The following is a 244,039-nucleotide window of genomic DNA, read 5'->3' as shown; positions in this document are numbered from 1 at the left end:
ATTATGTCTTAAATTTAGGCGAAACCCTTAATATGGTTAAACTTCTACTGAAATAATGTTTTCAAAAACTAAAGTCAATGAAAAAGACTGAAAACTCAAAATTAAGGTATAAAAAAATTGTAATCAGAATTTAGGTAGGTAGCCTACAGACCTTTCATGTATGCAATCTTCTAATCCCGAGAAACAATAAAAGGGTAGACATTGTAGCTTGGTAATATCTTTCCAGGGTGTATTTTTGGCCCTTGATCAGTTCTGGAAATTTTATTCGCGTGCATCAACTATCCAAGATAGCAAGAAGCCCATAAACTAGAGTTTAAATAAAAAAAATGTATAATTAGGTCCACTAAAGGTATATTTGCCTAAAAATAAGAGGGCAGCTCCACCTAAAGTTTGGTTAAAGGTCCCATCCCTGTGGAAACTAGGAAACCTATGCCTAAATCCTCTTGTTTGAACAGTTTCAGATGACCTTGTTGTGTGTTGACACCTTTGTCGAAAAGGGACTCAGTCTGTTTTGGCTTTGTACTAGGTATACGTCAGTTAATGAATGAATTTACAGAGAGCCCATCAACCTACACAGAACACAGAGTGAACAGTTTAAAAAAAGTGGTAAAACAGAATAATCTAATGCGCCTACTTTACTTCATAACAAATTCAGCATGACAGCACAGTTAGTACTCGAGAGAAAAAAATAACTAACACTACAAGTAGAAAAAAATGTATACTTCCTAACCGATACGAACATAATATAGAAACCAACTCTCATAAAAGATAGCTAGCAATAAGTACCATCAAAATTTGGGGGAGGGGTACCGAATTTACCTTGTATAATTCGTCACCTTGTATAATTTAGCATGTGTCTGCTTCCTATTCGATTGATTGTGCTGGTTGTCAAGTGTCTTATAACCGCAGATTTTGTTGTGCGTCATTTTCATTTACGATTCGCTGTGATTCACGCTGTTGCTTGTATTCTAACCGCAGATTTCTTTGTGAAGCCTTTTTGTTTGCGATTTGTTTCGATGCTTGTTGTTGCAAGTCTTCCAAGCGCATATTTCATTCTGCATTATTTTAATTCGGGATTCGATGTGATTCTTTCTGTCGCTTCTCTTCTAGCCGGAGATTTCACTTGCGTCATGTTTGTTGACAATTGAACGTGATCATCACTCTTGCATGCCTTCTAACTACAGATTTCTTTGTCTATTATTCTAATTTTCAATTCGTTTGCGATGCTTATTGTCGCATGTCTTCTACCGCAGATTTTGTTGTACTTCGTTTCCGTTCATCATTAACACAGACATTTTTGCATACTTTTTACTTTAGCTGTTAAGATCCATTCCTTATCCTCTATAATTTTGCATGGCATTGCGATTTTGATTGAACTTCTAACCTCAGGTTTTGATTTGTGACATTTGCTGTCACTTGTTCCATGTCTTTTGCTTTAGCTGTTGGAGTCATTCGTCATCTTGCATAATTTCACATGCGTTAAAGATACTGAAAAGGATACGATCATCCCTGGAAAAATGATGTAAGTTGCTCTTTAAATGCATATGAATATGACGTCCTACACATGAAAAAATGTTCTTCCAAAATTAACCGTAGATTTCATTATAAATCCTTTAAGTTTGTGATTCGTCTTGATGCTCTTTGTTGTAATTCTTATAAGTGCATATTTCGCTGTACATTATTTTCGTTCAGATGTTAGCTATGACTCTCGCTGTTGCTTCTCTTCTAATCGCAGATTTTGTTACATACCATTTTTGTTTACGATTAGATATGATCCTCTCTGTGGCATGTCGTCCAGTCGCAGATTTCGTTGTCTGTCTTTTTAAGTTGTGATTCGTTGTCAGCTTGTTGTCACATGTCTCCTAAGTACAGATTTCGTTCTGTTTCATTTTTGTTCATCAATAATTCACACATTTTTCCCAAGCCTTTTACTTTGTCTGTTAGGATTCATTCGTTCATTCGTGTATAACTTCGCATGACATTGTAATTTTTGTTTGTCTTCTAACCATAGCAAGGACGCCGGCAGGAAATTTTCCAGGGGGGGGGGGGGGGGCAAAGGTCAAAATATCGGTGGTGGTTGGGTGACAGAGAATATATTTCAGGAAATTTTTTCGTAGGAATAAGTTTATTCTTAATTACTTTAAAGAAAAACTCAAATTAAAATGCACTTCAATTGCATGCAGAATGAAACAAAATACAGTAAATTTTAAGCGACAAGGATTTCTGGCAAAGGGATCAATTTGTTTCGTCAATAATATATTTAATTATCATGCATCTAATCTTAAGAGCCGTCCTGGCCGTGTGGATTGGTGCGCTGGATTCAGGATCCTTTGTCTGAGAGGACGAGGGTTCAAATCGTAGTTTACCCAATTATTTAGTTTGGGACGGGGGTTAGTGGTGTGACTCTGTAAGCTCAGCCAGAGTCTATCCAGCTCTAGATGATTACCTGGAGAAATCTGGGGAAGGTAAACAGGAAGGGTGTGCGAAAGCACAGGATGTTTGGCCCCCAACCCCCCATTGCACCTCCTGGCTGAAGGGCCAAGAAACGGAGATCAGCACCGCTGGTAGGGACTGTAAAGTCTAATGCCGTATTATTTACCCTTCTTTTTTATTTACCATCTAATCTTAAAAGAAAATTAAACTCAAACCAAAATTACAGAAAGATTTATTGCTTCCGTAGATTATAACAGATGTAGACTTGTCTTTATGTGATTTTCTACGGCTTAGAATAGTTCACAGAAGGAGCAGAGATGCTCAAAAATCATCCTGCCTGCAGAGGTACCACCTTTTGATTTTATAACGGCCTCTTTGAAAACAGGACAACTCGCCTCCTTGATCTTAAATCTCTTGTATATTCAGACGTTAAAAAATAGAATAGCGAAAGAATAACAAAATTTAAACTTACTACCCAGTTGTCAAATTAGCCCTCTTTGTTTTTTATTGCCATGTTCAACTAAATAAAATGAACAGGCTCCAAAAGTATTTCGTCATAAAAGAATCTTATCAAATAGTTTGTGAAAAAAAACTGGAAGTAAAAAGCCACTTGGACGAATATTCATCAAAACTAAAAATAGAATTCTCAAGACAATTGCTACACCGACAGTAATGGCTTTTTATGCCGATTCTAAATATATAAATTCTTCAGTTTATTTTTACCCACCCAAAACCAAAAATTTCAAAAAAATTGCCTGATTTTTGAAAAAAGGGGAAACTCCCCCCAAAAAGGGCAAGCAATCTTATTGAAAACCCCTTTATTAGATACATCATATCAGAGATGTTTCATCTACCATAGATGTCTCAAGGTCCAATCTTCAAAATGTGGAATTTCGCTTTTTTTAGAAGAAACATCGTCGATGCATGTTTATTTGTTTTTCCCAGGGGTGATTGCATCAAACTGAAGGTCCAAGATAACTGAGAAGGAACTCACTCCAACTTAAATTTAAAGCTCTTTCTTAAGAGACCATACAGATTAGGCTAGGGTTGGGACTTTATCCCAAAGAGGACGAACATGTAATTAATTTAAAATTCTGAGAAGTCAATGGTAGCAGTACTGGATTCAACCAAGTTGATACGCTTTATTTGTAATAAAATTAGGCTACTTTTGGTGATATGTAATTGCGTATCAGCTATTATGAGGGGAGTGGGTGAGTTATTGTTTATGTGGGAACAGGGTAGATTCCTTAAAAGAATATTTTAATGGACAAACTGTTTACTCTTCATTGGGCTTCATATAAATGTTGAAAGATGTAGGATGGGAGTGGGAAAGAATTAAATTGCTTCTTTATACAGCTAAAATATTACATTCTCATATCTACTAGAACAGAGGTGGAAAAGGCAAGGCAGGTCATCATCAGTCCCGCCAAGACACTTCTTTAGGATGGCAGGTACTGCTGGTAACTTAGTTTTCAGCAATTTTAAATGATGTTATTTTCTTTTTCTATTTGTATGAAGTACTTTAGTGTGTATGAAGTAAACCCTGCCAATTGTCGGATTATTTCGTTAGTAGCCAGTACCAAGCCTGGGTAAAGGAGGAGGATTGGGTAAAGGAGGGTTGGGCTGGGGGCTTGTGACCCCACCTGAGACTCTACAGCATGAACGTGCAGTGGAGGAAAAACCAATTTACAAACGAAACTTCAACGAATAGCCTCGAATCAATCCCTATATTGACGACGAATAATGCATGCCCAAGGAAAAGATTTTTGACTGCTAAGAAAAGGCTTAAAATCGTCTTCTGGAACGTGAGAACCATTTCCAACTCTCAAAGACGGAACAAGTCATAAAGCAGATGATTCAATATAAAATTGATATCCTAGCTTTCTGAAGTACGATGGACGGGTATGGGCCAAAAAAAGATCACACTATTATATACAGCAGTAATGATGCGTCAAGAGGTCAAGGAGTGGCCCTTTTGCTAACAGTTCCTGCCAAAGTTATGATAAGTTGAACCCCAATATTAATAATTCTACACACTTTCTGTCAGGAGGTCCTCCGAAAGCATGGTATTTGAGAGCGAAATGACAACGGGGAATTACTGATTGATTTTTCCCTTTTACATGATCTAGTGATAGGAAGAAGTATTTTTCTTCATCCAGACATACATAAATACTCCTGGACTCCACCTGATTGTCGAATAAGAAACCAAATCGATCATTGTCTAATTAATAGGAAATGGCTCTCAAGCCTGCAGGATGTAAGAGCTTATAGAGGAGCATATGTAGGATCTGATTACAATTTGATGATAGCCACCATTCTTTTGAAACTAAAAAAGCATACAAGAAAGTGCCCACTACCTGCAAAACCACTTTTTGCATCAGCAAAGCTAAAAGACAAAAAACTGAATACGTTATTCAATATCAAATTATCCAATAAGTTTGAAACCATTTTTTTGCCTGAAGATGCACATTGTGACACAATATAGGAGATAATAGAGTCATGCTATCAAAAAGTGGTTGAAGCAAAAATTGGATACCGTCCAAAACTGAATGATGAAGGGCTCTCCCAAAAGACGTGGGACCTGATCGCTGAAAGGAAAAAGACAAGAAGCCAACTCCTGGATGCCCATGTACCAAGTGTACAAATAGACAGAGCAAAGCGATTATAGGGGGATCGACAAAGAAATCAAAAAAGCGCCGGGCAGATAAGAGGAACTACACTGAGCAGAAAGTAATACAAGCTGAAGATACAGCAAAGAGAAGAGACTCTAGGACCCTTTATAAACTAACGAATGAAATAATAGACAAGAAACCGATTCAAGATGGACCTATAAAAAATTCTGATGGCGTTCTCATCACCGAGTTGTCGGCTATTGATGAGACATGGGCCAACCATTTTGAAAAGGTTTGAATAGACCACCGCCTGATAAGCTTTTAGACAACCTCTATAGCTTTCCTCAAGCAAGACATCAATGCAAAACACTCGATTCGTAGCGAATTACTGACAGTCGCAAAGAAATTAGAAAACAGCAAGCCACCTGGCGAAGACCGTATCACGACGGAGTTGATAAAGGCATCAATCAATTCATGCATGTCTATATGGCTGTCCTTATTCCAAAAAATTTGGATGGCACAAAAGTACCAACAGATTGGAAGCGCAGCACACTCATAAAACTCTTCAAAAAAGGTGATAAAACACTACCTGGGAATTGGAGAGGTATTAGTCTGTCATCCATACCTGGTAAACTTCTTGAACTAAGAATCCTCCAAAGAATACAGAGTCCACTCGGCAAGTACTTGAGAGAAGAGCAGTATGGCTATAGACCAGGACGTTCATGTACCGATTTGATCTTCACCTTAAGGTTGTTAGCCGAGGGTGGCAAAGCAAATTTTACATGAAATTTATAGACTTTGAAAAGGCCTTTGACTCGCTGCATTGTGAGACTTTATAGAAATCACTAAACCTTTATGGAATCCCTGAGAAGTTGGTGTCCCTCATAATCGCTTTAAACGAAGACTCAAAATATTGTGCTAAGACGATAGAAGGAAGGACAAGATACTTTTGTGTCCTTTCTGGTGTTAAACAAGGCTATGTCTTGTCACCTTTCCTGCTTGCCCTAACCATTGAACAACTAATTGTAGAATACTAAATTAATGATTTAGACTTTGCTGACGATATTACGCTCACTGATTCTCGTAAACGAAGACTAAAAGATTTACTAGAAACTGTACGTGACAGAGGCTGACTCATGGGACTAAGAATCAACGCTGATAAAACGAAAAGTATGTCAGCAACGGATTCACCTTTACACCTGAGATGCTATAACCAACACATTGAGCAGGTTCTAAATATAACCTTGGGAGCACAGTGATAAATATGGGTTTTACGGAAAAAGATATATCAAATTGCATCGGGCAGGCCTCTGGTACATTGAATAGACTGAAATTGGTATGAGGTCGCAGAGTTTCTACCTCATACTCGAACTTCATCTATTCAATAGCAACGTCGTCCCCGTCCTAATATAAGCTTCTGAAACCTGGCATCTGAAAAACAGACAAGAAAGGTCTTTTTCAGAAAAGAAAGGTTTTTTCACTCATGAAAAAAAGATATAAAAAAACGGATCTGTTTAGAGGGAAAATGCAAAAATTGCCAGGATTCCGTTCAGGACTTACTTGTGTACTAATAACTGCATTAATTACTAATAAGTAAAATATTTAGGATTACAGTAAAAAACTGATTCTTTGATTGAATGTTATCACTAGTTAGGCTCTTATGCTTTCGTTATTGACAATGGTAGTTATTTACTTATCATTCATTTCTATGAAAAATTGGATTTTTTTTCTGTTGCTCCAACCAAGTCAAATAAAAAAAAATGTATTCTATCCAATCTATTCAAAGCTCTATACGCCTTCTCAAGAAGTTCCCATTTTCCATAAATCTTTCCTTACGACATCTTCCCTTCCCATTTGGGGACGAGCTGCTTTTCTCTTTACCTTAGATGGTTGGCCGACAGGCACTTTCTTTGGCAATCTCTCATCCTTCATCCTTCAACATATACCAGCCATTTCATCCTTTCTCTCATTATAGCTCTAGATAGCAGGATTTATCCACATTTCCCGTACAGCTTACTGTTCGAAAAGCGGTCAGTCAGTCGGCTGCCCAAAAAGATCTGTAGGCGATTTCTCTGGAAAACATCTAGCAAATCCTCTTTCCTTTTTCGGATTGCCCAAGCTTCAGAACGACCCTTGACTGACCATCCTTGACAGAACGACCATCACTGTAGCTTCCAATATTCTAATTTTGGTTCACAGACTTATCCATCTATTCTTCCAGACTTTTTTTTTTAAACTGGGCGAAACACCCTGGGTCTTGGCTATTCTACTTTTAACATCTTCACTGCACCCACCGGCTTTACTAGTAATACTACTTAGGTAAGTGAAGTTATATACTTGATTGATCTTCTCGTTGCCCAGCCTCCAAAAATTCATTCATTTTGCTAAGTTTTTCATCTAAGATGCTTCAATCATCGGCATACTCTAAGTCTAATAGAGTTTAACTTCCCCATTTGATTTCATGTTCTCCTATTGCCTTTGCTGTGCTTCTTAGGACAAAGTCCATCAAAATAATCCCTATAATCGGGGCTATAACACAACCCTGCGTAACTCCTGATAAGGAGTTAACCTTAATTGCAGAAATGTTGTTCTCGTAGATAGAGATTCCCGTTAAAGTATTTTTCTGGCATACCATACGAGGATAAGACCTTCGCTATGGCTCTTCTATCAGCCGAACCTAAGACCGCACTGTTCTACTGTTAAAACTTTATATACAACATTCTTAAGTCTAAAAGGTATAATCATGCTAAGTAATTTGCCTCCTACAGAAACTAGGCTAATGCCTTTATAATTACCACGCTCACTCTTATCACCTGTCTTACAGAAGATTTTAGTTAGAGTTTGCCTAAAATCGCTAGGTACTTCCCCTTTTTCAAAAATCCTATTCATAATCTTTAGTAGCTTATCTGTAACCTCACAACTACCATATTTGAAAAACTCATTTACTACACTATCAGCACCTGGGGCTTTGCTATTTTTTAATTTTTTTCAGTAATGTTACTAATTCTTACTCACAAAATAAAGCTTCTTGGCATCAAAAGTGGGACAAGCCTGGATTGACTATTCTCTCTCAATCTATTAACATGGCAGTATAATATTTTACTATTACGCCGTTTGACTACATCTCCCAGATCTTTGGCAATTTTTTCCATGGCCTCCACTTCACAGCTCCTTAATTCCCATTTTAATATTTTCTCTACTTTCTTTACATTCCTTTTATTGTCATACAATCTGCTTTTACAAGATCCTTCTTCTCTCTATTAAACATAAAGCATTTTCACATAATATTCCTAGCAATGTTTCTAACTGTCTTCCCTACAACATCGTCAGCGACTACACAAACTATTTTAATAAAATTGTTCTGTCCATCTTCTGCATTGTCAAAAATTAAACTCCCCATTTTAGAATTAAACTGTTCCTGGAAAGCTTCTCTCAAACACCCTCAACTCTCAAACAACTCAAAACACTAATAGACTTTTAAAATCAACAACATCACTCTTGGATATCCTAGTATCTTGTATTGATCCTGCCAGTTTTCGGTCTAGAATAACATTAAATAGAAAAACGAATTTTTAACTGAAAGTAAGGAGCGGCAATAAAACTTAAAATGAACAGAAATTACTCCGTATTGTTTAAAAAAATCTACTTTTTAAAACAGAAAAAAACTTTAGCGTAAAGAGCAGAGCGTTGAGGAGGGAACAGCCCCTTTCATATAACGGAGTAATTTCTGTTCGTTTTAAGTTTTAATGTCGCTCCCTACTTTCAGTAAAAAAACAACAACTTATACTTAGAACAAAATTTGCATATTTTTTTTTGGCTAAATGGCTTTTCTTAGTTTTGATAGGACGATTTTGAGAAAAAAGGGGTGGGGAGGAGGTTTAGTTGCCCTTCAATCTTTTGGTTACTTAAAAAGGCAACTAACTTTTAATTTCAAAAGTTTTTTCTAACTTAAAAAGGTAACTTCCGAATTATCTTTCGTAACGAACTTCTATATTCGTATATTTTTATTACGTAAATGAGAGGGTTTGTCCCCTCTTTAATACCTTGCTCTTTACACTAAAGCTTAAATTTTGTCCCAATTCCTTAAGACTGACCCCTGAATCGTAAAGGCCGTAGAAGAAATAGTTGAAATTACTAAAAATACTTTAGCGTAAAGAGCAGGTATTTAGAAGGAGATGAACCCCTCATATGCGGAATAATTTCCGTTTGTTTTGTTTTAATGCTGCTCTTTACTTTCAGTTGAAAAAACTTTTCATATTTATCTTTTCATTGTTTTTGTTTTAAATGATATTAAAACATCCTGCGCCCCGTGGAAATTCTCTCCTCCCATGACAAGTTCCTCCATGGAAAGATCCTCCCATGACAAGTTCCTCCATGGAAAGATCCTCCCATGTAACCCTCTCCATATCCAAGAAAAAAATTCCCCTGAAAACGTCTGTACAGTTTCAAATAACCATTACTATATGTAAACACTAGTCAAAGTTTGTAACTTCTAGTCCCTCCCCTGGGGACTGTGAGGAAAATTGTCCCCAAAGACATAATTATTAGGTTTTTCGACTATGCTGAACAAAATGGAAAAAATAAGCGTGGGAGGGGGTATAGGTGCCCTCCAATATTTTTGATCAATATAAAAGGGCACATGAACTTTCAATTTCCGTTAGAATGAGCCCTCTCGTAACATTCTAGGACCACTGGGTCGATACGATCACTCCTGGGAAAAAAACAACAAAAAAAACTCGCACCCGTGATCGCGTCTTCTTGCAAAAAATACGAAATTCCACATTTTTGTAGATGGGAGCTTGAAAATTCGACAGTAGGGTTCTGTGATACGCTGAATGTGGTGGTGTGATTTTTGTTAAGATTCTATGACTTTTAGAAGGTGTTTCCCCCTATTTCCCAAAATAAGGCAAATTTTCTCAGGCTCGTGACTTTTGATAAGTAAGACTAATTTTGATGAAATTTATATATTTTAAATCAGCATAAAAATTTGATTCTTTTGATTTATGTATTAGCATCAAAACCCATTTTAAAAGTTTTGTTTACTATTGAGCCGGATCGCTTCTTACTACAGTTCGTTACCACGAACTGTTTGATAATCAATAAGGTTAGCTGTATTACCATCAGGTGAGTACCATGTTGACTTTTGGGGCCAATAGTGTACTGGTTATAACTAGATCGTTATGCCTACAAGATTGCAGCAGTCTATAGCCGCTACTATTTTCTTTTTCTGCATCAAATTTACCTAGACTTGGATACCATATATCCCTATTTCTACCGAATTGGGCATTAAATTCTTCTAATAAAAATGCTATGTTTCTACAAGGAGCCCTGTCTATTTGTTCATGTTTTTAAATACCTCCTTACCTCAATACTGATCAAAGTTTTCAAAAGTGACTTTGCTCAAAATCGACAAAAGGTCTAGTAACTATGCCTCTGGGGATACAATGTCCCCCCAAAGTCTCTAGGACAAGGATTTTTAATTGTGCAAATTACCTTTTTAGTTACAGGATTTGTCGTTAGGAAAAGGGGAATGCTTGACTCTGATTGTTTTGGAAAAGGTAATTTGAATTAAGGCGGTTTTTTATTATACCTCACTGCACACAATATCATCGAACATAACCTGAATTAACTTGGTCACTGTTGGGACGCTAGGCCCTACTGCACCTCAATTATGATGAACCAAATGGATATCTCAAAATTTCATTTGGAGGTCTTTGGGTGAAAAGGGTCATGAGAAAAGGGCTAGTTACCCTCCACTGTGTTTGGTCACTCAAAAGGGCATATAAACTTTTGTTTTTTTGTTTGAATGGACCTTCTTCTGATCTTCTAGGACCTATGGATCGATACGATCATCCCTGGTGGAACCAAAACAGTAACAACCAACACACATCCATGATCAAACAGTTCATGATAACAAACTGTAAGTAAGGAGCGATGCGGCTCAGTAGTAAGCCAAACTCTGAAAAGGGGAATTTTGCCAAGCTCTTTACGTTAAAGTTTTACATTAATTTGAAAAGCAGAGTTGTTACAAAGAGCCAATATTTGGAGGAGACAGGCCCTTTGATATATGGAATAATTTCTGTTCCTTTTAAGTTTTAATGTTGCTCCTTATTTCAAGATGAATTTTTTTTTTAATTTAATCTTTAAATACTGACGAAGACCACACTGCCTTTCCATCATAAAAACAACAAACTTGGAGCTTTTTTAATTTTTCCATTTCGTTGCAAGTTTTATTTCATTTATATACATTGTTAGCGGAGTAGTTTGCTCTTGGATATAGAGGCAAAATATTTTTAAGGTTTAAACAAATTTCACTGTCTTAAATAAATATACTGTTGTTTTACTTGTTGTTGTTTTTATCCGTGATCATTTTTTTGGCAAAAAATACACAATTCTAAATATATGGAGATGCCCAGATTAGAGCTTAAAACCTCTACAGTAGGATTCTCTGATTGTTTTACAGTTAGGGTGGGGGGGACAGATGTATTTAACGCAAAAACATCCTAACCCTCTTTGAGTCTTCATATAATACAGAAATAGTTCTAAGGAAGGATCGGGGGGAGTTGAAATTAATATCAAGTCCCGATTGCTTTATGGGAATGTTTCTGGTTTAGGCTGTTATCTTGCTGTGGATGCTGAATCTTGCTTGTGGGGGAGCTATCCATATGGGGGCGTGGAGGATTTTCTGGGGGAATCACTCACGGTAGAAATTTTTTGCAGGGGTGGGGGAGGCAAACGCTGGTTCCTGTTGCTACTGTGAAGAGAAGAGTCAAATACAAGAAATATATAGGAAAAATCACGAAATTTTTTAGACAAAAGCAGTGGTCCTCGCCTCTCAGTACCTGATTTTACTAGGCTCCTATACAAAATTAATCACACCATCAATTTTATTATCAACATATCAAAATTGATGTATTTCGGCATTTTATCACTCGGCAAGCAATAATTTATTAAGGGGGTGAGGGTGGTGGTGGAAATTCTCTTACAAATACAAAAATAGACTAATTATTTAGAAAATACAAGATATCAACCATCCCATACTTATGTGTCTGTCCAAGTTAATAGGAATAATCTCTTAAATTGCCTATTATTGTTTTTTTTTTTGTCCATACCGCTCCTGTCAACAAATTTCTGCACAAATGTCTGGCTGGGGAATCAAATGCATAATAGACCCTTATTTAGCACGTATAAAATATGTTCAAGGATGTCTTTTGGAAAATAAATATGTGGGTTTCAAGGAGGAGTGCTCTAGTTTCTGCGAAACCTCAGGCAAGGCCAAAACCTCGTAACTATTATATTTTATTTCTAGTTCTTCATTTGACCCTTTTCTTTCTCATTTCCTTAGTAAATTTTGAAATTATGTAATGTGGCTTTATCAAAACATCTAAATTTTCAGGTTATCTGTAAATGGGAAAAATGAATTTCTTTTTCGTTATTACTTCAATTTTAATTTGTTTCTCAACTGAATGATTTAGAGGTGTGTATTTGAATTTGACTTCCTTTCTTTTAGTCGGCAAAAGTCAGAGGACACCGACAGTCCTTTGGAGATCTCAGCGGTGAATGTCTGACCTTCAGATAAGTCTTTTGAGTTTATATCAGGGCACATGCCAAATTAACGCATTCTCTCTTTATACTGACTTATTAAAATACAAGTCGGTGTCTTTTCATTCAATACCTAGTCATTTAAATTCTAGGTCAATAAATACTGGATGTGCTTGAAAATGATAATTGCAAATATACGATGTGAAATGTTTGTGATTTTGTTTCTGCTTCATACTCTCTTTACAATGCTTAGTAAAATTCAATATTATGTAGTAGATTTTAAAATTATCAGCATGGTCAATAAATTGAATTGATTTCGATTGGATGGAGGGAGGGGGAGCTTACACAAAAACAATTAAAACCGCATCAGTAAATTGTTTACATGCATTTTTGTTACATTTTACGAGTCTGATAAACATTTTTTTGGGGGGGAAAGGTTCAAACCTTCTACTCCCTCTCTTGGCAGTGGTAAATTTTTAAAGTTTATTTTTGTTTTAAACTTTCTAATGAATCTACGAGTCCAGGGGGAGGGGAAGAATATTACCCCATCATTCCTTCCAGTAATACCGTCCTTGATTCATCTGTGTGCCTAGAAGTATTTTTGGGGGAGAGGCGAACTTTTGAGGTTTTGCCCCATAAGCTAACATTGCTATTATAAGTTAATAATATACGGATTATTTAGTGCAATAGGTTCACCTTTATAAGAGCGATATTTCTTCCATGCATTATTAGATCAGAAAATTAAGTTGTTACATGAAAAAAGGTGCGAATTTAAAACTCAAAATGAGTGGAATTTCATCATAAATGAAGAAATGAAACCTGCTTAGTGGACAACGAACCCAGACATAAAACGAAGAAACGTCAGCACAAATAAGGATGGCTTGGCCTCTAATGTCTTTTGCTCTTTATAGCAAACTTAATAGATTACTCAAGTCGAAATAGCCAATTGTTTCTTCCCTATATTTGAAAGGAATGGATATCAAAGGAAAAAATATTGTCGACATAAAGCTAATTAAAAACAGTAAAAATAATGGGATTGTCACAGCTTTTTGGTGTCACGAAATTTTACCATACATAAATTCGGGGTTACCACCAGCCAACCCCTCCGAAAAGGTTATACTTTCATTTGTGATTTTCTGAAAACTAAACAAATAACTTACATTAAAAGTCCAACTTTGCCAATTTATTGTTAAACATATTTGAAAGGGAAGAATTTAAAAAAAAACTTTTTTGTGTCACGAAGTTTTATTGATTTTTCTGTTTCACGAAGCTCTTTATTTTAAAAAATTAATTTTCTATAAGAATCCATAGTATGGGTTGCTATTTGAATGCTGAAGAAACTTTTTCAACAATTTTTAATCCTGACACAAACAGTATAATTATTAATTTAATTTTGTAGCTTCTGAAGTTGACCCTAAAAACAAAACGTAATATCATTCCTAAAAGATTCTATCTACGCTCTTTTACAACCTGGGTAAACTTACACTCTTTTCATTTATATAAATCTATTAAAAGGGCTGCTTGCCCTTTAATTTCTTGTTACTCTTAAACTGGGTACCAGACACTCGCGCTGTAATTGGAGTAGAAGGGGAGGACTCCCTCCTTCTTATAGCTAGTAAAAACATTTTAAACAAGTAAAACAAATTGAAAACATTATTTTTTCAGTAAAGTGTAAATTGTGTTCTGGTCTTGAGAAGGTATAGGGGTTGTCAAAGACATAATTTCCAAAACGTTCTCATTACCAATCCAGAACTTCTGATTATCAATCCAATGAGCCCCCTCTGAGGTTTACATGACCACCCTTTCTACATATATCTTATATACCCACAAGGCATAACTTACAACCCTTGCCCAGAGGGCTTCGGGGGGGGGGTGTTCAATAACGTTGGGCACAATGGAAGGGGTAATTTTTCAATAACGTTGGGAATAATGGCTATCTCAAAATTTTGATTGGAGGTGTTTGGGACTGTTAAAAAAGTCACTCGCACTTTCAATGCCAATCGTTGTGCTTTTTTTGAAGTTTCTTCGAACAAATAGCTAGCTCAAAATTTCTATTAGATGTACTTCGAGCTCCGAGGTGTGGGGGAGGGGGTATACACCCTCCAATCACTCAGAATCTTAAAAAAGGACACTGGGACTTCTGATTATCAATCTAATGAGCCCCCTTTGAATTTTATACGATCTCCATTTCTATAGGTACCTTATATTCTCCCAGGGCGTAACTTAAATCCCTTGCCCTGGGGGCTGTGTGTGTGGGGGTGTCATCCTTAAAGACATAATTTCTAGACCTTTCAATGGCGTTGAACAATATGACTATTTCAAAATTTTGATTAGATATGTTTGAGGAAATGGTAGGCCTGGGCTGGTTTTTTTTGCCTTCAAATTGCCTTCGATGATCAAAAAGGCCACTGGCCCTTTCAATTTCCAATCCAATGAGCTGTTTTCAAACTTTCTACGACAACAAATGGCCATCTCAAAATTTCTATCGGAGGCATTTTGGAAAAACCCAAGATACAGAGGAGAGTATCCACCCTCCGGTCACTCTGAATCTTTAAAAGAGCACTATAACTTCAATGAGCCCCCTCTGAAGTTTATACGATCACTCTTTCTATACCTACCTTATTGCCCCAAGGGCATAACTTTAAACCCTTACCCTGGCGGATCTGGGGGGGGGGGGTCATCCTAAAAGACATAATTTCTGACCTTTAAATTACATTCAACAAAATTGCTATTTCATTTTTTCGATTAGATGTGTTTGAGTAAATATTGGGCGTGGGAGGGGGGTTTGTTGCGCTCCAATCACGTTTGACTATTAAAAAGAGCACTGGTCCTTTCAAATTCCAATCGAATGAAGCGTCGAGTTATTGTCTATTCCTGCGACTAGTGTGACCGCAGAAGACTATTTTCGGTGGTAGCCCTGATAGTGATGTTGAAGAAAAACGGCCTCAGTCCACACAGAGTGGATAAGTTGATTTTCATTCACGATAAGTGTAGCCACATCCCGCAGTTCTAACATACTTCTGAAGTCTGCCTGAAGAGTATTTTTTTAACTTTTTGTATACAGTAATTTCTTACGAATAAAAATACTACTAATTTAGATAATTAATCCTGTTAGGAACACACAGCTGTTAGATATTCTAACTATTTTAAAAGGGTTCTGAAATGCCAGAGCCATTTCCTTTGTACCAGGTTTCTGCTTCTCTTGGTGAATAACAAAGAAGATCATCATCCAGCCAGCGACTCACGAAGTTTTACCTCACAAATAGGCCCAAATCTTTTGTAAATTAGAGACGGGATTTGAGAAAGACTGATCAAAAAATAAATGTTTCCGGTCAACAATGAATCGCGTCGGCCTTCCGTTATAAGAGTGACGCCAGAGACTAGTCGCGACTGTAGTAGCAATGGTAGCATGCAACTTTTCCCTTTTTGATAATGTCCTTTATCATTTCCTGAAAGTCCCCAATTGACATACCCAGTCATTCATGAGTTACGCCCTTTCGACAATCCGTAACACATAACTTGTTTTGATTTAGCTCAGCAATCTCCTCAACGTTCTCTGAAAGGCTCACATGTTTTCCCTTCGTCTTTTTGGAAAATAAAGTTCAAACATGAATACATTTCCCAGTGACAAGTACTAAATTTAAGCAGTGAACGAATAGCCAAACTTACAGGCCTTAACCTGAGAACCTTGGGGAGGCTGACATCCCAAAGACAGGATTACTGGACCTTTCAATAATGCTGAACAAAACAGTTCTCTTAAAATTTTTATTGGATGTGTTTTAGGGAATGATAAGATTGTGGGGGGAGGCCGGTTGTCCTCCTTTCAGTTTTGAGTCTTAAAAAGGGCACTAGATCTTCCGAAGTCCAGTCAAATAAGCCCCATCCGATACGAAGTTTATACGACCATCCGTTCAATAAGAACCTTATATGTCCGGGCCAAAATTTTACAACCCTTGCACCTCGGCTCTGGAGGATGGTTTCCACCTTGAAGCCATTGTGATATGCTCTTTGGACTATCGTGAGCAAAATAGACATCTCACAATTTTGATTGGATGCTTTTGGGGAAAACAGGTTGTCAGGGAAGGAGGGGTTAGTTGCCTTACATCAATTTTGACTCTTAAAAGTCAACTAGAAGTACGCATTCCCAATCAAATGAACTTATTCTAATGTTCAAACAACCACACATGCCATAAAAAGCTTATATGCCCCCGGTGCATAACTTACAACCCTAGCCCCCACACTTTGAGGGGTTTTGTCAATCCAAAAGGCCTTGCTATATCATATTTGGACTGCTTTAGAACAAATGGCTATTTCAAAATATCAGTGATATAGCACATCAAAAGAAAATTCTTAATAGAATAGCTTAATAGCTATAATAGCAATAATATATAGTTATCAGTTATTAATCATATTTTAGAACAAATTCATTTTATCTTGTATTTTTTTTTTTATATCTGCTTTGCGTTCATTTTCCCGTTGAATACTCAAAAGCCATTCTAAACCTTTTATCCTAAGACACTGAACGACAAAAAACGTTTGAAATCTTTTAACTTTTTAAACTTTGATATATAAATAAATTATTAGAACATTAAGGAATATATAAGCACATGTATACTAAACTGGCAATCCACAGCCATTTTTTTTTAGTAAAGGGCAAAGTATGTTCTAGTCTTGTGAAGGTACGATCCTACAGTAGAAGTTGCAAGCTCCTATCTACAAAAATGTGGAATTTCTTATTTTTTGCCACAAGTCAGATCAAGGATGCGTGTTTATTTGTTTGTTTCTTTGTGATGCTAAGGTTTTTTACTCCTCTGATACGTTGAATCTGATGGTGTGATTTATCGTTTTACTTTCAGGATAGAATCGTTAAGATCCTATGACTTTTAAGGGGTTTCCCCCCCATTTTCTAGAATAAGGCAAATTTTCTCAGGCTCGTAACTTTTGATGGGTGTGTCTAAACTTGATGAAACTTATATATTTAAAATCAGCATTAAAATGAGATTCTTTTGATGTAACTATTGATATCAAAATTTCGTTTTTTAGAGTTTCGGTTACTATTGAGCCGGGTCGCTCCTTACTACAGTTTGTTAGCACGAACTGTTTGATTTTAAAAAAAGCGAAGGAAAATTAACCCTTATTATCTAACTTTTTCTGATGGAAAAAAGGACAAACATTAAAATTTTGAATGAACATAAATATTATTGTTTCTCAGTCTATTTGATTTTGAAACCAAACGCTTAATTAAAAATCAAAACCCACTTAATATGAGGCAACTTAATATGAGCCAGGTGCATAATAAAAATCTTAGGTTCGACATTTCGTTATTTAGTCATTTCTTTCCACGGGACCTTCAAATACTGTAAACTGTTTCAACTGTTTGGGATAAACACAGAAAAGAATCAAAAGAGCTTTGTTTCTGGCCGGGCCTTAAATTTGCTGAAGCTTTTTGACAACAAACTCAAGCCCAAATTATTGTGTTCACAATCGTCTGGATACACAAGTCAGCAACTTCACAGAGAAATTATTCGTAACTAGCGCCAACATATTAAGAAGATGTTAGGGTTTCAGCTTCACTTACGACTCCACTGTGGGTCATTGATTATGTCACAAACATCTGAAAAGCTGACATTCCCTGCAATTATGTTGCTATTAGGTGGTCGTTAAAGAATTCTTCTCTGATTACATGTAGCTCACCAATTATTACAATCATCTGCTGGAAGTCACAATTTTTATTTGGCACTTTCTTCAATTAGCATCATATCTTGGAGTATATAAGTCAAACTAATATGTGGATCACAACCTTTATGATTCTCTTATGAAGGCTATTCCTTATGACTTCAGTACAAATTATTTCACTAATAACAGTGAAATTCGGTGACTGATTCAGTGTCTCTTTTAGATACGAAAACATAGCTAAAACATATGTTAGGAAAGATAAATCCTCTCGTCTAGTGTAAGTATAGTGGTTTTAAAGTGTTACCCTGTTTTATATAGTATTAATATATTATATATTTATTATAAGGGTGGCATTATCCTTGCAACCTTACCTGATGGAACTTCCGTAGGTAACAATAACTAGCAGTTCACATATATGTTGTCACATAACATCACATAACAGTGGGGCTAATGGCAATATTGATCATGGAATAACTATTTACCATTTGTTTAATGACAACCGTTTTGATTCCTATCATACTTACAGCAACCAATTGAATGAAATTCCTTCAAGCATCATTCTTTGATTCATCAACTCTCCCTTCAGAACGTTTCTCTTCTACGCGATATAAACTCAAACTCGGTTTTGAGAGAAGCAAAGTGTAATAAAATAACACTCGTCGAGGATCTCCACGTAATTATGTTAAAGTCACTAGCACGCTCTATGAAAACAGTAAAATATCAGTAAAGATAATAAACAAGCCAGAAACTGAAAAGAATCCCTAGGCTTTCCAATTGATCTCGTAGAAATAGGAATATCATGGCGATGTAGTTTACAAATCTACGAGCATCAGTTAATAAATATTAACGAATCCATGCGAAAAGTTTCGTAGTCTTCGTAATCTTATGGTTCTTCTTATGGTTTTTCTTATGGTTATTCTTATGCTTCTTCTTACGGTTCTCTTATTGTTCTCTTATAGTTTTCAATCTAATGGTTTTACTCTTTTAAAGTAATAATTTCAGTCATATTTTAAATATTACTAGTAAGGAATAAAACGCATCATTGGAATATAAGTTTAATACAGGTTTGCATCATAATATACACTTGAAAAATACAATTATGATAGTAAACAAGAAAAAGTAATAATAAGAAACATAAAAGAAAAATATGGGACAGATATATATCCAAACATACGAGATCACAGTCTTATAATGAGACTCCATTGCACACACTCCTCATTGCATCCACTTAATAAATATCCTCAAGTGCTAATATACATTTCATCAGTCAGGTATCAAAAGATCGTATCTTCATAATTATAAATTTTCACAAGAGCAAAAAAGTAGCCTCGCAACTTTTTTATTCCTCCTCTGATAACCGTAAAACAAAAACAGATTATATGTAAAATCAATACATATCGATCCGTTTTTGTTTTTTGGTTAGCGGAGGAGTAATAAAAAAACGTGATTTTTTTGCTCTTCTGAAAATTTACAATTATGGAATACGACCTTTTGATACCCGACTAACGATTTATAGAATATGATCCTGCTTTTCTTTAAATGTCAAATAGAAAATTTATTTAATTTTTTAAAATTTTAACCAACTTTAGATTTCAAAATTATTTCCTCTTTATTCTTTGACTCAATAGAATCATAATCTATTCCACTTTTGAATGAAGAAAAACTTGCCACCTTTGGCTCTAATCTTTATCATTGTAATCTTTCTCTTGTGATTAGTCACTTTCAAAGTGACTTCATTCTCTATCTCTCTCGTGATGAGTAATCATGGCAATTATTAGTGATTTTTGCAAAATATTTTGTTCACTTCCTAGACATGAACTTTTGCTATTTAAAAGTTGTCATTTCAGATACTGTAAAGAAAACTTGTGTGTTATAATTTGACTTTTTCCTGAACAGGAAGAAGAAGATTAAATGATTATTACAAAGACTGAATTATCAAATTTGTCGCTCGGAAAAATAATTGTGTAGTCAATTTTAGTTTCAGTTTCTTCCACAAAAAGAAAAGAGAAATAACTGAAGCAAAATTGTATTAAAATATCTATCATTTAAGAAAAGTATGGAACATCAAACGCAAAGCGTTTATGAAAGTATATGCCCATAAAATAGAAAATAATTTTTTTCACCGGTACACCTATAAATAAAATTATGTAAGCAGCATAGAATTTCCTTAAGTTGTATTATTTTCATTAGGTTTATTCTTCCTCACCAGAGGGAAAAAGAAGAATAAATGATCAAAATAAAAGTGATGATCATACATCAGAGGAGACAAGAAGTGGATGTTAAAATTAAAACATTAATATGAATAAAAATAGTAAAACATTCTTTTGCCAGGAAAAATAAATAAATAAGAATAAGAAAAACAATGATCCCAGTTACAGATTTTAAGGATTGTCATTTTTAGTTTCGGGGAAAAAAACACTTTAAACTTCTTTGAAATCGACATACCCAAGCACCATCTAGTTTGGATTCATTATAGGTTCATCCAGTCGCGCAAAACCAATCAGTAATTTAGCAGCTTGCAACAAATGTTACTCGAATCATATATATATTTTCTGAGAAGCACATAAGATTAAAAATAAAGCATCCATAAATAACACATGTCGATATACAGAATATAACGTTGTTCACTGGTATACACAAAGCAAGTCTCAACAATTGTAATATGTTGAAGTTTTAGGTCAACTTCTTCTTCGCCAAGAAAAGGGATACAAAAATGCTCACTCGGTCAAGTGTGAAAATCAACTAAATGCAACTTTTCTAAAATGGCCTTGTTTATGAAAATGACATTAAAGGCTATCACAGGCAGGTTTTCGTTGTAGCTGGGCTACAGTAAGTTGCACTTCACCATCTGGCAATTTTTTCATAAAGTTCCACGCTTCCAGTCTTGACATATTCCTCATGTCGATCCCGTTTACAGCCACAATTTGGTCACCAACTTGAATGATTCCACATTTGTCTGCAGCACCACCTTCCAAAGAAAAAAAAATATTTAAGTATTTTGTATAGTTACAAAGAATAAAGAGAATTTTCCGAGCGAAGCAGCTCAGAAGACTTTAAGTTCAGTTGGCAACTTCGTCAAAAGTTGCCAACTGTTGCCAACTTCATCAGAATAACCCAAGGAATAGGGTTACCAGCTTGCACACTTTTTGTTTGAAATGCACTCTTTTTTACGTCAGAGGTGATGTGGAACAGTGAAATTACTCTCTTTGGGTGTTAGGTTTCATTCACTTAGAACGTCAGTAGTTGGCAACTTCGTCAGAAGTGTAATTAATCCAAGGAATAGAGTTACCAACTTGCACACACTTCGTTTGAAATACACTATTTTTTACTTGCCGGTTGCAACAGTGGCCGGTGCAAGCACCGGCAACTGTTCGTATACAAATTTTTTTACTTGCATTCTTTTTTAGCAAAACTCATTCTTTTTGGCCTTAATTTGCACTCTTTTTGGACATCAGCAGTTGGCAACCATGATTCAAGGCTGAGGACTCTTTCTTAGAGCAAGGAAAATATTTTAGCCGTTCAAATTATTATTAACTAAAATATTTAAGCCTAAAATTCGTAATATTTAGACCTAAAATTGTTCCAATATCGAAAATGTAACTGGGTCTGTACACAAAATTCTTATTAAAAAATCTTTTTAATTGAAATTACATACAAATTGACATTAAAACTTACAATGTGTCCGCAATTCAAAACTTTTTGTATGTGACTGCCACCCTTTCAAACCCCCACTCTTTACGCTAAAGTTTGGCTTTTGCTTTACAGAAACATATTAGAGTTCAATAAATGTTGTCAGTTCGCCGATCGGCATTTAGTTATGCCGATGCTCAAAAATTCATTTTTGAGGCATCGGGCAGCCTCCTTCCAACCACGAAAAGTACCCAAATCTTCTTCCAATAACTGGAACACAGCTAGGCACTACTGTGCATAAATTTGTGAAGCCACAAAGGAAACAACTTGATCACATGAAACTTCACTATATGGGTCAGTAATGACAAATTTTTTGTTCTTATAGACCGCGTATATGATTATGGCCAAATTACACAGCATTATGGCCTCTGATGCTACGGTTATATGTAGAGAAGTTTTATTGCAACATCTTGCCAGGTAACTCATCCATAGCTAATCGGTTTCAAACCAGTAAAATACACATTAAAAAACATTGAAATTAATCAAAATCTTCTTTGGCTTAGGGCGGGTCGATTAGTTTTGCCTTAGCATCATATTTAGTTATAGAGATAATCCTTACGCTTAATTTATGCCAAAGACTTATAAATTTCCAATTTGGTTGCTATATTTTTCATTAACATCCCTGATAGGTTTTGCCTCTCTGTGATACTTTGGCCAGCCAAATTAGAATATTACTCGTCTAAATAGCTGAAATTGGCACAATCTGGCATTAGTGAATGAAATGAATAAGGATAAAATTACCAGTAAATATTTTTTTGATGGTTAGTGGCCTGTCCCCAGTGGGCGAGTCTTTTCCTCCTTCAAGACTAAATCCAAGACCAGCACCATCTTTGTAGATCTTTGTTTGTATTGGCTTACCTCTTATACGATCCTTAAGATTGTCATCTAAAATACAAAGAGAAAAGTCAGAATCTATGTATGGAGCAGCGTTGCCAACGCTTTGAAATAGACTGTACTATTTTTATTTTACCAATATTGTATCGCAAGAGGTTTATTTGTACCATTTGATCAGCAGATTAAACATTTACCAAAATTAGAAGAACATTTTCGATAAACCAAAGTTTGCATGTATATCCGAGTATGAAACAATCAAGCAAAACCCAAATGTACCAAAAAAATTGTACTGTTCATAAAAAATAACAATTGTACCCAAGGGCACATCCAGGATTTTATTTTGGGGGAGTGGAACAAAATAAAACTTTAAGAAACGCATTAAATTTATTTATATCAATTTTGTTGCATTTTGGCAAAAAATTGGGGGAGGAGGGAATTTTAAATTTATGCCGCCCCGGATACAGCCTTGATTGGACCACATTGAACCAGGACCTCAAAATTATACAGAAAACTGTAAAATTTTATCGTGTTTAAATTTTAAAATAAAAATCATATTAGCAATGTTGATATGGATTGGTTCAGAAAAAGGTGGACAGCAAATAATAATATTTATGTTGAGATTACACCTGCGTAAAATAACATTAAAATAAAATTTTATTATGAACCATAATACAAAAACCTTAAATATTATAAACGCAAGTACTCAATCCAGCTTAGTAACTGGGTTGTAACTGAGGATAGCGCACAAGTGGGGTATTACTTAATGACGATACACACGTGGGTGTTACGTAATTCTCTAAGAGATTTTTCCAAAGAGATTGATCCAAAGATTTCTGTGCACTTCAGGATTCGAAAGAGATTTCCCCCTAATGGGACTGTGTGCTCGATAGCTGGACTGACAAGCAATTGATGATATTTGATTATGGGAATACCTTGTACTTGATAACCTATTCCACACACGGAAAATTCCCTGCCCTCTTTCTAGCAGATGCACCTACCTGTTACATTCCATGAATTTAAATCTTAATACTAACAAAATCACATTTTAAAAATGGGAAACCCGCAAACGATGAAAAAAGAGGCACTTTTTTTTAGAGGTTATAATGCCAAGTACATGTTGCCACGGTGACGTGAACTGCCATGGGGCGCATCACGTTGAAGGGTGGCTTGCAAAAACACGAACCAATGGATTTAAAGTATAATATTATCAAGAAAATATCTGGAAAACTATTTAGGAATGATAACATGTATCATAAGGATGTCACGGGCCAGCCATAGTGTGCCACGGTGGCGTGAATTGACATGATGTATCACGGAAGGTTGGCTTGCGAAAACAAGAGCCAATGGATCTAAAGCATGATTTTAACATGAAAATATCTGCAAAATGTCTTAGGAATGATGAGAGGGTGCCAAAGGGCCATACATAGTGTGGCACGGTGGCGTGAACGACATGGTACATCAAGTTTAGGATGCGAAAACACCAACCAACGGATTTAAAGCATGAAAATGCCGGAAAAATGCCTTAGTAAAGATAAGGCGTGCCAGAGGATGCCAGATAGCCAGTCATAGTTTGGCAAGGTGATGTGAATTGACATGGTTCATCACGTTGAGGGTGGCTTACAAAAACACGATTCAATGGATTTAAGCATATTTTTAACAAGTAAATACCTGAAAAGATGTCTTAGCAATGATGAAGGGTGCCAGAGGGTGTCATGTGCTACCTTGAGTTGCCACGGTGGCATGAATAGCCAACGAGGGATAACGTTGGGGGGGATTGCTAAAACACAAACCAATGGATTTAAAGCATATTTTTGTTGTGAAAATATCTGAAAATTGCCTTTGGAATCATGAAGGGTGCCAGAGAGTGCCATGTGTCATCCATAGTTTGCAACGATGACGTGAATAGCCTTGGACTAACCCGTTCTAAAAGCTTAAAGTTAAGGTGTGAGGCGTTACAAGAATTTATTCGGCAGAGGGGAAGTGAGATCTAAAACCCAGTGAAAGAAACGAGGCATTCTCATTAAAACCTCCCAGAAATATCTCCTAATATGGCTGAAATTTACTTCTAATAACAACCTCCCCTCTGAAATTGCTTTCTAGGGTGGGTTAGCCGCATTGCCACGGTGGTGTGAATGTACATAGTCTTGGCTCTTGCATAGTCTTTATAGTATAAATATTTAAGTTAATTGAATGTAACAGGCAGGTGCCTCTAATAGAGCAAAAATCAATGGAAAAAGGGTTGGAAACATGCGATCCATTTAATCGTTCTAGAAAACGGGCAGAGAATTCTACGTAGGTGGAATAGGCTATCACGTAGAAGACATTCCCTGATATCAAAATATCGTCAATTGCTGCTTGGTCAAGCTGTCTGGCACACAGTCCCATTGGGGGATGTATTTTGAATCCGGAAGCAGACAAAAAAATTTTGGATTATAAAGGGTCCCTGAAAAAGAAAAAAAAGGAAAGAAAAATTCTGAAGGAAAAAAATCTCTTAAAGTATTACGTAACACCCACGTGTGCATCGTCAATACGTAATACCCTTCATGTGCGCATCGAAAACATTGAAGATATCAGAATATAAAAGTCTTTTCAAGAGTTTGCAGTCATACAATGAGTAAAGTTCTCAATTTTTAAACTTTGTTTCAATCAGAATCAAGGAATCAAATTTCGAACACATTCTTTAATAAATACTGCTTCATATTTATTACGCTTATGAGTTGAACAGGGCAGTGGCGTCTTTTTTCCTCTTCTTTTTTGGAGGGGGTGGTGGCTCGTACCATTATATCATTTGTTTCCCACTACAATTTAAAAAATAACATTTTTAGTATTGTCATTGAAAAATCAGTTTTTTGGTATTTTCGCTGTAAAAAAAATACTCCCCGCCCTAATTTTAGTTAATTAAAGCTACCGGGAGCAGAGGTTTGAAATAAAAAAAAGGAGAAAAAAGGATGTCTATCACTAACAGCAGGCTAGAGTGCATTCATATAGACATTTTTCAACTAGAGCCTGTATTGACCCCTTTGATGTGACCTGCTCGTGAAGTTAAAGGCAAAATTAAAACACAAAATCTATTTATGTATTTAGCGTATTCTACCAATTTCCAGAGACATTTGTAATCATGGTTACAGTGATGCTGCAACCTCGTAAAGAGCTATCCACAGCCTATAGTAACCGAAAATCTAAACTCTTTTTGGAAAAAAATGTCTCTTGAAACAAAATTGCCTTCTGAAGCTGTTTCAGGAATGGTAATTATTGCTTAGGCTAGCCTTAAAACAAATAATTTGTTGGAACTTCTAAAAAGAGTCCAAACCCTTCGAAAATGATGTCATATCGAAATGAAGAGAACATCAATGGAATCACCGTGATCCAAAACTCTACACAAAAAAATTACAGGGGAAAGATCTCCCTTTAACAACAAGGAAGATCACTTTTTTTGTAGGTAATTTGATGTGGCCCCTTTCTTTCCAGGGGTGATTGTATCGAAGCCGCGGTCGTAGAATGTTGGGAAATGGCTCGTTTGAGCAGAAATCACCTTATCTACAGCCCCTTTTCAGCAACAAAAGAGATCATGCCACAGAAAAGTGGGGCTTCTGCTATTTAATGCCACAAAACATCAATTTTGCCCAAACAAGTTTGACTCTTTCTCTCAATTCTACTTTATAAAACAGTAAATAGCCTTAGCGTAAAGAGCGGGACGCTGAGGAGGGAAGATCCCCTTTCATACACGGAGTAATTTCTGTTCGTTTTAAGTTTTAATGTCGCTCCTTACTTTCAGTAAAAAAACTTGTTTTTTTTATTTAATTTCTGAACGTTTTTTAATTAATGCATGTTTGATTTTGGCTCTCCGCAGATAAATTATTAAAATGAAATTTGCATATTAATTCTTTTTTTTTTTACTAAATTGGCTTTCTCTTAGTTTTGATGAGACGATTTTGAGAAAAGGGTGGGAGAGGATGCCTAGTTGTCCTCCAATTTTTCGGTTACTTACAAAGGCAACTAGAATTAGGCAACAAAGGCAACTTAGTAAAAAATATACGTAACTTACAAATTAACTTACGTAACGAACTTCTATATTCGTATATTTTTATTATGTATATGAGGGGATTTGCCCTTCGTTAATACCTCGCTCTTTACACTAAATCTTAAATTTTGTCCCAATTCTTTACGATTGACCCCTCAATCACAAAGGCAGTGGAATAAATAGTTGAAATTACTAAAAATACTTTAGCGTAAAGAGCGAGGTATTTAGGAAGATATGAGCCCCCCATATACGTAATAATCTATATTGGTTTTAAGTTTTAATGCTGGTCCTTTCTTTCAGTGGAAAAACCTTTTTCATATTAATTTTTTCATTTTTTTTTAAATAATGCTAGAAAATTCTGCGCCCCCTTCATGGAATTTCTCTTCTCCCATGACAAATTCCTCCAAGAAAAGATCCTCCTACGTAGCCCCCTCCCCTAACCTCCCCCCAACCAGTAAAATACCCCTGAAAAGGTATGTACATTTCCAAATAACCATTACTGTATGTAAACGCCAGTAAAAGTTTGTAACTTGCAGCCTCTCTCTCGACGACTGTGGGGGAGTAAGTCAGCCCCAAAGACATGGTTATTATGTTTTTTGACTATGTTGAACAAAATGGCTGTCTCAAAGTTCTGATCTGTTGACTTTGGGAAAAAAATTAGAGTGGGAGGAGACCTAGGTGCCCTCCAATTTTTTTGGTCACTTAAAAAGCGCACTAAAATTTTTAATTTTCGTTAGAATGAGCCCTCCTGCGACATTCTAGGACCACTTGGTCGATACAATCACCCCTGGGGAAAAAAAGAAACAAATAAACACGCGCCCGTGATCGGTGTTCTGGCAAAAAATACCAAGTTCCACATTTTTGTAGATAGGACCTTAAAACTTCTACAGTAGGGATCTCTGATACGCTAAATGCGATGGTGTGATTTTTGTTAAGATCCTATAGGTTTTAGGGGGTGTTTCCCCCTATTTTTCAAAACAAGGCAAATTTTTCCGGGCTCGTAACTTTTGATGAGTAAGAGTAATTTTAATGAAACTTATATATTTGAAATCAGCTTAAAAATTTGATTCTTTTGATGTATCTATTAGTGTCAAAATTCCATTTTTTAGAGTTTCGTTTACTATTGAGCCGGGTCGCTCCTTACTACACTTCGTTACCACGAACTGTTTGACAAAAGTTATCGATATCATAGCTGGTGAGACTATTGCGAGCCTTATAAAGTAGTCTTTTATTTCTGCAGGCTACTTATTGAACTTCCTCCTCCTAATATAACATCTATTTAATAGGTGTGTTTTGTGCCTTTAGTAAAGTATCAGTAAAATTCGACCGGTATTGGGAAATATCACCAGTAAGATTATTTGAGCAAGTTTTGGAGACAAGTGCTTTGCAATATGCGAAACACTTATCTTTTTTCTTTGAAAGTTTCTAGTTTATTCTGTACTTCCGTTACAAAAACTTTATTTGGAAAAAAAATAACTTAATAAAATGTGTCCCTCAACATCGAGCGAGTTGGAAAAGAGCAAAAGTGACGGGAACGATTGGGACCGTCTTTTACTATCCAATGAAGTAACGAGAGCATCTTGATTAACCAAAATCGTGCATCGTTCAGTTTCCCATCTTCCACACGACACAAAATGAAAAACAGGGTTGTCAGCTATGGAATTAAACTTCAAAAAATAGTTTTGGCAAAGGATCAGATAAAATTTAGTTTGATATCTCGTACAACCCGTTTGATGTATCGGAAATGCATATTTGGAAAAAGCAACAACGAAAGCAGGGTACATATTTTTTCAGTTTGCCAAGAAGATTTGTCGAAACAGGTTTTAGCAATAAATAATCATAGCTTCTTAACATCGTGTAAATCTGAGATTTAAAGTGATTTTAACGGCTCATTTAATATAAGCTTATTGATTCATAACATTTGATAATGACATTTACAACTTTTTAAACAAGACAGGTTAAAAGACGCAAGAAAATTAAGACTTTAATATACATGAACAAATAAAAAGCTGGCAAGGTAGAATTATGTAAATAGCCTATCTTTTTTTTCTTTTTTTTTTCGGTGAGAACAACATAAATCCAAAAGAGTATGCGACACATGATTGTAATTGATTGCACTTTACCAGACAATCATAAGTGTTGTGCAGGATATGTTCGGGGGGGGGGGGGGGATATTTCTGCGACATAAATCCAAAAGAGTATGCGACACATGATTGTAATTGATTGCACTTTACCAGATAATCATAAGTGTTGTGCAGGATATGTTCAGGGGGGGGTGTGATATTTCTGCGATTTTTCCCAATTTCTCAAATTTGCCGTGAAATACGGCTATTTTAAATGCTTCTCGAAGTCATCCTTCCCCTCTGAATGACCCCAGTCCTCAAGTTTCATGAGTTTTCTACAAATTGAGAGTTTGTCTGTGCAGGTTATTACAGGCTAAAATGTAGCAACAATTCAACGATTGACCAGCACAACTCAATAACGGTTTGAATCAGATTAATATATATATTATAATTCAATATATATATACCTTTAATATATTGAACTAAGCTTATAATGATAAGTGTTTTACCTGTCCAAGTTGATGTAAGGCAAGTAAATGTCAAAATTTATCAACAGAAACCAAAACTAAGACATTGATTTAAATATATGCAAATTAAACCTACTTTTTATAGTCGTTAAGTTCAAAGCTTCCTGCAAAAGCTATAAGCCTGGTGATATTTGCAGGATTTTAGAACCAGGAAAAATTGTCCCCAAAAAGGGATCAACGGCGACGTAAATGAAACCATGAAATTTAGCACAATTGACAGCCTGAGAGAAGAGGTTTCATACCCCTAAAAAAGTGCAAAATTTTGCTGTTACTTTTCAAGAGAACAGTCGCAGATTTCTGTTTTTACTTTTGTTCCACCAAGGGAGATCAAATCAATTTGATGATCGTAAAATATCAGGAGGGAGCTCAGTTGTAGAGAAATTAAAAGTCCTAGTTTTATTTTTAAACAATAATATTAAAAAATAGGTTTTTCAAGGAAAAGTAGAGCGATAATGAAATCGATGATGAACAGATGTCAAGGCATATAATTAACCAAACTTAAAACCAACAAAAACTAGAATGAATGGTTAAATTAATCGTAGAACGAAGAAAACTTACAAAAAATTAATAAATTAAACCTAAAACTAAAATTTAAAATAAATAGAAAATTAGCACATTTAAGATTGGGCTCTAGTCCAACCCCCTTTACAACCTACAGACTAGTGTCATTGGCACTTTACCGAATGTTTTTGTCATAAAAACAATCAACTTTACAGGAAAGAAACAAACTACTTCTTAGAATAAATTCATTTTTGACTTTCGACTTAATTTCACTATTCAAAAAGGCATCTTATTTGTCACTTTTTTTATTCCATTTCATTCATCACCCAGAAAATTGTTCTTTATATAACTTTAAGAACTTTATTTAGGATTTTTTTTGGGGAATTTGTTTAGTCTTCCACAGTGATTGTTTGAATTGATGAATACAACAAACGATTCGCCAATTGGTTTTTTTATATCTCTGAAAGGACTGATTTTGAACGTAGAAAATATTGATGAGAACTTATTTTATATTATACTACTGAACTGTGTCACATTTATGCTACTGCCATAAAAAATAAATGAAAAAATCAAAAGAAATCTGGAGGTTTGAACAGTATTCAATTTACTAATGTCGCAATGAAAAGAGTAAAGTTGTTGAAAAAAATGTGTTTTTCATTAAAGTGCGAATGACGCTCTAGCTTTTAGTTGGGTTTGGAATAGGGCTTCCAACTTATTTTTGGCAATTTTTGAATATTTGAAGTTTGACTTGGTTATTCATTTCACTTTCTTTTCGTGTGAGGTATTCTAATAGAAAGACTATTATTTTTTTTGTTATTAATTACTCTTCACCGAAAGAAACAACCCCACAGACTGATATTTAAAAGGAAGGGGGCTGTCGTCCTCAAATACTTGAGTTCAGAAACTGACACCGTCGTATCATTCTTGCTAAAATATGTATTATAGAAAAAAGTTTTGACCCTTGAAGTTTAAGGAACACGGCTTTTCTTTGTGTGATAAAATATGAAATGTTCTTGGTTTTGTACAAACAAGTTAGTTCCCTTTCCCTCCGACCTTTATTTCTTTTGGATGGATAAAACACATATTTTCGAGTTTATATTGAATTTTCTTGAGTTTTTTTTAAAGTTAATGGAAAATACAGCCAGAAAGAGTCTAACTATGTTTAATAAAACTTCAATTTTCCCATTGGTCGAGCCATCTCCTGTCTCAGCACAGCATTGTTAGCTATTTAAATTCAATTAGAATAAGACATAATACGTTATTTTGCTTTTTTGTTTGTTCTAAACAATTTTCACACGGAATTTCTCTCAATCTGCGTTCTATCTGAGATTTGACATAGTGACAATTATTATTTTCGATCTCTCTATTCTTTCTTTGTATGTTTCTTTTCGACTATTTTTCCTTTAAAACCAGTGGCCATTCTGAAAACTTTTATTTAACTGTAAATGATAGTTAAAATAACACTTCCTTCGGGGATTATCTATTTTGTCCCCTCAAAAGTCCACGTGATTTTTCCTTTTTAAGATTGAGCTCTGTTCCATTTTTTTTACAGCCATGATTATCAACAAGCCAAAATTCTGGTATTTAAAGTTTCGGTTACATTGGAAAAGGGTTGCCCTTCACTAAGTGCAACTGAACCATGAGCTATTTCATCAAATTCCAACATCAAGTCTCCATATCACCAGAATTATGCACCCACCAAAAGAGTAATACTAATTACCATCTTTTCCTACTTTTGTTTCAGTCTGGGTTTCCAATATTTTCGGTGGCCTCCCAGAAAAGAATTTGGGAGAAATACACAGGTTCTTTGTAGATGAATCATCTAAGACAGAATCTTGGGGACTAGAGGTTCTGTTTCTTGACAGTACCAAAACAACTTCTGGTCGAGGAGCCTAAAGAATTAAAAAAGTAAGAAATATTATGACACAAATTTTAAAAATAAAGGATTTTTCCTTATTTGCTGACATCACAGTTATCCTGTAAGAATTATTGAATTTAGAAAGTATATATTCGTAACAAGAAAGTGGTTTGAGTGGAGTGTCGTGCTACAAACATATAAACGAATACAATCCTAGGCCAATGTCTATCAGACATTGTTAAAGGAGAGCGCTATCTACATTATTGAACGCTTTTCTTGTATCTAGAAACACAAGTTACGACTTCTTTTTTTTCTGATTACCCGATTTTTTCTATCAACGTACGTAATATAAAGGTTATATTTGACGGAAGGTATCCTTTCCCAAACCCTAATTGCTTCTATTTTATATACACATATTCTTCTAGCCAATCCCCTGACTAAATAAATTTAAAAAATTTTGCCACTAATTGCAGGCGGAAACGTTATCTGTCTACAACAATTATAGTCATTAGGACTATTGTCCTTAGTTAGAGTATCACTATCGATGCTTTGCATATAGATTGCCATACTACATTACAAATGGTCAAAGGAAAAAAAAAAACAAAAAAACATACCATTACTGGTAAAAAAAAAAAAAAAATGAATACCCCGTAATCAAAGCTTCCAGTATACCACCTCTTCCTGGCTGACCCTTTCTTCATCTAGCTAACCAAATTTCTAAGTTATCCGAGATATGGCCTTTCATTAGCTCATGTTCGCTCTATTTCATCAAACACGGCAAGATGCGTCTCGATTCATCAATATGTTTTCCCCTTCTAGACTTAATAAATAGCCAACTTCTGGCTAATAACCAGCTTATGGAGATTGAAACTATTGTGTTTCTTAGTTATTTTCTTGCCTAAGTGCTGGCTAAAATCCTTTATGGCACCCATTTCAAAAGTTTTGTTTTTCTTGTCAGTTCGTTTTCTCGTTTTCAGCCTATTATAATCCTTTTCCTTATTCTTAAATAAATCCTTTATTAAAAAGTTATTTCATCTATATCCATTTATGAGTTCTACATGTCTTGAAGATTTGAATGATCTCCACAATAAACAACTTCATTCGTCCTGATTTTTCCTCAGTGCCCTTTTCTCCCTCAGAATCCTGAAAAGAATTTATATGCTCTATAAATCTACCTCTCTCATTGACATAAGCTACCTCTTTTATTGAAATGACTGATTCAAGGTAAAGCATAATCATAACTGTTAAGGGGTCTAACCCAACAACATAAAAATTTCAATATTAATCTTGATTCCTTCCAGGTTTACATCAAACAAAATGTTTTCAATTGCATTCGGGTTAAGACCCCAAAAAGTGGAAAACTCACACATTTTCACATACCTGTCAAACCTACCATTCCTGATTGTAAATGCATTATCCAAGCACAGTTGTAGCAGCCTCCTGACCTAACAATTAACTAATCCATATCTGCTACCTCTAGATCTTATTCAAATATCAGTTGTCACATTCAAAACTATAGGCTACCATATGAAGCTGTGTCTATTTTCCAACAAATTGTCATGTGAGCATCAGAACCACCTATAACCAAAAACCATGGACCAGTGGTGTCAATTCACAAAAATTGGGGAGGGCGGCAACTTTTTTCATTTTTTTGTGATGAAGTTTTCTAAAAAAGCAATTTTTAAATGAATATACAAAAAGAGTAATGTTTAAAGTATAGGGTGAAAGGAGGGCGAAAAATCTTGGCAGCTGACCCCTTTCCCCACTTTTTACCACTGGAAGCTTCCGCTCTTGGTTTAATCCGAAATTTCTTGGTTATCATAGGAGCTATTTTTGAAAGCTATTTCTACACACATACTGCTAAATTGGTACCAGTTGCACGATGAATATAGGTTAAAATATATGTTCTCTGCAACACCAGTAGTACGACAATGCTTGCCAACACAGCCTCGCTTAATTAACACTTAAACCCCATCATAATATTTCACGTTTTGGCTGCCATTTGCGTGATATTTTGAATATCCTCAAGACAAAAGCAGCTATTTTTAGCAGAAGAAAAGAAGTGCAATGCATGAAGTTTTTGTCTGTGGGGGGGGATACAGAAATATAAGTTGTTAGAAAAAGGGTAATTAAGGAATATTTTTCAAGGTAATCGTGGGTAGATTTCTCATATTAAAAAGTGCTAATCAGTAATTTGAAAAGCCACATGCACATGCCACAGCCATTAAAAGTATAGTGGGACTGCATTCAAAATGTGTTAGATACAATTATTTTGTATATTATGAAGTATGAGTTGTTTTCGTAACATGAGTCAGTTCATTCAATGCTCTCGTCAGAGTAGGACGCATTTAAGACCTCTGTGTGGATTTATGTGAAAATATTATTTCAAGAACTTTTGGATACTTATTCAATGTTGAAAATATTATTTCAAGAACTGTTGGATATTTAGTAATACGTGTTAATATTTGGATATTAGTAAAATATTAATGTACAATGGGACGGACAAGGAAAAATCCTAAACGAGAAGGTATGAATATTTCATTAGACACCTCAGATGATAGCTCTAGCTCGAAACCGGTAATATCAAACAGTTCGTGGTAACGAACTGTAGTAAGGAGCGACCCGGCTCAATAGTAAACGAAACTCTAAAAAACGGAATTTTGATGCTAAAAGATACATTAAAAGAATCAAATTTTTATGCTGATTCTAGATATATAAGTTTCATCAAATTTAATCTTTGTCATCAAAAGTTACGAGCCTGAGAAAATTTGCCTTATTTTGGAAAATAGGGGGAAATACCCTATATGAAATGGGTTGTCCCCTCTGCAATCCCTTGCTCTTTACGCTAAAGTTTGATTCTTTGTCACAATTCTACTTTTTAAAACAATTAAAAACTTTAGCGTAAAGAGCAAGGGATTGCAGAAGGGACAACCCATTTCATACACGGAGTAATTTCTGTCCGTTTTAAGTTTTAATATCGCTCCTTACTTTCAGTTTAAAAAACTAGTTTTTTTTATTTAATCAATACTAGCTGCAGATTTTAAGCAAATTCTTGAAATTGTAAAAGAAAATGGTAATAAATTAGACAACTTATGCAATCAATTAGATGTTCTTACTACAAGGGTCGATAATCTGGATAAAGAATATTCGCTTCTTAAAAATAAGATGGTTAATAGTGAGTTGAAAATTGGAAAAATTGAAGATGATACGTCCTGCCTCAATTTGCAATTAAACAAAAAAAAACCAAGTTTTTTTTTAAATGAAAGTAAGGAGTGACATTAAAACTTAAAACGAACAGAAATTACTCCGTATATGAAAGGGGCTTTTCCTCCTCAACGCCCCGCTCTTTACGCCAAAGTTTGACTCTTTCTCTTAACTCTACTTTTTAAAATAGTAAAAAACTTTAGCGTAAACAGCGGGGCGTTGAGGAGGAAAAGCCCCTTTCATATACAGAGTAATTTCTGTTCGTTTTAAGTTTTAATGTCGCTCCTTACTTTCATTTAAAAAAAAATTGTTTAATTTCTGGACGTTTTTGAATTAATGCATATTATCTAGGCTCTCCGCACATAGATAATTAAAACGAAATTTTTGAACGACTTTTTTTGGCTAAATGGCTTTTTCATAGTTTTAATCAGAAGATTTTGAGAAAAAAGGAGCGAGGAAGGAGGAATAGTTACCCTCCAATTTTTTGATGACTTAAAAAAGGCATTAACTTTAAATTTTTTACGAACGTTTTCACAAATAAAAAATATACGTAATTTACGAATTAACTTACGTAGCGAACTTCTGTATTCGTATGTTTTCATTGCGTATATGAGGGAGCTCGCCCCTCGTCGATACCTCGCTCTTTACACTAAAGCTTAAGTTTTGTTCCAATTCTTAAGAATGACCCCTGAATCACAAAGGCCGTAGAATAAGTAGTTGTAATTGCTAAAAATACTTTAGCGTAAAGAGCGAGGTATTACGAGGAGGTAAACCCCTCATATGCGTTATAATGTCTGTTCGTTTTCAGTTTTAATGCTGCTCCTCACTTCCAGTAGAAAAAACTTTTTATATTTATTGTTTCATTGTTTTTTTAAATAATGCTAGAAAATCCTGCGCCCCCTCCATAGAAAGTCTCTTCCCCCATGAGAAGTTCCTCCATGGAAAGATCCTCCCACGTAACCCCTCCCCTCAAATCTCCTCCCCAACCAAAAAAATCTCCCTGAAAACGTCTGTACACTTCCGAGTAACCATTACTATATGTAAACACAGGTCAAAGTTTGTAACTTGCAGCCCCTCCCACGGGGACTGCGGGGGAGTAAGTCGTCCTCAAAGACATAGTTATTAGGTTTTTCAACTATAGTGAATAAAATGGCTATCTCAGAATTTTGATCCGGTGACTTTTGAGAAAAAAATGAGCGTGGCAGGGGGCCTAGGTGCCCTCCAATTTTTTTTCACTTAAAAGGGCACTAGAACTTTAAATTTCCGTTAGAATGAGCCCTTTTGCGACATTCTAGGACCACTGAGTCGACACGATCACCCCTGGAAAAAAAAACCAAATAAACACGCATCCGTGATTTGTCTTCAGGCAAAAAATGTGAAATTCCACATTTCTGTAGATAGGGGCTTGAACCCTCTACAATAGGGTTCTCTGATACGCTGAATCTGATGGTGTGATTTTCGTTAAGATCGTATGATTTTAGGGGGGTGTTTTCCCCTATTTTCTAAAATGAGGCAAATTTTCTCAGGCTTGTAACTTTTGATACGTAGTATTAAACTTGATGAAACTTATATATTTAAAATAAGCATTAAAATGCGATTCTTTTGATGTAACTATTGGTATCAAAATTCCATTTTTTAGAGTTTCGGTTACTATTGAGCCGGGTCGCTCCTTACTACAGTTCGTTGCCACGAACTGTTTGATTTGTTCAAGTCCCATAAAGGTCGTGGACCATATCTATTTTGTTGGATTGCTGTTAGATCTTTGTCAGCACAATTCTCATAAGCTATTTTTTTTCTATTTCACATTTGAAAGGTGTTTCAACTGAACTATTTTTCTTTTGAAGTTTTACAACTATTTCTAGTTTTGAGCAAATTCTTCGTTCATATTCACAAAAAATTAAATAAATAAATGGTTAACCGATCTATCCTTGTTCCAGAACAAAACTGAAGCTATGTTTGTATTTCTTGGAGATTCAATTTCAATCATAACATTTTAAAAGCCACAGACTCTTTTCCAGGAATAGTATGCTTACCTTTAAGATTTGAAGGGCCTCCCTATGAGTCACTCCCTTAAGATTCCTACCATTAATGGAAAGAACACGATCACCTCTTTGTATTCTACCATCTCGATCGGCAACAGATCCAACAATTATTTTATGCACCTGGAATATTAACAACTATTTTAGGAGCAGTTTGGATAAAATAATTTAGCTTTTGTTTGACTCTCGATGAATTCGTCATCTAGATCCATACTAAGTTGTCTTTCTTCTTTTAGATTCTCAGCGAACTCTGAATCACAAGCCATTTAGGCATGCTCAAGTTGAACTAATCAACTTTCTTTTTGCTGCTGTGATTCCTTTTTATTATTAATTTTTTAATTTAAAGGCTAATTCCCCTTTTTGACTTTTAATTTAATAAATAACTAGCCAGTGCTCGTGCAGTTAAAACTATTCAAATGTTACTGTTTAATTTAAACCATTGGCACAAAAGACACAGAAACTTTGGAAATGTGCTTATATCCACGGTTTCCATCCATTCAAACAGAAGTTGGAGTTCACTGATTTTTGCTGACTTCGTTATTGACCTTTTAGTGCAATAGGTTTCCTCGTGATTTCATACTATAACCTTAAAGTCCCAGATTTTCAAGGATGCAACCTCTCTTGTGAAAAATCTTACAAGACCTCAATGTCAAAGACATTCCGAGCTCTATGACAACAATAATGTTTTTGAAATTTTTCCAAAAAATGAAGTATGAACAAATCACACTAGGGGCGGGATAGACGAGGACAGATTTTATTTGTCATTACATAAAAAAAAACTAGTTTTTTTAACTGAAAGTAAGGAGCGACATTAAAACTTAAAACGAACAGAAATTACTCCGTATATGAAATGGGTTGTCCCCTCCGCAATCCCTCGCTCTTTACGCTAAAGCTTTTAATTGTATTAAAAAGCAGAATTGTGGCAAAGAGTCAAACTTTAGCGTAAAGAGCGAGGGATTGCGGAGGGGACAACCCATTTCATATACGGAGTAATTTCTGTTCGTTTTAAGTTTTAATGTCGCTCCTTACTTTCAGTTAAAAAAACTAGTTTTTTTTTATGTAATTTCTGAACGTTTTTGAATTAATGCATGTTTGATTTTGGCTCTCCACACATAAATTATTAAAATGAAATTTGCATATTAATTCCTTTTTTGGCTAAATGGCTTTCTCTTAGTTTTGATCAGACGATTTTGAGAAATAAGGGATGGGAAAAGAGGCCTAGTTGCCATGCAATTTTTCGGTTACATAAAAACGCAACTATAAATTTTTATTTTTAACGAATTTTTCTATTAGTAAAAAATATACGTAACTTAAGAATTATCTTACGTAACAAACTTTTATATTCTTTAATTTTTATTATGTATATGAGAGGGTTTGTACCCTCGTTAATACCTCGTTCTTTACACTAAATCGCAAGTTTTGTCCCAATTCTTTAAGAATGACCCCTGAATCAGAAAGGCCGTAGAATGAACAGTTGAAATTACTAAAAATACTATAGCATAAAGAGCGAGGTATTTATCTCCTCCTAAATACCTCGCTCTTTATGCTAAAGTATTTTTAGAACCCCTCACATGCGTAATAATCTCTGTTCGTTTTAAGTTTCAATGCTACTCTTTACTTTCAATTGAAAAAAAAAATTTCCATGTTTATTTTTTCATTGTTTTCTTATAGTAATTTTAGAAAATCCTGCGCCCTTTTCATTGAATTTCTGTTCCCCCATGACACATTTCTCCATGGAAAGATCCTCCCACATAGCCCCCTCCCCTCAACCCCACCCCCAAAACCAAAAAAAAATCCCCTGAAACCGACTGTACACTTCCCAATAACCATTATTATATGTAAACACTGGTCGAAGTTTGTAAGTTGCAGCCCCACCCCCAGGGACTTTGGGGGAGTAAGTCATTCCCAAAGACATAGTTATTATGGTTTTTGACTATGCGGAACAAAATGGCTATCTCAAAATTTTGATCTGTTGACTTTGGAGAAAAAATGAGCGTGGGAGGGGGCCTAGGTGCCCTCCAATTTTTTTGGTCACTTAAAAAGGGCACTAGAACTTTTCATTTCCGTTAGAATGAGCCCTCTTGCGACATTCTAGGACCACTTGGTCGATACGATGACCCCTGGGAAAAAAAAAAAAAAAAAAAAAAAAACAAACAAACAAATAAACACGCACCCGTGATTTGTCTTCTGGCAAAAAATTCAAAATTCCACATTTTTGTAGATAGGAGCTTGAAACTTCTACAGTAGGGTTCTCTGATACACTGAATCTGATGGTGTCATTTTCGTTAAGATCCTACGACTTTTAGGGGGCGTTTCCCCCTATTTTCCTAAATAAGGCAAATTTTCTCAGGCTCGTAACTTTTGATGGGTAAGACTAAACTTGATGAAACTTATATATTTAAAATCAGCATTAAAATGCAATTCTTTTGATGTAGCTATTGATATCAAAATTCAATTTTTTAGAGTTTTGGTTACTATTGAGCCGGATCGCTCCTTACTACAGTTCGTTACCACGAACTGTTTGATAATTTTGTGTCCGCCACAAAGCTTGAGATAATTAAAAAGTAGTCATGCTTATTTCTTCATTATACTTCATTATATGGCTTGATGACTCAACAAACCAATAGCTACACCGCAGCATTTATGCAGCAATATTTTCTTCCTTTTAGAAATAAAAAAAAAAGATTATAAGAAAATGTCACTTAGTTGGGAGTTTCAAAATCTTTTGGTCAAATGTTTCATATATAGAGTTAATGTTGAGTGCTTTTGTTAATTTCGATATATTAAATCAAATGTAGCATGTTTAACAACTCTTTAAGACATAAAATTTTCAGACTCGCTCGTATATTGACACTGAAAGCCAAAATAGGCGCAATCGTGTCTGAATGGTTAATGATGCCAAAACAAATTTATTTTTAAGTCAAAAATTCCCGTAACTCAAAGACATATTTGATAATACTGAGAGAGTGCAGGAAAGACTCCTAATACGCATCCGAGTCAACAGGTATGAGAAGACCCTAAAAAAGAAATGAAGAAATCTGATTATTTTTAACTGAAATAAATAATCTAAACCAAAATGCAAATTGTTGAACCTAAATAGCCACACGGTTTTGCTATTATATCTACAAGCACAGCTGAGATTCAGGAGTGTATGAAATTGGCACAGTGTCTAAGCCCGATTTTATAATGCTGCGATCAACCATTTCCAATTATGGGTTCGTTTTTCTGTTACTTGTATTGCGATGTTGACCTATGATACAGGGAAAACACCCAGGACTTAGCTCTGGAGGGCAAGAGACAGTATAAATATTGATGATAAGAGTTCAGACCGACCTTCCTCTTATCGATTCATCAAAACCTTCAAGTATAGAGTCATGACGCTGAAACTTTTAATTTCATTGAATGTAATATATTGTTGGTGTTTTAATGTCTTTTTTTTGTATTACAAGTTTCTCAGGATTTCCATATTTTTTATTATTTGCTAAAACGGCTGTTAAATATAGAACTGCATTTCCGCGTAGGCTTCCTCCTGGTCATTCTCTTCACAAAAAAAAGTTCCCATTCCGCATGAATTCTTATTTTTGAATGATGGAAAGGGAGTTCGGTCCTAAAGAATGCTCTCACATTAGGGATGATCATGGCCGCAGTTTTAGTGAGGTAATAGTGCAGTAATAGTGAGGTCATAGTAAGGTTTGGGAGCTGAAGTAGAGATTTACAGTTTTCTTTTTCCAAAAGAAACATCTCAAGTTGTTCTGTCAAGGTTTGCTTTCGCATAGTGACAATAAATAGAAAAATGTAATGGTTCAGAAAGGAGCATTTTCTCACGAGTCCGAAAGTGCATCAATCTACTGTTGCTAGCAATTTCTGTTTATGATTTGAGTTTGTCATTTTGTTATCTGCGTTAGAGACTGTGGTAGAGAAAGAGCAGTATCTCATTGTTATAGATATTAAAACATACCCTTGGTCCTTGCATATCCAAACATATCCAAAGTGACAATAGAAAATTGGCCCCAGTAAGAAAATTTTTAACGCTGGTAAATAATCCTCGATGATCTGATTGAAATAATGGGCATCAGTTTCTTTTGTCCAAAAATTCGTTCATGGGAAACATTACTTTGTTAAATACAGATTCAATGCAAAAAAAGTTAAATCTTGATTTAGTGAAAAAAGCAAAGTCCTACCTCGATGGAAAAACAAGCTAAATCTTGACTCCGTGTAAAGACAGCGTAAAAACGTCTCAGCAAAACCTAAGCCTCTCCCATAAAGAATATTTTAGCAGAAAGGTATAAAATAAAGATAATATTTAGTTTGTTCGGAAACGTGCAATGACTCTCAATCAGTAGGCTTTGAGAGGTAATATGATACTGTGGTTCATCCATGACGGACACATTAGTTTTGTTGGACTCCAGCTTCCTTTGGCGCCCCTTCCACTATCAATATTTTAGCGGAAAGATACGCCCGTATTATTTTTCTTGAACCAGAACCACACAAGGGTTTTCCAAAGGCATGAGGTACTTTCTTGTACTTGACTCAGGAAACACGCTGTCCCCGGCACCATGATCTAGAAGACTATTGAGTGCCCTGCGATTTAGTCATTTGCTGTTTAGTTTTAATTGACAAATATACTTAAAAAAAGTGAAAAAAAGAAAAAAAAAGGAATGAGAACCCTGGAAAAATCTTGGGGGTGGGGGCTCCCCGCCCACCCCCTGGATCCGCCAGTGGTCTTCCTTGTGTGATGCAGTGATCTTTGTTTATTATGTATCCCTTTTGCTCGTGGCATGGAAAGACCCCAGTAGGCTCCAAGTTCGTCTTGAACGCTTTGAAGCATGCCTTCCCGTTTCTTCTTCCGATGAATAGCAGGCATGTAGTTCAACACCTAAATGATGAGAGAGCCATCTGATCTCCGAAAAGCATGACCAAACCAAATTAGGCACTGGCTTCTGATTTGTTCACCATTTTCATATTTTTGGCAACAGCGTTGTCGAATTTCGAAGACACTGACTCTATCCAAGGGGGAAAGAACATTAATAATTTGTCTTAAACTGAAGTAGTTGAAAACGTTGAGGCCGTGGATATGCCGCTTTCAGAGGCCACCTTTCGCAGCCATATAGGAGTAAAGAGCAGGTGACTAATCCAAATTTTTTATTTAATAAGAGAACATTTCTTTTCCACCGTTCTTCCTCAGTTACGCAAAGACTATGTGTGCTGAAGGTATTTTGTTCAAAATTTCTCTACTACATCTGCCTTATATGTCAATTAGAAAGCAGATATTTGAACCCATCGATGACTTTCAAATGATTTCGTCCCAGTTCATTTTCAGCCAGACCAACTCTGCAGTATCCGCTAAATTATACAGCATAACTTCTGAAATATCTGCCTGATTCACCCGCAGAACGGCACTACCTATATAATCAGGGCAGCTTTGGAGAAATCAGGACTAACCTCGACACCTCCAGCAGAATGCAAGTACCACTCGACTATTCAATAGATAACGAAAATGAATAGTAAGGGGGAAAGGAAGCATCCTAGCCTCATCCCTAAATAGATGTCTAAGAGGAAGAATGATTCCTCATCTATTTGTGCGCATGCTCACATATGGGGATACGTATCCCAGGGTAAAGTTTATCAATTTGCTCTGGAAACTCGTCTTGAATCATCACAACCCATATGCAGTTTCTAATGATAGGACATAAAAAGAGTTATAAAATCCACAAATAGGGTTATAGTGATCTAATTTTGATACGTTGTTGACTTTCCGCGTTTGTTGTTTTTTTTTTTTTTTTTGGTTTTTTCTTCTGTATTTTCCTTGATTATATTATTTTGTTCACGCTGAAAAAGAGAGGTGGCTGTTCTCTCGAAATACTCGCTTTCTGTGTTTCTTCAGTATTTTTGTTTGACCTTTAAAGACCCCAGTTTTGATTGTTTTTTCTTTAAGTTATAGCAGGCCAATTTGGTTTGAGAAATTAAACCCCACCTGATTTGTGAAGCAAGTTCTTTTCTTTGGAGAAGGGTAGATACTTGTGCTGAGAGTTTGCTTTTGTCTCGTAATATGTATGTCAGGATGTGAAACATTCGTTGCATCTACGTCACGGAGAGCGGCTTGTAATATAAAAAAAAATCATGTAGAGCCCGTTCATCTCCAAGGAGGAGTTACATACTTGTACCGATTAGTTCACCTCGTATTTATTTCAGAAACACTTAAGGGCAGAAAATTTGTTTTCACGCAATTGGATATTCATTGATCGTAACTGATAATGGAACACAAAGACGTAGGTTTGCAATTATCAAACCTACGTCTGTTGTTATATTAGGTTAGTGTAGTACAGGGTCTCAAGTGGTGACTCTTTTTTTTATTGTTTTTGTTTTGTTTTTTGCTTTTTAGGGGAATCCATTGACAAGTAATTCATTTTGTAGTTTCAAGAATGGCAACACAAGCCATATGGCTTATTGGTAATTGTGTTGCAAAACACTTTGGTTTTGTCCCGTCTTTTTTGTTTTTGTTTTTTTTCCTATGCCGCCGATCTCGGCTTATTCCTGGAAACTGGTAAGGGTCTAACCTGTGCGGTTTTTACGGAAAGTGTGGACCTTAGGCCGGATTGATGACTACGGCATTACATTTCGGAAAGCTCCGCAGAACTCTTGCCTGGGGCCAAAAAGGATGGTTTTTGTTTGTCAACGACCCAGAGACTATGATGTGCGAAGTGAAGTGGCGTTATATAGCCTATGTCAGAGAGGAGTATCTGAAGTTGTGCAGCCAAGCTTTCGTTTCATCAAACCTTGTTTCTGCTTTCGAGTGGAAAGGTCCGTTCTAGCAGACAAGCCGGCAGGCACCACTTTCAAACTGAAGATGGACTAAAATCTATAAGTGTTAAATATATGCGGTATTTACCCAGCCCCACAGCCAATATATCTTCTTTGAGTGATAAATAAAAAAATTTACAGAAGCAAAAAGCGGCATTTTCCCACGGGTCCGAAAGTGCTGCCGTGATTTCGGCTGGGTATACCTCTTAAACTTTAAAAGTTCTGTCATTGCTAAAGAATTTGTAGCTTATCATTTGCTCCTTTCTAAGTGGTGACGTTAAAAAGTTGGCCAATGGCAAAAAAAAAAAATCAACTTTTGAACTAAGACATAGATTTTTATTCGACTGCATTCTATAGCTCTTGATGAGCTGATCAAAGTATATGTCATCCATTTTTTGGTACAAAATTTCTTCATGATATACTAGTTTCGAAGTTTCAAGGGGTTGACAACTTCAGTAGCAGGGTACACACTGAAACCGAAAATAAGCCAATACCAATTGTGAGCCAAGTAGAGGATTTGTAAGCAACAGTCGACTGTTCGACCATAATCATCTTTGGCAATAAGGGGTTTGCAACTTTGGCTAGTTGGTGTACCTATTATTTGTTTCCGGTGTATTTGATGGTAAGACCAATTTGGTTCCAAGGTAAGACATGCAGGGGACTTGTAAGTAATAATCGTCTGTTAGGCTACACTCATATTCAGTGAAGAGGGGTTTGTAACTTTTGCTAGTTGGTGTAGCCAACCCATACTCACAGTAACCTAGAATTAAGTGTTTACGCAACGGGTACAAACGATAACGTAAAACAACGAGGCAGTTTCGTAATAATTAATAGAGTGTCATCTATGGTATTTTGATCCTGAAAAGTTACGGACAGCTTTATAATACCAACTAGATCATATATGATACTGTTTCAAGTTTTCATCTGTCACGATGTCTACGATTGATAAGGATAACGTTCAACTAGCTGCAAAGTCGATTTAGTCCCTTCTTTCGATATTCTTTTGTTATTGTTGTTTTTTCAGCGCTGAGGAATAGCCTTTGATCAAGTGATTACTGATCGCGTTCTTCTTTGAACATAACGTTTTAAAAGCTTCAATAGGCTGATATCTTCAGCGTTTAACCGATAGCAAAGAAACAAAACCCAAGTGTTGCTCTCGCAACACTTTATTCGGTGAAGCCGAACAAAGGTTGCCGCAACACTTTATTAGGTGAAGCCGAACAAAGGTTGCCGCAACACTTCACGTTGCTCCGGCAACATTGGTCTAGTTTTTTTCTTTTTTTTCTTTTTTTTTGTATTTTTTAAATAAATTCTCTCTCTCTCTCTAAAGTCAGTAATTCTGTGACAATCTTGGAAAAAAACAACAAAGTACCAAATTGCTCGGACCCTCAAATACACTGCTAACAAATAATACATGTTATTGGTTTTAGTCAAAGTTACGTAGTCTTAGTTAGAACCAGTCACTGGTGTTACTTAGAAAAAATAACACCATTGATTGGCTGTCAAGAAACAGAGGATATAGTAAGATTTAAGTAAAAAGACTCTATTTTTTTCAAATCGTCCTTAAAATTCTTATCAACACTTTTTGAAAGAATAATTTTTCCGGAGACATGCCACTTTATGAGTTTCGAGGGTTGACAACTATAATTTTTGATCGATTTTGAGGAAACAAAGCCAAAGCCGTTACAAAGTTGCCTCAAAACTTTACTTTTCTTAGGCAATGTAAATCTAGTATTATTTTAAGCCGGTTAGAAAGCAGAAATTAGAAGAATTCCTCAAATCATTTATAAACACTATAGCTGAAGTCAGTATGATTTTACAATAAGCCACCAGGAGCATTCTTAATGTCATCAGCGGCAATTTTTTTAGGTAATTAACCGAAGTTTCCATGACGGTAACTTTCGGAATTTTCAAAAAAGCACAGACCTCACTCCAATTTTTAGAAGTAGTGACTGCTCAGATTCTAGTGACTAGTGACATACATATTCTCTTATGACTAGAGCTTTTCTATGATTGTTGATAAGTTGTTTTGTTGCTTGGTTAGCCTATTAATATTCTCAAAATACGATTTTGTTTCATGAAAATCAATTTGAGTGTTGTGAAAACAAAGTAACCAATGCTTTTTCTCGTAAACTTTTCATTTTGAACCATGGATTATTTTTCAAAACAGGACTTATCGGTAAAATTTCTTTCTGAAAAGTCAGATAAGCCTATCAATGACATAACCTCTTCTTAGATACCGGAATTTTATATTTACTACCATCTTCCATTTCTTTTTCAGTACCTTCTTGGCCTGCTACCATCGTATTTTTCAAACCAGCTTTGATGTTTTTCCTACTACTAATTTTTTGTAATCCCAAATTGCTTCTCGTCAGACAAAGATCAATGAAAAATTGGTTAAAGGTTGTAATTTTTAGTCTTTGTTGGGGAGTATCAAAAGAGCTCTGTTTTTGTGCTTAAACAAAGAACATTCAATCTTAAATCTTATTGCTAGAATAACTGGAAGAACCTACAAATTTCCTTTAAAAGTTAGGATCTTTAATAATGGAAGAAAACAGAGTGTTCCGGCAATAGTCAATAACTCCAGTTTGGAAGATTCAAAACGGGGTACCACAAGGTTCTAAACTTGGGCATCTGTTTTTCAATTATGCTTTAAAGCTTAAGAAATGTTTGGTCTCAAATTCCCTCTATCTATTCATTTATTCGAACGTAAGGAAGTTGTATCCTTATTCGGAGATGACATACAATTTGCGAATGCTCTAAAAACAGACGAGTAGTTGGCTACGACACCTAAAAAGGGGCATAAGTGATATTTGCAACTGGTTAACTCTCCGTGGCTATTTACGGTCGACTTATAAATTAACACCCGTGGATTGCAGGAATAACGTCGGTGATTCCGCTAATTCAAGGACTTGCGTTGCTAGGAATTCGAGGGCTCTATGTCGATGAAAAAAAAAACGTAAGAGATAGATACTGATATTAAACAGAAATAAGAAAAAAACTGTTTATCGTTTGACTTCATGCACCATTTATTGTTTACCATAAATGTTTACTATATTTATTATTATCTACTATACTCTCTTGGGTAATTCCATTGTAGCACCATTTGGTCTATCTCGCTTGATTGTCATATTTTATCTCCGCGAGTTCAGCAAAATATTGAAAACTTTAAACAGCAAACGTAGTAGTACCACCCTTAAAAAAGCTAATGGCGAAATCAAAATTTTACTGTCTTGAACTTCTATTTAGCATTTTCTAGTTTATGCACCTTATTTTGAGCCTTGATCAAGAAATGAGCTGCGTGAGCACGTTTGTTTGGTAGAGATGTCCATATTAAATTAGACAAAACTGAGAATATTAGAATGTCAAATGAATGTGCTAGCATGCTCGCAGTTTTTCTTTTCGTACTGAAGGTGTCAAATTTCGGTTGAAAACAAGAAAAACCGAGATCCGTTGATTTTTGAATTTAAAAAAAAGGGAATAGTTGTGGGAAAAGTCAAAGTCATGGCCAATTGTGGAAAAAAGCCAAGACAGATTGTCCAATTAAGTGGGCAGCCCAGTCAAGGTAAATTAAACCCCTTTGATGGCCGTTGTTACTGTCTCCCATTTATGCTCCGTGCAAACGTGTCCCTTCACAAATTTGCCAATTTTGTAAAACAAAAACAAATAATTAAAACAAAAACAAAAACAAATAATGTAAATAATTTAAAAGATATAGGCGATGTTATGGCATCCTTAGTGGTTGTTATTCCGCTCTTTTCTCAGAATAAGTGTAAATTGTTACCATGTGTGTATATGTGTATTTATATGTAATAGAGATTCAGTTAAGTTTGGAAAATGAAATAATTAATCCATTTCCATGTGTTTTCAATCAAATATTTTGCCATTTTTGTCACCTTATTTTGAACTTCTTTACTCTTTTAAGCTGTAAAGGCACTTGAAAAGATAATGACAATGATTCTTATAAATTTGTGTTGCATCTCTTTTTTAAATACACGATTTTAGTAACAACGTAAGAACTGATAAAAATGAAAAAGTTTTTTTTTGTCATTGCACAAAAACCGGCAAACGATCCGTTTGAAGGGAGTAGAGAGACATTTGTAGGGAGACATTTGTAGGGGGGGGGTACATTTGTAGGGAGAGAGAGACAGATCTGATTTGAGTTCAGATTGTTTTAGCTACGGTGTAGTTTTAGCAACAAAAGTAAATTGTGGTAAATCAAACTGATCTGAACAATGTTCAATGATTCAGGTGCCAGCTAAGCTATGTGCGTACAAATGCCTCGGATTCGGGCGCTTAGATTATCTCAAGATGTTTGCAAGTGTTTTTGAAATTTCATTGTTCATTATTTTGATCAATTTACCTCCTTTTTCACAACAAAAGGAAGTAATTTGAAGATGTCAGCATTGTGCAATCCCACATTTAAGTAACGCCCAAATAAGAAAGTATAGGAAACTCCAACTTAATTAGAACTTTAAGTTGGTCTCTCTAAAAAAAAAAGTAAAAAAAAGAAATATTTAAGGTTCCCTAACGTTATATGGAAAACTTGTAAGGCAGTCTATACTTCTGTTGAATTCTGTATTCTATTCTGTAATTGTAGCAAAGTTGCTTTTAGTGGGGTTGTTCTCAAAGCCATTTTTACTTGTTTAATATTACCCTGTACTTGTAGAAACGGGATGGTAGCAACACTATTATTTTTTTTCTATTTTATCTTTTTCTGCCGCGTAATGCAATACTGTCTACGGCACTAGTGATTTCAATTGTTACTCCACCCACGGTGAGATATAGAAGATTTACCCCTCCTAAATTTTCAGTTCTCTTAGTTTAGTCCACCAGGTTTAAAGATTTACATAGATTAATCGCTTTAAGCGTAGAAAATTAATATCAGTATAGTTTTTGCCAAGCATGATTAAAACATACACATACTGAATATCTTGTGACATCACTTTTTTGAAAAATGACTGCCAAATAAATATTCAGTCCAGCCGGAAATGGAGAGAGGAGAGATATATAGTTTATCAAGCTCCATAATTTTGATCATAGTTGTTACTATAGTGACAAGCTATTAAAGCTTGATCGTTGGGCTGTTTTATTTAGTTTTTTTTTTACGAATACATTCTGGATGAATTATTTGATAATGAAATGGCTTTTCTATGCTGGCTTGACACGAAGTTTAGATCTACTTCAATATCTGTTGACAGTGTTGCGAAATGCTGACAACTGTTGATGCGTCAACTTTCATTGAGTCTTTAAAGATCAACACTTTTTACTTTTAAGACACTACGTCTTTATAAACAATGTTAGATTTACGATTCATGACTTCTAATGTAAGGAGTCTCACCGAAGTTTTACCATAGCTCATTCCCAATGCAGTATATTTCTTTTTTGAAAAATCCCTACAGATAAACAAAGAACACCGTCACCCAACCAACATGCAGCTAAAAACCCCTTAGCTCATGTGGACATGGACAACGTCACTGCAAAAGCCATGACGCGATTTGCTTATTGCCCATAAACTGGGACTAGAGGTTACCTTACGGACAGTCTCGTACGCTTAGATAATTCTTAATCTGAAACTTGTCTTCATCTGAAAGGAAATTCTGAATTATAAATAAATATATGGACCCCAGAACATTAAAACTGACAAGATTACAGATTCCAGTAAATGTATGTCAATAAAAATCTCTTCTCACTGTTAGCGTTTCTGAATTAACAAGAGGAAATAAACTCTGCTTTTCAAAATTATGAAATAAAATCCGGGTAAACACAGTTCAATATTTAGTTGAAAGGTTACCCTCTAGTTTGAAATATTGGTGAAAAGAAAATTTTACAAAAAAATACGACTCAACAGGAGATGCAACTACAGAATCGAAAATTCATATTCGCCTTCATACATTTCGCGTACACAGAGTTGTCATCTGAGATGCTTATGCACCATATTGGGTTTGTTTTCTGGGCTGTGGTACTGTATCCGTGTCTAGTACTTTTTGTTGGCTGTGTCTCAGCTAAACCCTTAGGAGGGATGTTCCCAAACTAACCTTACCCTTGAATTTGCCACATGTTTCCTGCTTACCAATCAAAGCAAAAAGCTTGATTCTATGTTAAACGAGGTAAATTTAAGAATCGTCTCTGTCCGCCATCTCAGTGCTTTTGAAATTTTTTATTTATTACTAGATTTGGATTATTTTGACTCAATATATAACAGTTGCTGATTTAGGGTTAAGTCAATGCAAGTAAGTACATACAATAAAATGCCAATTTTGGCATTTACTTGCTTTGCCAGATATACATTGTTGGGGTTCCACCCATGTTTCTTTTCTTTTTTCTCTTTTTTCCATAGTTACATTTGCTTAGATTTGCCTATAATATAATTTTCAATGATAAGTTAAAATCTCGTTGCTAAGCTAGTAATTCTGCAATAAATAAGTTTTCAAGTTAAATTCTATTTTTGTCTTCCTGGACATGGCCATTGATAACTAATGATATTCATAATGCCTTTAACTTTATAGCTCTGATTTATAGGATTGACCAAGGTCTATCCCTAAATAGAGTTATATGTACAGAAGTTGTAATTTTATTTGAGTCCACTTTCAGAGTCTGAGTTGAGAGTTTCGGAGTCTATAGATGTTATTTGCCAAGTGACCTTTAGAAGAATAGGGTCAGTTATTTTCTACGACCGTGGGCGGTCCATTTATCCTCCAAAGAAATAGCTAGAGATATTAGTGGTGACCTAGGTGGTGGCATCCATGGCCGAGAGTTGAGCCCGTTTGACCGTTCGATCACAATACCCTACCTAACGAAACCGCCAGCTTTGACTCCAGATATAATTGTGGTCCCAACGGTGGATGATACATAACAACACAAGTGCTAAGAGCTCATATGGCACTTGTGACAAGGCCAGAAGAGCCAAGAGCCAAGAGCTCATATGGTATGAGCTCTAGAAAAGTTATAAGAATCAATAAATTGTTTTAAAAGGAAAATCAGAGGCTTAATGCCGGTCGGGATTTAAAATAAGAGCTCTGAGTCATGATATCCTTCTAAATATCAAAATTCATTAAGATCCGATCACCCACTCGTAAGTTAGAAATACCTCATTTTTTCTAATTTGTCCTCTCCCTTCAGCCCCCCAGATGGTCGAATCGGAGAAAACGACTTTATCAAGTCAATTTGTGCAGCTCCCTGACACGTCTACCCATTTTCATCGTCCTAACACTTCCAGAAGCACCAAACTCGCTAAAGCACTGAACCCCACCCCGTAACTTCCCAAAAGAGAGCGGATCCATACGGTTACGTCAATCACGTAAATGCGACATTTGCTTATTCTACCCACCAAGTATCATCCCGATCTCTCCAATCGAAGCGTTTTTCAAAATTTCCGGTTTCCCCCTCCAACTCCCCCCAATGTCAACTGATCTGGTCAAGATTTTAAATAAGAGATCTGAGACATGAGTTCTTTCTATATATCAAATTTCATTAAGATCCGGTCACCCATTCTTAAGTTAAAAATACCTCAATTTTTCCAAAATAACTCCTCCCAGCTCCACCAAAGAATCCGCCAAAGGATCCGTTCCAATTATTTCAATCACGTATCTATAACTTGTGCTTATTTGTTTGTGCTTGTACTTATTACTTGTGCTTATTTTCCAAGAATTCTGGCTTCCCCCTCCAAATCCCCCCACTGTCACCAGATCTAGTTGGGATTTAGAATTAGAGATATAAAGCACAAGATCCTTCTAAATATCAAATTCCATTAGGATTTGGTCGCCCGTTCGTAAGTTACAAATACATAATTTTTTCAAATTTTTCCGAATTGCTCCCCCCTCCCAACTCCACCAAAGACAGCGAATCCGGTCCAGTTATGTCAATCACGTATCTTGAACTTGTGCTTATTCTTCCCACCAAGTTTCATCCTGATCTCTCCGCTTTAAGCGTTTTCGTAGATTTCCGGTCCCCCCAACTCCCCCTCCAATGATACTGGATCCGGTCGCGATTTAAATTAAGAGATCTGAGTTACGAGGTTCTTCTAAACTTGAAATTTCATTAAGATCCGATCATTCATTCGTAAGTTGAAAACACCTCATTTTTTCTAATTTTTTAAAATTAACCTCCCCCCCCCGACTCTTCCAAAGACAACATATCCATTCTGGTTATGTCAATCACGTATCTAGGACTTATGCTTATTTTCCCCACCAAGTTTAATCCCGATCCCTCCACTCTAAGTGTTTTCCAAGATTTTAGGTTCCCTCCACCCCCAACTCCCTCCAATGTCACCAGATCCAGTCGGGATTTAAAATAAGAGCTTTGAGACACGATATCCTTTCAAACATCAAACTTCATAAAGATCCGATCATCCGCTCGTAAGTTAAAAATACCTGTTTTTTTCTAATTTTTCCGATTTGACCACCCCCCCCAGATTGTCGAATCGGAGAAACGACAATTTTTGTTTTAATCTGGTCTGGTTCCTGATATGCCTGCCAAATTTCATCGTCTTAGCTTACCTGGAAAGACCTAAACTAGCAAAACCGGGACAGACAGACCGACAGACCGACCGACAGAATTTGCGATCGCTATGTCACTTGGTAGATACCAAGTGCCATAATATATATATATATATATATATATATATATATATATATATATATATATATATATATATATATATATATATATATATATATATTACAAAAAATAATACAAGATATTTTACAACAAAAAAGAAAGTAGATGCAATATCATCACAAGCGAATACCCAACCGACACGAAACTAATTGAAATTATGTCTTCCTCGCTTCTTAGCACGTCGGAGAATGATTTAACTGAACTTTCTATGTTTGAAAATAAAGTTCAAGGATACCATGAATTGCGAAAATTACTATAAGATTAATTAAAACTGATAGATACCGTTATCTCTTTCATTTCGTGATCAGACCCGCCTGCCAAAGTTATGCCCAGGCTCAATGAACTAGCACCATTGATGATATCACCTCTGTGAAGCACCACAACTACAATTTCATGGCACGATGTCCCAGATTCTTCAAGTGATTGGTTGGCATCTTCAATTAGTTGCTGAAGTTCTTGCGGTGATATGAGAGACGTGGTTGACGCAAGAGACGTAATACTTCCAAACTGATCACGAACTGTAAGGGAAACGCATTTAGCTGTATCTTTCCAAAAAGTTTCCAAAAATTATAATGCAGGATCCAGACCTCGTTGTTTACAGGAGAATCTAGCTGTACGAATGTAAAATATGTACGCAAGGCTGTATCCAGAAGGATAAGTTACGGAGTTTGGACCTTCCCCCACGAATTTTTCTGTCAAAATCACTAAAACGTAACAAAAATGCATAGAAGCACATTTTTGATACGTTTTTGAAAGTTTTTTTGTGTACCCCCCAAGTAAAAATCTAGGATACACCCTTGTATGTACTTACATGTTGCAGCAAGATTACGATCTTATTAAGATTACAATAAGTAAATTCTTTATAGATGGTTTCATTCACCTAGCTAAACAACTTCCAAAGCTTTTTCATCGGCGGGTCTTGATAAAAAAAAGAACAAAAAACTAGCAAATGACTGATTTTATTACCTTCTATAATATATATGCTAGCCTGCTAGGCTTAGACGACGTATCTCAATAAACTGTAATTCTGAGAACAATCTATTCTCTCTGAGAAGAATGGAGAACTCAAGTCTCAAAGATAAATTATTCAGACCGAATTTTACTTTCTGCTACGTCTAATACTTCAAATTGACGTTTTGAGGGTCGAACTAGCACCGTAATCAAAAGGCAAATGTCAGCTTCCTTATTCTACATGAGCACTGTAAAAAAAAAAAAAAAAAAAAAAAAAAAAAAAAAAAAAAAAAAAAAATCGGGAGTTCCTTTATTGAAATACTGCGAAATTTCACTAGACACTTGACCATCTTAGAGGTGTTTTAGAGAACCAGCTATGTCTATGATATAAATCGCGATTATTACGTTTCATCCAGCAAAACAAGAGTCTTCTAAGAGTTCATCAGCATTCAAACCTTCGCTCCCAAACACCGACACCCTTGTCAACGGACCGAGTTCGTTTAGCCACCAAAAATCTGACGCTGCAAATCGTGCTTTCATATGAATGAGTATTTTTGCCATTTCAATTAGATCCAAAAGAAGAAGCCTCAACCGGGTGAGTAGTAATTTACCACCCAAATGAGAACGAGAATCAACAGCGCTGGTCAACCCGTCGAGAATCCTTCAAGACTCCGATTAAGTACCATAGAAATCCCTATCTTTCCAACTGCAAATGTTTAAGCAACTGTTCCCCTGACAGCATATCGCAGTCATAGGCAGACTCACAATAATTTTGTTTAAAATCTTGGGAAAATAAGCTTTATCCAGCAAAAAAGTCTTTTAAGAGTTCAACAGCAATCAAACCTTTACTCCCAAACACTAACACCCTTGCCGACGGACGGAGTTGATTTAGCCACCACAAATCTGACACTGCATATCGTTACCCTCGTTAAGTTATATGTTCTATTTGTGGGGGCTTTGAGGTTCAGTCATACAGACTTAGCTTCCCCCTCCTCCAATGCAACTTGATTAAACGCTCGCCAAATATCCCTAACTTCAATTTCTCTTTTTCTTCCCAGAATTACTAATGCAAAGACTTAGATTTAGAATGGGGTATAACTAAACCCTTCTAACAACAGTTTCAGCTGAGGTTACGTCGACAAACGCTGGCCTACCATCCCAGACTTGGTAATGCCAGTCCATAATGGTAGTAGATACCAAAAATTAGGAATATGAAGAAACTACGTTGGGAGGGTTAAGAAAAATGTTTTGAATATTTGAAATTTCAAGATTTTTTTCTTTTAAATCAATGTTTAGAACTAGAAAGCACCTCGTTCTGTCGCGAATCTAACTTCATTTAAGATTTATCAGAATAATGAATAGTGCAAATTCGCATTTTTATATCAAGAGAATGAAATTGACATAAATTTACAGCAAAATTGGATACGCTTGTAAAGAAATCGAATGGAGTTATTTTTTATTTGGAGTTTCTTTCAATTTTCCAATTGAAAATCTTGATGCACGGGAGTGATTTTCAAAGGCTGGTCCCAAACCAGTCACCAATTTCCAGATATATATTTGTAACTCTAAATCATTGTTGCAGCATTTGCTGCAACCTAGTAAAAGGCCACATAGCACATAAACAACTAGGTAGCAGCACATTTGCTGCAACCTAGTAAAAGGCCACATAGCACATAAACTACTAGGTTGCAGCACATTTGCAGCAACTTAGTAAAAGGCCACATAGCACATAAACTACTAGGTTGCAGCACATTTGCTGCAACCTAGTAAAAGGCCACATAGCACATAAACTACTAGGTTGCAGCACATTTGCTGCAACTTAGTAAAAGGCCACATAGCACATAAACTACTAGGTTGCAGCACATTTGCTGCAACCTAGTAAAAGGCCAACCACATAGCACAGTAAACAAGAGTTGAAAAACACGGTATGAAAGAAACTACCCGATGAAACAAAATTGTCAACTGACACTGATTCAGCAATGGTAACTATTATTTTGGTTAATATTAAAAGCAGTAGTTTATAACGAAAAAAAATGGTGATTTCAAAAAAAGCCTAAAGCCCCTCGAAAGTGGAGTCAGATCAAAATGAAGAGTGCACTATTGGAATCAGCAGGGTTGAAAACGTTTCACAGGGAATTTAAAGTCTCCCCCTTTAACAACAAGGAAAATAAGTCTTTTTTCCGTTTGTAGCACTTGTGTTTTTCTTTTTTTTTTCAACAGAACTAGCGGGCAATCAGAACATCATAGTGAGATGTTTATTTGCTCATTTTAAATCGAATTACTACACATAGTCACTTTTGTTATTTAATTTTTTTTTACCTTCTCCAAAGCTACCGAAGTGCTGGAACATCACAGAGAGCTGTTTATTGGCTCATTTTAAAAATTGGTACATCAACTCGTCTTTCTAATTACCTAAAAACAATATTTTTACTAAAACTGCATTTTCATATGCACGCAACGTTATTGAAGCAAAAAAATTCCTGGAGGATAGCTGGAAAAGAAGTTTTTAGTTATATATAACAGTCTTGCAAAATTATACACTATTATGAATGAATCAAGACATCAATAAGAAAAATTTTAATAAGCCCATCCATCTATATATATAAAAATAAGTTGTATGCATGTTTTTTTTGTATTGTAAATAGTGTAACTGACAAACAAACAATATATATTTTTTTATCAATAGACAGATTACCGCAAAGTGACTTGAACTCACATCCTTCGAATTCGAAAGAGAGCATCAAAGCCAATGTACTGCAGTAACTTTTTTTGTATGTGTTTTATTAAAAAGGGTTTGCATATGACGTCATTATAAGTATATAAGGCTTTGTATGTGACGTCATTCTAAGATGACGTTACAGACCGGGACATCGGGACACAAATGACGACCGGGACACCGGGACACAGGGAATATAAATGACGACCGGGACACTCAAACAGAAATTACAGACCGGGACACAAATAACGACCGGGACACCAGGACACAGGGAATATAAATGACGACCGGGACACCAGGACACAGGGAATATAATGGCACGTGACCAATACGGCGCGTAATGACGCGTGCGGGGCTTGGGTGGCGCGAAGCGCCGCTCCAACAGCAAGTAAGTAATAAATACTATAGATAGGTTTGGTCTCAAATCCTCTATTTTTTTTTGGAAAGTCACTTTAACTACGGTAACTATGTTTTAAGAAGACATTATCAAGCACATCTTGGTTGTAGCAGCTGGTAGAACTTAGTAACCGACGAACTATGGTTCATAGTAGTTAAGTTTAAAAAAGGTGTCTAAAAGAAAACTAGTGAGAATAACTGTCATTAAGTAGCTGATTTAAGAATCGTACAGCTGCTAGTATACTATTACAAATCTTACTACTATCTTATTAGCACTTATAATTTCCAGTAACACTTAATATCCTTACTTATTTTATACATTTTTGTGTTAATTACAAAGCATTATACTAAAGACCATTATACTAAAAGCCTTATTAAAATAAATCTTCATGTGCTTAATGATACAATACAATGATCTCTTTAAAGGATATACACAAGCATCTTTTTTAAAGTTTCCTCTCGGGGTCATGGTGCCATACTTGATTGACATTCTCTGTGGCTCATCTTCATGACACTTGTTTATTCTTGCGACTAAGAAAAAGCAATAGGATTCTTTTTGTGGTTCATTATCTTTGAATAAATATGTCTTGTAAAGCAACTCTTGAGAAAAATTTTCATAATAGACATAAATCACAATGTTTGAAAATAATATGTCTTTTCAACAACAAGAAAATTGTGTTCCAACATTTCTCTAACGATGACTAGCTCTTGGAATGGCTCTGTCCGTAAGCCTTGTCAAACAGTTCGTGGTAACGAACTGTAGTAAGGAGGGACCCGGCTCAAAAGTAACCAAAAGTCTAAAAACTGGAATTTTCGTACCAATAGCTACATCAAAAGAATCGCATTTTAATGCTGCTTTAAATATATAAGTTTCATCAAGTTTAGTCGTACCCATCAAAAGTTACGAGCCTGAGAAAAATTGCGTTATTTTAGAAAATAGGGGAAAACACCCCCTAAAAGTCACAGAATCTTAACGAAAATCACATCATCAGATTCAGCGTATCAGAGAACCCTACTGTAGAAGTTTCAAGCTCCTATCTACAAAAATGTGGAATTTTATATTTTTTGTCAGAAGGCAGATCACGGATGCGTGTTTGTTTTTTTTTTTTTTCCCAGGGGTCATCGTATCGACCCAGTTGTCCTAGAATGTTGTAAGAGGGTTCATTCTAACGGAAATAAAAAGTTCTAGTGCCCTTTTTAAGTGACCAAAAAATTGGAGGGCACCTAGGACCCTCCCACGCTAATTTTTTTCCCAAAGTCAACGGATCAAAAATCTGAGATAGCCATTTTATTCAGCGTAGTCAAAAAACATCATAACTATGTCTTTGGGGACGACTTACTCCCCCACAGTCCCCGTGGGAGGGGTTACAAGTTCAAAACTTTGACCAGTGCTTACATATAGTAATGGTATTGGGAAGTGTACAGGCGTTTTCAGGAGGATTTTTTTGTTGGAGGCAGGGGTTGAGAAGAGGGGGATATGCTGGGGGAACTTTTCATCGAGGAATTTGTCATGGGGGAAGAAATTTCCATAAAGGGAGCGCAGGATTTACTAGCATTACTTAAAAAAAGAACAATGAAAAAGTTTTTTTTCACCCGGAAGTAAGCAGCAGCATTAAAACTTAAAACAAACAGAAATTATTACCCATATGAGGGGCTCACCTCCTCCTAATACCTCGCTCTTTACGCTAAAGTATTTTTAGCAATTTCAACTATTTATTCTGCGGCTTTTGTGATTCAGGGGTCATTCTTAATGAATTGGGACAAAATTTAAGCTTTAGTGTAAAGAGCGAGGTACTGACGAGGGGGCGAACCCCCTCATATATGTAATATAAACATAAGAATACAAAAGTTCTTTACGTAAGCTAATTTATAAGTTACGTATATCTTTTACTTATAAAAAGATTCGTAAAAAATTAAAAGTTCTAGTTGCCTTTTTAATTAACCGAAAATCGGAGGGCAACTAGGCTTCCTCCCCCACTCTTTTTTTCTCAAAATCATTCGATCAAAATTATGAGAAAGCCATTCAGCCAAAAAAAATAAATATACAAATTTCATTTTAATTATTCCTCTGCGGAGAGCCAAAATCAAAACGAACAGAAATTACTCCGTATATGAAAGAGGCTTTTCCTTCTCAATGCCCCGCTCTTTACGCTAAAGTTTTTTTTACTGTTTTAAAATGTAGAGTTAAGAGAAAGAGTCAAAATTAGCGTAGAGAGCGGGGGGTTGAGAAGGAAAATCCCCTTTCATTTACGGAGTAATTTCTGTTCGTTTTAAGTTTTAATGTCGCTCCTTACCTTCATTTAAAAAACTTATTTTTTTTTATTTAATCTATATATATATATAAATAAGTTGTATGTCTGTGTGTCTGTCTGTCAGGTGACGTCATGTTTCTGTGTCGACTGACGTCATGAAGTTAGTTGTCGTCATTTTTGCTATGACGGTGACGTCATTAAAGATATTTAAGACATATGTGTTCACGTAGAGATCTATTAATGTTTAAGTTTAAAATGACTGATGAACTTACAATGACAAAAGCCGATGAAGATGCTCAAAGAGTCTATGCCAAAAAACTTGCTGCTGATAGAGAAAGTCAGAAAAGAAAGCGTGCCGAGGAATCAAAAAAACAGCAAGGAAACAGGCTTGAGGCTGATAGAGAAAGAAAGAACAGAAAGCGTGCCGAGGAATCAAAAGAACAGCAAGGAAACAGGCTTGAGGCTGATAGAGAAAGAAAGAAAAGAAAGCGTGCCGAGGAATCACAAGAACAGCAAGAAATTAGGCTTGCTGCTGATAGAGAAAGTAAGAAAAGAAAGCGTGCCGAGGAATCAGAGCAACCTGAAAGTTATCGCCTGGCATTCAGGTACAGCCCAGTCGATGATTATAGCTTGAGTAGATGTGTTCAAATCGGGACAATGTCTAAAATTTGTCCCTATTGCAAGGCCTTGAAATTCAATGGTGAAACAATGGGAATGTGTTGCGCCTCAGGAAAAGTTAAACTTCCTCTATTGGCTGCACCACCAGAGCCATTGAAGACTTTCCTTACTGGAACTACGTCAGAATCTAAGCGTTTTTTGTCACAAATCAGAAAATACAACTCATGTTTCCAAATGACGTCGTTTGGAGCCAAAATCAAAAATTCAGATCAATTTATGTCTAATTTCAAAGTAAAAGGGCAAATTTATCATAGAGCAGGGTCCCTTCTACCATTCTCAGGCGAGAATCATAAATTTTTACAATTGTACTTCATCAGTGATAGAAATTCTGAATTGAATGCACGTTGCGAAATTTCTCCCAACGTTGAAAGGACAATCGTTTCCCCATTGCAACATCTTTTCCACGAAAATAATAATTTAGTGCGTCTGTTCAAAACAGCCATCGATTCGATGCCTTCTGATATGCATAAAATTGTTATTTCCGCTGACAAAACGCCTCTGGCAAACATGTGCGTAGATACAATGCTCCAACTATCGACGAAGTGGCAATCGTTATGGTCGGTGATCAGTTTTTACCTCGAGATATTATTCTTCATAAGCGGAACGCTCAGTTGTTAAGAATTGCTGAAACTCATCGATGCTACGATGCCCTACAATATCCTTCTTTTTTCATTTTTTGGGATGGAGCCGACGGCTATCACTTTAATATTAAATTGATGAATCCAGCCACTAACAGAGAAATGAATAAGAAATGCAGTGCAATGCTTTATTATTTCTATAGACTAATGATTCGGCAGGATGAAGAAAATTATATTTTAAAATGCCGTGAATTGTTTCACCAATTTGTCGTTGATATGTATGCTAAAATTGAATCAGAACGTTTGCTATATATCTGACTGAATCAGACCAAGCTCCGCTCTGAACAATACATTCATTTGCGAGATGCAGTTATAAATGACGGTAATACCACAAACGTTGGAAGATTAACAATTTTACCTTCGTCACATGCTGGCAGTCCCCATCATATGCATGAATATACTCAAGATGCTATTGCGTATGTTCGTCTCTATGGTCGTCCAGATTTATTTATTACATTTACATGTAATCAATCTTGGGACGAGATACTGCAGCTTTTACTTCAAGGACAATCGGCGGTTCATAGGCATGACATTACGGCCCGTGTCTTCCGGCAAAAGTTGAAATCACTGATAAACTACATAGTAAAACTTGAAGTGTTTGGGTCAGTGCGATGCTGGATGTACTCAGTGGAATGGCAAAAACGAGGTTTGCCACACGCACATATACTAATCTGGCTACATAAAAAAATTGCTTCGAACGAAATTGATGATGTGATTTCCGCTGAAATACCTGGTAAAAATGTCGATAAGGGGTTACATGATATTATTGTAAAAAATATGATACATGGACCTTGCGGTGCACTGAACGAAAATTCACCATGCATGGCCAAAGGAAGGTGCACAAAGCAATATCCTCGACTTTTAGTATCAAACACAATCACTGGCAATGATGGTTACCCACAATATAGAAGAAGATCTACTGAAGATGGCGGTAAAACAGCAATAATAAAGAAGCGTAACGGTACCACCATCGAAGTAGATAACCAGTGGGTTGTTCCATATTCCCCATTATTATCAAAAACATTTAATGCACACATAAACGTTGAATACTGTAACTCCGTAAAGGCAATCAAATACATATGTAAATACGTCAACAAAGGCAGTGACATGGCAGTTTTTGGCTTGCAGCCCGAAATCAAAGATTTCGACGAAATCGTACAATATCAGGCTGGAAGATACATAAGCAGTAATGAAGCTGTTTGGCGAATTCTTTTATTTCCGATACATGAACGTAGTCCAGCTGTTGTTCACTTAGCGGTACATTTACAGAATGGTCAACGTGTTTATTTCACGGAAACCAACGTGCAACAAAGAGCCCTGAATCCACCGGATACAACATTAACAGCTTTTTTTTCGCTTTGCAAAAATGATTCTTTTGCAAAAAAAACTGCTGTATACTGAAGTGCCTTCGTACTACACGTGGAATACTAAAAATAAAGTATTTGAACGTCGAAAACAGGGTAAGTCAGTCGACGGCCAACCTACCATCTTCAAAGATACCACGATAGGAAGACTCTACACCGTTCACCCCAATCAACATGAATGCTTCTTTCTACGCCTGCTTTTGGTGAATGTACCCGGTCCGACATCCTTTGAGTATTTGAGAACTGTAAACGGTACTATACATGACACTTACCGTAGTGCATGCCAAGCTCTGAATTTATTGGAGAATGACCAACACTGGGATAACTGCATCAATGACGCGTGCGAAACGTCAACCCCAAGTCAAATTCGTGCATTGTTTGGCATCATTTTAACAACTTGCTCTCCATCAGCTTCTACAGAGTTATGGGAAATATATAAGTCAAAAATGTCCGAAGATATGCTCCATCGAAAACAGTTAGAGACGTCAGATATGACTTTTGATTTTACATCAGAAATTTATAACTACACTTTAGTTAGTATAGAAGATTTGTGTGTACGTATGGCAAACAAACCTCTTCAGGATTTGGGAATGCCTTCACCTAACCGTATCGCTGCTGTTTCGACATGTGTAGAATTGGATCGTGAACAAAGTTACAGTACGAGTGATCTATTGTCGTATGTACAAAATAACATTTCCAAGTTAACGTCGGAACAAAAAGACATTTATGATACGATAATGCATTGTGTCGATAACAACGTTGGAGAAAATTTCTTTTTGGATGCGCCAGGAGGTACTGGTAAAACGTTTGTGATAAAACTGATTCTGGCATCAATTCGATCAAAAAATGATATAGCGTTGGCAATTGCGTCGTCCGGAATAGCCGCAACATTGCTGCCTGGTGGAAGAACTGCTCATTCCGCTTTGAAATTGCCTCTGAATTTGCATTCTACAGAAACTCCCACGTGCAATATTTCCAAATCATCTGGGATGGGTAAAGTATTGCAGCAATGCAAACTTATTATTTGGGATGAGTGCACAATGGCACACAAAAAATCGCTCGAGGCTCTGGATCAATGCTTGAAAGATTTGAGAGGGAAGTCGACACCCTTTGGCAGCACATTAATACTGCTTGCGGGAGATTTCAGGCAAACATTAAAGCTCCCAGTAGACTCAATTTCAGGACGTATACAACTACCTGCTGATTTCTGTAATTTAGTGACGTCCAAAAATGAATTGATTGAAAAAGTATTTCCGAATATTCTAAAAAATTATAAAAATAATAAATGGCTAAGTGAAAGAGCGATTCTCGCACCCAAAAATATAGACGTCCACGAAATCAACAATATTGTTTTGACCAAGATTCGAGACCAGGCAGTCCTTTACAAGTCAGTCGACACAGTTTTGGAGCCAAATGAAGCGGTTAATTATCCATCTGAATTTTTAAATTCCATAGATCTTTCAGGGTTTCCACCCCACGTGCTACAACTAAAAATAGGCGTACCAATAATACTTTTAAGAAATATCAACCCACCAAAGCTTTGCAATGGCACGCGACTTGCCGTAAAAAAAAACAATGGAAAACCTAATAGAGGCCACAATCTTGACAGGGCCTTTTGAGGGTGAGGCTGTTCTTATTCCTTGCATTCCCATGATTCCAACGGATCTGCCTTTTCAATTTAAAAGATTGCAATTCCCAATTCGATTAGCATTTGCATTAACAAAGCTCAAGGTCAATCATTAGAAAAATGTGGTATAGATCTTAATACTGATTGTTTTTCCCATGGACAATTGTACGTTGTATGTTCGAGGGTCGGTAAACCTGACAATCTATTTATATGCAGCGACAATTGGACAGCGAAGAATGTTGTATATTCGCAAGTTTTACGCAGTTAATTTGTATTGTATCTATCTATCTATCTATCTATATAAAAACGAGTTGTGTGTATGCATGTTTGTTTGTTTGTAAAAAGAGCGTTTGCATATGACGTCATTATTAGTACATACGGCTTTGTATATGCACAGACAATGGGAAAGCCAACAATGTTGTATATTCGCAATTTTTACGTAGTTTGAAACACATATATAAATCTATCTATATTCACAGGTGGGACACAGGGACACAACTACAATGGCGCGTAACTAATATGGCGCGTAACGACTTACGCGCGCGGGGGGGCTTGGGGGGGCGCGAAGCGCCCCACCAACTAGGTGTTGGGGTAGCATGAAGCGCCACCCCAACAGCTAGTTTACATATAAATACCATTATTTTCCCCAGGAATTCATTCAACTTTCATTCCCCGGATAATGAAATATTTAGTCTTGACGGTGTGACAGGAGACGGCAAAATCTAAATTTGCACCCTCTAAGAACGAACTTTACACATAGAACTGAATACTGGAGCAAGAATCAGGCAGCTAAGTAAGTCAAATATGACACCTTACTTCAGTAAAGTAACTTTTCAAAACACACTTGTATTATATTAGCATTTAGTTACTATACTTATGTCATAGTTAGTTCTTTACTAGGTTTCAACTATCTCTACAACCATAATATCAATGAAACTTACATAATCCCAATTAAAACTGAACTATACCGATCTTTCAAATAATGTTTTTTGATGTAATACTATTTTTAGGGGGGTTTTGGGTTATTTTGGGGTTTTAGGTTGGAATTGCAACTGCCGCTGCAATCATGATAAGCTAAGTACAGATTATCGTCGGGTCCATTTTTGATTACACTGAGGCCTTAGGCTTTCAATAATATTTCAGTGCCCTGCTAGCTGCAAAGGAAACAAAAACGGAGGAAAAGATGCAACCCGGATGTAGATTTTACTAAGTTGGAAAGACTGTCCTTGTTTTTCATGTCAATGGATTTTCCTCTTTGTTCAAGCCAAGGGACTTTAATTTTTGAGTTCATTCACTTGGGATACAACCATTGCCTGTACTGCCTCCCGCACTTTCGGAACTTCGAATGGGTATGCTATAAAAAATTTAGGTCATGGCAAAAATATTGTCCTCATCTTTCAAATGTGTTACCAGGTGGCTTGAAACATTCAGTTCATTATTTAGTAGCTCTGTAGCTTAAGAAATTCGCGATTATATTAAGCAACCGCCGTTTTACTACTAATTAAATTTTCACACCATAAGTCATTTTTCTCCTCAAAAAATATTATTACTAGCTTCTCGGTCATATTGGAGAGGATACTGTAGGAAAAGAAAAAGATATTTAACTGCTATTCAAGAAAGACTTTGCTTCCAAACACATCTAGCAGAGAATATAAAAAATACAGCACTTAAACTAAATGGCAGCGAACCTGAGCTTTGAAATGGAATTCAGAGCAGACGGGTTCAATATAGGTATAAATCATCTTTGATAATGTCTCTTATCTTTGTAAAAATAGCAGAACAAGTAAACTAATCACAACAATTATTCACTAAAGACGGTGGTCCTTCTATGCGCATCCTTTTTTCTTTTTTATTTTACAACAAACTTCCTTAATAATGGGAGTTAATTCCCATCAAACTCTTTGTCTCTTGGATGGTCTTCCTCCCTTTTGCCCCACTCCTCTGAAAAGCATCTTTTGACCAGGCTTTTCCCCTTTTTTTGATTTTTCTTTCATTCTTTTCTCAACAACAGTCTCTAAGTATTCTTTCTCAGCATCACCTTCTAGGATTTTCACTTTACCTTCACATAGAGCAATTTCGATAATATCACCTATTTTCTCTTTAACCTCTTTGGCTTTTTCAGCATTAGTCAAACGTACATAACCAGCAACTTTACCGTCCTTGTTAATAGTGTCTACAAAGATTTCACTTGGGTCAATAAAAGCTTTGAATTCAGTTTTAATATCGTTCCAGCAAACACTCTTATGAAGATCTGTAATAAGTATAATTGAGCCAGGTTCAGTTGCTTCTGTCAATTCTTTTATCAGATTTTTCTTGTTTTTTTCTTTCCTGTCAAGCTTCTCTTTCTTCTTGGCTTCCTTTTTACTAAGCGATTCGCGCTTTTCAGCTGACCAATCATCATACCGCTGTCTGAACAAACTAACATCCTCATGCTTAACATTCTCCTTTTTCAGAAAAGTTTCAGCTTCCTCTTTAGTCTTAAATTCAACCAGTGCAGAACCTTTAAAGTGCGGATTTTTTTTCAACCCATAGTACCTCATTGTGATTTTTTCAACATCTCCAAAATTTTGAAAAAACTCCAATAGTCCACCCAATTTTGCAGATTTATTGAGATTTTTACAATAGACTGTTCTCAAAGCAATATCTCTCTTAATCTCATGTGTAATTTCTGGTATAGGCTTTACTCTTTTGATTTTCGTGCGATCCTCAGAAACTTCAATCAAGTCAGATCCCGACGTCCTCAGTGCTTCTGCTACAACAAATCTATGATTCCATTCCTCCACTTGATTGGCGTTGAGAATTGACGCCAGTCGTTTGAATCCCACCAAAGTTTCCACAGAAACCCATCCTTCATTATTATTCTGAATCTCTTCTAAAAGAAATTTGTCCCTCACAATGTTGGAGTCACCAAAGTAGAACTCTACCTGTCTAATAATCCTATTTTCCAAGCTATTATCCATTACTTTCTGCTTAATTTGGTTCAAAACTAAAGCCAACAATCAATTAGTTGTTGCTGTTTTTCTTTTTAAACTCATATTAAAACTTTTTTACCCAAGTCTATATATTATTTTCATGTTATGTTTCTTGAAAGCTTGAATAGAAGTTATTTTTGGTATTGTGAAGTTTAAAAATAAAGAAATGATAAAATGAGGATTTTAAAACTCAGAAAAATGTAGGTGCATGACGTTATAGTGTAATTAAATAAAAAAAAACAAGTTTTTTTAAAGGAAAGTAAGGAGCGGCATTAAACCTTAAAAAGAACAGAAATTACTTCGTATATGAAAGGGGCTGCTTCCTCATCAACGCCGCGCTCTTTACGCTAAAGTTTGACTCTTTCTCTTAACTCTACTTTTTGAAACAGTAAAAAACTTTAGCGTAAAGAGCGGGGCGTTAATGAGGAAGCAGCCCCTTTCATATACGATGTAATTTCTGTTTGTTTTAAGTTTTAATGTAACTCCTTACTTTCCGTTAAAAAAATTTGTTTTTTTATTTAATTTCTCAACGTTTTTGAATCAATGCACGTTTTGATTTTGGCTCTCCGCAGATGAATAATTAAAACGAAATTTGTATATTCATTTTTTTGGCTAAATGATTTTCTCATACTTTTGATCGAATGATTTTGAAAAAAAGGGGCGGGGGAGGAGGCCTAGTTACCCTCCGATTTTTTGGTTACTTAAAAAGGCAACATGAACTTTTAATGTTTTACGAATGTTTTTATTTGTAAAAGATATACGTAAGTTACAAATTAGCTTACGTAACGAACTTCTGCATTCTCATGTTTTTATTACGTATATTGAGATGGGTTCAACCCCCTCGTCAGTACCTCGCTCTTTACACTGAAGCTTAAATTTTGTCCCAATTTCTTAAGAATGACCCCTGAATCACAAAAGCCGTTGAATAAATAGTTGAAATTACTAAAAATACTTTAGCGTAAAGAGTGAGGTATTAGGCGGAGGTGAGGCAACTAGGCCTCCTTCCCCATCCCTTATTTCTCAAAATTGTCTAATCAAAACTAAGAGAAAGCCATTTAGCCAAAAAAGGAATTAATATGCAAATTTCATTTAACAAATTATGTGTGGAGAGCCAAAATCAAACATGCATTAATTCAAAAACGTTCGGAAATTAAATTAAAAAAACTAGTTTTTTTAACTGTAAGCAAGGAGCGACATTAAAACTTAAAACGAACAGAAATTACTCCGTATACGAAATGGGTTGTCCCCTCCTCAACGCCTCGCTCTTTACGCTAAAGCTTTTAATTGTTTTAAAAAGTAGAATTGTGGCAAAGAGTCAAACTTTAGCGTAAAGAGCGATGCGTTGAGGAGGGGACAACCCATTTCGTATACGGAGTAATTTCTGTTCGTTTTAAGTTTTAATGTCGCTCCTTACTTAAAGTTAAAAAACTAGTTTTTTTATTTAATTTATATAAGATACGATGTCATGGATATTTCTCTACGATGGACTAGCTAGTGGAATGGTTATGTAAGCCCTGTGAAAGTATTGTTGAGCATAACCTTGATTAGTGAGAATGAAACTGTATATAATCTTTCAAACAGTTCGTGGTAACGAACTGTAGTAAGGAGCGACCCGGCTCAATAGTAACCAAAACTCTAAAAAACTGAATTTTGATATAAATAGCTACATCAAAAAAATCGCATTTTGATGCTGATTTTAAATATACAAGTTTCATCAAGTTTAGTCTTACCCATCAAAAGTAACGAGCCTGAGAAAATTTTCCTTATTTAAGAAAATAGGGGGAAACGCCCCCTAAAAGTCGTAGAATCTTAACAAAAATGACACCATCAGATTTAGCGTATCAGAGAACCCTACTGTAGAAGTTTCAAGCTCGTATCTACAAAAATGTGGAATTTTGTATTTTTTGCCAGAAGACAAATCACGGGTGCGTGTTTATTTGTTTGTTTTTTTTCCCAGGGGTCATCGTATCGACCAAGTGGTCCTAGAATGTCGCAAGAGGGCTCATTCTAACAGAAATGAAAAGTTCTAGTGCCCAAAAAAAATGGAGGGCATCTGGGCCCCCTCCCACGCTCTTTTTTTCCCAAAGTCAACGGCTCAAAATTTTGAGATAGCCATTTTCTTCAGCATAGTCGAAAACCATAATAACTATGTCTTTGGGGATGACTTACTCCCCCAAAATCCCTGGGGGAGGGGCTGCAAGTTACAAACTTTGACCAGTGTTTACATATAGTAATGGTTATTGGGAAGTGTACATACGTTTTCAGGGGGATTTTATTTTGTTTGGGGGTGGGGCTGAGGGGAGGGGGTTATGTTGGAGGATCTTTCCTTGGAAGAATCTGTCATGGGGGGAAGAAAAATTCAATGAAAAGGGCGCAGGATTTTCTAGCATTGCTATAAGAAAACAATGAAAAATAAACATTAAAACTTTTTTTCAAATGAAAGGAAGGAGCAGCATTGAAATTTAAAACGAACAGAGATTATTACGCATATGAGGGGTTGTAAAAATATTTTAACATAAAGAGCGAGGTATTTAGGAGGAGATATATACCTCGCTCTTTATGCTAAAGTATTTTTAGTAATTTCAACTATTTATTCTACGGCCTTTCTGATTCAGGGGTCATTCTTAAAGAATTGGGACAAAACTTACGATTTAGTGTAAAGAGCGAGGTATTAACGAGGGTACAAACCCCCTCGTATACATAATAAAAATATAAGATTTTGAAAGTTTGTTACGTAAGTTAATTCTTAAGGTACGTGTATTTTTTACTAATAAAAACGTTCGTTATAAATTAAAAGTTCTAGTTCCCTTTTTAAGTAACCGAAAAATTGGAGGGCAACTAGGCCTCCTTCTCCACCCCTTATTTCTCAAAATCGTCTGATCAAAAATAAGAGAAAGCCATTTAGCCAAAAAAAGAATTAATATACAAATTTCATTTTAATAATTTATGTGCGGAGAGCCAAAACCAAACATGCATTAATTCAAAAACGTTCAGAAATTAAATAAAAAAAACTGATTTTTTTAACTGAAAGTAAGGAGCGACATTAAAACTTAAAACGAACAGAAATTACTCCGTATATGAAATGGGTTGTCCCCTCCGCAATCCCTTGCTCTTTACGCTTAAGTTTGACTCTTTGCCACAATTCTACTCTTTAAAACAATTAAAAGCTTTAGCGTAAAGAGCGAGCGATTGGGGAGGGGACAACCCATTTCATATACGGAGTAATTTCTGTTCGTTTTTAGTTTTAATGTCGCTCCTTACTTTCAGTTAAAAAAATTAGTTTTTTTTTATTTAATAATATAAAGATCTTAGTCATCTTATGCTCGAAAACACAGTTTATTGTAAAAAATATTGTGTTTTATTAATTAGAAAAGTGAGTAGATGTAGCAATTTGTTTCAAATGAACTAGTTTCAGTCCCCAACTAGCGGCGGAGGAAAAAAACAGAAAAGATGCATCCCAAGTAAAAAGTTTGATTTTCCCTGTTATTCAACCAATATATTTTTCTTTTTATTCAAGGCAATGGACTGTAATTTTCCTATATAAGGTTCTCGGCCAAAGCAATTCTAACGGTGGACTTTTGTTTCTATCTGATACCTTTTTAGGGATACATATATCCTTAAAATGGATTATCAAAATTTTTATACATAGTTTTATTAGCAATCACAATTTTTATACACAGTTTTATTAGCAACCACAATTTTTATTAACAGTAAGTAGTATCTATATTGAGCTGGGATAGAAAATTTTAAGTAGTAATAGCATAGCAGTAAAACTTGTAATTACTTAGTAAATTACAGTAGTAATTTAATACTAAGTAATTTAGTAACTAAGTAATTAACTTAGTACATTACAGTAGTAAAACTTGTAGCAGTCGTAGCAGTATGATTCCTAAATCAGCTAAATAATGGTAGTTTTTGCCAGTTTTATTTTAAATGGTTTTTTTAACGTTTAGTTATTGTAGGCTATGGTTCGTCCTCTACTAAATTGTAGCAACCGCTGCAACCATAATGTGATTGATAATATCTTTTGAAATGATAGCTGCCGTAGTACAATGGTAAAGTGACTTTCCATAACAAAATAAAGGATTTGATATCAAACCTATTTACAGAAATTGTCACTTACGGCAGTATTATAACTTTTCTTATTGAGTATCAACACTATTATATCTCTTTTTTTTGGTTTTCCAAAAGACCAAGTGAAATGCAATAAAACGAAGGGCCAAAATACTAGTTCCGGTTAATCGGATTAATGACGTTTCTTGACTTCTAGGGTCCCTGCGTCAGCCTTGCAATGTGTTGCTACAGCAAGGTTCCATCTCTGGGTTCCGTATTACCAAGCTAAGGTAAAACCCACTGCGCCGATAAAGACTTTAAGAGCACTGATAATTTCATATCCCAACTCACTGCAAAATTGGTTCTTGGAAACAAAAAGCCCACCGTTAGAATTGCCTTGGCCGAGAACCCTAAATAGGAAACTTACAGTCCCTGGCCTTTAACAACAAGAAAAATACATTGGTTTGAATAACAGGGAAAATCACACTTTTTACATGGGAGGCATCTTTTTTTGTTTTTTTTTTCTCCGCCGCTAGTTAGGGGCTGAAACTAGATCATTTAAAACAAATTGCTAACTTTCCTAATTAATAAAACATGTTTTTTTTACAACAAACTGTATTTTCGAGCATAATATGACTAAAACCACTACATTAAAAATTATAAACAGTATCTTTCTCATCAATTAAGATTATTCAAACGATTGGCGTCGATTCTCAACGCCAATCAAGTGAAATTCGATTTTTCATTAGCAATAGCTGGAGCACTGAGGACGTAGGAATCTGGTTTGATTGAAGTTTCTGAGGATGACATGAAAATCAAGAGTAAAGACTATATAACTTCTATCTATATATATATATATATTGGGGGGGCCCCCAAGCCCCCCCCGCGCGCGTAAGTCGTTACGCGCCATATTAGTTACGCGCCATTGTAGTTGTGTCCCTATGTCCCACCTGTGAATATATATATATATATATATATATATATATATATATATATATATATATATATATATATATATATATATATATATATATATATATATATATATATATATATATATATGTTTTTAACTACGTAAAACTTGCGAATATACAACATTCTTTGCTATCCCATCGTCTGTGCATATAAATAGATTGTCAGGTTTGCCGACTCTTGAACATGCAGCGCATAATGGTCCATGGGAAAACAATCCGTATTCAGATCTATACCTCATGATTCTATTGATTGCCCTTGAGCTTTGTTGATGGTGATTGCTAATCGACCATTTCCTTTGTTGTCGTCGTCATTTATATATCCCCCTGTGCCCCCCGGCGTCCCCGTTGTAGTTTTGTCCCTGTGTCCGGGTCGTCATTTATATTCCCTGTGTCCCCGTCGTCATTTGTGTCCCGGTGTCCCAGTCTGTGATTTCTATTTGAGTGTCCCGGGCGTCATTTATATTCGTCAAGATATTGTAGGGCATCGTAGGATCGATGAGTTTAAGCAATTCTTGTCAACTGATTGTTTCGCCTATAAAGAATATTATCTCGAGGTAAGAACTGATCACCGACCACAACGATTGCCACTTTGTTGATAGTTGCGTATCAGGAGGCATCAATTCGATTGCTGTTTTTAAGCAGAAGCACTAAATTATTATTTTTGTGGAAAAGATGATATATATAAATATATATATATATTTTCTTTTTAGTTTTTTTGTAGTTTTTACCTTTTTTAGTTTTTTTCTTCTTTTGTATCAAACAGTTCGTGGTAACGAACTGTAGTAAGGAGCGACCCGGCTCAATAGTAAACGAAACTCTAAAAAACGGAATTTCGATGCTAAAAGATATATCAAAAGAATCGGATTTTTATGCTGATTTCAAATATATAAGTTTCGTCAAGTTTAGTTATTGTCATCAAAAGTTACGAACCTGAGAAAATTTGCCTTATTTTGGAAAATAGGGGGTAACACCCCCTAAAAGTCATAGGATCTTAACAAAAATTACACCATCGCATTCAGCGTATCAGAGAACCCTATAGAAAAAATTTCAAGGTCCAATCTACAAAAACGTGGAATTTCTAATTTTTTGCCAGAAGACAAATCACGGGTGCGTGTTTATTTGTTTTTTTTTTTATTTTTTTTTTCCCAGGGGTCATCGTATCGACCAAGTGGTCCTAGAGTGTTGCAAGATGGCTTATTCTAACGGAAATGAAAAGTTCTACTGCCCTTTTTAAGTGACCAAAAAATTGGAGGGCACCTAGGCCCCCTCCCAAGCTCATTTTTTTCCTAAAGTCAACGGATCAATATTTTGAGACAGCCATTTTGTTCCGCATAGTCGAAAACCATAATAACTATGTCTTTGGGGATGACTTACCCCCCACAGTCCCTGGGGGAGGGGCTGCAAGTTACAAACTTTGACCAATGTTTACATACAGTAATGGTTACTGGGAAGTGTACCGACGTTATCAGGGGGATTTTTTTGGTTTGGGTATGGGGTTCAGGGGAGGGGGCTATATGGGAGGATCTTTCCTTGGAGGAATATTTCATGGGGGAAGACAAATTCAATGAAAAGGGCGCAGGACTTTCTAGCATTACTATAAAAAAAACAATGAAAATATAAACATGAAAAAGTTTTTTCAATTGAAAATAAGGAGAAGCACTAAAACTTAAAAAGGAACAGAGATTATTACGCATATGAGGGGTTCTAAAAATACTTTAGCATAAAGAGCGAGGTATTTAGGAGGAGATAAACACTTCACTCTTTATGCTAAAATTTTTTTAAATAATTTCAACTATTTATTCTACGGCCTTTTTGATTCAGGGGTCATTCTTAAAGAATTGGGATAAAACAAGATTTAGTGTGAAGAGCGAGGTATTAACGAGGGGACCAACCCCCTCATATATATAATCAAAAATATAAGAATATAAAAGTTTGTTACGTAAGTTAATTCTTAAGTTACGTATTTTTTTTACTAATGAAAACGTTCGTTAAAAATAAAAGATCTAGTTGCCTTTTTAAGTAACCGAAAAATTGGAGGGCAACAAGACCTCCTTCCCCACCCCTTATTTCTCAAAATCGTCTGAACAAAACTAAGAGAAAGCCATTTAGCCAAAAAAAGAATTAATATGCAAATTTCATTTTAATAATTTATGTACGGAGAGCCAAAATCAGTCATGCATTAATTAAAAAACTTTCAGAAATTTAAAAAAAAACAAGTTTTTACAAATGAAAGTAAGGAGCGACATTAAAACTTAAAACGAACAGAAATTACTCCGTATATGAAAGGGTTTTTCCTCCTCGACACCCCGCTCCTTGCGCTAAAGTTTGATTCTTTCTCGCAACTCTACTTTTTAAAACAATAAAAAACTTTAGCGTAAGGAGCGGGGTGTCGAGGAGGAAAAACCCTGTTGGGGTGGCGCGAAGCTCTATCTATATATATAAAAATAAGTTGTCTGTCCGTTACGCTGTTAATCTGTCCGTTACGCTAAATATATATATATATATATATATATATATATATATATATATATATATATATATATACTAGCTGTTGGGGTGGCGCTTCGCGCCACCCCAACACCTAGTTGGTGGGGGCGCTTCGCGCCCCCCCCAAGCCCCCCCGCGCGCGTAAGTCGTTACGCGCCATAATAGTTACGCGCCATTGTAGTTGTGTCCCTATGTCCCACCTGTGAATATAGATATATATATATATATATGGTTTTAACTACGTAAAACTTGCGAATATACAACATTCTTTGCTGTCCCATTGTCTTTGCATATAAATAGATTGTCAGGTTTACCGACTCTTGAACATGCAACATATAATGGTCCATGGGAAAACAATCTGTATTCAGATCTATACCTCATGATTCTAATGATTGCCCTTGAGCTTTGTTGATGGTGATTGCTAATCGACCATTCCCTGTCCCGGTGTCCCGGTCGTCATTTACATCCCCCTGTTTCCCCCGGTGTCCCCGTTGTAGTTGTGTCCCTGTGTCCCGGTCGTCATTTATATTCCCTGTGTCCCGGGTCCCGGTCATCATTTGTATCCCGGTGTCCCGGTCTGTATATACATTCGTTTTTTAGTTTTGTTTTTCTCCTTTATTTTTTTCCTTTTTTTTTCTTTTTTAGCTTATTTAGATTTTTAGATTTTTTAGTTTTTTTTATTAGTTTTTAGTTTTTATTTCTTTTTAGTTTTTTTGTCCCGGTCGTCATTTATATCCCCCTGTTTCCCCCGGTGTCCCCGTTGTAGTTGTGTCCCTGTGTCCCGGTCGTTATTTATATTCCCTGTGTCCCGGTCGTCATTTGTATCCCGGTGTACCGGTCTGTATATACATTCGTTTTTTAGTTTTGTTTTTCTCCTTTATTTTTTTCCTTTTTTTTTCTTTTTTAGTTTATTTAGATTTTTAGATTTTTTAGTTTTTTTATTAGTTTTTAGTTTTTTTTTCTTTTTAGTTTTTTTGTAGTTTTTACCTTCTTTTTAGTTTTGTTAATTTTTTTTTTTACTTGTGTCCTGGTCGTCATTTATACTCCCTGTGTCCCGGTGCTTTGTTGATTGCTAATCGAACATTCCTTTTGTCCTGGTCGCTTTCTCTTTGAGTGTCGTCATTTATTAGTTTTTTCCTTTTTTTTTTAGTTTTTTATTGGTTTTTACCTTTATTTTAGCTTATTTTTCAGTTTTTTCCTTTTTTTTAGTTTTTTTTTATTTTTTATTTTTTTTAGTTTTTTACCTTTTTTTAGTTTTTATAGTTTTTTTAGTTTTTTAGCTTTTTTACTTTTTTTATTAGTTTTTAGTTTTTTTTTTTGTAGTTTTTGCCTTTTTTTAGTTTTTTCAGTTTTTTTTTTAGTTTTTTATTGGTTTTTACCTTTATAGTTTTTTTAGTTTTTTAGCTTTTTTATTTTTTTTATTAGTTTTTAGTTTTTTTTGTAGTTTTTGCCTTTTTTTAGTTTTTTCAGTTTTGACGTCACCTAATCCAGTTTTTTCAGGTGACGTCACCTGACACATCCATCCATCCATCCATCCATCCATCCACAGACAGACAACTTATTTTTATATATATAGATATATATATATATATATATATATATATATATATATATATATATATATATATATATATATATATATATATATATATATATATTCACAGGTGAGACACAGGGACACAACTACAATGGCGCGTAACTAATATGGCGCGTAACGACTTGCGTGCGCGGGGGGCTTGGGGGGGGGGGCGCGAAGCACCCCCACCAGCTAGGTGTTTATATGTTGCAATTATATGTTGCATGTTCATATTATATGTATACAATTATATGTTGCTTGTTCAAGAGACGGTAAACCTGAGTTCAAAACATGTTCAAGAGTCGGTAACACCTAGTTGGTGGGGGCACTTCGTACCCCCCATGCCCCCCCCCCCGCGCGCGCAAGTCGTTACGCGCCATATTAGTTACGCGCCATTGTAGTTGTGTCCCTGTGTCCCACCTGTGAATATAGATAGACATATATATATATATATATATATATATATATATATATATATATATATATATATATATATATATATATATATATATATATATATATATATATATATATATATATATATATATATATTTATATATATATATATATATATATATATATATATATATATATATATATATATATATATTTTTAACTACGTAAAACATGCGAATGTACACCATTCTTAGCTGTCCCATTGTCTGTGCATATAAATAGATTGTCAGGTTTACCGACTCTTGAACATGCAACATATAATTTTCCATGGGAAAAACAATCTGTATGTTTGTAACGCAACACCGGTGTCCCGGTCGTCATTTTTGTCCCTGTCGTCATTAGTGTTCCGGTGTCCCGGTCTGTAATTTCTCTTTGAGTGTCCTGTTCGTCATTTATATTCCCTGTGTCCCGGTCGTCATTTGTGTCCAGGTGCTTTGTTGATGGTGATTGCTAATCGAAGATTCCTTGTGTCCCGGTCGCTTTCTCTTTGACTATCCCTGTCGTTATTTATATTCCCTATGTCTCGGTGTCCCGGTCGTCATTTGTGTCCCGATGTCCCGGTGTGTAATTTCGTCAATCAACAAACATGACGTCATTCGACACACAAACATGAGGTTACTCGACACACAGACAACTTATTTTTATATATATAGATGTCCCGGTGTCCGGGTCGTCATTTGTATCCCGATGTCCCTGTGTGTAATTTCGTCAACCAACAAACATGACGTCAGTCGACACACAAACATGACGTCACTCGACACACACACACACAGAGACAACTTATATATCTATCTATATATATAAAATAAGTTGTCTGTCTGTGTGTCTGTCTGTCAGGTGACGTCATGTTTCTGTGTCGACTGAAGTCATGAAGTTAGTTGTCGTCATTTTTTGCTATGACGGTGACGTCATTAAAGATATTTAAGACATATATGTTCACGTAGAAATCTATTAATGTTTAGGTTTAAAATGACTGATGAACTTACAATGTTAAAAGCCGATGAAGATGCTCAGAGAGTCTATGCCAAAAAACTTGCTGCTGATAGAGAAAGTCAGAAAAGAAAGCGTGCCGAGGAATCAAAAGAACAGCAAGGAAACAGGGTTGAGGCTGATAGAGAAAGAAAGAACAGAAAGCGTGCCGAGGAATCAAAAGAACAGGAAGGAAACAGGCTTGAGGCTGATAGAAAAAGAAAGAACAGAAAGCGTGCCGAGGAACTACCAGTGCAACGTGAAAGCAGACTTGCTGCTAAAAGAGAAAGTGAAAAAAGAAGGCGTGCCGAGGAATCACAAGAACAGCAAGAAATCAGGCTTGCTGCTGATAGAGAAAGTAAGAAAAGAAAGCGTGCCGAGGAATCACAAGAACAGCAAGAAATCAGGCTTGCTGCTGATAGAGAAAGTAAGAAAAGAAAGCGTGCCGAGGAATCAGAGCAACCTGAAAGTTATCGCCTGGCATTCAGGTACAGCCCAGTCGATGATTATAGCTGGAGTTGATGTGTTCAAATCAGGACAATGTCTAAAATTTGTCCCTATTGCAAGGCCTTGAAATTCAATGGTGAAACAATGTAAATGTGTTGCGCCTCAGGAAAAGTTAAACTTCCTCTATTGGCTGCACCACCAGAGCCATTGAAGACTTTCCTTACTGGAACTAAGTCAGAATCTAAGCGTTTTTTGTCACAAATCAGAAAATACAACTCATGTTTCCAAATGACGTCGTTTGGAGCCCAAATCGAAAATCCAGATCAATTTATGTCTACTTTCAAAGTAAAAGGGCAAATTTATCATAGAGCAGGGTCCCTTCTACCATTCTCAGGCGAGAATCATAAATTTTTACAATTGTACTTCATCAGTGATAGAAATTCTGAATTGAATGCACGTTGCGAAATTTCTCCCAACGTTGAAAGGACAATCGTTTCCCCATTGCAACATCTTTTCCACGAAAATAATAATTTAGTGCGTCTGTTCAAAACAGCCATCGATTTGATGCCTACTGATACGCATAAAATTGTTATTTCCGCTGACAAAACGCCTCCTGGCCAACATGTGCGTAGATACAATGCTCCAACTATCGACGAAGTGGCAATCGTTATGGTCGGTGATCAGTTTTTACCTCGAAATATTATTCTTCATAAGCGAAACGCTCAGTTGTTAAGAATTGCTGAAACTCATCGATGCTACGATGCCCTACAATATCCTATCATTTTTTGGGATGGAGCCGACGGCTATCACTTTGATATTAAATTGATGAATCCAGCCACTAACAAAGAAATGAATAAGAAATGTAGTGCAATGCATTATTATTCCTATAGACTAATGATTCGGCAGGATGAAGAAAATTATATTTTAAAATGCCGTGAATTGTTTCACCAATTTGCCGTTGATATGTATGCTAAAATTGAATCAGAACGTTTGCTATATATCCGCCTGAATCAGACCAAGCTCCGCTCTGAATAATACATTCATTTGCGAGATGCAGTTATAAATGACGGTAATACCACAAACGTTGGAAGATTAACAATTTTACCTTCATCATATGCTGGCAGTCCCCGTCATATGCATGAATATGCTCAAGATGCTATTGCGTATGTTCGTCTCTATGGTCGTCCAGATTTATTTATTACATTTACATGTAATCAATCTTGGGACGAGATACTGCAGCTTTTACTTCAAGGACAATCATGTTCATAGGCACGATATTACGGCCCGTATCTTCCGGCAAAAGTTGAAATCACTGATAAACTACATAGTAAAACTTGAAGTGTTTGGGTCAGTACGATGCTGGATGTACTCAGTGGAATGGCAAAAACGAGGTTTGCCACACGCACATATACTAATCTGGCTAAATAAAAAAATTACTTCGAACGAAATTGATGATATGATTTCCGCTGAACAACCTGATAAAAATGTCGATAAGGGGTTACATGATATTATTGTAAAAAATATGATACATGGACCTTGCGGTACACTGAACGAAAATTCACCATGCCTGGCCAAAGGAAGGTGCACAAAGCAATATCCTCGACTTTTAGTATCAAACACAATTGCTGGCAATGATGGTTACCCACAATATAGAAGAAGATCTACTGAAGATGGCGGTAAAACAGCAATAATAAAGAAGCGTAACGGTACCACCATCGAAATAGATAACCAGAGGGTTGTTCCATATTCTCCATTATTATCAAAAACATTTAATGCACACATAAACGTTGAATACTGTAACTCCGTAAAGGCAATCAAATACATATGTAAATACGTCAACAAAGGCAGTGACATGGCAGTTTTTGGTTTGCAGCCCGAAATCAAAGATTTCGACGAAATCGTACAATATCAGGCTGGAAGATACATAAGCAGTAATGAAGCTCTTTGGCAAATTCTTTCATTTCCGATACATGAACGTAGTCCAGCTGTTGTTCACTTAGCGGTACATTTACAGAATGGTCAACGTGTTTATTTCACGGAAACCAACGTGCAACAAAGAGCCCTGAATCCACCGGATACAACATTAACAGCTTTTTTTTCGCTTCACAAAAATGATTCTTTTGCAAAAAAACTGCTGTATACTGAAGTGCCTTCGTAATACACGTGGAATACTAAAAATAAAGTATTTGAACGTCAAAAACAGGGTAAGTCAGTCGACGGCCAACCTACCATCTTCAAAGATACCACGATAGGCAGACTCTACACCGTTCACCCCAATCAACATGAATGCTTCTTTCTACGCCTGCTTTTGGTGAATGTACCCGGTCCGACATCCTTTGAGTATTTGAGAACTGTAAACGGTACTATACATGACACTTACCGTAGTGCATGCCAAGCTCTGAATTTATTGGAGAATGACCAACACTGGGATAACTGCATCAGTGACGCGTGCGAAACGTCGATAACAACGTTGGAGAAATTTTCTTTTTGGATGCGCCAGGAGGTACTGGTAAAACGTTTGTGATAAAACTGATTCTGGCATCAATTCGATCAAAAAATGATATAGCGTTGGCAATTGCGTCGTCCGGAATAGCCGCAACATTGCTGCCTGGTGGAAGAACTGCTCATTCTGCTTTGAAATTGCCTCTGAATTTGCATTCTACAGAAACTCCCACGTGCACTATTCCAAATCATCTGGGATGTGTAAAGTATAGCAGCAATGCAAACTTATTATTTGGGATGAGTGCACAATGGCACACAAAAAATCGCTCGAGGCTCTGGATCAATGCTTGAAAGATTTGCGAGGGAAGTCGAAACCCTTTGGCAGCACATTAATATTGCTTGCGGGAGATTTCAGGCAAACATTACCTATAATACCTAGATCAACTCCTGCAGACGAAATGAATGCTTGCCTCAAAAATTCTAATTTATGGGCACACGTAAAAACATTAAAATTAACTACAAATATGCGTGTCCGATTGCAAAACGATGACTCTGGTCAAACATTTTCAGATCAATTGCTGGCAATTGGAAACGGAAAGCTCCCAGTAGACTCAATTTCAGGACGTATACAACTACCTGCTGATTTCTGTAATTTAGTGACGTCCAAAAATGAATTGATTGTAAAAGTATTTCCGAATATTCTAAAAAATTATAAAAATAATAAATGGCTAAGTGAAAGAGCGATTCTCGCACCCAAAAATATAGACGTCCACGAAATCAATAATATTGTTTTGACCAAGATTCGAGACCAGGCAGTCCTTTACAAGTCAGTCGACACAGTTTTGGAACCAAATGAAGCGGTTAATTATCCATCTGAATTTATAAATTCCGTGGATCTTTCAGGGTTTCCACCACACGTGCTACAACTAAAAATAGGCGTACCAATAATACTTTTAAGATACATCAACCAACCAAAGCTTTGCAATGGCACGCGACTTGCCGTAAAAAAAATAATGGAAAACCTAATAGAGGCCACAATCTTGACAGGGCCTTTTAAGGGTGAGGCTGTTCTTATTCCTCGCATTCCCATGATTTCAACGGATCTGCCTTTTCAATTTAAAAGATTGCAATTCCCAATTCGATTAGAATTTGCAATCACCATTAACAAAGCTCAAGGTCAATCATTAGAAAAATGTGGTATAGATCTTAATACTGATTGTTTTTCCCATGGACAATTGTACGTTGCATGTTCGAGGGTCGGTAAATCTGACAATCTTTTTAATCTAGCGACAATTGGACAGCGAAGAATGTTGTATATTCGCAAGTTTCACGCAGTTAATTTGTATTGTATCTATCTATCTATCTATCAATATAAAAACGAGTTGTGTGTATGCATGTTTGTTTGTTTGTAAAAAGAGCATTTGCATATGACGTCATTATTAGTACATACGGTTTTGTATATGCACAGACAATGAGAAAGCCAAGAATGTTGTATATTCGCAATTTTTAACGTAGTTTGAAACACATATATAAATCTATCTATATTCACAGGTGGGACACAGGGACACAACTACAATGGCGCGTAACTAAAATGGCGCGTAACGACTTGCGTGCGCAGGGGGGCTTGGGGGGGGGGCGCGAAGCGCCCCACCAACTAGGTGTCGGGATGGCGCGAAGCGCCACCCCAACAGCTAGTATATATATATTTATCTATTGACAGGTGGGACACAGGGACACAACTACAATGGCACGTAACTAATAAGGCGCGTAACAACTTACACGCGCGGGAGGCTCGGGGGGGTGAATCGCCCGCTCCAACTAGGTGTTGGGGTGGCGCGAAGCGCCACCCCAACAGCTACTCTATACATATAAAAATAAGTTGTCTGTCTGTCTGTCTTTCGAGTGACGTCATGTTTGTGTGTCGACTGATGTCATGTTTGTCGACTGACGTCATTATAAGGATTGAGCTGTATGACGTCATGAAGTTGTTCGTCGACTGACGTCATGTTTGTCGACTGATAAAATTAAAGACCGGGACACCGGGACCCAAATGACGACCGGGGCACCGGGACACAGGGAATATAAATGACGACTGGGACACTCAAAGAGAAATTACAGACTGGGACACCGGGACAAAAATGACGACCGGGACACAGGGAATATAAATGACGACCGAGACACAGGGACACAACTACAAAGGGGACGCCGGGGAGGCACAGGTGATATATAAATGACAACGGGGACATAGGGAACGTTCGATTAGCAATCACCATCAACAAAGCTCAAGGGCAATCATTAGAATAATGAGGTATAGATCTGAATACGGACTGTTTTTCAAATGGACAATTATATGTTGCATGTTCAAGAGTCGGTAAACCTGACAATCTATTTATATGCACAGACAATGGGACAGCGAAGAATGTTTTATATTCGCACGTTTTACGTAGTTAAAAATATATTTATATCTATCTATATTCACAGGTGTGACACAGGGACACAACTACAGTGGCGCGTAACTAATATGGCGCGTAACGATTTAAGCGCGGGGGAGCTTGAGGGGCGTGAAGCGCCACCCCAACAGCTAGTAGTCTATATATATAGACTATATATAGTCACTGTAAAGATATCAATAAATCTATAACATTGGATGAACTATTGGAGTTTTTTCAAGATTTTCGAGATGTCAAAAATCACCATGAGGGTCGAAAAAAGAACCGCACTTTAAAGGTTCTGCACTGGTTGAATTAAAGACTAAAGAGGACGCTGAAACTTTTTTGAAACAGGAGAATGTTGAGCATGAGGATGTTTGTTTGTTCAGATAGTGGTATGATGATTGGTCAGCTAAAAAGCGCGAATCGCTTAGTAAAAGGGAAGCAATGAAAAAAGATAAGCTTGACAGGAAAGAAAAAGAAAAGAAAAATCTGATAGAGGAATTAACAGAAGCAACTGAACCTGGCTCAATTATACTTATTACAGATCTTGATGAGAGTGTTTGCTGGAACAATATTAAAGATAAATTCAAAACTCTTGTTGACCCATGTGAACTTAAGTTTGTAAGTTGGACGCTAAAGTTGCTGGTTATATACATTTGACTAATACTGAAAAAACCAAAGAGGTTAAAGAGAAAATCGGTGATACTAGCTGTTGGGTGGAGCCTAGTTGGAACCCCCCCCCCCGCGCGCGTAAGCCGTTACGCGCCATAATAGTTACGCGCCATTGTAGTTGTGTCCCTATGCCCCACCTGTAAAAATAGAGATATATATATATATATATATATATATATATATATATATATATATATATATATATATATATATATATATATATATATATATATATATATATATATATATATACTAGCTGTTGGGGTGGCGCTTCGCGCCACCCCAACACCTAGTTGGTGGGGGCGCTTCGCCCCCCCCCCCCCAAGCCCCCCCGCGCTCGTAAGTCGTTACGCGCCATAATAGTTACGCGCCATTGTAGTTGTGTCCCTATGTCCCACCTGTGAATATAGATAGATATATATATATATGGTTTTAACTACGTAAAACTTGCGAATATACAACATTCTTTGCTGTCCCATTGTCTTTGCATATAAATAGATTGTCAGGTTTACCGACTCTTGAACATGCAACATATAATGGTCCATGGGAAAACAATCTGTATTCAGATCTATACCTCATGATTCTAATGATTGCCCTTGAGCTTTGTTGATGGTGATTGCTAATCGACCATTCCCTGTCCCGGTGTCCCGGTCGTCATTTACATCCCCCTGTTTCCTCCGGTGTCCCCGTTGTAGTTGTGTCCCTGTGTCCCGGTCGTCATTTATATTCCCTGTGTCCCGGTCGTCATTTGTATCCCGGTGTACCAGTCTGTATATAGACTGATTTTAGTTTTTTTTTCTTTTTAGTTTTTTTGTCCCGGTCGTCATTTATATCCCCCTGTTTCCCCCGGTGTCCCCGTTGTAGTTGTGTCCCTGTGTCCCGGTCGTCATTTATATTCCCTGTGTCCCGGTCGTCATTTGTATCCCGGTGTACCAGTCTGTATATACATTCGTTTTTTAGTTTTGTTTTTCTCCTTTATTTTTTTCCTTTTTTTTTCTTTTTTAGTTTATTTCTCCTTTATTTTTTTCCTTTTTTTTCTTTTTTAGCTTATTTAGATTTTTAGATTTTTTAGTTTTTTTATTAGTTTTTAGTTTTTTTTTCTTTTTAGTTTTTTTGTCCCGGTCGTCATTTATGCTCCCTATGTCCCGGTGCTTTGTTGATTGCTAATCGAACATTCCTTTTGTCCTGGTCGCTTTCTCTTTGAGTGTCGTCATTTATTTTTTTCTTTTTTAGTTCTTTTAGTTTTTACCTTTTTTAGTTTTTTTTAGTTTTTTAGATGAAATTTTTTTTTAGTTTTTTCCTTTTTTTCTTTTTAGTTTTTATTGGTTTTTACCTTTATGTTAGCTTATTTTTCAGTTTTTTCCTTTTTTCTTAGTTTTTTTTTATTTTTTATTTTTTTTAGTTTTTTACCTTTTTTTAGTTTTTTTAGTTTTTTTAGTTTTTTAGCTTTTTTACTTTTTTTATTAGTTTTTAGTTTTTTTGTAGTTTTTGCCTTTTTTTAGTTTTTTCAGTTTTTTTTTTAGTTTTTTATTGGTTTTTACCTTTATTTTAGCTTATTTTTCAGTTTTTTCCTTTTTTTAGTTTTTTTTTAGTTTTTAGTTTTTTTAGTTTTTTACCTTTTTTTAGTTTTTTTAGTTTTTTAGCTTTTTTATTTTTTTTTATTAGTTTTTAGTTTTTTTTGTAGTTTTTGCCTTTTTTTTTAGTTTTTTTAGTTTTTTAGCTTTTTTATTAGTTTTTAGTTTTTTTTGTAGTTTTTGCCTTTTTTTAGTTTGACAACTTATTTTTATATATATAGATAGTTTTTTTTTTACTTATGTCCTGGTCGTCATTTATACTCCCTGTGTCCCTGTGCTTTGTTGATTGCTAATCGAACATTCCTTTTGTCCTGGTCGCTTTCTCTTTGAGTGTCGTCATTTATTAGTTTTTTCCTTTTTTTTTTAGTTTTTTATTGGTTTTTACCTTTATTTTAGCTTATTTTTCAGTTTTTTCCTTTTTTTTAGTTTTTTTTTATTTTTTTTTTTTTTTTAGTTTTTTACCTTTTTTTAGTTTTTTTTTAGTTTTTTTAGTTTTTTAGCTTTTTTACTTTTTTTATTAGTTTTTAGTTTTTTTTGTAGTTTTTGCCTTTTTTTAGTTTTTTCAGTTTTTTTTTTTAGTTTTTTATTGGTTTTTACCTTTATAGTTTTTTTAGTTTTTTAGCTTTTTTATTTTTTTTATTAGTTTTTAGTTTTTTTTGTAGTTTTTGCCTTTTTTTAGTTTTTTCAGTTTTGACGTCACCTGATCCAGTTTTTTCAGGTGACGTCACCTGACACATCCATCCATCCATCCACAGACAACTTATTTTTATATATATACTAGCTGTTGGGGTGGCGCTTCGCGCCACCCCAACACCTAGTTGGTGGGGGCGCTTCGCGCCCCCCCCAAGCCCCCCCCGCGCGCGTAAGTCGTTACGCGCCATAATAGTTACGCGCCATTGTAGTTGTGTCCCTATGTCCCACCTGTGAATATAGATAGATATATATATATATGGTTTTAACTACGTAAAACTTGCGAATATACAACATTCTTTGCTGTCCCATTGTCTTTGCATATAAATAAATTGTCAGGTTTACCGACTCTTGAACATGCAACATATAATGGTCCATGGGAAAACAATCTGTATTCAGATCTATACCTCATGATTCTAATGATTGCCCTTGAGCTTTGTTGATGGTGATTGCTAATCGACCATTCCCTGTCCCGGTGTCCCGGTCGTCATTTACATCCCCCTGTTTCCTCCGGTGTCCCCGTTGTAGTTGTGTCCCTGTGTCCCGGTCGTCATTTATATTCCCTGTGTCCCGGTCGTCATTTGTATCCCGGTGTCCCAGTCTGTATATACATTCGTTTTTTAGTTTTGTTTTTCTCCTTTATTTTTTTCCTTTTTTTTTCTTTTTTAGCTTATTTAGATTTTTAGATTTTTTAGTTTTTTTATTAGTTTTTAGTTTTTTTTTCTTTTTAGTTTTTTTGTCCCGGTCGTCATTTATATCCCCCTGTTTCCCCCGGTGTCCCCGTTGTAGTTGTGTCCCTGTGTCCCGGTCGTCATTTATATTCCCTGTGTCCCGGTCGTCATTTGTATCCCGGTGTACCAGTCTGTATATACATTCGTTTTTTAGTTTTGTTTTTCTCCTTTATTTTTTTCCTTTTTTTTTCTTTTTTAGTTTATTTAGATTTTTAGATTTTTTAGTTTTTTTATTAGTTTTTAGTTTTTTTTTCTTTTTAGTTTTTTTGTAGTTTTTACCTTCTTTTTAGTTTTGTTAATTTTTTTTTTACTTATGTCCTGGTCGTCATTTATACTCCCTGTGTCCCGGTGCTTTGTTGATTGCTAATCGAACATTCCTTTTGTCCTGGTCGCTTTCTCTTTGAGTGTCGTCATTTATTTTTTTCTTTTTTAGTTCTTTTAGTTTTTACCTTTTTTAGTTTTTTTTAGTTTTTTAGATGAAAATTTTTTTTAGTTTTTTCCTTTTTTTCTTTTTAGTTTTTTATTGGTTTTTACCTTTATGTTAGCTTATTTTTCAGTTTTTTCCTTTTTTTTAGTTTTTTTTTTATTTTTTATTTTTTTTAGTTTTTTACCTTTTTTTAGTTTTTTTAGTTTTTTTAGTTTTTTTAGTTTTTTAGCTTTTTTACTTTTTTTATTAGTTTTTAGTTTTTTTGTAGTTTTTGCCTTTTTTTAGTTTTTTCAGTTTTTTTTTAGTTTTTTATTGGTTTTTACCTTTATTTTAGCTTATTTTTCAGTTTTTTCCTTTTTTTTTTAGTTTTTTTTTAGTTTTTAGTTTTTTTAGTTTTTTACCTTTTTTTAGTTTTTTTAGTTTTTTTAGTTTTTTAGCTTTTTTATTTTTTTTATTAGTTTTTAGTTTTTTTTGTAGTTTTTGCCTTTTTTTTAGTTTTTTTAGTTTTTTAGCTTTTTTATTAGTTTTTAGTTTTTTTTGTAGTTTTTGCCTTTTTTTAGTTTGACAACTTATTTTTATATATATAGATAGTTTTTTTTTTACTTATGTCCTGGTCGTCATTTATACTCCCTGTGTCCCGGTGCTTTGTTGATTGCTAATCGAACATTCCTTTTGTCCTGGTCGCTTTCTCTTTGAGTGTCGTCATTTATTAGTTTTTTCCTTTTTTTCTTTTTAGTTTTTTATTGGTTTTTACCTTTATTTTAGCTTATTTTTCAGTTTTTTCCTTTTTTTTAGTTTTTTTTTATTTTTATTTTTTTTAGTTTTTTACCTTTTTTTAGTTTTTTTAGTTTTTTTAGTTTTTTAGCTTTTTTACTTTTTTTATTAGTTTTTAGTTTTTTTTTTGTAGTTTTTGCCTTTTTTTAGTTTTTTCAGTTTTTTTTTTAGTTTTTTATTGGTTTTTACCTTTATAGTTTTTTTAGTTTTTTAGCTTTTTTATTTTTTTTATTAGTTTTTAGTTTTTTTTGTAGTTTTTGCCTTTTTTTTAGTTTTTTCAGTTTTGACGTCACCAGATCCAGTTTTTCAGGTGACGTCACCTGACACATCCATCCATCCATCCACAGACAACTTATTTTTATATATATAGATACTAGCTGTTGGGGTGGCGCTTCGCGCCACCCCAACACCTAGTTGGTGGGGGCGCTTCGCGCCCCCCCCCCAAGCCCCCCCGCGCGCGTAAGTCGTTACGCGCCATAATAGTTACGCGCCATTGTAGTTGTGTCCCTATGTCCCACCTGTGAATATAGATAGATATATATATATGGTTTTAACTACGTAAAACTTGCGAATATACAACATTCTTTGCTGTCCCATTGTCTTTGCATATAAATAGATTGTCAGGTTTACCGACTCTTGAACATGCAACATATAATGGTCCATGGGAAAACAATCTGTATTCAGATCTATACCTCATGATTCTAATTAGATTTTTAGATTTTTTAGTTTTTTTATTAGTTTTTAGTTTTTTTTTCTTTTTAGTTTTTTTGTCCCGGTCGTCATTTATATCCCCCTGTTTCCCCCGGTGTCCCCGTTTCCTTTTTTTTTCTTTTTTAGCTTATTTAGATTTTTAGATTTTTTAGTTTTTTTATTAGTTTTTAGTTTTTTTTTCTTTTTAGTTTTTTTGTCCCGGTTGTCATTTATATCCCCCTGTTTCCCCCGGTGTCCCCGTTGTAGTTGTGTCCCTGTGTCCCGGTCGTCATTTATATTCCCTGTGTCCCGGTCGTCATTTGTATCCCGGTGTACCGGTCTGTATATACATTCGTTTTTTAGTTTTGTTTTTCTCCTTTATTTTTTTCCTTTTTTTTTCTTTTTTAGTTTATTTAGATTTTTAGATTTTTTAGTTTTTTTATTAGTTTTTAGTTTTTTTTTCTTTTTAGTTTTTTTGTAGTTTTTACCTTCTTTTTAGTTTTGTTAATTTTTTTTTTACTTGTGTCCTGGTCGTCATTTATACTCCCTGTGTCCCGGTGCTTTGTTGATTGCTAATCGAACATTCCTTTTGTCCTGGTCGCTTTCTCTTTGAGTGTCGTCATTTATTTTTTTCTTTTTTAGTTCTTTTAGTTTTTACCTTTTTTAGTTTTTTTTAGTTTTTAGTTTTTTTAGTTTTTTACCTTTTTTTAGTTTTTTTAGTTTTTTTAGTTTTTTAGCTTTTTTATTTTTTTTATTAGTTTTTAGTTTTTTTGTAGTTTTTGCCTTTTTTTTAGTTTTTTTAGTTTTTTAGCTTTTTTATTAGTTTTTAGTTTTTTTTGTAGTTTTTGCCTTTTTTTAGTTTTTTTAGTTTTTTAGCTTTTTTATTTTTTTTATTAGTTTTTAGTTTTTTTTGTAGTTTTTGCCTTTTTTTAGTTTTTTCAGTTTTGACGTCACCTGATCCAGTTTTTTCAGGTGACGTCACCTGATCCACGATCCACAGATCCACAGACAACTTATTTTTATATATATAGATAGTTTTTTTTTTTTTACTTATGTCCTGGTCGTCATTTATACTCCCTGTGTCCCGGTGCTTTGTTGATTGCTAATCGAACATTCCTTTTGTCCTGGTCGCTTTCTCTTTGAGTGTCGTCATTTATTAGTTTTTTCCTTTTTTTTTCTTAGTTTTTTATTGGTTTTTACCTTTATTTTAGCTTATTTTTCAGTTTTTTCCTTTTTTTTAGTTTTTTTTTTATTTTTTATTTTTTTTAGTTTTTTACCTTTTTTTAGTTTTTTTAGTTTTTTAGCTTTTTTACTTTTTTTATTAGTTTTTAGTTTTTTTTTGTAGTTTTTGCCTTTTTTTAGTTTTTTCAGTTTTTTTTTTAGTTTTTTATTGGTTTTTACCTTTATAGTTTTTTTAGTTTTTTAGCTTTTTTATTTTTTTTATTAGTTTTTAGTTTTTTTTGTAGTTTTTGCCTTTTTTTAGTTTTTTCAGTTTTGACGTCACCTGATCCAGTTTTTTCAGGTGACGTCACCTGATCCATCCATCCATCCACAGACAGACAACTTATTTTTATATATATAGATATATGTATATATCGTAAAACTTTCGAATATACAACATTCTTCGCTGTCCCATTGTCTGTGCATATAAATAGATTGTCAGAATTACTGACTCTTGAACATGCAACATATAATTGTCCATGGGAACAACAATCCGTATTCAGATCTATACCTCATGATTCTAATGATTGCCCTTGAGCTTTGTTGATGGTGATGGCTAATCGACCATTCCCTGTGTCGCCGTCGTCATTTATATATCCCCCTGTGCCCCCGGCGTACCCGTTGTAGTTGTGTCCCTGTGTCCAGGTCATCATTTATATTCCCTGTGTCCCGGTGTCCCAGTCTGTGATTTCTCTTTGAGTGTCCTGGGCGTCATTTATATTCCTTGTGTCCCGGTGTCCCGGTCGTCATTTGTGTCCCGGTGTCCCGGTCAGTATATACATTCGTTTTTGAATTGGTCTTTTTTTTTAGTTTTTAGTTTTTTAACTTTTTTTAGTTTTTTTAGTGATACCTCATGATTCTAATGATTGCCCTTGAGTTTTGTTGATGGTGATTGCTAATCGAACATTCCCTGTGTCCTCTTCGTCATTTATATATCCCCCTGTGCTCCCCGGCGTCCCCATTGTAGTTTTGTCCCTGTGTCCCGGTCGTCATTTATATTCCCTGTGTCCCGGTCGTCATTTGGATTCCGGTGTCCCGGTCTGTATATGCATTCGTTTTTGAAATGGGTCATTTATACTCCCTGTGTCCCGGTTGTCATTTGTGTCCCGGTGCTTGCCGGTGTCCTGGTCGTCATTTGTGTCCCGATGTCCCGGTCTGTAATTTCGTCAGTCGACAAACATGACGTCAGTCAACACACAAACATGACGTCACCCGACAGACCCACACACACACAGACAACTTATTTTTATATAGATAGATTATCGAAACTTATGAATGTGAAGGCAAAGTGAATATCCTAGAAGGTAATGCTGAGAAAGAATACTTAGAGACTGTTGTTGAGAAAACAATGAAAGCAAAATCAAGAAAATGAAAAAGCCTGGTCACAAGAAGTCTTTCAGAGGAATTGGGCAAAAGGGAGGAGAATAGTCGCACTTAACCTTTTGGATCTTTGTCAGTTTTTTTTATCATACCTAAGCCTTTTATTATTCTGCTTTAACAATTTGTTATTTACTCAGATAAATTCCTTTGCTCATATTCAGCCTAATAAGGCGTTATTCTAGCAAAAGTAATACAATTTTACGCTTGGCTTCTGATCATCCACGAAAAATAACAACTTGATTTTTTGTTTTGCCACGCCCTTGCTACTGAACTGCGTCTTGCCTGTTTTATCTATGAAAGTAATTACTGTAATTAGTAAAAATTCATGGTTGAGTCCATGCTGCGTCAGTTAGGAGCAATTACCAGGAAGGGAAGAACAGCTTTTACTGATAGCTTTTCTAGAAAAACAGAAGCCTATTGAAAACCGTGACAATTTTTACTTGGCCCATTCAGGTTGTGAGTTGAGAGGGGCTACTATGGTGAAATAAATGGAATCTCTGCAGTTCATACATTTTAGAAGTTATAAACAATTTTAGTAATTTGGCCCTTAAAGGTGATTTAGGCCTACCAGATCAGCACCATATGATGGCGATCTGTGGCCTACACATAGATGGGACCAGGAGATCCAGACTTGAGTAGTTTGAGTCTGGAGAAATCTAATAGGCTGCGTTTTTATGGCCTGGTTAAAGTAGTTTATGGAGAGGAGTTTTATTGGAAGCTGAACAAACCGTTTGGGGTCCTTAAGTATTGGTTACAGTCACATACAGATCGTATGCCACAGCTTAAGGGATACTGAGAGTCTAACGATAGGGATGGATAGGGAGGTAGATGTGCCTATCCCCTCTGCGGGGAGGCTAGGGATGAACTAAACCATCTTATAGTAGATGCCAAATTTGAACAATAATTTTTGTCGGGGGATGTACCCCTGCTGCCAGATATTTTAAATCATGTTTCAAGAGACCTAGTTACTGTGTTGGCCACTGGCTTGCAAATAGATGCTTGTATGTATATACCGTTTAAAGCTACAATAAACGTGTCATTTTGATAATATGTCATGGTTGCCTAATTTTCTGTCATAAAATTTTAGAGTGCTACAGGGTTAACAAAAAAGATTTAAACTGATGAAGTCAGTTGAAGTTATGGTAAATGTTTAGTTCTGATAGTATGTCGAGAGTTGCAAATTGCCATTTACTGCCGTATACGCCCTTTTGTGAGTCCTTGTTTATCTCCTTTGTATCTAAATACCCAACCCATGCTTCTGGTATACACGAAGCGACCTAACGCATAGCCCCTTGGACTTACGGAGATTCGTGTTACCCAATTCTTAGGTACTACAGGTAATTATAGGATTCGTGATTTACCTTGGCTGAAACGACGAAATTACTTTGAAATCATGTCTGGTTTCATAAAAAAAGAAAAAATATTCAATATATGCCTATAATATTATCTAAGGTTACAGTAAGTATTAAACAGTAAAAAAGTAGTGTGATTTTTAGAGTTGTAGCTAGAAAAGTATTGATAACTTCGAAAAAATAAGATGTCACAAGCATACTCTTGTAGTGCTTTCCGTCTCGACACGTGTCCTAGCTTCCAGATTGGGATTAAGGGATTGAAATATAGAGATAACGAGACAGATATATATATATATATATATATATATATATATATATATATATATATATATATATATATATATATATATATATATATATATATATATATATATATATATATAAGTTGTTTGTCTGTGTGTCTGTCTACTGACGTCATGTTTGTCGACTGACGAAATTACAGACGGGGACATCGGGACACAAATGACGACCGGGACACCAGGACATCTATATATATATATATAAATAAGTTGTATGTGTGTGTGTCGAGTGACGTCATGTTTGTCGACTGACGAAATTACAGACCGGGACATCGGGACAAAAATGACGACCGGGACACCGGGACATAGGGAATATAAATGACGACCGGGACACTCAAAGAGAAAACGACCGGGACACAAGGAATGTTCGATTAGCAATCACCATCAACAAAGCACCGGGACACAAATGACGACTGGGACACAGGGAATATAAATGACGACCAGGACACTCAAAGCAAAATTACAGACCGGGACACCGGAACACAAATGACGACCGGGACAAAAATGACGACCGGGACATAGGGAATATAAATGACGACCGCGACACTCAAAGAGAAATTACAGACTGGGACACCAGGACACAAATGACGACCGGGACAAAGGGAAACAACAACAACGGGGACGCCGGGGGCACAGGGGGATATATAGATGACGACGGGGACACAGGGAATGTTCGATTAGCAATCACCATCAACAAAGCTCAAGGGCAATCATTAGAATAATGAGGTATAGATCTGAATACAGATTGTTTTTCCCATGGACAATTATATGTTGCATGTTCAAGAGTCGGTAAATCTGACAATCTATTTATATGCACAGACAATGGGACAGCCAAGAATGTTGTATATTCGCAAGTTTTACGTAGTTAAAATATATGTATCTATCTATATTCACAGGTGGGACACAGGGACACAACTACAATGGCGCGTAACCGATATGGCGCGTAAACGACTTACGCGCGCGGGAGGGCTTGTGGGGGGGGCGTGAAGCGCCCCCATCAACTAGGTGTTGGGGTGGCGCAAAGCGCCACCCCAACAGCAAGTAGGTAATATAAATGACGACCGGGACACTCAAAGAGAAAGCGACCGGGACACAAGGAATGTTCGATTAGCAATCACCATCAACAAAGCACCGGGACACAAATGACGCCCGGGACACAGGGAATAAACATGACGACCAGGACACTCAAAGAGAAATTACAGATCGGGACACTGGAACACAAATAACGACCGGGACAAAAATGAGAACCGGGACACCGGGAAACAGGGAATATAAATGACGACCGCGACACTCAAAGAGAAATTACAAACTGGGACACCGGGACACAAATGAGGACCGGGACACAGGGAAACAACACCAACGGGGACGCCGGGGGGCACAGGGGGATATATAAATGACGACGGGGACACAGGGAATGTTCGAGTAGCAATCAGCATCAGCAAAGCTCAAGGGCAATCATTAGAATAATGAGGTATAGATCTGAATACAGATTGTTTTTCCCATGAACAATTATATGTTGCATGTTCAAGAGTCGGTAAACCTGACAATCTATTTATATGCACAGACAATGGGATAGCCAAGAATGTTGTATATTCGCAAGTTCTATGCAGTTAAATATATATATATATATATATATATATATATATATATATATATATATATATATATATATATATCTATATTCACAGGTGGGACACAGGGACACAACTAAAATGGCGCGTAACTAATATGGCACGTAACGACTTACGCACGCGGAGGGGCTTGGGGGGGGGGCGCGCGAAGTGCCCCCACCAACTAGGTGTTGGGGTGGCACGAAGCGTCACCCCAACAGCTAGTGTATATATATATATATATATATATATATATATATATATATATATATATATATATATATATATATATATATATATATAGAGAGAGAGAGAGAGAGAGAGAGAGAGAAAAAAAAGAATTTACAACTAAAAGTCAAGTTAAATATTAAGATAACATTGCATTCGGCTTCAGCATCCGAAAAAGTGATGGAGAAAGAGAGAAATCTATAGCCAATGAATGGTCTTGAATTTTATATTACACATCAAGCTATAAAGGATTAAATGATTTTGAGCGGCCAGGAGTTGATTTGAATGGGGGTTGAATAGAATGTTGGTTGAATTGCAAGCGGGCTGAGTAAAACGAGTTTATTTGTACGGCGGTGGAGTTGAATGAGGATTTAGAGGTTGAGGTAGTCAAGATCACAATCGAGATACAATCCAATATATATATATATATATATATATATATATATATATATATATATATATATATATATATATATATATATATATATATATATATATATATATAGTATAAAACATATATTACAGAAAACTTGGCATTTTGATATATTTATTGGTCCAATTTAATTTTTTAGCATGGTAAATGTTGATTAATCACTAATTTTATGCTTTAAATTGAAAATGTGAGTAATTACTGCAACTTTAAAAACTTTTTTTCTTTTTTCTTCCCCTTTATAAATTTGTTCAAAATGACTAAGTCCTATTTCCAAAGAAATAGTAAAATTCAAGATTTCGTTTTTAATCTATGAATGGTAGTGCCATTTTTCGCTGATGAGAGGCTGAATAGAGGGCCAAGTCCCTTCCTACAAATCCCTTGTTCCTGCCCCTAGTAAAACCCTCAGAGATTCTCATCGCAATAAATTAAAAATGCCTAAGATTGCTACGTTTAAAGCCAACTGAAAATAACATTTTGTTTCTCAAATTTAATTCAGCCAAATTATCAATGTTTTCTATTCTCTTTCAGTTTTAAAATAGTGTATATTAATTCATTGCTTCAATGTAGCAGAGCTCCCCTTCAATATCTCATGTTGAGAAAACTGTACTTAATGCAAATATATATTGCAAAAAATATGATATTTTGAAGTTTTTGGCAAGAAAAACGTTGAAAAAATCACTAGTTTGCTGCTTTAAAATACGTAAGTAAGCTATTACTGCGGCTTTAAGACCTTTGTTTCCCTGAAAAAAAAATTGTATGAAATTAATAAGCCCCCTTCTCAAGATACTGTAAACTCTTTGTCTAATATATCAATTCTTAATAACAATTTTTGACTTCATTAGAGATAGAATAGGGGGTCAAGCCCATTACTAGAGATTTTTTGCCCTGTCAACATAGGAAATCTTCTAAATTTTTCCATGACGAGGTTTCAATCTTCAAAGGCAATCTTTCTTAATTTTAAACTAACCTTCATGTTGACTTTAAAATTATGAAATTATTCCCGCATTTAAGATCTCCTATGACATTTTTTTACCATAATTTTACGCAAACCTATCGTTATTGTAATTATTATTTTCTTTTTAAAATTTTACAAACTGCACAGCCAACCGACTCCAAAATAGGTTTACAAAACATAAACATGTGCTCTGCAATATTGGGAGCCTTTTGCCTACTAGTAAACTCCTTTTTTCAGAGGATTTGAATGAATTGTGAAGTAAGTAACTTTAGTGATGTAAGGAGGTGAAAAAGTTTTCTACCAGCACGGCTAAAATGAGTTTTCTACCTTTGGAAGATTGAAAACTTCCATCGCAGAGACTAAATTCCAAATTCCAATTCCATGGCTATCTAAATTCCATGGCAGAGACTTGGCTGTATGGACTTACAGGCCTGGTGTGTATTTAACTGAACCCTCGTGCAGCTGAACCCCTGCGTAATTGAACCTCCGTGCAACTGAACTCTTGTGTAACTGAACCCCCGTGTAGCTGCACATGACATTTCCTTACATTTGGCAAATTTTTATAAAAACTAGCTCTTTATGTGAAGACTGACTTAGCTTGACTTTTGTTTTATAGAATTTAAATTGTACGATAAAAGTTATAAATATTATAGCTAGTGAAAGAATAATGAGTACCTTCTAAATTAGTCTTTTATTTCGTGCAGACTTTCTTGCTCCCAAAGGCAACATCCTGGTTTTTTAGTAATGCATTGCGTTTTCAGTGAAGCACTTGTTTGCCAGTATTCCACAAATATGAGGCAATGTCATGTGTTACAACACAAGTAAGATTCTTAACATGTTATTTCTTGCTGTAACTGTTTGTTTGTTGAAGTCATGAAGCCAATCCCTGTCAGGATCGTTGATAAAAAAAAAAGCACTGTTTTGTTATCAGACGTCACAAACCATTAAACCCAGATTCATTCGTTGAACGAACGTTCAGTAAAATGGGGTTTAGTTGCACCTGGGCTGTGTTGCATGGGGTCCAATTGCACGAAAGTTCAATTAAATGGGAATGAGTTGCACTTGAGTTGGGTTCCATGTGGGTCTAGTTATACGGGGGTTCAGTTGCACGGAGGCTCGGTTAAATGGGTTCAGTTTTACGAGGGTTCAGTTGCAGAAGGGTTCAGTTACAAGGGGGCTCAGTTGTATGAGGGTTCTGATGCACGATGGTTCAGTTAAAGAAATCCAAATGCTTGGGGTTTAAGTAACACAAGGGTTCAGTTGCAATGGAACCAACAGATCTATCTACTCTCTTTAAATGACCAATCATTGTGAATGTATTTAAGTATATATTTTTGTATCATATATTATGTATTATACTATTATGTATTATATTAATGCATCATGTATTAATTTTCTCGAAAACAGCTCCACATTTTTTTTCAAAAATTGGCACGCTAAGATTTTATGGCCTGAAAGCACAATCTAGATAGATTACGAGATTGGGAAAGTTCGTTTAGAGTTTTTTTTTTGAAATGTTTTGAAAAACATTTTTCATGAAAGCGACGTCACATACAAATGCATTTAAAGAGCAAAAATGACATAATTTTTTCCCAGGGGTGGTTGTGTCGTTTTTGGTATCTATGATGCATGCAAATGTACACAAGGTGGCAAATAAATCCAAACAGCTAAAGCAAAGGGCATGGAGCACGCGACAGAAAGAATCACATTTAAATGCAAACAAAAATGTTACACAACGAGATCTGTGGTTATAAGACTAGGCAAATTACAATGAAAGGAAGGAGCGTGTTATGTTTGCGTGTGTGAAGGCTTAAGAGGGAGGAAAACCTTAGCCCCCACAACCCTACAACAGATCGAAAGGAAAAGCACATCATTGATCGAAATCACCATGTCAAGCACCATATACATTAGAATTACAGTTCCCCACTTTGAACGACAAGAAAACCCTTTTTTTTACGTGAGAGCCACTCATGTGTCGTAATTTTTTTCACAGCTGATTTTATCGAACCAGAGGCAATATAATGTTGAGAGACGGTTCATTGCAAAAGATATCCTCATACCTAATGCCCTTTTTTAAGAAGAAAAAGAGATTGTGCCACAGCAAAGTGGTTTTAGCGGCCACTTTGTGTAACAAAATTCCCGCCAAAAGACGGTTTAGTTACCGGGGAATCAAAATTCTAATAGACGAAAGTCTGTTTAGCATGATCTAAAGCCCTATACACAAGTTTTGGGCCCCCCATCTTGAAACAAGAGATAAGAGCTCATATGGCACTTGTGACGAGGCCGGACGAGCCAAGAGTTCATATGATATGAACTCTAGCAAAATACTAAGAATCAACAGATCCATTTAAAAGTAAAATCGAAGGTTTACTGCAAATCGGGCATTAAAATAAGAGCTCTGAGTCACGAGGTCCTTCTAAATATCAAAATTCATTAAGATCCGATCACCCACTCGTAATTTATAAGCTCCTTATTTTTCAACTTTTTCCTCTCCCTTCAGTCCCCCAGATGGTCTAATCGGGGAAGAGGACTTTATCAAGTCAATTTGTGCAGCTCGCGGACACGCCTACCAGTTTCCATCGTCCTAGCACGTCCAGGAGCACCAAACTCACCAAAGCACTGAGCCCCACCCCCTAAATCCCCCAAAGAAAGTGGATCCACTACGGTTACGTCAATCACGTATTCAATACATTTGCTTATTCTACCCACCAAGTTTCATCCAGATTTCTCTACTCTAAACGTTTTCCAAGATTTCCAGTTTTCCTCTCCAGCTCCCCCAAAAGTCAACAGATCTGGACAGGATTTGAAATAAGAGCTCTGAGACATGAGTTCCTTCTAAATATCAAATTTCATTAACATCCGGTCACCCGTTCTTAAATTAAAACTCCTCGATTTTATTAATTTTTCCAAATCAACACCCCCAGCTCCTCCAAAGTGAACAGATCCGTTCCAATTATGTCGATTACGTATCTATAACGTGTGTTTATTCTTCTCATCAAGTTTTATCACGACCTCTCCACTCTAAGCGTTTTACAAGATTTCTGTTTTACCCCTCCAACCCCCTGTGTCACCAGATCCGATTCGAATTGAAAATGGAGCATCTGAGACATAAGATCCTTCTATGTATAAGGTTTTATTAAGATCCCATCACCCATTCGTAAGATAAAGATACCTCAATTTTCACGTTTTGTAATAATTCCGGTTTCCCCCTCCAACTGTCCCCAATGTCCCCGGGATTTAAAATAAGATCTCTAAAGCACAAGATCCTTCTAAATATCAAATTTCATTAAGATCTGATCACCCGTTCGTAAGATACAAATACCTCATTTTTTATAACTTTTCCGAATTACTTACCCCAACTCCACTAAAGAGGGTGGATCCAGCCCGGTTATTTCAGTCACTTATCTAGGACTTCTGCTTATTTTTCTCACCAAGTTTCATCCCGATCCCTCACTCTAAGCGTTTTCCAAGATTTTAGGTCCCCTCCCGACCCCCCCATGTCACTGGATCCAGAGCGGATTCGCTCCGGTCATGTAAGTCACGTATTTTGGACTTGTTTTTATTCTTCCCACCAAGTTTCATCCTGATCTCTCCGCTTTAAGTGTTTTCCAAGATTCCCGGTCCCCCTACCTCCCCCTTAGTGAATCTGGATTCGGTCGGGATTTAAAGTAAGAGATCGTAGTTATGAGGTCCTTCTAAATATAAAATTTCATTAAGATCCGATCACTCCTTCGTAAGTTAAAAATATCTCATTTTTTTCTAATTTTCAGAAACAAACCTCCCCCCCAACTCCCGCAAACAGAGCAGATCCGATCCGGTTATGTCAATCACGTAGGATTTCTGCTTGTTTTCCCCACCAAGTTTCATCCCGATCCCTCCACTCTAAGCGTTTTCCAAGATTTTAGGTTCCCCCCTTCAACTCCCCCAATATCACCAGATCTGGTCCGGATTTAAAGTAAGAGTTCTTAAAAAAATAAGCCTCCCATATTGAAAAAGGAAGAAACTCGCATGTTCAGCCTGTATCTCATTATCTATTCCTATTTATTTTTTCTTCCAGGGCTAGCAGGTTACCGCAAGATCGCAGATATATTTAATGGCTCATATAGAAGCTAGTGACAAGCCAATAAGGGTACCATTGTAAACTCCGTGGTCAAGTCCTTAACCCCCCCCTCTTATATACCTCCTTCAGGTCCCCTTAATAAACGAAAACAAAAAAACGTGTTTTGAAAAAGAAACTGCCTAATGGAAAAATTTCTTGTGTTTTTTTTTTTTTCATTTTCATAAAAATAATCTGAACTTCTTCTCAAAGATACCGGTGACAACATAGGCCTACCCATAGGACTCTTTAGTTATATGAAAAACTTGCACACGTCTTGTGAGAAAATTAAAGGAAGGTAGGAAGTAAAACCTGTATTTATTGTCGTACCAAAAAATTGTACTGACTTTTTGAGCTTCATCGCCTAAACTAAAAAAATATCTTTTTATAAGGTCCACGGTGTATGCTTATAATAAAAGTCAAAATGAGAAAAGCACAATTAGAAAAAAGCAAATTTTTTCTTACGGAAGTAAAGAGCAAAATTGAAACTTGAACGATAAAAAACTATTGTCTTGCAGTTTACGCAAGATATATCTACAAAACTAGCCTATATAAATCGACTCTTGATATTTTCCAATATCTCTAGAATTGAAAAAAAAAACTAGCACTTCACAAAAAAAAGCACAAAACCGACGAAAAAAGGATGTGCTCTTAGGATCTGAAAACTCCAGGTTTAACCTACAGAAAATAAAAGACTAACTTGGAAGTCTCAGTCATTACTTCACCGACAGTTATATTGATACCTTTTATGTTAAAAGTTATTGATATCGACATAGAATTATAATTATTCTGCAAAACTCAAGCAAGCTCAGTTTTTATTAAAGCTTCATGAAACGTTTACTCATCTTCTATATATCTATATATATAAATAAGTTGTTTGTCTGTGTGTCTGTCGAGTGACGTCATGTCATTATGTCATGTCGTCATGAAGTTAGTTGTTGTCATGTTTGTTATGACGATGACGTCAATAAAGGTATTTAAGAAAGTCGTTCAAAGACAATTTTTAATTGTAAGAAGATCGTGGACGGAAAAATGTTTAATTGTAAAATGACTGAAGAACCTACAGTGGCAACAGCCGAGGAAGCTGCTCAAAGAGTCTATGCCAAAAAACTTGCGGCTGATAGGGAAAGTAAGAAAAGGAAGCGTGCCGAGGAATCACAAGAACAGCAAGAAACAGGCTTGCGGCTAAAGAACGCAAAACCGCGCAGTTAGATGAATATCCACCTGGACAGCGAGAGTCAAAACATATCAAAACTGAAAATGATAGCGATGATGATTGGGTTTGGGATTTTGACTTGGATAAGGTCATCAATGCCTACCAGATTTTAGTTAAAAAAAAAAACAAAGGTTCGGCGATATGTATTTCATAGTAACCTGAAAAACAAAGAAGAAAAAGAAAACTGAAAAAAGAAAAAAGGTAAAAAACTAAAAAAAAAACTAAAAAGAAAAAACACTCGAAGAGAAATTGCAGACCGGGACACAAATGAGGACCGGGACACAGGGAATATAAATGACGACCAGGAAACAGGTATTTAAGAAAATCGTTCAAAGACAAATTTTTAATTGTAAGAAGATCGTTGAAAGAGAAATTTCTAATTGTAAAATGACTGAAGAACCTACAATGGCAACAGCCGAGGAAGCTGCTCAAAACGAATGTATTCAAGCCGAAGTAGCTGAGTTGGTAAAGCGTTATGTTCCAGGTTCTAGGTCCGAGAGGTTTCAGGTTCGAACCTTGGCTTTAGCATTAATACAAAATAAGGAAAAAAAACTAAAAAAGGTAAAAACTACAACAAAAAAACTAAAAAGAAAAATACTAAAAAACTAAAAAAGCTAAAAAACTAAAAAAAAAACTAAAAAAAGGGTAAAAAACTAAAAACTGAAAAAGAAAAAAATCTAAAAAAACTAAAAAAAGGTAAAAACTACCAAAAAAAATAAAAAGAAAAAAAAACTAAAAGCTAATAAAAAAATAAACTGAAAAAGAAAAAAAATTAAAAAAAGGAAAAAAACTGAAAAATAAAGGAGAAAAAGAAAACTAAAAACCGGGACACAGGGAATATAAATGACGACCGGGACACAGAGAATATAAATGACGACCGGGACACTCAAAGAGAAATTACAGACTGGGACACTGGGACACAAATGACGACCGGGACACAGGGAATGTAAATGACGACCGGGACGCTCAAAGAGAAATTACAGACTGGGACACTGGGACACAAATGACGACCGGGATACTGGGAATATAAATGACGACCGGGACACAGGGACACAACTACAACGGGGATGCCGGGGGCACAGGGGGATATATAAATGACGACGGGGACGCAGGGAATGTTCGATTAGCAATCACCATCAACAAAGCTCAAGGGCAATCATTAGAATAATGAGGTATAGATCTGAATACGGATTTTTTTTCCCATGGACAATTTTATGATGCATGTTGAAGAGTCGGTAAACCTGACAATCTATTTATATTCACAGACAATGGGACATCGAAGAATGTTGTATATTCGCAAGTTTTACGTAGTTAAAAACATATATATATCTATAACGAAAAGAGAAATCTTTTCTCTTTTATATATATTCACAGATGGGACACAGTGACACAACTACAATGGCGCGTAACTAATATGGCACGTAACGACTTACACACGCGGGGGGCTTGGGGGAGGGCTCAAAGCGCCCCCACCAACTAGCTGTTGGGGTGGCGCGAAGCGCCAACCCAACAGCTAGCATATATATATATTTGTTGTTTGTCGACTGACGTCATGTTTGACCACTGACGTCATTATAAGGGTTGAGCATTATGACGTCATGTATTTATTTTGTATGTTTGTATATGACGTCAAAGGCTTTGTATAAGGCGAAATTTTTTCAAAGAGAAATTTTTAGTATAGAACTTAAAATGACAGAAGAAATAGCCGAGGAAGCTGCTCAAATAGTTAATTAAAAGAGAAATTCTAGTAAAAATCCTAAAATGGGAGAAAAAACAGCCGAGGAAGCTGCTCAAAGAGTTAATGCCAAAAGGCTTGCGGTTAAAGAATGCAAAACTGCGCAGTTAGATGAAAATCCACCTGGACAGCAAGAGTCAAAACGTATCAAAACTGAAAATGGTAGCGATGATAGTTGGGTTTGGGATTTTGACTTGGTTAAGATCATCAATGCCTACCAGATTTTAGTTAAAAAAAAACAAATGTTCAGCGATATGTATTTCATAGTGACGAAAGACAAGCCAAGGTAAAACAAACCAAACAACTTGAAAGTGATATCGATGATAAAAAAAAAAACGACGTTGAAAGGACTGTCGTTTCCCAGTTGCAACATCTTTTCCACAAAAATAATAATTTAGTGCTTCTGTTCAAAACAGCAATCGAACTGATGCCTACTGATACGCAACTATCAACGACGTGGCAATCGTTATGGTCGGTGATCAGTTCCTACCTCGAGATAATATTCTTTATAGGCGAAACAATCAGTTGACAAGAATTGCTTAAACTCATCGATGCTACGATGCCCTACAATATCCTATCATTTTTTGGGATGGAGCCGACGGCTATCACTTTAATATTAAATTGATAAATCCAGCCACTAACAAAGAAATGGATAAGAAATGCAGCGCAATGAAATATTATTCCTATAGATTAATGATTCGTCATTTATTACATTTACATATAATCCATCTTGGGATTAGATACAACAGCCTTTACATCCTGGACAATCGCCGGTTTATAGACATGACATTACGGCCCGTGTTTTCCGGCAAAGGTTGCTCCCCTTCATCTCCTATAGAGTTACGGGAGAACCACAAATCGCAAATGCCCGAGAATATACTCCACCGAATACGGCTAGAAAGGTCAGATATGACCTTGGACTTTACAACAGAAATTTATAACTGCAATTTAGTTATGATTGAAGATTTGTGCTTATCTATTGCGCACAAACTTCTCAAGCATTTGGGAATGGCTTCACCTAATCGTACTGCTTCTATTTCTACGTGTGTAGAATGGGATCGCGAACAGAGTTATAACACAATTGATCTATTGTCGTATGTTACAGACCGGGACACCGGGACACAAGGAATATAAATGATGACCGGGACACTCAAAGATAAATTACAGATCGGGACACAAATGACAAGCGGGACATAGGGAATATAAATGACGACCGGGACACTCAAAGAAAAATTACAGACCGAGACACCGGGACATAAATGACGACCGGGATACAGGGACACAACTACAACGGGGACGCCGGAAGGGCACATGGGGGATATATAAATGACGACGGGGACACAGGGAATATTCTATTAGCAATTACCATCAACAAAGCCCAAGGGCAATCATTAGAAAAATGCGGTATTGATCAGAATACGGATTGTTTTCCCATGGACAATTATACTTGCATGTTCAAGAGTCGGTAAACCTGACAATCTATTTATATGCACAGACAATGGGACAGCGAAGAATATTGTATATTCGCAAGTTTTACGTAGTTACAAACTTATATAAATCTATCTATATTTACAGGTGGGACACAGGGACACAACTACAATGGCGCGTAACAACGATCCCCCGCGCGGGGGGGGGGGGGCTTGGGGGGGCGTGAAGCGCCACACCAACAGCTAGTTAAAAATAAAACAGGGTAACAAAATTCCGCACAAAAGGGCAAATCGTAATTACACAATCTAAAAAGGGCTGCCCAAGCGAGCAACAGGTATAAACAGACACACTACTTTTTGAGTTGAACACAATATCATGATCAGCTACAATACTGTGACAAATTTTGAGTAACATATCAAGTATAGTGGGACAAGTAGCTAACCCAACCAGATCATAAGCACAACTTCAATTAAAAGTGCATACACATCCAATATGATGACCAAGACTTTTAGCACTAGAGCACTTGTTGAGATGATCACAGTATACCGAAAAAAGAAGAGGAGGTAGTACAGTCTAATAAACTATAAAGTGGTGTCTCTTAGACAGAAAAGAAAGGAATATAGAATAAGACCGGAAAGGGGACACCATGACTTACAATATCAGATAGCGTTATACGTTTTATGCAGACAAACACTTTACGCACATAAAAAAAAAAACATTGAGTTGAGCAATCCACCATTAAATAAAAAAGTGGGAATATTTAATACTTAACAAAATATAATATGAAACTCTATACAGTGGAGGAGGAGGTATGGGTTTATTCATAGAATCTCACGGTCTTATGATGCTTTTTAAAATTTCACATCTTTTCCGAAAGATTGTTTTTTTCTGCTTTAACAAACGTTGTGGCCCCCCTCCCTCCCATCAAAATGAATTCTTGTGTATGTGCCCGCGGAGCTCCCTCAGTCATTTTTCTCGGAGATTGTGTACAAATATAAATTTGAACGTCAAACTTTTATTACAAAATACCTTAAATCATGACTTGTTTTTCTAGGTGAAAAACAAGCCACAGACGAATAAGTGAAACATAATAAAATAAAGAGTATTTAAATGGCGAAGGTATTGTTTTCAGTAGTTCAATTCTCCAAAGACCAAGATGCTGAGCTGTTCCTCGTTATTTTCACAGATTGTATCTTTCTAGCGCACTAGCAAAACCAAAAGAAGGGGGTAGACAAGGGGAATGTACAACCAATTGAAAACTAGCATACTGTATTTTTATCAGCCGTTAAGAAGCTAAAAAAATTTTTGTACCCAGTTGGTGGGGGTGGGGATAAATTTGGATACCTCCCTTCGCCCTAGTCAATGCGTTATAGACTAGCAGTTATCAAAGCGACGAAAAGTTTTCTCCTTGTTTTTGGATAGAGAAAGAACTAAGAGCAATATAAACACTTTTAGATTAGATTGAAGACAAGAGAAAGACGCATTTTAAAATGAAAAAAAAAAACAGCTGTAAGAATGATTAAGGATCATTTAAAACTAGCCATTAAAATGGAAGGTAATATTTACCAGAGCCATGGTTGCTATTTGAAAGGCTGTTATCCTCGCTTGTACTGGAATCCATTGAGGACATCCTCATATGAGCCGAATAAATGTTGGTATTTGTCATAAATATCCCGTGAGGTTGTTGATGCCTCTTCAGTGAATCTGAAGGAGACCTAACTGGAAAGTATCCACTAATGTCATCGTCATGATTTAGAGATTTTTCTGCCTTCTCAAAAGCTCGTTTTATATCACTTACGGATGTCAGTTTGTTATCTTGCGGTTTTCCGGTCTTGGAAAGTTTATCCGTTGTTATGGCCTCAAAGCGCTGAGTGAGTGCTCTTATACTCGTAGGAGACGGAGCCTCTTTCCTTTTCAACTGTGCTGAGCTACTTCCCCCTTGAATTCCGTACTGAGTGGAAGGTTCAGATACATCATTATTGTGAAAATAATTCGTCTTTTGAAGATTTTCATTGCTCTTTAGCGGATTGTCAGTCTTTTGACCGATTTTTGGAGAGCTATCAACATATTCTCTGGCAAAAGACGCCCTTCTTCCCTCAATTTTAATTTCAGCTGGACTGACAGAACCACTGGGAGACTTTCTGCTCATAGGACTTGTCTCATTAGAAGACGATTGTCGCTCAGTTTCTAAATTAAAAGGGTTCTGTAAGTGTTTTAAACTACCAATGGGTCTTAATATTTTATTCTGTACATATATGTTTGACGAGCTCAAAGACTCAAGAGAAGCCTTCCTTTGGTTTAAGGATTGGTTTGAAGTTGATGGGGATAGTTTTTCTGCTTTATCCTCTCTTTTGGAAAATGAAAAAGCCCTTTCAACTCTTCCAGTTTTTGCGCGTGAAATTTCTGAAAAATAAGTTCTATTGTCTTCAACTCTCGAAAATGATGATGTTCTTGTTATTCTGTAGTAACCATCTGTGCTCCCCTTTCTATCAACCTCGTCGAAAGAAGTAATTATAGATTTATTATAGTCCTTCGTTGACTTAGCCACAGAGTTGCGTTTAGATGGGACTGGGGGTACTAGCCCGTCTTTTGAAACCCTTGTTGAAGTCTCGTTATGCAAATTTTGACCTGACTTATCAGCACTATCACAGTCAGTAACGTATGCAAATCTAATTTCCACTTCATTTCTTTGAGGAGTGGGTGGTTCTTGACCTTGAAGATGATGAGAGGGAGGAATATCATCACCTTTAGCACCCTTTCGGAAGCGTGCGGATTCAAGAACATTTCTTCTGTTCAAGGCCTCAATGCTGTCTGCTTTTAATACTCTAGGGATTTCTTTTTCCTTTAGTGAGCCTGAGTAGTTCACAAGCGGAGGGGATGGAGCAGAACTTAGTGATGAACGACTTGATGACACAGCTGAGTCGGTATCTATTTCCATGTCTCTTTCACCGATTCCAAAGTCGTTTAAACTAAGATGTGAAAGCTGAGATTTGAAAATATTGCTTCTGTGGGGCGTGTCATTGTTTGGTGGACTTCTCTGACGGGTTGGTTCATGTTTTATACCTACAACCTCTTGTGCTAATATTGAATCTTTACTGATGATCTCAGGTAAGTTGAGTTTAGGAGAGTTGGTCTGTGGCAAAGTATCAATATTAGGTATTACAAGACCTTTCAACTTTGACATACTTTTCTGTCGATATTCTAATAATTGTGAAAACTTATTACGATTTGCTTCGACAGCAGGTGACCGACGTGGTAACGTGACATTATTGACGTCTAACAAACTTTGAGACTTTTCTTGCAGGGATCTCCTTGTTTTAAACGATCCTGGGGATAATAAAACTGGCTTTACATGCTCCGCGGTATTTAAACTATCAAAGGATTTAGACAGGTCTGTGTGATTAGGTGCTGATATCTGCAAATGTGTATCGCCATCAGGACTTCGAGATAAATTGATGGGACTTAATCTAGTCTGATCATCACTTGAAAAAAGTGCAATTTTTGCTCGTACGTTAGTTTCATTTTTTTCTTCTTTTTTGTTCCATAATGGCGGCTTCCCGTTAGCGTCTCTTGGAGGAAAGCTACTGCGTGGTCGCGGCACTGGAGTAGACTTTTTAATGCCGTTGGTCGTAAAGGCGTTTTCAGAATCCTGAAAGAACAAATCATAGAAAAAATAATACTACACTTCTAATGCTATTTTAATTTGTACACTTTTTTAAGTGTTCGATTTTATCATACTTGAGGGCCATATTCAGGATTTTTGCTCGGGTGGAGGGACATATTTTTTTCGTTTTTTCGAAAAAACTTTAGAAATAGCATCAAAAATTTGTTTATATGCATCTTTGTTACATTTTTACGAGTTGGAAGAAATTTAAGGGGGATCCAGCCCCCAGACTCTCCTCCTGGATACGGCCTTGAATACTTGGTATAAATATACCCAAAGGGATTGAGCTAAAAAAGACAGCTAAAAAGAGATATATACGACAAAAAGATATATACGACGACGGGAAAAATAACCGTACTTTGAACGACTCTTAGTGTTTTGTTAACAAAACTGATACTGCTTTAACTGCAATCAGTTTTATTGTTTCAATGAAATAATAAATGAATCTGTCAATTCCCACGTCATCTTCGAAGTCTATTTCACTCACATCCATTACTTAATTTAACTGAATGCCAGCGGCAGCTAGTTCACTGTTTTGGGAATATAGACCACAGCTTAGATACCAATATACAGTTATGAAAACTCCTATCTTGCCCATGAGAAGCTTTTGGTACAGAGCTTTGAACTTGGCGCCTCCTCCAAGCCCGCGCTCCGATGATTAGATCATACTACAACACCATAGGCGGGAATGCAATTTTGTTTTGTTGCATACACAGCTTAGGTACCAATATCGGTTATCTAAGCTGTGCTGCCAGTTTCCTGTCTGCAGCCACTAGCATCGCTACCGCGCATTGTGTCCCAAAAATAACAGAGTCTTCATAACTGTATTGGTATCTAAGCTGTGATGTAGACTGTCGGTATAAGAAAGAGGAGTAGTGAAAGGACGCAACCTTCCTTTACTCCTGATAGGAAGCAAAAATATATAATCAGCCCGTCATGGGTCATTACGCAGCATATGCTGTTTTTTTACATAGCAATTATGAGATAGACTAGTTTGTCTCGAGCGCCGTAGTGGGATAAAATATAGTTGCTTATGAGAACTTTAAAATTCTTTACACGATTCGGGAGAAAGTGCAATAATAATAAGCGATTTTCTGTAAATTATATTAACTACACATCTTCCATACTTTTAATGTCCTTCAATTTACTAAAATATTTCATAGATAACCAACATTTTTTATCTACAACTTCCCAAGGATGCCATTTACCCATACTTTATAAACTGTTTCAAATAAATTGGCTTTATATTTGTGGAGTTTTGAAAAACTACCACTTTGCTGCGAACTAAGCTTACTCGACACTTTAGAGAATCGAAATTGTATGATAAAAGTTTGTTGATGTCATGGATGGTAAAAGAGCATTGCAAGTTTTTTTTTTATGTAAATTGATCGTTATTTTCTGCAGGTTACTTAAGGATTTTATTGCTCTTAATCCTGTTTTGCTGTGTCGGTTTTTGCTCCAAACTAAGCTTACTCGACATTTTGGAGAATCGAAATTGTATGGTAAAAGTTTGTTGATGTCAGGGATGGTAAAACAACATGGCAGGTTTTTTTTATAAATTAATCTTTATTTTCTGCACGTTACTTAAGGATTTTATTGCTCGTAATCCTGTTTTGCTGTGTCGGTTTTTGCTGCAAACTAAGCTTACTCGACATTTTAGAGATTCGAAATTGTATGGTAAAAGTTTGTTGATGTCATGGATGGTAAAAGAGCATTGCAAGTTTTTTTTATGTAAATTGATCGTTATTTTCTGCAGGTTACTTAAGGATTTTATTGCTCTTAATCCTGTTTTGCTGTGTCGGTTTTTGCTCCAAACTAAGCTTACTCGACATTTTGGAGAATCGAAATTGTATGGTAAAAGTTTGTTGATGTCAGGGATGGTAAAACAACATGGCAGGTTTTTTTTATAAATTAATCTTTATTTTCTGCACGTTACTTAAGGATTTTATTGCTCGTAATCCTGTTTTGCTGTGTCGGTTTTTGCTGCAAACTAAGCTTACTCGACATTTTAGAGATTCGAAATTGTATGGTAAAAGTTTGTTGATGTCATGGATGGTAAAAGAGCATTGCAAGTTTTTTTTTATGTAAATTGATCGTTATTTTCTGCAGGTTACTTAAGGATTTTATTGCTCTTAATCCTGTTTTGCTGTGTCGGTTTTTGCTCCAAACTAAGCTTACTCGACATTTTGGAGAATCGAAATTGTATGGTAAAAGTTTTTTGATGTCAGGGATGGTAAAACAACATGGCAGGTTTTTTTTATAAATTAATCTTTATTTTCTGCACGTTACTTAAGGATTTTATTGCTCGTAATCCTGTTTTGCTGTGTCGGTTTTTGCTGCAAACTAAGCTTACTCGACATTTTAGAGATTCGAAATTGTATGGTAAAAGTTTGTTGATGTCATGGATGGTAAAAGAGCATTGCAAGTTTTTTTTATGTAAATTGATCGTTATTTTCTGCAGGTTACTTAAGGATTTTATTGCTCTTAATCCTGTTTTGCTGTGTCGGTTTTTGCTCCAAACTAAGCTTACTCGACATTTTGGAGAATCGAAATTGTATGGTAAAAGTTTGTTGATGTCAGGGATGGTAAAACAACATGGCAGGTTTTTTTTTATAAATTAAACTTTATTTTCTGCACGTTACTTAAGGATTTTATTGCTCGTAATCCTGTTTTGCTGTGTCGGTTTTTGCTGCAAACTAAGCTTACTCGACATTTTAGAGATTCGAAATTGTATGGTAAAAGTTTGTTGATGTCATGGATGGTAAAAGAGCATTGCAAGTTTTTTTTATGTAAATTGATCGTTATTTTCTGCAGGTTACTTAAGGATTTCATTGCTCTTAATCCTGTTTTGCTGTGTCGGTTTTTGCTCCAAACTAAGCTTACTCGACATTTTAGAGAATTGAAATTGTATGGTAAAAGTTTGTTGATGTCATGGACGGTAAAAGAACATTGCAAGTTTTTTTATAAATTAATCTTTATTTTCTGCACGTTACTTAAGGATTTTATTGCTCTTAATCCTGTTTTGATGTGTCGGTTTTGTGGTTTCAGTAAAGCAATCGTTTTTCACAATTCTACAAATATAGGGAAACATCGAACATGCATTAACTGCGAAGCAGTAATTTTTTTCGTTTTAAATATCAACTTTGCTTTTCATTAGAAAAACTTCGTTTTCTAATTTTTCTGTAAACAAGAAAAGACAAAGCACATACGCTTTAAATACGAATGAGGTCGCACAGAAGCAAAACATATGGAATATCATGGCGTTATTCTTCTGATGTTACGAATATTCTGAAATATATTTCCCGTGGAAATTTTATTTTTAATAAAGAAAAGCTATATTTGTTTTCTATTTAGAGACAAAATTTTAATCGAAGATAATACTAAATTCTTAGCTTCAAATCATGTATGACTTAATTTCGCAGATAGTAGCACATATACATATGCCGAAGATGAAACTCAATTTTACAGGATATTCATTTTTGAATTTCAGATTATGTGACATTTGATTTTTCCATTATCTCGGGGTCTAATCCATGTTTCCACAGTCTTGTTGATGTTAGTTTGATGTTTCGTATGTTCACCGTGTCTATATTTCTCTACAGCCTAAACAAAAGAGGAAAATATTCACAGGCATTTGAAGCAGAATAACACGTTGAAACTAAAAAAAGAAAAAATTAACACAATTTAAGAATTTTGCGCCTACATGCATCTTCTCTATGGGGCAGACTAGCGGAAAGGCAGGACTTGCAGCTTATGAGCCGAAATTTCACTTGGCTTAACTTTCCACTTGATTCCGCCTAATAATCGAAATTGGAAATATGGCCATATATTCGGATTGATGTAGGCCACATTTTTTTCGTGTTTTCCCCAGCCCAAGAAATACCATTTCGGGTTATTGTTGTTTTTTGTCTTTTATTGCTGTTTCGTTCAAATTAAAATACATTTGCGAATGAGAAGGCGTAATAAATTATTGTTAACTTCAGCTAAAAAAAAAAACAAAAAACTGTCTCAGCAAGTGCATAGAAATTGCTGTGTAACTTACAATTATTTTTTTATTCAATATTCAAAGAAAGAAGCAATAATAAATAAAGTCTAATTACTAGTTACAGTTACCAAAAGTTCGTGACATTCCGAAAAGCCAAATGCCTCAAAATATGATCTTTTTCCCTTTTTTTCTTTGAATGCAGATGATAATTATTCACAGAGAAAGTGCTTTTCAACAATTGTGTCAATTGCATCGTCTAAAGAATACCATCAACAATGATAAATTTCTTATAATTCAACTAAATTTTACACGAGGGTTAAGTGATTTCCTTTTGAAGGTGAAAAGTTTTTTTTTTTATTTTGATAGTTATAAGTGCTGAAACCTTAAAGTCATTTTAGCTGTTAATCACCGCTTATTCCCGTGATTAAATAAAAAAACTATTTTTTTAACCGGAAGTAAGGAGCGACATTAGAATTTATAACGAACAGAAATTATTCTGTATATGAAAGGGGCTGTTCCCACCTCAACGCCCCGCTCTTTCAAACAGTTCGTGCTAACGAATTGTAGTAATGCCCCGCTCTTTACGCTAAAGTGTTTTACTGTTTTAAAAAGTAGAGTTAAGAGAAAGAGTCAAACTTTAGCGTAAAGTGCTAGGCGTTGAGGAGAAAAAGCCCCTTTCATATACGGAGTAATTCCTGTTCGTTTTAAGTTTTAATGTTGCTCCTTACTTTCATTTACAAAAACTTGCTTTTTATATTTAATACGCTAAAGTTTGACTCTTTTTCTCAACTCTACTTTTTAAAACAGTAAAAAACAGCAAGGAGCGACATTAAAACTTAAAACGAACATAAATTATTCCGTAGATGAAAGGGGTTGTTCCCTCCTCAACGTCCCGCTCTTTACGCTAAAGTTTGACTCTCTCTCAACTCTATTTTTTAAAACAGTAAAAAAAATTAGCGTGGCGTTGAGGAGGGAACAGCCCCTTTTATATACGGAATAATTTCTGTTCGTTTAAGTTTAAACGTTGCTCCTCACTTTCAGTAAAAAACATTATTTTTTAATTTAATTTCTGAACGTTTTTGAATTAATGCATGTTTTGATTTTGGCTCTTCGCACAGGAATAATTAAAACGAAATAAGCATATATTAATTTTTTTGGCTAAATGGACGATTTTAAGAAAAAAAGGTGGGAGATGAGGCCTAGTTGCCCTCCAATCTTTTGGTTACTTAAAAAGGGAACAAAAACTTTTAATTTTTTACGAGCGTTTTTATTAGTAAAAATATACGTAACTTACGAATTAACTTACGTAACGAACATCAATATTTGAATATTTTTATTGCTTATATGAGGGGTTTCCCCCTTGTTAATACCTCACTCTTTACACTAAAGCTTAAATTTTGTCCCAATTCTTTAAGAATGACCCCTGAATCACAAAGGCCGTAGAAAAAATAGTTGAAATTAATAAACATACTCTAGCGTAAAGAGTGAGGTATTGTCGAGGAGACGAGCCCCCCTTATATACGTAATAATTTCTGTTAGTTTTAGGTTCTAATACTGCTCCTTACTTCCACCTGAAAAATTTTTTTTAGTTATTTTCTCATTGTTTTTTTTTTCAAATAATGCTAGAAAATCTTGCGGTCCCTTCATGGAAATTTTCTTCCCTCATGATAAATTTCCTCATAAAAAGATCCTCCCACGTAACCCCCAACCCCCTTTAACGTGAAAAAGTCCCCCTGAAAACGTCTGTACATGTCCCAATAACCATTACTATAGGTAAACAGTGGTCAAAGTTTGTAACTTGCAGCCCCTTCCCCCGGGGACTTTGGGGGATTAAGTCGTCCTGAAAGACACAATTATCAAGTTTTTCGACTACGCTAAACAAAATGGCTATCTCAAAATTTTGATCCAGTGACTTTGGGGAAAATTAAGCTTGGGAGGGGGCCTAGGAGCCCTCCAATTTTTTGGTCACATAAAAAGGACACTAGAACTTTTAATTTCTGTTAGATTGAGCCCTCTCGCAACATTTTAGGACCACTGGGTCGATACGATCACCCCTGGGGAAAAAAACACACGACAAATAAACGTGCACCCGTGATTTGTCTTCTGGGAAAAAAACTACAAAATTCCACATTTTTGTAGATAGAAGCTTGAAACTTCTACTTTAGGGCTCTCTGACACGCTGAATCTGATGGTGTGATTTTTGTTAAGATTTTTTGACTTTTAGGGGGATTTCTCCCCCTGCTTTCTAACATAAGGCAAATTTTCTCAGGCTCGTAGCTTATGATGGGTAAAACTAAATTTGATGAAACTTATATATTTAGAATAAGCGTAAAAATGCGATTCTTTTGATGTAGCTATTGATATCAAAAATTCCATTTTCTAGAGTTTCGGTTGCTATTGAGCCGGGTCGCTCCTTACTACGATTTGTTTCAACCAAACTCACCTATAGTAGTCTAGGGGATTTTGAAGGAGGGGATAGAGCTCTGGAGAAAACCAGTCCGCAATGTATCATGAAAAACCATTTTTCATATATGCACAAGAAATTAGGTTGCAGGAAATAATACGCAGCCCAAAGGACGTATTAGCAGCAGCTAGCAGCCTTCTCTGCTCTACATATACTGCTAAAACTATTCTTAGACTATTCTACTTCCAATTACTACGCCACTCAAACACAGATAGCAAACTTTCTGCTTAAAAGAAACACATTACTTTTATTAAACCCAAAACATTTGAATCATTAAAATATTATCACTATTTTTTGGCAAGGAGACCTCCTTGCTGCAGTCAAGGGTTTGCCCAATTTCCGTCACACAGTATGTCGCACAGCTTCGCCGCGTTTGCAGTTCTACCACATTTGCAACCCCAGGCATATCCAGGATTTTTTTTCTGGAGGAGAGGATGTTTACAAAAAAGACTTTAAAAAGCGCACCATTTTGTCACGTTCTTAAGAGTCAGAGGGGGGAGGGGATGGGGTACATTCATTTCTTTGAGGGGCGAATTCCAACCCAGTAGCCCCCTTGAATATGGCCTTGATTGGCACACTTTGGCCAGGCTTGGCATGTATCTCTTGGTGAATATGATTTTTTAAAGTCGGTTGCAGCCTTTAAGGATGCTAAATGACACTGATTTTTAATTTGAATTGGAATCCTATCCCAACAAGGTAAAATTTATAAGTACGAAACAAGCTCTTGTCGCATTACTAAAAGGGTGCATAAGATTTGAGTCTTCTCGTTCATTACGACAAGGAAGATAGTTACTAAAAGAGAAAAAAATGTTTAAAAGAAGAGGGTAACAGATTACTGAAAACCTTTCAATGTGAAAAAATTTGCCCAAAAAAGTAACCAAAGTAAATGTCAATGTAAAAACAGTAAAGCAATGGAAGCACTTTATGTGACACAGTTTTTTTTTTGCTCGTCGAAGAGCTCCTAGAAATCTTGCCAATGCTGATGCTATAACGTGTGTTTTCAACAAAACCGTACCCTGGATTCATGTTCGGAGGGGTTATTTTCGGGGAGCGGAGGAGGTACAAAAAATACCTTTAAAACTCACCAAAATATGTTGTTCCGCATTTGTATTACATTTTACAAGTCGAACAAACATTTCAGGGGAGGAGACCCCTACCCTCCCATTGGTTACAGCTTTGGCTTTATATGATAAATTTTCATCAAACAAAAGACCGAAATACTTTGTCGTTTCTAATCTTTTTATTTTGTTTCTATTTACCATCAGTAATAAATTAGTTTCGATACTAGAAGTCTGAAAAAAATAAACTGTAATTCATTTTAGTATAATTTAATATCAAAAGATTGAAATCTACACACTCAGTAAATTCAGTCAAGCCTTTTCTCTTTTGCCAAAGAGTAGATCAAGTAATCGAGCAGCTACAAGTAAAAAAGTACCATCAGCAAAAAAAAATATAAATCCTTGTGGTAATCCACAGGCTACCTTCCTAGGTCTTAGAATATGAACCTCTGCCAAAACCAATTTCTTTTTACATATATGCTCCCTGGTCACATTCTTAACGTAAATCTTATATTTCAAAGCCGTTTGCTTTTTTTACATTACAAAACTTTTTCAGTTACTCTTATATTATATTGCTGCTGAGAGCAAATTTGGAATTACTTGCTTATATAGTGATGATGGTCATTTCGATAGAATTCACCGGCTGATACTATCTTAAAATATCGTTAAGTGCAAATAATATCGTTAAGTATCGTTAATATTTTTATTCGTTTTGTCATTAATATATTAATATTTGTAAATATCGTGAGTATCGTTAATATTTTTAAAATATCGTTAAGTGCAAATAATTCTTTTCTGGGTTACCGATAAGGCGAGGAAACTATCAGACATTTTTCATACAATTAATATATTCCATCTTTTCCATTTTTATTTTCTGTTTAGCTATTTAATAAGGTTTCGAACATTTTGTTACAAGGTCACTATGAGTTGACAGATATGCCCTTTTGGGCTTCGTCGGATATTTTAACAATAAGCCTCAGATTTCCATCAGTTTCTTCTCTGCGGCCATGAGTCATGGTGGTTTGACGGCTGTGTCGAAGTATTTTATCTGAGCCGCTGAAAATCTCACCTCTTTTGAAATAAAAAAAAATTACATCCGTTTGATGTACATGTCTTATATATTTTCCACGTCTGAAAATAAATACGCGTGTTATAATTAACACACCGGGCAGCATTAATTTCTAGATACATCCCCCCCCCAATCTGCAAATAGCCCATTTATAACTTGAGGCTAATATTAATGCTACCAAAACATGATGCTAGAGTCATTGAGGGGGGGGGTAATTTGAATCAGTCAAAGATAATTCACGAGTTAAAATTAAAACCTGTAAAATACCTTTTTACATGAAATAGACAAAAGTTCTATTAGATACTAACACGCCGTTCTATTAATTCTAGTATTCAAGTACGGGCAGATTCAGAATCGGTGTTTGGGGAGGAACCGACAAAACTTAGTCTCACTCATTGGAAATTTTTTCCCATCCACATGGGTAATTGGTGCAGCTCTCGGCCTTATTGGGGGACCCGTCCCCCAAAAACCAACATCTCGATCCACTTCTGATTAAATATATCACAGCAAAATTAATACTAAGTGCGTGCGTTAATTTTGTGCTTAATATAAATATTTGAACTGGGCTTTGACCCGATGCTTGTTTTATTAGTATTTGCATTTTAACGGATGAGAAGGCCTCATCAAAACAATCAGTCGACGTCTGAGACAAGCCAGATGGACTAGCAAATTGAGCATTGAATTCCATATTTAAGATATAGCCCAGTGCAGCTTTTGATAATAAAATTACAATGGTATTCAGGAAAAAAAAATGTATATTGCATATATTAACACTGATTATTAATCAGTGTTATATACAACACAGATATATATATATATATATATATATATATATATATAGTGTTATAAAACACTGATATTTAAATCTGAAACAAACAAGGAAAATATGATATTCTATGGTTTAGTGATATTATTTAATCTTTTAGAGATAATTTTTTAGGCTTTCACCTAGAGATTTTTGACATAGCTTTTCATCCTGAGTTCAAAACATTTTACTACATGAGTTCCGAATTGTTCAGATTAGATTCTCCTTCCCCTGGTGAATCCTAGAATTCACCATAATGACTTTCCAAAGATTAAAAATATTAGTAAATGATGCCTTTTTAGGAAAGATCCAAGTACTCCTGCAAACGCTAGCCTTTTTCGGTACAAGGTAGCAATAGCCTGCAATAAGCAATGAGATTGACTGCGCTCCTAAGCCGGTTGAACTATCTATACCCGACAGAACTTTCGGGACCGTTAGCAGATGACGCTTTTGGCCCCTTCATTATATGCAAACTTCAGAATGTTGTAAATAAAGTTATGCACACTTTCCAAAGTATTATTTTATCTCGAAAGGATTATAATATACAGACATTTCTAGCAACGAAGGGAAATTACAAATAATAAACAGAGAGAAACAAATTGTCAGATAGATGTTATATTTCACTAAATCTGTCATTTTTCATTAATTACTGACTCCAACAAAGTATTTATTAAAACCTTTTATCTTATTAACCTCACCATCATCAGTTACGCCATAGAACTGCGACACAGCCCGTATAAGTTATGAAATAGATTCTATACCAAATATGGCAAACTGTAGCCAAAAAGGCACATTTGAATGAATCTCTTGTTGAAAATCACACTTTTTATTGTTGCTGCCAGTCATTATCACACACTAAAAAATCTGAGATCAATAAAAACTTTCCCAGTGGCGTCAATCTATGAAAATGTGGGGGTTGTGGGCAAATGTATTCTTCAGATCTAAGGAGGGCATTTTGTTCTTTTTTTTCCAATAAAAATATCAAAAAAAGTAATTTTCAATGAAAATACCAAAGAAAGGTATTTTTTGAAATCAGGGGAAATCTGGGGGGCAAACACCCCACCCCCTATTGGTGCCACAGCCCATTCCAAGCAACATAATCGGCGTAAATATAGATTCTCAGCCCACCTAGGTTTTCAACAATCAACTTAAACCTTCTCTAGTGTAAAAACGGAAAATACAAGAAACCTTACAGCACTCCAAAATTAAAAGAATTTTATAGATTTGTGCATTTTTACGACATGTCATCAATATTTAAAAATGAAAGCTAATTGAATCTTGAGCCCATCACAACTTGGGCCCTACTATTAAAGGTGTTTGGTTTGAACTGTATATTTAATTTTTTGTTTGCTTTTTTTTCTAGCACGGACTTTCTAATGAGTATTATGCAACTCAGGCACACAGAGCATATTTAAATTAGATACGGAATTCGAAATATATTATGGACACGCTTGGTCCCGGCATATTGTACACTACTCGGGCCATGATGTATATGTTCAACAAAATAAGCAAAAGGAGCGATAGATTTTGAGAAAAAGAAAAAGAGCAAGAGAGAGAAAGAGAAAACCATAGAGAGAGAAGGAAATAGGGAGATAATAGAGGAAGAGAAACGGAGAGAGAGGAAAAAGAAAGTGTGTGTGGGAAAGAGACAGGGGAAATGGAAAGAGTGATGGAGATAGTGATGGAGGTAGTGATCGAAAGGAAAGGAGGGAAAGAGAGGGGATTGAGAAGCCACTACGGTAGAGAGACATAGTTGGAGATCTTGCCTGATATTCAACTGGAAATTCATGTCCATCTGGGGGAGGCCTAGACTTCGGAAGACTATCAGACAGATTTTCTCTGCTGTCCCCCATAAGAAACGCTGATGAATTCATTATAGCGTCTGAAGAAAAAGTATTTGTCCCTACAAAAGAAATAAAATAAAGTAGATTGCGTTCGCTATGAAACAACAACGTCTTTGGATTTACATAGATAAAACTGAACATGGTGATTTCTATATTTTCGTTTGTATAATGAATAAATATATAGACAACAGAAAGAAACTTTTTTTGTTAAAAAATAAAAAGGATGATACAGGAAAGTGAAGGATTTTTCCACAAACACTGGGTTCTTCTTCCTTTTTAGGGGCCAAAATTGTTCACAGGGCAACTTGATATTCTCTCAACATCACATGCCTCCCCACCCCCAACCCCCCAAAAAATCAGACCAAAGTTTCAAAATAGCCAATTAAACAAAACGATCGAAATGACCAGCAAATATGCCTCCGGGGACGACTTGAATAATGCAGCCCCAAGGATAAGGACATCAAACTATGCAAATACCCCACGTAAAAAGAAGTATCCAATAAATCATTTTAAAAGGAAAAATTAAATAAAAAAAAAACAAGTTTTTTTTAACTGAAAGTAAGGAGCGATCTTAAAACTTAAAACGAACAGAAATTATTCCGTATAGTAAAGGGGTTATCCCCTCCTCAACACCTCGCGCTTTACGCTAAAGTTTGACTCTTTGTCACAACTCTACTTTTTAAAACCATAAAAAAAACTTTAGCGTAAAGAGCGAGGTGTTGAGGAGGGGAAAACCCCTTTACTATACGGAATAATTTCTGTTCGTTTTAAGTTTTAATGTCGCTCCTTACTTTCAGTTAAAAAAAAAAACTTGTTTTTTTTATTTAATTTCTGAACGTTTTTGAATTAATGCATGTTTTGATTTTGACTCTCCGCACATAAATAATTAAAACTAATTTGCATATTAATTTTGTTTTTGGCTAAATGGCTTTCTCATAGTTTTAATCAGAAGATTTTGAGAAAAAAGAAGCGGAGGAGGAGGCCTAGTTTCCCTCCAATTTTTTGATTACTTAAAAAGGCAACTAGAACTTTGAATTTTTTTTACGAACGTTTTCATTAGTAAAAAATAAACGTAACTTACGAATTGACTTACGTAGCGAACTTCTATATTCGTATGTTTTTATTACAAATATGACGGGATTCACCCTTTCGTCAATACCTCGCTCTTTACACTAAAGCTTAAATTTTGTCCCGATTAATTAAAAATGACCCCTGAATCACAAAGGCCATAGAATAAATAGTTGAAATTACTAAAAATACTTTAGCGTAAAGAGTGAGTTATTACGAGGAGGTGAACCCCTCATATGCGTAATAATTTCTGTTCGTTTTAAGTTTTAATGCTGCTCCTTACTTTCAATTGAAAAAACTTTTCATAATTATTTTTCATTAATTTTTTCTAATAATGCTAGAAAATCCTGCGCCCCATTCATTGAAATTCTCTTCCCTCATGACAAATTCCTCCATGGAAAGATCCTCCCACGTAACCCCCTTCAACTTTTCCCCCCACAGCCAAACCAAAAAAAAATCCCTTGAAAACGTCTGTACACTTCCCAATAACCATTTCTATATGTAAACACTAGCCGAAGTTTGTAACTTGCAGCCCCTCCCACGGGGACTGTTGGGGAGTAAGTCGGCCCCAAAGACATAGTTAATAGCTTTTCCGACTATGGTGAGTAAAATGGCTATCTCAGAATTTTGATCTAGAGACTTTGGGGAAAAATGAGCGTGGGAGGGGGCCTAGGTGCCCTCCAGTTTTTTGGTCAATCAAAAAAGGCACTAGAACTTTTAATTTTCGTTAGAATGAGCCCTCTCGCGACATTCTAGGACTACTGAGTCGATACGACCACCCCTGGGAAAAAAAACAAACAAAAAAACAAATAAACACGCATCCGTGATCTGTCTTCTGGCAAAAAATACAAAATTCCACATTTTTGTAGATAGGAGCTTGAAACTTCTACAATAGGGTTTTCTAATACGCTGAATTATATGACTTTTAGGGGGGTTTCCCCCTATTTTCTAAAATAAGGAAAATTTTCTCAGGCTCGTTACTTCTGATGGACAAGACTAAACTTGATGAAACTTATAAATTTAAAATCAGCATTAAAATGTGATTCTTTTGATGTTGCTATTGGTATTAAAATTCCATTTTTCAGGGTTTCGGTTACTATTAAGCCGGGTCCCTCCTTACTACAGTTCGTTACCACGAACTGTTTGATGTCATGCAAGGATTGTCAATATACGTATTAGTAAAAAGGGGTTGTCATCCTATATGACAACCCAAGGGGGAATATAGATGTAAGTATAACACAGGAGACAAGGAAGCGCAGCTTTAATTTTACTATCTTGCACGGAGTAGGGGTCAGGGGCATCGTTTCAGGGGGGGCAATTGGGGAGTCTCCAAAAATTTGGGAAAAATATTATACAGCCCATACCCATTGACTATTATGGACCCCTCTTGCCCCACCCGCCCAAAAAAAATACTGAAGCTACTCCCCTGTTGGGGGTAAAAGGTTCGGGATGAGGGCCAAATGGTAATTGGAGACGAATTGAATTGAAGGACATGCTGCCCAAATTCTCTTAAAGAGGTAAAATCTTTATCAAGCTACCCCCCTCCTTTGTACTGGTTTATAGGCTAGTATCTCTGTGATATTTCATCTACTGACGTAGACACATACCCAAACTCAAAAATTGCCAAAGCTAATGCCTAAATAAATGTAAATACCTTATAGGGACCCTTGTATAAAAAATCCTTGGAAAGAACAGTCCGTTCACGCGACGACAGATTTGGAACTACTGCCAAGTGATCATATAGCATAACCAGAAGCGAGGATAGATAGCTCTATCGCCTGTACAAATGATTAAAAGTTGTCACTTTGTTTGTTCAGCGCCGGCTAACAATCTACCAATTAACAAAATACGTTGCCACCTTTTAAGGAAATAATCACAGCTATCAAGGGCTATATTTGACTTTGGATTAATCAGCAATAGGTGGCTGAGATTTGAAATATAAAATAATCAAGGGACGTATCTACTCGTTATCTACTGGAAAAGTGGAAAAACGCCAAAAGCGAGCAACCACGAAACTGAAGCAGTTATATTAAAGGGAGATGGGGGTTTAAAACACAACAAACAGAAAAATTACATAACACTGCAAAAGGATTAATCAAACTTGCGCTCTTTTTCCTGGCCCAGAATTTGAAAAGTAAATTAATGGGAGAGCATAACACGCATCAATATAATGTATCAATAACGTGTTTAGGAAAAATATGATTGGCTGGCTAACAAGAAAATATGTCACAAAAATGGCCCAGTGAAAGTTAACACACATGTTTTTATCACAGAAACATAATACCCTAGTGTCTTTTTTAATCTTTAGTATAAAAGTTAAAATTACTAGATAAACTGTCCATAATGACTTCAAAGTTTGAATGGACTGAAATATATTTAGGGATAAATGCGCCAAGACGCGGCAGCAAGGCCTCCACAAGCGGTATGTAACATAAGTAGCTTTTCATCAGTTTTGAATCGCTTGTCTAACTTGGTATTTTTTTTTCCAGACCACGCTGCCTTTTCTGTGACGAAACAAGAGTTCCAAATAGGGATGTGTCCTTTCATTTGTTTTACTTTCTGTCACGACAGTGTTTTTTTAATCTAAGGAGGAGAGGCAAATTTGTCGTTTTTTCCAGTTTTTCAATGAATATACCAGGAAAGGCATTTTTCAATGAAAATGCGCACAAAAAGGTACTTTACAAAATCGAAGGAAAAAAACTATAGCGAAAAAAATTATATGAGCATATGCCAAGACCTACCCTTCCCCTCCCCCAATTAACGCAAATACTCTTTAGGTACATGCTCACATGTTTCAAGAGGGCATGGATAATTTTGTCCAGTTCAAAGCGCATGTCTCTGGAAATCATCATTCTAATGTCTGGTAGCCTAAGACACTTGCCTCATAAGTTTCAAGCCGATCGGCGGGGGAGAAAGGGAGGACTTATCAAAATTTCTATTGAAAAATTGACCGTGAGCACTATTGGATTGGCCATTGGCCCATTTTGTGTCTCCACTTATACATATTGGAAATCTTCGTTATATTACTGTTCAAAGAATGTGCTATCGTATGTTTTTACCTTTCTGCTAAAAACTTGACAGGATGATTCTGGCAGGGCTGTTGGCTACTTTGGTCCTCTAAATCATAGAGATTTTTTATTCCTGCATAATTTGAGTTTCAACGAGGGTCATTTGGATGGGATTGGTACAGACTTAGAATACCTTGCAGGATGTCGGTCCTAACAAGGTGCAACAAGCCTACTCTTGCTCTAAAAATTTTGGCTTTCAGAGGTGGGGGTGGGCTAGAACAGCCATGGGCCTACTTTGTGCTTCCAATACGGATAACTGAAAATAGTTACGCAATTCCACTTCAAAAAAGTTGTAACATGTCTAACTTTCTAGTAGAATTTGGCTGTTGGAAGAAGAGGATGTTGGAGGGGCCGATGGATCATTTTATGGCCCTTAACACACTTTGAAAATTCATGCTTTAAATAAAGGTGCAGAATGTCTACGTTTCTGTTAAAAATTTTGAAGTGAAGGAGGGGAGGGTGGAAGATCAAGGCACACTAGTACGTAAGTTTTTTGTTCGTGGAGGGTGAGAATCCCTAATCCCCTGCACACGTTCCTAGGTTACGGGCAGAGCCCGTGCCTCTAATCCTAGAGGTCAGAGCTTTAATTTGTACCTCCATCACATATTCACATTTCTTCTACTTTCGCAGTTTCAAAAAGGTGCCACAGGCCCATCTTTTTTTTGGCTAAAATGCATCTGGAGAGTGTATCCCTAAGACTATGTCGGCGTGTCCCTTCTAGGGTTGCATTGTTCCGATATGTTGAACATGTTAAGTGAAGCTTCAATTTCGGAATATAGATCTGATAGCGTGAGGGTAATACGGGTACCCGGAAAGGAGACAAGCTGCCCTCTCCTCACTCTCAATCCTTAAAAAAGGTATTATTGCTTTCCTAGTTAAATATACTGTTATATTACCTAGTTAATTCCATTACCCCATAATCACCCGTTCGATACAAAATGGCCGGTGAAAAAAGGAAATTTTTATAAACAATAAAACATGGGTGAAACACAGCTTTTTTAGGAGACACTACTGCTTCAAATTTGGAAAATACAAAATTTTGTGTTTTTGTAGATATTAGCATAAAACCACCGACCATGTACTCAGACCCCTTGAATTTTTTGGTGGGGTTTTCATCAGGATTGTGCCCCTTTTCGTATGTTTTCTCGCCCTATTTCTAAAACCAAACGAATTTTCTGAAGATGTTCGTTTTTATTTGAAGAAGAAAAGAAAATCTTATATTATTTACAAATACCATAACCCAATCAATTTACTCTAAGACCTAAAAAGCCATTAAAGTATATCACTTATATTTTGGAAAGTGAATCCTACCAAATACATGAACGTATTCCAGAAAGCTGAAAACCAACTAATTTAAAATAAAACATTGAATGATCAGTTTCTGAAACTGAAACCATAATAATGAATTCCTGACAAATACTAAAAGCTATTATGACGCAGGCTACTTGAAAAGAGTATACTTATGGTCTAGTAACACAAAACCGATTAAACAAGCGATTTTTTACTTTCATAGCCGTAAAGATAGATAACGAACAGAAAAACTGCAACTGAATAGAGACAAAAATTAATATGGAAGAATAAATGAAACACAAAACAAATAGTTTTTGAAATTAGAAGGACGTATAAATAATGGCCAATGGTAAAAGTCAATATTGATCCTAAGAGCTCATTACCCGTATCCCAATGGCACAGCTCAAAAATAATTTTTTTAATGAGTTGACATCTTCAATGTAATCAGTGACCTTTGGGTACGCAATTAAGCATGACAATTTTGAAGTTTCATAAAAAGGCTGAGACAAGAGATATTAATTTGGATAATTATAATATAAATTTAAAAAACTTTTCCCATAAAATAAGTTTTTCAAAGAAAAATGAAGAGCTCCATTAAACCAAAAATGAGCATAAATAAAGTCAAATAATCTTCCAAGCGTAAAACTATCACAAATCACCATCGATAAATAAATGAAACTCAAAACGACAACAGAAATTAAAATAATTAGCCGAGTCAAACTCAAAACGAGGAAAACATAAAATGAGTAGGGCTGACACTCCCCATACCTTTTTAAATACATGGAGCATGAAAACTGTTAGTTTTTTTAATTATCAAACAGTTCTTGGCAACGAACTGTAGGCTATAAAGGAGTGACCCAGCTAAATAGTGAACGAAAGCCTAAAAATCGGAATTTTGATACTAGTAGATACATCAAAAGAATTAGATTTTTATGCTGATTTTAAATATTTACATTTTATCAAATTCAGTCTTACCCATCAAAATATATGACCCTGAGAAAATTTGCCTTATTTTGGAAAATAGGAAAAAACAGCCCCTAAAAGTCGAAGACATCCGAAAATCACACCATCGCATTCAGTACATCAGAGAAGCCCACTGTAGAAGTTTCAAGCTACTATCTACAAAAATGCCGAACTTCGTATTTTTTGCCAGAATCCGATCACGGGTGCGTTTTTATTTTTTTTTTTTTTCCCAGGGGTGATCGCATCGACCTAGTGGTCCTAGAATGTTGTGAGAGGGCTGATTTTGACGGAAATTAAAAGTTCTAGTGTCCTTTTTAAGGAATCAAAAAAATCAGAAGGCACCTAGGTCCCCTACCACGCTCATTTTTTCCCAAAGTCAACGGATCAAAATTTTGAGATATCAATTTTGTTGAATATGGTTGAAAAACACGATAACTATGTCTTTGGGGACGACTTACTTCCCCACAGTTCCCTTGGGAGGGGCTGCAAGTTACAAACTTTGACCAGTGTTTCACCTGCATACAGTAATGGTTATTGGGAAGTGTACATACGTTTTCAGGGAGATTTTTTGGAGTGGGGAAGCTGGAGGGGAGGGAACTACGTGGAAAGATCTTTACTTGGAGGAATTTGTCATGGTGGAAGATAAATTCCATGAAGGGGTGCAGGATTTTCTAGCATTAAAAAAAACAATGAAAAAATAAATATGAAAAGTTTTTTCAACTGAAAGTAAGGAGCAGCATTAAAGCTTAAAACAAACAGAAATTATTTCTCACATGAGGGGTTCATTTCCTCCTAAATACCTCGCTCTTTACGCTAAAGTACTTTTAGTAATTTTAACTATTTATTCTACGGACTTAGTGATTCCGGGGTCATTCTTAAAGAATTGGGACACAATTTAAGCTTTAGTGTAAATAGCGAAGGATTAACAAGGGGGCCAACCCGCTCATATACATAATAAAAATATATGAAAATAGAAGTTCGTTACATAAAGGGTATTTCATACCCTTTGACTCTTCGGATGTGGGATCCACCTTCTTCTCCTCCAATAAATATTGCTGGAGCTACACTCCTGGGGCTCAAATGAATAAAATACGAATTTACACCAGTTTCTAATGCGTAGTACAAGAAAATTTTTAATAAAGAAAAGAAATCAAAGCTTTGCGAAAGATTTTATTCGTCTGAACTTTTATTTGTCCAACAAACGTGTTATAAGTTTTCAAGCAAGATCATACCGGATGCAAAATTTTCTACCAAAACCCTAGACAAGCAATAATAGAACAAATGTTTGCTGTTGCTTAATAATTTGCCCCCCCCCCCGCCTCTATATGAATATATGGAAAATAAATATTCCATTTCCCCATTACAAACTGCTTATACTCAGTATTATCATTTTGACAGAAATATTTGAATTCTCAGGAATATTCCACCTCCAATTTTCTTGTGATTAATTCACTAGGACAGATTTCAGCAATAACTTTGAATGCACAAAAATAGTAACCCTCTTGCAGAAAAAATCTCACCAAACTTTCAAATCCAATTTGAAAGTTATTTAAAAATCGGTGACAAAAATCGGTAGTGCTGATGATCTCATAAGACACAGAGTAAAATTATGACAAAATTACTGACATTAAAATTTCGATAGGTAATTTTCATGGTAAGATGCTCGTGAACAACAAAGCGCAAAAAGTAAGCAAGATATTTTAATTGGCAATTATTCAGCGTCATAAGAGAAAGTAATGTTATTAAAGCAATAAAACATCTTTTGTTTCCTATTGTTTATGTTCAACAATCTTCAAGGCTTTGCTTAAGCAGATATAACAGCTTAGTGCAACAACAGATCTAAGTACGTAATGTCAAACACATGTTCTGATTAATGTGACACTTCCACCTTTTTGTGAAGAAGAAATTAGGTATTATTGCGCAGCTTATTGCTCAGCTTCATGATCTATGAGTCCTCTTTTAGCAGTCGCGAAGACTATACTCTTAGCGCAGCAGATAAAAAGAGACCGTCGGTACCAAAATCTCCCGCCTGAAACACTTGAGAAAAGATTTGTGCCAGCACCCAGTCCTACTACCATAATACCGTCTCTTTGCTCAACTAGGGTTAGTTTAAGGTCCATGCCTAAACAGGGATGGACCCCGGCTAGTAAACCACCCATTTTCCTCAAGTTGGGCTTCAAGCAACACAGATCTGGCTTGCCTTGCTAAGGCTTTTCTTCCGAGAAGTCGGGAAGTCCTCACTCCACTCGAGCCACGCTTGTTACCTTTGCGTGGGGTAGACTATCGGAGCCAAAGAAAATTTTGAAAAAATCAGGCAAGGTTTGTACCATCAGCCCAGAATATATCCTCACAGATGCAATCAACTTGACCCGTTTTATCCCTTCAGTCAGTCCATTCACCTGACTTTGGCTACTTTTGGTACCCAGCTGCAAACACTGCCCCCTCATGGCTTCATAGAGCCTGGAAGAGGTTGATTTAGCCTCGCTAAGCTTTCCTGTTTAGGAAATGTACTTGTTCGGCACGAAAATCTATTTCTGTCTGCCTAGAGGGTAGACCAGCTGAGCCAACCCTATAAAGGTTTAAAGGAGTCAAGTAGGGTAGATCTCAATCTTCCATAATGTTTAGTTTGCCAAATTACCTATGTTTTTCATCCCGATAATTCCTCGTCCCTAACCCAGAACTAACCATTTCAGGATTATGATACAAATCCACGCCAGTAGCAACCAAGCAATTTTTTCTAAAAATACCAACTCAATTAATAGTATCAACAGGAAACTGCTATTAAAGTCAATGATTTCTTCACATTGTAATTTGCATTTTTGTTTTCTTTTTGAGATTTTCTACAGTATATATCTAGCCAGATTTAGAACAGGAATGTAAACCTAAAATTAGGATACTAGAAGTCAAGGTAATGACAGTTGTAAAGTATGAATCTGACACGTGGGTGCTTTGAGACGATGTGGAAGATGTTTGCAAGTACTAGTTTCGTCCGCTATTTATCATGTTACATGAACATCAACTTTTTTTTTTCAAAGATAGAAAGAGGAAGATTCCAACTTAAAACGCACTGAACAGGGCTGTTACCCCCATTAAAGATTACTCGCATATTGTAATATATTTTGCGCTTTACTGAAAATGCAAGGAAATGCAATGTGGTTAAAAATGTTTTCTTCTCAGATCTTTCAAAAGACAGAAAATGTAAATCAGGAGTGACATGACCAGGCACGTACGTAGAGAAATATCATCTTCTCCATAAACGTGAATATCTTTACGATTCCTTCTAAAATGTCTTACATTAATTTCAAACAATAAACCAATATTTTCTGTTGTTCTACAAAAATGCCGCCCTTGCCCCCCCCAAAAAAAAGGGTTTCTGTGTATATGCCGGAGCTTTGCAAGACAGCAGATCAAAATAGCCCAAATCTTTTTTTGTTGTAAGAGCTAAATATGTGGCAAGATTTTTTGACAAAACCAATTTTATGAAAACGAAATTATTATAACATTATGAACAAAGCCGAATAAAGATTTGTTTGCAAGACTACTTAGTGTAAAGAAATGGCGATTACAATGAGGTACATGCTATAATGTTGAATATTTCAGGAGACATAAATGTGTACTGTCTAGGATTGGACATTCTAGCTAGAAACTCTGAATGCCGATTTCAGCATACTTGATGTATTTTCAGTAAAACATACAATCTTCTGCAATACACGACAGACTTTTAGCGGTTAGAGCCTACTCTTTACCTTGGATAATCTAATTGCATTTCCAGTTGTAATTAAGGTGTTTAGTTCGTTATTGTAGCAGCGGTAATAGGTAAGTCGCTTTCTGCATATGGCGGTGACATGAAGGCATGACACAAAAAGAAAGAATCAGAGCATTAAAATCCTGACGACAGATTTAGCAGACAAGAAGAAGAGAAGAAAAGAGGTATATTCAAGCGTCATATTTTCATGGACGCGGGTCTTTATTCACACAACTCCCATCACTAAAGCTATATATATAATTGCAAATTTACTTCTAACTAGAAAATGTTGGTTATAGCAGGCTGCATTGGTCGTGTACAGCGAGACGATAACTACACAAATACTTGATCATGCTTTTGACATTACTTAATTAGGTGAGGTGTTGCACCTCATTGCCCAAAGATTAAACTAGACTTGCAGTCAGTGAATTGTGAGCTTGTTGAATACATAACGAATTAGTGTTAGATTGAATAGAATTACTAAATAGAAAGTAAATTTTTGCTGTTTTAGTTTTTCAGTTCCTGACTGACCCCTGTACGATAAATGTGATTCAATCCCGGGCTAGAAGGCTAGGTCAAATTCTTCGGATTAAGGATGACCGATTGCCAAAGATAGTCCTTGTTGGCTAGTCTTCTAGGGCCAAACGAAAAGCAGGTCGTCCTCGAGTGGAATGGGACGATGTAAGTAAATATTTAAGGGGAATGGGAACTTATTGGTGGTATGTAAAGGGGGAGGATTTGGGGACTTTCTTATAGCTGCCACACTCGAGTTCTTGGCCTGAGTAGAACCTATTTCTTTCTGCATTTCAGTATGTACTAGGTGATAATCAGCTTAGCGTGAGAGATAAAAACTACGATGTAGGTATATCTTAATTAAATATTTTATAAATAGAGTTGCTATTTTGTTAGGTAAGAAGCTATTTAAATAACATTTAACATAATGCGTTTAGGGTGGCCTGATTTCCATAAGTTTCTGTTGTAGTTTCCATAGTTTTGTTACTTAAGTATTACCTTTTCATCATGTTTAGGTATATTTCATTATGATTAACCTAACTTCACTTCTTGAGTGTGGTGACTATAAGACATAACTACCAGGACTTGATTATATTGGAATGGAGGAGGAGCGTGCGTAGCTGTGTTGGCCTCAGGCGGCTTGATGCTATAGTGAATTGTTAATAAGAGTAGCAGTAGCTCCTGAACTTCTGAATTTTCCTTTCTCCACAGCCTAATGTGCATATATCGAAAATCATAAAATTGACTAAGAGGAATATCAAGACGTATCCTTTGGCCCAACAATTTAAATTAATATAATATCCTAACAATTTAATTTTGTTCTCTATCGAACACCAATTCTAACGAATTCGGCCGCCCCCATTTCAAAAATAACTTCCAACGTACGGAACTACCTAAAACTATCCCTTTCCGGATACCAATATAGCCAATTTCTAAGAATTATGTGCAAGCTCATTAATACAAAAGCCCTTTTATTCGTCGATATTGTTCCTAAATTAGTAATCTAGAAATTGAAGTAACTTACCCTTCATAAATTCCAGGACTAGAGCAGAAGATTTAAGCATTATAATCGTTCACTTTATAAAAAGCAACTGTAAAGTGTAGCAATATTTTCCTTATCCATAAACTGAAAACACCTGTACCACGTCAAGTGTTTAATGCTACTGCACGATAACTCTTATGGATAAATTCATAAAGGAAAGGGTTAACCTTAAAGGTGCCTTAAAATCAAGAATTGCTTTTTCAATTGCAGGAAGCAATCCATTAACTGCCAGACTGATTATTTAAGAGACACAGGAAAAGGTGCTAAGGAGTTTAAAAACGTTCAGTTTGGCTAAGACAATTAAGCATAGACATCATGGTACCTCGAAACAAGCACGTGAGCAGGAATTTACTTCGGAGGAGGCGGGGGATTAAATTCATCAAATCAGACAAACTTAAGGCAACACTGTTGGCTATTACAAGGCGTTTAAATGTGTCCTAAAATTCCTGTTTCACGTTATGAGATTCTTTCCATGTTGTGCCATCGTTTCGATCTGTCCCCATTCAAAGAAAATACATGTTGTATCCTATGCGTTCCAGTATTTGAACGACAATGGTAAATAACGTATTTTGTTAGGATTAAATTTTGATTTAACCAGAGCCACAGGTGTAAATTTATCTCTTCTTTTTACAGAGGCCCTCTTTCAAATGATCAGGGGTAGCCTGGGGCCAACACAGTTAAAATGACAAATCGGACCACAGTGCTCGGGCTTTCAAGCGTATATGGTAAATATTTCCATAATGGGCGTGACCAAATTTTGGACACGAGTCCGACTGTTTAGTGCAATGACTACAATCACTTTTACAGTTGCGATGATCCATGACTTGACCATAGCAGAAACGGGTGACTGAGAAAAAAACATTTTTTTTTGCAAAGAACCCGAGGCTCCCATGTGAAACATATCTCGATTTAAACAAGGGAACTTTGGTTCAATTTTGAGCTGCTTGATAATTTTTGACTACGTGCTTTTGATCTCGTAAGGCCTTTCGTGCCTAAATTTTGGGTAATTCAGCAGGTAAGATAAGACATAGGCCTAAGTGGCATTCCAAAACATTTTTGAAGAAAAGTAAATTTTCAGGTTTTCTATGCGAAGCTTGGCTTGTGTGAGTGTCCATGGGTGAAACTGAAATCCAAAGCTATTTTAAAGCTTATATTCATCTTCAACAGGTTCGTATAGATAGTAAAAGATCTTTAAAAATCCTTCGAAATCAAAAAAAAGTATTTCCATTTGGGCTAAAATCAGGTCTTGTACGATTTTGGGGCATTTCCTGAACTAGGATTGTTGAGGAGTTTCGGTATGTTATTCCCCAGATTTTTCTAAATATTTTTTCGCAGAAGCCACTTAAGTTGTAATTTATTCCAGGTTTGACCATTTTTCCACGTAGAATGACTAGCCCAATGCCTTGGTACAATTACTGGTAAAGATGGTGGATGCACTGAAGATATAAAAAGAAGAGCAGCCAGGGTACTGATTTTTTATTTTATTTTATTTTTTATTTTTTGTTGAAACTTTTTGGAAGAACAAGAAGACAATTCTACGACCTAAGATTAAAATGCTGAAATCAACGCTAACAACAGTTATCAAGCATGGTTCCGAAACGTGGGTGCTTCGAAAGTAACGTGAAGGGGAACAGAATGCAAGACTGTGCTTTTAGGCCATCCATCTGTGACCTAACGAGAAGCAAGTCGCAACCAAATAGGACAGGAGGAGGTTATAAGAAAGGATTTTAAGGACATAGTAACTTCATGGGGGGGGGGGGTCAAAATTGAAGCTTCGGGTGGATTAGGGTGGACTAGGAGCGTACCCAGCTATATGGTCTTCAGGCAGCTTCGTAGTACATTAACTTGTTAGTATTAGTATTGGTAGTATTCTGGCATTTTACCAAAGAAATTTGGAACATATCCAAAAGCTACGGAAAAATCTCGAGTTATTCCAGCAGAAATACCGGGTGGTCTTTGGTTTCAGATTAATGCCTGCGCAAAGGGATATCGCAAAGGAGGATGGAAGTGCTGCACTTCCACCAACCCTTGAAGCTCATTAGGCTGAATATGTGAGAAATGGGTCAAATATATCTCTACTTGGTAATTCTTAGGAATTCTGCCAGACTTTGGCTCGAGAAATTCAATTGCTTTTACCTCAGAAGCAAGCCTCACATTTGTTGCTCCCATTCTGAATTTATTCTGGAAAAATAGTTATAAATAAAACAGCTTAAAAAACTCAAAATAGTTTGCATTTTAAGCCTCAACTGATTTCCTTAAGACTGGATATCACAGTCAATACAGCAGCGTTGTCAAGTTTCTAATGCATATTTTTCCTGCCTTATAATGTATAGTCTATCAATCACAAATTAAAGATTTTAAGTCCCTTGTTACTACCTAGTTCAAAAACCGATCGGAGGGCTACCAGCCACCACTTGAGCCTCCATGCCCTGGGTGACCCAAAGCTCCATATGGCATTAGATCCAAGTTTCAAGATAGCAATTTCATTCCGAACAATTAAAAGGGTTCGATTCGAGGATCGAAATGATAAGTGCAGGCATGTGGGTACGGGTCCCGAATTTTAAAAATGGTCCTTGTAAAGCAGGCAATAAACTTGGACAATTTACCCTCCTATACTTTTCCTGAAGAAATTCAGTATACTAAAAACTTGTACAAGTTTACTCTTGGTTTGCGAAGGAGATTCTCCTCCCCCCCCCCCACCTGACTGGAAGTAAAAGTATGGTTGGGGCCAGGTTTTAGCATCAAGGAGAGGATACCTTAATTGTTATGGAGGAAGGCAAAGACTGCATAAAACCACTTTTTATACCCATTTTCTGAATTCTATTAATCTTTCTGAATTCCATTCAATCAATCAAATTGTAAATTTTGATTGAATAGTATCTTTGCATAACTTTGGGTAGACATCAAGGGTCAAAAATCCGTGTCAAAAATTTGTTTATATTTTTGTTATTTATGAGTCGGGCAAAAATATCGGGGGGAGTCAAACCGGTGACCTCCTTGACAAGAGCTTAGTAGGCATACATAAGGACCACTCCGCATCCATTTGGTGTTTTAGCAGTGTTGTATGCTGCGAGGATTGAATAAAAAAAAGGAAAATTCATCTAGATAACGAAAAAAAGAAAAAAAACACACTTGTTATTCTCTGATCTAAAAACTTGGCAAAATGTACGTGAATTCCCTGTCGATATACGAGAAAGAAAATTGAGTCAGATCAGAAAATGTCTTATGCAAGCTTTCCTCCTTTGGATGAATCGTCATTGCAAAAAGATTTGATCTGGCAAAATATCAAGGTACAAACGATTACATTAGCTTTTAAGCAAACCATATTAAAGAAAAGTATGTATCATCTTGGAATAGATTGGGGATTTTTCTCTATTTTACGGATAATATGGAGGAAGAAGATAATTGAAAATTCAGAATGATATTTTGGATTTATTTTTTCGTACTTTACTGGGGAATTTAACGAGAAAGATACAGTACTGATTACCACAGCACATCTTTATGCTCCATCCCCACAGTACTGATGAAAGTAAAAACGGCCATGCCAGGAAAACTGTTTTTATTTTCTTTCATGTGGTCTGCGCTTTTTTTTATGTACCTGTGTATATACACAGGTAGGCTACATTTTGTTTCGTTCTAGGAAAAAAAAATGTAAAATCGCGGAAAAATACAAAAAATCCAGATTTGTGGTATGAAAAACACATTTCTTCATTGAATGTCATTCTTTTCCCTTGAAGTTGACCCCTTTGATATCGAGATTTTGTGCGCCGGTGCCTGTTGTCATTATTCTTGAGAGTTCATATTTATAACGTCTAACTTTTGGTTTTATTTCGTCCAAGTCTTCTTTATTGGATTGGAACCAAAGATCCTAGGTCAAACACCTGTAATTGCAATTACTTGATTTTCTGGATATCTACATCTAGCTCAGCAAAATATTTTACTGTTGTTTATCATAAGGCAAACTGATTTATTTTTGAAGACCTTATTGTCTTTCCAGGACGTACAAATAGCATTTCAATAGGGATAAATCCTTGACGACAATGAAACAATGAAAAGAATCTCGGGATATTTCGGTCACATATAAAGTGGTATTTTCTTCTTCGTGCGTATGGGGATAGTTTAACCAAACAAGTATAAAACTACGCCAAAAAATGACACGCAAACATTATAAATTTGTTTGTCTGCTGATGACGGCCACATATGTGATTGAAAAATCCAGAGCTTTTTCTTAGATTTTATTAATGTTTTATTGTCAAATAACAGGATTTGTCCCTATTGAACTGTTACTTGTAAGGGAAACTGAAGTGATATATCAGAGTTAATTTGATTAAATGCGATAAACGAGAAATAAACATGCACACAATTAGTATCAATAAGTAGAGACAAAAAAAAAAAACAGTTTCGGTTTCTCTTTTAGGGGAGAAGGCAAAAGCAAAATTTGCTTTGCTCGGATGGAGCTAGGGCCTTTGAGCTTCGCTAATCTTGACGTTTTTTCCATGTACCATAAATCAAAATCAAAATGAGACTGTCTTAGTTCCGGAATCGAGCTTCTTAGGGATCAAGTAATGTCTGAACCTTGCAAAACAGACATAATTACTCCAAGACTGTACCTCCCTTTTTTTAGCTATAGGGTTTAATACTTTTGGTAAAGACTTATTATATGCTTTTGCACTAAAACGATCCCAGTAGACATATGAAAAAAAAATAGACAAATAAAACACATTATAATCCAAGAAGGGGGACCAGAAAAGAGCAAAAAAGAATTTATTGTTCAAGCAGCTTGATATGCTCTGACCGTAAGATCTCTAACCGTAAGATCCCTGACCGTAAGATCCCTAGGATCCCTAATGTATGAGCAAATGTATAGACAGGGGCACGGGCTTACTTGAAAATTAGGGTTAAAAAAAAATACAGAAAAAAATTCTGCTCGGCTTGAGAGTATTATCCTTCAGTCCAAGGACTGATTTCACGGGGCTCATGTGGACCAAGGTCTACATGAAGCACCATGGACAAAAAAAGTATAGAAAAAAACAAGATAGTTTATCCAAAAATAAGACCTGAGAATTGACCAAAAAAATTATTTTTTCTCCCTAACGGTTTGCAACTATAAGTACTTGGGCTAAGGGGACTTTATGTAAAAATGTCGGTCGGAGGCAAAAACCTAACTCCGAAGGGACATGATTTGGCTCAAAAGTGCAATGATGGAAAATAGATTGTCGGGTAATTACAATAAAAAAAAGTTCTTATCGCAAAAGAACATTTTGTTGTTTTTTTAACCTACACTGGGCCTTGGGCATGATTTTCCTTTAGAGAAAATTACCTTGCAAATGAAAACGAAATTTATCTATTGAAAAAGACACCTTAGTGATAAGTGACAATCCGAAGTTAAACAAGAGCTAAGAGCTCATATGGCACTTGTGACGAGGTCGGAAGAGCCAAGAGCTCATTTGGTATGAACTCAAGCAAAATTCTAAGAATCAATAGATTGCTTTAAAAGGAAAATCAGAGGCTTAATGCCGGTCGGGATTTAAAATAAGAGCTCTGAGTCACGAGTCCTTCTAAATATCAAAATTCATTAAGATCCGATCACCCACTCGTAAGTTAAAAATACCTCAATTTTTCTAATTTTTCCTCTCCCTTCAGCCCCTCAGATGGTCGAATCTGGGAAAACGACTTTATGAAGGCATTTTGTGCAGCTCCCTGACACGCCTGCCAATTTTCATCGTCCTATTACGTCCAGAAGCACCAAAATCACCAAAGCACTGAAGTCCACCACCTAACTCCACCAAAGAGAGCGGATCCAGTCCAGTTACGTCAATCACGTATCTACGACATTTATAAGCGTTTTCCAAGGTTTTCGGTTTCCCCCTCCAACTCCCCCCAATGTCAAAAGATCTGGTCGAGATTTGAAATAAGAGCTCTGAGAAATGAGTTCCTTTTAAATATCAAATTTCATTAAGATCCGGTCACCCGTACTTAAGCTAAAAATACCTCAATTTTTCTGATTTTTCCAAATTAACAACCCCCAGCTGCCTCAAAGAGAACGGATCCATACAAATTATGTCAATCTCGTATCTATAACTTGTGCTTATTCTTCCCATCAAGTTTCATCCAGATCTCTCCACTCTAAGGGTTTTCCAAGATTTCCGGTTTCCAAGATTTCTGTTTCCCCCTCTAACCCTCTGTGTCCCCAGATCCGATTCGAATTGAACATGGAGCATCCGAGACATAAGATCCTTCTAGATATCAAATTTCATTAAAATCTGATCACCCGTTCGTAAGTTAAAAACACCTCCTTTTTTCTAATTTTTCCGAATTACTCCCCCCCCCCAACTCCACCAAAGAGAGCGGATCCGGTCTGGTTGTGTCAGTCACCTATCTTGGACTTGTGCGTTTATCCTTTCCACCAAGTTTCATCCTGATCTCTCCGCTTTAAACGTTTTCCAAGATTTCCGTCCCCCCTCCCCTAATGACACTGGATCCGGTCGAAATTTAAAATAAGAGATTTGAGTTTCGAGGTCCTTCTAATATGAAATTTCATTAAGATACGATAACTCTTTCGTAAGTCAAAAATGCCTCATTTTTTCTACTTTTTAGAATTAACCCTTCCCCCAGCTCCTCCAAAGAGAGCTGATCCGTTCCAGTCATGTCAATCCCGTATCTAGGATTTGGCCTTATTTTTCCCACCAAGTTTCATCCCGATCCCTCCACTCTAAGCATTTTCCAAGAATTTAGGTTCCACCACCCAACTTCCCCTTCACCGGATCCGGTCGGGATTTAAAATAAGAGCTCTGAGACACGATATCCTTCTAAACATCAAATTTCATTAAGATCCGATCACTCCTTCGTAAGTTAAAAATACCCCATTCTATTTAATTTTTCAGAATTAACCCTCCTCCCCCAACTCCCCCAAAGAGAGATAATCCGTTCCGGTTATTTTAATCACGTATCTAGTACTTACGATTATTTTTACCACCAAGTTTCATCCCGATCCCTCAACTCTAAGCGTTTTTCGAGATTTCAGGTTCCCCCTCAATCCCCCCCAATGTCACCAGATCCAGTCGGGATTTAAAATAAGGGCTCTGAGACACGATATTCTTCCAAATTTCGAATTTCATTAGGATCCAATCACTCCTTCGTAAGTTATAAATACCTCATTTTTTCTAATTTTCAGAATTAACCCCCCCCCCCCCAACTCCCCAAAACAGAGCATATCCGCTCTAGTTATGTCAATCACGTATATAGGACTTCTGGGTTATTTTTACCTCCAAGTTTCTTTCCGATCCCTCCATTCTAAGCGTTTTCCAAGATTTTAGGCCCCCCCAACTCCCCACAATGTGACCGGATCTGGTCGGGATTTAAAATAAGAGCTCTGAGATACGATATCCTTCCAAACATCAATTTTCATTAAGATCCCATCACCCGTTCGTAAGTTAAAAATACTTCATTTTTTCTATTTTTTCCGAATTAAACCCGCGTTTAATTCGTTAATACTAAGTGCCATAAAAATGGCTGAATTTGCGTTCCAAGTCAACAATCAATTCTTCTTGCGAGTCCAAATATTTGAGGATGCGAGAAACAATCAGAAAAATTAATAGACTAAAAAAAAGAATTGGGCATCAGAGACTAGATGAAAAATAAAGCTCAAAATTTGAAACACACAAATTAAACAAGAGCTAAGAGCTCATATGGCACTTGTGACGAGGCAAGAAGAGCTAAGAGCCAAGAGATCATATGGTATGAGCTCTAGCAAAATTCTATAAATCAATAGATTGATTTAAAAAGGAAAATAAGAGGCTTAATGCCGGTCAAGATTTAAAATAAGAGCTCTGAGTCACAAAGTCCTTCTAAATATCAAAATTCATTAAGATCCGATCACCCATTTGTAAGTTATAAATACCTAATTTTTTCTATTTTTTCCTCTCCCTTTTACCCCCCAGATGGTCGAATCTGGGAAAACGACTTTATCAAGTCAAATTGTGAAGCTCCCTGACACGCCTGCCAATTTTCATCGTCCTATTACGTCCAGAAGCACCAAAATCACCAAAGCACTGAACCCCTCCCCTCAACTCCCCCCAAAAAAAGCGAATCCAGTATGGTTCAGTCAATCACGTATCAAGGACATTTATTTATTCTATCCACCAAGCTTCATCCCGATTCCTACACTCCAAGTGTTTTTCCAAGATTTCCCCCTGCAACTCCCCCCAATGTCAAAAGATCTGGTCGGGATTTGAAATAAGAGCTCTGAGACATGAATTCCTTCTAAATATCAAATTTCATTACGATCCGATCACCTGTTCGTAAAATAAAAATACCCCAATTTTCACGTTTTTCAAGAATTCCGGTTTCCCCCTCCAACTCCCCCGAATGTCACAGGATCTGATCGGTATTTAAAATTAGAGCTTTAAAGCGCAAGATCCTTCTAAATATCAAATTTGATTAAGATCTGGTCACCCTTTCGTAAGTTACAAATGCCTCAATTTTCAAAATTACCCACCTCCCCAACTCCACCAAAGAGAGCTGATCCGGTCCAGTTATGTCAGTCACGTATCTTAGACAGGTTTTGATTCTTCCCATCCAGTTTCATCCTGATCTCACCTCTTACGTATTTTCTAAGATTTCTGGTTCCCCTCAACTGCCCCCCCTCCAATTACGCTGGATCCGTTTGAGATTTAAAATAAGAGATCTGAGTTACGAGATCCTTCTAAATATGAAGTTTCATGAAGATCCAATCACTCCTTCGTAAGTTAAAAATACGTCATTTTTTCTTATTTTTCAGAATTATCCCCCCCCCCCGCAATTGAGCGGATCCGTTCCAATTATGTAAATCACTTATGCAAGACTTCTGCTTATTTTTCCAACCAAGTTTCATCCCAATCCCTCCAATCTAAGTGTTTTCCATCATTTTAGGTTTCCCCACCCCAAACTTCCCCCAATGTCACCAGATCCGGTCAGGATTTAAAATAAGAGCTTTGAGACACGATATCCTTCTAATATCAAATTTCATGGAGATCCAATCCCCCGTTCGTAAGTTAAAAATACCTCCTTTTTTCTAATTTTTCAGAATTAACCCCCTCCCCGAACTACCCCAAAGAGAGCGGATCCGTTCTGGTTATGTCAATCAAGTATATAGGACTCGTGTTTTTTCCCCACAAGTTTCATCCCGATCCCTCCACTCTAAGTGTTTTCCAAGTTTTAGGTTTCCCCCTCCCAACTCCCCCTCCAATGTCACCAGATCCGGTCGGGTTTAAAATAAGAGTTCTGAGCCACGATATCCTTCTAAATATCAAATTTCATTGAGATCCGATCACCCGTTGGTTAGTTAAAAATACCTCATTTTTTTCAATTTTTCAGAAATACTCCCCCCCCCCAACTACCCCAAAGAGAGCGGATTCGTTCCGTTTATGTCAATAGTCTATCTAGGACTTGTGTTTAATTTTCCCACCATGTTTCATCCCGATCCCTCCACTCTAAGTGTTTTCCAAATTTTAGGTTTCCCCCTCCCAACTCCCCGCCCCCATCACCAGATCCGGTCGGGATTTAAAATAAGAGCTCTAAGACACGATATCCTTCTAAACATTAAATTTCATTGAGATCCGATCACCCGTTCGTTAGTTAAAAATACCTCATTTTTTTCAATTTTTCAGAAATACTCCCCCCCCCCCAACTACCTCAAAGAGAGCGGATCCGTTCCGTTTATGTCAATCATATATCTAGGACTTGTGTTTAATTTTCCCACCATGTTTCATCCCGATCCCTCCACTCTAAGTGTTTTCCAAGTTTTAGGTTTCCCCCTCCCAACTCCCCGCCCCCATCACCAGATCCGGTTGGGATTTAAAATAAGAGCTCTAAGACACGATATCCTTCTAAACATTAAATTTCATTGAGATCCGATCACCCGTTCGTAAGTTGAAAATACCTCATTTTTCTAATTTTTAAGAATTACTCCCCCCCCCCAAAAAAAAACTACCCCAAAGAGAACGAATCAGTTCTGATTATGTCAATCATGTATCTGGGATTTGCGCTTATTTTTCCCATCAAGTTTCATCCCGATCCCTCCACTCTAAGTGTTTTCCAAGATTTTAGGTTTCCCCCGTCCAACTCCCCCCAATGTCATCAGACCCGGTCGGGATTTAAAATAAGAGTTCTGAGACACAATATCATTCCAAACATTAAATTTAATTAAGATCCAATCACCCGCTCATAAGTTAAAAATACTTCATTTTTTCTATTTTTTCCGAATTAACCGCCCCCCCCCCAGATGGTCGGATCGGGAAAACGACTGTTTCTAATTTAATCAGGTCCGGTCCCTGATACGCTTGCCAAATTGCATCGTCCTAGCTTACCTGGAAGTGCCTAAAGTAGCAAAACCGGAACTTTAGGTTTTCCCCCTCCAACTCCCCCCAATGTCATCAGATCCTGTCGGGATTTTAAATAATAGCTCTGAGACAAAATATCATTCCAAACATCAAATTTTATTAAGATCCAATCACCCGCTCATAAGTTAAAAATACTTCATTTTTTCTTTTTTTGCGAATTAACCGGGCCCCCACTCCCCCCAGATGGTCAAATCGGGAAAACGACTATTTCTAATTTAATCTGGTCCGGTCCCTGATACGCTTGCCAAATTTCATCGTCCTAGCTTACCTGGAAGTGCCTAAAGTAGCAAAACCGGGACCGACAGACAGACCGACAGACAGACAGACCGACAGACAGACAGACAGACCGACAGAATTGGCGATTGCTATATGTCACTTGGTTAATACCAAGTGCCATAATAATGGAGATCTACTGGAGTTGTGAAATTGGAGGAAAGTTTCCTCAATGTGGGTATCGAAAATGTTGGACCGGTCAAAACCCAAGCAAATTTTATTCCGTTCTCTCTTCCTTACAAGGTGGTAAAAGGTGCAACTTCAAAGAAAAAGGAGCATTGGTTGCATTTCTCTTTTCAAATGGCACTGAGTGACGAATGGGTCCCGGGGTGGGGTATGTCTTGTACGATTTTGAACCATTATTTGTAAGTCCTCAGGCCAAAAGAGCCCCAATCAACAAATAATTGAAAAATCTGGTTCCTAAAAAAAAGTCCTAAAAAAACAACATCCTGACTTTATGGTTTCTTCTCGTTTAAAACGTTACACTAAAAAAAAAATCCCTGCCAGGATCTACCAATTTGAGACCATAAGATCCGCAGGGTCGAATCATAGGACTAGTTGCGGATTTATCTTGACCAACTTCCATCATTTCGGATTCATATTGACCGTTTACATGTAAAACTTGTTCTGAGTCTAAGCATCTTGTAAAAACACTTTTCTATTTTCAGTTTAAAAATACTCATTGGTTGCATATTATTGTATAGTCATATCTAAATATTGTATGGACATTTATATATAAACTATAAATTGGCCTACTTCAGAAAAAACAATGAGAACACTTAAAAACCTGTACATTGACCATTTAAAACTCAAAACTGCATCAACAAACAGTTCGTGGTAACGAACTGTAAGTAAGGAGCGACTCGGCTCATTAGTAGCCAAAACTCTAAAAAACAGAATTTAAGATCAACAGATACATCAAAAGAATCAGCATATTATGCTGATTCCAAATATATGAGAGTACTGTTACATGATGGGTAACATCAAGTTTAGTGTTACCCATCACAAGTTACGAGCCCAAGAACATTTGCCTCATTTTTGAAAAAAAGGGGAAAACATCAACTAAAACTAAATGAATCATACTGAAAATTGCAACGGATGCGTGTTTATTTTTTTCAGAGGTGATTGTATCAAACAATGATCCTAGAAGATGTATTCAGATAGAAGATGCGTGAGAAGGTGCATTTGAACGTAAATTAAAAGTTCTAGTGCCATTTTTAAGTGACCAAAAAGATTGGAGGCCAAATAACTGGGCCCTCTGCCACGACCATGTTTTCCCCAAAATTAACTGATCAGAAGCATGGGATAACCATTTTTTTTCAGTATAGTTGAAAGATCAAAAAATTTTGTCTCTAGGTGTAAAATGACCCCCACAGTCCGCGGGGAGAAGCCTGTAAGTTATGAAATTCGTCCTTTGTTTACGTATATTATTTGTTATGGGGAAGGATACAGACATTTTTTTGGAGGGTGGAGGTTCTTGAGGCGTATTTCTATAGGGAGAACCTTCCTCAGGGAGGGAATTTCCGGGGGGTTTAATAGTCCAGGGGAAACGTAACGCTGGGAGGGTTGACAGAATTACTATACAAAATTCATTTTAATTGTCTTACATTCTCTTTGCCAGGTTTGTCATGCGGATACGTTCCGGGGGAAATATCCAGGCGCTTTTCTGCGTGTTTTAATTTTTGGGAAATAATTTACGCGGAAGGGGGCATTTTTGTAGTGATCGAGAAACCGATTAGAGATTAACGTCGTATTCAAATGAAAGATTGCGAGGGAGAATTTTTCAGGCTGAACCGTCCGCAAGCAATTTTACACGGAGTGGGGATTCTTAGCGAGGAGGCAACTGTCTAGAGGGAGTTTGACGGAGGGGGGTGCACTTTACGTTGGATGAAATTTCCAGGGAGGATTTTTGCGTGAGGGGGAGGGATATACAGAGGGTGAGCCAGACTTACCGGCATTATTTGAAAAACAAACAAAAATCATTCCATATATGAAGGGCTGCCCCCTCCTCAATACCTTGCTCCTTATGCTAGTTTGACTGTTTGTCTCAATTATTAAGAGTGTCTACCGAAACACGGGGACAGTTTAATTAGAATATGAATCTTTTTAAAAGTTCTTACAGCTTTATCGTAAAGAGCAAGGTATTGAGGATGGGGCAACCGTTCATATACGGAATAAATCTGCCAAAATTAACGTACAAATTTGTTTTGATTTTTCATATACGGGGAGCCAAATTCGAACCTATATTAGTTGAAAAAACGATCAGAAATTAAATAAAAACAAGTATTTTTAAGTGGAAAAAAGGAGCAACATTAAAACTTAAAACGAACAGAAATTACTCCGTATGTGAAAGGGACTGTCCACTCCACAACGCCTCGCTCTTCACGCTAAAGTTTTTATTGTTTTCAAAAGTATGCTTGTGACAAAGAGTCAAACTTTAGCATAAAGAGTTAGGCGTTGAGGAGGGGACAGCCCCTTTTATATACGGAACAACTTCTGTTCGTTTTAAGTTTTAATGCCGTTCCTTACTTTCACTTAAAAAAAACTTGTTTTTTTATATAGTTAACCAAAGATAGAGACGTTGTTTTCTTTCTTGAATAAACTTGAAATATATGAGATGTGAATATGTCAATACGGTATTTTAAAATACAAAAGCAAAAAATTAAATTAAACTACCACAATAAAGGAATAAGCAACAATGGAAGGGGAAAGGGAAGGGAGAGATCAATGACTTTCGGAAGGTATACATGCAGTATGACACGATGTGGTAACAACACGGCTGTAATAAGATATGAGACAAGCTTAAAATACATCTGAAGTTGAAAAACTCTAGAAAGGGTAGAAAAAAGGGAAGTGGAAAGTCAAAAAGAAATCAAACAATAAGGATCGAAAGAGAAAAATCGAGGAGAGAGATAAATAATACGATTAAACAATAATGAATAATCCCATGTTTTTTTTCTGCCTACATTCAGTTGCACTTGGAAAAAGGTTTCATACCCAGTAAGTTTAAGCTAATTAGAGAAATTTAAAATTTTCGGTGCAAATTTGGAAATTACACAGGAAAAGATATTATTTTTTCTCATTCGATTAGAATTTTCGGCCCCTCATCAAGCATTACAAAAAAAGGCAAAGTTTATTGTTTCTCATACGATTATTGGCATAAGCTTAGAGAATACTAATATTCTATAGTTCTAGCTCAAATGAACTAATTCGGGATACTTTCTTACATTAGTAGAATAATAAAATTTGCAGGAAAACAGCACTTTAATGTGGCACGGTTTAATTCGTGACTAGGGGAACCGTAGATCTCCATTTAAAGGGACTTTAAAACTCTATTAAAGAATTGATTTGAGCGCTCTTTATTTCGATTTGAAAACCTTTTTACGGAATTTTAGGCACTTCAGAATGTCTCAAAAGGCCTTCAAAATGTCAAAAAAAGCAAAAAAGAAATACAAATTAAAGACGAAAAAATATTAAAATAGATCAAATGTTTTGCTAAAGGTTAAAACTTAAGAATCATATCTAACATACAAGGAAGGGGTTGCTCTATTTTTAGAAGGTAATTTTTGTATGTTCTAGAAGGCTTTAAATCTACAGGGGAAATATATAAAACCATTGGTTGAAAGGAGTAAGGAAAAGGCTTATTCAAGAAAATCATGAATACATTGTACGGTTCATCTCGTTCTCGTCGGATTACAAAGGTTCTCAGACCAAATTGGAAGCAAGTACAAGATTTATCGATTAAAAGCTATGATTGTCATGCAGTATTATATTTTTGATGTTGCGGGTATAATTATACCGAATTTCTCTGCATTTATGTTGAATGACTTTATAAGGGAAAATAACCCTTTCCTACCAGCATAATGTTGATTTCAGTGCCCTAAGACCAAAGTGTTTCAGTAGGTTTTGTAAATTTGTTTTTATTAATAGGACTTGTATGCATAATAAAAAGACCTTGTCTTACAAAGCCATTTGAGAATCAAAACAGAGTCTTGTCTAGCTCACGTTAGAAAATTAATAGCAATATAGCAAGTAGGTTTGCCTAATAGATCCATAAGCAGTAACATTGTTGGATTCTAGTGCGCTCTCGGGAAGAATGGGTTGGAAACACAAAACTCATAGTTTTATCGATCTAGAAACCTCTGCAGAGAATTCTCCGTGCGGGAAACAGGTTATTTCATAGAATTTATTTCCAGGAGCATAACATTAGGAAATATTTACTAATCCAGGTGGCTAAGGCAGCATTCCGTTGGTCTTACGTTCAATTCCTACAGCGGACAAAAAACTTTGATGACGGATTATAAGGGTTCCTTGAGGAAAAAATCTTGAAGAAAATGTCTCCAAGAAAAAATATCTTAAAACAAAACCAATTCTTGATAAAAAAAAATCTCGAATAAAAAATATCTCGAAGAAAAAGACCTCGAAGAAAAAAACACACCTTTAAGAAAAAAAATATTTTTAAGGAAAAAATTTCTCGAAGAAAAAAGAAATATCGAGCGAAATCGAAATCTCGAAGAAAAAGAAATATCTCGAAGAAATTGTCTTGAAGAAAAAACACCTCGAAAGAAAAAAACACTTTGAAGAAAAAAAGCCTTCAAGAAAAATAAAACGCCATCTCCTAAAGTGTTACCTAACCCCCAAGTGTGCGCCGTCCTCATTTACAACGAGGGGCTCCCCACTTGACTGGTGGGCACTGAGCTCTAGCACAACACAAGATATTACGTCATCCTCAATAAATTAAACAAGTCGCGCGAGATTACGTCATCCCCAGTTACAGCTGTACTATAATATTATGTAAGACCTAGGTGCGCTTAATAACGTCTCGAGAAATTAACAACTTCAATAGTATAACTCTCTCTCTCTCTCTCTCTCTATATATATATATATATATATATATATATATATATATATATATATATATATATATATATATATATATATATATATATATATATATATATATATATATATATATATATATATATATATATATATATATATATATATATATATATATATATATATATATATATATATATATATATATATATATATATATATATATATATATATATATATATATATATATATATATATATATATATATATATATATATATATATATATATATATATATATATATATATATATATATATATATATATATATATATATATATATATATATATATATATATATATATATATATATATTTATATATATATTTAAATTTATTATATATATACTATCGGCCATAGTTCACTCTATACTGTGGTTGCAGCTACTGCTGCAAGCACAGTACCATTCAAGTCAATTGTGCAAATAAACATTACCTTGACATTCAAAAATTTGTTTTTATTATTTGTACTGTTGGCAACAAGTTTAGATAATTCAACACAACTATAATTTTCCAGATGTTTGCAAAAAGATTTACGATTCAGAACAAAAAGTTCAAATCGTCGGTTGCACAAAATTAACATCCATGTAGCAATAAATTAGGCGGGGTAGAATATATATTGGTAATTTTATGGTAATTTTTGCTTTAAAAAAAAAAATATGAAGTAGGAAAGATCACATTTTACTTGTCGTACAGTAAGCGGGAAGAATAAGAAACTTAATCAGATTTTTTCTTTTTTTTTTAACCAGACTTTATTACTCAATTCTCTTAAATTTTCGTTTTTTTTTTACTGATAATACCGATTCTAGCTATTATGTAACTCTGATTAGCCTAAAGAATAATTTATATGGATAATTGGAAAATTGTATGACAGAAAGCTTAAGTATCACCATACTAAGCATGCTTTCTTTACTATAGTGAGCGGGCACAGAAGGCAAGGAAAAACAGGAGCACATAGTATTGGACAAAAATACGAACACGAGTCTTGACCAAGGAAGAGGAGCAAACAGAGAAGTTTCATTCATTCTGAGCCTGATGCTTCGTAAAGAGTATTTTCTATCGAATTCATTTAAAAAAAAATCCACAAAAGAAGTTTTCAAAGAGAAAAAAAGAGCTATATTAAACCAATGATGAGTAGAAATAAAGCCAAATAATTTTCCAAGTGTAAAACCACCATAAATAACCATCAATAAATAAATAAAACCTAAAACGAACAGAAATTACAATAACCAAGTCAAACTCAAAACAAGCAGATACAACCACAAAGTGTAGTAGGGCTACCACCTACTGCTCCTTCTAAAGAGCAGGAAATAGTTTGCATATAATGGAAAACATCCTTTATTCTGAGCTTTATGTTTTTATTTCTCATAACATCAAAAAAAGAAAAAAACTTACCATCATAACCAAGATTACTGAACAAAAAAAAAAAACAACAAACAAATAAATGTAAATTGACAATTTCCTATACATATTGATATTCATTACTAAAAGTCATAGTAATTTTTGGTTTGTCAAAGCTAAAAAAGAGAAAGCATGTAAAATATATTTCTTTTATTATCATACTGCCTTTTGGTAAATTCATCATATCCTTCATTCTTTCCCTGAAAGTTCCAACTTAATACTCTAAGTCATTCCTGCGATTTGCTCTTTTGACAACGTGCATGCATATAGTGTGTTTTGATTTAGTTTGACACTCTCTTCAACATTCCCTAAAAGCTTCACCTCAATACCCTTGACCTTCTAGGCTCAAACATACCCACCTTTCCTAATAACAGATACTATATGTAAACAACTATAGAATCGCATAACTTAAAGCCCTTGAACCAAGGGCTATGGGAGGAATGTCATCCCCAGAGCCACAGTTACTAGGCCTTTCAACTATGCTGAAAAAAGGCTATCTCAAAATTTTGAACAAATATCTTTGGGGTAAAGGTGCGTGGAAGGGCAGCTGATTCTCCAATCACAAGTAATGTTAAAAAGGACACTAAAATGCCTAATCGACTGAGCCCTTCCGAAGTTTCTGCGACAACTCCTTACATGTGAAGTGCCTTGGTAAAAAAAAGTAATAATGCATAGATCACACTTCGTGCTTTACTTAGGCAGCACTAATGCGCTGTGTATGGTATTCAGACCCGGGCACATTTTCATGTGGCCTTAAAAACTTTCAAGGAGGGATGTACCTCAAACCAGTTATTGGGTATTCATATTCTACGCCTGTCCGATTGTATGATACGAGTTCATGGGTTAGATAGACATTACTTACCCGGAACTGCAGAACTATGATCGTCTTCCAATATAGCCGAATGTTTAGAAGACGGTGCTGCAAGAAACAAGAAGCATTAAGCTTAAAACTGAGATCAAAGTGCATAATATAAAGGACACGCGACCAAGATTTCAAGTCTAGTCTTAAATTAAATAAAAACAAGAGCTAGGAGCTCATATGGCACTTGTGACGAGGCAAGAAGAGCTAAGAGCCAAGAGCTGATATGGTATGAGCTCTAACAAAATTCTAAGAATCAATAGATTGATTTAAAAGGAAAATCAGAGGCTTAATGCCGGTCGGGATTTAAAATAAGAGCTCTGAGTCACAATGTCTTTCTAAATATCAAAATTCATTAAGATCCGATCACCCACTCGTAAGTTATAAATACCTAATTTTTTCTAATTTTTCCTCTCATTTTAGCCCCCCAGATGGTCGAATCTGGGAAAACGACTTTATCAAGTCAAATTGTGCAGCTCCCTGACATGCCTACCAATTTTCATCGTCCTAGCACGTCCAGAAGCACCAAACTCGTCAAATCACTGAACCCCTCCCCCCAACTCCCCCAAAGAGAGCGAATCCAGTACGGTTACGTCAATCACATATTAAGGGCATTTGCTTATTCTATCCACCAAGCTTCATCCCAATTCCTCCACTCCAAGTGTTTTCCAAGATTTCCCCCTCCAACTCCCCCAATGTCAAAAGATCTGGTCGGGATTTCAAATAAAAGCTGTGCGACACGAATTCTTTCTAAATATCAAATTTCATTAAGATCCGGTCACCTATTCGTAAGATAAAGATACCCCAATTTTGACGTTTTCCAAGAATTCCAGTTTCCCCTGCCAACCCCCCCCCCCCAATGCCACAGGATCTGTTCAGAATTTAAAATTAGAGCTTTAAAGCACAAGATCCTTCTAAATATCAAATTTCATTAAGATCTGGTCACCTTTCGTAAGTTACAATTACCTCCATTTTCAAAATTAACCCCCCCCCCCCCAGCTCCACCAAAGAGAGCAGAGCCGGTCCGGTTATGTCAGTCACGTATCTTAGACAGGTTTTTATTCTTCCCATCCAGTTTCATCCTAATCTCTCCGCTTTAAGTATTTTCTAAGATTTCCGATCCCTCCCCCAACTACCCCCCCAATGATGCTGGATCCGGTTGAGATTTAAAATAAGAGATCTGAGTTACGAGATCCTTCTAAATATGGAGCTTGATGAAGATCCAATCACTCCTTCGTAAGTTAAAAATAAGTCATTTTTTCTAATTTTTCAAAATTACCCCCCCCCCCCCCAATAGAGCGGATCCATTCCAATTATGTAAATCACGTATCTAAGACTTCTGCTTATTTTTCCCATCAAGTTTCATCTCGATCCTTCCAATCTAAGCGTTTTCCGTGATTTTAGGTTCCCCCACCCCAAACTCCCCCCAATGTCACCAGATCCGTTCGGGATTTAAAATAAGTGCTTTGAGACACGATATCCTTCTAAATATCAAATTTCATTTAGATCCGATCACCCGTTCGTAAGTTAAAAATACCTCATTTTTTCTAATTTTTCAGAATTAAAAACAATTACCCCAAAGAGAGCAGATCCGTTCCAGTTATGTCAATCATATATCTAGGACCTGTGCTTATTTTTCCCACCAAGTTTCATCCCGATCCCTCCACTCTAAGTGTTATCTAAGATTTTAGGTTTCTCCCTCCCACTCCCCCCCCCCAATGTCACTAGATCCGGTCGGTACTTAAAATAAGAGCTCTGAGACACGATATCCTTCTAAATATCAAATTTCATTGAGATCTGATCACCCGTTCGTAGGTTAAAAATACCTCATTTTTTCTAATTTTTCGGAATTAACCCCCCCCCCCAACTACCCCAAAGATAGCGGATCCGTTCCGGTTATGTCAATCATGTATCTAGGACTTGTGCTTATTTTTCCCACCAAGTTTCATCCCGATCCCTCCGCTCTAAGTGTTTTCCAAGATTTTAAGTTTCGCCCTCCCAAATCCCCCCCCCAATGTCACCAGATCTGGTTAGGATTTAAAATAACAGTTCTGAGACACAATATCCTTCCAAACATCAAATTTCATTAAGATCTCATCAACCGTTCGTAAGTTAAAAATACTTCTATTTTTCTATTTTTCCGAATTAACGGACCTCTCACTCCCCCCCCAAACATTACGAAACTTTAGCGCAAAGAGCGGGATTTGAGGAGGGAACAGCCCCTTTTATATACGGAGTAATTTCTGTTCGTTTTAAGTTTTTATGTCGCTCCTTACTTTCAGATGAAAAAAACTAGTTTTTTTTTAATTTAATTTCTGAAAGTTTTTGAATTAATGCATGCTTGATTTTGGCTCTCCGCACATAAATTGTTAAAATGAAATTTGCATATTAATTCTTTTTTGGCTAAATGGCTTTCTCTTAGTTTTGATTAGACGATTTTGAGAAAAGGGAGGGGGAGGAGGCCTAGTTGCCCTCCGATTTTTTTGTTACTTGAAAAGGTAACTAGAACTTTTAATTTTTAACGAACATTTTTATTAGTAAAATTATACATAACTTAAGAATTAACTTACGTAAAGAACTTCTATATTTTTATATTTTTATTATGTGTATGAGGGGTTGGTCCCCTCGTTTAATACCTCACTCTTTACAATAAAGCTTAAATTTTGTCCCAAATCTTTAAGAATGACCCCTGAATCAGTAAGGCCGTAAAATAAATAGTTGAAATGCTAAAAATACTTTAGCGTAAAGAGCGAGGTTTTTAGGAGGAGATAAACCCCTCATGTGCGTAATAATCTCTGTTTGTTTTAAGTTTTAATGCTGCTCCTTACTTTCAATTGAGAAAACTTTTCATATTTATTTTTTCATTGTTTTTTTATAATAATGCTAGAAAATCCTGCGCCCCCTTCATTGAATTTCTCTTCCCCCGTGACACACTCCTCCACGGAAAGATCCTCCCATTTGGCCCCCTCCCCTAACCCCCCCCCCCCCAAACCAGAATAATCCCCTTGAAAAAAGTGTCTACACTTCCTAATAACCATTACTGTATATAAACACTGGCCAAAGTTTGTAACTTGCAGCCCCTTCCCCGGGGACTGGGGAGTAAGTCATCCCAAAGACATACTGATTATGGTTTGCAACTATGCTGAACAAAATGGCTATCTCAAAATTTTGATCTGTTGACTTTGGGAAAAAATGAGCGTGGGAGGGGCCTAGGTGCCGTTCAGTTTTTTGGTCACTTAAAAAGGGCACTAGAACTTTTCATTTCCGTTAGGATGAGCCGTCTTGCGACATTATAGAACCACTCGGTCGTTACGATGACCCCTGGGGAAAAATACAAACAAAAAAACAAATAAACACGCACCCGTGATCGGTCTTCTGGCAAAAAATATGAAGTTCCACATTTTTGTAGATAGGAGCTTGAAACTTATACAGTAGGGTTCTCTGATACGCTGAATGCGATGGTGTGATTTTCTTTAAGGGGTTGTTTCCCCTATTTTCCAAAATAAGGCAAATTTTCTCAGGCTCGTAACTTTTCATGACAAAGACTAAAAATGATGAAACTTATCTTTAAAATCAGCATAAAAATTCGATTCTTTTGATGTATCTTTTAGTATCAAAATTCCGTTTTTTAGAGTTTCGTTTACTATTGAGCCGGGTCGCTCCTTACTACAGTTCGTTACCACAAACTGTTTGGTTAGGCCAATCTATTGTATTTCATGTTGACATCACACATCAAAGCGTATTCACTTTGGTACTAGGCGTAATCCACCAGCCAAAGAAAAAATCTCCTTCTGCAGAAATTCCTCTGGAAAATTCCTTCTGCTGAAATTCCTCCCCAGACAGTTCCCCCACTTAAATTCCCCCAAAAAATTTTCCCAGTAGAAAATCTCCCACACATGCATAACTGAATAGCCAAAGAGAAAGTATGAAAAAAAAAATGAGGTAAAGAAGGAATGTTGAAACATTTTAACTATTTTCTTAAATATATGCAGAATGTATGGTTTAAAATATCCTATAGTGTTTATTTTCACATTTTTTTTATTTTAATTGTTGTTTTTTTGTGTGTTTTTGGAGTTTGAGGTATCATAGCAGGGTAAGATAAAAGTTAAAGAAAATAACCTGAAAATATGAAATTAGTGGCAACTGTAAAAACTCTCCCTCCGATGGAAGCGCACAGAGATAGCAGGCTCAGACTAAGAGCTCAGACTAAGACGAGTAATTACTTCTTATGGACTGGGTCTGGTACCGCCCAGAGGCGTCACTAGCCAAAATGCTTGGGGAGGGACCATGGATTTTACTGACTGGCGGGTCATTTTTACCGACTTATTGGGTTAATTTTTGTTGCTTACCGAATGAGACTAATCTTCTTTCATTGATTTTGCCTGATATTTTCATACGAAATATGAAAAAAACAGTCGCAATAAAATAGCACCGTAAAAAAGCCGCCTCCCGATATTCATCGGCTCAATACGAACACTTCTGGGAAAATATAAAAATAAAATAAAAATGAACATGCATCCTTAATCTTTCAAAAAATGCAAAATTACACTTTTCTTTTAGATAGGAGCGTTAAACTCCACAAAAGGGTTTTCTAATATACCGAGTCTTACGGGGTAATTTTCATTCAGATCACTTGCCTTATTGCTTTTTTAAGGAGGGAATACGCCGGATCCCATTAACTTTTGTATAACACGTTTTGTGGACATTAAGGAAGCATAAATGACGAGCTATTGTCGAGAAGCTGTTTCGAGTGCTAAGAAAATACAGTCTGAAAATAGTAATATTGAACAGGAAAGAGTACATTAACATATTATTCATATATTTTTTTTCACTAATTAGGAGCTTACCGCAGACAGGAAGCCAATTTTCCAACTAACCCTCCACCCTCTAGCCTTAAATTGGGTGGGCATTATGCCGACCCGATTTTAGACACACGCGCAGAGAGGAGGAAGGGGCGTGACTTGATATGGAGCTGGAGGGGCAACTGCCCTCTCCGTACCCCAGTTTGCCCCCCAGCTGAAATTTCGTTTTTCAAAAGATCTTGTTAAAACTAAGATAAGCCTGCATAATTCAAGCATCCAGAGAAACACGTCCGTTTTCTTTAGTATATCTTTTGCCTTTATAATACTATATGGCTCATTTATCATTTTTAAATTGGCTCCAACTTTGCCGCCATAGGATTTTAACTAAAGTCACTAGGAGAAGGAGCCCCCCTTTCAAAACCTTATTCCCCCGCCATTATTTATAAGCATTCATAGGATGAATAGCCTATTTTTTGGGGGTTTATACTTTTTTTGTGGAAGGGAGGGGGTGAGGTCTAAAATAAGTTCCAGTGTATGACCCTAACTTACATATGCTTTTCCACGAGGTTGACATTTCCAACATTAGCTTCTTTTGGCATTGTCATGATACGAGAGCTTAAATTTATTGTTAAGAAGGAAAACATTTAAAAGTGATTGGGGTATTTTTGATGACTAAGCCAAAAAAAATGCCTTGCCATTATGCCAACCAAGTTAAATGGTATCACGCAGTAAAATTTTCGGTACAGCCAGATGTCTAAGAGCACTTAAAACCCATTAATTAACCAACCAAAATACATGAATGGAGTGTGATTGTAATCTATACCGTTATGGCAAGATTTTGGCTCAATTTTTCAGGATAGTGATGGGCTTGAATGGGACAATTCCGCTCCCTTTTCAGAAGAAGAAAAAAAAGTGTGGTATGAAGGCTAATATCCAAGTCTTTGGCCGAATATGGATTAAACCATGTAAAAACAAGAAAAGCAACTATGCTAATATTGGTGGAAAAATAAAAAAAAAGTTAGTGATAGAAGGTAAAAGTAGAGATTAAGAGCCACTAAAGCATTGTAACAGTAGTCACACTAATTATTAAGGGGAATTGCAAGTATTTTCAAACTCAGGCTACATTATTAAAAATGATTTCAAATATTGTGCTCATGAATTTGCTCCAAATAATACCCGCTGAGGGCAAAACAAAGAAAACCATGAAAACGGCATCCAAAGCCTAAGGCCCGAGACAAACTTGGCCTTATTTTTTACCGAGTATTCGTTTAACCGAATGTTTTTTTTTTCGTTTTTTTTTCTTTACCGAGCGTTCGTTTTACCGAATGTTTGTTTTCTTTTTTATTGAGGGTTCGTTTTACCGAATGTATTTTTTCTCTTGTTACCGAGCAATTGTTTTGCCGAATGCTTTTTTTTTACCGAGCGTTCCTTTTACCGAATGTTTTTTCATTTTTTTTTTCGTTTTACCGAATGTTTTAGCGTTCGCTTTGCCGAATGTTTTTTTCTTTATATACCAAGCGTTCGTTTTAGCAAATGTTTTTTATCTTTTTTTTTTACCGAGCGTTCGTTTTATCTATTTTTTTTCTTTTTTATTGAGCGCTTCTCAGAGGTGTATAGGACATTATTGCGATGTGCACATTGGGCGGCGAAAAAGAGAAAGAAAAAAAACGTTGGCGGCAGTAATGTAAAAGTCCATTGTCACTACAAAAAACAAACGACAAACTATATTTTAACGCCCACACCGAGATAGTGGCCTATAGCAATAGATGAAATCGTACATAGTCGGCGTATTGCTGACTACTGCTAATGAGGATTTGTTTGCAGAGGATATATAAAAAAAGGAAACCATAAATGAATTTGTTTTCCTCGGAAGGGAGAAGGCAACTGTAAAGAAAAAAATGTTAGATAATTTGACTAGGAAGTGCCCAGAAATTCAAAGAAGTTTGAAGTGTCAGGGGTTGGTCCCAAATTACCCCTGTCTTCAAATCTAAATAAATTAAAACCTATTTGTCATAAATTAAAAAAAAGTGTTAATCCAATTTATGGGCCTTAAAATAAATACTATTTAAGCAACAATTGAATTCATCTACATTAAGAAAATTTCTATCTATTTCCCCCCCCCCCAGGGGTGAAAACTCCTGGGAGGTTTTATATATATATATATATATATATATATATATATATATATATATATATATATATATATATATATATATATATATATATATATATATGTATATATATATATATATATATATATATATATATATATATATATATATATATATATATGTATATATATATATTTACATGCGAAGGATGTAGTTGTTTTCTTAAGTTGTTTTCTGTAGTTGTTTGTAAATTAGATACTAACAATTGATGTTAAAATATGTTTAATCATTGATTTAATCATAAGTGGCTGAATTTGATTGAATTTCAGTACTGAGTTAATGCTAAAAGGTCCTGATTGGAAAGTGGTGCAACAAGTTAATGTGCATAAAGCTTAGGGTGAGGGGTTTTCGGGCCACACGATCCCATTGTCAGCACCAAGTCATATAAGTATTTGGACGAAATAATGCATAATTCTGATTTCAATAAGGCAAATCATGTCCACTTTCCCATCACCTCATTTTTTTTTTTTTTTTTTTTTTTTTTTTTTTTTTTTTTTTTTTTTTTTTTTTGAAGCAATGCCGAAAAATTAAAAATTAAAACAAGCAAAATTAAATTTGCAGCATAAAATGTAAAATTAGCTCATACCAATTGACCAAAAGACATTTTTCTCTATTAGTGGATTTACGCAAAACTATGACTCTACTCAAAACACAAGACAATATCGCCTAGGATTTTGCGTAGTGGAAATTTCAAACACTTTATAATGGTTTTTGCGGAAGAGAATCAAGCAACGCAACTTTGAACGTTCTTATTCGGATCCACTTAGGTTATAATTAGCTTATTATTTCGTGAAATAAATTACGTTTCAATAAATGTTTAATAAAATATGTTTTTATTAAATATTTAATATACAGAGGTGGTTTGGTTAAGTTTTTAACATGCGTTATCAGCGGCTTGCTTTCCATAATAGTTTCCATAATTTTGTTAATAAAGTATTATATTTTGCATCATATTTTGGTATATTTCATAATGATTAGCCTAATTTCACTTCTTGGATGTATTCTGGATAATACGTAAGTACCGGTTCGTATTCTAATTAAATGGCCCCTGTGTTCCAGGAGTCATTCTTAAATAATTGGAAACAATCTTTAGCGTAAAGATTGAGGTACTGAGGAGGAGACAACCTCCCTCATATACGTAATAATTTCTGTCCCTTTTGAGTTTTAGTGTTGCTCCTTACTTTCATTTGAAAGGACTTGTTTTTTATTTAATAAGAATAAGAAAACGCCATTCAACTTAACCATTATTTGAGATATTCTACTTCTTCGATCTTAAATCAAGCCATTAAACCAATATAGGCGGGCTTTTAGATGTTAGAAAAACTTTCAGTCGCTTCTCTCACTGACATTGTGTCGTTTAAGCGTTAAATCAAAACTAAACAAAAATATAGGTAAAGCTATGATTATGATAAAGTTGCCTGGGAACAATCGTTGTTAATTTCTGTAGCTTAAAACTTACCTCTTTTATTTCAAAACTATTTCAACATGGAGCAATGACGTAAGTATGACTTTTATTACAACTTATCAAACATTAAACGAAATAAAAGGGTCACTATTATTAGGCACATTTATTTGAATCTGTTCCATCGAATGGTAGTTAGTCAAAACCCCCTATATCAGACGAACTATAGGGGAACATGGGTAAACTTGCCGGGGCACCAACTGGGGAGAAGGGGATAGATTATGAAAAATGTTGTTTTTAATGCTGACATCAGTAAAAAAAACATTATCGTCACTAGATTTTGTAAAATAGTGTACCTCTTTTGTGTCTTCAAGAAAAAAACAGAAAAAATCTTTGCCTCCCTACATTTTCGTGAATTTGTGCCCCCTTAAAAACTCTTAAAATTATCAACAGGGTAACCTACCCAGGTCATCAACCTTGCTGGGAAGCGCAGAAAAAGCCATTGAAGCCTTACCCACACCTATTACGTCACTCGATACTTACGTGTTATAGCGACCACACCAAGAAGTGAAGTTAGGTTAGTCCTAATTGAATATCCCAAAATATGATGAAAATATAATACTTTAGTAACTAAATTGTGAAAAATACAACAGAGAAGTATGGAAAGCAAGCCACCAAGGACGCATTAAATACCTAACATAGCCGAACCTAACCACCTCTATATATTTAATTAAAATAAAACTCCAGTTACCGCCTATCTCGCTCAGGCTAAGCTGATTATCTCCGAGTGGACACAGAAAACTGGTTTCATTGCAGATCAAGAACAAAGTGTGGTCGCTATAGCACGTAAGTAACCATCGATCTATCATCCCTAGCACAAAGAACCTTTAAGACGAAACAGGAAGGAAAGGCCAGAGGGAACTGAAAACGTATTATGCTTACCAAAACTCTCGGGTATTACAATTTAGATAATTTTAAACATTAAATGGTAATTGTGTATTGTTCAGAGCACACTCAACAAGTGAAGTTAGGTTCTTTCGTGAAACGTAAAACAAACTACGATGCGGAAATCCGGTTTTATAGCCACAAAGACAGAACTCAATTTAGGTTGCTATGCATAGGCCTACTGATAGAAGATAGTGTCTGAGCATGGATTTTGAAATGAAGATTTGGGATTTGGCAAAGACTGAAAAAGAGGCAATTATATTTTTTTCCTAATAAAGTATTATATTTTCATCATATTTTATTTCATTAGATTTATCAAAAGTTTGGGCTATATATTTGCACATTAGGGGGGGGGGTGCATTATATCAAATACCTAACTTAACCTAACCACCTCTATATATAAAATACTTAATTAAAATGTATCTGCACCGTAGTTTGTTTCAAGAAAGAACCTAACTTAACTTATTGAGTATTTTCTGAATAATACACAAGTAGCCTACCCATTAAATTTGTCCTTCTTTTTTGGAAAGTTCTTTTTTATAATTTTACTTTCTAGCTTGTTTTTTCACCCTGAGCGCTCCCTCTACCCTCTCCTACTGCCCCATAATTCGGGCTTATTAGAAGAATTTTTGCATTTCTAACTAGATTGATACAGCTTTAAACTGCATAGCCAACACTTTATTATATATCTAAAGATAGTTGGAACTAGCCAATCGCATCATCCTAAAAACGGTAAGTTCTGAACACAAGCATTAGCAACAAAACAAATCAACATTTGCCAAACACCGGCATTTTCCTAATGTCATTGTGAATACGTCTTGTCCAATATGACAAATCGGTAATTTTGTCTTGTAGCCACCACACTCAAGATCTTGTATCGCGAACATGAGATAATAATCAGTTTTGGTTTTTATGGTCTTTATACTACACACTATTAGCTTCGGCTCGGTGGGAAACTAGATTGTAGCTATGTTTAAAGTAAACATCTAGTTGGTATTTTGGTTAGCTTAGTTTTGGTTATGTACTTAATATAATGCAGTCCCCCCCTAAATTTTTTATGGTAGTTTTCTTAATTTTGTTGAACAAAATATTATATTTCCATCATATTCTGTTTTATTTCATGAGCATTAACCAAACTTCACTTCTCGACAGAACTCTAGTGTGGTGGCTATAGGAGACAAGTACCGACAGATCACCTAAACAACTATTAATAATCAGCGTAAAAAAAGGAAGTTTTGGATTATCACCTACTTAAAGTCTCCTACAAGATCATTTTTATCCAAAGTCCTATCACATATTCATAGTTGGCTTAGTTTCTCACAACTGTTCTGTTCGTTGCCCTCCATAAATTCGGCTTCAGCTGGCTGCTCCTTTAACGCGCGCTCTTGGCTCTCAAGTTGTTCAAAATTAAGTTAGATTGACGAGACAGCTTTTTGCGAAACTAAGTACTTAACCTTCATTTATATGATGTTTCCATTCAAGTAATAAATGTTTATGCTCAGTTACGAAAAACCGTGTATTTTAAAAAGCTAATTTTAAAAGTTGTGTCAAAATAGGGATTATAACACATCCCAATCAAATTTTTGGTATTTCCCTATTAGCCAGTACACACTCGAGAAGTTTGTTGAATGTAAGATACAAGAAAACCGGTTTCATAGCCACAAAGACAAATGCTGGGTAGCAGAATGCATTGGACTTGTATAATTTGGACCATATATTCGTGAATTTGGGGGGGGGGGGTAAGGTTAGATTTGGTTAGTTCCCCCCACCCATACCTTTTAATGTATATATATATATATATATATATATATATATATATATATATATATATATATATATATATATATATATATATATATATATATATATATATATATATATATATATATATAGCCCAGATTATATAATTATATAGCCTAAAGTATTATATTTTCATCATATCTTGGTATATTGGTATATTTAATTAGAATTAACCTAACTTCACTTATCGAATGTGTTCTGGCTAATAAGGAGAATCGCGTTTCTTGTTATCTACTAATATGTGTTCTTTCATGTAACTTCTTGCAAAACGAATGTCTTTTTTCAATATTAGAAGAGCTATCTACCCTCCTGCACAAAATTGAAGAGTGAGTCCTACGCATACCCCATCTTCTGATAATTTAAATGGAAAGCAAAACTTAACTTTTAGGTTGTTTGGAGAAATAATTTTTGTTTAAGAATTTAAATATGTAACAATATAGCGTTTAACTGAAAATGTGGCTTTAATTTTGTATTTAGTTTTAAAACTGCATAATTTGTTTAGGCGTAATATCTGTAAGTAATTTGGGAGACAGGTGGGGGTACAATGCTTCCCCTATGATGATTTTGTTCAAAATGCATTGATTTGCAGAAGAATCATTATACTTCAGACAAGCCAAGCCCTAAGAACTATTTTGCAGGGTCACACTGCTTTAGTCTTTTTTTATTTTTTATTTTTTTTAAATTGAAGTTGACCAAGAAGAAGGTCAATTTAAGAGGTGAATTTTATAAGGAATACGACATTATCAAGAAAACTTTGAAACTTCTTGTGAGGGGGGGGGGTTAATGCGAGCTTAGTAGCAGCAAGAGATGGAAATTCAATCTTTCCCTCGATATGATCACCAAGAAAAGGAGAAGAAAAGTGTCTTCGAAGTTCGCAAAATATGCTGTAATTTTCCAGAAGACATAAAAATCTCTTTTTCTTCCCTGGTTCCGATTGCAACTGTTCTGGTCTAGGAAATTAACTTTTTAGGGACAAATCGATGTCAGACATGTATAGAACATGGGGTTGACCTTGATATTTAAAATTCCGTATTTCATCTAGAATTTTAGGAAATAATTCTGAAAACGTCAAATTTCTCCATGCATGTAAAGCTTTGGTCCAGAAATAAACTGAAAGAATTCCGGCTGCATTCTCACCCTTGCTTGCAGAGAACCATGTGTACGTCTACCAAAAGAGCTTACTGGATCTCGACTAAACCTGGAGTCAAATAAGAGATAAAGTTGTAGTTCATCTTTTTTTGAATCGGAGCCTGGTTCAACCTGTTAGGGGGATGAACAGAGAGTTCCTAAATTCTGTTCGAAAAGATATACAATAGATGAGAACGTCAAATCTCAACCAAACTCCAAGCAATGTGCTGTTCTTTAGCTTCTTTGAAGTAAAAAAAACTCGATCGCTCTTGGTGCATAATCGTTCATGTGTAAATGTCTGAGGAGAGAAAGAGACGCCCGATTTAGAAGATTTTCAGAGTCTCCGGGTCATCTTTCCGAGACTAATAAGGGGAAATAGGTCCCCGTAAATAAAGAATAGTTTCAGTTCATTTTAACTTTTAACAAAGCTCTTAACTTTCATTTAAAGAAACTTGTTTTTGTTTTGTAACTCGAAGATGGCGATATAATTAGCTTCTAAGGCTATTAAAAGCAACTGAAGTAATGGAAGTAGAGTCCAAATCCAATCGCTCATAAAAGTTTCCATTGAAAAGGATTGACGTTGGAAAAACCAGGCTTCAAACAAGTTTTGCCCTATTGTCTGCTCTCAAAGTTCGTGGTAAGAGTCAGTCAAACGAAAATTGCAAAAGATGTCTTTTATCAATTTCATGCAGATTTTCAGAGAATGTAAATATTCTGATCTTAACAAAAGTCTCATAGAATCAGCGTGTCAGTATTCGTCCTTAACTCAAGAGTCAAAGCACGATTACAAAGCTTGTAATCGATAACAATGAGAGGTCAGTCACTTTTTTATCCTTCGTTGGCTTTCCTGTTGAAATTATGTTTAAGCAGACTCATGGGCTGGTTGAAGTATGTTTAATCATAAAAGAACGCAGCATTTAACTGTAAAGCATTTTAGTTCTTATTTAAACTTTGAGTTTTTGTTGATTTGATTATTTAATAAAACTTCTTGTCTACGTGAACAAAAATCTACAACCAAACAAACTGTTTCAAAAAAAAAATAAGTAAAGAGTATGCTGAAACTTAAAACAAGGCCATACCAATTCATGTAAAAATTAATCACGAAACGAATAGCAATTACTATGAATAAAAAATCCAACTTGAAATGAGAAAAAAAAACTAAAGTAAATAAAGGAATCTAACTGAAACGAATAGATGTTACCACAGACGAAATTCGAACTACAATAAACATCAAGCACACAGAAAGGTAAGTGCATACAGTGCATACAGGTAAGTGGATAACAGTGTTCAATTTAAGCTATCAATTTAACTTTCAGTAAAGCACAAGCAACACTAGTCTGATGAAGGGGTCAACGGAACTGATTAAAAATTACACTTATTGAAACAGAAATTCTCGATATAAACTTGTGAGAGCTCATTTTAAGTTTTAATGTTGCTCATTACTTCCAATGGAAAACCATTTTTAATTACTTTTTTAATCATTTTTCTAGTAATTCCAGAAAATTCACCTCCTCTCTATTAAAATCCCCAACACAAAATTTATACATTGAAAATTCCTCCTGCGTCAAATACCCTCTCCGGACAATTCAATCCTAGTCGATGATTCACCGTGGAAATTTTTTTTTAATAATTCCGCCTGAAAAATGTCCTTGGCCTCCATCAATTAAAAAAGACTTTTAAATTTTGATCGTTTTCGAATCATACCGGCAATCTTTCTCTCCGTTGAAAATTTTTCCTGGAAGTCCCCCACAACGATGGAAAGTATCTCCCGTGGGAAATTCTCCCATCGAGAATTTCCCCCGTGGAAATCTCCACCATGGAAAATCTTCCAGATACAGTCCTTTAGAAAATTTTACCCTGGACAATTTCTCGGGAACACCTCTACATGTAAAATTGAGTCGCCAAAGGAAAATAAGAAATATGAAAAAATGTGTAGGGATTCTAGCGAATTCGTCCGTGCAAAATTTCCCCGTGAAAGTTCATCCCCGATAATTCCCCTCCCCCTCTCTATGGAAAGTTTTTACCGTTGAAAATCCCTCCATATCAATCTCCCTTTCCTGAAAATGTTTGTATACTTTCCAAAAACAAATACTACATGTAAACAATCAATGAATGTTATAACTTACAGTCCTTTCCTCAGAGGATGGGGGGGGTATTGTCATCCCCAGAGACATAGTCATAGACCTTTCAACAATGATAAACAAAATGACCCCCTTCAGTGAAAAACAGGGCGTCGGAAGGGGGTAGTTACCCTCCAATATTTTTGGTCACTTAAAAAGGGCACTAGAACTCTTACTTTCAATTCGAATAACCCCTCTCTTTTTCGTCTAGGACTATTGGTTTGATAGGATCACTCCTGGGAAAAAAATAAACGCCCATTAGTAATCTTTTTTCTGGCAAAAAAAAAGTAAAAGTCCACATTTCTGCATATGGGAGCTTAACATCTCTAAATTAGGGTTATTTGGTGTGTCAAATCTGACGATACGACTTTCTTTAAGATTCCTCAACTCTTTAGGGTCTTTCCTCCCTTTTCGAAAATCAGACAAATTTTCACAGGCTCGTTGCTTTTGATGAGTAACGGTAAACTTAATTAATTTTATATATTTGCAACCAGCATAAAAAGCAAAAATCCTATAATGATTATTTATTTAAACTTTTAGCAAATAGAAACTAATTTGATTATTCAAACTTACAGTTTTTTGTCTAATGGAAACAAAATGGTTCTATTGAAGCTACAAAATAGGATTTTCGTATGCTAATCACATTTGGAGTTTCCAGAATTAAAGTGGATCAAATCAATTTTTTTGCAAATTCAGCCCAAGTTCATAAATAGTCATCAAATCATCAATAAATTAAGATTTGTGTCCAGGTTGAGACTACGTAGTGATTAAGTATATATAGTACCATAAAATTACAAATTTTCCCTGTGGGTAAAACGGAAAAAGGTAAGCATTAGAAGTGATACTTTTTAACGATTATAAGCTAAATTACGGTTGTAAATATAAATCTGAATGACAGATTACAAAAATACTGGTGGCCCTGACAAGGCTGAGTTCAACCGGATGATAAATCTTAAGCGTGATAGTTGTGCAACGGTATTTATATAATCAAAAATGATGGCCGAAAATACGGTTTTGTTGAAACAGAATGTTACTCGGAGAAGATTTATTGGGGAGTGACAGATAAAGGAAATCTTATCGAAACAATCGGAAAAAAGATTTATTTTGGGCCTTTTAGATGCCTTGTTCATAAGAATATATTGTTAGAATGGTGACATTTTATCGCTAAAGTGCTGATATAATAAATTGCATTGAGAAAAAAAAAACAGCAAGAGGGTTGAACAAAGAAGAGGTATATATATATATATATATATATATATATATATATATATATATATATATATATATATATATACTAGCTGTTGGGGTGGCGCTTCGCGCCACCCCAACACCTAGTTGGTGGGGGCGCTTCGCGCCCCCCACCAAGCCCCCCCGCGCGCGTAAGTCGTTACGCGCCATATTAGTTACGCGCCATTGTAGTTGTGTCCCTATGTCCCACCTGTGAATGTAGATATATATATATATATATATATATATATATATATATATATATATATATATATATATATATATATATATATATATATATATATATATATATATATATATATATATATATATATATATATATATATATATATATATATATATATATATATATATATATATATATATATATGTTTTTAACTACGTAAAACTTATATATACAACATTCTTTGCTGTCCCATTGTCTGTGCATATAAATAGATTGTCAGGTTTACCGACTCTTGAACATGCAACATATAATGGTCCATGGGAAAACAATCCGTATTCAGATCTATACCTCATGATTCTAATGATTGCCCTTGAGCTTTGTTGATGGTGATTGCTAATCGACCATTCCCTGAGTCGCCATCGTCATTTATATATCCCCCTGTGCACCCCGGCGTCCCCTTTGTAGTTATGTCCCTGTGTCCCGGTCGTCATTTATATTCCCTGTGTCCCGGTCGTCATTTGTGTCCCGGTGTTCCAGTCTGTGATTTCTCTTTGAGTGTCCCGGGTGTCATTTATATTCCTTGTGTCCCGGTGTCCCGGTCGTCATTTATATCCCCCTGTGCCCCCCGGCGTCCCCATTGTAGTTGTGTCCCTGTGTCCCGGTCGTCATTTATATTCCCTGTGTCCCGGTCGTCATTTGTATCCCGGTGTCCCGGTCTGTATATACATTCGTTTTTTAGTTTTGTTTTTCTCCTTTATTTTTTTCCTTTTTTCTTTTTTTTCTTTTTTAGTTTATTTAGATTTTTAGATTTTTTAGTTTTTTTATTAGTTTTTAGTTTTTTTGTAGTTTTTACCATTTTTTTAGTTTTTTTTAGTTTTTTTTTTTACTTATGTCCTGGTCGTCATTTATACTCCCTGTGTCCCAGTCGTCATTTGTGTCTCGGTGCTTTGTTGATTGCTAATTTATATTATATTTATATTTATATTTTTTATATTTATTAATATTTTTTTAGTTTTCTTTTTCTCTTATTTTTCAGTTTTTTCCTTTTTTTTAGTTTTTTCTTTTTTAGTTTTTAGTTTTTTTTTGTTTTTTACCTTTTTTTAGTTTTTTTAGTTTTTTTAGTTTTTTAGCTTTTTTAGTTTTTTTATTAGTTTTTAGTTTTTTTTTAGTTTTTGCCTTTTTTTAGTTTTTTCAGTTTTTTTTAGTTTTTAGTTTTTTACCTTTTTTTTAGTTTTTTTTAGTTTTTTAGCTTTTTTAGTTTTTTTTTCTTTTTAGTTTTTTTTTGTATTTTTTACCTTTTTTAGTTTTTTTTCTTCTTTTGTATTAGTGTGAAATAATTCAAACGTCATATGCGGACAAACACGACGTCACTCGACAGACAGACAGACAGACATAACCCACAAACAACTTATTTTTATATATATTTATTCATATTTTTTTAGTTTTCTTTTTCTCTTTTATTTTTCAGTTTTTTCCTTTTTTTTAGTTTTTTAGCTTTTTTAGTTTTTTTATTAGTTTTATTTTTTTGTAGTTTTTGCCTTTTTTTATTTTTTTCAGTTTTTTTTTAGTTATTAGATTTTTACCTTTTTTTAGTTTTTTTTAGTTTTTTAGCTTTTTTAGTTTTTTTTTCTTTTTAGTTTTTTTGTAGTTTTTACCTTTTTTAGTTTTTTCTTCTTTTGTATTAGTGTGAAATAATTCAGACGTCATATGCGAACAAACATGACGTCACCTGATCCACAGATCCACAGATCCACACACAGACAACTTATTTTTATATATATAGAATATTATATTTATATTTTTATTTTTATATTTATTAATATTTTTTTAGTTTTCTTTTTCTCTTATTTTTCAGTTTTTTCCTTTTTTTTAGTTTTTTCTTTTTTAGTTTTTAGTTTTTTTTTTTGTTTTTTACCTTTTTTTAGTTTTTTTAGGTTTTTTAGTTTTTTAGCTTTTTTAGTTTTTTTATTAGTTTTTAGTTTTTTTTTAGTTTTTGCCTTTTTTTAGTTTTTTCAGTTTTTTTTTAGTTTTTAGTTTTTTACCTTTTTTTAGTTTTTTTTAGTTTTTTAGCTTTTTTAGTTTTTTTTCTTTTAGTTTTTTTTGTAGTTTTTACCTTTTTTAGTTTTTTTCTTCTTTTGTATTAGTGTGAAATAATTCAGACGTCATATGCGGACAAACACGACGTCACTCGACAGACAGACAGACAGACATAACCCACAAACAACTTATTTTTATATATATTTATTCATATTTTTTTAGTTTTTTTTTTCTCTTTTATTTTTCAGTTTTTTCCTTTTTTTTAGTTTTTTTCTTTTTTAGTTTTTAGTTTTTTTTAGTTTTTTACCTTTTTTTAGTTTTTTTTAGTTTTTTTAGTTTTTTAGCTTTTTTAGTTTTTTTATTAGTTTTTATTTTTTTGTAGTTTTTGCCTTTTTTATTTTTTTCAGTTTTTTTTTTAGTTATTAGATTTTTACCTTTTTTTTAGTTTTTTTTTAGTTTTTTAGCTTTTTTAGTTTTTTTTTTTCTTTTTAGTTTTTTTTTGTAGTTTTTACCTTTTTTAGTTTTTTTCTTCTTTTGTATTAGTGTGAAATAATTCAGACGTCATATGCGAACAAACATGACGTCACCTAATCCACAGATCCACAGATCCACACACAGACAACTTATTTTTATATATATAGATATATATATATATATATATATATATATATATATATATATATATATATATATATATATATATATATATATATATATATATATATATATATATATATATATATATATATATATATATATATATATATATATATATATATATATATATATGTATATATATATATATATATATATATATATATATATATATATATATATATATATATATATATATTTATATATATATATATATATACTAGCTGTTGGTGAGGGCGCTTCGCACCACCCCCCCAAGCCCCCCCGCGCGCGTAAGTCGTTACGCGCCATATTGGTTACGCGCCATTGTAGTTGTGTCCCTGTGTCCCACCTGTGAATGTAGATAGATATAAATATATTTTTACAATCGAACATTCCCTGTGTCCCCGTCGTCATTTATATATCCCCCTCTGCCCCCTGGCGTCCCCGTTGTTGTTGTTTCCCTGTGTCCCTGATTGCTAATCGAACATTCCTTGTGTCCCGGTCGCTTTCTCTTTGAGTGTCCCGGTCGTCATTTATATTCCCTATTGTGTCCCTGTGTCCCACCTGTAAATATATATATATATATATATATATATATATATATATATATATATATATATATATATATATATATATATATATATATATATATATGTATATATATATATGTATTTAACTACGTAAAACTTGCGAATATACAACATTCTTGGCTGTCCCATTGTCTGTGCATATAAATAGATTGTCAGGTTTACCGACTCCTGAACATGCAACATATAAAAACAATCTGTATTCAGATCTATACCTCATTATTCTAATGATTGCCCTTGAGCTTTGTTGATGGTGATTGCTAATCGAACATTCCCTGTGTCCCCGTCGTCATTTATATATCCCCCTGTGCCCCCCGGCGTCCCCGTTGTTGTTGTTTCCCTGTGTCCCGGTCGTCATATTTGTATCCCCGTGTCCCAGTCTGTAATTTCTCTTTGAGTGTCGCGGTCGTCATTTATATTCCTTGTGTCCCTGTGTCCCGGTCGTCATTTGTGTTCCGGTGTCCCGGTCTGTAATTTCTCTTTGGGTGTCCTGGTCGTCATTTATATTCCCTGTGTCCCGGTCGTCATTTGTGTCCCGGTGCTTTGTTGATGATGATTGCTAATCGAACATTCCTTGTGTCCCGGTCGCTTTCTCTTTGAGTGTCCCGGTCGTCATTTATATTCCCTATGTCCCGGTGTCCCGGTCGTCATTTGTGTCCAAATGTCCCGGTCTTTAATTTCGTCAGTCCACAAACATGACGTCAGTCGACACACAAACATGACGTCACTCGACACACACACACACAGACAACTTATTTATATAGTTGTTACTATATTACTTATATATATACTTACAAGAATTTTACAATTTTTGAAGAGTGTGATGAAAAGTGTAGATTATACAATTCGTGTAAATTGCATAGAGGATATGCAGTACAAGTTAAAAACTGTAATTCCTGTCTTGAAGAAATTTGTGACTCTCGCACTAGAGGATTTCTATACTCCAATTGTCACTATGATAAACATGATCAGTGGGAGAACACCTATAGTGGTATGATTGTAAAGAGCCCTGAACGAGATATTAGTTTATTTTTAAGAGACCGGAATCATTGTGGTTTTGAATTGTTTCGGGAGGTAGAGTCAGGTCTACGCTTCAACTGTTGGAATAACAAGATAATTTGGTTTCTACGTCATCGGTGTGAAGACAATGGCTACTATGATTGTAATCATATTAGTTTGTAATTGGCTGATTCACCATTTGAAAACACTGTTTGTCATATTCATATAAGCAAATTGAAACACGTGAATTTTAAAACATGAATGAAAATAGTATCATAGACTTCACAAAGAGATACAATAAAACTGAATTTACATGGTATTGTAAAAAATGTGACCCTAACTTCCTTTTTAAGATTTAGAATTAATGTAGGGCAACTAGTCCCCCCCCTCCCTTATAACTTGTTTTCCCCAAACGCATCCAATTAAAATTGTGAGATAGCCATTTTGTTCATAATAGTCCAAAGAGCATATAACAATGGCGTCAAGGTGGTCACAACCCTCCAGTACCAAGGTGCAAGGGCTGTAAGTTATGCCCTGGGCACATAAGGTTCAATGTATAGGTTGTAAAATCCCATAGATAGAATGTTTTGGGAATGGTATTTTATTTTTCAGGTTAACTTCATAAGCTTTGGGAATTAAGTTTTATTTTTCGGGTTAACTTTAGAAGCTATACAATTAAATTAAAAAATACTCTTTGTGTCAGAATTAAGAATTATTGAAAAATTTTCTCCAACATACAAATAGCATTCCATACTATGGATTCTTATAGGAAAAAAACTCTGGAAGTATAAAATATTATTTTTTCCATGAAAAAGATTATGTCAATAAAAAAAACAGAAACTAATTTAAAAAGCTTTTTACAAAATAAGTGTTTCAAAGAAAAGTAAAGAGTTCCATTAAGCCGAGAATGAGTAAAAATAAAATAAATAAGTGAAACTCAAAACGCACAGAAATTACAATGAATAACCCAGTCAAACTCAAAATCAGCCAAAATTAACATGAAAAGGGCTGATAGCCCCCATGCCTTCTCAAGACCAGAACACAATTTGCACTTTACTAAAAACAAATGTTCCTAATGTTTTCCACTTTTCTTACTTTCATAAATAAGAAACATCAGAATTCTTAAGGAATAAATATTAGTATATGCCAATCAAATTGACAATCCACGGTAATATGGTTTTTTTCTTTTGTTGTTTTTTTTTGTAAAGCGCAAATTGGGTTCTGATCTCGAGAAGGCATGGGGGTTTTCAGCCCTACTCATGTTAATTTTTGCTCGTTCTGAGTTTGACTTGGCTATTTATTGTAATTTATGTTCGTTTTGAGAGACACTCAGGAGATTGTTACCTTCCCTACTCGGACCATTGATCTCTATGCCAAAAGGTTTTTTAGTAAAGCGCATATGATGCTATGGCCTAGAGAAGATTTAAGGAGCGGTAGCCCTACTCCTGTTTGTGGTAATTTTTGTTCGTTTTTAGATTGACTGGAATGTTATTTTAATGTCTGTTATTTTAGGTTTCGATAAGGACTTTTGACTCTTAAAAAACACACTAGAACTTTCATATTCCAATTCAATGAGTCTTATACGACCTCATCTTCCTTATAAAGTGGCTGTGGGAAAAAATAGTAGGCCAACACTGAAGGCTCTTGGCTCTGTAATTTAGGGTTGAACTATTACTGTTTTGTGCTGTTAGAGTCTTTACTGTTTCTAAATTTAGCTGTGTTCAGCCGAAAAGAGTTTTCACACCGCATAAAATATACACACCACTTTGTATGTTCATCTATTCTTTCCGGAATTTAGTTAAGACCCTATAGCTAATAGTGAAATGAAAGTTTTTTTTCAAGTTTATATTTTTTAATTCTTTGAATTTTTGCAGTAAATAAGGAACAGGTCACATTGATGTGTAATTGATTTTATGGTCTATTTAATCTTCTTCTATTGTTGGGGTTCATTTAATTATTCCGTCTCCTTTCTTTAGTTCGAGAAATCATCCTTTCGGGATAGCCATTCCTAATTAAAATTTCATTAGAGAAAATGAACATATTATTTACATATCTTGGAGACGCTAGCTTTGATACCCCATGAACTAATTACAAAGAACTACTAACCCTTTAACTTTATCTCTAAGAAAAACTTAGGAAATTATTCAGGATATATTTTAAACATACTATTAGGTTTTGGGACTGTAATATACAGCCGTGAAGACATAAATTCGAATTTTTATTTTGAGGTAGCTACAAATCAAAACTTCTTTTTAAAAAATACAAAAGCATAAGGTATTCATTTCCGCATTATGAATTGTGAATTAGTAGTGAAAGTCATTAAACTCAACAATTCATACTATACGACAGCTACCGCAGAACAGGGGCTGCAAAACTCTAACCTGTGGACCGCGGCGTCATTATTGGGGGAGCAGTTGCACCCCTCAGTAATTTGGAGAACAAACTAATATATAGCCTGTGCCCCTTGACTCTCCGGATGTAGACCCGTCTTGCTCCCACAATAAAAATGCTGGAGCTACGCTCCTGCCTGTGGAAGGAGAATCAATTTCATATTACTCTGTCGCAACAATGATGCTCGCTTTATGCTGAGGGGAAACTAAGCATTAGAAAAATTTATGTTAGGAAAGATATTAAGAAAACTAGCATTGGGGCATCCAATTACTATTCAGGAAAATTTGTAGATACGCTCGTGGTTTATGACATCGCTGTATACTGATCTTGAGCAATAAATCAATATTCAAATTGAGTTAACGAAATAATGAATTTCAGATCAAATAAAGTAGTAGGTTAAGGTTTCTTGTTTATAAGTTGTATTTATGAGTCATAAGCAAATAACATCTTGAAACTTGAATACAAAGTCCAACAATGCTGCAGGACTCGTTTGGAAACAAAGCATTGAAACTTATATTGCTGTGCAGTAACGAAGGGAAGGTCATGATATACTCTTTTAAATATTTTTCTGTTCATCAGGAAGTAAAAATAAATGAAAGAGAGGTCATGATATACTTTTTAATTATTTTCAGTTCATCAGGAAGTAAAAATAAATGAAAGAGAGGTCATGATATACTTTTTAATTATTTTCAGTTCATCAGGAAATACGAATAAAGGAACCACATGATTTACCTGTACATATTGGTTATGACACTCCAAAGGTTTTTCTCTTTTTTAGCGTTCTAGTATTGAAAAGCGAAGAATTTCTTGGTATTATAGACTATTTAAAGTTTCATATTATTTATGTGTAGAATCTGTTAACTAAAACTTTTTTCAAATTAAAAGTAGGCTATTTTTTCTTTTTTTTATGCAAGCTTTAAGCATACTAAGAAAAAAATTGAATTAGTCACGATATATCAATATCACATTAGTCCCTCCATTTATTTTCAAATATCTCTTGCTCCCCTCAACAATCCCTGAAAACTGTAAATCGAAGACACCTCAAATTTACCTATCAAGGACACCCTTCCGGTTTGTAAGTGACTGTGAAAGATATACATCACATGTTATTTATGTGATCCCATATAATCTCTAATAATGGAATAATGCCTGATATGGGTTAATATAGCTGTCTTGTCCATATTGCTTGTGCCATATACCACTCAGTATTAAGGGTGCGCATAGTCAACATTTACCGTTACTGAGTCATTGCAATAGCACTGCCTCATTAAAATTAATGGAGAAGAACTGGCAGATCTTCCAAACACTTCTTTTTTACCTCGGGCTCCATTTTAACCAAAAATACCCGAAATTGCCAAAAAGTTTCACCTGGGGTGTTATACCCATAACGCCTCATCTCCTACCCTCTCACTCCCCCTTGCAATTTTTTTCAGAAGGACAGGCATGTTTCACTTTATTTAGCAATGACTGTCAATCTGTATGAATAGAGGCAAAAAGTTGGCCCATGACCACTGTAACACTCCCCTTCTCTTGTCGCCAACTTTTAACCATTGGCACCAATGGAGGCTGGGGCAAGAAGCCCCTTTGTGTTTTGATTGAATAAAAAAAACTTGTTTTTTTAACTGAAAGTAAGGAGCGACGTTAAAACTTAAAACGAACAGAAATTACTCCGTATATGAAAAGGGTTGTCCCATCCGCAATCCCTCGCTCTTTACGCTAAAGTTTTTAATTGTTTTAAAAAGTAGAATTGTGGCAAAGAGTCAAACTTTAGTACAAAGAGCGCGGGATTGCGGAGGGAACAACCCATTTCATATACGGAGTAATTTCTGTTCGTTTTAAGTTTTAACGTCGCTCCTTACTTTCAGTTAAAAAAAACAAGTTTTTTTATTTAATTTCTGACCGTTTTTGAACTAATGTATGTTTGACTTTGTCTCTCTGCGCATAAATTATAAAAACGAAATTTGCATATTAATTCTTGTTTTTGGCTAAATGGCTTTCTCTTAGTTTTGATTAAATAAAAAAAACTAGTTTTTTTAACTGAAAGTAAGGAGCGACATTAAAACTTAAAACGAACAGAAATTACTCCGTATATGAAATGGGTTGTCCCCTCCTCAACGCCTCGCTCTTTACGCTAAAGCTTTTAATTGTTTTAAAAAGTAGAATTGTGGCAAGGAGTCAAACTTTAGCGTAAAGAGCGAGGGATTGCGGAGGGGACCACCCATTTCATAAACGGAGTAATTTCTGTTCGTTTTAAGTTTAAATGTCGCTCCTTAGCCTACTTTTAGTTAAAAAACTAGTTTTTTTATTTAATTTTTGAACGTTTTTGAATTAATGCATGTTTGATTTTGGCTCTCCGCACATAAATTATTGAAATGAAATTTGTATATTATTTTTTTTTGCTAAATGGCTTTCTCTTAGTTTTGATCAGACGATTTTGAGAAATAAGGGGTGGGGAAGGAGGCCTAGCTGCCCTCCAATTTTTCGGTTACTTAAAAAGGCCACTAGAACTTTTAATTTTTAACGAACGTTTTTATTAGTAAAAAATATGCGTAACTTAAGAATTAACTTACGCAACAAACTTTTATATTCTTATATTTTTATTATGTGTACGAGGGGGCTTTTATCCTCGTTAATACCTCGCTCTTTACACTAAATCGTAAGTTTTGTCCCAATTCTTTAAGAATGACCCCTGAATCAAAAAGGCCGTAGAATAAATAGTTGAAATTACTAAAAATACTTTAGCATAAAGAGCGAGGTATTTATCTCCTCCTAAATACCTCGCTCTTTACGCTAAAGTATTTTTAAAACCCTTCATATGCGTAATAATCTCTGTTCGTTTTAAATTTTAATGCTATTCCTTACTTTAAGTTGAAAAAACGTTTTCATGTTTATTTTTTCATTGTTTTTTTATAGTAATGCTAGAAAATCCTGCGCCCTTTTCATTGAATTTTTCTTCCCCATGACATATTCCTCCAAGGAAAGATCCTCCCACATGGCCCCCTCCCATCAACCCCACCCCCAAAACCAAAAAAAATCCACCTGAAAACGTCTGTACACTTCCCAATAACCATTACTATATGTAAACACTGGTCAAAGTTTGTAACTTGCAGCCCCTCCCCCAGGGATTGTGGGGGAGTAAGTCATTCCCAAAGACATAGTTTTTATGGTTTTTTACTATGCTGAACAAAATGGATATCTCAAAATTTTAATCCGTTGACTTTTGGAAAAAATGAGCGTGGGAGGGGGCCTAGGTGCCCTCTAATTTTATGATCACTTAAAAAGGACACTAGAACTTTTCATTTCCGTAAGAATGATTCTTCTGGCGACACTCTAGGACCACTTGGTCGATACGATGACCCCTGGGAAAAAAACAACAAATAAACACGCACCCGTGATATGTCTTCTGGCAAAAAATATGAAATTTCACATTTTTTTAAATAGGAGCTTGAAATTGTCGCTATAGGGTTCTCTGATACGCCGAATGCGATGGTGTGATTTTCGTTAAGATTCTATGACTTTTAGAGGATGTTTCCCCCTATTTTCCAAAATAAGGCAAATTTTCTCAGGCTCGTAACTTTTGATGAGAAAGACCAAATTAATTGAAACTTATATATTTAGAATCAGCGTGAAAATTCAATTCTTTTGATGTATCTTTTAGCATCAAAATTCCGTTTTTTAGAGTTTCGTTTGCTATTGAGCTGGGTCGCTTCTTACTACAGTTCGTTACCACGAACTGTTTGATCAGACGATTTTGAAAAATAAGGGGTGGGGAAGGAGGCTTAATAGTTCTCCAATTTTTCGGTTACTTAAAAAGGCAACTAGAACTTTTAATTTTTAACGAACGTTTTTATTAGTAAAAAATATACGTAACTTATGAATTAAGTTACGTAACAGACTTTTATATTCTTATATTTTTATTATGTATACGAGGGGGTTTGTACCCTCGTTAATACCTCGCTCTTTACACTAAATCGGAAGTTTTGTCCCAATTCTTTAAGAATGACCCCTGAATTAGAAAGGCCGTAGAATAGATAATTGAAATTACTAAAAATGATTTAGCATAAAGAGCGAGGTATTTATCTCCTCCTAAATACCTCGCTCTTTATAATAAAGCATTGTTAGAACCCCTCATATGCGTAATAATCTCTGTTCGTTTTAAGTTTCAGTGCTGCTCCTTATTTTCAATTGAAAAAAACCGTGTTCATGCTTATTTTTTCATTATTTTTTTATAGTAATGCTAGAAAATCCTGCGCTCTTTTCATTGAATTTTTCTTCCCCCATGACATATTCCTCTAAGGAAAGATCCTTCCACATGGCCCCCTTCCCTCAACCCCACCCCAAACCAAAAAAATCCCCCTGAAAACGTCTGTACACTTCCCAATAACTATTACTGTATGTAAACACTGGTCAAAGTTTGTAACTTGCAGCCCTTCCCTTGGGGATTGTTGGGGTAAAGTCATTCCCAAAGACATAATTATTATGGTTTTCGACTATGCGGAACAAAATGGCTATCTCAAAATTTTGGTCCGTTGACTTTGGGTAAAAAATGAGCATGGGAGGTGGCCTAGGTGCCCTCCAATTTTTTGGTCACTTAAAAAGGGAACTAGAACTTTTCATTTCCGTTAGAATGAGCCCTCTTGTGACACTCTAGGACCACTTGGTCGATACGATGACCCCTGGAAAAAAAAAACAAACAAACAAACAAATAAACACGCACCCGTGATTTGTCTTCTGGCAAAAAATAAGAAATTCCACATTTTTATAGATAGGAGTTTGAAATTTTTGCTATAGGGTTCTCTGATACGCCGAATGCGATGGTGTGATTTTCGTTAAGATTCTATGACTTTTAGGGGGGTGTTTCCCCCTATTTTCCAAAATGAGCCAAATTTTCTCAGGCTCGTAACTTTTGACGACAAAGACTAAATTTGATGAAACTTATATATTTAAAATTAGCATGAAAATTCGATTCTTTTGATCTATCTTTTAGGATCAAAATTACGTTTTTTAGAGTTTAGTTTACTATTGAGCCGGGTCGCTCCTTACTACAGTTCGTTACCACGAACTGTTTGATTGGAAAAACGGAAAAAAAGCCCATCTTTCCATGATGTTGAAAAAAAATTTGTCCCCCCCACAAAATCTTTGCGAATTGCAACCAATGTCTTTAACCAGAAGGTAAACAAAACACGGTGTGGTTTTCGTTAACATATGGGCTTAGCGTGGCCTGCCACCAAATATCCTCCCCCAAAGTTATCACCTTTGGACTTCAGCCTTTTGTAACGAGAAAAGATAGTTATCAAGGTTAAGTGTTGTATGATATTCACACTTAATAGCTATTGATCCAGTTCCTATATATGTCTTAAGATTTCGTCACTAAACAAAACTTCTATTGCTCGACAATTCAATGAATCACAATTCACAATTGATAATTATCAAGAACATCAGGATTTAAAAAATACTCAGAAATAGATTTCTCTAGTTTCTTCTCGTTAACAATGATTATTATCGCTACGGGTTGAGATGATATTCACTTAATATTGCCCTACTTTCATAAAATACGTCGTAAGATTTATTACTTAAAGAATCTGACCTTTGCAAGCTACAACTCTGACCTCTGTTTGGCGGCTATTCCATAACGCCGACCGTAAATATAGTAGACAATGGCGACAGTTTTTTTTCAGCTAAATAATTCCGATAGCGGAGAACGAATGTTTATTGTGGTATCCTAATAAGGACGATTTCTTTCCTTTTATTACTAAACGAATTTACTATGTTAAAGAAGAGAGTAGTTATGTATTTGGATTTGATGAAAGGTTAATTTCAAGGACAATCATACCGCGCGTGACCACAACCTGCTCTTCGTTTGGCCCTAGACGGTTGGCCGACGAGAAAAATCTTAGGGAATCTGTCATCCTTCACCCGCAGAACGTTTCCTAGCCGTTCTGCAATATAGCCCTAAAAAGCGGGATTGAATGACGAACATGAAAGTTCTTAAAGATTTGGGATAGGCTACATTAAAAGGATTTTCCATTTTAGGATAGTTTACATGTAAAATTTATTAAGTTTAAAGGTAACTTTCAAAAGTTATTATAAGCATTATTGAATATCCAGAGTTGCACAAAAATGGAAAACAGAAAGTAATCCGACCTTAATGAAGATTGAATCTCCGGATTCTGGATACCCGAAAATGCTCTAACAGAATTTACATGTCCCTAGCTAAGAAAATGCCAAATTTTGTGTTTTTCGTGTCACAAGTGCCTGCTGATTTGTCTATTTGTTTGTCTGCTTTTGTTCTTTTTTCACTAGGAGATCTTATCGATCCAACAATCATATATTTTTTGGGGTTCTTATTCAAAACGGAACCATGAGTTCTAGTGCCATTTAAGGGGGTGATTAAGTGAACTGATGGAACTCGAAAATCCCATGTTAAATTGAAAATTTATATTTAAAAAGTACTCAAGTATTCATTGGCGGAAGATGCCGCTTTTAATATCAGGCCATAGCTTCTTGAAGATGCTACAAAATGTTTGAAAGGATTTTGTTCTATTTCCTCTAATTGCTTAGAAATCTTAGAAAATGTCTAGGGATTTTTCACAAGTGTACTCTATGAAGGATATTGCTTTTGGAACAAAATTGGTACTATCATGTGCAGAAGACAATAACCTATAAGATGATTGGAACCATTTTTTGATGTATTTTCCTGTTTTCTAACAGTCCCCTAGAATATTTTCAGCTACCTGAAATTTTTACAAGTCGGTTGCCATAAAGAATCGTTTCAGATCGCCGATAATAACCCCTAGAGACGAAAATGACAAGCTGGAATAATCAGCTGCTTGTTAATAGTGTGAAATTTTCATAAATTATTTCAATGCAATGAAGAAACATAGAAATGAGAAATAGTCAGGAGCCTTCAGGAAAGTTATGCACACAAAGCCGAAATCATGGGGAAAATTAAATCAAAGCGAGGTATGGAACTGCGAAACTGCGAGAAATTTGGGGATAGGCTAGTGGATAAAGAACCGAAAAGAGTCTAAGGCGGACTATTGCATGGAAGTTGGAAAGAATGGACTGGTCAACCCCAAACGAGGCCACGACTACTTTTACCAAGTACAATCAGTCAGCTTGAATGTGCTCAGCTATATACTTGCTTTTTCATGATTTTTACCCAGAAAGACTTCTACATTGAAAAGATAGACCGCAATCCAGGCTTTTGGACCGAAAAGATTTTTCCCAAGCTGAAAGGATTCTTCATTGATGCTTTGATCCCAAAGTTCCACAGGGGGTTCCAATACAAGAGCCGTACTTATAAGATTAATCGTCTAGTACTCGTAAAAAAAAACGTAGTAGTAGTCTAGGAAAAAAAAACGAAACAAAAAAAAACAAATAAACACGTTTCCGTGATCTGCCTAAAAGTCATAGAACACTACTGTAGAAATTTCAAGCTCCTATCTGCAAAATGTGGAATTTTGTATTTTTTGTCAGAAGGCAGATCACAGATGCGTGTTTATTTGTTGTTGTTTTTTTCAGGGGTGATCGTATCAACCCAGTGGCCCCAGAATGCTGCAAAAGGGCTCATTCTAACGGAAATGAAAAGTTCTAGTGCCTTTTTTAAGTGACCAAAATCTCGGAGGGCACCTAGGCCCCCGTCCCACGCTAATTATTTTTCCAAAGTAACCGGATCAAAATTCTGAGATAGCCATTTTATTCAGCGTAGTCGGAAATCCTTATAACTAAATCCTTATAAGTGTACAGATGTCTTCAGGGGCGTTTTCATTTGGTCTGGGGCAGGGTTGAGAAGAGAGGGATATGCTGGGGAAACTTTTCATGGAGGAAGAAAATTTCCATGAAGGGAGCGCAGGATTTCCTACTATTATTAAAAAAAAAACAATGAAAAAATAAATATGACAAAGTTTTTTCAACTGAAAGTGAGGAGCAGCATTAAAACTTAAAAGGAACAGAAATTATTACGCATATGAGGGGCTCACCTCCTCCTAATACCTCGCTCTCTACGCTAAAGTATTTTTAGAATTTCAACTATTTATTCTACGGCTTTTGTAATTCAGGGGTCATTCTTAAGAAATTGGGACAAAATTTAAGCTCTAGTGTGAAGAGGGAGGTACTGTTGAGGGGGTGAGCCCCCCTCATATATGTAATAAAAATGTGAGAATACAGAAGTTCCTTACGTAAGCTAATTTGTAAGTTACGTATGTCTTTAACTAGTAAAATTTATTTTTACTAATAATTTTACTAATAAAAAAATTCGTAAGAAATTAAAAGTTCTAGTTGCCTTTTCAGGTAACCAAATAATCGGAGAGCAACTATACCTCCTTCCTCGCTCCTATTTTTTTCTCAAAATCGTTTGGTCAAAACTATGAGAAACCCATTTAGCCAAAAAAATAAATACCCAAATTTCGTTTTAATTATTCATCTGTGGAGAGCATAAATCAAAACATGCATTGATTAAAAAACGTTAAGAAATTAAATTAAATAAAAACAAGTGTTTTTAACTGAAAGTAAGGAGTGACATTAAAACATAAAACGAACAGAAATTACTTCATATATGAAAGCGGCTGTCTCCTCATCAATGCCCCGGTCTTCACGCTAAAGTCTGACTCTTCCTCTTAACTCTATTTTTTAAAACAGTAAAAAACTTCAGCGTAAAGAGCGGGGCGTTCATGAGGAAGCAGTCCCTTTCATATACGAAGTAATTTCTGTTCGTCTTAAGTTTTAATGTCACTCCTTACTTTCAGTTTTATTTTTTTTTTAATTTAATTTGTAAGAAAATTTTGGTTTTCTAAGAATCCTCGAAGAAAGCTTTCAACTAAGTTCGCTGTTTAGTTTCGAATTAATGAAATGAGGTATTTTAAATAGCCTATCCCTAGGAAATAAAGTGGAAAAAACAATAAATTTGAAAATGCATTCTATGCATGCCGTCACAGTTGCATATACATGGGCATTTTGTACTTGAGAATGATAGTGCTCTTTTGCTCATTTTCTAATCTCCCTTGGTCGGTAACCAAGCTTTGCAAGACACTGTCAAATATATTATTATTTCTCGGCTGAAGCATCTCACCAAAGGAAGCTGTCAATCAAAACCTTTGACAAGACTTGATAATTGGTGCTATTTGAAGTTTTGACAATCGACGATCTCTAGAGAATTAAAAGACAGAAGGGTAACCTTACTTCAATTCTGAAGCTCGATGTTTTCAAGTTCACTTAATCACGGCCTTAAAAAAAAAATTGGTAAGAGGGCAGCTAAACCCCTTGAAAGTCTTTTTCACCCTAAGGCTCATTGGTGCCAAATAGGGCGTCGATTCGAAATTTAAAATAGCAATTTTAAACAAGAAGTTTAAAACGTAAAAAAAGATGTTACGGAGAGGCAAAGACATAGTCCTAAAATTATGAATAATTACTTATTCTAGATGGAACTATTCATGAATAAATGCTCGAATAAAAAGTAGGGATGCTATATGTTGAAAGACCGTGTCCAACTTATGCAAATGAAAAAGTTAATGGGTGGATTGCAATAGAAAGTGAAGAACCGGATTTGGATCTTCATATTTTATTGAGAATCGGATTTGACCAAAGCAGATTTAGCTAAATGGACTTTATAACCAAAACGGTTTTAGAATCTTATGGAATTTTCCCCTTTTTTGGAAATAAAAAAACACATATATGCTATATTCTAAGACCATGTGCTTGTTGACAAACCTTAGGAAAAGTTGCATATTTAGCTCTAATGGGTTGAAGGACTATATGCCTCTTCATCTATTTATCCCACTAAAATCATAATCATGAAGACTGCTCAAACCCAACCAATGGTTGTAGAATAATCTAAGAGGATTATTTCAAACGGAAAATGGGAATTCCAATGCTATGTTTATGGGTTATAAGTGGTTTAAGGGTAACAAGGGCAAATTCTTGCCTTTTTGGCCCGGGGCCAGAACACAGAGACCAGAAAGAAACATTTGAAGTAACATGATTGTATTCCAAATATTATATGATTAGGGACCAAACAAAAAGCAGGCCGTCCTCGAATGGGGTAGGAGGCCATAGTGAAGGATTTAAAGGAAGTCTGAATTTCTTGGGACAGTTGTGTTTGCGTTAAATGTTGACTATATTGGCCAATAATAGCATTGTTTGTCAACTAATCCTGGCGGTTTTGAAATCCTTACACATTAAAAAATTAGTTTAAATAAAAAAGTAATTTCTAAATATAATCAAAGTCAATTTATTTGAAGAGATTACAACTTTTTAAGGTTTCCTGGCTAAAACATGATTTTATTTTCAACTGAAAACAAGATCTTCCAAGTGGTAACGAGCTGTGAATAAAGAGCGACTCGGACTAACGGTAACCGAAACTTTGAATAACAGAAGTTTTATAGCGAAGGATACATCAAACCCTTTTTCCTGATTCCAAATCTTTAAAATTTATTAAGTTTAATGTTATCCATCGAAAACTACGAGCCTGAGAAAACTTGCCTTATTTTCGAAGAAAAGGAGAAACAGTCCCAATAAGTATAGCAATCTTATTGAAAATCACACAATCAGATTCAGCATATAAGAGTTTTCAAGTAAAGGTTTCACTGTAGAAGTTTCAAGCTCATATCTTCAAAAATTTTGAATTTTGTAATTTTTCTTTGCCAGAAGAATTGTTCGTTTTTGTTTTTTTTTGTTTTTGTTTTCCCCTGGGGGTCATCCTATCGAACCAGAAATATAAGGAAATTTTTTAGAGAGGGATTTTATGCAAGGATGGAGGGGGATTTTTCCACGAAGAGAGAGATTTCTGGGGGAATTGTGTACGGGAAGGGGAGGGTAGTAAATTTCCTTGCATTATTTGAAAAAACGGTCAGAAATTAAATAAACAAAACAAGTTTATCAACTGAAAGTAAGGAGCAACTAAAGCAAACAGAAATTATTCCGCATGTTAGGGGACTGCCCCTCCTCAAACCTTGATCTTTGCGCTAAAGTTTGTTTTTTGTGACAATTCTTTAAGAAACGCTTTAGAAAGTGTTTTTTTTTTTCTTCAGAAAGCACAGGGAATCAAAATCCGTGACTGTAACGTAAATCACGAATCATCCGTTGCGAACAATAGCCGATCCAAAAGTATTGCGTGACGAAATCGGAAAAGAATTTTTATTTTTAATATCATTTGAATGATGATTAAATAGACGAAGTAGTAGATTACCTTGGAGATAAACTGACACCAACCAATGAAAATATAACCTTATTAAGCAAGTGATCACTAAAAATAAAATAGTCAGTCACGTACTTAAAAAAAAAAATTTTGGGCAAGGGTCAATTATGAAAAAATCAATTTTATTGAATAGCTTGAATGAGAAGTGCCCATAAATTCTATAAAATTCAGGATTTTAGGGTGGGGACAGGTCCCGATACTCTCTCCCTGCAAACCCAATGGTAGTGGAATTCCTTTACTGCCATCATTACCACACAATCTAACATGGGGTGTCCAAGAGTATTACTGACAGATATATATATATATATATATATATATATATATATATATATATATATATATATATATATATATATATATATATATATATATATATATATATATATATATATAAATATAAATATATATATATATATATATATATATATATATATATATATATATATATATATATATATATATATATATATATATATATATATATATATATATAAATTACCGATGCGGAGGATTCCTTAAGGTACCTCTTTGCGTGTAGGAATGTATGCAAATGACTTACCTTCTATTTGTTCATTTTTATTTTCTAACATTGCTTCATTATGTATAGCCAGTTTGACACTGATTTGCTTCCGTTCTTGGGCCGAACCTGAGAGAAATGACAAGAATCTTAGGAATGATTTATTAATATTTTCAACTCAGATTGGACAGGGAAAGAAGAATGCAATAACAACTGAATCATTTCTTTCCCATGTATGGTGGTAGATGCCTGCGTCTTTAGGATACCAGTTTTTTTACGATGAGTGATTGGATACTTATGTCAAGAGAGTAATCGTCAAAACTTAATCAATAGGTTACATTGATCAAACTCGACAAGTTCGAATCTGAAAATTTTTCAATCTTAAAGTTTCCCAAATTCCTAAAGTTGCCGGACATTCTAAAGAAAGAGAAGGTATTTGCCCCCCCCCCTCCTATGGAATAAAAAAGGCAAATTGTCTTGTTCTTAAGTGTAGATAGTTTCCATTTAATCAATTCGCCCCAACTTTTTTCCTCATGATAAATGTGTGTGTAGATGCTTGCCTATTTTTGCAGTTCAATAAAAAAGGTGAAAGGAGAAGAAGAAGAAGGAAAAAGAGAGAGAGCAAGAGAGAGAGAGAAAAAAATTGTAAATGGAGCCCACAGAGAGCAGCAAATATGCATACACAGAGGAATTTTATGGCCCCAATGCCGGGGCCATCGCAGCCAAAAAATCAACGTATTTTTTTTTTTTTTTTATGTGCGCTTGTCTCTTAAATCCATCTTTTTTGCAAGGATTAAGAAATTTGAGCAGGACGTTGTAAATTTGGAAATTTTAGAGTTTAAGTGGCAACACTATTCTGGAAAAAATAGCATGGAAACTGGCATATGGCTCCACTAAGACATTTTTAGATAGAATGGAATGGATGAATACCGTTAGGTAACGCATCGGCCACAAGTGATCCAACGATGTAGTGAATTAAATGTCAGTAGAAAAGCTGTAAAATATTTAAACTGAAATTTATGTACTAGTTATATGATACCGAAGCATGAAAACATAAAATTAGAGTCAGCGCACAAGTGGTGACATGGTAAAAAGCGAAGAGTCTCGCATGTATTTTTGTTATATTCTCATTGGCTACTCCAACTGGAAAAGGTGGTTGTAGAAACTTGGTAGGGGCTATGGTGTTGGAACAAAACTGACAGATAGCTATTTTGTTCTGGATAGCCAAAAGATCCAGTAGATAGGCCTCTGGATAACTGATAACTCCGGATAACGGATACGGCCCTAACTGATGAAAATTGCCGTATGTCAAAAGACAAGTTTTATAGTAGAAAAGGATAGACTTGTTTGCGCTGGGCTGTGTCATCGGCTTGAAAAATTCGGGAATAGTTCCTTAGGCCAAGAAAAGCTCAAAAATTTTTTGGTGATAATGGATGCTATTGGGGCTAATAATGGATCCATACTCTCTTTGATTGGCTTGAAACTTAAAGTAGTAAGTCCCTGGGCCAAAGAATACCAGATAAACCACAAATTTGAGGTCAAAAGGGGGCCAAAATCAGTAATTGGCTTGAAACCATCTGAAAATCCTTGGGTCAAGATGAACCTAATGACCGAAATCATAGAAAAAAGAACAGGGTCCTGAAAAAAGCCCAATAAAACTGATTTTTGTAACAGCTCGAAACTTTCATTCATTTGTCACTGGATCAAGCGGGACCTATTGGTACAAAACAAGTTTACGTTATTGGTACAGAAACACCAAAAAGGGCTTAGAGCTGCCTTTATTTCTAATCAGCATGAAACTTCTATCTGTAAGTCCTTGGACCAACGGAACCCCAAGGCACAAAAAAAAATCTAAAAATGTTTGTACACCACAGAAAATGGGTCCCGAAATAAGAAAACAAGGTTTGTTCGAACCGTTCCAAAACCATTATGTCTCATGATCCAAATTTACTTGAAAACAAAATTCAAGCTGGATTTCAATTCTTTTAAAATGGAGCCAGAAATAGGGCAAAAAAACTTTTAGGATTGAACATAAATTATCTTATACGTGAAATGGGCTGCCTCCACTAGATCTTACACTCTTTACGCTGAAGCTTCCATATATTAAAGATATTGACTATTTTCTCATTAGATTGTAAGTTAAACAGTAAGGTAAAGAGCGAGGGCTTAAGAGGCTGTCCTCGTTCATAGGATAATTGGTATTCCTTTTAAATGTTCGTCTTACTCTCTTTTTTTTTTGAACACAAACGTACGTTTTTAGTCAATAGCGTTAAGAAACAGTAAGTACCCTGGTTCTAGGACCCATCAAACGTAAAATTTACTTTATGCACCTCACATCTTAAATGTTAATCCATTCCTTTTGCATGATAGATTAATTAGTTCGTATAATAGATTGATTGATCGGAAAAGGAAACGCAATTACAATGAAAGATTCTGGTTATACCTTTTTATGACTGAATCTGTGCCAGATTTTGAAAACTTGTCAGATTACAAAGGCATAACGTACCTTTTGTGTTTCTGATATCAGCAGTTTTGGTTAAAGGGTGGGTAGGGATAATAGCCGAAGCTGGTGCCATGTCACGAACTTTTGATGTTCCTCTTCTCCGGGGCGACTCAGATTTGACACGCATGCGCGAAGTAGGTAAACTCATATCCGATACGGAGCTAAAACGTAAAACAGCTTATTAAAAAAAGTTTATGATCAAGACCATCGAGAGGTGAGTGGGGTTCTGTAGCAGAAATTTCTTATTTACACTTCCCCCTATCAGGCGTTTTAGAACCCCAAGTTATGTGTCAACTTGGCAATTTTGTATCTTTTGTTAAGATTTCTTCTGATGAATGAAAATTCGACTCCAAGGTTTAAGACACTAATGGTTTAAGTGAGATTAGCAACTTTAAGTTTTTAAAGAATATTATTTGCCCCTCATTTAAGGCAATATTTTAACAAGACTTATTTAAAAGACGTCTGTCGAAAAGACCTAAGGGATCCGAAAGAAGATGGAGTGGAGGGTATAAAGGACTTGGATTATCAAAAATATTGAACCACTTTGAACAAGGATAAATTAAAGGGAAAATGCAACTACTACATGAAAAAACAGAAAACGAATCCAACTAAATTATATTTTAAACTCTAATCCCATTAAAGACAAGTGTAGAAAAGCATCGAATAGTTAGTATCATATATATTGTCAAGCATTAAACCTAATTGAATATTTAGAATTCTTCAACTTACGAGACCAAACCAGTTTCAAAGCTCTTTGCAAGCAAAGTGGTAAGAAAAGAGAATGATTTCAAAATTACAGATCCTAAGCTACCTAATAATTATTTTCAGGATCCAGTAAAAATAATCTTTTCCCCAAATCTATTTTCAGCCAGAACTTCTAAGACTGATTCATTATGGCTGGGAAATGAAAATTTGATAGAAAAACAGTGAAACAGCGTAGCCTCTATTCCTTGTTTCTCAAAACAACTAGGTGTGAGGTATATTCAAAGTATATAAAAGCTCAGAGTGGTGAAAGTGGTCCATCCTTCTCACAGTAATTTTCAAAATAGAACAGTTTGCCATTTCAGGCTTCCCCACCCCCACCAAAATGAGCCACATATGACCCCAGACTATTTACAAAAGCTTTTTTAATTGACTTCATTTAGCATTATGAGGAATTTGAACCGACTCTTAAAGAGAAATTAGCCAAAAAATAATGGCAAATCTACCAAATCAGCCAAATTAGTTTATAGCTTAGGGCTAAAAACATTCCGAAATAAGTACAAATATCGAAACTCTGAAATTCTTTTAAGCCTTTATTCGCCTAGGTCAAGCACTTTACTCTTAAATATTAAACAAGAATTTGTTCGGAAAGTCGTTGGCTACCTTATGCAGTGTGGTTCGAAAAGTTACTATTTACCCAACTATAATGAAAAGAGAAACAAAAAACAACTTACCCTACTATGTAACTAGCTTCAAATGTTTTGTATGAACTTAACTACACAGCCATAACTAACACCTCTAGAACAAGTTAGCCTTCAATAACGCAATTCATTCTAGGTATTCAGTCTTCTGCTTTCATATGCTTGCTTATTTAGAGCGTAATAAGACCCAAATGGCTAAACCAATTGGCAAAATTAGTATGTCCGCAAAAAGCCGTACTTTCATTCTATCTGAAACCTTGGTACAAAGGAGAAAAATAAAAATGGCAAAAAAAGTAAAGAAGGACTATTAGATTTCTTTTTATTGAAAAATCAAATTCCCCAAAAATGGTGTCTTAAATTTGAGACTCACATTTAAGTATCTAAAAATGCTACTGCCTCATAAATTTTTACGAAAATTATGGTAAAATATATGAGCATCTACCATTTAAGCTTCTAAGAATACTGACTCCACCATTATTTTTTTTTTTTATAAAAACGGTCCAAAAATGCGAAAAATGATATGATACGTGATTGAGAGCTGAGGGCCGCCTTCACCACCCTAGGACTTGAAAGCAAGACTATTGGATTAGGAATGATTTGATACTGCAACTGGCACCAGATTAATAACAACTGGCACCACAACAATAATAATAACAATAACAATATAACAACATATAACAATATAATATTACAATAATATGATATATAATAATAATAACAATACTAATAACAATATAATAATAATACAATAATAATAACAACTTGCACCCCCTACAACTTGCACCAGGTTAAAAAGGAATGCTAGCATTAAGAGAACAATTCTTACCTATAATATATTGAAACTTCTATTAGGTGGGGGAGGGGCTTAGGCAATCAGTCAGCTTTTTCATACTGAATGATTCCTGTTCATTCTAAGCTAGAGCATCACTACATTAAAAAAAAACTTTCATTTTTACGTAATTTTAAATTTTATAAATATAATTACCGCTTATGAAGGATTCGTCGATGCTGGCCAGAAGATTTATCTCTTCCATCTTCTTTTGATTCATCCAGAAATCGTCTTAAGTTATGATTTGTGTCTTGGCTCTTGTATTTTGATGTTACATTCTCCAACTTGCTTTTTGTGCTGCTTTTCGTCTTTTCAAGTTTACCCGTCATTAGCTCATCTGTCTCTAGGCTGGTGTAGCTTTGTTTTAATAGGTTTGGAGTTGATACACATAAACGCTTTTTATTAGCCCTTAAAAATTGCTCCCGAATGGATTGTATTTGTTCTTTTCTTTTATCTAAAGGCAGTTTCTTAAGATCTTCATTAGACATACGGAGGAGTGAAGCAAAATTCTTTTTATATTCTGAAGAATTTTTGGTTTTAATTGAACTCGGGTTACGACGTTCAGTCTTTTCCTTCATGTCAAGTTTTGGTAATATATTCTGATTTTCAGGTAGGTCTGAAAGACATAAATAGGAGAATCGGTTACGCCTACAGTTGATTGAATTAGCTTCCTTAACCATGCTTTCATCAGCAGCTGTCTTCGTCGACCCATCCTCAGAAGATTCAATTTGGCAGCCCATTAAACCACAAGACCTTTCTTTTCGTAAAGCAGTAGGATGATTATTACGTATGTTTGTATCATTGCCATTAGTAGCCAATTTTATTTCTTTAAGATCCTGGCTAATATTACAGAGGTCAAAAGCATCCATATCTAAAGATGGCATTTCAGTTATATTTGAATCAGTTTCATGCAATTGATCTTGAAAGCTTACACTTTTTTTTCTTGATTTCATTTTAGTATCAGGCAAAACATTCTTGTCTGAAATGTTTATATCAGATTTTGCGAAGGTAGAGTCATCTTTGATCCAAGCTCCATTGATGATATTGTCTTTCTGGATACTTAAATTAATCATTTCTGTACCTTGATGTGTTTCTATAACGTTGACTGTTGCAGTACTGAGACTGTCTCTGAAAAATTCAAGACAAACTTTAGCTATTAATTATGTACTTTGCACAGAATTTCGGGGTTAGTTAATCTAAATAAGTTTAACCTGTTTAAAAAGAATAACAATTTCTTTAAGTGTTCATAATACACAGTCATCACTGATAAATAACAAAATTATACACAAAGCGAAGAGGTCGCTACTTGGGTTTAAACCAGGTACGTAAGCAGGACGATTTTCGGTGCCCCCCTTCCCCCCCCCAAAAAAAAATAATTATGATTTGAATAAGAGGTACCCAGGAACTCGTGAAAGCTTATAATTTGGGGGGCAGGAACGAGTCAACCCGCTGCACCTGTCTCTAATTTGAACCCACGCCTCTGATTCATCGTTAAAATTCTTCTAAGATGCTTGCCCTTTTGCTACTTAATATAAGAAAACGACAACAAACACGAAACCTCTCCCAAAGCTGATCTCATTCTCCTAAATAAATCAAATTGTGGCGGTAGTCCTATCAGTATGTACATAAATAATTTCTGAGACCACACTGGTTAATCATGATCAAACATAATACTCAAAAAGGGTGACTCTTTTTTTTGCTTTGTGTTTTGTTTTAAGGTTTTTTTTTATATATTTTTATCAGTTTTATTCTACACTGAGAACGGTCAAGCGGAGGTCTTGACCGAAATATTTGCATAATTTTTCAACTTTTTTTCTGGCTGTTTATTGTCCTCGTTTTCTTCCTTTCTTTGCGATTTTATGTTTGATCAGTACGTGCATATCGCCTTTTGTTACTAAGACTGTGAAAACATCACCCATATGTGAAAATAAAATATTTCAAATGTTTGATGAAAGAAGGTCCTGATCAAATTATCAAAGAAAATAATTATTTCTTTTCGGATAAATTCAAATTAACACACCTTTTTGTTATTTCATTGCAAAGGAGAAGAAAACAACCAATTGCCCCTCCCCTATGTTGGAAAAGTAAATTTTGTAAATTGACAAAATCATCAAATTTTGAGCCGACGCTCCATGACATTGAGTATATAACTTCAGCAGCCCAACGAGAGAAAAACAAATTCTTAAAATATAAGGAACTATTAGTTTTAAGTGAACAGCTAATACGGAGGCGAAAAACAAACCCTGGTTAATTACGTTAAAATGTATAATTTAAAGTGTGGACAGTTTCTAAAAATGATGCGTTCAAACAAAATGGGTAAACAGGGATGCTCTATGAACGGCGAAATGTCCAGGTCTTCGCAAAGATTTCAATGAATAGCCAGCGAGAAAAGGGATTTTTATAGATAATATATTGCACCTGATAGCCTACATGCAAGGCTGTATCCGGGGGGGGGGGGTGGAGTTCGAACCTCCCCCCTGAAATATTTTTCCTAGTCATAAAAACGTAACAAAATGAATCTAAACCAATTTTTGCTGGGCTTTGTAAAACCCCCGGAAAAATCCATTAGTAGCCCCCTACCCAGAAAAAAAAAATCCAGGATACAACCCTACCTACATGGGCTGTCGTGAAATGAAATCGCTGTAAAAATATTGCTAAACAGGCTACAAAATGGCTAAACAGGGATGCTCTTTGAATGGCGAAGTGCCCAGGTCCTCTCATAACCAGCGAGAAAAGGGATTATTTATAACGAAGATATGCACCTGGTAGCCTACACGCAAGGCTGTATCCGGGGCGTGGGGTTTGGACTTCCCCCTGAAATGTTTGTCCGGGTCATAATAACGTAACAAAAATGAATATAAACAAATTTTATGATACGTTTTTAAAAAAAATTTTATAGCCCCCCCCCCTCCGAAAAAAAGTCCTGGATTCAACCCTGCCTACATGGGCTTTTGTGAAATGAAATCGCTTTAAAAACATTGCTTTTTGTCCTAAGAAACTGAACGCAATGGTGTCATTGGAAAAGACTCGGAAACGGTTATCGCTTACTTTTCTATGATTAGCTGTAAATCTTTTGGAAGGATCGCTTAGCTAAAAACAAGAAATTTTTAGATTACATTATCCTTCTCTACTCCTTCTGGATTGTACCCAGAGAGGGGGAGGGTGGACGCTCTTAAAAAAATAATTATAACTCGATGATTGGCGGCACACACCAAGCCAGTTAAGGTCCATTCACAATGCGAATTTACTAATAGCGAGATTTAGCAAGTAGTAACTTGAGCCAATCAGATTTTTCACATAACGTTCTAATTGGCTGGAAAATTCTGTGAAAAGTTCTGATTTTCTCAAATTAGCGTCAGTTAAAGTCCTGGTATCAGTAAGATCTCATTATGCATGGGCCATAATGTAGTCCATCCCTAATATTTATTTCATGGACTTAGCTGGTATCGGCTCGTAAACTATCCGGTGTTCCTCGGGGAATCACAACATAGATAAATTTGCAAGTTGACATAAAATTGTCATCCGTCTATAATTAGAAACATGTCTCTGACTGAGTTCTATGCTTCCTAAGCGCCCATTTAAGATCAGACTAAATGTTTTGTTATCCCATTTCCAGCTATTAGTGCATTCTGAAATCATTCCGCGCTTATTGGCTACGAATCTCTGATCTCCCTATCCCTCCCCCTAAAGTACAAAAAATATTGAATCCCACACCAATTACTTGATCGTCGAACCTTGAGATGGTCAAGGATTATAAAATCAAGTACCAAGCAAAATATAACTTAAATAATTGAAAACGAATGCCTTAGCTACCCTCTGCCAGAAAAAAACCTTAACCTCCTCTTCAAGCCAGAATTGGACACCCATGGTAGTAGAATTTTAAGAGAATCGTGATATATTCATTTGTGCAGCTCCCTGACACGCCTGCCAATTTCCATCGTCCTAGCATGTCCAGAAGCACCAAACTTGCCAAATCACTTAACCTCTCCCCCCAACTCCCCCAAAGAGAGCAAATCCAGTACGGTTATGTCAGTCACGTATCAAGGACATTTAATTATTCTATCCACCAAACTTCACCCCGGTTCCTCCACTCCAAGTGTTTTCCAAGAAAGCACAAAATCCTTCTAAATATCAAATTTCATTAAGATCTGGTCACCCTTTCGTAAGTTACAAATACCTCATTTTTCCAAATTACCCAACCCCCACCTCCACCAAAGAGAGCAGATCCGGCCCGGTTATGTCAGTCACGTATCTTAGACAGGTTTTTATTCTTCCCATCCAGTTTCATCCTGATCCCTCCGCTTTAAGTATTTTCTAAGATTTCCGGTCCCCCCGCTGCCCCCCCAATGACGTTGGATCCGGTTGAGATTTAAAATATTATCTGAGTTACGAGGTCCTTCTAAATATGAAGTTTCATGAAGATCCGATCACTCCTACGCAAGTTAAAAATACGTCATTTTTTCTTATTTTTCAGAATTAACCCACCCCCCCCCCCTAATAGAGCGGATCCGTTCCAATTTTGTAAATCACGTTTCTAAGACTTCTGCTTATTTTCCCCACCAAGTTTCATCCCGATCCCTCCAATTTAAGCGTTTTCCATGATTTTAGGTTCCCCTCCTCAAACTCCCCCAATGTCACCAGATCCGGTCAGGATTTAAAATAAGAGCTTTGAAACACGATATCCTTCTAAATGTCAAATTTCATTGAGATCCGATCACCCGTTCATAAGTTAAAAATACCTCATTTTTTCTAATTTTTCAGAATTACCCCCCCCCCCAACACTACCCCAACGAGAGCGGATCCGTTCCGATTATGTCAATCATGTATCTAGGATTTGCGCTTATTTTTTCCACCAAGTTTCATCCCGATCCCTCCACTCTAAGTGTTTTCCGACATTTTAGGTTTCTCCCTCCCTCCCCCCAGTGTCACCAGATCTGGTCGGGATTTAAAATAACAGCTCTGAGACACGATATCCTCCCAAACATTAAATTTCATTAAGATATGATCAACCGTTCGTAAGTTAAAAGTACTTCATTTTTTCTATTTTTCCGAATTAACAGGCCCCCCACTTCCCCCAGATCGTCAAATCGAGAAAACGACTATTTCTAATTTAATATGGTTTAGTCCCTGATACGCTTGCCAAATTTCATCGTCTTAGCTTACCTGGAAGTGCCTAAAGTAGCGAAACCGGGACCGACCGACCGACAGACAGACCGAAAGACAGACCAACAGACCGACAGAATTTGCGATTGCTATATGTCACTTGGTTAATACCAAGTGCTATAAAAATTCACCATCTAGGAGTGTCAGGGATTAATCTAAATCTAAATTTAGGATGCGCAACTATCTTCCGGGAAGCTATGACTTTAATAATTTCCAGGATGAGAATTTCAGTGAAACTTACCAGGAACAGTTGAATACTAATTGGAGGGTTTAAAATTTGACAATGCAGAAGATGGATGGAATCATTTTAGGAAAATAGTTTGTGAAGTCGCTGACGATGTCTTACGAAATTAAGTTGGAAATACAGCTAGGAATGTTAGTGAATATGGTTTATATTTAATAAAGAGGAGGAGGGGCTTGTAGAAGATTTATTTGAGTGATAGATAATTTGGAAATAAAAGGAATGTAAAGAAAGCTGAGAAAGCATGATAATATGAATTAAGGAGGCGTGAACGACAAAATAGCTCAAGATCTAGAAGATGCAGCCAGACGGCATGATAGTAAGATATTGTGCTGGGATGTAAGAGGTAAAGGTCAATCTGGACTTGTTACATTTAAAAATAGGAAGGAGGCCGCTATTTTTCATAAGGAGATAATTGAAGGTGGCAATAACATTTATGAGCATGTGCCAATCCGTGATAAAGCTATAGAAAAAGAAGCAGAAAAGAAGGAAAGCTTGTGACACCTAGGATGTGAACGAAGCTTTATTTTACAATGAACAATTAGTGATAGCACTAAAAGGAGTAAAAAATTATTGGGCCCCAGGTACTGATAGTATGATAAGTGAGTTTCATCAATATGATGGTTATGAAGTTAGAAATAACTTACTAAAGATTATGAATAGGATTTTGAAAGGGGGATTTAAAGAAAACTCTAATTAAACTCTTAGATATGAAAGTTGATAAGAGTGAGTGTCGTAATTACAGAGATATTAGCTTGGCTTCTCTAGGAAGCAGGGGGAAAGAACGTCGACCAAATTTTCCCTCTTCGGTTAGTAACTGAGAACTGTCTGAGTTATAAAACCCTTTAGTCCTCAGTTTTATAGATTATGAGCAAGCGGTTGAATCAGTTAATAGAAGAGCTTTAGCGACGGCCCCATCCTTGTACGGTATACCAGATAAATACATTAAAGTGATTAGTGCTATGTCCAAGAATAACAAGGTGGGAAGTAAGGCTAGTAGCTGGATTTGTATTAAATCCGAGTTTAAGCCAGGGTTATGACCTTTCCCCATTTATATGTGCTAATTTGATGAACTTTGTTTAAGGGTCACAGGAGAGAAAACGGGAGAACATGAAATCGATTCAGAAAAAAAGACTTAGGTTATGCTGATGATTTAAGTATCATAGTCTAAATTATAACCATAATTAATGAGCTTTTAGAGGTTTTAATGTTAAGAGACTAAATTGCTAAGACTATGAAAAGCGAAGGTGAAGAGGTGATGTTGGGTAACAAGAAGATCGATCAAGTGGACAGCTTTACTTACCTAGGTGGTACTATTAGTAAAGACGGTAGGTACAGTGAAGATGTTAAAAGTAGAATAGCCAAGGCGAAGGATGTTTTTCACAGATGAAAAAAATTTGAAAGATCAGGCAGATAATTCTGCAGACCAAAATTAGAATATTGGAAGCTACAATGACGACAGTGGTCTTGTATGTTTCTAAAGCGTGGGCACTTAGAAAAGTAGGGAAAGATTGCTAAATAGTTTCAAGAGGAATCACCTAAAGACTGTTTTGGGTACCCAACTGATTGACCGCATCTCAAACAGTTAGCTTTAAAAAAATGTGATTCAATCCCACATTCTATCAAACAGTTCGTGGTAACGAACTGTAGTAAGGAGCGATCCGGCTCAATAGTACCCAAAACTCTAAAAAAAGGAATGTTTATACCAATAGCTACATCAAAAGAATCGTATTTTAATGCTGATTTTGAATATATAAGTTTTGTCAAGTTTGGTCTCACCCATCAAAAGCAACGAACTTGAGAATATTTGCGTTATTTTAGAAAATAGGGGGAAACATCCCCTAAAAGTCACAAAATCTTAACGAAAATCACAATATCAGATTCAGCGTATCAGAGAACCCTACTGTAGAAGTTTCAAGCTCCTATCTGCAAAAATGTGGAATTTTGTATTTTTTGCCAGAAGACAGATCAAGGATGCGTGTTTATTTGTTTGTTTGTTGTTTTTTTCCCAGGGTTGATCGTATCGACCCAGATGTCCTAGAATGTTGCGAGAGGAATCATTCTAACTGAAACGAAAAGTTCTAGTGCCCTTTTTAAGTGACCAAAAAAATTGGAGGGCATCTAGGCCCCTCCCACGCTTATTATTTTCCCAAAGTCGACGGATCAAAATTCTGAGATACCCATTTTTTCAGCGTAGTCAATAAACCTTATAACTATGTCTTTGGGGACGACTTACTCCCCCACAGTCTCCGTGGGAGGGGCTACAAGTTACAAACTTTGACCAGTGCTTACATATAGTAATGGTTATTGAGAAGTGTACAGGAGTTTTCAGAAGGAATTTTTGGTTCGGGGAAGGGGGTTGAGAAGAGGGGGATATGCTGAGGGGACTTTCCATCGAGGAATTTGTCATATGGGAAGAAAATTTCCATGAAGGGAGCGCAGGATTTACTAGCATTATTAAAAAAAAAATGAAAAAATAAATATGGAAAAAGTTTTTTTCAGCTGGAAGTAAGGAGCAGCATTAAAACTTAAAACGAACAGAAATTATTACCCATATGAGGGGCTCACCTCCTCCCAATACCTTGCTCTTTACGCTAAAGTCTTTTTAATAATTTCAACTATTTATTCTACGGCTTTTGTGATTCAGGGGTCATTCTTAATGAATTGGGACAAAATTTAAGCTTTAGTGTAAAAAGCGAGGTACTGACGAGGGGGCGAACCCCCTCATATATGTAATAAAAACATGAGAATACAAAAGTCCTTTACGTAAGCTAATTTATAAGTTACGTATATCTTTTACTAATAAAAATATTCGCAAAAAAATTAAGCGTTCTAGTTGCCTTTTCAACTAACCAAAAAATCGGAGGGCAACTAGGCTTCCTCCCCTGCTCTTTTTTTCTCAAAATCATTCGATCGAAGTTATGAGAAAGCCATTTAGCAAAAAAAAAAATATGCAAATTTCATTTAATTATTCCTCTGCGGAGAGCCAAAATGAAAACATGCATTGATTCAAAAACCTTCAGAAATTAAATAAAAAAAACAAGTTTTTTTAACTGAAAGTAAGGAGCGACATTAAAACTTAAAACGAACAGAAATTACTTCGTATATGAAAGGGGCTGCTTCCTCATCAACACCCTGCTCCTTACGCTAAAGTTTTTACTGTTTTAAAAATAGAGTTAAGAGAAAGAGTCAAACTTTAGCGTAAAGAGCGAGGCGTTGAGGAGGAAAAACCCCTTTCATATACGAAGTAATTTCTGTTCGTTTTAAGTTTTAATGTCGCTCCTTACTTTCAGTTAAAAAAACTTGTTTTTTTTATTTGCAATGCAGCAAATGCTTTGCTGCATTGTGGCAGGAAAATTGCATAAATAATGACCATGATTTTCCCTAAAGCATATTAACTGTACATATAAAATTATTTCAATGTCTTTTAGGCACCTCGGATATATTTTACATCTGATACTATTTCATAAATAATTGATTTTTATCTACTTCTCCTCAAAGATACCCGATAGAATCCTTTGTGACGAATCCCAGATTTTATAGGAAAAGTTTAAAAGCGATGCGAGGTTAAATCTACATTTAATGTCCTATTTTAGCATAAAATAATGTTGATTATCCAGGTACGTACGCAGGAATTTTTCGGGGGGGGGGGGGGGCAGAACCTTTGAAACAGCGGATATAAAGAAGCACTTTTTTATTTAGTAGCTAAATAAATGCAAAAAGCACGTACATCACAAAATACAGATTAACTTTAATCTGTAGTATTGTAATGGATGGAGGGGGGGGGGAAGACTGAAGGCTCAAAAGTACGTTTTAGGCTCAGGTTATGTTCATAGCGATTCAGAACCAGTGATTAATCTATTATATCCCACTGAAATGGAAATTTTAGGGTCAACAGTGCAATATGGGTGCTGTGGGGGGTAGTTCTTCTATTGCGAAAACGTCGATTTTAATGAAAAATGATAGTTTCCAAAATTGATCCATTGAAAGCTGTACTTTATCCTGAAAAGGGGGGTAAACACCCTAATATCAAGGATAATTCTATTTTGCTGTGGAAAGCAAACTCTCTTTGCGAAAAAAAAATAACAGTACAATCGCTAATTAATTCAAAGAGGGTAAAAAGTTTGACAGAAAATGAGTTAATAATTGGGCAATGACTTGAACGGATAATTGCATGCTGTAAAATCCAAAAAAAGGGCTTCACACCTGTATCTAGATTTTTAATAAATGTCCTACTTTTGCCAGAAATCCCAAGAAACCATGGGGAAATTAAACATTTCACAAAATTTCGGGGGGCGGGCCCGAAGGTCCCCCCCCCTGCGTACGTGCCAGTGACTATCCTTTGCCTAAGTTGGATTTTTTATCTACTTTTCCTCAAAAATACCCCATAGACTCCTTTGTGACAAATCCCAGATTTTTATAGGAAAAGTTTAAAAACGATGCGATGTTAAATCTACATTTAATACCCTATTTTAGGAAAAAATAATGTTGACTATCCTTTGCCTAAGTTGGAAAAAGCTCGTTTTATTAAGTTTATCGTGTATATATTCAAAACTTGAAATATGCACAAAAATTAATTAAAAAAAAAAAAATTCTGATGAAAGTAAAGAGGGAAGTTAAAGCTTAAAACGAACCAAAATAACAACATAAAATTTTCTGGAACATATTTTTGACGAACCATTTCAAAATAAACTTACTCTTGATATTTTCCTTTATTTGTAAAATTCTGATAAAACTAGCCCTTTACTGAAAACTAAAATTTCTTGAGTATTTTTTAGATAGTTATATTTGTCACGGACGGTAAAAAATTATTGAGAGCTTAATGAATTAGTTTTTTTCTTCAGGAAACTAAAGGATTTTTCTGCTCTAATTCTGTTTTGTTGTGCCGGCTTTGTGTTTTCAGCAAAGTCTTAGAGAATTCTGTAAATATAGGGAAATATGACAAGTCAGTTTATTTGAAACTTTTTTTTGAGGAATATAATGTGTAGAATGCAAAGCAGTATTTTTTTTTAGGTTTTAAGTTTCAACTTTGCTCTTTACTTTCATCAGAAAAACCATGTTTTTGAAAATTCAACTCACAAAAAAAATCATTAATACACACAGTTCTTGATATTCTCCTACGAGAAAGGATCATAACTGCGAAGCTTCAGCCCAATTGACTCGTTTGCTCGACAAACAAACGGAAGACTATGCGTAGAATAGAAAAGTTGTTTCTAACTATCACTATTCATTTTCTCCGTCCAAAACTGTAACATTTAAATTTTACTAATTTTTTGTTTCATTCATGTTTCCCCACTAATTTTTTTTTTAGTGTTTCGTTCCAAACAAACCCTTATAGAATCTATTAGAAAATTTTCAAGTGGGTGTCGTTTCATCCATTAAGTAAACCCTTATAGGAATCTTATGCGCCTGAAACAAACTTTACCCATTTTCACTTTAGTTTCATTATCATATTTTTTTTATATAAAGAAAAACAAGTTTTTTTTTACTGAAAGCAAGGAGCTACATTAAAAGTTAAAACGAACAGAAATTGCTCCGTATATGAAAGGGGCTGTTCCCTCCTCAGAGCCCCACTCTTTGCGCTAAAGTGTGACTCTTTCTCTTAATTTTTCTTTTTAAAACAGTAAATAACTTTAGCATAAAGAGCGGGGCATTGAGGAGGGAACAGCCCCTTTCGTATATGGAGCAAATTCTGTCCGTTTTTAGTTTTAATGTCGCTCCTTACTTTCAGTTAAAAAAACTTGTTTTATTTATTTAATTTCTGACCGTTTTTGAATTAACGCGTGCTTTGATTTTGGCTCTCCACACATGAATACTCAGAAAGAAATTTGCATTTTTTTGTTTGCTAAATGACTTTTTCTTAGTTTTGATAGGACGATTTTGAGAAAAAAATGAGTGGGAGAGGAGGCTTAGTTGCCCTTCAATCTTTTGGCTACTTAAAAAGGCAACTAGAACTTTTAATTTCTTATGAAAGTTTATATTAATAAAAAAACATACGTAACTTCCGAATTAACTGTTGTAACGAAGTTCTATATTCGTATATTTTAAATTATATACTAGCTGTTGGGGTGGCATTTCGCGACACCCCAGCACCTAGTTGGTGGGGGCGCTTCGCGCCCCCCCCCCGCGCAAGTAAGTCGTTACGTGCCATATTAGTTACGCGCCATTGTAGTTGTTTCCCTGTGTTCCACCTGTGAATATAGATAAAAGAAAAAAAGATTTTTCTTTTCGTTATATATATATATATATATATATATATATATATATATATATATATATATATATATATATATATATATATATATATATGTATATATATATATATATATATATATATATATATATATATATATATATATATATATATATATATATATATATATATATATATATATATATGTTTTTAACTACGTAAAACTTGCGAATATACAACATTCTTCGATGTTCCATTGTCTGTGCATATAAATAGATTGCCAGGTTTACCGACTCTTGAACATACAACATAAAATTGTCCATGGAAAAACAATCCGTATTCAGATCTATACCTCATTATTCTAATGATTGCCCTTGAGCTTTGTTGATGGTGATTGCTAATCGAACATTCCCTGTGTCCCCGTCGTCATTAAAACTTGCGAATATACAACATTCTTTATGTCCCATTGTCTGTGCATATAAATAGATTGTCAGGTTTACCGACTCTTGAACATGCAACATAAAATTGTCCATGGGAAAAACAATCCGTATTCAGATCTATACCTCATTATTCTAATGATTGCCCTTGAGCTTTGTTGATGATGATTGCTAATCGAACATTCCCTGTCATTTATTCCGTCGTCATTTATATATCCCCCTGTGCCTCCGGCATCCCCGTTGTAGTTGTGTCCCAATCGTCATTTATATTCCCAGTATCCCGGTCGTCATTTGTGTCCCAGTGTCCCAGTCTGTAATTTATCTTTGAGTGTCCCGGTCGTCATTTATATTCCCTGTGTCCCGGTCGTCATTTGTGTTCCCTGTGTCCCGGTCTGTAATTTCTCTTTGAGTGTCCCGGTCGTCATTTGATTCCCTGTGTCCCGGTCGTCATTTGTGTTCCGGTGTCCCGTTCTGTAATTTCTCTTTGAGTGTCCCGGTCGTCATTTATATTCCCTGTGTCCCGGTCTGTAATTTCTCTTTGAGTGTCCCGGTCGTCATTTATATTCCCAGTATCCCGGTCGTCATTTGTGTCCCAGTGTCCCAGTCTGTAATTTATCTTTGAGCGTCCCGGTCGTCATTTATATTCCCTGTGTCCCGGTCATCATTTGTGTCCCGGTGTCCCGTTCTGTAATTTCTCTTTGAGTGTCCCGGTCGTCATTTATATTCCCTGTGTCCCGGTCTGTAATTTCTCTTTGAGTGTCCCGGTCGTCATTTGTGTCCCGGTGCTTTGTTGATGGTGATTGCTAATCGAACATTCCTTGTGTCGCGATCGCTTTCTCTTTGAGTGTCCCGGTCGTCATTTATATTCCCTATGTCCCGGTCGTCATTTGCGTCCCAATGTCCCGGTCTGTAATTTCGTCAGTCGACAAACATGACGCCAGTCGACACACAAACATGACGTCACTCGACACACAGACAACTCATTTTTATATATATAGATAGATTTGAGAGGGTTTGCCTCCTCTTTAATACCTTGCTTTTTATACTAAAGCTTAAATTTTGTCCCAATTCTTTTAGAATGACCCCTGAATCACAAAGGCCGTAGAAGAAATAGTTGAAATTACTAAATATACTTTAGCGTAAAGAGCAGGTATTTGGGAGGAGATTAACCCCTCATATGCGTAATAATTTCCGTTCGTTTTGTTTTAATGCTGCTCCTGACTTTCAGTTGAAAAAAACGTTTTCATATTTATCTTTTCATTGTTTTTTTTGTTTTAAAAAATATTAGAAAATCCTGCACCCCTTTCACGGAAATTCTTTCCTCCCATGGCAAATTCCTCCATGGAAAGATCCTCCCATGTAACCCACTATCCTCAACTCCCTTCCCTATCCAAGAAAAAAAATCCCCTGAAAACGTCTGTACACTTCCAATAACCATTGCTATTTGTAAACACTGGTCAAAGTTTGTAACTTGTAGCCCCTTCCCCGGGGACTGTGAGGGAATAAATCGTCCCCAAAGACATAGTTATTAGGTTTTTCGACTATGTTGAACAAAATGGCTATCTCAGAATTTTGACCCGTTGACTTTGCGAAAAACATGAGCGTGGGAGGAGGTCTAGGTGCCCTCTAATATTTTTGGTCACTTAAAAAGGGCACTAGAATTTTTAATTTCCGTTAGAATGAGCCCTCTCGCTACATTCTAGGATCACTGGGTCGATACGAGCACCCCTGGAGAAAAGAAACAAAAAACGAAAAAAACAAATAAACACGCACCCGCGATAGGTCTTCTGGCAAAAAATACGAAATTCCAAATTTTTATAGATAGAAGGTTGAAAATTCTATAGTGGGATTCTCGGATACGCTGAACGCGATTTTGTGATTTTCCTTAGGATTCTGTGACTTTTAGAGGGTGTTTGGCCCTACTGTCCAAAATAAGGCAAATTTTCTCAGGCTCGTAACTTCTGATAAGTAAGACCAAATTTGATGAAACTTATATATTTCAAATCAGCATATAAATACAATTCTTTTGATGTATCTATTAGTATCAAAATCCCATTTTTAAGGTTTTGTTTACTATTGAGCCGGATCGCTCCTTACTACAGTTCGTTACCACAAACTGTTTGATAGTGAACTATACTTTTCCTGATGCACTCTTTAGTCGGTTAACTTTTTAAACACCATCACTAGGTTGGTGAAACAAAATGTATGACTAATTTGAACCTAATAACTTAATTTTGAGTTCACACAGCTCTTGAATATTCAACAGACCATAAAAAGAATTATTAGACTTCCTCACGGACTAAATACAAAATTTAATGTTTTTTAATCATGAAATACTTGCAATGTGTGAAGTGTATAATTTGTTTCATCCGAAATATAGGTCATTTCAAATGATCAAATAATTTGTAGGGGCAAAGTGCTATTGGAATTCAATGCGTCTCTTTGCTATAAATAAGGAGACAAAAAAAATGTTGAAATTACGGACCTATCTTTTGAACATGTGTGCAATCAATTCTTTTACCGAAAGGAATTAATTTGTTTCGTGGAATTGGACTGCATTCCAAACCATACCTCATCAGACAAACAAACACGATATTTGTAATCTTTCGTTTTTGTTGCTAGCAGTTGCTTCGTTTGGGGGGGGGGTGCAGATGCCCCTTCCAATAATTTGGAGGAAAATTATGATATAACCAAAGTTCCTTGACTATCTGGACGTGGACTCGTCTTGCCCCCGCCCTCCCCCATGAAAGTGTTGGAGCTAAGGCCCTGGTTGCTAGTATTTATTCATTTATATCACTTTGCATTGGTTCTAGGCTTTTATTAAGTTTATTTATTGAATTACTTGCAACTATTTTAAAAATAAAAAGCTAAATAAATGATATTTATGTTAATCTTTTATGCAACTTTTTTATATTGTGTGGGTTGGGATCAGTTGTTGTTTTGAATTTGTTTTTGTCTCAGTGCATGTATTCACCTGCCACTTTTTCATTGATTTATTTAGCTGTTAGGTTTTACAGGACTCCTTCGCAAGCACTGCTTTTGGTGTGCCAGTGATTCCTTGAAACTTTTGGCTCCTCGACATTCCCGCTGTTTACCAGAAATTTAGCTTTTCTATCACGTTTTTTTCGAGAATGAATGTTGACATTTGATTTATTCCTTCTACACTGTCAATTGTTCAGTTTAAAAAGCGCAAATTCATGTTCAGTGTAAGGAGGGGTTGACTATTGAAGGGGGATTACCCATGCTTCAATACCTTAGTTCACTTTAAGACCAGATATACATTTAGGGACGAAATATACGGCAATGGCTTTCTCGAGTCCCCTACAACAAGCAAAAGAAACTTTTTTGGAAGAATTTCCTCCAAAAACTTGAAATTCTGCATTTTAGTAGACAGAAGGCAAAAACTTTTGGTACTCAGGAAATTAGAATTTTGTGGTGAAATTTACCCAACAATAAAAAGTGTGAACAATAAGCGGGATATCCTCAAATGGGATGGAAGGAAGCCATAGGGAGAGACTAAAAGCAAGTTCAAGTTTCATAAGAAGCAGTGAAGGGAAGGGCTATGTACACAATGAGGCTGAGGAAGAGCATGCACAAATGAAGGTTTATTGACCGCAAGTAGCTCTGTGCTTACCGGATGGCTCGGATTCATACTTAATATACTTCAATTTATGCTTCAATAGTTAAAGATTTTTGTTTGTCTTAAGCTTGATTTGCATATTCAACTTAAGCTTTACTCGTTTTAAGATTTACTTATTCACTAATATTAGTACCTGTTATATGTTTTTTTGCTATGGCTGTTTATTTAATTTCTATTCATTTTGGGGTTTCTTAGTCTCTAATAGTGATATCTAGTCGTTTTGAGTTTGAATTATTGTAGGTTTTTGCTTCTGCTGGCTTCTGCATTGATTAAGTTTAAAATTGTCTTTACTTTTCTTTGAGATAATTCTTTTTTGGAAAGTTTTTTAATTAATTTCTGTTTGTTTTTATTGCCAAAGTTTCAAGTTTTTCAAAATTCCCTATTTCAAAATAATTTTTTTTTATATAATCAGAATTAAAATGTTTAAAATACATGCTAGAATCCTTTGACTTTATACATTGTATAAAAAATTAATACCGTTTCAATTAAACGGAAAATATCGCTAGAATCGTGCACTTCTGGCAAAAGAACCAATATTGGTGGAGATACAGGTTAAAACACAGGAAATCTAATGGTGACGGGAAGAACGTCGAGAGGACGCCCGAAATCGCCTTTACGGGCAGCCGAAGCACTAAAAAAAGTGCAGGTTTACCAGTCTCTCTACAGACGCATCAAAACTTTTGAAAATAGGTTAAGTATGGCGATTCCAATGGTGGCTGAATAAGAAGTAACGGATTGCTGCGAAGCGAACAATAGAGCGCTAGAAAAATTAGCACGTAAAACCCAAAATGGAAGCGCCTATTCCATGAAATACAGAAACTGGCAAAAACATAGTTTAAAGTACTAGAAAAACGACTATTACAAGAAGCAGCTCAAGTTTGTCTGTCCAACCGCGTATTTGCACGCTCAAAAGCGTGCAAAAAGCACAAAACTAATAGAACGTTTTGAGAAACTCTAGAAAAAGTTGAAATATAGTATGAAATATGGGGAAGCCCCTTGGTGATGGGTATGAAGTCGAGTGATTGCTTTGTAGGGCCCTTGAGCACCCGAAGCGCTAAAAAGGCGCAAGTGTAACAGCCCCGCTACAAGAGCATTAAAACTTTTGAAAATACGTTTTAAGATACGGGGATTCCAATGATGGATTTACAAAAAGCAAAGAATCGCTATGAAGCGCGCTATTGAGCGCTAATGAAAGGGCAAAATGGAAGCACAAATTCCATGTAGCCTAATACAAAAACTGGCAAAAAATACAAAAAGGATCATCCATGGACAGACTTCTACCAACCCAGGATGCGCTAAACCAGCACATTCAGCGCGCTTACATTCAAGCCCAGGTATGGTCCAGTTCTTATCTTGCCATTATTCCCGAAAAGAAGCCAACGATTACGAATCAGAAAAGACTAGCAATGGGTCTTTGGCTTCCTGATGGTCAAACTGGCCCCAAGCCTCTGTCACCTGTTTAGAGCTTATACGATCCAGTTGCAATAAGCAATGCTCCAGGCGCTGCAACTGTAAGAGCAGATCACTTTACCACGGCTCCTGTCAAGTCTAATGAATTTTTATACATTTTGGTGTCACTTTTAAGGCTTAGACCTAACATAGAATCTCGTTTGTTCAAGATGTGATCTGACATCTCAGCGAAGTACCATATTACGTGATAAATATTGCCTTTTTTTGTATTCCATTTTCCAATGACAATGACAATCAATACAAGTTAGCCCTTTAGCTAACTTGTCTTGACTAGCAAACGGAAATAGCTTTTTTGGTTGCGCATCTCTGAAAATGTGCCATGCAGGTCTTTATGTGTTTTCCAAATCCTGCATTTTCTCCGTGTCATGAAGCGTCGTGGATTCTTTTGGACGCTCTAAATCGCGCTTAGCATTGCATGGTCGCTATCATTTCGAATTATCGCTTGTTTTAGGAAACTAATACTTTGTAAATTTTTCTATTTTCGCGCTTGAAACGGGCATTAAGACATGCCAGGACAGGACTTCTGGCTTACAGATTCATTTTCTTTTGAACACCACTCGATTCTCAGTATTTCAAACCGTGTTTCTATCAATTCTGAACTTTCTGTAACAAGCAGATGAGTTTTGCGCGTTTAGCACGCTTTTCAGCGATTACAAAGCGAATAAAGTGATCGCTTGACTTTCTATCTGTGATTTTTGTGTTCCCCATACTTTGTGCGACATTACCATTTCTTCCGGAGTTAATTCAAACTTTCCATCAGTTTTGTGCTTTTAGCGCACTTTTAAGCAATTGCAAAGGTGTTATAAAGCGATCGCTCAACCTTTTACCTGTAATTGTTGGGTTCCCCATACTTTGTACTACATTATCAGTTTTTCCGCAGCTCAACATATTTGCACATTAAATAGCCCAAATTATACATTTCTCATCCATTCTGTAACTTCTCTTTGTCTTGTCTCATACTAAGCTGAACGAAAATTATGAAAAAACCGTTTTGTTCTTGAGTTTTACACAGCGTAAACTTGAGCAAGTAGCGAATAATACACAAGTTCCAAAATTCCTCCCCCCCCCCTTCGGATAATAAAAAACAAAACTCAAATAGAATTCGCAAATTTAGAAAGTTTTATTTTCCACGTAGGGGTATTTTCCAAACGGGGGTATTTTCCGGGGATATTTTCCAAGAGTTAAACGCCGGGGGGCATTTTGGTGGATGGGGGGGGGGTGAATGACGGCCACTTGTTTTTTTTAGTCCCCCTTAAGCGATCTGTAACGTTTTTTAAAAGTTTTTTAATATGATAGTTCGATTTCGTATGACATAGCTGCAGTATTAGTTAATATTAGGAGTACTTTTAAAGTGAATTTTACTTTTTTTGCTTAAGAATTAAGATGTTGGATTACAACTGAAACTTTGGACAAAGTCATAATGTTCAAATTTTTTAACAGTAATAGTTGTTTCTTACAACAAAAGTTTAACAAGAATGTTGCAACATATGTTTTGGCGAGTGGGCAGATTTTTATTACTGGGCCCCTCACAACCCTTGGAGAAAGATCTGTAAGTCACAAAGTTTGTCCATCGTTTACGCATGGTATTTGTTATTGGGAAATATACAGAATCTTTTACAGGGAGGGAATGGGTGAATTTTTAGCTATGGGGATTTTCCACAGGGAGAATTCTCCGTGGACAGGGAAGTTTTTAGGGGCTTTGGTAGAATTTTTATACGAAACAGTTTTTATTTGTCTTACCGAATCAATTTCAGATGTAGAGATGTTAAGGAGAACCATCCAGACGGAGTTTTTACTGGGTTGGTATTGTATGGTGTCTTTCTGTAGGTGAGGGGGGGTTCATGGGAAATATTTTACAGAGGGAACTTTCTGTGGGAGCAACTTTCAACTAGGGGATGGGTGGGGGGTGCTTTTGCCTGAAAAACTTCCACGAAGGAGGGGATTACCGGTATTATTTGAAAACAATCAGATATTAAAGTCTGTTTCAAATGAAAGTGCGCTAAGAAAAATTTCTCACCCAAGATCGTCCACAAGAAATTTTCTGGAGGAATTTTCAGCTAGAATGGAATTGTCCGGGATGAATTGGAATCTTTTTGACTTAAAAAAAAACTTTTTCAACAAAACAAGTTTGTTAAAGAAAAATAAAGAGCTACGTTAAGTCAAAAATGAGTAGAAATAAATTCAAATAATTTTCTACGTGTAAAACTATTACAAATAGCCGTCAAAAATAAATTAAACCAAAAACGAACATAAATTACAATAAATAACCGATTAAAAGTCAAAACAAGCAAAAATTAACATAAGCAGGGCTGGCAACCCCCAAGCCTCAAGACCAGACCATAATTTGCACTTTACTGGAAACAAAATACACTCTAAATGTTTTCACTTTTTTACTTATTATAAATAAAGAAGTATTAAGACTTTAAGGACTATATATAAGAATATGCATATTAAGCTGATAGTCCTTGAATTGTTTTTGTTTAATGAAGTGCAAGGTGTGATTTGGTCTTGATTTGGTCTTGAGGTGTGATTTGGTGATTTGCATGTTTTGAGTTTGACTAGGTGATCTATTGGAATTTCTGTTCGTTTTGGGTTTCATTTATTTATTAATGGTGATTTTTGGTAGTTCTACACTTGAAAGATAAGAAAAACTAATGCGTAAAATTTGACAATGCTATCGTCCGTTAAAACCTAAACAATAATAATGGGTTGGTTCACAAAGGAACAGGTTCCCAAATGCTTTCAAAGAAAAGCTAAACCTTCTTAAAGTTCATGGTGCCATATCTTTAGCTTAGTTTTGATGACTTTTCGCCTACATTTTCTGTTCTTCTTTTTAAATTTGACAATCGCCACGGTCAAACATCGCAGAAGTTCATATAGAGGTCCTTTCAACAAAAATGGACTTGTATGTTTTTTGTTTTTTTTCTTTTTTTTTTGTTCTAAGTTTCTTTTTTTCTTTTTCCTTAGACCTTCTCAGCGAAACTAAATGACATGAAACACAACTCAAATAAAATGATCAAATTATGAAAACCCTATTTTCTACGGGGGTGGGAGGTTTCCTGGTGGTATTTTCCGCGTGGGGGGGATGAACACCTAGAACTCAACCGTTATTATTAATATAAATTTTCATTCATCCTGTAGACACCCTTTAATATTTAGGCCACCTTTTTATTTAAAGAATCTTTTCGTGTTACATTTCAAAACAACCAAAATAGAAAAATGTCTTTAACTACAAAATAGGATGTTACGAACCAATACAACCAGATTTGTTCCTCAGCTTGTTCCCGCATTAAATCAATGAATAATGTTTCAACATTACTCATATGCTGTCCAGGTCTCTTCAGCTTCGGGTGTAGAATTACGGAGAGGGTGCTTTGTGAAAGCTTCAACCCGATTTTGACAGCATACTCCGATTAAAAATATCCCTGCAATCCCTTTAGTTACTGGGTTGGTTTACGTAGCAAATCTTTCTTTCCCTTTAAAAATAGGAGTTTGTGTTTGGGGCCCAAATGACACTAACTGTTATGTTGGAATAGCCTCTCGATTCTTAAGCTCAGGCTTCCCAAGACTAACTATTTTGTGACCCTGACCATTTTATACCGAAAAAATAAGTGGTTTTGATGAGCTATTATTGTTTGGCATACAAAACAGCTGAGTAAACATTTGGATATATGGCATCAATTGTTGGTTTCAATCCAATAACCAACTGCCGTATTTGTATTTATTTATCAATGAGCAAACTGTGACCGGGTGAAACTAAAAATTTAAACAAGGAGAGACTATTATGCAGAGGAAGAAGTCTAGTCGATTTATCAAAACATCCAAAACAATTAAAATATTAAACTAGATCTACGTTGCATGGACAACGTGAGGTATTGCGGCAACCTTTGTTCGGCTTCGACGAGTAAAGTTGCGGAAGCAACACTTTGGTTCTGTTTACTCTCTTCGATTGAACGATGAAGTTGTTAATCTGTAAGGATCTTAAAATAAATACTAGGTACACCAGCTTGCAAAAGTTGCAAACCCCTCATTACTGAAGATGATTGTAGCCTAACAGCCGATTATTACTTACAAGTTCCCCTAAATTGATCTTACCATCAAATACACCGGAAACAAATAATAGGTACATCAACTAGCAAAAGTTGCGAGCCCCTCATTGCCAGAGATGATCATGAGCTAACAGCCAACTGTTGCTTAAAACTCTCCTATATGTCTCACAATTGGTGTCGGCCTAGTTTTGGCTTCAGTGTGTACCTTAGTACTGAAGTTGTCGACCCCTTTCAACTTTTAAACTGGTATATCTCATGAAGGAATTTTTCTACCAAAAAATGGATGATATATGCTTTGATCAGCTCATCAAGAGCTATCAACTGCCGTCGAAAAAAATCTATCTGTCTTAGTTCAAAATTTGACTTTTTTGCCTTAGGCCAAGTTTCTAACGTCATCACTTAAAAGGAGCAAAGGATAAACTCTAATTTCTTTAGCAATGGGATAAATTTTTAAGTTTAAGACGCATATCTCTACCGCAATCCCAAGTGAAAAAAAAAACGAATGATAAACTCAGCTGAAATCACGAACAGAAATGGGTAGAAACAATAGATTTTTGGCCCCAGGCAAGAGTTCTACGAAGTTTTCCAAAATACAAAGTCATATTCATCATTCCGGCCTAAGGTCCACACTTTCTGTAAAAACCAAAGAGGTTAGACCCTTACCACATTCTAGGAATAAGCTGCAAGCGAGGTGTTAGGAAAAAAAACGACAAAACCAAAGTGTAACTCTCGCAACACAATAATTTTTTGTAACATGATCTTTTCTACAAAAAGGATATTTCTAAAAGACGTGTCTTCCCTCTTGAGCTGCTAGTTTAGGGGAAGTCCCACCAAGCCTTTTGAGAAATGTTGCAAGAGGTGCTCTTAATGCTTGCCCGCCCTCCCGGATAAACCCGATTTGGAGTAAAATTCAAACTTTTCTGCTGGATCTTCGAGTCAGATGCCTAGCTTCTGTTAAAATAGATTAGGATGTTCTTCTTCTCAACAATTTTTTTCTCTCTGTAGTTCCTTTTGTATGAGCTATCTTGCGGTTAAATCTTAAAAGGTCCAAGTGCTGATAACATGAATTATTATATTCTATTACAAACACTTGTCATGGGAGAGGTCATGCCTTTTCTTTAATTTGGAGTGGTATTCCCCCCCTTACCAGTCAAACTCCACCCTTGTCTTGGCTGTGCTCAGGCATTATCTTACTTTAAAACACTCTAATTGACGCAAATGTGTAAGGCGGAGCTGCGGACTGTAATATAAATAAGAAATTCACAAAACAACAATAAGAAATTCACACAACTCGTGGATTCACACAACAAAGCTATTTTGTCCCGCAAAAGCTGGGAGTTTACCCTTCTTAAACTATTTTCCCCAGAAGAACATATTCTCACTTCAGAGTTTAGCTATTGCTTCATACATATCCAAAGACCCCTGGTCGTCATGTCTCTCAAATGTCTGAATCTGACTCTAGCTACACATTTCACCCTGAAATTCTCGTTGATGATGAAAGGGTATCCGTTAAGGTGCGTTTTTCTTTTCCTCTATTAATTAATAATGAAGTTGTTGTAGTATTATTCATTCTTTTACATTTGTAAAAAATCTAGTATTTATCTACCAAGCCTGGTTGTCTAAGCTAATCTATCCGTTGTCTATGGAACTTATTCAACAATTTGTTTTATAAGTCTCTGTAGCACCTTGTAATACCGTCTCAATAAGGGTCGTAAGTAGTAGGTATTGCAACAGGATTTTAAATAAATAAATAAATAATGAAGAAGACATTATGTCCAAAAAAAACATGTCCAAAAATGCATAGATCTCAGTTAGTAGATGAGAAAAATCGAACTGCTTCCGCCAACGACAACACCCTCGGCTCTGCTGTCACAACTGAGCCTGAGATCCATATTAAGTCTGTCGTTTTTTTTTATTGATAGTTCTAGAGTTCATCGCTAATTGCCCGTTCCTAATTTTTGCTATGTCAAGTTTCTTGATTTTCTCGTGAGTTTAGAGGCTTGCCCTCAACTACCTGAAATTCGTCTTTTAAGTGGTCCTCTGGTTCTCCTAGTAGACCCAGTACTCAGTCCTCAGGTATTCTTCTTGATCAAAACTTCTCCATCATATTATTCTACGTGAAGATGAAGTTTTAGATTAATCCTAGATATCGATAAGATGAAAATATCGATTTCCAGAGGTTTATTATAAAGAATTTATTTCATTATTGAATTCAGGCTTACATCACTTATAGCCTTACTATTTGGATGTCACTCATTCTTTTCTTTTGGAAATTGCTGTCTAAGGTATAAAACAAAGTAAGGAGTCATATCTCTGAAGAAACCACACGGTGATGCTCCTACGGCCTTCAGAAATAGTCCATCTGTTGTGTATGATCATTCCATATGTTATCTTCGTAATTCTAGCAACACACGAATTCTATTTACTCAATTAGTCAGGTCAGATTTTCATTTTGGGACTGCTACTAATGCTTCCTGGAATGATCTGTTCAAGTCAGCTAAAAAGTACCAATTATTTGGTCCTTCAAAAAAGTCGCTACAAAACGTCTGACATCTGCAAAGAAATTTCATTTTTCTTTTGATCCATTTTTTTGAAGTGCCCTTGTGCTGTGGATGTCTTTGGGCAAAGTTGTAAATGTGTATTTATAGTGATTACTAATACAAATATGCATAAGACTTTAGTGTGACCTGGATCTCAGCTGTTAATCAGTTGTTGGTAGCTGCTCGTAGTTTCTTTTTAGCGTGTGTGTGTTTCCATTTATTTTTTTCTTTCCCCCTGTGTTTCCAGTCGTAGAACGGGTCATAGAAACTCGTTGTAACACTACTTCTTAAATAGAAAGTCAATATAATGGGACATGGCTCAAACTAAAAACAATAAGGGGAACAGCGGACAACTTGTAAAAAAATTATTCTATTCTTCTGGATTCCCATCATTCTTTTTAACATCTTTTTTGAGTTTGGAATTGTAGGCTTGGACTAAAGATGCTGGAGGACCTTTTCTAGTTTGCTTTCCATAGAGATTGGTATTTGAATAGGAAACTTTTACTGTTTACATCATTTGAGAAACAGTTACGACATAGTGGAGAATGATGAATCCTCTAATTGAAAAGGTCAATTTTTGCGGAAAGACTTCTGATTTGAATCTGGACTACTTGTTCTCTTGAAGAAAAACGAGCTAAAACCTGGTAGTTTTGATGTATTTTGTTTTCCATTTGGTTATTGCCCGTAAATTAAGATTCATAGACATATTTGGCCTTAAGCAGGTAGACTTGGTAGCTAGTATACCTCATATCTCGTTATGTTTAGTAGCTTTATAGCTGTGGAATTTAGTGGAGATTTAGCGGATTACATTAGAATGTATTTCTAGGAGCTGTCAATTTTAGGTCTCTCAAATCAACAAATATGTTAATCATCTGAAGCACTGATGTTGCAGATTGAAAATAAGTTGGAAAAATATATTTTCTACGATAGTTGATCATAGGTAAAGCTGATACCATTCCACTCTGCAAATAAAATAAAGGAGCCACATTGAAGGGGAGCAGATAGGTTAATGTTCAAAGATGAAACACTTGCAGCTGCACCTGTTTCCTGACCTTGTACAGACCTGTCTATGCAAAAGTTTATATAGTCCAGATAGTACTTAGGTACTGGATTAAGATTTTAGTTAAGCTCATATGATTAGGATACTCTGAACCAAGATATTTTGTGTCAGAATTTTATCCCTAGGAAATATATTAGCTTGACTGTGATGTTGATGTATTTTCCAAGGGGGGGGGGGACACAAAGAAAAAATATAGGATTTTGGGACATGCTGATTTGAATTGTGAACCTCTGAAAGAAAAAGACCCCAAGATGAGTGAGTATTGGTGAAAACTGTCTACTCTGTTATTGTATGCTCATAAACTACACACTAAATAGGAGATACTTGAATCTTTGAGAAATATCTCTATGTTGGAGTTGTTTGTCCGGAAAGCTCTCTTAATTTATTAAGATTTTTATTTTTATAGGCCCAATAGCTATTTGGGTTGAAGAATTTTGTAAAGCTTTGTAGGTGTTGAAAGCTGATGGAGAGCAATTTAGAAAAAATGGAGTCTATAGCTAACATGTTCTTTTTGTATGGCATCACTATATATAGTGTAGATCCCATTAAAAATTTGATTTTCGTGTGGCAGCTTTTTTACTTTCTACAAAGGTTTTCAGCACGGTGAGTCATTCTGATTATTGTGGGATAACTCCTCCCTTAAATAGTAAAAATGATGGCGCTAGTTGGTCAAGAATATGAGATCAAAAGCTAAAGAACACAGGGACAAAAGGTATCTCTTAGCCTTTGCTAGAGGTCAGTTTATAAATTCTAGTTACTGTTGTAGTTTTCAATATGTCCATTATATTTTTTTTTTCGCCAGCTAGTTTAACTGTGGGGTAGGAAACATTAGCGTTCTTTACTAGATTTGTCACCATAAAAAGTGTCATGATATTTTTTTTAATGGATTTATTTTTATATCTAAACCCCTTATTAAATTCTTATAGAAAAAAGAAGTTATAGTAATTTTATACACTACAAATAATAAAAAGGACCACTTACGTCGTTGATGTTTCACAGGCATCTAAAAAAGTGACATTATCTAGCGGCTCAAGATCTCGAGCCTCTCCAAGGTCTGCCCAATCGAAAAAAGAAGATCCTGCTTGACAAAGGCTAAAGTGTTTCCCAAAGACAGAGCTGTTGCTGTTTTTGTCGACAACATTTTGCTCTTCACCATAGTCATCTACGTACGGAGATGGATTATTTTTGATCATAGATGTCTCTTCATCTTCACCTCTCGTATTTCTGTCGACTTGATCTCTAATTTGAGAAGAAGATTTGAAGCTGATATTTCCTATATTAGCCAAAGTTGATTCTGTGCATTTAAATTTGATTATGTCTGTATCACTTCCGTCATCAGTTGTAATCTGATCAGCTAGGATTTTACTCGCAAGCCAGTCATCTTTTTTGCTTAGCTTATAACTACTAGCATTAAACTGAGATTGTTCATATTCCTCGCATTCTATTTTGGTTAAGAAACGATCACCCGAATCGTCCAAATCAGAATCAGTTTCGATGAAAAATGGGTTGTGGTTAAAAAAACCGAGTGTTTGATTTTCCCCAACAATAGAATTTTCTGTCGGATTTTCAGATGGCGTGGCGTTCAAACTAGGTTTGGTGTCACTTCGTAGTGTCAGTGGAGAGAGTTTCCTAAAATTCTCTGAGGTTCCATTATCAGCCACGTAAATATTTTCAGCAGAATCCATTGTGATCTTACATTTATTGTCATTGACTTCTCCTGTAAAAGTAAAATTTTTTTCAAGTTCTTTTTCAAGTCCAATCCTGGTTTTATTGTCAATCTTAGTCACATCATCCCTGTCGAACAAGCCCCAAGCATTTGACGTTTTAATTTCTGTAGCATTATTATCTGAATGTATTTCAGAGAAAAGTGAAGTTTTTTCTGTGTGATTTTCCTTAGGTTGGTTATTCACAATTTCATAATTGTTTGGCCTGTGACTCTGGCTCTTTATTACTTCATTATTAGCATATATCGGCTGCATTTTAGGTTCTCCAGTAGAATATTTCACTCTAAGCTGAATAGAGTCATTCTCACAAAATCTCTTACTGCATTTTAAATTGAAAACAGTATTTCTGTTTTGTAACCAAATATCTTCAGTGCTTTTATGTTTTGGTGCGTGGTCTGAGGTTTTTTTACAGCTTGCATTTTGTCGTTTCAGTGTTGAAGGACAGAAAAAGGATCGGTGATAAATCTGTTGCTGGAGCTCTTGCAAACTCTCTTCATTTCTGGCGGATGAGTTTTTATTTAGAGAGCTATCACTCCAAGATATGTTTCTTAATGAATTTTCTTTAGTCTTATGTGTTGAGTTTTCACTAAAGTATAATTTAGCTTCTCCCTGCTCCGATTTCATATTTTCGAATTTTACTTGCTGAAAATGGGTGTTTGTAATATTGAAATCATGACGTTTCGAGCGGAGTAGTGAAGCTAAATTAAAAAACCGTTTCTTTTTCTTCTTGAGATAAACAGGTTGTGGCACCAAAAAATTTTGAAACTCAGCTGGGCAATCTACAGCACGTTCCTGCAAAATTTTGGTATTTTTCCGTCTGACTCTAATTTCGATCAAACGTGAATACCGAGAAGTCAGTTCTTGTATAATTACACACCTTGTCATTCTATTCACTGGAACTCCATTAATCTCCAATATTTCATCATCTTGGACAATTGGACCCCACGGCAAGATTGCCCTGCTAGCAGGACTATTTTTAGCTATATCCAAAGCAAACAACTGGTAAACATTGGAACCCATTTTCTCTCCTCCATAAAACTTGATTCCTAGTCCAATTCTTTCCTGTCTTTCCTTTATTATCACTGTAGATGCTTCAAAACACTCTCCAGATAAAAGTGAGTTTTCATTATTAGGAGCCGGATATTTTCTCCTGTCAATGGTCTCTGCTTGGGCAAAAATGGTGCAGTAATCCTTTGCTGTACTGATAAGAGAAGAGTCTCTAGGAAGGCTCTGACTTCGTTTTTTCCGTGCTTTACTTCCTAGGGAGAACTTTATTAGGTCACTAGCCATTCTGTTCTCGGAAAGCCCTAAAATAAAAAAAAACATTACAAAAATGTATGTTTTTAGTAAACTACCATTCCGGCAAATAACAGCCACGGTTACCAGCAACCTGATACACGAATATTCTGATAGTGCTAAAGATAGGTATATGCACAGGAGATTTTTTCAAATTCAAGTATTTTTTTTATTATCTGTGTGTGTATATGGGGGGGGGGACACACCCAAAAAAAGTAATAACATGTGTATTTGATAGAAAAAAAAAATAGAATCTGAGGATGAACAGAAAATGTTTTTCTGAGCAAGAGGAGAAGGCTGAATCTCTTCCTCTTCACACTCATCCAAAATCTCGTGCTTTAGCACTTATTTTCTGTTGTGGCTTCCAAATTTCACGTAATTTGACTGGGTTTTTTTATAATCAAAGGTGTTCTTTCCCCCTTACCCGCAAAGCAATTCAGTCCATACATGCCTAATAAAGCCTTCACATGAGGTGCCCCAGCCCCTTTCTATCTAGATCTAAGAATTATTACAATTTTCTCATGCTCCCCGTAATTTTTTTTTCTTTATATAATTAGGCTTGTTTTTTTTGGCGGTTTTGTTTTTATTTTCCGTTTTACCTCGCTCCTTTTTTCCAAATATGAATCCTCTAAAGTATATTCATGTGTAAGTCTTTGGTATACATCTTGGAGTCAATTGGATATTTAATAGCAGTCCTATTTGCAAAAGCGGAAGCAATAAGAAGTTGTTTCGATGAAAATATGATCTAGAACAGGGATGGATCTAGGGGGGTCAAGGGGGAAGCCTACCCAGGGCACTGGTTTGTAGGGGGTGCTTAATCGTAAGGCACTTTTTGATCCAATCAAATAATCTGAACCCTAACTTCCCAGTTCCCTAACGCGCCGACGTTTGGTTCGAAAATATGTTTAATTGTGACTGTATCAGTTCCTTTTAATAGAAGAAGCCACAGTAATTTGAAATTAATTTAAAAAATCATACATTCTGTGGTAACGAATTGTAAGTAAGGAGCAACGAGGCTCAATAGTAACAGTAACATTAAAAGAAATTTTTTTAATACCAATAGATACATAAAAAAAATCAGTCTATTATACGTATTCCAAATATATAAGATTGACTAAGTTTAGTCTTACCCATCAAAGGTTACATGCATGAGAAAACTTATTTTATTTTAAAAAAAGGGGGAAACAATCTAAAAGTCAAAGAATCTAAATAAAATCACACCCTCAGATTCAGCACATAAGAAAACCCTAGTTTAGACGTTTCAAGTTCCTATTTACAAAAAAATGGAATTTTATAAATTTTTTTTGCCCAAAGAAAGATCTTCTTCTTTCAAAGAAGAAGCGCCAACAGATCTAGATCTGTCTCTGACCTATGATCCGTACATGAAATGGGTTGTCCCCTCCGCAATCCCTCACTCTTTACGCTAAAATTTTTAACTGTTTTAAAAAGTAAAATTGTGGTAAAGAGTCAAACTTTAGCGTAAAGAGCGAGGGACTGCGGAGGGGACAACCCATTTCATATACGGAGTAATTTCTGTTCGTTTTAAGTTTTAATGTCGCTCCTTATTTTCAGTTATTTTCGTATTTCATTATTTTCAGTTTCATTTCTGAATGTTTTTGAATTAATGCATGTTTGATTTTGGCTCTCCGTACATAAATTATTAAAATGAAATTTGCATAATAATTCTTTTTTTGGCTAAATGGCTTTCTCTTTGATCAGACGATTTTGAGAAATAAGGGGTGGGGAAGGAGTCCTGGTTGCCCTCCAATTTTTTGGTTACTTAAAAAGGCAACTAGAACACGTTTTTGTTAGTAAAAGATATGCGTAACTTAAGAATTAACTTACGTAACAAACTTTTATATTCTTATATTTTTGATTATATATATGACTAGGTTTGTCCCCTCGTTAATACCTCGCTCTTCACACTAAATCTTAAGTTTTGTCCCAATTCTTTAAGAATGACCCCTGAATCAGAAAGGCCGTAGAATAAATAATTGAAATTACTAAAAATACTTCAGCATAAAGAGCGAAGTATTATCTCCTCCTAAATACCCCGCTCTTTATGCTAAAGTATTTTTAGAGCCCCTCATATGTTTAATAATCTCTGTTCGTTTTAAGTTTTAAGGCTACTCCTTACTTTCAATTGAAATAACTTGTTCATGTTTATATTTTCATTGTTTTTTTAATAAGAATACTTGAAAATCCTGCGCCCTTTTCATTGTATTTCTCTTCCTCCATGAAATATTCCTCCAAGGAAAGATCCTCCCACATAGCCCCCTCCCCTTAACCCCACACCCAAACCAAAAAAATCCCCCTGAAAACGTCGGTACACTTCCCAATAACCATTACTGTATGTAAACATTGGTCAAAGTTTGTAACTTGCAGCCCCTCCCCCAGAGACTTTGGGGGAGTAATTCATCCCCAAAGACATAGTTAATATAGTTTTCGACTATTCAGAACAAAATGGCTATCTCAAAATTTTGATCCGTTGACGTTGGGAAAAAAATGAGCGTGGGAGGGGGCCTAGGTGCCCTCCAATTTTTTTGGTCACTTATAAAGGGCACTAGAACTTTTCATTTCCGTTAGAATGAGCCATCTTGCAACACTCTAGAACCACTTTGTCAATACGATGACCCCTGGGAAAAAAAAATAAACACGCACCCGCGATTTGTCTTCTGGCAAAAAATACAAAATTCCACATTTTTGTAGATTGGACCTTGAAATTTTTCTATAGAGTTCTCTGATACGCTGAATGCGATGGTGTGATTTTCGTAGAGATCCTATGACTTTTAGGGAGTGTTTCCCCCTATTTTCCAAAATAAGGCAAATTTTCTTGGGCTCGTAACTTTTGATGACAAAGACTAAATTTGATGAAACTTAAATATTTAAAATCAGCATAAAAATCCGATTCATTTTAATATATCTCTTAGCATCGAAGCTCCGTTTTTGAGTTTCGTTTACTATTGAGCCGGGTCGCTCCTTACTACAGTTCGTTACCACGAACTGTTTGAAAACAGAGGGCAAGAGGGGGTCCGCATCCGGGAAGTCAGGGGGCATGCGATATCCTTCAGGGGAAAAGAGTGCTGGAACATTTGTAAAAAAAAACTAGACCTACGTTGCCGGGCAACGTGAAGTGTTGCGACAACCTTTGTCCGGCTTCGCCGACTAAAGTGTTGCGAGAACAACGCTTTGGTTTTGTTTCTTCGCTATCGATCAATAATCGCGTGATCAAAGGCTATTCCTCAGCGTTGAAAAACAACAACAAAATAGTTTCGAAAGAAGGGACTAAATTGACTTTGCAGCCAGTTGAACTTTATCTTTTTCAACTCGGAACAATATTTATATAATCTAGTTGGTATTATAAAACTATCCCTAACTTTTCAGGATTGAAATACCATAGATGACATTCTATTCATTATTACGAAACCATCTCATTGTTTTACATTCTCGTTTGTGCTTGTTTCTTCACTATCGGTTAAATGATGAAGTTGTCAGCCTATCGAAGTTTTTTAGACGGTATGTTCTAACAAGAACGCAATCAGTTATCACATGACCAAAGGCTATTCCTCAGCGTTGAAAAAACAACAACTATAAAATAATATCGAAAGAAGGGACTAAATTGACTTAGCAGCCAGTTGAACTTCGTTCCTTTCAATCGTAGATATCGTGACGGATGAAAACTTGGAACAATATCTTATATAATCTAGTTGGTATTATAAAATTATCTGTAACTTTTCAGGATTAAAGTACCATAAGTGACACTAATTATTACGAAACTATCTCATTATTTTACGTTATCGTTTGTACCCGTTGCGTAAACACTTAATTCTGTCAGACTTAAAGAGATCAAGTACAATGTGCACCAATTTGCACAAATTTCTAGCCCAAAGTGAACCGATTCTCACTTATAAGTCCCTCTCCCGTGATAGGCATCAAGTTCACCGGAAAAAAATTAATGGGTACACCAGCTAGCATAGTTGCAAACCCCTCATCGCTGAATTTGACTGTAGCCTAACAGCAGATTGTTACTTACAAGTCCCCTACATGTCTTAGCACTGGAACCAAATTGGTTTTACCATCAAATACACTGGAAACAAATAACAGATACACCAACTAGCAAAAGCTGCTAACCCCTCATTGCCTAAGGTGATTCTTACCTAACAGCCAACTGTTGCTTACAAGTCCTCTATATGTCTCACAATTTCTATCGGCCTAGATTTCGTTTCAGTGTGTACCTTACTACTGAAGTTGTCAACCCCTTGAAACTTTCAAACTGGTATACCTCATGAATGAATTTTTGTACCAAAAAATGGATGTCATATATTTTGATCAGCTCATCAAGAGCTATCGATGCGGTCGAAAAAAATTCTACCTGTCTTAGTTCAAAAGTTGTTTTTTTTTTTTGCCGTAGGTTAACTTTCTAACGTCACCACTTATAAAGGAGCAAAGGATAAGCTCCAATTTCATTAGCAATGAGAGAACTTTTAAAGTTTATTAGGCACAAAGTCTATTACCGCAATCCCAAGTCCAAAAAACCGAATGATAAACTTAGCTGAAATCACGAACAGAAATGGATAGAAACAATAGATGGCAGCACTTTCGGACCTGTGGGAAAATGCCACATTTTTGCTTCTGTAAATTTTTCTATTTATCACTCAAAGAAGATATATTGACTGTGGGCCCGGGTAACTGGGCCCGCATATATTTAACACTTATAGATTTTAGTCCATCTTCAATTTGAAACTGGTGCTTGCCTGCTTGCTTGCTAGAACTGAGCTTTCCACTCGAAAGCAGAAACATGCTTTGATGAAACGAAAGCTTGGCTGCACAATTTCAGATATTCCTCTCTGACATAGGCTATATAACTCCACTTCACTTCGCACACCATAGGCTCTGGCTCGTGGACAAGCAAAAACCATCCTTTTTGGCCCCAGGCAAGAGTTCTGCGGAGCTTTCCAAAATGTAATGTCATATTCATCAATCCGGCCTGAGGTCCACACTTTCCGTAAAACCCGCAAAGGCTAGACCCTTACCAGTTTCCATAAATAAGCTGAGATCGGCCACATAGGAAAAAAAACGGGACAAAACCAAAATGTTGCTCTCGCAACACAAATACAAAACTAAATGTGTTTTCAATATGTCTGAAAACTTATTTTGGGAAATTATTTTATTATGGATACTGAACACCCAATGGAAAAAAAGTAAAGGTGGCATGTGCCTACCCAAGTCTTCAATAGCACGTTTTTCTTCAAACAGTAGTGAAGAAAAGTTACTATTTAGCAAAGACTCTACTCGGCTATTTTCAAGACGTTACGCAATTCATAATAAAAAACAGTCACAAGTCAAACAAACATAAAATTAAGTACTTGTCCTCGGCTTTTGCTAAAATTTTAAATCTAAAAGTTTTTTCAATTGAAAGTAGGGAGCAACGTTAAAACTTAAAACGAACAGACATTATTACATACATGAGGGGGGTGGAGCAACGTTAAAACTTAAAACGAACAGACATTATTACATACATGAGGGGGGTTACCCCCTCCTTTATACCTCGCCCTTTACACTAAAGTTTGATTTTTTGTTCCAATTGTTTAAGAATGACTCCTGAAACACAAGGACCGTTTAAACAGAATAACAATCTTTTTCTTCAAAGGTTATAAGAAAACTTTAGCTTAAAGAATGAAGTATTAAGGAGGGAGCAACCCCCGTCATATACGTGATAATTTCTATCCGTTTTAAGTTTCATGTTGCTCCCCAACAGAAAAAAAACTTGTTTTTTATTTAATTTCTGATCCTTTTTTAAACGATTCTGGCCAATCCAGCTCCCCCTCCATGGAAAAAAACCCTTCCCCACAAAACGTCCGTCCATGGAAATTTCCTCCCATGTATCTCCCCCTTCCAGAAAATCACCCCGAGAAATATTCGTATGCTTCCCAATAGCCAACACTATATGTAAACAATGGGAAAAGCTCATAGCTTGCAGACCTTCCCCCGGGGGTTGTGGGGTATGTCATCCTTAAATTCATCCTCAAAGTCATAGCTATTCGATTTTTCGATTATGATGAACGGAAGGGCTATATCAATGTTTTGATCTGACAAATTTGGGGAAAGAGGGGTGTGGGGCTGGTAGCTACCCTTCAATATTTCTGGTCACTTAAAAAAGGAACTAGAACTTTTGATTTCCAATCAAATAAGCCTTCTCCTAATCTTCCTTGATCACTGGTTCGATACGAACATCCCTGGAAAAAAAAAAACAACCATTGTTCCATGATCTTGCTTCTGGCAAAAAAGCGAAATCCTATATTTTTGTACATAGGAGCTTGTAACCTCTACAGAACCATTCTCCGATATGTTGAATCTGATGCTTTGATTTTCATTGAGATCAATTGATGTTTTGGGGAGCTTTTTCCCTTTTCCCGAAATTGGGCTAATTTTCTCAGGATCGTAACTCTTAACTAAATCTCGCAGTTTAGCTACGCGTTATTTCAGCAGTGTCATCCATCGCGTCATTCATTGCCAAATGATTTTAAAATGGTGTCGTAGCAAACCAAAACTACACCCATTATATTGCCATTGTTGAAACATTTTGCGGGAAAATTACCCCCTCCATGAACAAAAAGGAAGCTCACTTTTGCATGGGGAGCACCGATAGGTCCTCCTTTTTTCTCCTGCTTTTTTTCTTTGTCACTATAGCCGCACAGGAACATCAGAGAGAGCTGTTTAAGGGCTGATCTGAAAGCTAATTATTATGTCTTATGGTTTTTAAACAATTTGGCCCGATAGAGCGGTCATAAATTCTATATGGTACCCTAAAAGAGCCCCTAAATTCCATAGGGTACCCTTCCATTTATATTTCTGGAATGGAAAGGCTGGGCTGGACATATGGACATCATACAGAACGAATTATGGGCTCATTTATAAACTGTTTTTTTTTTATATTTAATCCTTTTTTATAAATTTGACATAGTAAGGTAATCAAAAGTTCCATAAGACACCCAAAAATGCACTTTGGGTTGTTTTTCTATCTTTTAAAATGAAAATATCAAAAAAAGGTCTTGTCCAATGAAAAATTCCGCAGACAAATTTCCGCTGGAAAATTCACCCTACCTTTGGGAAATTCTCCTCCACGAAAAATCTCCATTATAGAAATTTCTCTGCGATTTAGAGCAACGATTTTATTTTTATTTTAATAGTATTTGAAAAATTAAGTTAGTGTTATCAACTTGCCCACCGGGTTGGGCAATTGATAAGGAATATCCAGAAGATTTTAATAAAATCTTGGTAGCATTGCGGCAGAAGCCTTGGATTTGTTAAGCCTTGTCAAGGACACTAATCAGAAGGAAAAAATTGACACCTCGAGTTTGAAAATTAACTTCCCCCTTTTATCTTTGCTTAAAAAATAAATCTAGAAAAATTACACAAAAGTTTTTTGCTTGTGTGAATCATTGTGAATCTTGTGTGAATTTGGGTGTACATTTCCGGATGGGGAGGGGTAGTGCAGTGAATATTCTTTGATATGTATAAAATTCCATTCGCAAAATGAAGCTCGAGCATTGACGCCATAATAAATTTGGCTGCAGCCCTCCCTAGCAACCAGTTCGAGCTTCCTAGCAACCACTTGTTGTTTCTGATTTTTCTTCAAGACGTTTTTTCGTCAAGAATTTTTTCAAGGCTGTTACGTAATAAAATTACTTATGCAAGTTTATTAAGGATGACCTAATTTCGCTTGATTTGCTTGATAGAGCTTACGAGCCACTATTTAAAGGGATTTGATAGCTTAAAGAATCGATCCAAAATATCTCGTCCGTTATAAATTTTATTAGTTATATTTGTGGCCAAAATATTTATAATTGATTGGGCTGTCTTGCCATAGCTTGTGGAGCGAATGTGGAGTGGACGAGAGATCCGAATGAATGACAGAAACCAAACGTGGACACCTACTTTTCTGAAAATCTTAGAACAAGAGCTAAGAGCTTTTATATGGCACTTGTGACGAGGCAAGAAGAGCTAAGAGCTCATATGGTATGAGCTCTAATAAAATTCTAAGAATCAATAGATTGATTTAAAAGGAAAATCAAAGGCTTAATGCCGGTTAGGATGTAAAATAAGAGCTCTGAGTCATGATGTCCTTCTAAATATCAAAATTTATTAAGATCCGATCACCCACTCGTAAGTTATAAATACCTAATTTTTTCTAATTTTTCCTCTCCATTTAGCCCCCCAGATGGTCGAATCTGGAAAAACGACTTTATCAAGTCAATTTGTGCAGCTCCCTGACACGCCTACCAATTTTCATCGTCCTAGCACGGCCAGAAGCACCAAACTCGCCAAACCACTGAAACCCTCCCCCCAACTCCTCCAAAGAGATCGAATCCAATAAGGTTACGTCAATCACATATTTACGACATTTTCTTATTCTATCCACCAAGCTTCATCCCGATTCTTCCACTCTAAGCGTTTGCCAAGGTTTCCAGCTCCCCCAATGTCAACAGATCTGGTCGAGATTTGAAACAAGAGCTCTGAGATATGAATTCCTTCTAAATATCAAATTTCATTCAGATCCGGTCACCCGTTCTTAAGTTAAAAATACCTCAATTTTTTAATTTTTCCAAATTAACACCCCCCCCCAGCTCCTCCAAAGAGACCGTTCCAAATATGTCAATCACGTATCTAGAACTTGTACTTATCCTTCACATCAAGTTTCATCCCGATCTCTCCACTCTAAGCGTTTTCCAAGATTTCTGTTTCCCTCCTCCAACCCCCTATGTCCCCGGATCGAATTTGAGTCGAAAATGGAGCATCTGAGACATGAGATCCTTTATATATATCAAGTTTCATTAAGATCCGATCACCTATTCTTAAGATAAAAATACCCCGATTTTCACGTTTTCAAAGAATTCCGGGCTCCCCCTCCAACTCCCCACAATGTCACAGGATCTGGTCGGAATTTAAAATTAGAGCTTTAAAGCACAAGATCCTTCTAAATATCAAATTTTATTAAGATCTGGTCACCCGTTCGTAAGTTATAAATACCTCATTTTTCCGAATAACCACCCCCCCCCAACTCAACCATAGAGAGCAGATCCGGTTCGGTTATGTCAGTCATGTATCTTAGATAAGTTTTTATTATTCCCATCCAGTTTCATCCTGATCTCTCCGGTTTAAGTATTTTCTAAGATTTCCGGTCCCCCCCACTGCCCCCCAATGACGCTGGATCCGCTTCAGATATAAAATAAGAGATCTGAGTTACGAGGTCCTTCTAGATATGAAGTTTCATGAAGATCCGATCACTCCTTCGTAAGTTAAAAATACGTCATTTTTTCTAATTTTTCAGAATTAACCCCCCCCCCCCATAGAGCGGATCCGTTCCAATTATGTCAATCACGTATCTAAGACTTCTGCTTATTTTTTCCACCAAATTTCATCCCGATCCCTCCAATCTAAGCGTTTTCCATGATTTTAAGTTCTCTCCCCCCAAACTCCCCCAATGTTACCAAATTCGGTCGGAATTTAAAATAAAAGCTTTGAGACACGATATCCTTCTAAATATCGAATTTCATTGAGATCCGATCACCCGTTCGTAAGTTAAAAATACCTCATTTTTTCTAATTTTTCAGAATTAACCCCCCCCCCCCAACCCAAAGAGAGCGGATCCATTCCGGTTATGTCAATCATGTATCTAGGACTTGTGTTCATTTTTCCCACCAAGTTTCATCCCGATCCCTCCACTCTAAGTGTTTTCCAAGATTTTAGGTTTCCCCCTCCCAACCCCCCCGTCAATGTCACCAGATCCGGTCGGAATTTAAAATAACAGCTCTGAGACACTATATCCTTCCAAACATCAAATTTCATCAAGATCTGATCAACCGTTCGTAAGTTAAAAATACTTCATTTTTTCTATTTTTCCGAATTAACCGGCCCCCCACTCCCCTCCCCCAGATGGTCAAATCGGGTAAACGACTATTTCTAATTTAATCTGGTCCGGTCCCTGATACGCCGGCCAAATTTCATCGTCCTCGCTTACCTGGAAGTGCCTAAAGTAGCAAAACCGGGACCGACAGACAGACCGACAGAATTTGCGATTTCTATATGTCACTTGGTTAATACCAAGTGCCATAAAAACCATTCAACTTCTCTGTTTTTTTGTGTGTGCTAGAGATACAGATATTCAGTTTTGATGAAATTTATACATTAGACAGTAGCCTATGATTTTTTTTTCACTAAATGAGCAGAACTTTCTTTATAAGTTCAGGAAATGGCATTCCCTAAAAACATTATAGAATATCTGCAAAGAAAACGCCAAAATTCAGCTCAAAATAAATGTCATTTGATCAGTTTAGCAGCTTTGGGTGCAGCCCGTTTTGATTGAAAACCTAACTTACACAATTTCCCTGTCTTTTCAATCCAATTCTCAAACCATAAATTTCAGTCAAACCATAAATTCTCAATAGCTTTCAATGATAGTCCCCTAAGAGAATTCATTAATAGATCTTCTTTACCGTCTCTTCTCTAATAGATCTTCTCTTGACCGTCTTTAAGACGGTCAGCCGTCGGTAGACACGCAAAATAAATTTTAAGATGTCGAATCCTCTTAAACTGTCAATCCACATTCAATTGTTCTTTAAGTTTGTCACCTTCCGTTTTAAAATCAACGACGTAGGACTGCATAAAGTATCGGTTCTAGGTGTTTACCCCCCCCCCCCTGGCGTTTCCCCCTGACAATACCTCTCCCTGCTGAAAATACCCCCCACCCGAATAAAGAGGATGGGAGGATATTTTCTGGGGGGTATTTTCTAGGGGGAGGGTATTTTCCGGGGGGTAAACACCGGAAACCGAAATATCATATTTAATATTTGCTTAGGGAGCATAAATTTTATGCTAAAAAAAGTAACTTGCGTGTTTCAAAACATACTGATGGACGAAGAAAAAAATATCCTGGAATTTTTGCTTACTTTAAAATTTTAATGTTAAAATAAAAAAGTGAAATCTGTCTAAAATATATTTTCTTTTAAGTACATCACTAATAACAGCTTTCAGGGGGGTATGAGGTGGCAGTAGCGGTAATTTCTGTTGGTTTTAAGTTTAACTTGGTTACTCATTCTAGTGTATCTTTGTTTTTAGTTTCATTTTCATTCATATTATTCCTGTTTGTTTTAAGGTAGACTTGGTTGTTGTAATTCTTGTTTGTTTTAGAATTCATTTCTTAATTTCAGTTTAATTCAAGTTTTGACTTATTGTGTGAAGTTTTTATGCTCGGTCTAGATTTTAATTAATTTAAAAAAACAAGTTTTTTGAGGGAAATAAAGAGCAAAGTTGAAACTTACATGATGAAAAATTATCGCTAAACTAGTGTAAATAAACAAAAGAATCATATTTCCTAATGTTTGTAGGATTTTAGAAAACTAGCGCTTTACTTAAAACATAAAACAATATGGGAGTTTCGGTACAGTAAAAGCAAACCGATTCACATTTTACAGCATAAAAATGACGTATTTTAGGATTAATACTTATTTTTTCTTTTCGTTTAATTTGGTAACTCTTCTTCACAATGGTTCAGTCCAATGATTAGCTCTCGTTCTGGTTCTGCAAAGGGCATACCATGGTTAGTTTGTAGACAGGTTCGAAATAAAACGATCTTGATAGTATTAGGACTGTAGACTAGATTTAAAAATTTTATCATAACTCGAAATTTTCTGTAGTATAGAGAGAAACTATCGGACTTTCAAAGTTCATATTATAGCTGATTTGATCTTCATTTTGAATAATACTAAAGCATATTTCTTACAATTTAAAATTGTTTATTAGTGGTATTGTAGCTGGTGAGACCAAAATGTTACCTGATAAATCAATCCAATATTTCTGTATGTTGTTCAGTGACTTTGCGGCTATTAAAAAAGTACTTATTTTTGTGCTTATGTTTTGAAGATAATTTTAATTTTATACTGAGAGTTTTTTAATCGACATTCATGTTTTTATTCCTGGTTTTTGTGTTTTCAGTAAAGTGCTAGTTTTCTATAATGCTAAAAACATAGGGAATTATGATTATTTTGTTTACTTGTATTAGTCTCCTAGATATTTGTTAGATAGACTGTGAAGCAATAATTTTTGTTCGTTTTAAGTTTCAACTTCGCTCTTGCTTCCCTCAAAAAACCTTGTTTTGTTAAAAATTTATCTTTGCCTGCTTTTAATTTAAATTTAATACAGAAGCAACACTGTAATGATCTTTTTTATTTTTTCAGGGGAGCAACCCCCTCATATACGGAATAATTTCTGCTCGTTTTAAGTTTTAATCTAGTTCCTTACTTTCAGTTGGAAAAATTATTTAATTTCTGATCGTTTTTCCAATAATGCCAAGAAAGTCATGCTACACAAAATGGTGTACCCCTTTCTTGAAGGTGGGCAACCTCGACAGTTAGGAAAGAGTAACTATTTTTCTAAAGAAGATTTTTAAGGTTTCCAAAACCTAAGCAAGATGTTGTTATGTCTGACTTATTTCACTAAACACCGCTCCCCTGATAGACACCAAAAAAGTTTAGACATACAGGTGTAGAATAGCAATAAACAAGAAAAAGTTGGAAAGTAGCCTGAAAACTAGAAAAATATCACAGAAAGAAAATGCAAATAGTTTTTTAGTACTATGATTTCTCTATATACACTACAAATAATTTTATTCTGTCTATTAAATAGTAAAAAGGAAATAATATGAATAAACAAATGTAACAATAAGTAATCCTTCTATGAAGATACAACTTTGAGCGGTTCCAGAACCATATACCTTACACTTCTCCAACCCCTGAGTGGCAAGGGGCTGGGGTCCTGGCCGTAGTTTGTTCCAAAAATAGTGTATAGAACGCTTCACAATTCACAAAAAGTAACAAAATAGTAAATTAACTGGAAAATAATCATATATAAGCCACAAAACCATGATTTAAAAAAATGCTTCATTAAGGAACTGCTCTTGTCATTCTGATTCAAAGTCTAACGCGTTAGTAACATAACTGCGGCGGATGGTTTTCAAATTCATTTTGTTCGAATTTAAAACCATAATTGTGTAACTTACAACCCTTTTCCCAAAGACTATGGAGAGTTATATAATTACCAAAAGCATAGTTATTGGATCTTATTCAGCCAATACATTTGCAATTGGCTATTATAAAACACTGTGTTAATATAAGTTTCTATTGTAAGGAGTGAGAGTATTAAACTATATTTGGTGAAGCTGAAGTTGTGTGAACAAGAGAAGGGGAGGGGGTACATCAAGGAAGAGTCATTTGGAATTTCAACATTCAATTATTTTTTATTCTATGAATTTCTTCCTCTTAAGAACATTCGATATTTTAAAAATCATTTTGCGAGCCTCAACGTCGGCTGACCTTGTTAAAGAGTTCGTAGTTAATTCTCCCAATTTACTAAGGAGGCTGTGGTAAGGCTTAGGTTACCAACTTACCAGAGACTTACTAAGTAGGCTGGGAGGGGCAGTATACGTGAGGGGCTCCTGTAAATCTTCAGTTAAGGGTTTTGGACCATAATTATTAAAATGGTACCGTTTTATGCTTCCAAGCTTTTTCACTTAAGAAGTGGCACTAAAAGTGGTTCTTTAGTGCTATATGGCACTTACAGATGGTAGAACTGATAAATAAAACGTAGATATGAGCAAAATTTTTCAAATGAGCCATTAAATATGTCTCTAAGAATTTCTGGTAGCCCACTAGCCCCAGCTTTTCCACTTGAAGCATGGGACCAATAGTGCCATTTTTAGTACCTTTTGGCACTTTCAGGTGACGGAAATTTATAGGGGAACGTAAGTATAAGAAATAGCCTTTATGTGAGCTATTAAATATCTGTCTATGATGTTTTGGTTGCCCATTAGCTTCACCCCTTGAGAATTGGAATAGAAAGTACCATTTTTGCGCCATATGGAACTTGCAGATGGTGTAATTTATAAAGAGCGCGTAGATGTGGGAAATAAATTTTGAATGAGCCACTAAGCATCTCTCTAGGATGTTCTACTGAACTGCTAGCCCTGGAAAAAAAAAAAAATAATCGGGAGACAGACCCATGCAAAAAAGTGATTTTCCTTGTTGTTCAAGGTTGGGGATTGCAATTTCCCTATGTAATGTTCTCGATTATGCTGGTTCCAATGGTAGACTTTTCATTTTGATCTGACGGCATTTTTGAGCGGTTTCAGCCTTTTTTTCGAAATCATTACAAATTTCTTTTCGCAATAAACTTTTAATTTTATGATGAACTGAAATAGTTATTACCGTCCCTGAATGAGTGTCAGATGGAAATATTTCTTCACTAGGCAGTTTGTTTCTAAATGTTTTTTTTTTTAACTTTTAGTTACTATGGGCTGTTGTTCACTCTTTACTAGTTTGCAGCTACCGCTGAAACCATGATAGCGCTTTTTTTTAATTGACCGAGAACTAAACAAAATTGAAGGGAGAGAAATCGCTCTTTGCTCACTTAGTCAACGCTATTGCACTGACAATGGTACACAATAAAGGTGATATTCTGTTTTAAGAGAATGGACAAAACTGGTCTAAGTATTTCCCACACTGTCAAAATGAAAACAATCGGAAGGTTTGAAGTTCCTCCAGAATATGCATCTTTACGTTTTATTTTTCTTTTGCTTTGATTGCTTACTAGTGTTGAGTTGTACGTGTGCATATCAATCAATCTAACTAATGAATTCTATGACGCCCTTGACATTTAATGACATAGCCTTTAACCAAGATGACATTCGGACTGAAGCAAATGATATTGTTTATCATTATATGACTTTTTATTTCTGCTTTAACAAAACATGTCCAAAACCGGTAAAAAAGGGCATGTTTTGTTGAAAGCAGGGTAAAAATCGAACGACCTCCAACTTTGCCCTCTCTCGTCCACAGCCTTGAACGTTTTTCTTCCCTAATTGCGAAATATCAATCTTTACTTTTTTAATATGTTCTTTATAGACGTAAACTTTGAAAATGACTTTGCAAAGAAGCTTCAGTAAATATTTCGCTGTTCATATTTTTGACTTGCAAATAAGTTAACATATAACCCGATGCCCTTTTTATGTTATTTACGAATGTAATAATCACTTTACTCTCAAATTCAAAATTAAGCCCTTTTAGAACCCTTGAATATGAGCATAAAATTTCTATTTTATTGGTTATTTGTAGGTCAATAATATGAACAGCGAAATATTTACCGATGCTTTTACATACCGGTTTTCTTACTTTTCCAGTAAATCAAATACAAAATATATTCAATAAATCCTTCAAGACAAGAGTTATTATTCGAAATATTAAAAATGGTCCCTATAACACAAGACAGAGCAACAAACTGGCGTGTAATGTCGTAGCTTTTGAAAATTATGGTTAAGAATAACGGACAGTGGCCGAAAAATGCTTTTAGCTCGGAAGTCTGAAACCATAGGACAGTAACTCAAATCTTTGTCAATCAAAACTTCAGCGTGAGGAAAAAAAATGGTTCTGCAAACCACAAAATCTTGCTTCCTCTCTTGCGTTGGAATCATGTCAATCTGTCATGCGAAAAACTAGTGAAATGTAAGCTCCCAGTAGTAATTACGCAACACCTAAGAAACTACATTAACCTATATTATAAAACTTATTAGCTGAGGCAGGAAATATAAAAAATAACTGTTATTCTATATTACTAAACCAAAGAAATTCTTTGAAAGTTGCGACAGACAAGTTACTTCTTTAAGTAAAATTAAAAAAGGTTTTAAACAAAATTGGCAACCATCGTTAAAGCTTCAAACAAAGCAGCGTATCAATGGAACAACTATTTAAATTTAAGCATTAACAGGAAAAATGACCCCTCCTCTCTACGTAAAGACCTTGGGAACCCATATCAAATAAAAAAAACTAAACTGGACGATCTAAAGTTATAATTGATTGTTCATTTGCATATATTTTTTTATCTGCTTGAGTTTTCATTATATGACAGCAATTATTTTTTAAAAAGTTATATTGATATATATATAAGATCTTTTGAGGAAAGAACTGTGCAGTCCTAATTTATATCTCTTTTTTTTTCTAGTTACTATTTCGAACAATTTTGCTGGGAGAATGGGGGAGGCTCTTTAACAGACCTTAGGTGAAATATCATTCCTTCTTTGCTCGTCCATGTTTACTTAAGTAGATGCACGAAGGTCTAGTAATCATGTGGGAAACTAACTCTTGAAGAATGGTTAATTCAGGAGCGAACCGCACCCGGTCGCTAAAAAAGAACTGGCCATACAATCAGTGGCGTAATTTCATCAAAATCCTTGGGCGGGAAGGGGGGGGGGGCAAAGTCGGAGCCAATTTTCCAAAATCAAGTGAAAATAACAGTGAAAACTTAAAAATGAGGCATATAGCACCATAAAGACAAAAATATACTAATAAAACTGAATTATGCTAACTTATCTTAGTTTCGTCAAGACTTTCGAAAAGTGCTAAGTTTTAGCTGGGGGAGGGAACTGGAGTCGGGGGGGGGGTAGTTGCCCATTTTTCCCATAGCAAATTACGCCCCTTCATAAAATGTTACATATCCACACTCTATAAAGGAGAAGGAACGATGTTAGTCAGAAAATAGTTCGGAGAAATACCTCCATGAAAATAAAAAGGTATTTAAGTGTCTTAGTGCAAGTCTTTATATCTTGGGACAAAAGTAAAATAACTTAAAATATAATTGTTGTTTACACACTCCTAGTTGTAAAGAGATCTTGCTCTCTGACCCTACATGTCAGCAAAATGAATTTATGCTAAACTGATCTTTAAAAAAGGATCTAGAATTTGGCCGGTTTGTTTTTTGGATTTAATTCTCAAGAAAGAGAAAAAAATCTAAAGTCAAACCTGGTAACCTTTTTTTGAAAAAGGTCTGGATCATAAAAAATTACAAAAATTGAAAGTACCATAAATTAAAAAACAAATAATTTTAAAATTAATTGACCGAATTGAAAATTCTAGATTTCTTAAATTTGATCCTTCACGACTGTTTTTAAGTTTACCCAATTTAGACTTTTGCAGGCCATGGATAAAAGTGAAGTCGAAATTAACTTCAAATTGTAGCTCATCTAGTATATGCGAAGCTTTTCAGATCTGTAATCTGAGTCGTTAAATTTATATCTATTTATAAAGCATGTTAATGTTTTACTTTGTTGCTGCTGCTCTACATAACCCCACTTTATACCCCCTGGCTGGAAACACATCCGTGGCTTCTTAACTGAGTTCGTTTTCCAGTGCATTATGCGATTGTTTCAATAATTAGCCACCTGGAAGGTCAATTGAAGCTGTCTTAACAGGTCAAAGACATCTGAGTTTGACTGCTAAGAGAATCACATAAAAATGGCTAGGAGGAAAAAAAAAATCAACAAAGAATAAAAATAAGTGCAGTAATTAGTTTTGGATTATAAGTAATTTGATTGTTCGGATTAAGAATTTGGAGCAGTATTTAATAAGTAGTGGTTTTAGGCCTGGTAATCAGGGAGGAGGTACTCTACAGTATTGTAAAAATATAGAATATAAGTACTGCCCCCTCCTACCAAGGCTTATAACCGACAGTGTATTTGATTAAAACAATGAGTGAATAAGCATGGTGTAAAACAAATAAAAAATCTATTGTTCCTATAAGAAATTTGTTTTTATTTGCCTTTATTTCTCCTTGCCGACTCAGTGTTACATGTGGAGGTAGTCAGGGGGTATTGTCCGTAGAAATTCTCAGCTGAGTTAGAATTGTCTGGAAGATTATTCTGTGGGAGGGAAGAGTATCCGTGGGAAATTTTATGGTAGAGTTGTCCACGGAAGTAGTTTTCAACTGGGAGGGGGGGGATTCCGTTTATGTTCGCATTAAGAATTTAGCTCAGTATTTCATCAATAGTGGTTTTCGGCCTCATAGTCTGGAAGGGGGGGGGGGGGGGGGCAAGGTACAGCACAATAGTGTAAAATGTGAAATAAAAGTACTCCCCTACCAAGGCCAAGAACCGCCAATATATTCGATTAGAACAATGAGTCTAACCAAGATGTAAATTTTATATATATATATATATACACACACACACACACATATATATATATATATATATATGTATATATATATATATATATATATATATATATATATATATATATATATATATATATATATATATATATATATATTCTTAAATACAATTCTTTTAATTTGTCTTACTTTCTCTTTGCTGACTCAATTTTATGTGTGGAGGTATTACAGGGACATTTTCCGGGAAAACTTTCAGCCGAGATTGTCTGGAAGACTATTGGAATTATTGGAAATTTTTTTGATGGGAGGGGGATTATTCATTGGGAAATTGTCTGAGGAAGCCACTTTCAACTAGTAGGGGGATTTCATTTTTGTTTGAATTAAAAATTAAGTTTAGTATTTGATGAATAGCAGCTTTAGACCTCATAGTCTGGGAGGAAAGGGGGGGTGGAGGTATAACACGTAAGTATAAAGATCAAATACAAGCATCCCTTCCCTACCCTTACCTAAAATTGTGAATGTATTGGATTAAAACAACTAGGGTACCCATGGGTTACATTAAAAACGAAATCCTAGGAGACAAGAAAAGAGTACTCATTTAACAATGAGTAGTCTGTAATAGAAGGAACTAACCAAAGTCTAATTAAAGGGTAAATTATGCTGATTTGGGTGGTATGAATCATGTAGTGTATGGGTGGCAGGGTGTGTAAATTTAAAATCTTTAGGATCATCCTCCTAGACATAACCATGCTTGAAACAGTTGAAGAGGGCAAACAGTAACCGAGGAGAGTTCCCACTCAATAATAGATAATAGACAATAAGACCTTTATCTATTATAATTATCCATTATAATAGATAATAGATAAGACTAGATAATAGGATAATAGACCTGAAAAATTAAGTTTCCACGCTGTCCCATACCAACTGACGACTCTTGAGGCCAATTCGGCCAGAGCAACTAGAAAAATATTTCTAGAACAATCTGACCTAATCCAAGCTTACCATAGAAAAACAGGACTTACCATGAATATTCGTTAGTATTAAAAGGGAAATAGACTTTACATAGATTCTGAATTCTTATTTTTAACATGCTCGTTTTCAAGTTACCTTAATAGTGTCTACAAATGTATACATTAGAGATTCCTAAACTAAAGTTAACCTTATTTTTCTGACATTATTTTAGAGTAAGACTTATATGATGAAACCCATGAAAAAACATTTTAAAATATACCTATAAATTGTTTATTCTGAGGCGGACATTAGTTTGTCAATGCGATATTTTGTTTAATTTAACATTTGAATTAAATTCAAACTAAATATTTTCTGTTCTTTTTTTTTCGCTTTTTTTAAGTTCGTTTGATGTCAAAAATGGGTTACGCTTTAGCCATTTTCAGAAACCACAGATTCGACACGCTTTTTAAAGGTTGGGCTGATAATATCTCCTCAAAGCAACCGCTATTCTGTGAATGACAAAAGAAATGTAAAAATCACAGCTATGATGTTTGCTCTTAATAGTCTTTTTCATAGGCCTTTAAAAAAATTTAGAAGCATATATCACCCTGATATGCCAGTCACCCTGACACCTCTATCTTTCGAGCTATTCTAGGAACACTACACACAAATGAGCACTGAAAACTGTTGTTGTCAGGCAAACCCAGTCACTCACCAAATCATTAAGAAATTTTTTCGGGAAATGCATTTCCGCCCAAATAATAACAATAATAAAAGAATGAAATAAAATAAGGTAAATAACCACTCCCATCTAATTAAATTAGTGAGAAACATGCAATGTTTGTAGAGAAAAAGAATGAACACAATCATACCCAATAGGGTGTGTTGAAAAAATAGATTTTGTATTTCAGAAAACCTATACTGATACCAGTTTGTTGCTTTCTACCCAGAAGCTCCACTACTGACCTTTTCATGCCTCCTGAAAAAAACTCCCAAATTTGAAGACTACTTCCCTGTGAAGGGGGCTGTGGGGGCCTCTAAACTGTCAAATGACAACTAGTATGATAATGTCGAGATTTAAATTATGGAAACACTTTTATCTAGATTCTTTCTCAAAATGTGTTCCATGCTATAGTTATAAATAGTGAAATATGAATGCAGGATGGCACTATATTAAGCGCCCCAGCACCTAGTTGGTGGGGGCGCTTCGCGCCCCCCAAACTCCCCCACGCGCGTAAGTCGTTACGTGCCATATTAGTTATGCGCCATTGTAGTTGTGTCCCTGTGTCCCACCTGTGAATATAGAAAGATATATACATATATATATATATATATATATATATATATATATATATATATATATATATATATATATATATATATATATATATATATATATATATAAATATCTATATATATATATATATATATATATATAATATATATATATATATATATATATATATATATATATATATATATATATATATATATATATTAACTACGTAAAACTTGCGAATATACAACATTCTTCGATGTCCCATTGTCTGTGCATAGAAACAGATTGTCAGGTTTACCGTCTCTTGAACATGCAACATAAAATTGTCCATGGGAAAAACAATCCGTGTTCAGATCTATACCTGATTATTCTAATGATTGCCCTTGAGCTTTATTGATGGTGTTTGCTAATCGAACATTCCCAGTGTCCCCGTCGTCATTTATATATCCCCCTGTGCCCCCGGCATCCCCCTTGTAGTTGTGTCCCGGTCTTCATTTATATTGCCAGTATCCCGGTCGTCATTTGTGTCCCAGTGTCCCAGTCTGTAATTTCCCCAGTCTGTTATAAATTGGTCTCATTTTTCACATCTTTTACACTTTGACCTGGAATATTCTCCGATAGTGATTTTGAGTTAAAATATGCTTTTATCTAAGACTAGCTGTTGGGGTGGCGGTTCGCGCCACCCTAACACCTAGTTGGTGGGGGCGCTTCGTGCCCCCCAAACTCCCCCACGCGCGTAAGTCGTTACGTGCCATATTAGTTATGCACTATTGCAGTTGTGTCCCTGTGTCCCACCTGTGAATATAGAAAGATATATATATATATATATATATATATATATATATATATATATATATATATATATATATATATATATATATATATATATATATATATTACGTAAAACTACGTAAAATAACGTTAACTACGTAAAACTTGCGAATATACAACATTCTTCGATGTCCCATTGTCTGAGCATATAAATAGATTGTCAGGTTTACCGTCTCTTGAACATGCAACATAAAATTGTCCATGGGAAAAAAAAATCAGTGTTCAGATTTATACCTGATTATTCTAATGATTGCCCTTAAGCTTTGTTGATGGTGTTTGCTAATCGAACATTCCCAGTGTCCCCGTCGTCATTCATATATCCCCCTGTGCCCCCGGCATCCCCCTCGTAGTAGTGTCCCTGTGTCCCGGTCTTCATTTATATTGCCAGTATCCCGGTCGTCATTTGTGTCCCAGTGTCCCAGTCTGTAATTTCTCTTTGAGCGTCCCGGTCATCATTTATATTCCCTGTGTCCCAGTCGTCATTTGTGTCCCGGTCTGTAATTTATCTTTGAGTGTCGCGGTCGTCATTTGTATCTCCCGGTCGTTATTTGTGTCCCAGTGTCCGAGTCTGTAATTTCTCTTTGAGTGTCCCGGTCATCATTTATATTCCCTTTGTCCCGTTTTTAGTTTTCTTTTTCTCCTTTATTTTTCAGTTTTTTCCTTTTTTTAGTTTTTTCTTTTTCAGTTTTTAGTTTTTTAGTTTTTTTATTGGTTTTTATTTTTTTTTCTTTTTAGTTTTTTTTTGTAGTTTTCACCTTTTTTTAGTTTTTTTCTTTTTATTTTCTTTTTCAGTTTTAGTTTTTTACCTTTTTGTATTTTTTTTTTAGTTTTTTAGCTTTTTTAGTTTTTTTAGTATTTTCTTTTTAGTGTTTTTTTTTAGTTTTTACCTTTTTTAGTTTTTTTTCTTCTTTTGTATTAATGCTAAAGCCAAGGTTCGAACCTGGAACCTCTCGGACCTGGAACCTGGAAAATAACGCTTTACCAACTCAGCTACTTCGGCTTGAATACATTCGTTTTCGAATTGGTATATGATGAAATAATTCAGACGTCATATAATGACGTCACTCGACAGACAGACAGACAAATTATTTTTATATACTAGCTGTTGGGGTGGCGCTTCGCGCCACCCCAACACCTAGTTGGTGGGGCGCTTCGCGCCCCCCCAAGCCCCCCGCGCGCGTAAGTCGTTACGCGCCATATTAGTTACGCGCCATTGTAGTTGTGTCCCTGTGTCCCACCTGTGAATATAGATAGATTTATATATATGTTTCAAACTACGTAAAAATTGCGAATATACAACATTTTTGGCTTTCCCACTACTGGGAGCTTTCCGTTTCCAATTGCCAGCAATTGATGTGAAAATGTTTGACCAGAGTCATCGTTTTGCAATCGGACACGCATATTTGTAGTTAATTTTAATATTTTTACGTGTGCCCATAAATTAGAATTTTTCAGGCAAGCATTCATTTCGTCTGCAGGAGTTAAACTACGTAAAAATTGCGAATATACAACATTCTTGGCTTTCCCATTGTCTGTGCATATACAAAGCCGTAAGTACTAATAATGACGTCATATGCAAACGCTCTTTTTACAAACAAACAAACATGCATACACACAACTCGTTTTTATATAGATAGATAGATAGGTAGATACAATACAAATTAACTGCGTAAAACTTGCGAATATACAACATTTTTCGCTGTCCAATTGTCGCTGCATATAAATAGATTGTCAGGTTTATCGACCCTCGAACATGCAACGCACAATTGTCCATGGGAAAAACAATCAGTATTAAGATCTATACCACATTTTTCTAATGATTGACCTTGAGCTTTGTTAATGGTGATTGCAAATGCTAATCGAATTGGGAATTGCAATCTTTCAAATTGAAAAGGCAGATCCGTTGGAATCATGGGAATGCGAGGAATAAGAACAGCCTCACTCTCAAAAGGCCCTGTCAAGATTGTGGCCTCTATTAGGTTTTCCATTGTTTTTTTTTTACGGCAAGTCGCGTGCCATTGCAAAGCTTTGGTGGGTTGATATTTCTTAAAAGTATTGTTGGTACGCCTATTTTTAGTTGTAGCACGTGTGGTGGAAACCCTGAAAGATCTATGGAATTTAAAAATTCAGATGGATAATTAACCGCTTCATTTGGTTCCAAAACTGTGTCGACTGACTTGTAAAGGACTGCCTGGTCTCGAATCTTGGTCAAAACAATATTGTTGATTTCGTGGACGTCTATATTTTTGGGTGCGAGAATCGCTCTTTCACTTAGCCATTTATTATTTTTATAATTTTTTAGAATATTCGGAAATACTTTTTCAATCAATTCATTTTTGGACGTCACTAAATTACAGAAATCAGCAGGTAGTTGTATACGTCCTGAAATTGAGTCTATCGTATCATAAATGTCTTTTTGTTCCGATGTTAACTTGGAAATGTTATTTTGTACATACGACAATAGATCATTCGTACTGTAACTTTTTTCACGATCCAATTCTACACATGTCGAAACAGCAGCGATACGGTTAGGTGAAGGCATTCCCAAATCCTGAAGAGGTTTGTTTGCCATACGTACGCACAAATCTTCTATAATAACTAAAGTGTAGTTATAAATTTCTGATGTAAAATCAAAAGTCATATCTGACGTCTCTAACTGTTTTCGATGGAGTATATCTTCAGACATTTTTGACTTATATTTTTCCCATAGCTCTGTAGGAGCTGATGGAGAGCAAGTTGTTAAAATGATGCCAAACAATGCACGAATTTGACTTGGGGTTGACGTTTCGCACTAATGGGGAATATGGAACAACCCACTGGTTATCTACTTCGATGGTGGTACCGTTGCCATTGTAGGTTCTTCAGTCATTTTACAATTAGAAATTTCTCTTTCAACGGTCTTCTTACAATTAAAAATTTGTATTTGAACGATATTCTTAAATACCTGTGTCCTGGTCGTCATTTATATTCCCTGTGTCCCGGTCGTCATTTGTGTCCCGGTATCCCAGTCTGTAATTTCTCTTTGAGTGTCCCGGTCGTTATTTATATTCCCTCTGTCCCGGTCGTCATTTGTGTCCCGGTCTGTAATTTCTCTTTGAGTGTTTTTTCTTTTTAGTATTTTTTAGTTTTTTACATTTTTTCTTTTTTCAGTTTTCTTCTTTATTTTTCAGCTTCACTATGAAATACATATCGCCGAACCTTTGTTTTTTTAACTAAAATCTGGTAGGCATTGATGACCTTATCCGAGTCAAAATCCCAAACCCAATCATCATCGCTATCATTTTCAGTTTTGATATGTTTTGACTCTCGCTGTCCAGGTGGATCTTCATCTAACTGCGCGGTTTTGCGTTCTTTAGCCTCAAGCCTGTTTCCTTGCTGTTCTTTTGATTCCTCGGCACGCTTTCTTTTCTGACTTTCTCTATCAGCAGCAAGTTTTTTGGCATAGACTCTTTGAGCATCTTCATCGGCTTTTGCCATTGTAAGTTCATCAGTCATTTTAAACTTAAACATTAATAGATTTCTACGTGAACATATATGTCTTAAATATCTTTAATGACGTCACCGTCATAGCAAAAATGACGACAACTAACTTCATGACGTCAGCCGACACAGAAACATGACGTCACCTGATCAACAGACAGACACACAGACAGACAACTTATTTTTATATATATAGATATGCCTGTTTTCTTGCTGTTCTCGTGATTCCTCGGAGCGCTTTCTTTTCTTGCTTTTTCTATCAGACGCAAGTTTTTTGGCATAGACTCTTTGAGCAGCTTCCTCGGCTGTTGCCATTGTAAGTTCTTCAGTCATTTTACAATTAAATATTTTTCCGTCCACGATCTTCTTACAATTAAAAATTTGTCTTTGAACGATTTTCTTAAATACCTTTAATGACGTCATCGTCATAACAAACATGACGACAACTAACTTCATGATGACCTGACGACATGATGACATGACGTCACTCGACAGACATAACACACAAACAACTTATTTATATATATATATAGATTTAGATATATCAAATTTGTAATGATTGAAATTAGAACTTTTGGAGGCTTCTTGTCTTACTTTTTTTTTAAAGCCCTTTCTTTTAAATTTGAACTTATAGACTCAAAATAAAATAAGAAAGCATTATATTTTCTTGATATGAAAACTAACTGACAAAAGAAGGATAGGTTAAGTTTGGAGGAGAGCGACTTCGGAAAAAAGCAAATAATTCTTCAATTTAAATACAGCCAAAACAGACGTACAAAAAAACGAATAAAATCGCAAAATTTCAAGAGGATATATAGTTTCGCATTGCTGATTATTGAACAGTGATTATTGAAGTTTCCCAATAAGTGAAATATATACGCAATAAGGAAGGCTTGGATTGTTGGATGATTTGTTGGATGTCAGAGTACGGTGGGAAATAAGCCAGGCAGGTCCCACGTCCATCGGGCCACTGACCACAAAGTGATTGCCACTGATTGCGTGGGCCTGTCTCTATTTGAGATAAGTAAATTTCAGTTAATTTTAAATAACGAAAATATCTGTTCAACAGGAAAAAAATCTGGATATTTTAGAGCGTCTGAAAAATATAGAACACCAGCTTGGGGGCCTTTCTAAGCTCGCATCGATAGCGGAAGAACTGCAAACCATATTCTCCCAAATAAAGACAAATGAGGCGTCGCAATCGAAAACCACGGAGGACATCAAGAAAATAAAAGAAAAGATAGACGAATCGCAGAGGCACGGAGAGTGGTTAGAAAAAGAAGCAAAACAGTCAAACCTGATTTTTTATAATTTTAAACCCCTAAATCCACCTAGGGGACCACTTGCGGAGGAAATCAGTGAGGTCATTTCCGGCTGTTTGCCAAAGATTGTGGTCAGGAGAAGGGACATAAATGACGCATTCCGCTTGAACACTAAAAAACAAGGAGAAATTCGTCCAGTTTTAGTGAAGTTCACAACCAAATATTTGCGAGATTTGACTTTGCGAAACTCAGTTCACGTCCAGAGTTGCGGTATCTCCCTAGCTCCAGATTATACACGGGCCGAGAGAATTGCTCGCAACGCCCTGAAACCACTTTTGCAGAAAGCAATCAAAGAGGACCGTGAGGTGAAATTCAGCGGCCCTCGTTCATTTGTAGACGGTGAATTGTTCACGTATGAACATGAATCAGGGAAAATTAGAAATAATGGAAGAAATAAAGCAAAAGAACTAGCGCGATCTCAAGTGCAAGAGTACACTGGATCAAACGCGGAAATGGAAAGCAAAGGTGGGGATCAAATGTCAGAGGTAAACTCGGATATTCGTAGCGGCAGTCTCACACACGACCAGGCTATTAGCCAGGCAGACGGTAAAAAACCCGGAGTGAGCGGAGCCACGAGTAAACGAGGTTTAGAAGAGATAATCAGCCCCGAAGATCGTCACAGGCAGGATTGTCGGAACGTAACTCGTGACCCACCAAATCGAGGCCTTGGTTGAGAACCCACACGCCACTCACTCAGAAATAGACGAAGGAGCCCTTTCAATTTCGAGGAATAGGAAGTAGGCCGTGTACAACAAATTCTGTTTATGACATGGAACGTCCAAGGCCTAATGAGTAAAAAACAACAGTGTCTAAATGAGTCTTTTCTGAAGTTTGATGTAACATGTTTGAGACTTGGACCCCGCCTTCGGAGGATCTGTCGGCTAAAGATTGTACAGTTTTCCGTGCTGACCGGCAAATTGCCCGTTATGCACGTTTTTACGGCGGAGTCTCGGTTTTTGTGAAAAAGCAGAGTTTCGAAGTTTGTCATAGAATAAAAAGTAATTCCGAGAACATTATTTGGTTAAAACTTAAGTGTCATGATGGATCAAAGATTGTCCTGGGTTGCATATATGTTGCTCCACAAAATAGTAGTTATATGAAAGAAGATACGTGGACTTTGATTGAAAATGAGTTGGAATATTTACAGAGAAAATATAGTGAAGAGTTTTTTGTTTTGATGGGTGATTTTAATGCTTATACGTCAGAAGAACCAGAAATTCTCCTTGTTTCTCTTTCAGGAAATGATTTGACGGCACTGAGGATTCCAGAGAGCTACAAAATTCCAAGGAGGAGCCAAGATGTGAAAAGAAAAGTTAACCAATGGGGAAGGAGGCTGTTGGGCATTTGCAGAGAATTTGGTCTAGTCATTGGAAATGGAAGGTTTGGAAATGATGCGGGACGCGGTGAGTTTACTTGCATTTCCGGAACGAATTTTAGTGTCATTGATTATGTTTTGGTGGACGGTAGGCTCGCACCTATTTCCCTAAACCTTGAGGTAGTGAATTTTGCTGGTTCTGACCATTTTCCATTAATTTTTTATTTTCAGTCGACAAATATTAGTAAAATCAGCGGAAAAGAGAAAAACTAAAATATCAGACATTTGGGACAGGAACGAGTAGCACTGGCTTGGTAAAATCAAGAATACAATGTGAGTGGGTGGAGAAAGATGTAACCCGAATAAAAGATTATTTTTGCTCGGAGCCGATGGTTCAACAGTTGAATGCCCTAGCATGTGAGATTGAGGAAAATACGGGAAATGTAAATGAAGTTTCTTCAAAATTTGCCGAGCTGATACGGAGTCCTTTACTTGAAAAAATGAAAAAAAATTGGGAAACAAAAAAGCACGTTCTTCGACAATGAATGTGAACGGAAAAAAGAAGAATTAAATCACATGCTAGAATATGTTAAAAAATCCAAAAAGGAAACTGAGAAACTGGAATTGCTCCGACAGTATAGAAGTAAAAGAAAAGAATATAAACTAATGATAAAAATGAAAAAACTAGAGTTTCGATGGCGAGAACAAAATGAACTTGCGCATTTCTATAAGACAAATGATTTCCGGGAATTCTGGAAAAGAGTTTCATAAAAAAAAATGACTGCTCCCAAATGTATTCCGCAGAAAGACAAGTGCCCCCCCTTCTTTGAGAAACTAGAAGCAGGTACAGCATCTGACACACAACAGCCCCCACCCGATTTCGAAAAACTGGCAGAAGAAGTCGGAACCCCCTCTTGTGACCACACTGAATACCCCCTACTGGAAGAAGATTATCACCTTTGCCGCCAAATCCAGCGGGAAGAAGTAGAAGATGCCATAAAACAAACTAGAGGTGGGTCTGCGCCAGGACCAGATGGAACTCCAGCAAAGGCTTTGAATGTACTACAAGTAGTTTTATTACCTCTGCTTCTGGGGTTATATAACTTGGTTATGAAAGAAAAAAGTGGCCTGATCCTTGGAAGATATCTGTAGTTATCCCCCTATTTAAGAAAGGTGACGCAAGTTTGTGCCAGAATTACCGACCAATCAGCTTAGGAAACTGTCTTGGAAAAATTTTGGACAAAATCTTAAACAAAAGGCTGGACAGAATATAAACAAAGGCAGAATTATGGCTGGATGAGAGGCAAATTCTGAGAGAAGAGCAAGCCGGTTTTCGTAAAGGATACTCACCATCTGATCGAATGTTTGTTCTAAATGAATTGATTAGTAAGTATTGCAAGGGAAACGGAAAGTTGTACGTGGCTTTTCTTAATTTAAGTAGAGCATTTTACAATGTTGACCGTATAATTCTGTTTAGAACGCTTTTAGGAACAGGAATTCCGTCAACCTTTTTAAGGGTTCTTCTCTCGATGTATTGTTCGACCAGAAATGTGGTAAAGATAGCAGGAAGCGGTATATCTAGAGTTTTTTTTTTAATGTAAAAGGTGTAAAACAGGGTAGTACCCTATCACCAAAACTTTTTGCTATTTTTATAAATGATCTTGCCGAATACCTTGAAAAAAGGTGGGCGCCAGTTGTACACCTTGGAAATAAAGTATTATCATTACTATTATTTGCCGATGATATTGCCTTGTTCGCCAGATCCAATTCGGAGCTACAAACGCTGTTAGATTTAACAGCTGAATATTTAGAGGAAAAGAAACTGGAAATTAACACAAATTTTTGTGATGATTTTTTGCCGTAGACAATCAACAGGAAATAAAGATGAAGAAAGTTTTAATTTGAATGGTGAAGCTGTGAAGGTTGTGTCTCAGGCACTATATCTAGGATTCCTTTCTAACATCGAACGGAAGATGGAGCAATCATATTTCGAAGATGGCAAATCGAGGAAAAGCAGCAATGGCAACGCTGTTCAGGAACAGTTATTTGACGGGAATAGGTTACTTAAAGATGCACAAAAACGTGATCAACTCAAAAATAACGCCAATCCTCCACTATGGACGGGAAGTATGGGGCCTAGAAGTGGCAAATTCATTAGAAACTCTACAGCTACAATATTATAAACGAATGCTAGGTCTGCACGCCACAACTCACACACTTTTTATCGAGGGAGATTTGGGACTTTTCTCCATGAGAAAACATAGACAGATCCAATTAATTAAGTTTTGGCTGAAAATACTGCAATGTCCCTCCTCAAGACTCATCAGAGCAGCGTATGATGAATTACTTACCCTGGGACAAAAATCGTCATGGCCCTTCCATGTCAAAAAACTACTGGACAGCACAGGTCTATCGTATGCATGGAATG

General features: G+C 35.7%; 1 protein-coding gene across 1 annotated transcript; it reads right to left on the bottom strand.

Annotated features, from left to right (window-relative positions):
* Positions 1–19,302: 19,302 nt before the first annotated feature.
* On the bottom strand, positions 19,303–229,754 carry LOC136037974 (uncharacterized). Its single transcript, XM_065720865.1, has 13 exons — positions 229,652–229,754; positions 212,401–214,450; positions 186,783–187,754; positions 184,398–184,555; positions 181,934–182,020; positions 147,752–147,808; positions 118,173–118,309; positions 104,928–107,010; positions 52,703–52,938; positions 36,995–37,123; positions 31,620–31,791; positions 22,695–22,838; positions 19,303–21,231 (listed from the first exon to the last, which is right to left on the bottom strand). Exons 2-13 carry the CDS (start codon positions 214,431–214,433, stop codon positions 21,050–21,052), a joined length of 6,390 nt encoding a protein of 2,129 aa, XP_065576937.1. The 5' UTR covers positions 214,434–214,450; positions 229,652–229,754; the 3' UTR covers positions 19,303–21,049.
* Between the last annotated feature and the right edge of the window lie 14,285 nt (positions 229,755–244,039).

This window comes from Artemia franciscana, chromosome 17, assembly GCF_032884065.1.
Source record: "Artemia franciscana chromosome 17, ASM3288406v1, whole genome shotgun sequence".
Lineage (NCBI taxonomy): Eukaryota > Metazoa > Arthropoda > Branchiopoda > Anostraca > Artemiidae > Artemia > Artemia franciscana.
Note: the sequence above shows the minus strand (reverse complement) of the source record. Positions and strands in the feature narration are given on the sequence as shown.

Coding starts and splice junctions, on each gene's coding strand:
- LOC136037974 (XM_065720865.1), bottom strand. CDS start 214,433: ATGGCTAGTGACCTAATAAAGTTCTCCCTAGGAAGTAAAGCACGGAAA. Junction 187,755..212,400: donor GCCTGTGAAACATCAACGAC/GTAAGTGGTCCT, acceptor TGAATTTTTCAG/AGACAGTCTCAGTACTGCAA. Junction 118,310..147,751: donor TCATAGTTCTGCAGTTCCGG/GTAAGTAATGTC, acceptor TTTCTTTTGTAG/GGACAAATACTTTTTCTTCA.